Source organism: Calonectris borealis, chromosome 15 (assembly GCF_964195595.1).
Source record: "Calonectris borealis chromosome 15, bCalBor7.hap1.2, whole genome shotgun sequence".
Taxonomy (NCBI): Eukaryota; Metazoa; Chordata; class Aves; order Procellariiformes; family Procellariidae; genus Calonectris; species Calonectris borealis.
Window position 1 is genome coordinate 11,261,371 of NC_134326.1, and position 243,651 is coordinate 11,505,021.

General features: G+C 54.7%; 10 protein-coding genes and 2 long non-coding RNA genes across 25 annotated transcripts; 6 read left to right on the forward strand and 6 right to left on the reverse strand.

Annotated features, from left to right (window-relative positions):
• Positions 1-9,742: 9,742 nt before the first annotated feature.
• On the forward strand, positions 9,743-26,777 carry SH3TC2 (SH3 domain and tetratricopeptide repeats 2). The gene is given in 17 exon segments (XM_075164199.1): positions 9,743-9,910; positions 9,913-10,027; positions 10,302-10,429; positions 11,411-11,516; positions 11,862-12,005; positions 12,132-12,333; positions 12,988-13,061; positions 13,868-14,063; positions 15,111-15,247; positions 16,225-16,266; positions 16,370-18,073; positions 18,188-18,368; positions 19,868-20,018; positions 21,468-21,590; positions 22,131-22,281; positions 22,925-23,121; positions 23,483-26,777. Coding segments are annotated over 17 exon segments (4,011 nt in total). The 3' UTR covers positions 23,675-26,777.
• On the reverse strand, positions 24,993-35,155 carry LOC142088661 (uncharacterized). The gene is made up of 3 exons (XR_012675901.1): positions 35,141-35,155; positions 33,156-34,432; positions 24,993-28,006 (listed from the first exon to the last, which is right to left on the reverse strand). It is a non-coding gene; the product is annotated as an uncharacterized LOC142088661 (long non-coding RNA).
• A 3,493-nt stretch (positions 35,156-38,648) lies between these two features.
• SMIM3 (small integral membrane protein 3) lies at positions 38,649-40,435 on the forward strand. Its single transcript, XM_075164206.1, has 2 exons — positions 38,649-38,692; positions 39,393-40,435. The coding sequence occupies exon 2, from the start codon at positions 39,394-39,396 to the stop codon at positions 39,571-39,573; it is 180 nt and encodes a 59-aa protein (XP_075020307.1). The 5' UTR covers positions 38,649-38,692; position 39,393; the 3' UTR covers positions 39,574-40,435.
• A 5,267-nt stretch (positions 40,436-45,702) lies between these two features.
• On the forward strand, positions 45,703-48,736 carry GPX3 (glutathione peroxidase 3). Its single transcript, XM_075164205.1, has 5 exons — positions 45,703-45,921; positions 47,043-47,196; positions 47,443-47,560; positions 47,782-47,881; positions 47,974-48,736. Exons 1-5 carry the CDS (start codon positions 45,835-45,837, stop codon positions 48,184-48,186), a joined length of 672 nt encoding a protein of 223 aa, XP_075020306.1. The 5' UTR covers positions 45,703-45,834; the 3' UTR covers positions 48,187-48,736.
• A 730-nt stretch (positions 48,737-49,466) lies between these two features.
• TNIP1 (TNFAIP3 interacting protein 1) lies at positions 49,467-64,467 on the reverse strand. 4 transcript variants are annotated; one of them, XM_075164201.1, is made up of 18 exons: positions 64,339-64,467; positions 58,302-58,472; positions 57,163-57,285; positions 56,791-56,870; positions 56,511-56,579; positions 53,987-54,178; positions 53,713-53,807; positions 53,492-53,573; positions 53,161-53,250; positions 52,848-52,913; positions 52,540-52,671; positions 52,329-52,457; positions 51,889-52,011; positions 51,443-51,568; positions 51,035-51,106; positions 50,717-50,911; positions 50,354-50,444; positions 49,467-49,994 (listed from the first exon to the last, which is right to left on the reverse strand). In XM_075164201.1, the coding sequence occupies exons 2-18, from the start codon at positions 58,441-58,443 to the stop codon at positions 49,969-49,971; spliced, it is 1,833 nt and encodes a 610-aa protein (XP_075020302.1). In that variant the 5' UTR covers positions 58,444-58,472; positions 64,339-64,467; the 3' UTR covers positions 49,467-49,968. The 4 variants fall into 4 exon arrangements, with proteins under 4 accessions (XP_075020302.1, XP_075020301.1, XP_075020304.1 ...); XM_075164200.1 differs by having other exon boundaries at positions 53,161-53,253; positions 64,339-64,440; XM_075164203.1 differs by lacking the exon at positions 53,161-53,250 and having other exon boundaries at positions 64,339-64,464.
• A 7,664-nt stretch (positions 64,468-72,131) lies between these two features.
• On the reverse strand, positions 72,132-88,941 carry ANXA6 (annexin A6). 3 transcript variants are annotated; one of them, XM_075164207.1, is made up of 26 exons: positions 88,618-88,895; positions 86,036-86,097; positions 82,891-82,975; positions 82,522-82,616; positions 82,250-82,363; positions 82,074-82,164; positions 81,883-81,962; positions 81,750-81,806; positions 81,475-81,568; positions 81,296-81,391; positions 80,988-81,046; positions 80,587-80,709; positions 80,305-80,363; positions 79,783-79,861; positions 78,802-78,883; positions 78,449-78,543; positions 77,928-78,041; positions 77,238-77,328; positions 76,429-76,508; positions 76,172-76,225; positions 74,869-74,886; positions 73,951-74,047; positions 73,578-73,673; positions 73,224-73,282; positions 72,793-72,915; positions 72,132-72,511 (listed from the first exon to the last, which is right to left on the reverse strand). In XM_075164207.1, the coding sequence occupies exons 2-26, from the start codon at positions 86,051-86,053 to the stop codon at positions 72,452-72,454; spliced, it is 2,019 nt and encodes a 672-aa protein (XP_075020308.1). In that variant the 5' UTR covers positions 86,054-86,097; positions 88,618-88,895; the 3' UTR covers positions 72,132-72,451. The 3 variants fall into 3 exon arrangements, with proteins under 3 accessions (XP_075020308.1, XP_075020309.1, XP_075020310.1); XM_075164208.1 differs by lacking the exon at positions 88,618-88,895 and adding an exon at positions 86,595-86,613; XM_075164209.1 differs by lacking the exon at positions 74,869-74,886 and having other exon boundaries at positions 88,618-88,941.
• A 3,868-nt stretch (positions 88,942-92,809) lies between these two features.
• LOC142088967 (cationic amino acid transporter 2-like) lies at positions 92,810-100,229 on the forward strand. The gene is made up of 13 exons (XM_075164845.1): positions 92,810-93,146; positions 93,252-93,407; positions 93,670-93,838; positions 94,106-94,242; positions 94,584-94,806; positions 95,289-95,425; positions 95,799-95,901; positions 96,033-96,175; positions 96,556-96,722; positions 97,366-97,474; positions 97,736-97,836; positions 99,497-99,679; positions 100,173-100,229. The coding sequence occupies exons 1-13, from the start codon at positions 92,810-92,812 to the stop codon at positions 100,227-100,229; spliced, it is 2,022 nt and encodes a 673-aa protein (XP_075020946.1).
• A 121-nt stretch (positions 100,230-100,350) lies between these two features.
• Positions 100,351-108,651, reverse strand: CCDC69 (coiled-coil domain containing 69). 2 transcript variants are annotated; one of them, XM_075164212.1, is made up of 9 exons: positions 108,475-108,651; positions 103,226-103,295; positions 102,623-102,786; positions 102,263-102,338; positions 102,001-102,074; positions 101,673-101,774; positions 101,179-101,298; positions 100,836-100,933; positions 100,351-100,621 (listed from the first exon to the last, which is right to left on the reverse strand). In XM_075164212.1, the coding sequence occupies exons 1-9, from the start codon at positions 108,520-108,522 to the stop codon at positions 100,453-100,455; spliced, it is 921 nt and encodes a 306-aa protein (XP_075020313.1). In that variant the 5' UTR covers positions 108,523-108,651; the 3' UTR covers positions 100,351-100,452. The 2 variants fall into 2 exon arrangements, with proteins under 2 accessions (XP_075020313.1, XP_075020311.1); XM_075164210.1 differs by having other exon boundaries at positions 101,155-101,298.
• Positions 108,652-113,396: 4,745 nt separating this feature from the next.
• GM2A (ganglioside GM2 activator) lies at positions 113,397-118,776 on the forward strand. Its single transcript, XM_075164213.1, has 4 exons — positions 113,397-113,846; positions 115,871-116,023; positions 116,860-117,042; positions 117,164-118,776. Exons 1-4 carry the CDS (start codon positions 113,730-113,732, stop codon positions 117,317-117,319), a joined length of 609 nt encoding a protein of 202 aa, XP_075020314.1. The 5' UTR covers positions 113,397-113,729; the 3' UTR covers positions 117,320-118,776.
• Positions 118,777-119,383: 607 nt separating this feature from the next.
• On the forward strand, positions 119,384-151,834 carry LOC142088668 (proton-coupled amino acid transporter 1-like). Of its 8 annotated transcripts, none has more exons than XR_012675902.1 (11): positions 119,384-119,459; positions 125,956-126,103; positions 126,835-126,925; positions 128,021-128,109; positions 128,331-128,426; positions 129,170-129,254; positions 131,378-131,596; positions 131,838-131,936; positions 132,946-133,040; positions 133,353-133,519; positions 139,632-139,787. XR_012675902.1 is itself a non-coding variant. In XM_075164216.1 (11 exons), the coding sequence occupies exons 2-11, from the start codon at positions 125,961-125,963 to the stop codon at positions 151,817-151,819; spliced, it is 1,347 nt and encodes a 448-aa protein (XP_075020317.1). In that variant the 5' UTR covers positions 119,384-119,459; positions 125,956-125,960; the 3' UTR covers positions 151,820-151,834. The 8 variants fall into 8 exon arrangements, 6 of the variants coding, with proteins under 6 accessions (XP_075020317.1, XP_075020315.1, XP_075020319.1 ...); XM_075164216.1 differs by lacking the exon at positions 132,946-133,040 and adding an exon at positions 151,632-151,834 and having other exon boundaries at positions 139,632-139,801; XR_012675903.1 differs by lacking the exons at positions 133,353-133,519; positions 139,632-139,787 and adding an exon at positions 132,557-132,838 and having other exon boundaries at positions 132,946-132,963.
• On the reverse strand, positions 122,633-124,460 carry LOC142088669 (uncharacterized). Its single transcript, XR_012675904.1, has 2 exons — positions 123,253-124,460; positions 122,633-122,994 (listed from the first exon to the last, which is right to left on the reverse strand). It is a non-coding gene; the product is annotated as an uncharacterized LOC142088669 (long non-coding RNA).
• A 570-nt stretch (positions 151,835-152,404) lies between the features above and the next one.
• Positions 152,405-200,916, reverse strand: FAT2 (FAT atypical cadherin 2). Its single transcript, XM_075164846.1, is given in 24 exon segments — positions 152,405-155,339; positions 156,166-156,652; positions 157,793-157,815; positions 158,658-158,816; positions 161,311-161,752; positions 165,094-165,239; positions 166,038-166,845; positions 167,936-168,133; positions 168,835-168,978; positions 169,643-169,780; positions 170,417-170,631; positions 171,975-172,364; positions 173,168-173,401; positions 174,186-174,339; positions 174,972-175,168; positions 177,403-181,455; positions 182,463-182,673; positions 183,134-183,409; positions 185,186-185,325; positions 187,800-188,010; positions 188,666-188,977; positions 189,810-189,871; positions 196,887-197,201; positions 197,652-200,916. Coding segments are annotated over 24 exon segments (13,113 nt in total). The 3' UTR covers positions 152,405-154,806.
• Positions 200,917-243,651: the final 42,735 nt, after the last annotated feature.

Here is a 243,651-nt window from a genome sequence, read left to right on the forward strand (position 1 = left end):
CCGCTTAACCCTTTAGTTGCGGGATGGAGCAAATTTCCCGGTGCAGGCAGCAGCTTTGGATTGCCATGTGCAGCACAGAACGGAGAAAAGTAAGAAGAGTCTTGGAGGTGGAAGAAAAGTCTTGAGTGAGGGCCATCAGCGAAAAGGAATATCTTAAAGCCGGGCCTGTCCGGCTGCATTTCTGTGACTTGCCACGCCGGTTTTGCGGCAAAACGTTTCACTTCCCCTGTGTCCTGCAGCCATGCATGAACCCCCTCCTTCCCGAGCTGCCCCCAGCTGCCGGCACACCAGGAAAGACACTGTCCCAAGGCCACCCCATCTTGGGCTAGCGAGGCATGCATGGAGGTACGTGGGGGCAGGTCCCTCTCCCCCATGCTCCTGTCCCCCACCTGAGCAGGCAGGCACCGGCGTGCAGCCTGAAGGGGCCAGGATTGCAGAGCGGGGGGCATGGTGCGGGCAGGTGCTTATCACCGCTCTGCGCCCATTTGCAGAGGGTGAAAGCAAAAGCAGAGAGTGCAAGAATGAGGAAATGTCCCCGCTGGCCGTGCTCACCCCTGCCGGTGTCCCTGGCACCCCCGGCTGCAGTCAGTGCTCAGGCTGGGTGGGCTTTCAGAAAAGGAAAGGAAAGGACTGCTCCACCTAACGCCAAAATGGTCCCCCCACCCATATCAGAGAATCAAAAACATGAAACAGGAGTTTGTTTGACCCGAAACAAAATGTTTCGTGTTGTTTGTTTGCTTTTTTCCCCGACTGAAGTCAGGTTTAGGCTGACTTCCTTTTTCTTTCAGGTTCATTTTTAAATAAGAAAGTGAAAAGCAAGGAGGCATCGTTTTGAACCTGCCAAGGAATGGTCAACTTCTGAGCACTCCCAAGGAAACAGGAATATTAGAAAAGCTTGATATTAACACTTCCATTGTTTTCGAAAGCAAAAAAAATCCCTGTATTTTTCTCTGCTAGCCCTGTTTGTGGAGTTTAGGCGAGGTGCACAAATACTGCTGGGTCCACAGATCTCTTGTTCTGTGTGTCTGTATTTGCAGTTTGTCAGAGAAGAAGGGGTTTTCAGAGCTGAGCGCCTCTGCCGCCTCCCTGGGATGCCCGAACCGTGGCGCAGGTAGAGCCTCTCCCTGGGCTCTGCTGTAGCAGAGGCAGTCGGCGCGCAGCGAGGACGGAGAGTCCCGAGCCCCAAGGACGCAGCGCCGGGGCCGGGAGCAGGGGACAGGTGAGTCCGGGAGAGGCTGCTCGTGCAAAGCAGCCGCTTGCAACGGGAGGGAGCCACGGCCGGGGCTGAGCAGAGCCCCGAGCTGCTCCCTGACGCCATGCCCGTGGGCAGCCTCGCTGGATCTTGTTTACTGCAGAGCCGGGGCGAAGGTGGTGCCTGGGCGGTCGTGCTTCCCCTCGGGAGCCGGCCGTCTGCCGGCGTGCTGGGCTGTTTATAGCATAACTCTGGGTAACTCATTGACCTCCGCGCCAGCGGCTCTGCTGGGAAGCGGAGGTTCCCAAGATGATAAGCTGCTCTTGGAAGAAATTCCTTTCCCTCGTGCGAGGGAGTGGCGGCGCTGGGCACGCTCGCCCGCCTTGCAAACACGTACACAGCCCTGCGCACACTCAAGGGCGCGCGCTGCATCCCGGCACTGGCAGCGTTCCCTCGGGGGACCTGGCTTGGAGAGGTCGGAGCTTCGTGGCCAAGAGTCCTCCAGGAGGAAAGCGGTGCCGGGGAGCAGAGCGAGGGACCCCACGCAGGCGTGTGCAGAGGAGCAGGTCAGTACAGCCGCTTGCACCGCTCTGCCCTTGCAGCCGCTGTGCCGGGTCTCTTGCTGGGTGCCGGTCGCATGCCTGTGCCCTTCGTCCCCAGCTGAGCAAACACAGCCGGGACGTGGCGATTGCAGGTGGTTGGAGCAGTCCAGTGCAGGGACATGGCTGCATAAATCCAGGTTGGGGCAGAGAGTTTGCATTTTTGGTCCCGGCTGAATTTGAGGCTCAGATCCGGTGGTGATGAGCACACGGGGGAAGGATAGGTTTGGTTTGGGTCCTTTGTACCCAAGAACTGATAGGAGAATGACAGGATAAATCCCAGCAGACACGCTGGTTTTAAGAAAGTGGATTTGGTCCCAGGGAAGGGTGCTGCTGCGTGACAGCCCTGGAGACCGACAGTGTCTGCAGCGGCTACATCCCCGGACAAAGGGTGCTGGAGAGTCGCCCTGCCTCCCGTTTCGTGCCCTGGGGAGGGAAGCGTGGCCAGCTGGCACTCTGCCTGCAGAGGCTGCCTGTCTGGCATGGCTACACCGGGTTTGCAAAGGGAGCAGAGACTCTGGAGAGCTGGCACAGGCAGAGACCCCCAGCCAGCGCAGGCTGAGACCCCTGGGAATTGCTTCTGTACTTATTAGGACCAGGCTTTTTGAGGGATACCAGGCTGAGGGCTTCACCTGCTACAGGGGAGATGCAGGGGTGGTTAAGCAGTGGGGTAGGGAGTGGAACGGGAGGTTTTTGGATTGCTGGCCAAAAGGAAAATTACTTTTCAGGTCAAACAGGAGGTTGATGCCTTTGCTTGTGGAGGTGTGGATTTGGTCACTAAGTTAGCTAGGTAAACTTAAAAGCAAAATGAAATTTCAAAACCATAGATGAAGACATCTTTGTTTAGAAAATGAAACAATCTTGTGTTGATTTAAAAGAGAAAAATAGTATTTTCCCCTGGGTAGAAGAATTTGACGCTGGTGAGCAGGTATTGCTAAAACCAACCGCATTCTGAATGAAGCAAAAAGCTTTGTCTGAAAACACCTGCACTGTTGGAGCACTGACCACTTTGACAACATGGACTCAAAACAGCAACATCTTTCATGTAAAGATGTGCCTGACTTCATCACAGAAACTCGGGCAGTGTGCTCTGAGCACAGGCAGGCAGGCCAAAACCCACACCTGATCTGAACTCCCCCTCTGGTTCCCGCACCTTCAGAACATCCCTAGGTCGACTGGGGGAGTGTTCCAAATGCAGAGCTTTCCAGGGCTGGCATGCAACAGGAACAGACGGTGTCCTTGCCACAGGGAGGGCAGCGCTGGCCTGTCCCAGCAGCTCACCTTCATGCAGGTCTCTGCGGCTGCGCAGCTTTGCATGGGAAGCATCAGATTGCCTTTAGCATGCCCAGAGAGAGCCGCAGTGCTTTGCACCCTAATGTCTGTGGCTCAGGAGGGCAGGTGAGCTGCAGCGAGGAGGATGAGGAGGATGGTCCCTTCGCCGGGCAACTCCAACATTTCGACATCTGGTTTCTGCTGATGAGGACTAGAAATCCCTACTCTTTCAGCCTGGCAGGCTAATGCCTCGCCAGGACTGCACAGGAGCATCGCTCGGTGCAAGCCTCCCTGCAAAGCCTTTTGATTTGACTTCGCTTTTGTTAGAAGTTTCCCAGCCAGCTCCATGAACATGGGCTCCATCCTGCCACAGCCTGTCCCACAGCTAGCTACGCCTCATGCTTTGCTTTAGGGGTATTGCAGTGGCGCCCAGCAGCCCCTGTCACGGCACGGGAATCTGTCTGGTGAGAAATTACTCACTGGAGTAATTACTCACTACTTTGGAGAAGTTCAGGGCCTTGTCATGCATTAGGATGCAGCCTGGGTGTCTGGGAGAGCCAGCAATGCTCCTGGAGCACACCACAGCAAACAAGCACTGCTGTGGTGGCACTGGCATGGGCTGGTTGCTGAAGTAAAGGTCCATCCCTAAAAGACCTCCCTACCTGTGACTTTTGGGTTTTATTTTGCAGGGGCTGTGTTGCTCTTCCCCAGAGATGCTCTGTAGACATCTGCCATCCATAGCGCAGTGAGATCACACAGCCGGTCCTGAGTCCTGGTCCTGGAGGCTGGGGAAGGTCAGAGCATATGAGCAAAGAGGGAATGAGACTCCATCCTGGGCAGCCCAAGGGATCCCGCACGGTAGCCAAATCAGTCCCTCCTGAGGTTCACATCTGGGGTTCAGACAGTTCTGATCTCAGAGATGAGATGAGCCCTGCTAGCCCTGCAGGAGCCCACTGTGTCTGTGCTTGCAGAGAACTCATCTGTAGCCTGCCTGGACATAGCTCTGCTCTACTGAGGTTGGCGTGGAGCGGGCAGTGCTGCCAGCTGCCCTTGGTGTGAAACGGGGAGAGCGCGGCTGGGCTGGGCAGGAGGGTGGTCCAGGAACGGCTGCACAGCCAGCCCCGGGTGGAGGATGCTGGAGGAGCCCCAGCAGGGCATCCCCGCGGGTGAGGCAGGCGCTTGCAGCAGCGTCAGGAATAGGATTGCCTTTGGAGGTGGGGGGAGATCAGCGTGGAAGCTCTCCGGGGAGGCCATCTGGAAGCTCCGGCGGGCTCAGCAGACTGCGGGGCTCCCTGTGCCACGGGCAGCGGGAGGAATGAGAGAAATGTGCCACATGGGCCAGGCAACACGCTGCCAAAGGCAAGGGTGAGAGCAGAGCCCGGGGCAGCGGTGGGGCCAGCACAGGGCAGCAATGCCAGCCGGCAGGATGAGAGCCCTCCGGAGTGCTGCATCCAGCTCTGTGGCCTGAAGCATAAGAGAGACATGGACCTGTTCGAGAAGATCCAGAGGAGGGCCATGAAAAAGATTGAAGGGCTGGAACCCCTCTCCTAGGAAGAAAGGCTGAGAAGGCTCCAGGGAGAACATATTGCAGCCTTTCAATACCTAAAGGCGTCTTATAAGAAGGATGAAGAGAGGCTTTTTACTAGGGCCTGTAGTGGTAGGGTAAGTGACAATAGTTTTAAACTGAAAGACCGTAGATTTAGATTAGATATAAGGAAGAAATTCTTTACTATGAGGGTGGTGAGACACTGGAACAGGTTGCCAGAGAAGCTGTGGATACCCCCTCCCTGGAAGTGTTCAAGGTCAGGTTGGATGGGGCTTTCAGCAACTTGATCTAGTGGAAGATGTTCCTGCCCATAGCAGGGGGGTTGAAACAAGGTCTTTAAAGGTCCCTTGGGAGACTTCAACTTACCATGTCTGCTGGAAATACAATACAGCAGAGAGGAAACAGTCTAGGAGGTTCCTTGAGTGTGTGGAAGAGAACTTCCTGACACAGCTCGTGAGTGACCCAACTAGGGAAGGCACCCCGCTGGACCTGTTGTTTGCAAACAGAGACGGACCTGTGGGTGATGTAATGGTTGGAGACCGTCTTGGGCATAGCAATCATGAAATGAGAGAGTGTTTGATTCTCAGAGAAGTAAGGATCAGGGTCAGCAGAACTGCCACCTTGGACTTCCTGGGGACAGACTTTGGCCTGTTTAGGGGCCTGGTTGACAGAGTCCCTTGGGAGGCAGTCCTGAAGGGCAATGGAGTCCAGGAAGGCTGGATGTTCTTCAAGAAGGAAATCTTCAAGGCGCAGGAGCAGGCCGTCCCCTGTGCAGAAAGGCAAGCCACCAGGGAAGAAGACCGGCCTGGCTGAACAGAGAGCATTGGTTGGAACTCAGGAAAAAACAGAGAGTTTATGACCTTTGGAAGAAGGGGCAGGCAACTCTGGAGGTCTACAAAGATGTCGTGAGGTTATGCAGGGAGCAAATTAGAAGGGCCAAAGTCCAGCTAGAACTTAATCTGGCTACTGCCGTAAAAGACAATAAAAAATGTTTCCATAAACACTTTAGCAACAAAAGGAGGGCTAAGGAGAATCTCCGTCCTTATTGGATGTGGGGGAAACACAGTGACAAAGGATGAGGAAAAGGCTGAGGTACCTAATGCCTTCTTTGCCTCAGTCTTTAATAGTGAGACCAGTTGTTCTCCGGGTACCCAGCCCCCTGAGCTGGAAGACAGGGACGGGGAGCAGAACGAAGGCCCCATAATCCAAGGGGAAATGGTTAGCGACCTGCCACACCACTTAGACGCACACAAGTCTCTGGGGCCGGATGGGATCCACCCAAGGGTACTGAGGGAGCTGGCGGAGGTGCTCACTGAGCCACTTTCCATCCTTTATCAGCAGTCCTGGCTAACCGGGGAGGTCCCGGTTGACTGGGGGTTAGCAAATGTGACGCCCATCTACAAGAAGGGCTGGAAGGAGGATACGGGGAACTACAGTCCTGTCAGTCTGACCTCGGTGCTGAGGAAGGTTATAGAGCAGATCATCTTGAGTGCCATCACGCAGCACCCAGGTGATCAGACCCTGTCAGCACGGGTTTATGAAAGGCAGGTCCTGCTTCACTAACCTGATCTCCTTCTATGACAAGGTGACTTGCTTAGTGGGTGAGGGAAAGGCTGTGGCTGTTGTCTACCCAGACTTTAGTAAAGCCTTTGACACCATTTCCCACAGCATTCTCCTGGAGAAACTGGTTGCTCGTGGCTTGGACGGGTGTACCTTTACTGGGTGAACAACTGGCTGGATGGCTGGGCCCAAAGAGTTGTGGTGAATGGAGTTAAATCCAGTTGGTGGCCGGTCACAAGCGATGTTCCCCAGGGCTCAGTACTGGGGCCAGTCCTGTTCAATGTCTTTATCAATGATCTGGACGAGGGAATCGAGTGCACCCTCAGTAAGTTTGCAAACACCACCACGGCGGGAGTGTTGATCTGCTGGAGGGTAGGAAGGCTCTGCAGAGGGACCTGGACAGGCTGGATCGATGGGCCGAGGCCAACTGTATGAGGTTCAACAAGGCCAAGTGCTGGGTCCTGCACTTGGGTCACAACAACCCCAGGCAACGCTACAGGCTTGGGGAAGAGTGGCTGGAAAGCTGCCCGGAGGAAAAGGACCTGGGGGTGCTGGTCGACAGCCGGCTGAACATGAGCCGGCAGTGTGCCCAGGTGGCCAAGAAGGCCACGGCATCCTGGCCTGTATCAGAACTAGTGTGGCCAGCAGGAGCAGGGAGGTGATCGTGCCCCCGATCGGCACTGGGGAGGCCGCACCTCGAACACTGTGTTCAGTTTTGGGCCCCTCACTACAAGAAGGACATTGAGGTGCTGGAGCGTGTCCAGAGGAGGGCAACGAAGCTGGTGAAGGGTCTGGAGCACAAGCCTTATGAGGAGCGGCTGAGGGAACTGGGGTTGTTTAGCCTGGAGAAGAGGAGGCTGAGGGGAGGCCTCATCGCGCTCTACAACTACCTGAAAGGAGGTTGTAGTGAGGTGGGTGTTGGTCTCTTCTCCCAAGTAACAGCGATAGGACGAGAGGAAACGGCCTCAAGTTATCAAGGTGAGGTTTAGATTGGACATTAGGAAAGATTTCTTCACCGAAAGGGTTGTCAAGCATTGGAACAGGCTGCCCAGGGAAGGGGTTGAGTCACCATCCCTGGAGGTATTTAAAAGATGTGTAGATGTGGTGCTTAGGGACATGGTTTAGTGGTGGACTTGGCAGTGTTAGATTTACAGTTGGACTCGATGATTTTAAAGGTCTTTTCCAACCTAAATGATGCTAGGATTCTATGATTCTAACCCAAACCATTCTCTGACTCTGTGCCCATCGCCCCCGCCTCGCCGGCAGACAGTGCCTGGTCAAAAGGCGCATTGTGCATTGTGGCTGGGGCTGGGGCCGAGCCGCGGTGCCGGCCGGGCAGCGAGCGGCACGCTCAGCCCTGCCAGCGCAGCAGCAGCCTGCCGGCTCGGGGCTGGTGGTGTTGCTGGACACATGGGCTGCTGCTTGGGGACCCCCTGGCACCAGGACCTGTCCCTGGGGTGCACAGGTAAGCTGTCCGTGGGGATGCCATGGCCCTGCTCTGTCCGAGCGGGGCCGCGAGACCTGTGGCTGCAGAGCTCACCTTCTGCCGGGGCTGCTGGGGAGGCTCTGGTGCTGAGCAGTGGCTCCCTTTGGCTGCTTTCCTGCCCTTCCCAAGATGGCCACTGGTGTCCCCTCCTCTTGCAGGGCACTTGCTGTGTCACTAGATTTGGGTGCATGGGGAATGAGGCAGGGCATTTTGGCCAGGGAGGGGAGAGGATGATTCAGGGGGTTGGCTTATTCCCATGCTGTTGGCTTTTCAGGAGCCCCCTTGCCACCCCTGTCCTGCTGCCACTGCTGCCCAGGAGAACCCCAAGCATCACAAGGCTTGCAGAGCCCACGGGGTGCTGCCAGCCCCCGAGGCGCGATTCCCGGACCGGCATGCCCAAATGAGCTAACGGGGCTGTGCTAACGGGCGGGAGAAGGGAGGTGGCTCAGGGCCAGCGTGGCTTTGGCCACGTGTCCCCCGGGAAAGCCGGTGCCAGCGGGTGCTGCGAGCACCTCAGCCCCGGCTGCCAGGAGTGCAGCCCCGAGCGCCGGGACCTGCGCTCGGCTCCGGGCTGGGGCTGTTTCCTGCCCACTGTTACAAAATACTTCAGCATCGGGGAGGTAAATGAGTCACTGGCACGACTGGGAACAACTCCCCACCAGCAGTTTCAATTGGTCTCTTAAAAAAGTTCCCAGTTCCTTTTCTGAGCCTGGCCCAAAGAAAAATAAACACAGAATCGGCGAGTGCTGCGGGGAGCAAACCCATTTCTCCTCTCGCCCAAGCGAGCCCTGGCCCTGGCTCTGCAGAGACCCACCAGCACCCTTTGTCATGCCGCTGGCAGAGGGGGCATGAGCGGTGTCCGACCTGCCACCTCCTTCGGCTCATCATATGGAGACCTCTCAGGTGGGGAGCGTTCTGCTGGGGGTCCGAAAGCCTCTCCCCACCACCCGTCTTCCCCAGGTGAAGAGTGTGACTCCTGCTGCCCCCGCTCACCCGTGCTCCTGACCCGCTGGGACCACCTGCAGCGCACCGCAGCCGAGCGCCGGGGAAAATGGTGGCGGGAGAAGATCATGGCGTCAGGTACCCGTCCCCACGGAAGGGGGACACAGCCCCTGCTCACCAGCGAACCCAGCAAAGCCCACCAGTGTCTGCTGGGTTGCAGGAAGGAGAGGAAGGGAGGGAGGAGTGAAGCAGCAGGCAGGCAAGCCCAGCCCAGGCAGGAGCCAGCTCGGGTTTAACTCTGCCTCTGGCTCGTTTTTCTTCCCCGTCTCCGTTTCCCCCATGTGTGTAAGGGGACGGAGTTGCTGGATGAAGTCCTTTGTTAAGTGTGTTCAGATCAGCTGCTGAGAAATGTAAAGACTTTTCTTTCAAAGAAAAGCTCATTCACTACATGTCCAGCCTTGGGCCATTCTTTTCTACTGCTAACTATAAATAAGGATTATAATTCTGCATGCAGATAACAGTTTATTTGACTGACTAGCAAAGCTGGCTCAATAAAAAGAACTGTAGAGTATAGTTATGGTCACAGAAGTGACTTACAAAAGCCGCTTGCATGTTCCAGCTTCAGATCTCTGGGTACATGTTTGTCTTACAAGTCCAATCTGATTACTGACAAAAATTGGTTTTTAATCTTGTTATCCCTCCACAGCCAATACAGCTGTGGAAGAGCAAGCTGGATTTGTATGTGCCTCAGCCTTCATTAACATAATTACCAGCTAAAGTTTCAGTTCCCAAATCCTTTATGGCAACAGTTGATGATGTGTGAAGCAGAGAGAATGCAGCTTGGATTTCAGATACCAACCAGAGCAGGCAGGGGAGAAAATCTCATTTTGACTGTCAAATTGACGAGGGAAGAGTTTTGCAAGCCCTTGGCTCTCCTGCACTGGGGAAGTACTCTTGCTCTGAGGTGTCCTCCAAAAAAATCTCTATGTCACGGGGTCATCCTTCTACCAGATCTTCTCAGTGAGGGTATGTCCCAGGAGCAATGAGGGAAAGTCCCCTCACTTCAAAGCCACTCCAGCATGGGAAAGAGTAAAGCCACTCCAGCAGTCATCAAGAGTATCATGCAGTTAGGACACATCTATCCCATGGATCTTGCCTCCACCCTTGAGCATGATTTTAGGGTGATACCAGATTCACAAAATCCCCAGCCAGATCTGCAGTGCAACCCATGGGCTTTGCTTTCAGGTGGCATGGTTAGGCAGAATATCATAGATTTCTGCCTCAAAATTTGACAGCAGCTCTTCTGTGTCCCCGCTCCTTGCTAGGTAAGGCTGGGGCATCAGAGCCAAGCGACCCCGCTACCAAGGCAGCAGAAGGCTCGCCGGACCCCTCCTCGGTGCTGCTGGCTGTTGGGGAGGGCTTTCCACCAGGTAAGATGCTGCCTTTGATGACCACCCAGATTTCCAGTGGTCAAATGTAGCAAGGCCTGGCACCGCAGCTAACCGACCCCCTGTCATCCCTTGCGTTTTGCGTCTTTGTTGCTGGAGGGGGATGACGGGCTGGGTTTGTGTTGTTTGACCATCGCAACCAGGCGAGGGCTGGAGGCACTGGTGGGGCTGGCTGCAGGGCGGCAGTGTGGCGGAGGCAGCTCTGTGTGGAATGGAGCTCCTTCTCCCCCTTAACCCTGCACATTTCCTTTTCAAGAGATTTCGCTCTTCTTCTCCGTTGAGAGCCGCTCTTCCCAGTGCCTCAATTCCCAGCTCCAGGAAGCAGCCAGAAAGAAGCTGTGGGCCCTGGAGAGTGATGACAGAGATGTCTGTGCCCTGTTCAAGGTAGGAGCCCCAGCCCGGCAGGGCAGAGCACTTGCTGGGAGGCTCCTGGCGTGATGGGATGTGTGATGGGACACCAAACCCAGCCAAGAAAGAGAAGTTCCTCCAAGGCCACTGCAGGGTGTGTTCCTGCACATGGGGACTCTGCAGGGGACCGGAATGATGGGGGAAATGAACTGGTAACCGGTGAGAGGCAGATGGAAAGCTAAGCCTCCTGTCAGGACACTCATATTGGAGGCTCTGAGCTGCCTGAGGGATCATGCAGATAGCCCTGGGGTGAGTCTAAATAGCCGGCATTTCACAGGGCTGGGATCACCAAAACCGTGTGCCAGACTCAGGTCCCCGGTGGAGGTGGCATCTCTGGACATGCACAGGGGTTGTTAGAGTATTGGGCTTCATATAGAAAAATCACTACAGGTATAGAGACATTTCCTGGACTGATTTCTCCTTCCCTGCTGGTTTTTAAGGTCCTGGCCCCTCAGGGCTCCCTACAGAGCTTCCCAGAAGACCTGGAACAGTGCATACTAGTGCCAGCAATAGTGAAAGAGAGCTTCTCCCTCGAGGCATGGTTACTGCTTTCAGCCTCAGAACTGCAGTTTGGAAGCTGTGCCTGTCCTGACTGAACATTAACCCTCCCGTGGTACGGTTCAGGTGCCTGGGTTTCAAAAGCACAGTGGTTCTGGTGTGTGCCACAGGGGGAAAGATTTTCAGGAGGAGATGGAGCTTCTTCGCCCTCCCACTGCCGCACCATGGGGAGTTTGTCACTGCAGGTACTCCATCCCTCCTGGCTAAAGGACTCAGCTGGCTGGATCACCCTTCCCTTAACCCCAGGCAACCAACTTGCACAGCTTGGGTCTCAACTATGCTAATAAATGAGTGCCTAGTCTCATTCCAGGATCTAGTATTATTCCCACACTGAGAAAGGAGACCCCCTGTCAGAGTCCCAGGACCATCCCTTAATCTTGCTTTGTCTTCCATGTGTAGGAGCTGTCAGCCAGGCTGGTCTGTACGCAAGCACAGGAGGATCGGTTCCTCCTCACCTTCAAAACCCTAGAAGAAGTCTGGAAGTTTTCCACGTATCTGACTTTAGGTAATGTTTTCAAGGTGTGGGAGATCTAAACAGACAGTGTGAGAATAATTTTTGGAGAAGGTATTTTCTGACACCAAAAACCAGTAATGTAACAGATAAAGAATATGAATTAGAAGACCTTGGTGTCCATCTACAGATTTATGAAACCACTGTCTGGATCAGTGCGAGAGACCCAGGAGGATGCCTTTTGTGTAATGCCTCTATTTCATTTTGGGATGGAGACAGAATTAGAGGCTGTTGCCTCACAGCATGGTTGCAGATGGCAGACTGGGAGACATCCAAAGAGCACTTCATCCTGCCCACTGAAGGAAGGTGCTAACACTGCTTTCCCTCTTGGTTTCTTAGGTTATGTGGGCAGCTGCTTGGAGCAGCTTCTCTTTGACCAGGAGTACTGGCTAAACTGTGCTCTGATGGAAGACACAGAGATCAGAGTTACTGTGAATGAAGATCACTTGGCCACCATATATATGGGTCTGCTACTCCAGGAAGGTGAGAAGGGACTGCATATGTAGGGAATTCCTCAAAAGCATCTCAGCAGGGCTGTGTTGTAGCCCTGTGCTGGGCTATGTCTTGCACTGATGCCATTGACCTGGGCATGACTCTTTCTATCTGCAGGTAACTTTTTTTCCAGAGCAGTGCCTGGTGTCTGGCAGCCGGAGCAGGAGGGAGAGGACGGCCTGCAGCTGTGCAAGAACGAGCTGATCCATGTGAAGAACGTTGGAGAGGAGTCCAAGTGGGAAGGGATGTCCTTACTAACAGGTCAACGAGGCCTGGTGCCCATGACAGCTCTAGAGCCAATACCTCACCCATTTTACCAGTAAGTAGACTGGCCAATTAATAGTGCTTAAGCCAAGATTCTTTCCTGATCCTGATGCATGAGCTAGCACCAAGCCTGGGGTGAGAAACTGCTTTTGCCTCTGGCAATGGGCAAGAGCTACATAATTTTGTGAGGATATACATTACACATAAAGACAACCACTGAAACCAATTCAGGTCCTGTTAATGGGACAGAGCAAAGACATACTTCAGATATCATTCTTGTGTGATATTGATTTAGGTCATACATGAGATTATTTGTGATTTACAGGTGAATAACTGGGAGAAACACCATAGCCCAAGACTTAGGTAATGCCAGTCAAAGTGGGGCCTTATGCTGGACACCAGGCTGAGCCTCAAAGACACCCGCAGCTCCTCTTGTACTCACACGGTGAAATCCTCCTCACAGGCTGGCAAAATTATCCTGCTTTTACCATGTGGTGTGAGGCTGCAGTCGTGAGGTGCAAACTGCCCTCCGTGCCCAGCAATACCATTACAAGGAATTACTGGACTGGCCGTGCTGGCCAAGATCCATAGCAGCTCCGGCACTCCCAGGGGACAGAACATCTGTTCTGCTTGTGTGAGACCACCCCTGGTGGTGGCTGAGGACAGGACTGCTCAGAGATCACCAGTGTGGTTCCCCTTTGCCTTGCAGGTGGTTCCTGAAGAATTATGCTGTGAGTTTTGGCATCTCCCAGGAGATCAGTGGGATGACCTCTCAGCCAATTGGTGAGTGCCACGCAGCTACCCTTCCCAGGGAAGGGCATGACTCTTGCAAACCTGGGTTTGGCCACGAATGCAAAGGGCCTATCTCTTGTCCTGACAATGACACTCCATTGCAAGGTGCTCTAAGGGAATATTGCATCTTTGGACTCTCTTGAATGGAGAACAGAGCTTGCAAATTCCATGTACTTAGAAGGGCGATCTGAAGAACACAGAGTACAGAGGGCTGCTGATACCATCCTTCTGCCACTGGGTTTTTCTATTCTACTGCAATTTTATCTTTCCTTTAGTTCTTTCAGGACTGAAGTTTTAAATAATTAGGCTCCCACCACTGTGCACATGAAACCTGTGCGAAACCTGTGCCCACCATTCACCCATTAGTCCCCGGCCATTCCTGCCTGGACATGGGCACTGTGCAGAGCATGCTGGACATGGGAGGTCACTGCAGGTGTGCATATGGCGTGTAGTGTGATGGACATTTGCACTGTTAAAGATTTCACTCTGGCAGAGAGTTGAGACAGTGCAGCTTCTGTGAAGCTCCATGTTTCCAGCCACCTTCCATACTGCAGCTCTCAGAGGTTTCAGTCTTTGGCTGTGTGGTGTTTATCCATGCCTCTTGAATATTTTACTATAATCCTCTTCTCAAGAAGAAATTGCAGAAATCTGAGTCTGAGAGCACAATAAATCTTAGGAAACAGAGAGGCAGCTTTCTCAAGCTGAAATCATGGTCCCTCCTTGCCCAAGTCTTTTCCAGCAAGGAAGTTTTAACAGTGGCCTCACACTGAAATGCCCTTTTTGCCTTGGTTTCCCAGTTAAAGGCAGGTGCACAGCCACAGAGGACCACAGAGGAGCAGCATGGAATGAACTGAGTTTCTCCAAAGGAGACAGCATAGAAGTCATTGGCTTCCTCATTCCAGGACTCCCATGGTTTGTGGGCAAATCCCTCAGCAGTGGGAGCATCGGCTTTGTCCCAACCCGATACATAAATCCTGAGGCTTGCGAACCTCTGTAAGTTTACTGCTACCATTTAGATTAATTTAAACTCAGGAGAAAGTGAAGGGAAGACTCCAAGTCCAAACTCAAGGCTATGTGAGTCCAGGGCAGGTAATTTGCTTTGCAAGGCCTTCATAGAGGATCCTTTTGAGGTCTGTCCAGAAGCCTTGGCCAGGGTCTGCTGCCAACAGGCTGCAGGAGTCTCTGCCCAGACAAAGCAATCATGTTTCACTTGCCTCGGGTGGTTCTTGGAGAGGAACAGATCTGGCCCTGGGCTAGACCTGGCTTTATGTTAAAGCAGCCCAGGACATCTGTGTACCAGATGAGCTGGCTTCCCAGTTTCACCTAGAAATGTTCTTGTCTTTGTAGCTTTGTCTGAGGGGCTGTGAGTCTGGCAAGGGTGGGGAGAGCGATCACTGCCGAGGAAACCAAGTCCTGCTTTGCTTCCTTCTGCCCCTTTGCTTTCTTGGGGTGTTGAGGCAGAATGACCACTGGCACAGTTCCTCACTGAGCAGAATTAAACACCCTCCAAGGACACAGACAAGAGTTATCTGGGGAGGGAGGGTGACACAACCCCACTCCAATGACCCAGGCAGTTGTCTTTGTTGGTGGCTTAAAGACATGGCTCCAGTTCAATACCCATCCAAAAAGCCTTCTCCTCCAAAAGTGTGTGTGGGAGGACGGGGTCTTAACCTGTTGCTAGGTCTGTTGGGCTTCCCTGGGTCAGGCTCACTCAAGGTAAATCTTAGGCACTTTTCTCTGACACTACAGAGAACAGAGAGGAAATCAGATGATGCTCTGGCCTCAGAAAGGGCTTGCTTCTGGAGAAAAAAAAGACCCATAGGTCCCTCCTTCTGGCACCTGTTGGTTCCGTCATGGAGAAGCTGGATCTGAAAGCCCTGATGGGGAAGGTGTCCAGACTCTGGTATCCATCTGCAGCAGAGATTTCTGGTGGGAGGAAGAGGAGGAATGGGAAAGCCCATCTCCATCCCACAGGATAGATGTAGTGTCAGGGGATGGGGAGACACTGACTGTTTCCCCCTGATGTCTGCCTTAATGTAGGGAAAAGGGCTTGGTGTTTCTGAGTGAAGAAGAAAAATCCCCCCTCCTGCGCATCCCCTGCGATGGTGGTGAGCAGCACTTCACCACCCTCCTCGGTGACCTGGCACGCACTGACATCACCTCTGTGTACCGGCTGGGTGAGTTTCCCCTCTCCTTATGTGCCCAGCCCCGTGGCTGCCCATGGAGAGCCATGCTGGGCAGTGCCTAGAGAGCTCCTTGCTCAGGGCTTTGCAAGGGAGACAACTGCTGTGGTTGAGACAGTCTCCAAGCCCTCTGCTCAGCCTGGTCATGGAGGTTGCAGATACCCTCAAGAGCTGGGCATTGCCACACTGCAGTTCACAGGGGTCTTCTCTGCTTCCAGGGCAGCTCCTCAGCTGTGGTTCACCCTGGCAGATGCTGCTCTTGACTGATCCTGGCTGTAGGTCCCTGCCTACAGCAGGTCCCCTGCTGCTCTCTGACCTTTGGGTGTGTATTGAGGGGGATGCACAGCTAAAGTGGCAGGTGACATCGTCTCCATGCCCACAGCAGAAGCCAGGAGGTCAGGGTTCCTGGGTGCTCTTCTCAGTTTCTCTATGCTTGCTGTGTGGCTTTTGGACCACAGCTAATTGCTCTGTCTCTGTTTCTTGCTTCTGACTACCTAGAAGCAGAATGTGGCCATGCAGGGCTGAGCCTGGGATCCCCTGGGGTTCAGGGGACCTCCCGGACCAGCCAGCTCAGGTGCAATGAGCCCGGTGTAGAGCCTGTCAGATACACACAGATCTGAAACCTCGGAATAGACACAAGTGTCTTAAGAGAGACACAGCTGATAAAACTCCACCTGTGAAACGTAAGACCTGCTTGTTCCCAGGTAACTATAATGTTACCGGTGCTCACCCCACCACCAGCTAAAAGCTGTTCTCCATGGTCTTAGACGGAGCCAAGCCCCAGCAGACACGGGGCTTGAAACTGCAGCTGCATGTGGTGTCTACAGCCAGAAGCGAGCCTGCTCTCCCACATACGGGTCTGGGGTTTAGCAGAGCAGCAGGAGATCTCTATAAGGTTTGAGCACTGTGTCTGCACATTAACACTGACCAAGGCTTTGGGCTTTTTGTTTTCTGTATGTCTCTTTGTGTAGATGGTTTTGAACCTACAGCCATGTTCCCGAAAGTGCCATCAGGTGAGTATATGGAGGGGACAGAATGGGATGATTTTATGATGACTTCTGAGGGTGAATTTTGACATGGGGAAACACCCCACTATGGTTTGCCTGTCTCTTCCAGAGGCTGTTCTCCGTGGCTGTAAAGATATCCCGCTGCTCCAGTCTTGGAAGGAAATAAATGGCTTGGCTACGACTAGCACCTCCGAACTGTCTAGCCCAGGGAGTGAATCAGCCCCTCCTACATTGGAAGATGTTCTCCTGGAGAAGCTGGATGATTTTGATGATCCCAAGTTCTTTATTGACTTGAATGCTGGACACATGGAAGATGCTGATGTCTTTAACCCCATATTGACCTTCCTTAACCAAGACAGTTACGTGCCCAGTTTTCAAAGCCTCTATGATCTCAGTTTTTCCTTTCTCAACTCCACTTTTTATGGTTTCTCTGATGAGGATGAACTAGTCTTATACCTTGAGACATCCAGGAACTGGGCCAAGAGGACTCATTCAGTTTGGGCTCATGTCAGGCTCTGTTTCCTCTTGGGTAAGCTCTGCATCAAAAAGGTCAAGTTCTCCCAGGCTCGAGTCTACTTTGAGGAAGCCGTGAGCATCCTGGACAGGGGTTTTGGGGACCTGCCGCTGCTGGCTGCGTTGCACGTGAACCTTGCCTCCATCTACTTGAAACAGAACATGAAGCACAAGTTCTCCTCCCTGCTGGGAAAAACAGTGGCCTTGCTTGTCTGCTTGCCTGGCCGTTCTTTCAGCTCTGAGAACGAGCTGGAAGTCATGATGTATGTCCTGAGGGAAGCCATAGCTGTGGGTAATGCTCCCTTGGAAGCACGGGTCTGTTTCCTTATTGTCAAGCTCTTCCTAGAACTGGGCAAAAATGATGAAGTGCTGCCCTTTACTGAGCATCTTCAACATCTCACCACCACTTTACTCGGCCCAGACTCTAGTTCTGTGCCACTGGATGCCACCCCCATCTTGAGCTACCTATATGACAAGAAGTACTTGCCAAATATCGCGCTGGCCTCCGCCAGGTTGTTTGTTCCCAGTGGCATCAAGGGGGCACCAACACCCATATGGAGAGCTGGCTTTATCCTCCAAAATACTTCCAAACTCCTGGGAAGCCAACTGCAGAGGAGCAGCATCCCAGCACTGGCTTGTTTCTATCTCAAGCAAGCACTGCATTTCTCCTGCGAAAGCAGAGTTGTGCCCATCCAGAGGACGCTGTGTGCCATCTTGTCCAGGATGTACCTCCAGCATGGCGTATTGGACGGGGCGGTTTGTTATGCAGCCACGGCCGTAACCCTCAGCAGACTGATGGGCGAGGAGGAGGCTTTCGAGTCTTCCCTCTCTTTGGGGTGGATGTATCTCCTGAACAACCAGCCGGGCCCAGCTGCAGACATCATGTGGCAGCTCTTGCGCTCTCTGCACGGGACGGACAGCGTGACTCAGGGGGGAGCCGTGCACAATCTCCTGGCCATTGCCCTCAAGGGAGAAGGGCAGGTACAAAAGGCTGCAGAGAACTACCTCCGGGCCCTGTACAAAGCCAAGGAGACCGGGAACAAGAGGAACCAGGCCATTGCCCTGGCTAACCTGGGGCAGCTGAGCCTCTCGCACGGGGCGAGCCAGCTGTCTGAGCTCTACCTGCTCCAGTCGGCTCAGCTCTACGCTGAGCTCCAGGGCAGCGAAGACCTGGAGATGGAGTTGGTGCGGGTGCTGCTGTGGCTAGCGCAGGCCATGGTGAACAGGCAGAGGATGGAAGATGGCAAACTCTGTTATGAACTGGCGTTGGTTTTTGCCCTGAAGTGGCATAACGTGAGGAGTGAGTACAGCTTTGCTGGCGGGAACCAGGGCAGCGTTCACCTCTGTGCAGCACCCTGTCAGGTCCCTAATGCAGCCCCTTGACCCGTCCTTTTCCCTTCCCTGTACCATGCAGGTCAGCTTCACATCACTGAGTCTCTCTGCCATTTCTACAGCAAAGTGTGCCCCGATCTCCAGGCTTGCATTACCTACCATGAGCACTGGGTGTCTTTGGCACAACAGCTCCAGGACAGAGAGATGGAAGGCAATGTCCGTCAGACCCTCAGCCAGCTCTACCAGGCTTTGGGCACATCCGAGTAAGTCCTGTCTGTGGATAACAGGAGGTGCTGTTAGAGTGGGGTCCCTGCTTACCCAAAGCAAGAGCAGTGGCTTTCTTGGGGTGTCCCTCAAGAGAGGTGGGGAAGGTGCGTGGTAGCTCTAGCTGCCCCCCAGGCAGGCTGCGGGTTACGGAGCTGCTGAGATTTGCGAGCTCTCGCTGTGCGGTGAAGAGAGGAACAGTTCAATGTCAGCCAGAGCACCATGACAGCCGGGCAAATGCCGGGCTGTTAGCTGGGACAGAACTGGGGTCTGGCCAAACACAGTTTTCCAGAGAGACATCCAGCCTTGATCAGAGAGGACCCAGCGACAGGGAATTCATCACTTTCTTTGGAGGCTTATTCCAGTGATTAATCACCATTCACCAGTAAAAATAGGTTCCTTATCTGTTATTTGAATAAGTCTGGCTTCAGCCCCCAGCCGCTGAGTCTGCCCTTCCTATCTCTGCTGGAATATTTTCCCCAGGGAGGTACTTAAGACCCCATATCAACTCACCTTTCAATCTCCCGCTTGACACATGCAGGTGACTGATTAGATTAGGCGGGAGGGGAGAGAAAGAGACCTGGACAGTCCACAGACTTTCTTCAGTCTTTGAAGGCAAACGTGTCAAATAGTGGAGAGCTAGCTCCCATGTCCCAGAAGGACAAATGGGCAGGGGCTGTCATTAACTTGGATGTTAACCTTCCCATCCTAGGTCACAGTGAGTTCAGAGGGAAGGAATTTAGGAAGCAGACGCCTGTCATGTGAACAGCGCTATTTAAGATTACAAAGCACCCCATTCCCTGGACTCGAAGGAGAGCTGGAGTCCAGTTGCCAGCAGGCGAGACACCAAGCAAACAAAAATGCCCTGGGCACTGCCCAGCGCTCCCATCGCCATAGTTGTCTTCTGCCGGCAGCGTGTCCAACCCACTGGCTTGTCCTGCTGCTTGTCCCTTTGTCCTCTAGTAACCAGGGGCTTGAAAAGGAGCTCTGAGGTCTTGCACATGTGGTCATAGATCTGCCTCTTTGGTCGCACCAGGGGACAAACAATAGGCAGAGATGTGGTTTTGGGTTCCAGATGCTGTCTGGAATACAAAGATGCAAGCACTCCCTGCTGATGCTCCCATGTGTAGCTAGCGTAGGGGGGCAAGTAGGGTTTGCAGATGACCTGGAGAAAACCCTCTTTATCAGCTGAAACGAGCAGGGGTGGGGAGCAGCCGCTTTGGGAGCAGGCTGCCTTGGAGCTGTGCTGAGCACTGGGGTCTCAGGGTGGTTGACGGTTGCCAGATGATACACACGTGCACTAAAGCATGGAGACTTCCACGATTTTACCGGGACACATTGCTCAGAGCTGTGGCTGTCCATTTGCCTCTAACCTTTGGCAACTGTAGGAGGAGAAGGCAGGATTGCCAATGGGGAGGTGTTGTGGTAGCTTTGCAGCTGATTGCTGGGGGTGTCCTGTGATTTCTCTGTAATGGCTTTTTGCCTGTTACCATCATAGGAGTTTGAGACAGTCCCTGGACTGCACCAAACAGAGTCTAAGGATCTTCATTGACCTTGAGGAGACTGTGAAAGCAGCAGAGGCCTGGCTGCAGGCAGGAAGGCTCTACTATCTTATGCAGGAAGATGAGCTGGTGGAAATGTATTTTCAGGTATGGAGGAGGTGGCTGGAGCAGTCCCATTCTCACCCTGGCTAGCTGCATTCCCATCTCAGCTGTGTGAGAGCCTTTTGGGGCTGGAAGACCTGGAAGGGAAAGTTCTTATGAGCAGAGTAAACCTGCTGCTGGAAGGAGGAGCTGTTGCTTTACACTCACGCACTATCTGACACTAAATTTCCTATCTTTCCTTCCATACACTGTGTTTAGAGGATTCTTGGGTGAAAGTAAGTGAATTTATTAAGAAAGTGATGTAGGAGTGCCAAAGGAAGGTGACTGGTTCCCATAGAAATACACGTAGATAAGGGGTAATGTGCCAGGGAAATGCTTGGAGACTTCTTGGAGTAGAAGACTACTGGCTTCTTTCCATCTCTAGCATTATTTTATCAGCTGAGCAGCAAAGAAGAAGAGCAGCTCATAAAGTCTTAGGGCTCCCTCATTCAGGGAGTAGCTTCTATTAAAAGGTGGGAAGTCCTTTCATGTGCCCAGAGTAGGCAGAGCAGAAGGCTGGTTGGGTCTGTTGGGGTTGCACTGAGCTGGGGTATCCAGCAAAGCACCATCCTGGACACATGTAGAGGATGTTTTGGGTCCTCACTCTGTTACTCCAGAAGCACTTCTGAACTAGTGGGGCTGGGTGACTGAGGTACACGGTGGCGGGAACAAGGCGAGAAGCCTTTCCCATCAGCCACACCAGCCTGCCCCTAAATCAGGTTGGTAAAGGCAGGGAGTTACTGGTACTGGGTAGCTGCTCAGTGACCTGGGTGAAATGAATAGGTGGCCTTGGCATTAGCCTCCTTCCTAGTGTTCACAAGGGAGATCTGAGGCCCATAACAAAGAGCCATCGTTGCCTCCCTAGCTCATGGTTTCAGCAGGGAGGCAGGGGCTAAAGGAGGGGTGACTTCCCATTAAGAAGGGCCAGTCGACCCCAGATCTCAGCAGGGCATGTCTGAGTCCCTCAAGGACCCCCTCCCAGGCAAGGTCACTGACAATGATAAATTGTCACGGTGTAAGGAACATGTTCTGGCTGGAAGGTGGCACCAGGGCCAAGTGCCACCAGAAGTCAGCATACCTGCCCTCCCTCCTGCTGGCTCTGCCCTTTCTCTGTATAAGCTGTCTGTTCCCCTTGTCAGTCTTCGCGTTGGCTCCACCACACCAATGACAGACCGAGGCCAGGCCAGGGCTGGCTGCACTGTCCCGACTAAATCCTGATGCCGTTGGATATCCCAGCTGATCAGTCTGGCACACTGACCTTGCACAGGGATGGTTACCTGCTTCCTGGCTTCATCCTTACACACATCATTTGCAAATGCAGCACAACAGTGCTGGCCAACCTGGGTCCATGCTGTTTGGAGCACTGTGGCTCACGTTTACGATGATTTGGTTTTATTTAATGTCTATGTGCAAATGTCTCTTTCCAAGCCTCACTCCAGTTCCTTTTCCTTCTAGGCAGCCATTCAGACTGCTCTGAAATCCGAGAACTTCTCCTTGGCCATGGATCTTTATGAAAAAGCAGGCGATACCTTTTTTAATGGCAGCCGAAACAGAGATCGAGCGGTGGAGTTTTATAGGGTACTGATCCCTCCGAGTGTTTCTGTCCTTGTGCCCTGCAAGGCGATGCTGTGGGGGCTGGCTGCAGCACCGCATGGCCAGGCTGGAGGGATGGAGGGTGGAGAGGGATGGGATGGTTCTGAGTGTGCCAGAGTGCAAACATTGCTGCAGGGGGGAAGCCTGGAGCACAGATGTATTTTGCAATGGCTGCAGCTCACCCCAGAGATCATTTGGGAGGTGGGAACAGGGTCCTTACATTACAAATCCTGGCAGTGTTGGGTGTGAGCTGGTCGCTCCTGGGGACATGCTCAGAGTCAGAATTTCAGGCACCTAAGGAAGGGCGGAGACGTGAGGCTCAGGTCTTGAGAACCACGCTCTGGGATATGAAACTCATTTTCAAGGGAAAGAAGGGGCTAGAACCTGAATCAGCAGCACTCAACCACCCCATCGTCTGCCTGCCATGCCAAGCGCTTGGTCCGTCTCCTGCTGTTCTATCACCTGTGGGCAGTGCTGTACCGATACCTCCAGGAACAGCCTGAACTCGCTGTTCTCTCTCCTCAGGGAGGTGCTGTGCCCTTAGCCAGGAAACTAAAGGCCATTAAGACAGAGCTACGGCTCTTCAATAAGCTGGCAGAGCTGCAGATTGGCCTGCAGGGCTACGAGAAGGCGCTGGAGTTCGCCACGCTGGCAGCCAGGCTGAGCATCAGAGTTGGTGAGTGATGCAGGGTATGGGGAGTTACGGGCTCCTGCGGAGGGGGTTGCCTTTCTGGGTGAGAACACTGTGCACACGGAAGGGGGATCTCCTGCTTTCATAAGACCTATGAACCTTTTCTTGTCCTAAGGGGTAACATCTTTTTAAGGCCACTTCCCTTTTTAAGCTGCATGACAGCCACATGGGAGAGCTCTGCCGTGGTGGTGGTGGGACTGGCTGACCAGAGGGTTGTTGCTACACTGGAGGATGGGAGGTCTGATGAAGGCACAGCACTGAACAGTTCCTCTCTGCCCTGGATCTTCTGATAAACTCATCCCTTCCCATTACAGAAATAGTTTGAATGGGCAAAATGCCAGCATAAATGCCTGAGATGGAACCAGTCTTGTAATAGCCTTTTCCAGCACCCAAGAAATCCCCTGGTTGAACGATATATACTCCCTAGGCAATCTGTCCAACCTTGGTATCAGCAACCCTGCCCATGGCTCTGTTTTCTCTGGACCATCTTCAAACCCAGCGTCTCCTTATGCAGACATCTGTGCCCCTGGGCTGTTGACCAAATGCATCGCCGAGCAGCTCAGCGTGCTGGGCTGGGGATGTATTGCGAGTGTGCTGCAGGCTGACTGTATCAGCAACTCTTTTCCAGGAGACCAACTGCAAGAGCTGGTTGCATTCCACCGCCTGGCTACAGTCTACTATTTTCTGCGTATGTATGAGATGGCAGAAGACTGCTACCTGAAGACGCTTGCTTTGCGTCCCCCCTTGCTGCAGTGCTCTGAAGAGGCCCTGTACTACTCTAAGGTGTATTGGCACCTTGGCAACCTGACCCTGCACAAACTGAAGGTAGGAAACCTCTTTCATGATGCTGTGTTGAGCACTCTGCTCTTGATGGAGAGCTGGAGGTGGAGTATCACATCTGCTGGCAGAGCAGCCACGCATGTGGATGGCTGCATCCTGTCACTCTCCATCCTCCCTGCAGCTTTAGAATAAATGCACACACTGCTGGCACAACCAGGTTTTGAAGGGGGAAAGGCAATTTGGAAAGAGGTGCTAGCACTTAGCTGAAACTATATAGAGCCCATTTCAATGAAGTCAGGTGTCACTGGGTTCTGCCTGGAAACACCGGGCTCTGCTCCAGCTCCCTTATACCCTGTGACCTTCAGTTAAACCACTTCCTAATGCCTGCCCTGTCCTTTATGGTTAGGATGAACAGGATGCAGCAGCCTATTTCCTCCTGGCCCTCGCCGCAGCGACCGAACTGGGAGACCAGGAGTTGCAAGGCCTCATTCACGCCAAGCTGGGTGACATCCCCGGTGCCCCGCGGGGGCCCGAGGGCACGCCGGGCTGTGCCACGTACCGGCCCAGGTGGCTGAGCGAAGGTGGTCACGTCGTCTGACCGACCCGCCACCCTGGGGACTCCAGTGCGAGCCGTCAAGCAGCATCGTACCGTGCCACAGGCACGGCTCCATGTGCTCTCCAGAACAACCGGCCCAGGAGAGGGTCTGCGCTGCATCCTAAGGAGCTGGCAGCGTTTGGTCTTCTTGTCCCTGACAGGCAAGGGACCAAGCACTTGGGACCCTGCCCTCATTTTTCGGGAGCAGGGCTGTGCACCGCAGCCCAGGCAGCACACTGAGGCTGGGCATCCGGGCGGGATGAGGCCCCAGCGGTGGTGCTGGAGCGCGCGGTGCAGCGGGGCTGAGCAACAGATGGCATTTCGGGAGGGCGGCTGCCCTGCCCGGGACGGGGACAGGAGCGTGCTGCCGTGGGCCTGCCTGTCCCCTCCAGCTGCCCCACACACCTCAGGTCCCATGGGGCAGCTCAGCCCGACCCAACCATGTCCTGACTTGAATAGCAACTCCTTTATTTATTCCTATCTGGTTTCTGTCCTGTCTGCTCTGCGGAGGTCTGGGACCCAGACCTCTGCAGAGCCTGGGGCCTCTTTGATACGAAGCACCGCCGAAGCTTTTGGCAGTGAGAAGCAGAGTTAGGAAAGGAGGAGGAATGAAAGGGGCCGGTCAGGCCTCGCCGGGGCACGAGCCCCGTGTGCAGGTGGGCGGCAGGCAGGCCGCGGCAGGGGAAATGCCGGTGCGCAGGCGCAAGCAGGGGAAATGCCGGCGGCAAGCAGGCGCTGTCAAGGGAAATTCCGCTGGCAAGCAGGCACCGGCAAGGGAAATGCGCCGGCGGGTAGGCGCACACGGGAAATGCCGCTGTCAGGCAGGCACAAGCAGGGGAAATGCAGCAACTGTCAATGGATGCCGGTGACAATTGCCGACAAATGCTGCCGGCAAGTGCCGGCGGCGACTGCTTGTGGGAATTGCCGGCGGCAATTGCCGATGGATGCCAGTGGTGACTGCTGACGGTGATTGCCAGCGGCGACTGCCGAACGACACGGGCATCAACTTCTGGTGGCTACTGCTGATGGAGGCCGGCAGCGACCACCGACGGCAACTTCTAGTGGCAACTGCCAATGGACGCCGGCGGCAACTGCCGATGGCGACTGCTGACGGACACCGGTGGTGACTGCTAACGGCAACTGCCGGCTTCGACTGCCGACAGATGCCAGCACGGACTGCTGGCTGGGACCGCTGGCAGATGCTGGTGGCAACTGCCAGTGGACACTGGTGGCAACTGCTGATGGATGCCAGTGGCAACTGCTGACGGCAACTCCTGTTGGACGCTGGCGATGAGATAAATGATTGTGTCCCAAAACAGGATTCCAATTTAAGTTTACAATTTATTAAACGAATAGAGGCAAGCAAACAGCGCTGGGTGCATCGGAAGTCTCTGCTCTACCAAGACGCACACCGTACAGTTCCTGTTTTTGGTTTATATCCCGTCTGCTAATACATATTCATATCTATTCCAGGAATGGGCGTATCTTCTTCGGCGCATGTCCTCTTAACACTACACAGTTAGCAACAAAACCAGTTTAAGCTGGTATACTAGAATGTTTGTTAGGTGGCTTTTGCAAGAGGCAAGAACTATATACGTACCATTCTGCTTCTTCTAAGCCTGCGGTTATACCAGAACAATCAGAATGGTTAAAGATTACATATAGAGAGAGGGTCACATTTCACCATGCGGCCCTAGCATTGTTCCATATCGACACGAATCAGGTGAACACATTTCACAATCCCTCATCTTCTTTTTTTATGGTATTGATTCGTGTTGTTGTTTCCAATCGAGTCAATACTTGCCGAATTGGTATCAATTTCGGATCTTCTTTTGTTTTTATTATCATCAGGGTATGGGTTTTCTCTTTCCCTGGTTCTGGATTAATAGGTACTGCAGATATCTGCATTCCTTGTATAACCGAGTGTATTAAGTCTAGTGAAACAAGGTATTAAACATGGAATTATTAACAATCCTCCACATATCCCCAATACAATTATCCTGATTTTAGTAAGCCAATCACTGCCCATAAAGTCCCCCCATAATCCTCCTAGATTGATTTCATTCCAAGTTTGAACTGGGACATGTGCAATTTTCTTCATTTCTTTTACAAGCTCATTTACAGCTTTTCCCTCATCATCAATTTCTAAACAATAATTACTAAGATTAAATTTTCCACAAACACCCCCTTCCTGTGCTAGCAAATAATCCAAAGCTAAGCGATTCTGATACAAAGCAGTTCTCATCTTGGTGTTTTGTTTTGCAATTAATCCAAGTGCATCTCTAGTTTTATTTACAATTATTTCTACTACAGTTTGTAACCTAATTATTCTATTAAGCATATATATTGGGGTCCTGTAGCTCCAGGATTCGTCTTCTGCCCATGTAGTTGGATCATAATAGGCAATGATTCTCTCAGGAGGCCATTCGTTATTTTTCCAATGTCCAATTTGCAGGCTCCATTTATGGAGTCTTTTTCTTATCTCATCAGCTTTAGTATATACTTGGACTCCTAGTCGCTCTCCCCGATTTATGGGTGACAGGAAAAAACTAGGTCTTATAGTTCCTAATACACAAGATCCTGTCCATTCCTTTGGCAAATATGCATATGCTAGTTTGCCACAAACCCAATAATGTCCTTCAGGAGTTGGCCAACCATTTGGTATATTTGTTCCATTGGTCCAATTTTTAAATTGATTATTCATTTCCAGTGGGCTTCCCCACTTATCCCAGTTATTCTGAGTTTCATTCCATAAATAACTTCCTTCACACTCCAGGTTACCCACTTGTCTTCCATCTTCTTTCAGATTTTGCCAACAACTCCTTCCAATTATACTCGTTTGGAGTACCCATTGTTGTTTCCTATTACCCTTTCCCATTGTTTTCCAAACTTGGGGATTACTTATGTTGCTCTCCATAGCTTCCCATGGCCATCGTTCACCTTGATTTGTTCCACCACAAACATAACAATTAGTTATATTCAATGACTTAGCAATGTTTTCAGCAAGATTTACAAATAGATTTTTAGCAACCGTGGGAATTTCATATTTCACTCTTGTTTCTATTTCATGATAAAATGAGTTAAATAACAGTCTATGCTGCACTGATTTTTTTTGCCCTTTCTTTTATTTCAATACTAATAACTACACCTGGGTCTTCTCCAGGTCCATATATCTTAAGTCCAATTTTGGTTATTTTTTTCTGTTTCCAAATTTCTAAATTTATAAGGGTTAAATTTACTAGATTACAGGTACGGGTTGTACAATTACTGTCTGTTTGCACCCTTGTGATTGAAGCTTGTAAATTCCCACATTGACTATCATATCCCCAGCCTGCAGTATCCCAACATACACAAGACCATCCCCTTCTTCCACATAGGTGTGCCGACTGATATCTCGCTGTTTGACTAGGTACATAATCAGGATTTACTTGACATTGACGTCCACCTGGGCAAATGTATTTTGGTTGATTACTATAGTACCGTCTCCACTCTAAACTCCCGCAATTAGTGTCTAGATCATCATCTATAATATCGCATGCATCAAAAATTACCGACACCGATGTGCTCAAATTGGCTATAACATCACTTGTTCCAATCAATCTTCCTACTTCTGAATTTGTCTTCATTTCTACCCAATATTGATAAGGGAGTTCTTTTGGATCATAGCATACGGTCCTGTTACCTTCTCTGCATAGAGCATACTGGGTTTGGTTATAAATGCAGATTCCTATTTTCTGGCCTTTACAATCATAGACAGTATGATACACCAAGGTTTGGGAACTTACCCGTCCCCTTCTAGTAGTTAGTACACATTGACCGCAGTTGTTTGCCGTAGTCAGGGTCAAGGAACTCAACCCAAGTAGGACTAGAAGAGGTCCGGTCAGGGCCATAGTGATCGGCGGTCACAGCCTGAAGGGGTTGCAGCTCTTTTCAAGCCGCAACACCGGTTCCCTCTCCAGTCTTGTCCTTTTCTTTAATCTTAAGGGATGGCCTCTTCCAATTTGTATGCTATGTCCCAAAAATCTGGTGTATACTGTGGATAGCCTATTGTTATCCCTAGGGGATAATGCTTAACTGAAGCAACCCTATTATTAATAAATTGTCTCCCTGAATGGGTATCCACTCAGGAGTCTCTCTGTTCACCAATTCTACAGGAGTAGTCACAATAAAATTCCCACAGCAACTTAGCTTATACTCTTTGATTAAGGCCTCTTCAAGTTCGTCTGATGGTTAGCTTAGTTTCTCCGGGTTCAGATGTGACTCTCCACTCCTTCACTGGACTTTTCACTCGCGACACATATGTCCATCCTTTTTCAGCAGTTTTCACAGCTGTTTCTGTAGTTAATAAAACAAGAAAAGGTCTTTCCCAGAGGGGAGATAGGTTTCCTTCTTTCCATGTTTTTATTAGAACTTTATCTCCTGGTTCTAACTGATGAATTGCAAATCTTAAAGGTGGTGTTTGGGCCACCATCCCAATCTCTCTTAATTCTTTTAATCTTTTTCCAATGGTAATTATATATTTTTGGATATATGATCCTCAATTACATTGTTCCCCAGAGGCATTCCTTGAAAATAAGGCATGCCATATAACATTTCATATGGCGATAATCCAGTCTCGCTATGTGGTTTAGTTCTTATGTTTAAAAGTGCCAATGGTAAGCACTTCGTCCAGGGCATTTGTGTCTCAATCATCAATTTAGCTAATTGTTGTTTTATTGTTGGATTCATTCTTTCTACCTTTCCCGAGCTTTGTGGGTGCCACGGAGTGTGGTATTCCCACTGAATACCTAAAGATTGACATAATAGTTTTATTATTTTAGAAGTAAAATGTGTGCCCTGGTCAGAATCAATGTACTGGATTATCCTATATCTAGGTATCAAATGTTCCAATAAAATTTTTACCGCCATCTGTGCCGTAGCTCGTGCTACAGGGTAAGCTTCTACCCATTGTGTTAAATGATCTACTATTACCAATAAATATTTTATCCTCCCTACCTTAGGCAATTCAGTGAAATCGACTTGTACTTTCTCAAAAGGTCTGTAAGCTGGTTTTCTCCCTCCCGTGGCCACTTGTCGAAACACTTTCTTATTTACCTTTTAACAAGTTAAGCAACTTTGTGTAATTTGCTTTGCTATTTCAAAAATTCCCATACAGCCAACTTGTTTAAGGAAAAGATCACTTAACGCCTTTGTACCCCAATGTGTTTGCGCATGCAAACGTTCCAATATTTCCCTGGCGTAGGCTTTTGGCAACATTTCTCGCCCATCGGGCAGTGTCCATTTTCCTTATTCTAATTTAGTTCCTATTTTCTCCAATTTTGTTTGTTTTTCAGGAGTAAACTTCTTCTCTCTTTCCTCTCGTCCTTCTTCGCTGGTGTCCTCCTTTGTTTGTACGGCATTAATTTTAGCAACTTTAGTCCTCAGGGCTGCTTCCTGGGCCTCTTTATCTGCTAAGTTATTTCCTCTGGTTCGGTAATCTAATCTAATCCCTTTTGGTGTCCCCTCACATGTACCACTGCTATCTCCTTTGGTTCTCTTAATGCCTTTAAAATTTTTACTATTAATTCTTGATGTATTAGATTCCTCTCTTGAGTATTAATCAAACCTCTTTCTTTCCAAATTTTTCCAAAAGTGTGGACCACCCGTACGCGTATTTAGAATCCGTAAATATAGTCCCACTTTTTCTTTTTAATAATTCCAGGGCCCTACATAGGGCATACAGCTCACAAGCCTGAGCTGACCATGATGGACTCAGAGGTCCTGATTCCACAAGTTTTAAGTCCTTATTAATTATTGCATATCCCGATTTTCTCTTCCTTTCCACCACTCGGGAGGCGCCATCTATAAACAGCGCTTCTCCATTTTCCAACTCAGTATCTCTTAAATCTGGCCTCACCTTAGTCTGGGTCTCAATTACCTCTAAACAGTTATGTTGTAATTCCTCCGATGGTTCTCCAAACAAAAATTGTGCTGGACTCTGAGCAGAAGTCACCCTCAGTTCTAAGTCAGGGGAGTCTATTAGTATTGCTTCATACTTTAGGATTCCGCTGTCCGTTAACCATTTTTCCGCTTTCTGTTGTAAAACATTTCTGACATTGTGTGGGGTATACACCTTTAAAGGAGCACTAAAGGTAATCTTCTTAACGTCCTCTATTAATAATGCTGTAGCAACCAAAGCTTGGAGACAAGCAGGCCATCCTCTGCTTACTGGATCAAGTAACTTAGAATAATACCCCACGGGTTTTTTGATTCCTGCCCAGTCTTGAGTAAGAACTCCATATGCTGTCTGGCTTGATGTATTCACAAAGAGATAGAAAGGTTTTCCTAGATCTGGGAGGTTCAATACAGGTGCTTGTATTAATGCCTTTTTCACTTCCTCGAATCTCTGATCATCTTCAGTAAACCACTTGAATTGGTTATTAGTTAATTTTTCATATAGGAATTTTACCTTTTCACTATAATTTTCAAGCCATGGTCTACAATATCCTAGTAATCCCAATATTTGCCTAATTTCCTTTTTAGTTTGTGGGGGTCTTAAGGCTAGAATCCCAGATACCCTGTCAGGATTTAACTTCTTCCTTCCCTTACTCAGCCGATGTCCTAAGTATTTTACCTCCTGTTCTACAAACTGTAGCTTTGATCGGGACACCTTTAATCCCTTCTCCCCTAGAAAATTTATCAATTTAATGGTGGCTTTTCGGGTCCCCTCTTCAGTTTCTCCTGCTACTAATAAATCGTTCACATATTGCAATAATTTTACCTCCTTGGGTATTGTGAAATCTTGTAAGATTTTCTCTAAAGTTTGTCCAAATAGATTTGGTGACTCCGTAAACCCCTGTGGTAACACAGTCTATCTTAATGGTTGTTTTTGTCCCATTTCGGGGTCCTCCCACTCAAAGGCAAAATAATCTTTGGATCCCTCATCCAGAGGACAGGCCCAAAAAGCATCTTTCAAATCTATTACACTATACCAAGTATGTTTGGGAGATATATGACTCAATAAAGTATAAGGATTTGCCACCACAGGGAATTTAGTGATTGTCCGCTGATTTACAACTCTTAAGTCCTGCACCATCCTGTATGACCTGTCTGGTTTCTTTACGGGGAGAATGGGCGTGTTATGAGGTGACATACATGGTTCTAGGGTTCCTTTTTCTAAAAGTCTGTCAACTACAGGTTTTAATCCTTTTCGACCCTCCATAGGTATAGGATATTGCTTGATTCTAATGGGCGGTGCGGATCTATTACTTGAACGCTTATGGGGTCCATTTTTATCTTTCCAGTTTCCCCTTCTTTATACCACACTGAGGGGTTAATAGCTTCTTCATCCTCTTGTGTTAGAGTGTATAATTTAATCTGCAGTTTGTCCCCTTGACTCTGAATGCTCAAGTTTAACTTCAAAATCAAATCCCTTCCTAAGAAATTGTATTCTGCTTCAGGGAGCAAAAGTAAATCATTAAGACAAATTTTCTTTTCTGTTTCTACTTCTACATTTTTCAAGATATTTACTTTAAAAGGCTCTCCTTTTGCCCCTACTACCGACATATAGCTCTTCCCTTTTCCTATTCCTTTTGGAAGTTTGTGAATGGTTGATTTTTCGGGCCCTGTATCCACTAAAAATAAAACTTCCTCTGTATGGGGACTAATTAATAATTTTATCAAGGGCTCTGTTGATGTTGAAGTCCCCAGAAGATATAACTCCTGACACCCCTAATCTTCTTTGAACATTTTCTCATCTTGTTCCCGCTTACGGCATTTCTTCTGAACATGTCCCCTCTTGTTACAGTAGTAACAGACGGGAGTTGTAAATCTTTCTCGATAAGGCTGTCCCCGGGGTGTCTGCTCTATTCTTTTTTCCCTTTTCTCTCCAGACGGAGTCTTATTTTTCTAACTTTCTCTTACTGCTGCTACAAAAATTTTTGCTTTTGCTTTCTGTTTTTCTTCATCCCTCCTAACATAGACTTTCTGGGCTTCTCTAAGTAACTCCTCTAATCCTCTTTCTTGCCAGTCTTCCAATTTTTCTAATTTCCTTCTTATATCCCCCCAGGATTTAGCTACAAATTGTGTTCTAAGGAGTGTGGTCCCAGCCACTGTATTCGGATCAATTCCAGAATACATTTGTAGGTTTTTCCTCAACCTCTCCAACCATTCTGTTGGAGATTCGTCTTTCCCTTCTTGTTCATTAAATGCTTTATTAATGTTTTGCCCTCGGGGAACCGCTTCCCTTATTCCCTGTATGATTAACGTTCTCAAATCCCTCATATTCTGTCTTCCTTGGGGTTGTTGATGATTCTAGCGGGGATCCACATTTGGCCATTTCTGATCTCCCGGGGGTCCTGCCTGATTCTGTCTTTCCCAAATTCTCATTCCAGCTTGTCTAATGATTCCCCTTTCCTCAGCAGTGAATAAGATCCCTAAAATGGACTGTATTTCTTCCCAGGTATAAGTATTGGGGCCTAGGAATTGGTCCAGTTTTTCAGCTACTCCGAGGGGATCACCTAATAGGGTCCCCATTTCTTTCTTGAAATTTCTTACATCTGTGGTATTTAATGGGACTGCCACAAACCTGATGTTTCCCTGATTGCCTCCGAGGGGTACTTCTCGTAAGGGATATAGAGAAGCTCCCTCAGATACAGCAGTCCTGCTTCTCGTACATGCAGCCGGAGGTCGATCTAATTCCGGTGGTGGTGGTGGTGGAGGTAGGGGCAACGGTGGTACTGGTAGAGGTACTATGGCCACCGGAGGGGGAGCCGCCGCCGGAGATGGATTGTTAGGATATGGAGGCGGTAGGTTATCCAGTGGCTCCTATTTATCATCTTTTTCATTTCCCTTTTTGTTTTTATCTCCTTCTTCTTCCTCAAACTTTTCATCTGTTTTTAATGTAAGTATTGAGGCTGGAAAAGGACGTAAAGTTCTGATCCATAATCTTGCATAATCACTTTCCTCCTGACTAAAAGGTTCCTTTGAATTAACATATATATTTAAGGCCTGGCAAATCCAGTCTTCAAAAGATCCAAAAACAGGCCAAAAGACATGTGGTCTTAAAGGCTTCTTCGGCCATTCAACCATGTAATATTGAACCAATTTTAATTTACTTTTTCCTTTTCTGGGGCCCCTTTCATTTCAATTTCTAATCATTATTCCTAATGGACTTTCTGATGGTATGTCTGGTAATTTGCTCCCTTTCTTCTGGTCCTGGGTCTTCGATTTTGTCTGACTCATCTAGGAATTTTACTGTGGCAATTCCTACAGCCCTTGGTTACCAGTAAGAGTGTCTTGCAGGGGGTTTAGGACCTATCACCCACCCACAAATCCGTAGGAATCGCTTTGGTCCCTCACCGGCCAAGTCCCTCGTGGGAGATTGGAACCGCGGTTAGAAGACCTCCACAATCGGTTCGGAACTAGGTTCCGTCTCAGTCACACTCTTACACACACAGGCAACCGAATCCCACCCAACCGAACGGTATACGCCTTAAATACTTACGACTCCATCATCTTCGTTCGGATCTTCGCGCGCAGAATTATGGGCAAAATAAACTACTGTAGCCGGCAAGGGAGCTCATAAAAATCAAATTCTTTGCTTGCCCCTATTCAGGTTCAGGATGGCGTTAGTCCCGACCTGACCCGATCAGGAGCCACCAAATGGTGGGGTGCCCCTCCTAGATCAAGTCAGAATTCAGCAACCAAAACCCTCCCGGACGAGCCCCCAATTGAGATAAATGATTGTCCCAAAACAGGATTCCAATTTAAGTTTACAATTTATTAAACGAATAGAGGCAAGCAAACAGCGCTGGGTGCGTCGGGAGTCTCTGCTCTACCAAGACGCACACCGTACAGTTCCTGTTTTTGGTTTATATCCCGTCTGCTAATACATATTCATATCTATTCCAGGAATGGGCGTATCTTCTTCGGCGCATGCCCTCTTAACACTACACAGTTAGCAACAAAACCAGTTTAAGCTGGTATACTAGAATGTTTGTTAGGTGGCTTTTGCAAGAGGCAAGAACTATATACGTACCATTCTGCTTCTTCTAAGCCTGCGGTTATACCAGAACAATCAGAATGGTTAAAGATTACATATAGAGAGAGGGTCACATTTCACCATGCGGCCCTAGCATTGTTCCATATCGACACGAATCAGGTGAACACATTTCACAGCGACAACTACCTACTGCGACTGCCAACCGCGACTCCCGGTGGCGACTGCCGACAGATGCCAGCAGCGACTGCCTCCCGGCGGCATTTCCTCTGCCTGCACCTTCCTCCCAGCGGCATTTCCCCTGCCGGTGCCTGCCTGCCACCGGCATTTCCCCTGCCGGTGCCTGCCTGCCACCGGCATTTCCCATGCTTGCGCCTGCCTGCCACCGGCATTCAGACTAGGTATTAGGAAGAAGCGTTTTACGCTAAGGGCGATGAGACACTGACACAGGTTGCCCAGAGAGGTGGTGGATGCACCATCCCTGGACACGTTCAAGGCTGGACGGGGCTCTGAGCAACCTGATCTAGTTGAAGATGACCCTGCTCACGGCAGGGGGTTGGACTAGACGACCTCTAAAGGTCCCTTCCCACCCAAACCCTTCTGTGGTTCCAGGAATTGTTTCCTTGGTCCCTCTCTTCGTCCCGCTCTCATTTGCTGGATTGAGCAAGTTCTGTGTTTGCAGCATTAGTTTTATCAGAACGTTCAGGCTGGGTCAGCTCCTGTGGCCTGAGGCTCCAGCTCCTTCAGCTGCTGGCGCGGAGCTGCTCCTGCGGAACGAGGCTCTGCAGAGAGAACACACTGAGTCAGACTTCTTCATAACAACCCCAGTCCCCGTTGCCTGGTTCTTGCACACCCACACCCATGGCACACCAGTCCCCAGTGCATGGGGGTCCTTGCACACCCATACCCATTTCAGGGGGGTCCCAGCACACCCGCACCCATTGCAGGGGGAGTCCCCGCACACTGTGGGAGCCGTATGGGAACTGGGGGTGGCCTTGAGGCCGCTCAGCAGCAGCCAAAACACCCTGGCGGTATCAGACACCAGTTGTTTTGCTCCTGAACCCAAGGCTGCTGCCGAGAAAAATAACCGCTACCATTTCACGAGGGTCCGGCACAACACCACCATCACACGAGGGTTCTGCACAACCACCACTGTCACACAAAGGTCCTGCACAAACACCACCGTCACATGGGGGTCCTGCACAATCACCACCATGGCACAGGGGTCCCTACACAACCACAGCCATCGCACAGCAGTCCTGCACAATCACCACCATCACACGAGGGTCCTCGTGCACCCGCCCCCCATTGCACAAGGGTCCCTGCACAATTACCACCATTGCACAAGGGTCCCTGCACACCAGCTGCCATTGCACAGAGGTCCTTGCACAGCAGCTCCCATTACACGGGGGTCCCCGTGCACCTGCCCCTCACTGCACAGGGGTCCCTGCACAATCGCCACCATTGCACGGGGGTCCCCACACACTGACCCCATTGCTCGGGCGTCCCTGCGCACCAACTCAACTGCATAAGGGTCCTCGTGCACTGGCCTCCCATTGCACACCGACCCCCCGTTGCACAAGGGTCCCTGCGCAATCACCACCATTGCACGGGGGTCCCTGCACAGCCGCCCACTCTGCACGAGGCACTGTGCGCATGCGCAACCCCCGGGGCGGGGACTACAACTCCCGACGTGCCCCGCGCGGGCGGCCCGGCGGAGCCGCGCGCTGATTGGCTGCGGAGAATATTTCAAAGGGGCGCGCGGCAGGGTCAGCACCCAGGCCTGAGTGGGCCTGGGGGAGGCTGTGAGCCCTCGAGGGGGCTGAGGAGTGGGGCTGGGGGCTCCTGCGGGGCTGGAGAGTGGGGCTGGGGGCTCCCAGAGGGCTGAAGAATGGTGTGGAGGGGGGCTGTGAGCACTGGGAGGCCTGGGGAGTGGGGCTGGGAGGTGCCTGCAAGCACTGGGGGGGGGGGGAGCTGTGAGCATGGGGTGGGTGTGAGCCTAGAGGGGGGGACTGGGAGCTGTGGGGGTCCTACACCTTTCCCTGCCTGCCCCAGCCAGCCCGAGTCGCCAGCCTGGTGTCGCATGTGAAGCACCTCAAAGGAGCTAATTTCGCTGCCCAGGTGGACAGCTGGGAGGACATATATGAGCTGCTCATCGAGCTGGTGGTGAGCCAGGGACCGGGGGGCTTGGCTGCTGGCACTGTGGGGGGAACCCTGTCCTGGAGGGCCCTGGGCTGTGTGCCGGGGGTCTGACACCCTCCCCTCCCCAGGAATGTCTCTGCTGCTGTCCGGGAAGTGCCTCTGGCATCAGCCAGGAATGCCAGTTATGCTCCCTGAGAGATGCCTCCGAAGCCAGCCAGGTGTGGTGGTGCATTTCCCCGCCTCCTCCTGGGCTGCTCCACGATCTCAGACATTCCCGTTAAACCTTGGCCTTGGTGTAATGAGTCAGGTGGTGAAGCTGATTAAAGTCCCTTTACTGTATCAGGAACTTTTGCATAGCTGAGGTTGGGGAATGTTCTGATCGTACCAGAAACTTCTGCTGCCCGGACCAAGTGGAGGGCGAGAGTGCGGATAATTTTCATCCCCTGATACCCTTATCTGAGTTGTAGCTCAAGTGGAACGATACTATTGTTACTGAAACCTTGAGAGTTTTGACGGATGACTAAAGTCAATCATCTTCAACCCTATAAAGAGCGGTCCCAAGTGAGACCCTTTGAGCTCTCCTGGACCGCAGTGGGCTGTGCCCAGAATCTCCCTCTGACTGGAACGTTCCTCAGAGTTTGTGATGTTTGGAGGATCGTTGCCGGCTGGCACGGGAACTGGGCTGCAACATTCTTTGAGGCTCAACCCTTCCCCCATTGAGAAATGCCATTTTTATGGCGTTATACTCACATTTTACGTATTTCACTGAACTCGAGGGGGATTTTTAACAGGTATATCTTTGCATATTTTTCTATCTTTGTATCTGTGTGCGTGTGTGTGTGAATTGAAAGGAAATACCTACTAGCAAATATTGTCTGCTTAAATCTTACGATCTATCTTAAAATCATTCCTTAACAGGAATGAACCTTAGGCTACTGCTAAACACATATAATCCCTTAGACATATACTGTTGACCAAGTCTGGGACTAGGGGTAGATCCAGACGGGTCTACTCTGAACTCCGTGACTCAATCGGAGGTGTCCTTACCCTTTTGGTATTAGGCAAAAACCATTGTCCAAGTCTGAGACTAAGATTCGATCCAGCTGGGTCTTCTCTGAACCTCGTGACTCAACGGGAGGGTCTCCCTTAACCTTTTCATTTTCGGCCTCTGTATAAATTATTCCAACTCAATTCTAACACCATATCCTGGTTTCGGCTGGGATGGAGTTAATTTTCTTGCTAGTAGCTGCTATATTGCTGGTTTTTGGATTTAGTACGAGAATAAGGTTGATAACACACTGATGTTTTAGCTGTTGTTAAGTAAGTCAAGGACTTTTCAGCTTCCCGTGCTCTTTTCCTTTGTATGCTTCATCCATGTAGTAAGTGATAGAGTGAACCTTGCCATCGAACTCTGTTAAGTTGCGCTTTCATAAATTTCTATTAAAATCACTTTCTCCGAATACCTTTGACTGATTCTTTGAGTGGCCTCTAAACCACTCATTTGCAACACCAGGCCATCCGGCTGTGGAAAAGCCAGGTCTGCGACAGACTCCTGCAGACGTGCGTCGAGCCGATGGCCGAGCCCAGGTACTCCCTGGCACACGCCTCCGACCTGGCCAAGGAGGTGTGCCAGTGCTACTTGACTGCTGTGCCGCAGCCTGCGACGGACACCGGCGGCGACTGCCGTCGGACTGCAGGCAGGTGCCAGCAGGTGAAATGCCGGCGGCAGGCAGGCGCAAGAAGGGGAAATGCCGGCGGCAGGCAGGCGCAAGAAGGGGAAATGCCGGCGGCAGGCAGGCGCAAGAAGGGGAAATGCCGGCGGCAGGCAGGCGCAAGAAGGGGAAATGCCGGCGGCAGGCAGGCGCAAGAAGGGGAAATGCCGGCGGCAGGCAGGCGCAAGAAGGGGCAATGCCGGCATCAGGCAGGCGCCGGCAGGGGAAATGATGGAGGCAGGCAGGCGCCGGCAGGGGAAATGGTGACGGCAGGCAGGCGCAAGCATTGGCAATGCCGACGGCAGGCGGCCGGGGGAGCGGGGAGCTGCGTGCCTGGGAAGTGTCCGGAGGCCAGGGTGTCTGAGATCGCATGGTAGTGGTTTCTGCCACCCGTATCTGGCAGGTTTCTGTGGGAAAGGCGGGGGTGAAGGGTGCTGTGTGTTGGTCCCACTGCAGGTGACACCGGGCTTGTGTCCCAGCAGGAAAATCAGAGCATCCCACCTTACTTCCCAGGACCGGCCGGAAATAGCTGCTGCTGGCTTTGCCCTTCAGCATCACCGATGGAGCGGAATATTCCACTGGGCAGTGGAAACGCCGTTCCCAGCCGGCGGGCCGAGGTCTGTCGCCCCCCTGGAGATGCTCTCTGGCCGTGTCTCTCTAAATCAACCCTGCCCAGAAGCCCTGGGGAGCAATGGCAGGCGCCTCGCTGCTGGGGTTTTATGGAGGCTCTCGGTGATCTTGCTTTTCCCTCTTGCCCCGGGCCTCGGAGGCAAGTGGGTGCTTGTGAGCCCTGCTGTTGGTGAGGCAGGAGGGGAAGGGGGCAGGGGAAAAGCCCTTTATTAAGCTGCTATGCTGTGAAACGTCCTCACGGCACCTCTCTGGCACCCGAGACCTTCGGGTTTGGCGCCGGACGGTCTCCCCCAGTGGGACCCTGTCCTGGGGGGGCGGGGGTGAGCCTGGAGCGGTGCTCTGGCTTTAGCCTGGTACAGAAAAAAGGTCCTACCTGCCCTGCCTTGCCCTGCCCTCCCCCGTCCTCCCTTCCCCTTCCTCTCCTCTCCCTCCCGTCCCCCCTCCCCTGCCGCCCCCCGCGGGCCGGGCCGGGCGGGGCCAGGCGGAGGCTCCCTCCCCCGCGGGGATCCTTCCGCTGCTGCCGCCACTCGCCGGAGCCGGAGCCGGGCAGCGCCGCAGGTAGGGGGTCCCGGGCGGGCGGGCGGGCTGCTGCTGCTGCCGCCTCTCCCCCGCGGCGGGGGCTCGTCCCCCGCTGGGGCTGCCGGAGCCTGGGTCGGCTGCGGGCAGGACGAGGGGCTCAGCCCGGGGCTCTCGGTCGTGCCACTCGGCTGCCCGGACCCGCGGCCCGGCGGAGGGCGAGTTGCGGGACCCAGAGCGGGGCGGTCGGAGGAAAGGCAGCGAGGAGCTCCCTGGCCCCTCAGCCCCGAGCCCTGCTGCTAATTAAGCCATTCACTCTGTGACTCAGCAGGAAGCACCGGGGGTGGGGGACGGGACGGGACGGGACACGCGGGAGGTGCGAGGCTCCCCCAAAGCGAGGGGGGCTCCATCTGCCCTGGTCTCACCGTTTTGCCACCCGAGGATCCACTCGTGAGTGACCAGCGGGGCACTTGGTTGTGGCTTTGCTTTATCAGCCCCGTTAACAATGGTAGCAATTAACAGGGAAGTTTTTATCCAGCTGTGTCAAAGCATGCTGTAAATCCTGGGGCTTCTCGAAGGAGCCTTTACCAAAGCCCTTTGCTCTCAAAGGAGCTCGAGGCCAAGGCTGGACGTGGCTCTCTCCCTGGAGAGAGCAGGAGGGTGCTCAGAGCGATGGGGGCGTTTCTGGCTATGAGAGGGATGAAGAAGGCTGCCCCATCACCCCTCTGCCTCTCCCTTGCAGGATGGACCTCCCTGACCCCGCAGGTCCTGCCGCCCTCCCCAAGCACATCCTGGACATCTGGGTCATCGTCTTGATCATCCTGGCCACCATCCTCGTCATGACGGCCCTGGTGCTCTGCCCGGCCACTGCTGTCATCATCTATCGGGTACGGACTCACCCCATGCGCAATGGCATTGTGTGAGGCTACAGCAGAGGCAAAGAGGGATGGCCGGCTCGCCGGGCAGGGGGCCACAGCCATGGGACCCTGTGCCTGGGATCCCACTGAGCCTGATGGGGCACCCCGAGAGCTGGGGAGAGACAGGCAGGAGCCGGGGTGGGCCACCACTCGGACGCCTGCCCCTGTACCAGGCTCTCGCCAGGTGAACCCACTGCCTCCTGTTTACCCACCGAGCTCATGGGGACCATCAGGGAGATGGTGGCCTGGGCACCAGCGGGGAGAGGTGTGACTTTGTGGACATGTCCAGCTAGAAACGACTCACTCCCATAAGGCAGGCAGGCTGGTCTCGCCTTTGCTAGCGACCCCGTCTCCTCCCAGGCGAGCAGCAAGGAGTGGAAATGCCCGGCAAAGTTAGTTCTTCTTTGGAGTCCCAGCTGTCAGGGTGGTTGGGAAAGAAGGGTCAAAGCAAGATGGATGTGGCTTCTGGTTGTGCATTCGGAGACTCGGCTAAAAGCATCAGTGACGGAGCCCGTCCTGGCTGCACAGCAGACACGCAGCTGGCACCAGCTTCTCCTCTCTCGGATATCTGCTGAGACTGTAGGAAAACCCTATGGGACGCTCGGTTCCTCTGGGTCTCGTGGGGCAGAGGAGCATGGGCAGCTCCTGCCAGCCTGCCTGCCCGCATGCCGGTTGCGCTCTGTGCTCCTGCTGATGGCGAGGGCCTCCATCACTTGCCTGGCACGCTGGCCCCGTTGGAGGGGTCTGTGTGACCCTTGCCTGGACAGGCATAGCAGGAGGAGCAGGGGGGTTCGTGCCCAGGAAGTGGCAAGGACCATGTAAGCTCTTACATTGCCCTTTGCTACGAAATAAATGGACTTTATTCTACACGTGAGCGTGTTGTGCAGCTCTGTCCACGCTACGGATGGTGTCCGGCTGCCCGTGTGCAGGACCTGAGATACTTTGCAGCCTCTCCAGAAACCCTCCCCGCACTGACTTGCACCGCCTTGGCTCGAAGTCCCCAGGGTTCTTGCCTGGCCTTTGAGCCCGGTGGCCGCAGCCCTGCAGGAGGCACACTGCCAGCCCGGCCGCACGCTCCGGGGGTGCAAACCCGAATCTGGCTGCGATAGTGGCAGCGACCGTCAGACAGCGATCCCCAGGGACTTTCTGACAGCGGTGACGGCTGCTTTTCTCCCGCTTGGGCGACTGGCATCGCTCCCCCCCGCCAGCCTTGTGCCGGGCTCTGGGGCGTGGCAGGAGTCCTGGGGCCAAAACGGCGTCCCGGTGACTCACGGCGAGAAAGGTCACGAATAACGAGATGAATCAGTTTGGGATGTGGGGAAACGCTACAGCGATGCTGGTGGGAATTGTTTAAATCCCATTTTCTCTGCTGGAAAGAGCAGCCAGCCCCTGCGGTGTTGGAAACTCCGCGTCCCATCCCCGTGCGGCTTGATGAGCGACAGCCGGCGTCAGGTTTGCTTTGGCATTGGGGCCGGAGGGGCAGGCGATTCCCAGGGAAGCAGGACCTTGGACAAACGCCTCCCTCCCCGGGGAGGGAGCCCAGCACGGGGACGGAGCCCCCGGGGAGTGGAAACGCCTGCGCTGGAGCTGCGGGCTGCGGTTGTGTCGGGGAGGGAGCGGACACGTATTCCTTGCCCAGCCCAGAAACAAATTTCTGTTTCAAGCTGTCGTCTCTCTCTCTCCCCTCTCGAGTTGCAGAATTTGAGGCAAATAACCAGAGTTATTTTCCTGTTGTTTCCCCTCTCTCCCTCCCTCGCTGGCACAGCAGCAGCAGCTGGAGGAGATTATGGCTGTGCTGGGTGGGAGCAGACCTGGCTCTGCTGCCCTGCCACGCTTCACCCTGGGACACCACCATCCTGGGGGGATGGCCAGCAGCATCTGGTACTGGGAACCGGAGCTGAGCAGCTTTGCTATAAGAGGAACAGAGAAGAAGCCACAAATATTGGAGTGGTTTGAAAAGGAAGCCCAGTTTGGAGCAAAACACCCGAGGAAAAGCATGCAAACTCTCCCTGTCCCTGCAGCCATGCCCGGTCGCTGTTCCCACCACCCCGGGCCCCTTGGCATGAGCAGCTGGGGGGGTGAGAAGTTTCCTTTCATGGTAGGAGTTTTCTGGGAAGTTTAAGCCTGTGGCAAACATTTCCAGGAAAGGCATTGCAAAGCCTTGGAAAGACGGGTTTGCTCATCACAGCAACAAACTGCATGGAGTAAAATGGCAGTGGGGGGAGAGCAGGGAAAAGCTGGGACATTTTTAAAGCATGAAAATGGGGGAGATGAATTTAGACTGATGTGAACTGTCGAGTTGGAAATTCCTCCTCTAGGACTAAGCAAGATAAGCAAATCCCCCTCGTGGCCCTGGCTTCAGTGCCTGAACAGTGCTGGAGCTTGGAGGCAGCGTTTGCGTGGCGTTTTGCCGAGGAAAAATGCCTTTTCCTGCCCGTTGGGGAGCGGGTCCTGCAGCAGTGACGCTGCGGCAGGCAGGCGCGATGCGGACGCCGAGGTGATTCAGCATCCGCCGGGATGCTTTCCTGCCAGCGCCGGCGGGTGCTGGCCCGCGGGGGCTGCTGCTGGGGGAGGCGGATGCTGGCAGCCCCGGCAGGGAGGAGGTAATGCAAGATGCTGGCTCTCACCTCGCCTCTGGGCAGCGATGAGAGCCATTCCGGGGATGCAAGCACCGGGCTCGGCTGCCTTATCCCTGCCGGACGGGGCATTGCAGACCCTGTGGCTTCATCAGGAAGGTTGTGGGGAGCCCCAGCGGCAATTGTGCGGCAGGAGCTGACCCCGAACATCTTGGGTGCTGCGGGGGAAACGTCACCTGGAGCAACTGCTGATACAGGACCCAAACACAAGCCCCGTGGCCCCAAAGGGAGGCTTATGGGATCCCAAACTGCTCTGTGCTCTCCAGGCTGCAGTGGGGTCTCCAGGAGCACATCGCAACCATCACGGCCGGTGGGCTTGTCCTTCCCCAGCCTCAGGGTTGGAGCGCTCGGGGGGGCTCCTCATGCTGGAGGGGAGAGCAGCAGCACTCAGTGGCCACCCATCTCCCCTCCCCTGCTCGGCAGCAGCGGGTCACTGTGTGCCCCTGTCCCCTTTGGGTGGGGGGCAATGGGCCAGGGGCATTTCTGCAGGGGGCAAATCTTTGCTTGGGAGAGAAAGGGATGGGGATGCCGGAGGGGGCAGCACCCACAGATATAGCCCGGGGAGTGCGGGGGCACTCGGGGTTGGGGGGTCCCCGCTCCAAAGGGCGCTGGGCACACCCTGCCCAGTGGGGAGGCTCCTGTCAAATCAGGGCAGCACCTGTGGAGCACAGGGGCTGGGGCAGGGTGGCGAGGGCTGGGCGAGCTGCGGAGGCAGCAGCGTGCGGGAAGCCTGGCGCTGGGGGAACTGGGGCCTCTCGCCCTGCAAAGTTTGTTTTGCTTTTGCCTCCTGTTGCACACCTAGAACAAAAGTTCAGAGGTTGCCCCGGGATTGATGCCGTGCCAGGCTGCCAGAGGGAAAGCAGCGCCGCTGCCAGCCGGGGCGATGCTGCCTGCTGCTGCCTGAGCCCCTCGCCGCCGTCCCCGGCATACTGCTGGCACCGTCCCCGTGCATGGAAGGAAGCTCCTCGCTTGTCTCTGGGACAAGCCCAGCCAGCAGCAGTGCGTGGTTCCCACCGCTGGTTTCACGTTCCCTGTGCTCACCATGGACCTGCAACCTGGCACGAGGTCTCTGCAGCCCCCGGCCTGTGGCTCAGGGACAGCCAGGGAGGCTGGTGGCAGCGGCAGCATGGTGGCCAGGGGGCTGGAAGTGCCTGGCCTCCCGCCCCCGGACTCCTGCCAAACATCTGCAGCAGGCGGGGGCCGGCTCCAGCCCGGCTCTGGTGGAAAAACAACCGAGAAGGGAGGTTCGTGCGAGGGTCAGCCCGCCCAGCGCGCCTGCCATTTGGGGTGGGGGACCCTCATCCGGCAGGGTGGAGCAGCACGCTGCCTTCAGACAGTCTTGCTGGAGCCTCCGGCACCCTTGGCTCTCCCATGCTGCCTCTGGCGTGGCACGGCATGGCATAGTGGGGACACTGGGTGACATGCCCAGCGTCCCATGGAAGCTCAGTGGCAGAGATGGGGTCCATTGACTGTGCCTTATTAAATCCTCCCCCATTCCCCACATCCACCGAGGCCGATTCGGTGCCAGGATCCGAGGAGAGGGGACTTGGAGAAACAGGTCCCAGGTCCCTTATTTCTATTTTGGTTTTAGGAAAATGCAGTTCAGGAGTGGCTCAGCCTTTCCCTGCACGGGGCGGGGATCAGGGACATGTGGAAGGGACACAACCACACTGTGCCACCGCTGTGCATGTCGCACCACTCCTCCCAGCGCCCAAGTCCCTGTTAACCACGGGAAAGCCACCCAAGCCCCACGCAGGCAATTAGGGGATATAATTAGAAGTAGGTGGCTGTTCCTGTGGTGGGAACGAGCGGGGCAGGGAGCGCAGCCCTGAGCAGCTCCCCGGCTCTGTCCCAGCTCTGTCCCGGGAGGTGGCTCAAAACATGGCTGGGGTCAGCGTGAGCTGGCTGGGGAGTACGGCACCATGCTGGGGAGCGTGGCACTGTGCCAGGCATGCACCAGTCCCTGTCGGCTGCAGGATGCAGCGAGGTGCAAGCAGCGTGTCGGCCAGGAGCTGCAGCCCCATGGCCCTGTGGTTGCAAATCTCCCCAGAGCCTGGGAACTGGGTGGGGAGGGTTGAGCCCCTGGTTTTGGCTCCCACAAACTCCCAGTTTTGGGAAGGAGCTGCCTCACACTGCCAATGACCACATCTGTGAGGGGTAATCGGAGCATCCCTGCGGCCAGCCTGGCCATTGGCGCATTGTGTTGGGCTCTGGGCAGTTCCCAGGCAGCGACTGAGCATGTTGGGGGTTTGCCTGGACTTGTGGGAGCACCCCACACTGCTTGGGGACCCATGCTAGGGTAGGGCTAAGCCACTTCTCCAGTAGCAGTGCAGGTTTAAAGCTTTGGGAAGCACTGCCTGTGATGGAGGGACCTGCAGCTCCCCTGTTCCATGGGTTCCCCGGGTGCCTGAGGGACGTACCCGACCCCCCAACCCTCCCACGCCAGCCGAGGCTGCACTCGGAGCCTGACAACGTCAGCCTTTCCCAGAACATGGCGTTCCTGCCAGCGAAGGACACGGGATGGGAGATTGCTCCCAGCCTCCCCCAAGCCCACAGCCCTGCTCCCCTTCCCTGATAGCGTCGCCGGCAGCCGGTCCCGTGACAGTGCCCTGGCAGGGCTGGCCCTGCTTTCTAGTAAAGCCAAACCTCATGCTGGCACCCATGGTCCCCTTGGGGCTCACCCGCTGCCACCCCGTCCTGCCCTCTGTCCCAGGCCAGCCCGCACCCCAAACCGCAGCCCCGCCCCCCCCCAGCCAGTTAATTCTCCCATCAAATAATTTTTTTGTCGGATTTCAGAGAATTTACACCTCACCACGGATGTTTCCCTTGGAGCCAGCCCAGGCTAAATGTTTGCATTCCCCGGGTATGCAAACAGGGCCCTCGAAACTCCTGCCCCTGGGGACACCACGGGCTAAGGGACTGCCGTGCCCTGCCCTTTGCCACAGCGGTGTCACCACGGGGCCACAGCCCGCCCCCAGCCCCGGCACAGCCCCCCCCGGAGGGACCCTGCTCCAGGGCTGCTTCTAGGAGCACCCTAGTTTGCTGGGCTGCAAAGGAGAGAAGCTTGATTAACCCTTCCCCACCCCTGAGCAGCGCAGCCACGGGAGGGGAGGACACCGGACCCCAGCCCAGCCTGCCCGGGGATGCTGCTGGGGCGGTTTGGTCCCTGCTCCTCGGGTCCCAGCACCCCGCTCGGGAGTGGATGTCACCGCGGCCGGGTGCCCTGTGCAGGGTGGGGACATTGCCTGGCACCTCTCCCACCGTGCGGGTTTTAATCCCCAGGTCCTTGGCTCACATAACGCGTTGCATAAACCCTCGGCACATGCGGCTGCCCCGTGTTTTTTCGCGGGTGCCCCACGTCCCTGCCCCGCCGAGGTGCCAGCATGGCACTGCCACCGCCCGCCTGCCCACATCCCCCGGCCGGCGCGGTGTCCGGCCCAGGGCCCACACGGTTAACGCAGCCCTCGGCCCGTCCTTCCTCCCGGCGATTGGCTCCCCCGCTCAGCCCAGCAGCTATTTCTCGGCTGTCGGGCTCGGAGGTGTTAGAAGGCGACAGGGAGAGGTGTCCCCCCCACACGGCTCTCTCACGGGGGTGTGAGGAGGGTGCCCGCACCCCACACCCGCCCCGGCCATGGGGGGCTGGTCCCGCAGCGCCTGGATTTTGCCCCTTTTCTTGGCTGGGCTCGTCCAGCCGGGGCAGAGCCAGGAGAGGGAGAAGGTAAGAGGGGGGGACCCCGCAGAGGGGCTGCGGGGAGACGAGGCGGGGATGTGGCACCCTGGGGACCCGCCTGCCCCCAAGGCTTGCTGCAGAGGTCCCAGGGGCAGGGGTGGGGCACGGTGACCTTCTCCCCTCCCCGTCCCGGTGCCTGGCTCATGGGGGGATTTTTCTGAGCCAGTTCTTGCAAAGGGAGAATCGCTGTCCTGGGGTAGGGGACAGAGGGGGACAGTGACCCCCCACAGGGACAGACCACAGGGCTTTTGTTCCATGCACAGTGTCCACGGGGCTGCACCCATCTTTGGAGGGTGCGGGGGCCTCAGTGTCCCCACGCCCCGGTGGGCAGAGAGCAGGGGTGACCGTCACCCCCCGGCCCCCAGCCACCCTCCCCACCCTGGGCAGGCGAAGCAGAGCCCTGCCACCAGGATCTGGCCGGCCCCATGGAGGCTGACCTCCCCGGGCAGAGCCCCTGTGACTTTATCTCCTGCCAGCTCCCAAAATAGCCCCACGGTGACACTTGGGTGAGCCTAGGTCCCCTGATGGGAACACGAGATGGGCTCCCCCGGGTTAACCCCTGCAGCACGGCAGGCAGAGGCTGATCCAGCCCAGCACTTCCCTGCACGGGTCTGATCCAGCCCTGATCCCTCCTTTGCGTGGGCCTGGCTTGGCCATGGCACAGCAGCCAGTGCTGCTCCCAGGTGCTCTGGCTGCCCGTTCCCCCGAGGGGTGCGTGCAGGGGTGATGGGGTCCTGCCCACCTGCAGCCCCGGGAAGGCTGGGGCTGGTCTCCCCACGCCAGCTCAGGCTGTTTTCCAGCCTCTTGTTTTCCTGCCTGACCCTGGCTGGGTAAACATCCCTCCAGCTGCAGCCAGCCCCGCTGGCCGGGCGTGCACGTGTGCACATGTATGTGCATGCACACGCCAGCCTGTCCCACCTCCCCGACGTTGGTGTGTTGAAGCCTGGCTGCCACCAGTGGCATTTGGGGTAGGAGACACAACGCTGGCAGCTGTCGTCTCAGCCTGCGCCAGGGCAGGACCCGCTGCTCCGGTGGGCGGCTGTGGGGTGGGCGAGCAGGGTGGCCAGCCATCCCCAGCCCGGTCCCACTGGATGCTTCTCGCCCCACAGGTGAAATGCTACGGCTCGGTGCAGGGCACCATCTACGACTATGGGGCCCTGACCATCGACGGGGACGAGTATGTCCCCTTTAGGAAGTACGCGGGGAAGATGGTACTCTTCGTCAACGTGGCCACGTACTGAGGCCTCACCCTGCAGTACCTTGGTAAGGGTCCCGCGGGGCACGGGCACCCCAGGAGACAGGGCAGGCAGCCGAGGAGCTGGCAGCGTCACCCAAGCGTGCAGCCCTTGGCAGGTCTCTGTGGTTCGTCCTGCTCCGGGGAGCTGGGGGAAGGGGTGACCCCTGCTCCCCAGGACCTGGCACGGCCGGGGGTGCTCTGAGGGGGTCGGTGCAGGTGTGGGGGTAAGCCCGGTCCCCTGCTAACCCACCCCTGGCTCTGCTTGCATGCAGAATTGAATGCACTACAAAATGAGCTGGGGCCCTATGGGCTCGTCGTCCTGGGCTTCCCCTCCAACCAATTTGGGAAGCAGGAACCTGGCCAGAACTCAGAGATCCTCCCTGCGCTGAAGTGAGTACTGCGGCAGGGGCTGCGGGGCACCTGCCCCCTCGGCTGGGCTGGGGTCCCCAACCAGGTGGGGGGGCATAGGCTGCAGCTCCTGCTGGCTGTGACCCCCCTCCCAGCCTGGGGCTGTGGCCCCCAAAAGCACGGGGCTTAGGGTTCCCCCACTACCCCTGTGCAGCACCAAGAGCTGCCCATTGCATGACGCTCTGCCCACCCTCCCCTTGCAGGTATGTCCGGCCGGGGGGTGGCTTCGTCCCCAACTTCCAGCTCTTCCAGAAAGGGGATGTGAATGGGGCCAAGGAGCAGAAGGTCTACACCTTCCTGAAGGTGCGTGCCATGGTGGCGGGTGGTGAGGGGGGGGGCGCATCCAGCTTGGTTTTTGGGGGGGCAAGGCAGTGATGTGCTGGCCCCTGTTGCAGAACGCCTGTCCCCCAGTGGCAGAAGAGTTTGGGAACCCCAAGAACCTCTTCTGGGAGCCCCTGCGGAACCACGACATCAAGTGGAACTTTGAGAAGTTCCTGGTGGGCCCCGATGGCGTGCCTGTCATGCGCTGGTACCACCGCGCCAACATCGCCGTCGTGAAGAACGACATCATCGCCTACATGAGGCAGCAGCAGCAGCAGGGCCAGTAGAGGCGGGGGATGCCAGCCTAGAGGGTGGCTTCCCCCCCCGCTGGCACCCCCCTTGCTGTTGCAGGGCTGCTCCCTGTCCGTCCCCTCCTGGGATGCTCCCCAGCAGCAGGAGCCAAACACCGCTGCCCCCTCCATCGCTCCTGTCTCTGCCACCTCCCAGCCGGGATGCTGAGCTGGGCAACCCAGTGGCAGAGACCTCAGTGATAGGAGGGGGACATTTCCCAATAACCCCGTGCCATGCCACCAGCGGTGACATCTCCTCCTGGCTCCCAGCTTGCCCCCCTGCTCTGCCATCCCGCCTTGCTGGACAGCAGGGGGATGCAGGGGCCAGCCGCCCCCGGAGCAGAAGACCACGTCTCCATGAAGGCTTAGCCCGAAAGCCCCCGGTGTGGGGCGGGCCTGGCCTGATCCTGCCAGGCACGGAGCAGCTCTTCAGTGCATTCAAGCTGCCCGTGGTCCCGGCGCAGAGACGTGCTCCTCTCCCGGCCGGGGATGGCCACCCCCTCGCCCCCCACCACAGAAACGCCAAATAAAGGCTCTGCAAAGCGCAGCCCTGCCTCTCGGCCTGGGGTGGGGGGGAAGAGTAGGGGGGCACAGTGGCCAGCCTGGGGGTACCAATGGGGAGGGATGGCTGCCAGCTGGAGAAACTCCATTTTCTTCAGGTCAACTGCAAACATGGATTTATCATGACAGCCCAGAATTTGGGGAGAGGATGGGGGAGGAGGGGTCGGTGCAGAGCACAGGGGGGCAAAAGGGGCTGGGAGGGGGGACCAGCCCTCGGCGAGGAGCATGCCGGGGCGCCGTGCCTCCTGCTGTCATACACGTGACAGCCACGCTTACAGAAATAGTTTTTGGTTTTGTTTTTTTTTTTTTTTCCCCCTCCACACTTGTTTTCCTGGAGCAAGATTTGCTCTGCGCAATTTGAGAGACCGGCCCCAAGGCCCCTGCTGCAGAGAAGGGCAGAGGGGGGAGCGGGGGAGTAGGTGGTTCCCTGCCCTGGCAAAGGCGGGGGGCCAGGAGAGGGGAGGGCAAGGGGCTGAGCCCAGTGCCCGGAGGGAGGTGGGGGGCATGCACTTGGGGCAATAGATCCACCCTGGGGCTGGGTTTCCCTTGCGCTTGCTCTGCCCCTGAGGCTATACCCAAGCACATGGGGACCAGCAGCCTCAGAGATGGGAGGGGGACATTTCCCAATAACCCCGTGTCCCTGGCATCCCTCCCAGTCCCGCACAGAGGCTTCCCGAGGGAAAGCAGCTTTCAGGATAAAACCAGAGAGACTCAGCTACACTTCAGTCCTTAAATAAATACAAAGACACCAACCACCCTCAGCCCGGGCTGTGGCTGTGGCAGGCACCTGCCTGCGAGCATGGGATCTCCCACCACGAGGAGAGTCCCCGCCGTCACCCACTCCTCCAGGGGCTGAACTGAAGCCCCTGGACCGGGGCAGCTCCTGGCGTGGTCCTGGGAAACGCTGGCTCCTCTTCCCCGAAGACCTGGCTCGGGTCTACAGCGATGCCAGGCCTGATGCCTCATGGGGAAGGGGATGGCCACAGGGGACTGACCCTGCGTTGACCGCCACCATGACGGCACCTCCAGTCCCTCCTTCACACTTTCCTCGCGGGGATGCACTCCCAAGCCGCTCCAGGCCACGGGTGCGGCCACGTCCACTGTATGTCCACGCACGGGGATAGGCAGCCGGAGGAAGCTCCTAGATATATACACACGGGCACACACACACACCCTACTCCTCTTCCGCCGGTACCGCAGCGCAGCCGGTCCTTGGCGTTAGGGCAATCCGGGACCTGCCTGTTCTGTGACACAAGAGAGGGGCAGCACAGGGTGAGCGCAGCTCTTCGTGCCCAGACGAGCCCCACGGGAGGGATGCCAGCCATGGGATGGTCGTTATCCCCAAGCACTGATTGCCATAACCCCGTGGGCTCTGCTGGGGCTCAGGCTCGCGCCTGTCTTCAGATGCTGCAGGGATGGTGTGGGGGGATGCAGCAGGGACCAATCCCGCAGCAGAATCATCCCCTCGGCTGATCAGAGGTGGGGGCTGAAGGGAAATGGCCACTGCCTGGCAAGCTATTCCCCCATCCCTCCCCCAAGTGCTCAGCCAATTGCCCAGGGTCAGGGACAGGGGCGCTCCGCTTGCCAAGGGTCCAAGCCTTACCCATGTCCTTGGGGACCGGTTTCACCCCGGCCGCTGCCTGAGCGTTCTGGCTGCGAGCCATGGCACAGGGAGGGTGCCAGGGGTACTCGGGCTGCAGAAGGAGATGGAACAGAAACAGCGAATTATCAGAGATGTGAATCAAAAGGCTGCGCTCCATATTCAATTCCAGGATCTGAGGAGGAGAAGGAGGAGGAGGAGGAGGAGGATGATGACGACAAGGGCTGAATGTTCACGTGCCAACAGGACACGTGCTCAGCTCCCTGCTCGGTCACCCTGGAAGTGCCGCTCGCTTGGCAGCAAGCCCCAGACCCATTCGCATACAACCCTCTGCTCCCCCTTGTGCCAGCATGGGTAGACACTCACCGGGGGAAAATGCTGGAAATTTTGTCCGGGCGTGTGCTCGCCTGGCATCGCTGGCGGGTATCGGATCTGCTGCCACTCATCGAAGCCGTGGTACATGGGGTGAGGCACGGGGGAACTGTACTGGTACGCGTACATGGGGCAGGCAGGGCTCCGCAGCCCTGGCAGCGGCTCGGGGTGCAGCCTCTCTCCGGAAGCCTGCGAGGAGCCGGGGGAGATGCTGGGGAGAGCCCCGAGGGCAGCCCGCTGCCACCACCCATTGCCCAGCTCAGAGCTGTCCCTCCAACAGCCCCCAGGAAGGGTTTTCCCCCCCGTCCCCACCTGTTTGTGCTGTTTCAGCAGCTTCTTCAGCTTCTCCTTCTCCCGCTGGCAGTCGTCCTTGGAGGCTCGCAGCTGGGAGCAAGGTGGGGTTAATGCAGAGCCCACCCTGCTACCCGCCATGTCTGTGGGGCAGGGGATGCTGCCATGCCCCGCAGGAATGCCTGCGCTCGTCCCCCCCCCGCCATCAGACCCCCAGGAGAGGGGCAAGAGGAAGAGACAAGTCACAAGAGATGCTCTGGCAGGGACAAGCAGCAACAAAACCACCGCTCCAGCCCTTCTGTCCCCGCTCAGCCGCTGCTCTGAGATGGGTACAGGGGGCTGTGACGCTGGGGATGAGCACACCTCTGACACACCCGGGGGGGACATGGGGCTCCCAGGGTGCTGCTGGTGGCACCCAATGCTGCTCACCTGGTTGTTGGAGAGGACCAGCTGCTTCTGCAGCTTCTCCAGCTGCTGCTTCAGCTCTTCCTTCTCCTCGTTCATCCTCTCCCTGTCACTCCGCTCCCTCTGGAAGTCCTCCTCGAAAATTTTCACCTGGCAGGAGGGAGGGGTGTGGGTGCACCTGGCCAAGGGTGGACAGCTCCCCCAAGCACCCCCTGTCACTGCATTGCCATCCCTGACCACACCAGCTATGCCAAGCCCCAGGCATGTAGACTGGCACAGTGGTCCCTGGCTGTGGTTCCTCCAGCTGAAGGCCTGGAAGATGCCGAGTTCGGTCCCCCGCTCCCCACCACCACGACACAGACACCCACTAGGACTGCTGGGCTGCTCCCAGCCACACCAGGCTCTTTGCCAGGGAGGTCCAGGGCACGTAGCTCTCTCCCTGCCTCCAGTAGCTCTGTGTCCTGCCCTACCTGCTGCTTGAGAAGCTCGTTCTGGGTCAGCAGCTCCTGCTGTGGCACCTTCCCCGCCGGCTCCATGGTGCTGGCAAAGATAGGTGGTGGGGAGGCCTGGACGTTCAGGGCTTCCTCTAGCGCCTGGAGAGGAAAAGGAGGAGCAGGGAGGGGGGTCAGAGCAAGGCGCTGTGCCCATGACATCTCCAGAGGGCCATGGGCACATGCCCAGCATGGGAAGCGGGTATAATGGGCCAGAGCAAGAGGGATTACCGACCCCCCCATCCCCCTTTCCTGGGGGCCTAAGGAGTGTGGTGGGCATCATCTGACACAAGCTCGCCCCTGGGCAAGGAGCTGGGCAGGAGGGGATTGATCAGGGTCATTTTTGGATTTGAGAGAGGAGAAGAGGACAGAGAACATAAAAGACATTTTGCAGGGAGAGGTTTTGCCCTGGCCCCCACCTTGTTCAACCTCTGGATCTCCTTCTCCTGGTACTCCCGCTGCCTGGTGACCGGAGCCAGCTGCTCCTGCAGGAACCGCATCCTCTGCTGCAGATCTCTCACCTCCATGGCCAGCCTCTCCTTCTCCGCCTGCAGGACCCAGGGGATGGAGATCAGCCAGGGCAGGGCGATGGGGCCGGCAGCTCCCTGCTGCCCTTCCCGAGGGACTCACCTCCTCTGTTTCAATCCGGGACTTAGCCAGGAGCAGTTTGCGGTCGAAATCCCGTTGCTTTTGCTCCCGCTCCGACTCCAGCTCGGTCAGTGCCCTGCGGGCCTCGGCCAGCTCCTGGTGCAAGTCTGTGACCTGCCAGGAGGGAGTGGGGATGTTGGCCGGCCCGGAAGGACCCTCACCGGGGCTGGGGGGAAGGAGGCACAGGCAGCCCCAAAACCTTCCCCGCAGCCGGTCTGCTCCAAGTCTCCCAACCAGCACCCAGCAGACACGTGGTCCCCGAGCACCCAGCTCTGAGCACCCAGCCTTACCTTCTGCTCATACTTCTGCTTCGTGGCTCGGAAGTGCTGATCCCATTGCTTATTCACCTCCAGCAGCTGCGGGGAGAGAGGGACAGCTGAACAGGAGCCCAGCCCCTGACCCAAGCCAGCCATGGCGGTCCCCAGCAGCCTCCCGTCGCGGAAGCACCTCGGGGACCAGCTGGATAGAGATCCCAGCTCCAGCAGTGCTTCCCTGCAGCTCCACAGCCCTGCCCCAGTCTCCCCGTGCCGTCCCAGCCACGCGCCCCCACCACCCACTCCCACCCTGCTCCTGGCAGTGCCTCCCTCCCGGTCCCATCCTCACCTCCCTGCGCTGGTGCTCCAGGATCTTCACCTTCTTCTCCTTGGCCTCCAGCTCTCCTCTGCCCGGTGCCTTCTCCACCGCGGCCCCGCTCTGCTGGACGCGCACGGGGGGACCCTCAGGGCTTTTGCAGAGGCTGTGCCCGAGGCCGGCTAAACACGAGCCGGTTCCCCTCCCATGACCTCCCCCATCCCCTCAAGACCCTGAGAAGTCCTGCTGGTCGTACTGGGACAAACTGGGGGACCCGATTAAAACGAAGCCACATTTGCTCATGTGCCAGCAGGCTCCCCACCTCCTTTCCCAACCCTCTCCGAGGGCGATGCTGCTCCCTCACCTGCTGCTGCTCAGCAGCTTCCCTCTTCCCACTGTCTTGGCTGCTCAGTGTCACCATCCGCCGGAGCTCCTGGTTCTCGCACCTGTGGGCAGGGAGGGCTGGTCATAGAATCATAGAATCGTTACGGTTGGAAAAGACCTCTAAGATCATCGAGTCCAAAAAGGTCAGCGGGTAGAAGCACCCAGCGCAGCCCGGTCACCCTCCCCACCGCCCACCTTCACCTGAGCTTCTCCAGCGCCTGGTTTCTCTGCTCCAGGTCCCGCTCCAGCTTGGTTCGCAGCTCCTTGTTCTCACTGTGCAGCGTCTCACACAGCGTCTGGGGGGCAAACACCAGCAGCATGAGGACTGCTGGCCAGCCCCAGGAGCCTCCCTGGTCACCCACCTCCCACCAAGCCCTGGCATGCAGGTCGGTGTCCACCTCGGGGTGGACAGGAGGGGCTTGGTGGAAAAAAAAGGGGAAAACCCCCATGAAGAGCCCGGTCAGCTCTCACTCACCTGCAAGAACGATGTTCTCTGCTCGTTCTTGTGCACCTTGGAGGCCAGGCGCTTGAGCTCGGATGCCATGTAGCCCATGCGCACAAAGACCTGATCCTTGCTGGCCTCCTTGGCACAGCCACTCAGCGTGCTCTCCAGCTGCTGCAGCTGGGGCAGCAGGTTGGCATCCTCGTTTGGTGGCTGCTCCAAGTCCTGGGGACAGGGAGGGGATGAAGTGCGGTAAGATAAGTTCAAGGAGCATTGCAAAGTTCCCTCTCAAGGGCAGGTCAGCCTCGTCTCCCATCCAGGGCTGTGGCAGGGAGCTGGGCCAGCACTGAGACACGCTGCAACAGCCCTCGGTATGCTGAAAAATTGTGTCAGCTTTGTAAAGGTTTGATTCCCATCTGCTGGACATGGGACACCAAGTCCCCAGGCAGAGGGGGACATTATGGCAGCAGCTCTCCCAGCCCATGGATTCCCCGTGCCCCTCGGCAGTCTGAGCAGACCACACTCCCGGCTTGCTGATAGCAATGGAGGCAACTCTACCCCGGTCTCTTCTCCCCCTGAGCTCTCCCCATCGGCACCAAGACTAGAAATCCCAGCTCTGAGACTGTCCTTTCTACATATGCCCTGGTCTGCGCTGGGAGCTGAGGTTTGCCACGTGAGGGGTGGTCTTACCCCAGTCCCCATCTTCTCCTTCCTCCTGTGCCCCCTCTGTGGCTTCCCCTGCCACCGCGGCACCAGGAACCCGGCCTCTTTGGCAGGCAGCAGCCAAGAGGGTGATGCACAGGATTTAAACGGTGGCCGGGAGAGCCCCGGTCAGGGCACACCCACCAGTGTCAGGGCGTGCCCCTACCCAAGCATGAGGGGTGTCCCCAACAGGCTCATCCTCCCCTGGTGTGGCTGGTTAACTCCTCCATTGCCTAGGAGACACTGCCAGCACAACAGAGCCCGGCCCGGCGCACGTGGCACTGCCGGGGAGGAGGTGGGGATGCGCTGGCACACCTGCGTCCGCTCCGCTCCCAGCCCCGCTGACTCAGCCTGCCGCCCGTGGGAATGCCTCGGGCAGCACCGCGTGGGGCCAGGGGCCCAGCATGTCCCCGGCCCCGGGGTTTTACAGCCCCGAAACTGCCATGGCAGGGTGTGTGCGGGGCACAGTGCCCACAGGCAAGGGGAGGCAGTGAGGACCCGAGCGCAGCTGGAGCACCTGGGAGAGCCCGGCTGCGAGCACGGGACTAGCACTTGGCTCAGGTGCCAGCAGCCGATTGCCAAGCAGATGCCACCCTTTTCTCCATCTCCCCGTGGCTGCAACTCAGGAGGGTCCAATGACTCAACCCCTCCTGGAGCCTCTCTGGCCAATGCAAACAGGGATGTGCAACGAGAGCATCTCCCCTTAGTGGTGCCCTGCTGTGCAAGCTGATGTTAGTCCCCCTTGGGCTCCCCATCCCTCCTCCCCTCCCTTCCAGCACACACAAAAAGCCAGAACAGGACAGGATGGGGCAGTGCCAGCCAAGGGGACACTCAGGTGGCAGCAAACGGAGCACAAGGAGGCGTGGGGCAGACCCTGTCAGCAATGATGGGGCTTGGAGACCTGGTCCTCCCTCCCAGTGTGGGTGTCAGGAGGTGAGCATCAGAGCACGGCTGACAGCTGCTCAGGTCATCACAGACCTTCCTGTCACTGTCATGTGGCACCTGGAGACACCGGTGTCCCTGTCTGGCTGGGGCTGCTTTGCTGGCCCCGTGCCCAGGCAGCCTGGCCAGGCCACTTGTACTTGAGAGACCTTGTCCTTGGAAGGCAGCCTGCACATTGTCCCCTCTCCCCGCCTTGGCCAGGCGAGAGGAGTGGTACACGCTGGGGCACACGTGCCACCACTTCTGAGCCCTCCAGCCCCAGCGAGACATGGGGAGGACCTGCCATGGGGCTGTGTGGTTCCCTCCTGCCTGCAGACTGGCCAGGTCCCCTCATCTTCATCGGTGGCAGAGGCTGGGCACTGCAGCACGAGCACTGTCCTGGGTGGGGGGGGCTGGCTCTGCTCCCCTGGGAACGCCCGGGCACAGTTTATCCCTCCTCTGCGGTTTGCCCAAGGGCCGCCTTGACACGGGTCCCCCAGCCCTGCCTGTGCCTGCCTGCAGCTGCGTCACCAGCGCACACCGCTGCCTGCCTGCAGCTGCGTCACCAGCGCGCACCGCTGCCTGCCTGCAGCTGCGTCACCAGCGCGCACCGCTGCCTGCCTGCAGCTGCGTCACCAGCGCGCACCGCTGCCTGCCTGCAGCTGCGTCACCAGCGCGCACCGCTGCCTGCCTGCAGCTGCGTCACCAGCGCGCACCGCTGCCTGCCTGCAGCTGCGTCACCAGCGCGCACCGCTGCCTGCCTGCAGCTGCGTCACCAGCGCGCACCGCTGCCTGCCTGCAGCTGCGTCACCAGCGCGCACCGCTGCCTGCCTGCACACCCTCCCACGCCCCCAGTACCACCACCACCACCGCACCAACCGGCTCAACTCTCCACCTGCCGCCCACCAAATCCCACAGGCACCAGGGCACTCACCGCTCTCCCGCTCTCCTGGGGAAACCCCTGCGCTTCGACAGTGACGATCTCAAACTCCGAGGAGGATCCCTGCAAGGGGAGGCAGCCAGGTCAGGTCTCCCCGGGGAATGGCACCCAGGATGCCCACCGTGCGGAGGCAGGGACTGCCGGGACAGGAGGACCCCTCCTTTCAGATTTATCCCTGTTTCTAGAGGCTAAAGGCTGCCTCCTTTTGCTTTAACTAGAATGAGTCTCTCCCTGTGGCCATACCAGCACCAGCTCTTGCATTCACCAGACTCACACTTGGAGACTTCCGTGCTTCCGCGTCCGGCTGGGCGCTGCCTGGGGCAGCCCGTGTGGAGCTGGGATCAGGGCCGACGGCTGCAGAGAGGGGAGAGGACATGGCCATGAGCATTTTGGAGAGCAGGGCCCCGCCTGGCGCAGGGATGCAGAGAGCAGACACCCCGCGAGGTCGGGCACTGATGGATGGTTTCTACCCTGGCTATGGGGATAGGACAGAAACCTCCCTCCAGGAGAAGGTTTGATAGACTTCAGAGATGACAGGGCTGCACGAAACTTTCATGAAAGTCTCCTTCACACCCTCTCCCTTCTCCTGAGCTCAGGATCCTGAGCCATCAGGTTATCCCTCCCCAGCGAGCCTCGCATCTCCTACCTCCGGTTTCCACCAGGTCCTCCAAGGCAGATGATGCCATCAACATTTTGTTGTCCTTCACGAGGTCCTCCGCCTTCTGCCGCAGCTTGGATGCCTCCACCTGGGACTCCTCCAGCAGCTCTCCTGTTGTGGACAACAGAAGGATCCTCACCCTCCTTCCCCGAGTGCCTGCCCTGCTGCAGCCCCATCCACCAACACCAAGCCCCCTGCTTGGGTGGAGAAGTGCCCAGCGTAGTCCTTCTTCATCCAGAAAGAATTTTTCTTGCCCAAATCCAACGGCAAAGCTGTATCAGTGGCTCACTGGCTGCAGAGTCCCACATGCTGACACATAGAGGACTGGTTACAGGAGGCAGCAGGGCAGCACTGCATCTCTCAGAGGTCTCCTCTGCTTCGCAGAAGAGCCAAATTTAAGCCTAGGTGGTGAGCCTAGGGGTCCAGCCTGCCCGCTTTAGGGTCTGGCACCAGCAATGCAATCCTCTCCCCACTCCGGGCAGCTGCTCTGTCGTCAGTGGGTCCCAGTCCCAGGTAGGGGCAGGGCAATGCGACGGGAATCACGAGGCAGGTGGAAATTTGGCTGCAGAAGCAGGACTCGAAAGTGGAAGCTGGGTCACGAGACCGAAAACAAAACCAGGGGTGGGTGGGGGAAGGCGGCCAAGGAGGGGAAAGGGGGTGGCACGACTCGGCTGGGGCATTTCAACATCGGCACGTACCTGCCGCTGTGGGGAGCATCCAATGTCGGGGTCTTTGAGCAGCACCCAATAAAAGCCCCTGACCTGACAGGAGGTTGCGGGAGGTGGGCGCTTTCATCAAAGGCAGAGCAGATCCCAGCACCTGCGACCTGCCACTGCAGGACTCTGGGAAGCTGACCTTGCTCCATCACTTGCCTTTTTTTCAGCCGTTTATCCCACCATAAAGCACTCCCAGAGTTCAGCAAAAGCCTTGCTCCCTCTGCAACCCCGTGTGAAAAAGCCCAGACATCCTGCTCAACCCCCAAGTCGGGGAGAGCTTTGCTACTGCCCCAGTGCCAAGACCCCCAGCTTCTTATAGCACTGTTCCTAAGTAGAGCAAGAAACCCCCAGGCTCTGTCAGGCTGAGCTATCCCAAAGGTGAACCTCATCCCCCAGCCACACAGTAGTTACCGATAGACTTGATCCCCTGCATCTTCTCCTTCAGCCGGGTGTTCTCCTCCACCAGCCGCTCAAAGGCTGTGGACCCATTCTCCTCCGTCCCCCCGCCGGGGTCGTAGATGCGGTAGGGTCCTCTCCCTTCCATGCCTGCCATTCAGTTGCCCACCTCCCAGCCAGACATCCCTGCAAGGCAACGGAGCACAGCGTCACCTTCCTCTGGCCCCGGATGGCACCGCTGTCCCCTGGTCCCAACTGCGCAGGGATCCGGGGTGCCACACCAACGGGGGCAGGGCTGCCTCACTGCTCGCCGGCCAGCAGAGAAGTGTCCCAGGTGAAGGCACTTCCCCCTCCAGCCCTGCTTGGGGTGAACGTGCCGGGGTGACTCACGGTCATGAGAAGTGTCATGCAAGGAGGCATCACCAGCACCCCCACCCAAGGTCGGCTCTCACCCCTGCGGGGCGCGGGAGTCCCCGAGGAGGTCACAGCCGCCCGCCCCTGCATCCCCGTGGGGATGGAGACCCAGTCCAGGAGCATCTACCCACACCAGCACAGATCTGGGCACCGTCACCGGAGCAGCCTGCTCATGGCAGGATATTTTTGTGGGGCAGAAAGGGTTGTGGTGGGCTGTTTGGGGAGGGATGTCTGCAGCTGCAAAAGCCGTAACCCACAGCCGGTGGGCTGTTTGGGCAGCACAGGGAGGGGGGGGAGTAGACGAGCCCCAGCAGCCAGGCAGGGACCCGCTCTGCCCTCGGGCTCAGCCAGAGAAACCGGCTGCCAACGCCACGGCTTCCCGAATCAGGACACAGGGAACAGCCAGGCATGCGCCGGGCCGGGAGCAAAGTACACAGCGAGGAAACACCCGCATGCAGCATGCTGTTTGCTTTTTTAATTCCTTGCATTTGTGGGTGGCCCAAGGCCTCCCTGTTGCTGAGGTCTGGCCTGGGGACAGCCAGGCAGCATCCCGGCCCCAGGTCTCCCCCATCTCCTGGGGGTGATAAAGCAGCTGCTGTGAATGACGGCCCAACTTATCAAAAATACCACCCCCCCAATGCCAGCTTGCTATAGAGCAGGGCAGCGTGGCAGCCAAGAGGGCCTTGGGGGCGATGCCAGCCTGAGCTGGGGTGCTGCCTGCAGTGCCAGCTGCCGGGGAGCACCATGGGAGCACCCGTGGGCACCCCAAAGTGCTCTTCCACCCAGCCAAGGCAGCTGGGCACTTGTGAGCAGGAGGGGGCCAAGAGGGGACCATTTTGAAAGAGGAAGGGGGGAAGCCTATACCCGAAACCGTCTCAACCTCAGACTAACGCTCATGCCACGAGCGATCCAGGCTGATCACCGGGTTAGATGACCTGCCTGCCAGGGAGCGGCAGGGACTTTCCAGATGACAACTGCCACCTGGCAGCATCCGCAACTGGAGCGGCAATTAACGCCCGCCTCAGCGGCAGGTAATTACGCACAGCCTCAGCAGCAGTCTGTTTTTGGGAGATGCATCTGTCGGTAGGTCTCACCTTCCTCCTGCTCTGCGGGTGCTGCCAAGCCCCCATGCAGGGAGCCGGCAGCCCTGTCCCAAGCAGCTGGAGGTGGTGACCGCTGGGAGCTGCCCAGCTGCAGGGTGGGCCCAGCAGCGGCTATTTCTGGAGCCCATAGCAGCTGACAGGAAGCTGCAGAAGAACCGGGGCAGTTTCCGTGCCAAGGGTCCCGGCACCGGGCAGCATTGCCACAGCCGATACAAAACCCCCACCGCAGGACGGGGAAAACTCCCTGAGCAGACCTGCTGCCGGAGCCCAGCGTGGTGGGGCGACACGCACGTGGCCCGGGGACCCAGTGGCACCTCCACCGCAGGGAAATGCCATCGCCTATGGCCATGCTACCTGCCTGGCAAGCCCGGCGGACGATGGGGACAATGTCACAGGCAGGCTGGGGACCTGAGGCTTTCTCACCAGCGTCTGGTCACCATGTGCTGCTCCAGATCCAAACCTGGGGCTCTGGGAGGAGCTGGTTAGCAAAGCAATCTTACAGCGAGCATCTCATAGGGTGTCCAGGTCCTCCGCCAGGACAAACCCAGGTGTGGGTCAGGGAAAGTGGGGACAAGCGGCCTTCTCACACGGCATCCTTTCCCCGTGCAGCTTTGCAGCAGCCTGAAATACTAGCCCCCATTTTCTTGCACTCCAGACCCCAAACCAGTTGGTTTTCCACCTTCCCCTGTGGCACGCGTGCGGGAGGTCGCCTACCCCTGCGCAACCCTGCCCGCAAAGCAATGCAGCACCAAACATCCAAACCCAAGCTGCCCTGACCACCCCACCCACCGGCAGAGCTTATCCACAGCAACCCCATATTCTTCCAGATGGACGGAGCCACCGAAAGCCTCTGCTGTTCCCAGTTCTCATGGTTTTATCAAGGATTTTTCTACCCAAGGTCTGCACCCCACCAGGCAGACGGCAGCAGAGGGTTCGCTGGAGCTGTTTTCAAACAGCAGCTGGGGAGAAGAACTGAACTATCCCCAGCTGACAGAAAAACAGACCAGTCACGAATTCACCACCAAACAAGACCCAGCAAGAGGGGAGGGTTTCCGCAGCATCCGAGCCCATCGCTGGGGTCAGGGCAGGTTTGCCCAGGGTAGAGGAACAGCCCCATTTCTGCAAGGAGCCACTGGGACTGAGCTGTCACCCTGGGGACAGGACCCTGGACCAGGTCGCTGTTCCCAGTCCTGGTTTGGTTTTTTTCCTTAAGAGTTCTGAAAGAGGAGATTTACAGTAGAAAATCTCATGTTTCAATAAAAACACCAGGGGAGGAGAGAGAGGACTATAGACGAGCACCTAACGATGGTTAGAAACGCAAAGAAAACAAGACTACCACAAACTCCAGAAGAAACCACCGAACCACCAGAAAACACTTCTCTCTTTGCCAATCAACAGTTTCTAAGCTAACGTGATGGTATTTCACATCCCCAGGGGTTGAGGGCCAGTCACGGACCATGGCTGCCCAGATATAGCTCACCGGCTCCATGCCCAGCCGTCGGCAGAGGCTGCCAGACACCGTGGTCGCCTGTGGGCGTCACTGGTTGCAAGCCAGCGCTGAGACCTTTAGGTAGTAAATCTTTATGACAAGTCAGCAAAAGGAGAGAATGAGAGGGGAGGGGAGACTTCCAGGCAAAGCCAAAAGCGGGGTGGTATTTAAATAGCTGCGCTGTGGCTTGGGAGAGAACTGGCACCGCGTAGCCGTGACCAGACTGTTCCCCGCTGTCACTCAGGAAGACGTGCATCACCGCCACGGCCACCAGCACCGCAGCCATCGCTGCACTGGCCATGCAGAAGCGGTAGAAGGAAACAATTCCTGCCTTAAAATTACTTAACAGCTGAAGACACGAAGGCAGAGGATGCGAATCCTGCACAGCAAGCAGGCTGGCACTGCTGGAGGTTTGCTTTCGGCAGCGAGCCCCAGGGTGGAGACCGGCCTGCCGAAGCCGTGGGCTTGGCAGCCCATCAATTCCCATCCCACAATCCATGGTGGGAGCTCGGCCCAGCCCTTAGGAGAACGGGGTTTTCCTTACCCCGGCATGCAACATTCCCAGGAAGTCTCCTCCCCACCAGGATCGCACAAGGCGAAAGCAAATCCCTGCAGGGGATCATTTTCCCATGACCAGGGCTGCTGGGCCCCCGGCATCGCTCCTCCTCAGAGGAAAAGCAAAAGCCACTCAAGACAGACACTATGGAGGAATTTTTTTTTGTTTAATCATTTTACTGGAATTCAGCAAAATGCCACAGCCCTCAGCCCAGCTTTTCCTCTCCTGAGTTCCAGCAGCTACCCAGTCCCAGGGACAACCATTCCTGGGCTGCTGGTCTCATTTGCAGGGAAGCAAAAGCAGAGCTGGCTTTAGGAGGAAGCAATAATAAGGAGAGTTTCTGGGCACTGCAATCCAGAAAACTGGACTCCCTGGGCTGGGAGTAATAAAAGAAGAGGAAAGCAGGCATTGCAAGGCTCAGGTCTCAAAGGGAAAGGTCTGAACCTCCACTTGAAGCATTTTTTTCCCAGTCTGGCTAGCTGCAGAGAGAGGGTGGGAAAGGCAAGAGCTCCATCCGAAACGCAGCAGATGTTACAGATGTGCTCCAGCCAGAAATTCCACCCTCGCCTCAGAAACCCACCTACCTCAGAAGCTTCACAAAACAACCTGCTTCCGGTGAGGTTGCTCACAAGGAAAATAAAGCATTTCCCCATTCGGAGCCAGGTTTACAAACAGGGGTAACTACACGCAGCTGCAGAGCTCCTCGCCGCGGGTCCAAGTCCTGGCGCAGGCAGGACAGGCAGCCAGACTTCGTGGTGGTGCTCCCCTGGGCAACACAGTGGTGTTTGACGCGAGACCCTGTCTTCTGCTGCAAGGACATCTCGCTTTATGCTGCCTGCTACGTTTCTTCCCCCTCGCAGAGCTCAGTAGCATGATGGCTGCTTGTCACAGCACTCAAAAGCAGAGCAAGGCGCAGCCACCCCTTCCTTGCAGCTCCAGCACAACCCGGGCTACTCCTGTCCAACCTGGTGCGCTTCAGCCAGGCAACAACCAAGGAGCAGAAGGCACCGCAAAGCTACACCCGCAAAGCTACCTCTGTCACCCAAAGCGTAAGAATTGTTGCTCTAAAACAAAATCTGCAATGCCACAGGAGTAGATGGTTCAGCTTCCTCCACCCACGAGTGTTTTGTACCAGCTGCTGGCAAGCAACGACCCACAGCCCTGTGCTAGATAGGTCTTGGCATAGGTCAGGCCAAAAGGGTATCGTGGGATTTCTTGAGAGCCAGGAATGATGCCAAAGACTGCAAAAAGCCTCTCCTCTTTTCTTATTGCTTACTTCACCTCACCACAGAGACAACTCTCAAGGACGTGCCTGGCTGGAGCCTTCCTGCCTCCAGAACTAGCCCCAGTGCTCAAAGTCCGGCCCCCCAGCTCCAGCATGCTTCGGCCGCCTTTGCCAGCGCTCTCAATGAAATCTGCACCACAAAAGAGCTTGTGGCAGTGGAACAGCTCTTACTCACCCAAGCAGATGGAAATAATGAGCTAAAGGGGAAAGGTTGCATTTGCCTCCCTGATACAGGGAGCAACCTGTGCCTGGGGCACCGAGGAATGGGACAGCCAGATCTCCAAGAGGCCGCAGGTCCCCACCAAGTCCCATCCGGAGCTATTTTCACCCAAAAGCAGGGCTGACAGGCAGCATCTTTCTTTCCTCTGCCCTCAGCAGGGGCCTTACCCTGGCATTGAGGGAGGGCAGATGGGGAGGCAAGCTGTGCACCACCCCTAAGGAGGAGGGGAGGCTGCCATCCCCGCTCTGGCTATTCCAGCCTCTGGATCCGCATGCGGACTCCTCCATCGACCGGAGGCTCCTTGGAGCCGCGGCCGCCCGCAGCCCCCGGGGTGGAATCCACGCACCGACCCTGCCCGCGGGGGACCGCAAGCCCAGGAATAGAAGACAGATGCGTGGGCCTGGGGAAACGCCGGGGTTGTGTAAGGCAGAGCAAGGGGAGGAGCGAGCCCGGAGCTCGGCCCGGGTACGCAGCGGCGCGGGGCTGCCCGGCCCAAGGGGCCAGCACCCTGGGCCCGCCCGAGCCGGTGGGCGGGAGCTGCCCCCCCCCCCCCCCCACCCCGGCACCTGCCTGAGCCCTTCTCCTCTCCTCCCCCGGGCATCGCCACCGCCGGTCAACGCATGCTCCCCCGCAACCACCCTGCCCTTCGGGAGCGGCGAGGGGAGCCGGCAGCCCCTGCCCTGCCCCGAGGGAGGGGAGACTGAGGCACGACACGACTATCGCGACAAGCCCGCAGCACCCGGGCCCGCCCCGGAGCAGGTCCCCGGGGGACGGCGCGGCCCCGGCCCCCTTTAGGGTTTCACCTCGGCCGCCCGCGGAAACTGACAGCCCGGGAACCCGCCAGGCGCAGCCCCGAGCCCCGCCAGCCCCTCCCCGCCGCCGGGACCCCTCACTGGGGCGGCACAACCCGGTGCCCAGGCGCCACCCCCGGTGCCCGCTAAGACCCCGGTGCCCCAGGCAGGCCCCCGTACCGCTCCGAGCTCACCTGCCAGTGCGCCCCCGAGGCGGGGCAGGGGCAGGTACCGGTGCCGCTGCCGGTACCGCTCCGCGCTGCCGCCAGCACGGGAGGAAGCGGTGGGGGGGGGGGGGGGCGGGCGGCAGCGGTTCCGCCCCCGGGAAATTCCCAGCCTGACGGACAGGCGCCGCAGCCAATCGGCGCGGGGCGAAGAGTATAAAGAGGGAGGGCGGGGGAGGAGGGGAGGCAGTGAGTGGCGCAGTGAGTGGCCTGTCAGGGTGCAGTGCTCGGTGTTTGTCCGGCTGTCCCGTCTGGCTTCCCTGGGGCTGCGTGGGGTCCCGCGGACCTGCCCGGCATAGTGGGGCCCTGCGGGGCGGAAGGAGCCGGCCTGCCTCCGCCTTAGGATGTTTCCGCTCGTTGGGGAGCGGCTCCCCCGGCTTATCGAGAGACAAAATGGCGGGGTGGAGGGGAGGGCCCGGCCTAACCGCGGCGCCTTCCTGCCGGGGGGCGGAGGAACCCCCTTGCCCCCCTGGCGCCGCTTGTGGGGTGCAGCCGGTTTGGGGTGTGCAGGAATAGGTGAGAGGAGGCTGTGCTGAGAAGACCCCGGGTCCTCGGCCGCTCTGGCAGGTGGGCTGCGGCAGTCCCAGGCTCCCTCCTCAGCCTCGGGTGCCCCGGGAAGAAGGCTTGTGTGCTCCCGTGGCCCGCTGAGGCTTACCAGATCTTTCCTCTGATGCAGGGAGAATTCCCCACCAAGCCTGTGTCTCTGAGTTACGTTACACAAGGAAATTACACCCCCCCAGCTGGAGCGTTTACTCTCAGGGATCCTTTTCCTCTGTGCTGCTGCTTTGATTATTGTGCATTCGCGAACAACAGACATCAGCCAGAGGAGCAGGAACCACAGGGAACGCCTTCTGGTTTCACATAACTCTCGGGACTCACTCTGTAGCTACCTGATTTTCTTTCTTGTGTTGGTTTTGCCACAAGGAAGGTGGTTTTTATGTGTGTATATATATATATAAAAACCCAATAAAACAGAAGCAAAGAAAACCTGGTGTAAGCAGATACGCTGCTTGCTCTCTGCCTGTACTCCTGACATTTCTTCCTCTCTGTAGGTGACTGCTACTGGGCTCACGGAGATGTCCTTTACTGGTGATTGTGCTGTTTCCAGATGTCCCAGTCCTGGCTTCCTACTCAGTTCAGACAGTTCCACCGCTTCTTGGCAATTTGATGGTTTTTTGGGTTGTAAAAACTAAAAAAAACCGAACTCCTTCCCCTGACTGCCCTTCACTCCAACCAGGACATCGCCCTGGCAGCCTGGCTGGGTTATGAGACAGCTCAGTGGGTGCTGGGACCCTGACATGCTCTTTGGATGTGTTCATGTCCAAGTTCTCAACTGGGGATGAGACAGCAGGACCCCACGTACAGGCAACATCTTCCCTTTTGTTCCCCAAAGGGCTTGTTTCACCCCAGAGGCCCAGTTCTATTCTGTAAACCCTCGGAAAACCTGGCTACAGAACCAGAAAACATCTTGTTTATAAGATAATGTCTCAGCCTGCAAAAAATAGGCAAACCCCGCTCTATTTCTGTGAGGAGAGGAGGGGGGTGGCATGGTTCGGCTTCGCAGCGCTTCGGGCTGACAGTGAAAAGCTGCCTGCCTTCCCCTCGCTCTGTCTTGGGCACGCTCGCACCAAAAAAAGCATCGCTCTACTCACCCAGCCGCGTCCCGGAGGGGCTCGGGGGGCGTGAGAGCCCTTTGGGCCAGGCGCTCTCCGGCTGCGATCCCCAAATGCAGGAAGGCCAGCCCAGCTGAGCTTACTTTTAGGCATGGAGGAGGGGAATTCCCCATGATGGAGGTCCCAGACAGCCTCTGTGTGGTTTTGATAGGGAGCCAGGCACTGCTTAAAAGGCTCTCCTGTGCCGTTCTTTCCAGGGGCCGCTGAGCCGTGTCAGGTATTAGTCAGCAAAAGGAGGGAGCGGGGGGGCTGTCGTGGAGGCTGTGATTCACTTCTGGACAACTGGAGAGCCTGGTTACATCATACTTCATGCCTGGTTTCTGAGCGACTTCACTGGGTTTGCAAACACGTCGTGCTTCTCCCCAGGGAAACCGCTGCGTCTTGTGAGAGGCATTGTCATTGTCCCGTGCGTGTTTCCATCCCATCCTCCTCCATCTCCGGAGTCAGAACAGGATGCATGTTCCCAGGGGAGCGGGGAAGAGCTGGCTCTGCTGGTGGAGCCAGACTGGTGATGGTGTGCCAGGGTTGCAGGTAGTCCCGGGAAACCATCCACCAAGACAACTGATGGTCAGAACCAAGGCTGGAGCCAGCTGGTGCTGGAATAAACACAAAGGATTTAAGTGTTTCTGTTTTACAGAGGCTGATTCCAGCTCCTCAGCTCCTTCCCAGCAGGCACAAAGTTGTACCTGGCAGGGTGTTTGGTCTACACTCGCCAGGTGTGAACTGCGAGGCCTGAAAAGCACCTTGCTGTAGTCCGGCTGGTTTGGGCGGTAGGAGCATGGGTGCTTGGCAGGAGGGGCCATGGGTCTGCGGCCTGCCTGCAGCCTAGGTACCCGCGGAGGTGGTCGGTCGATGGTGTGTCTCACCCAACGCCTCTCCACCTCTCTAGCCGGCTGTAGCTCTTTGTTCTTCTACCTGAGGTCGCCAGCTCGGGCTGGCCCAAACGCCAGGACGAGTTTCACTATGGAAACCAAAGGCTCTTGGTCCCGTTGATCCTTCCTCATTCCTTCGGTCCTGCCGTGCTCCCAGGAGAGAAAACTCACCTGCCGGCAGCTGTGATTCATGAGCATGCCTGCGTGGCTGTGAAGATGTGTTCATAGCTGACACTTTTACGTACTAGGGTTTTTTTTGGCACGGAGGGTTGGGTTCAGCACCTTCAGCGGAGGCTCGTTCGTGTGAAGGCACCCTGATTGCGTCGATGTTTGTGGCTGTGCTGCGAGACACAGGGCAAGAAGGTGCACGGGTGGGGGTGGTGGAGCTCTCCTGTCCTCTGCTCCTGCTTGTTTCGGTTCACGACTAGCTTCCTCCACGTTTACCCCTCTCAGGGGTGAGCAGGGTGGGCCATGTGCATGTCTGGTGGTGCGAATCCCGCGTGAAAATGGCCCAGCAGCCCGAGGCGCCCAATAAATCCACCTGCCCTCGGTGCTGCTGGGCGAACGGAGCGCATTTCAACCCCAGTGAGGCCAGCCAGGGCCTGGCCGTCACGGGTGGCCGTGCGGGGGAGCTGGCCTCGGAGCAAGGCGGGAGCAGAGGGGCAGGTGCAGAGCAGGCGGCGGGTGCAGCCGTTTGGCACAGCACCCCGGGGCCGCTCGTGGGCTTAGCTCTGCAGGGGGCTGCGGGGTGCTGCCGATGGGTGCCTCTTGGCATCAGCAGCGGGTTTCGCTGGGGGCTGCTGCTTGTGTCGCATTGATCAGATGCGTCCGGTGCTCTGGCAGCGAAGGGAAGCAGAAGGCCGACAGTGACGCTGTGAGAGCGGGGAGGAAGCTCCGGCCGCAGGAGGGGATTTCCAGAACACTGCGATCTGCTGCCTATGCAAATCAGGAACTCAAATTAACCTGGCAGGATGGGAAGGCTCTGGGATGGAGGGCAAGGGAGAGGCAGGGGAGGGAGCCTGGGAGAGTGGGCTGCTGGGAGAGGGAAGGAGGGAGCATGGAAGGGATCGGGGTAGGCGAGGGGTCAGCAGACGGATGGAGGGGGGAGGTGCTGGGGAGCAGCCTTGCTCCCCTAGACCTCCCACAGCGCCCTGCCTTCATGGGGGGTCGGAGTCACACCGTGGCTTTCCAGGGATGCCGGACTGCTTTCACTTTGCTGGGTTTACCCTCTTGCTGAACGAGAGCTCCCTTCTCCCTCTGCCTCTGGCGTGTGAGGCAAGGCTCAGTGTCACCCGCTTCGCAGGAGGAGATCACCACTTCCTGCCTTCCTCCACAGCCTCGCCATCCTCCTCCTCCCTCCTCAGTCAGGGGGCGATGGCTTATGGCAGATATACCAAGAGCTGTGGGAACTGGGTCCGGGAGTGCTCAAAGGATTTCCTTGCGTGCTTTAAGCTTTGAATTATTCAGAGTCCAAATTTGCAAGATCAACAACAAGCACAGAGGGGATTTTCCCCTCTTCCTCTCTCCCCAGGCCATGTCTCATCCAGTTGCAATGCCTGAGAAAAGGGCTTCTCACCAGTCATTATGTCCTGGAAAGCTGACTCCAGGGATGACGATGTGGGGAGAGCAGCCCCGGAGAGCTCAGCCGTGTCCCCCGCCTCAGCTCACTGTGGGGAACAGGCTGCCCAGTGAGCGGCACATGGATGTGAGGGGCAAGGCTGCTTCTTCCTCCTTTGGCTTGGGAAGAGGAAAAGCTGAAGAAGAAACCTCTGCTGGCTCCCAAGATTCAAGGCTGTGTTTCTCCCCTCTGGGGGAAGGGGAGGACGGTGGGTGGGATGGAAGTGGCTCGCTGATGTTGCAGCGTTGGGCCAAGGACCAAGACCAACGGCCTGTGTGTCTCTGCACCAGACACGGCTCCTCCCAGGGTCTGGTAGTAAAGAGGATCTGCAGTGGCCCCCAGAGCTGACTCAGAGGGAGAGGTCTGACCCTCTGCGCACCAAATGCAGGCTCGTGGGGTTTTTTTGGATGTTGCAACCTGTACAATCTGGCGTTGGCTTTGCCTGGAAGTGAGTCCTTGCCCCCGGCATTGCTGGTCAATGTGCAGAACAGCCGTGCGCCAGGTGCTGGTGTGTAAATCCCAGACCCCGGCAGCAGCTTCTCTGCGGCAACTCTGAAGGCTGAAGCGTGGGTGGCCAGCATAGACCTGCCTCCAGCCCTTACTCTGCTCACAGCCTTTCTAATTCTTCCCCTTTTTCGTGCCCATTGTTTTGACCTCCCCTTTCCTTTCCTTGCATTCCTTGAACCGCTTGTCGTCTTCTTGATCACAGAGGTAAGGCGTAAGATCTGCCACCGATTGCCCTCGGATTGGGCTGATTGGAACCAGCGGATGGAGTGGAGGTGTTCCTGGAGAGCGGTGCTATGAAGTGCATTTTCTGTAGAGACTGGGATGCTACAGGGATGAAGCTGCTTTGAAGGTTCTATGACCTGCCCACGTATAGAGGGTTTCATGGGCAAAACAGTCCTCACTTGGGGAATTTTTAATCTATTGTCACTTAACACAAATTGCTATTAAACAAAGGGCATTAACCCAAACAGGTGTTATTCTTTCCCCAGGCTTGGCTTAGGCCAAACGTATTCTTTCCCCTTCCTGGACTCAGTGTTCACCGCAGATTACACTTCCTCTGTCCCAAATCCTTTGGCAAGGTGACAGGTCACGTATAACCCTCTGGCTGCCTCTTCTCTGTGCTTCTTACTGGGTTTCTTCCACTCCTCTGTGCTTCTCCATGTCCCAGGGTCCACAGCATGTCTTGGTGCTGCTGATCCCAGGCTCCTCTTGGTTTGCTTGGAGTCCTTCCAAAGCAACACCCCTGCCGGCGCCGCCTCCTTCCTCCTGGCTGCTTTTAACCAGAGCATCTCATTTCTCTGGGCCTGGTGCAGAGTCCTCAGGCTCTCCAGCACGGGAAGGCAGCAGGAGTTTAATTCGGTTGGCAGTGGGAGATGCATTTACTGCGATGCATGACACCAAACAGGAGCGGGTCTCCAAACAGGAGCTGGCTGGAAATTCATCAACCTCTGCAAGAAAGCATCGGGGTGAGAAATGGGGAGAAAATGCCCCAGGTGCAGAGTGCATCCCAGAGGCCATGCTTGTGCTTCCCAAGATGCCGTCACCCTCCTGGCGTTGCCCTCAGGGTGGGCAACTCTGCTGAGCTCAGTCCAGTTTGCAGTTCTCCCTCGTAGGGCAGCCCACCGTGAGCAGCCCCAGGTGTGCTGCCAACCCCAGCAGCACAGGGGCAGGATGCTGAAATATCCTTAAATAGGATATTGTGCTTAAATAGGATATTGTGCTTAAATAGGATATTGTGCTTAAAAGGAGATTGTGTGTGCTTAAGTATTTGCAGCGATTAAAATGCCGCTGGCTGTTTTCTGCTCTAGCTGTAGCAACTGCTGCTGGAGACGGAGTACTATGGAGCTGGGGCAAGATGAAGGCTTTTTGGCAGTAGGACTTTCCAGGAGAGGGAGTTGCTCTGAGGAGGAAATCCCATTTCGCTCTCCCTCCCTATCCCCAAACACTGTGTAACTCTAGTATCTTGCCCTCATCATAGGAGCAGCCGGCAGTGGGTGCCAGGGAAATTCCCGGCCTTGGGACCAGTGTGCTGGGGTCAGCTGGGCTTCCTGGCGGCAGCATCACCCCGAGCCGGGCTGGGGACCGGCCCCGAGGGGCTGCCTGGTCTCACCCGTGGTCCTGTGCCGCTCCGAGGCAGCCGGGCAGTGGGTGACGGAGTCACCGGTCACAGGCTTATAGCAGTCGTGCTACAGCCAGAAATTTCACTGGAGCGTTTATGCCTGTGCCCAGGGAATACAGCCCCCTGTACGCACCCCAGGAGCCTGCCTTTTGGCAACAAGAAGGAGGCAGGATGATAGCGCACATGTTGTGGCCCTGTGCTAACGCCGAGCAGATTTCACCCCCTGCTCTCGAGGAGCAGAGCTCCACTGCCTCAAAGCTGGCTCTCCCAGGGATGCCGGGCTGTCTCCCAAGCTCCAGAACTTCCTTGGACATTGCAGTGGGATCCCTGAGGGCACTGTTCCCAGCTGCAGGGACGTGGCCAGCTCTGCTCCCCGCAGTCGCTGTGCCGTGCCCGGCTCTGGCAGCCTCATGCCTCTGCTGCAAAGCTGAGAGCTGCGGTGCTGAGCCGCAGGAAGAGATGGGCAGATGGAGATCGGGGTTATACCCTCCCTTCAAAACATCCTCTGCATCTGCTCAAAGCCTTCACAGCAGGGTTCTGGCCAAGCAGATGACCCGTGAGCTGCTGTGGGCGTGGGGTGGGCTCAGCCCACCCAGGTGTCACCAGGACGGGGATGCCCCTTCCTCATTACACACAGGAGCAAGACAGAGGAGCCCAGATCTCTATAGGAGAGAGTAAAAAAGCTTCAGCCAGGCCGTTTTCCCCTGAGAAAGGTGATTTCGTTACAAGGGGATGTTTTACAGGAAGGCATCAAGGGAATTTTCAGTGGAAAAACAACCAGCTGAGTCGTTTCAGCTTCCCTGGTTTGTCTCTACATGTTGCTGCTTCTCGACCTCAGCTGGTTTTGAAGTGTTATAATAATATTGTGTTATTATTCCCAACGCTGCTTTGATATTTTGAAGGTGAAGCTTTCCTCACCCAGCGGTTCTGAGGAAGACTTGGGTATTCAAGACTTTTTGTTCCGACTTGGAAACAATTGAAAGTGCTGGAATTTCCCACTTTTGGAAATTCCAGTTCTTTTCTCCTGGGTGCTGGGGGAAAGCGCAAACATAAACTGTTTGGGGGGTGTAGCCTCTATGGCATGTGTCTTTCAACTGCTTCTTCAGCAGCTTGAAAGCACAGGAAACTGCGTGCAAGGACGGGTGGATGCCATCAAGTCCGATTTGTATCTCTGTTTCATAAAAGCATCATCCACACAACGGCATGAACCCTGCTGGGGGTTTTCAGAGGCATGAAGTGAAGCTCTCAGTGAAATCCCTGCACTGCTGCCAGCCCCAGACGCATTTCCAGCCCCTTTCTCAGCAGCGGGGGACCCTGCGGTGCTGCTCAGAGGGGCTTCGGGGGCTCCAGGGCCCTCCCTGGGGCTGGGGCAGGGCTCCTGCCTGTGTTTGCCTGCAGGAGCAAGGAGACACTGAGGCAACTCAGCCCAGACTCAGTCCTACCCAAACCTGCCCCAATAAATGGGCCGCTCTTGCCCCAGGGTCAGCAACAGTAAGGTTTTATTTATGAGATTTAAAATTGTGTTTTCCATCTGGGTAAATTCCTGGGTTAGTGGCATATTTGGGTATGAATTATTTTGCACTGAGACAGACAATAATCCCCCTACCCCAGCAGACCCTTCTGCTTCCCTCCCCAAGACTCCCCAGCTTGCAATGTGGTGCCACTTTCCAGCGCAAAGTGAGTCGTCCTCTGCAGGGGACCGAGCGTCCCCCGAAGCCCCCGAAGCTGCAGTGACATCAAGGCGGTGGGTGCGCGCGTGCTGGCTCAGACACGAAGAAGGGGCTCCCGCCGCCGCCTAGTCCTCCCCCCCACACAGGGCCAGCAGAGCCTTGCGGTAGTCGCCGGAGGTGTCCTTCTGCAAGAGGGAGACCCATGTCAGAGAACTGCCTACTGGTGCCTGCCCCAGTTCAAGACGCTGGGCACAGCGAAGGCATAGCTCCATGCCCTGGCCACCCCGCAGGCATCCATGCGACCGTGGAAGATGTCGGCACATCCCTTCTACAGCCAGGGGCTGGCTGGGGCAGGTTCCCCCTTCCCAGGCGATGCTCAGCCCCTGTGCCGCTCATGGCACTGCTCACGGCCGGGGCTCAGCCAGACAAGGTGACGAACAGGAGAGGGATGCCTGTGTCCCCTCACCTCGATCATGTGGTGCAGCGATTTGTCAAACAGGTCTATGAACTCGCCCCGGATGTTGAACAGGTCGATCTCACTCCGGGAAATCATGATCCGGGTGAGGGTCCTCTCATCTGTGCCAGCACCCTGCAAAGGGGAGCTTGAACAAATAACCCTGGAGGGACTGGGGCTCAGGGACCCTCTGGGCATCTCCAGCACAGTCCAAGCTGTGGATCTCCCCTTGGAGATGTGCTGGGCTTGCTGCTGGCAAGACACAAGCCTGCCGTGTCCCCTACCCCCAGAAAGCTGATGCAGTATTTGAGCTCAGCCCTGCCCTGCTGTGTTGGGGACGGCTGGGGGCCAAACCCCATCACTGCTGTGGGGGTAAATCAGAGTCCCAAAGGCTGTCTGCCCACCATAGCCCCCTCCCGTAGCCCAGGAGAGCCCGTCAGCACCTTCATGGACTTGTAGAGCTTGTCAGCAAAGAAGGCCGGCTTGTTCTTCACGCTCCGGACTGCAACACACAGAGGGGAGAGAAAGTGGGCTGCTGGCTCACAGCACCCAGGGGACACATCGCAGCAAGGATCTGTGCCACCCATTGGGTCAGCGGCAAACCCTCCTTGGTACCAACGTGCAGGCTTGGCCCCATAGAACACCCTATAAATGCCCCGACCCCACACCACACTGGGAGTCTCAGTGGCCCGAAGGCAGCAGGAATCTGCCCTCACATTGCCTTGGCAGAGGCAGGCGAAGGGGCTGCTTGCCCTCCCGGGAGCCCTGCCCCAAGGGAGCACCCGCCAGGCACTGACCGATGGCCAAGAAGGCGTCCCTCACGTCTCCCGACATCCGTTTCCTGATGGCGTGCTCCACGTCGTGGTTGGTCATTTTGATGAACTCCTGAAACACTGGGGATGGGGGAGAGGAGAGGGTCACTGCTGAGCTGCTCCATCCCAGCCCCGGGCACCCAGGAGACCCGAGGCTCAACCACGGAGACTTATGGACCAGATGGCACCAGAGCAGGCTTGGGTGACCTCAACCAGCCACCCCAAATGCCATCTCCTCCCACCACTGGGAAGACAGGGCCACCCCAACCTCCTGCTGCCCAGGAGTCCCATCCAGCCCAAATCAAAGCACTTGTGTCACAGCTGGGGGTCCAGCAGCAATGGAGAAATGTGGTCCTACCTCTGCGGAGGTGATGGTAGCTGCGGGTGCAGAGGATGCTGAGGAAGCGGGTCTCCAGGGAGTCACTGGAGTCGTTGCTGGAGACGTCAGCAAGTTTCTGGGAGAGCAACCGAGAGTGAAGAGGGGAACAGGGGGACTAGCATAGCAGAGAGGGGCAAAGATGTCAAACAGCTCTTCCTGAGACAGCCAGTCCTGAACACCCTCTTGCAAAGAGGGTGGCCTCTCTTTTTTGGCCAAAAAAGGCATTTTCTATGCATGGATATGAAAGTGCACAGCTGCACACTGACACACTACCTCTAAGAAAAGATGTTTTCCAGATTTTATGAAAAAAGTTGTGCAATGCTCCTGATTAAGACTTTTTTTTGTCTTTTGGGGAGGGTGTTTTGGCAGTGACCAGTATTGAACAGGGAATTCAGAGCTGCCAGACACAGGAGCCAACCTCCACCCTGGGCCACAGCAGTGCTGCCCGCGGGTGAAATGGCTGCCACCCCTGCTGCAGGGCTCAGCAGGGAGACTGCACTCATCACACCCATTAAGCAGTAGAAAGTCGCCCCTTCCCCAATTCCCACTTTCAGTGAGCCAGGGAAGCCAGCCCCGAGTCCCACGCTGCCAGGAACACGGGTCCTGCATGCAGGCAGCAGGCAGGAGTGGTCCCCAGCCCTCCCAAGGGCAGGAAGGTGGCTTTCTGTCTCTCCTGCCCAGCACTGCAGGGAAGTGCCCTCGTGCAGGTCTCATCTGTCCCCTTGCCACCCATCCTGATGCAAGGACCCTGGAACCCCAAAGCAAGCGAGCACAGCCTGTGTGGTCAGAGGAGCCCGGCACGTGGGGCTGCTATTCCCAGCCCCAGCCCTGCACCCGAGGACCGCAGCATCCCCTCAAACATGCAAAAGGCTGAGGAGCAAAAGGGCAGGCACTCACCAGGGTCTCAGCAACAACCTGGTGGAGAGAAAGAGAGAGACAGGAAGACAACAGGGTCAGAAGGTGCTGCTCAACCTTTATCCTTCCCTGACAAAGTGAGGGAACTCTAGCAAAATCCCCCCAAATGACCTGTTTCCAGCTCCCCTGCTTCCCTACGAGTGGGCCTGATCTTAGGACCTGTGTCCTCCTGCAGTTTGGCCCCTACACCGTTAATTGGGATGGGGGTGGTGATCTTTGGCCAAGCAAAGTGAGCCCCCCACCCCTGGGGCTTGGGTAGCAGCCTGTTGCTCCTTGGGGAGCATCCTTGCCCGGCCCCGGGCTGGCTCACGCCAGCCTGCCCGCCTCTGCCAGGCGCAGGCAGCGGGAGGAGGGAAGGACGGCTTTGCTGACAAAACAGCACGGCGCCAGGCCAGCTGCCACCCGGCTGGCTCGTCCCTGTGTTTGTCATCCCTGGCGCTCTCTTTCTCTGCAGCAGGTCGAGGCGAGCGGCAGCGCATGCGGTGGGGTGCAGGCAGCGCAGCATCTGCTCCCTCTGCTGGCAGCAGCCCTGCTGGGAGAGCTGCGCATCTGCATGCTGCTGGCATGCGTTGGAGCAAGCGGTGCTGGGGCAGGACAGCCAAGTGACAGCTCGGGTTTGGCCCTGCACCGAGCTTCCCAGCCCCTTTCAGAAAAGACTTGGCCCGAAGGAGAAGGCCAAGGTGCATGGCCCGAGAGTCACAGGACTCCTGGGACCAGGAGCTGAGCCAGGCAATGGGGCCGCAGCACCTCCCTGCACCATTTCTGGCTGCTCAGCCTTCCCCCTCCAGTTGTGGTTCACCACAGCCCAGTAAAGGTGAGGCTGGGGGGGCTGGGGCTGGCATCCCGGTGCGCTGGCAGGGTGAGAAGCAGCGTAGGCTTCAGGGCTGCCCCATGCACAAGACAAAGAGGTGGGTGGCTCCTGCAGACCAGCCCAAAGCTGCCTTTGAAGCTCAAGTGCCGGGTTTCAGCATCAGCGTGTGTTACTGGAGCCCAAAGTGGCAGCTCTGCACAAGAACTGCTGCAGCCCCCGGTTGGGAGCTCCCCGCTGCTCTCATGGTTTGCAGCTTCCCCGTGCATGGAGCAGCAGAGCCCAGGGCATCAGAAATCAGGCCTCCAGGGAGCTTTACCTCCAAGGTGACTTCACCTGTCACCTCCCCCTGCAGCTTACAGAGACCCTGCCCCAGCAGCATTTGCTTCCCTGAGGATGCCATTTCCAGACCGGGGGATGCAACATCTCATTTTTTTTATGCAGAGCCTGTGACAGCACTGCCAGTACCGTTCTTACCTTGGCATCTTCATGCGCCTGTGTGAGGTTCTCTGGTCCTTCATCACGGTTGCCCTGTGGTTCAATGCAAAAATCATGGAGCTGGCGAGAGGACATCTCCCAGGAGAGCCCCAAGCAAGGGGGTGGCAGACAGGGTCCAGCAGCGCTGCCCAGCCAGGCAATGATGCTTCATCTTCTCTATAGCCACCATCCTCACAGACCCCCACCACTGCCCGTGGCAGGGAGGGGACAATCCCCAACAAGAGAGCTGCCCTTACCAGAGCAAGGGAGACGAGAATCCTCTTGAAATGCCCCGACGTGTCAGAGCTGAGGTCGTCTTCCAGGCGCTTGTGGTAGGCTGTGGAGAAGGGGGACGACTGAGTCCTGCACCCTGCGGGCAGCTCTGCTTCCCACCCACCAGTGCATGTTGTGCCCATGATCGCCATGTGGCCTGTGGATGGTGGTGGCCGTCCTCCAGCCTTTGCATGGCTGAAGCAGATGCCTCCATCTGCTATTTTCAGGCCCAGTGAGGAAGGAATCCTCCCAGCAGCTCTAATGCCCTGGGCATGAGCACAGCCTCTTGCTCCAGGTGCTCCAGAGGGAAAGGGATCATTGTGAAAGAGCTTTCAGGGGAGGAGGCATTGGTGGCAGAGCTGGGACATGTCACCGTGACATGGAGAGAGGCCAGGACCAGTGCTCTGCTGGGCATGACCAGCCACAGAGCCATCTGTTTAAAACCAGGGGCTCTCTTGGGGAGAAGAGGATGGGGATTTAACCTGGAGCTTGCAGGTTTTGTTCCCTAGGGAGAAGGGGACATGGATGGAAGGGAAAGAGAAGTGTATGGCCTGGAGGTGTGAGAAACACAGCACGGATTTGAGGACTCCTGGCAGCCTCATCCCAGGTTTCCACTGCTCTTTAATAAGATGTTGGACCTGGGGAAGAGCTGCTCTTGCCTGGAAGGACTAACAGACATTCAGAGTGCCAGGCCACAGACCCAACCCAGAGACAACAGTTGTACCACGGGCTCCGAAAAGGGCCTCGTGCAGCGTTAAACACCCGGTGCTCCCACGTCCCTCCTGTGCCGTACCTTCCTGATACGCCTCGTTGATAGCTGCGATCTCCTGGTTGTTCCGCGTGGCCATGATTTCGATGAGGACACTCTCGTCCGTGCCGGCCCCCTGGAAGAGAGCAGCATGGCGGGGTGCTGCGGGTGCCAGTGCTGGACGGGGACACGGTGGCATCACCCCGCCAGTGCCAAGCAAGGAAGGGCTGCCCTAACCCCAGGGCTACCACGTGCCGAAAGTCCAAGTCCAGCAAATGTCCCCAAGGGCTGGTAGGAACCAGCATGAAAGTGTCCAAGTGTGCTGCTAGTGGGGTCCCAACTGGTGTGACTGGTGGATAGTGGTGCATGCCACCGGTTTGCCCCTACCCTGGCTCTCCTATGTGAGCGCCTGGCAGGGCACTGCTCCCGCTGCAAAGCGGGGATGCTCTGTAAAGCAGTGGGAGGCCTGCCTGAGAGGCTTTGTGTACGAGCTGGCTAGAGCGTGCTGGGCTGCAAAGAGGCCAAACTGGGCTCCTGGTGGGTCTTGAGTGCAAACCAGGTCTTTGTCCTGGTGCTTTCTGCTCTACTTTGCTTCTGTATAGGAGAGAAGAGCCTGGGGGCATGTGAAGCTGGGGTGCACTCACAGCCCCGGGCCACCAGCAGCACAGGTACAACCACAGCGAAGACCGCCTTGTCCTCATGTGCTGAAACCGATCCCACCAGTGTGGCAGTTACCTCCACAGCCTTCCTCAGCTGCTTGGCATCGTACTGCGCCGGTGTCAGCATGAGCCCGAGGATCAGCTTTGCCAGGCTGCCCGACAGCTCGGATTTCAGGTCTGCCATCAGGTCCTGCAAGAATGTTTGGGGTTCAGTCCCCAGCTCCTCCACAGGGACGGACCAGCGGAGGCAACACGGGGGAGAAAATGGGAGGAGAGCGTGGAGGTGGAAGACATCTGGGAAGACCCTTGGGGTGGTTTAAGGTGACATTTTGGGGGGTGGCTTTGGGGAGATCCTGGCTCTGGAGTCCTCTGTGCGGGACTGAGGATGGGGCAAGCGACGGGGAAGGGATGCCCTCCCCTCAGGCTGGTAGTGCACCCACAACTTGTTCTTCCCTGGGGGAGTCACGACAGAGCAAAGCAGGGTGCCCTGGCTGCCCACTGGGCAGGATTTCTTTCAGCGAGGGGCAGATCTCCGCATGGGAGGGGGCAGGATGCGGGCAGAAGGAAGGAGCAGGGTGGGAGGGGGGCTGGCAGTACCCTGCCGTAGTGAGCCTTGTAAGCCTTTAGGATCTGCTGCCTCTGGGCGTTGCTCCTCTGCGTCACCACTTCGATGATGGCCCCTTCGTCCGTGCCTGCAATGACAGCAGTGATGCTCGGGAGAACCGAGGGGGCCAGCAGAGCCACACTGTGTCACCCCTGACCGCGGGCACATCACCACCCCCACCCCCGCAAACGGGAGGGTGGGGAAGGGAGAGCTCCCACAGCTCCAAAACCATCTCTTTATTCCCCCCGGGACTTTCATGCAGCCCTGCGTGGGCCAGGGTGGGTTTTCTGCCCCAGGAGCTGTTGAGGAGCAGCAGAAAGGGGCTGGACGCGTGACCCCTGCTTACCCAGGCCCTTCATCGCCTTCCTCAGCACCTGCGCATCCCCGTCGTCATTGAAGCTTCCCGTGGGCTGCACGGTTCCTCGCAGCTGTGGATGCACAGAGGGGTTTGGGTTCATCCCTGAGCTGGGTGGGATGGAGGGAGGGATGGAGAGAGAAAGGGATGGAGAGAGGGAGGGAAGGTGCCACCCGGCAAGCCGAGGCCAAAGCAGGTCGTGTGTTAGTGCAAGCACCTGGGGCTCAGTGAAGATGTCCCCGCCACTGTCACCCCTTCCATCGAGGGGCAAACCGTAGCCAGGCCAGCAGAGAGCAGGGAGAAGACAGCAACAGACAGTCCCTGGAGTCTTGGTGTCCTGCTCGGTGTTATACCCGCCTCCCCTAGCACTGGGACACCTCGGCCGGGGCTGGCCACATCAGCTGAGAGCCAGAAGAGGAGTCGCTGAAAGGGTGCCCGCTCCTGCCCTGTGATTCCAACCTCCTGCATCCTTACAGCTCCCAGTACATCTCCATCCTCCCCATGCACCTGCACGTAGGACTCAGGGTGTCTTTTCTGCACATCCCAAAGCACCCTTTTGTGTGCACCCTCCAGCTGCATGCAGGGTGCCGGCTCCCCACGGCACGGCCGTGCCCCGGCCAGCCCTGGCATTGGGGTGGGCTGCCCCAGGGAGCAGGAGGTCTCCGGCGGGCACCGGAGCCAGGGCTGCACGTGATGCATTGCACAGACATGCAGGGCCTGCCGCCCTGAGAGAGGGAGGCCTCAGAGAGAGGAGGGAGTTAGTGGAGCCCGCGGGGGGCGGCCAGCCCTGCTGGGGTTACGTCCTGCCAACCTCGTGCCCCAAAACCGAAGAATGGCGTCAAGAGAAGCTGCGGAGCGAGAGGCAGAGCGGAGGCGCGGGGCTGGCCGTGCCCCACGGCAGAGAGGAGCAGCCAGGGGTCCCAAGCTGGCAGGGAGCAGAGGGAGGGTGCGGGGGGGCTGGGGGGTGCTGACCTCTACTTTGGCCACCGCGCTAAGCTCCCACATCCGATAGGCCACCTGCGCCGCCTCGGGGAAGAACTCACCTGCGGCACTGCAACGGGAGGGCAAGGACAGGGGACAGTGAGCCGTGGGGGCCCCACGCTCCACCAGCAGCCGCCCCCCGCCCAGCCCTGCGCCCTGTCCTGCCCCTCCATGAGGGTTTTGTCCCCGCTGGGTGCTGGGGTCAGGCGGGCAGGAGCTTGCTGTGAGGCTGGGTGGGGGGAATGGGGGGAAGTGGGTGGGTAAATCCCAACCGCCCCCACCGGAGCATCCTCCCTCCAGGTGTTTGTCTCTGCCCTGCAGGGCTGCCACGTGCCAAGAAGGGACCATGGCATTGTGGTTGGCCATGCAGAGGGGCCGCAGGGCCCCCCGTACCAAACTGCTGTCCCTGCAGGTGCTGCCCGTCCAGGTGCTCCACCAGGCTCTGACCCGGAGGTTTTTACCCAGCATCAAGGGGACGAAGAGGGACAAACAGGAGGTTACAGGTGGTCTTACTCATCATCCCCTCCGCACAGCTTCAGCAGGGCCTTCTTGTACTCCCCGGAGGTGTCCTCCTGGAAAGACAGATGGAGATGGAGAACGATGCAGCAGGGAGGGTCAAGGTAGTGCCATGGGATGGGTGCATGGAGAGGGGTCTCCCTAAGCCTTGTCTTCAGAGATGGACACCCGGCACAGGGTGGCTGGGGAGGGGGCTCAGCCCTCCCACGGATGCTGGCATCATGAGAGAAGCAGCACTAGCAGCTGCTCGGAGGGTGACTGGGGACCCCCAGCACTTACCTTTATCATGTTATAGAGAGATTTCTCATACTTGGTCCTGAACACCTCCCGGATGTCCAGCATGTCGATCTCACTGCGGGACACCATGATACGGATCAGCGTGTTGTCTCTTGTGCCCAGCCCCTGCAACAGAAGAGCCCCCGCATCAGGCCTGGGATGGCCAAGCAACCCTGCTCAGCCCATCAGATTTGGGACCCTCTATCAGATTTCTATCCAGCCCCGGGTCTGAAGGAATAACTCCTTTGGAAGGAAGAGCGGAGACCCCAGGTCACATAGGTCCTGTCTTCATGGACCTGCATCACCCTGCCCTCCAGCAGCACCCCGTGGCAAGGGGACCCCTCCTCTGGCCAGCTCCCCGCAACGCTGCAGGGGACCCCCTGGAGAAGGGGTGATCCACTCACCTTCATGGCCTTGTAGAGCCTTTCAGCAAAATACTCTGCCGTGCTTCTGATGCACTTCACTGTGGGGAAATTGAGGTGTGGTGAGGGATGCCAGCACCCGGCTCCACCAGTGCCCCCAGCCTCTGAGCACCCATGCCCCTTGGGCACCACATTCAGCATCCCCACCCGCCCTGAAGGAGCCTCCCTGAGCTCCCTGAAACCGGGTACAGCCGCAACCCTGACCGCGCTGGCTCTTGCGCTGAGCCCTCCCACCCTGGCAAGGCCAGTGGTGTGTTTTCGCAGCCCTCCCCACGCGGGGGCTGACTTACCCACAGCCAGCATCAGCTTCTCAAAGTCACCAGAGAGCTCTCCCCGGATGCTCCTCTCGATCGGCTTCCCAGAAATCTTCAGGTACTCATCAAAGACTGCGGGACAAGAGTGAGATGATGCCTGGAGAAGCTGCCAAGATACCTTCAAGCCCAAGCCCAAGCTCACAGGAGATGCTCACCCAGGCGGAGGTGCTGCTTGCTTCGCCGGCCAAGGATGTAGATGAACTGGGCCTCGTCCGTGCCCCATTTCAGCTCACCGGCTTCCAGCAGATCCTTGTGGGATGGGGAAGGTGGAAGAGCCCGAGTCAGGGTGCTGCTCATGTGGGGCTCTGCCCAAGCACTGGCACCCTTGGCACCCACCCACCTTTCACAGGCCTAAGTCTGGATGGTCCCAGTGCCACCAGCCCCATCCCTGCCCAGATGCCACCCATCCCAGCAACCTGCCAAGCCTCACCTTGGCATCCTGCTCCACCAGGTCCTCGCTCACCACGTCATCCTCCTCCCTGGTGCCCTGCGGGACAGAGATGGGCTCAGCCCTGCTGGGCGCAGGCACCCACCACCTACAGACACTGGACAAATGGACATACCTGAAGCAGAACGACAAGCATCTTCTTGAAATGGCCCGATGTGTCTCCAACAATGTCAGCCTCTAGGTCTCTCTCGTAGGCTGGTGGAAGAGGGAGAGGTCAGGGGCCTGACAGGCTCGATCCCTTCACCTCTGCCCCTTCTCCTGGCCCAAGGGGACACAGGGCAGCCCCTGCCCTTCCCCAGCCCTCACCATCTTTGTAGGCGGCCACCAGGTCGTGGATCTCCTGGTTGGTGCGGGAGGCAAGGATCTCAATGAGGCACTTCTCGTCCGTGCCGATGCCCTGCAGGCAGAGATGCAGCCCTGTGAGTGGTGGGCCCAGCTGGGGCGTCCTCGGAGGGGCCCCGCGGGGGTTGCCAACCCCTTACCGCGATGGCATCTTTGATCTCCTTGGCGTCGCTGTAAGCTGGGGGCCGCATCAGGCTCACGATCAGCCGCTCAAACTTCCCCGTCAGCTCGTATTTGAGGTCTGCAATGAGGTCCTGGTGGAGAGGGAGAAAGGGGCTGGGGGACCCTTTGCTCCACAGCATCTCTGAGTGGGTCCAGGGAGCGGTGGGTCCCTGCGTGGGCTGGTTGGTGGCAGCCACGGCCACCTGCGCCTGCAGTGGGGGCATGGACCAGGGAGCGTTTCTGCCGTTACCTTCCCGTAGAGGGACTTGTAGGCTTGGCAGATCTCCACTCGCTGCTTGTTACTTCTGGACGTGATGAGGTCGAGGATGGCTTCCTTGTCACTGCCTGCGGGGAGAGCCGGGAGTCACACTTAGCCCCACGGCTGGGTCTCACCATAGCCATCCTGCCGTGCCCAAAGCTGCTTCCAACTCAGGGCCGGGAGGAGAAGCAGAGCCGAGCTGGCTCCAGGGAGGAAAGGGGAGCCAGGAGAGGTCCTGGCACGCTGCTAAAGCAGCTGAGAGCAGAGGCGATGCAGGATGCCCAGCCATGCAAGGGTCAATGGAAGGAATAGGGGACATGAGGGTGGCCCTCGGGTGACAGTCTGGAGGAGCGTCCATACCAAATCCCTTCATGGCATTGTACAAGGCCTCCGCATCCTGGCTGGCATCAAAGCCTTGGAAATCCTTCACCGACCCCCTGTAAACCTAGAGGGAAAGGAGGCGAGAAGGTGAAAGGGGAAGGAGCAGCCCCAGTGGGAGGGGGGGGAAGGAGAAGTTGAAGCTGAGCAGGATTGGGGCGAGATCTGCTCCTGCTCGGGCTCTCCGAAGGCAAACCTCAGCCTCAAACATAAACACTTGTTCTTCTCCTCGGTTGTTTCCTTTCCTGTTTGCTCCTTGCGCCGTGCAAATTCTTTGTGTGCCAGATGACTGGAGTACACAGCCTTCCCTCTCGTATCTCACTGGCATCGCTCTCTGTTTGCTGCTTGTGCCCCACGTTTAAGCTGGATACAACCCTCCCTGCCGCGCCAGCAAGAGCTGGTGGTTTGAAGAGAGGTTTCTTGAGCACATTTGGGTACCCAGCTCCATCTGGGGGGGTTCAGCAGGAAAAGGGGAGATCCCACGGGAGAGTTGGACACCCTGAATGCAGGGGAAGGCATGGAAGGACCGGGGCGATCCCCCTGCCACACAGCCGGGCCGAAGGGAGTTATGGGGTGTGGATTGGGAGCAATGAAGGAAGTCATTCTCCTACCGCCTGTTGCAAGCAGGGAAACCCTCCGGATGCTGAGGATGCCCAAGCTCTGCATGGCCTCCAAGCCTTACAAAATGATCGTGGGCTGCTAAGCAGAAAGCACTGAGAAGTGCCAGAGCTTGTCCTGCCCCAGCGCGTGCTCCCGCGGGGCCCAGGCTGGTCCAAGGTGTTGGAGTAGAGATCCTGGATACAGGGAAAGACTTTCCTGGGAGCCCGAGAACTCCTGGGGGTTGGCATGATCCACTTCTGACTGCACCTCCAGACTGCACTATGGAGCCCAGGAGTGACACCCCCAAACAGAGACCTCAGGAAAAAGCAGGGACTGGGTTTCCCCTCCCTAGGTCAGCTTTGCCTGGGGGAATTCACCCCAGAGCCTGGGGCCGGACTCGGAACGAGATCAGCAGAAACCCTGGGTGGAAGCAGATGTGAAACCAGCCTGACCCTACATAAGGAATTGGGACACATCCCCACCGGAGGCAGGGAGCGGGAAGAGCTGAACAGCAGCGTTTCCTCAGTGTCTCACTGGGGAGCAGGAGGGCTGGGAGCCAGGCTGAGCCGGGGCTCTCAGCTGTGTCAGCACCCTGGGAAACTCTGAGCATCTTCCCTTGGCTCTGCTTGTACCGTGCGCCAGCTGGGTGCGTACACCTCCCAGGGCTTGCTTGCTCAGGATCTGCTGCGGGGCTTGTTTAAAATCCCCAAGAGCTGAACGAATGCCCAGGGCTGTTGCCAGCATGGGCATCTAAAGCCGATATGTCCTCAGAGAAGATGGGCATCAGGCAGGCAGCACCAGTACCAGCATCCCTGCCTCAGCAAGTGCCTCCAGGAATGAACCTAAGGGGGTGGACACATGGCAGCCCTGTACCCGTCACTCCCCTGGGCCCCATCCCGATGCTGCTGCACAACAGCTTCACTGTGCATCTCACACAGCTGGCCTCTGTACCCCCATTTTCCAGAGAGAAACCAGTCCAGGCTGGGCACATCCCACAGGCCCTCTAGGGAGGAGCTGCTGGCACTGGTGTCCCACGTGGTGGGGACCAGGTCAGGCAAGAGGAGACGCTGCCCTTCGAGGGACCCAGGCAGGCGCGGGGACAGATCGTATTGCAGGTGATTCATCCGGAGAGCTGGATTTAGCCTCGCTTCCCGGCAGCTCCCAGACCCTCCTGGCTCGGTGCAGGCTGCTGCCCACACACATGCCTTGCAGAGACGTAAATAAGGAGTTGCAGGGCAAAGGAGGTGCCCGGAGGCAGCAGGAAGGCATGAAGGTGGCTGGAAGGTGCTGGGCTCGCACGGGTGGTGATGGGGAGACAAGTTGTTGGCTCTGGTTAAATGGGGAGGAGGAGCAGGGCTGTGTTCCTGCCTGCTGAGACATTGAAGCACGAGCTGCCTGCCTTGCCACAGTGCTGCCATGGCAGGGGCAAGGGAAACTGAGGCAGGAGCTCAGCGCTGTGCTTCGCCCTATGCTCCCTGCACACCTGGAACAAGCCCCAGGGCGGTGCAGAAACATGACTCGGGAGGGAAACAGCATCCTGCCCGCTGCACCCTTCTCACACCCCCATTCCCCTTTCCATCCCCCGCTTCAGCTGCCGGGGCCCCCTGCCTCCCCTCCTCCAGCCTCTGAGTCATCCCGGCCTGTCCGGGACCTCCCAGCTAAAAATAAGCCAGGCTGGGGCCGGGAGGGAGGAAGCAAAATTCCCAGCATGGCTTCGCTCTCTCCCACCACATGGCTGCTCGGGGTCCTGGACCACCGCAGGGGTGATGCTCACCGGTGCTGCGCCTCAGTTTCCCCACCCAGAGGCAACCACCCCCTCGGCTGGGCAGGAAGCCGTGGGTAATTGGGCTTGAGGCAATGATTACTTGATTTCTGAAGCAAATGGAAAGCAGAGCCTGTCCCTGAGCAGCCGAGAAGGGAGGCTCTGGCCTTGGACTCCTCCCCTGCCTAGCACAGTGCAGGCAGGCTGTACGCCGCAGGCAGGCTGTACACCGCCAGCCACAGCTGCCCACCGAGGCAGGGTTTTCCACCCACACGGAGATGTTTTCCTGGCTGCGAGGGATCACCTGCTCACCCAGCTGCCACACTGCACCAGCCCCGGCTCGGAGAGGGGAGAAATCCAGGCTGGGGGGGGAGAGGCCAAAGTGGGGCTGCACGCCTTGCAGCGGGCTCAGGCACAAGCGGGATTTCTCTCCAGCGAAAGCCCAAATCTCCAGTGCAACGTCTCTTCTTCTCTCCTTCCTACAGCCCCGCTTCTCTCCCTCATCCCACTGTGGTCCCAAAAGGATTTTTGGTCCTCGCTGTCCCTGCTCTCCCAGCTCCCCACCTCAGCATTTCCCCCATCTGCATCACATCCAGACAGCGCTGGCTGGAGAGGCAGGAATGTAAACTGGCTTTGGGCAGCATCGCGCCCCGTGCATGTCACCACCATCCTTGCTGCATGATGGAGATGCTGCCCCGGCTCTGGGGTCTGCCCCGTGGCAGGGACCCCCAGGACCCATCCCTGCAGTGGGTGGGTCACCCTTACCTTTCCTTTGGGTGCCATGGCTTCCCGAGCTGGAAATCACCAGACTGAGGGGCAAGGAGGAGCTGCAGGAGGGAACAGAAAAGTCAACGTGAGCCAAAGCCCCTCTCTGCGGACTGCGTTACTTAAGGGAGGCTTTGCTCCCTCCCTCGGGCGCTGCTGCCAGCCAGCGCTGCGGGTGCGGTACCCGCGGGAGGGCGACGGCCGGGTGCTGCTGGGGAGGCTCGGGGAGAGGGGCTTCCCCAGCCGCCCTGCGGTCACCGGAACTGAGGTCCTTTGATATCTGGAGTTGGGGACCCCATGGGCCAGGGGCAGTGGAGATAGACCCTCACACAGCTTTTTGCCAGCACCGAGAGAAACCAGGAGGGGAAGAAAGCGCTGAGTACATGGAAATGGGCCGAGCATCCTCCGCAGGGCTGACCCTCCTTGCTGCACCCCGCAATGCTCCCCCTGCTCCCTGCAGCCCCCCCAAGCCCTGGCACCATCCCAGCTTCAACAGTTGCTGGGGAGGCCCCATTGCTGCATGGTAGGGGGGCTGGGCAGCCCCCCCGTGAAGTCCCACCAGCTTTATCTGAGTTTCCGTACACCGAATCAAGGCCGCCATCAGTCCCATGCACTCAGCGGAGCCCAGGAAACACAGCCGGGGTTTCCAGGGTAACTCGCAGGTTGTTTTCTAACACTAGCACCATTTATAGCTGCAACTCGCTGCGGCGTGGGCTCTCCCCACCCCCCCCAGAGAAAGTCCCCAGACAGCGCCGTTTGCTCCAAGAAAGCTGACGGAGGGAGAGAAACAGCTGGAAAATGGAGCACGGCCATGAATGAACCGCTGAGCGTCAGCTGAGCTCCAGCTATGAGGCATGGCTCCCTCCTCGCCAGCACTTGCCCTCCCTCAGAGACACGTTGCAGGAACGCTCAAGGCACAGTGGGGCCGCCATGGGGGGATTTCTGCCCCCAGCCGAGCTCCATTTCGTTCCACTGAGCACGTAGGGGAAATCACATGAACTTTCCCGGCTTGGCCCCACATCCCTGCGAGAGCTCCCATGGAGGGGGATACCCAGCCCTGCAGCCGTCAGTGCAGCTGGGTCACCCCGCTCTGGTGCAGGAAGCCTTCTGGCACCCACAGGCATCCTTGCCGAGGGGAGGAAGTTTTGCAGAAAACCAGAGCTGCCTTAGCCTCCCCTTCCCATTTCAGCTGGGGAGGCTGCAAGCCTCGGCCGCCCTTCCCCACAGCTCCTGGCTGGGGGAGAGCCCCAGCGTGCCCTGTGTGTAGTGGGGCTGCACTGCAGCTGGGTGCTGGCTGGGTGCCTGGGGGTCCCAGCCCCTGGACCACGCAGGCTTTTAATGCCACTCAGGAGCCTGTGCGTGAAGCTATGTACCCTCCAGGGAACGGAGAAAGCCCTGCGTGGCACAACCCTCCTGCCTTGCTCCATGCATGCAGCAGCCAGGCTGAGACCGCCCAACTCAGCAGTGGCAGAGAATTCCTGGCCACACCCTGTCCCTGCAGTGCCCCATCCCTGTCCCCCACCACTGCTGACACTTCCGCAGAGGCTGGGGGAGCAGCCCCAGTTTTTGCCCTGCCAGCAGGCGATCCGGGGAGGATGCCTGGACAAACACACCGCACCCATGGGGCAGGTGGTGAAACCTGGAGGCTGCAGAGCCCAGGCACTGAGATGCCCCCCCAAAACAATGGAGGGGTTTGGGTTGTGGGGGTCCCTGCACACAAAGTGCCATGAGAGACCCTAAATGATGTGCACAGTCCATCCCCTTTACAGAACGACCCACCCTTGCCAAAAAGCCTCTGTCCCCCCCGCAGCGTGCACCCCGCTGGCCTCTCTACGACCCCACCACAGCTTTGGGCTGAGGGGTTTCATCCCAGAAGCCCAGCAGTATTTTTGCAGCCCGCTGCCTGGCGGGGCTCTCCCAGCACGGCCGCACACGGCGAAGGCCACGGCACACGCAGCCCCCCGCCACCCGTCGTCCTGCCCGCGGGGCGGAAAAGGAGCTTCGCCGGGTTAAAAAAAGCAACATCCGTCCTCCCCGCGTGGCAAGGGAGGTCCCCGAAGTCCCCTGCCCCACCCCAGCGCCAAAAAGTCCCCCTGCCCTTCTAGAGCTCCTGGGGTGCCTCTGGGGTGTTGTACAGTGCGTTTGCCTGTGCAAAACTCGGCGGGTACCGAACCAGGGGGATCCTCCCGCCGAGCCCAGCTCGGACCCTTGCATGGAGGGATGGGCGTTTCCGCGGCCGCCGCAGCGCCGGGGCACGGACAAAGGCGCATCCCGGCCAGGACACACCCATGGGCCCCGCAGCAATGCCTGCGCCCGCCAGAAAAAGCACCCGCCAGAGAAAGCACCCGCCAGCAGTGCAGCCCCCCAGGTTTTTGTTAAAAAGGAAGGATTTGTCATAAAAAGAAAAAAAAAAAGAAAACAAGGATCCCCCCTGCAGCCACCCCTTGGAGGGAGCCTCTGTTTGCAGAGCTCACCGCCCGGCCAGCCCTTTCCTCCCCTCGCATGCCACCGCGGTGGCTTTGCACACCAGCACTGTCCCCTCGCCTGCCAGCACGGTCCCCCGCACGCCAGCGCACACTTACGAGCAGCACCGAGGTCTGGCCGGGCGTGCTCGCGGGAAGAGCCGGCCGCCGGTGCGCTCGGTCCGTACTTGTGGCCGTGCGCTCGTCCTTGGCGTGCAGCTGTTTCCTCCCGGCGAGACGTCACCGCTCACGAGCCCTCCAGTCCCCGCCTGCCATGCACCGGGGTCAGGGCCGCACTCCCACCGTCGCCGCCATGCCAGACCTCAGCCCCTCAGTTTTGGGTGCCCACAGTACAGGGGGACCCGCTGCAGCCTGCAGAAGCACCCCGCCCCTGCCAGGGTGTGGGGAAGGGGGTCACTCAGCAGAAAAGCCCCACTGGTGTGTGCAGGGGCTGCGTGCCAGCAGCGGTGACGCGCGCAGTGCAAGGCAGTAATGGTGATTGCACTTCAACTGCGGAAATTTCACCCCCTTCCGTCCCCCCCCCCCCCGGTTTCCTGGTGAACACCGGGGTGCGGGGTACCCCGCCGCCTCCTGGGCTGGTCCTGCCACCAGCCACCTCTGCCCTCCCCTTCCCTGGTCATGGTTGGGAAACATCCATCCCTGACTTTCTCTAGAAAAGCCAAGGCGGGGATTAGCCTCCCAGGACCTGCCTAAGAGGGAAGGTGCTGAGCAGGGCTCTGCAAGGAGCATCTGTGGGGCAGGAGCCAAGCTGGCACAGGGAGCTGGGGAGAGGCAGTTCGCTGGCCCCCCCAACCTTCCCTCCCGTGCTGCAGACAGGGATGAGAAGACCTTAAGCTCAGCCGTGGGTGGAGATGCAGGCTGAGTTTCTCCGAGATGCTCCTGGCAGGCTGTACCGCTGCCTGCGGTGCCCCGAGGCCATTTCCTTCCCTGCGTCACCCAGGTTAACCCTGCTCCTTTACCACCCTTTGCCCCAGCCAGCACAGAAGTTGCAGAAGGGCTGGAGGAGCTGGTGGAGCTCCCCAGGAGCCAGGGGCAGTGGTGTCTGTGCTCTGGCTGATGCCAGCATTAGCAGATAAAACCAAGGGCCTCCTCAAGATGTTGAAGGCTGCTGGCATGTAACCTTTCAGGCATCCAAGCCCTGGTGGTAGCCACTGGCTTAGAGCATCTCTCTGGGGCTGCAGGGCAGCTGAGCTGCTCAGCCCTGCCTGTCCTGGGAGATGGTGGTCCTGGACAGCAGGGACCCCAGGCTGGGTGTGACATGCCCGATGGCTGGCATAGCTGTGCCCCCCCAGGGACTGGAAGCACCCTGGGAGGGGGAGACCTTCATGGCCAGCTAGCACCGGTTGCTCCTTTGTACCCTGTTGGTCCCTCAGGGCAATATTCCCTCAGGCTGGCGTTGGTGTCTGAGACCTCGCTCATGTGAGACAGCGTGGGTGACAAGCACAGCTTTGTTCACGCTGTGCTGCAATGCAGGACAACAGCCCTGCTCTCCTCCCAGTGCCCCTGGCTGTGTCATGGTGTGCTGAGCCCTCTGCCCCAGAGGTGCTAGTCCAGCAGCTCACAGGGTGCACTGGGGACATGGGACTGCCCCATACAGCCAGGATTGGGCAGCCTTATTGTTAGAGCATGCACCTATGCTTTAGGTGCTCTAGATCCTTCCTTGCTTTGTTCCTGCATGGCTGATATCCCCTTCCTCTGCTCCTTACAAGCTGAAGGATGTGCTGAACTACATAGCCTAAGAGGTTTTTGTCCCTAAATACTGTAAGGGGACTCAGCCTGAGCACTACCTACAATAAAATGTAAGTTAGTTCCTCACCCCAAAATACCAGCTCCCAGCCTCTCCTCAGAGCCCCAGACTTGTTCCTCTTCTTCCCAAGGTGCTGAAGACCAGCCAGGTCCCACCATGACTTCCCCCATATCCTCTCCCTGCTGGGAGCAGCCCTACAGAACAGCTGTGCTGGAGCCTGAGGGCACTTATATGCCTTACTGGCCCTGAGCAGCCTCACCTGGGGCCCCCACCCACACAGCCCTGGGCCCCCATTTAAGCCCAGCCCCGGACTCACCTCAGTCCCTGCTTGTGCTCTGCTGCTCAGCCCCTGTGGGCTGTACCCCAGGAGGGAGGCACTGTGTCAGGGTCATTCCTGGTGCCCATTTAATTCCTTATGGAGGAGAGGAACACTCAGGTCTTGTTGCCCCTTGCAACCCTGCCAGCCAGGACAGGAGCAGGAGAGCTTGGGGGCTGGGATGGGGCAGGCGTTGCCTGGACTGAGAGCTGCAGCCCCAGCCCTGCTCCCAGGGCAAGGCTGGATGGGTCAGTGATGGGTGGTGCTGCTGCCTGCTCTGCTCTAAGCTGCACTTGGGCTGATTGGGTACTTCTCTTCTTCATCTAAGACTCCTGTCTCCATGCAATGGGGCTCTGACAAGGTGTGGGCAGCAACTGGTGTCTTGGTGCTCAAATACTGGGGAAGTGCAGGCAGTCTCAGGATTTTGCTTCTGGGAGCTACAGCTGGATGTGCTGCTGCAGACACCCCAAGGAGCTGGGTCTGTGCTCCTCTGTCTTGCTGCTGCAGTCAATTCTTGGACCTGCTCACCTCCCTCTGTGTTCCCCGGGGACAGCTCAGCCTGGGTACAGTCTCAGCTGTAGGTACATGCACCCCTGCATCCTGGCCTGGCCATGTTTCTGCTCCTCTCTGCCTGGATTTCCTCCAAAACCTGCTCCATAGATTGAGATGAAGGTCCTGGTGTGAGGGTGCAGGGACAGAGGGGAGGGGTTCCCCTTCCACCTGCACAGGCAACTTTGAAATGTTAATTAAACTCCCTCAGTAATGCCTCTGAGCCTATTAGCATTGCAGGCTTGTGTGTATGATTTGGAAGGCGTTGTGGGAAAAATATTTCTGCATAGATTTCCCATTGTGCAGCCTGGAGCGGTGGTCAGCGGGGGGAGGGCCAGGGTGATCCCGAAAGGGATTTAAGGGGAGAGTGGAACTGGGGCTGCCTGGTGCTCGCCCTCCCCATCAGCTCACAGCTGGAGCAGCTTGCCCAAAGGATGGCCGGAGTAAGTAGTTTGTTTGCAGAAGGGAAAACCATCAGGGCGAGATGCCCTGGGTGGGATTGGTGTTGTGCAGCGGGTGGGTGCTGCTGGGGGGGCTGGGAAGGCAGCCCCAGCTGCCCTGGCCTTGGGCAGCAGCTCTCCAGCCCCTAGGAGACACAGCAGTTCTCCTGGAGGTTGGGGCTCCCTGTGCCACGAGGGCTTACAGCACCCCATCCTGTGGGTCAGGGTGCCGGGCACTGCCCCGTCCCTTCTGGGCTCCATGCCGCAGCAGGGACCGCATGGCCCTGTGATCCTCGGTGCTGCTGGGACGTGCCGGTGGGCAGGGTTTCCAGCCAGGTCCCTGGCCCTGTAAGTAGCAGATTATGGGATTTGAAGTGTGCAGCATGGACTTTGCTGCAGGGTAACCTGGAGGTCCATGCGGATGTGGAGGCATGCAGCCCCGCTTTCTCCAGTCCTGGGAGCTCTTGGGGAAGGACGGGCAGGATGAGGGAAGGCACACAAATCGCAGGCATGCCATACCAAGCACCTCACTTGCCCCAAGCACAAATATCACACAATTCGGAGTTTCTGCTGGGCTGTGACCCATCTGTGACCTGAGCAAGCCACAGCATTACTGTACAGGCTGATGGTCCAGGGGACCCAGTCTGTTTGAGCTGTGCCATTGACCCACGGTTACGGGTGCTGTGGGAGCATCTTCAGCTGAGCAGATGGGTCCTTCCTGGTGCACTTCAAGGCCAACGGCTGCTCCAGGAGCAGAGCATCTCCCATCCCTCCTTCTCTGGCACGGTTTCTGCATTTCAAATAGGGTCGGTGTCAAAGCTGGGACAACGCTGGCTGCGTGTCCCTGCTGGGGATGCTGCTGGAGCCATAGGACTTTCTAAGCTGGCAGGGGGACAAGCGGGTGTCCTTGTCCCCTCTCATTGTAGCACGAATCGGACGGAGCCCAGCAAACCCCAGTCATGCATTGCTCCACTTCTCACCGGGGATGAGAGAGCAACGCAGCCACTTTAGCCCCATCTTGCTCCAAAACGGGCTGCTTTTCTGGCAGAGACAGGAAACAGGCAGCACCCGGGGGGTCCAGAAAGCACCGTGTGGAGGGTGGGAGCCGCAAGGAAAATGTTCAGGCTGGGTTTGGGTCACATCCTCGGGGTGGTGCCCGTGGGGCAGTAGCATCCTCACGCCTGCTGCTTTCCTCTCCCGCAGGTGCCGTGCTGGGGCTGCCTGCTCTCTGTTTCGAAGATGCTTTCCCGCAGAAAGCGAGTCCCAGCCAGCTCGGAGGGCTCCAGCCTTCGCCGCTGCCTCTCCACCGTGGACCTCGTCGCCTTGGGAGTGGGCAGCACGCTAGGGGCTGGCGTCTACGTCCTGGCGGGGGAAGTGGCTAAGACCAGCTCCGGCCCTAGCATCGTCCTTGCTTTCCTAATTGCAGCCGTGGTGTCTGCTCTGGCAGGGCTGTGCTATGCTGAATTCGGGGCCCGCGTGCCCCTGGCCGGGTCCGCCTATCTCTACAGCTACGTGACAGTGGGTGAGCTGTGGGCGTTCATCGCTGGGTGGAATCTGCTGCTGTCCTATGTCATTGGTATAAGGCCCTTTTGATCCCTCCATCTTTGCTTTGCATTGGTGGCTTTGCTGGGTGTCATTCCTAGACCCCACCATCGCTGCCACAGCCGCCACCTCTCCCCAGGTACCGCCAGCGTTGCCCGGGCCTGGAGCGCTACCTTTGACCAGCTCCTCGGCAAGAAGATGGGGAAGTTTTTGGGTGCCCACGCAGCCATGAGCTCTGTGGGGCTGGCAGAGCACCCCGATGCCTTTGCTGCTGGCCTGGTAGTCCTGCTAGCAGGTAGGATGCCTCCCCCCGTGCCACCCTCCATCATGTAGGATGAGCTCCTCACGCTACCATGGGCTCTTCAGGATGGTGCTGACCCCTCTGAGGCTTTGCCATTTCCCTGAGCAAAGAATGGGGAATACAAGGGGAATCTGGGGAAATCTGCAGATCCTCCTGACTCTACCACTGTCCCCCTTTTCCACCCTTCCCAGTCACGTCTACCCTGGGCCTGGTGTTGTCCAGGGGGCTCGGCCAGTTTTGCCATTTTTGTCCCCAGGGCTTCTTTCCTTTGGAGTGAAGGAGTCCACCACGGTCAACAAAGCCTTCACAGCACTCAACATGCTTGTACTGCTCTTCGTCACAGTGAGCGGCTTCATCAAAGGTGACCTGAGCAACTGGAAGCTCGGGGAGGATGACCTGCCACGGGCAGCTGCCCGTGAGGCTGGGTATGAGGGGGGCCGCTCTGCCTGGGCTGCCTTCAGAGGGTGATGGGGATGGCTGGGTCACCCCCCTAATGCTTTATCCCAGGAAATCCCACTTTCTCCCATTTCTCCCTGCCCTGTTGGCAATGCATCAAAGAGCCAAAGTCTGAAGCCCTGCTGGGTTGATGCTGGAGGGGTGAGCAGGTTGGATGGGCTGTTCAGCCTGGCCCTGTCCTGGGACCCCGTTGCACTGACCCCTCTTCACTGCCTGATTCTTCCTCCTCCTCCCAGGAGCCAGTCCAAGGATGAAAACATGACCAGTGCCTTTGGGGTGGGAGGCTTTATGCCCTATGGTTTCACTGGGACCTTGGCTGGAGCCTCTACCTGTTTCTATGCCTTTGTTGGATTTGACTGCATCGCTACCATCGGTAAGTGAGGTGGGGAGAGATGCCGGCGGGACCCTCCCCTGCAGGCTGGGGGGCCGTGGCAGTGATTCTCCCCACAGCCCTGGGAGCTGGGCTGGGAGTGGGTACATTGCTGGTTCTGTGCCGCAGCCGCTCTCTCTTGCCCTCCGTGCTCAGAGGAGAACTATAAGAGTCCATGTGGTATGACTGGGCTAATCCTGAAGCAGAGACAGTCCCTATCTTTGTAACCCTGGAGCCCAGGAGGTCTAGTGGTCCTTGCTAGAAGGCCTCTCTGTCCCCTCTCGTGAGAGGACACGGGATATTAAATGAGTATCTGTTTTTACAGCTGAGCTTGTCCTCCTCAGGGGAAGAAGTGAGGGACCCGCAGAGATCCATCCCCATAGGCATCGTCCTCTCCCTCCTCATCTGCTTCTTCGTATACTTTGGGGTGTCTGCTTCCCTCACCCTGATGATGCCCTACTACCTCCTGGACACCATGAGCCCGCTCCCAGCAGCTTTTGAGTATGTTGGCTGGGGCAGTGCAAAGCATGCTGTGGCTGTGGGGTCACTCTGCGCCCTGACGACCAGGTGAGGGCCAACCCCTAATGGCAGCTCTGTGGCTCAGAGCAGGTTGCACTGGAGCTATAACACATGCAGGATCTATCCCCAACCCCTTCCTTCCGATTGCCCTGCTTGGCCAAAATCCCTCAGCCCTTCCTCATAAACCCTGTTGCTCCCAGCCTGGCCCCTCCTGATCAAGGAGAGCAACCAAACCCCTTGTATGCCACTTATAGCCCAAAGCTGGAGGAAGTGGTCAGGTGCTTGGTGGCACTGTCACCGCAGGAGCAGGCTGGGGTGTCTTGGTGTGTACAGGGCTTCTGGTGACCTTCCCTGATACAGTCCCTCCCTCACTGGTGAGGGAGGTGATGGTCTTGTCAGCATGGTCTTGAGAAGGTCATGGACCGTACAGATGAATGGGAGCACCCTTGGCACCCAAGGAGGAGCAAAAGGCAGGATGGCACCTCCTGGATTCCTGCCCTCTTCTTCCCCATCTCCTCCCCTCTCTGCAGCCTCCTGGGCTCCATGTTCCCCATGCCACGGATCCTGTATGCAATGGCTCGAGATGGGCTCCTCTTCAAACCTCTGGCCAAAGTTAGTCGCCGTCAGTGCCCAGTGGTGGCAACGCTGGTGTCTGGAGGAGTGGCAGGTGGGTGAGCGATTGGGTTACCCCTTAACCTTGCGCAGGGCTTGGTGGATGTCCTCTTTCAGCAGGACAACACGGACCCCCTAGCTTGCCAGTAGCTGTTTGAGCAATATCTCTCCACCCAGAGAGAGGTCTCCTCGCTGTGAGTGAGGGCCGTTTGGCCTTGATGCTGTCCCAGGCACCAATTCAGCCTCTGAGCTGCCAGGCAGGAGGTGGCAGGATGCTTTGCACTAGTGACTGAAGCATCACCAGCTCATCGAGGTGCTTGAGTCCTGTTGCAGTGGGTGTCAGGGGAACCTGGGGGGGCACAGCTGAGATGGGGACAGCAGCAGTGCCAGCTCTGCTGGGAGGCTGAAAGGGCTTCTCATCCCCACAGCTCTCCTGGCCCTCCTCTTTGACCTGAAAGCCCTGGTTGACATGATGTCCATCGGCACGCTGCTGGCCTACTCGCTGGTGGCTGGCTGTGTGCTGCTGCTCAGGTGAGACTGCTGGGGACAGGGGACAGGGCTCACCCAACTTCTGATGTTGGCCGTGCCCGGGACAAGGCGCTGGCCTTGGTGCACTGCAGGTGCACGCTCACGCACCTTGACATCCAGCATCTGCTCCTCAGGTATCGGCCTGGACCCAGTGCTCAGGACACTCCTGGGGGGAAGGTCCCGGCTGTACAGCTCTGGTGGGACCATCTTATCCGGCCGCCCCCGCATCCCACCCCACGTTCCTCCGCTGTGGTGGGCTGGGCTCTGACAGCCGTAGGTACGCCCGGGAGCCATGGATGGGCTTTACAGGGAGCCGGCGTGGGGGGACCCACGGGGGACGTAACACGGGCTGGCAGGTTCCTGCTCGTTGAAAACCAGCCGGCAGCGGGATGCAGGCGGGGTCTGGCTGGCTCCCTCCTGCCCTCTCCCGACTGCCGCACAGCTGGCTGCCCCAGCGGGACCTCGGGAAACCTCCCACTCCCTCTGCTTCTCAGACTGGAGAGAAAAGCTAAACCTACCCTGAGAAGCCACCCAGCCCTGTCCCCTGGTTGTCCTTTGTCCCTCCCACCATGGCAGCCTGGGTGCTGCACCCCGGGAGAGGGATGGGCTCAGCCCGGGGCAGCGCTGCCCTGACACGCTGCCGCGGTCCCTCCGCAGCCGCCCCGGTCTGCGCCGTCAGCTGGGTGAGCACGGCCGGGCTGCCCTGCCTGCGGGCCGGGGGTGCCTGGTGCATCGCCGCCCTGGCTCTGCCTCTCCTGGGGATCCTGGCAGCAGCTCTGCTCATCTGGAGGCAGCCTCAGAGCTGGGAGAGAGCATCCTTCACGGTGAGCACACAGGCAAGCTCTTGGGGACCGTCCCAGGGAGAAGGACCTGGGGGATGGAGAGGAGCCAAGCGCCGCAGCCCTGTGGGGAAAGGGTTACGTTGCATCGGGGGGGTGTTCCCTCTGCTTCAGGTCAGGCAGCCCTTGGCTGCATCCATGTTGAACAAAGTGCTGTTGGGGGCATCGGGCAGCTCATGGTGTTTTCTGCAGGGACTGTGAGGGCTGCCTGGTTCTTCCCCCCGCGTTTCGCAGGCCAAAGGGGCACCTCCTGCAGCCCCAACTGAGTCCAGTGCCTGCTGCACAAATCGAGCTGCTCTTCAGCAAAATGAAACCTGGTCCTGACACCCCGGATTGGTTTTGCTAGTGGTTTAGTGCCTCCCCCTTAAATCCTGCAGCACCTCCTGCCCCAGTGCAGGACCTGTCAACCAAACCACCCCCCATGAGCATCCCTCTCCAGCACAGGCTGCAGTCCCAGCTCAGGTCTCCGAGCCTTACAGCCCGATGGCTGGGCTGGGCTTCCCCTTGCCTGTCAGCAACTAGCCAGAGCAGCAAAGAGCCCAAGTGGGCTGTGAAACCCCTGCGCATGGGCTGATGGGTGCCTCTGGGCGAAGGCATGACCCTGATGCCTTGTGCTTGGTCCCTGTAGGTTCCCTGCCTGCCCTTCCTGCCGCTCCTCAGCATCACCATCAACAGCATCCTGATGGCCCGGCTCAGCGCAGCCGCCTGGCTGCGGTACCTGCTCTGGATGGCCATCGGTAAGCCCAGCCACCCTCGAGGTCCTGGAGCTGGCGGCAACCTCTTTGGGTGAAGCATAGGTGGTTTGAGAGCCCGCGGCATTAATGCTGGCTGCAGAGCGGTGGTGGGTGGGTAGAGGAGATGCTGAAGTTTAATGTCAAAGGATGGTGGGAGCACCCCATTCTCTGATGTGTGGCCCAAAGGAGTGGGAACTTTGTGGCTGGGAGGGGAGGGGAGGGAAGAGAGAGGATCCCCCCCAACCCTATTCTGCCTGTTCCCAGGCTTCCTCATTTACTTTGGCTACGGGATCCGGCACAGCGCCGAGAGCCGCCGGCCCAAAGGGGCAGCCCCCCGGGAGCCAGCAGGAAGGACAGCCAGGGAGGTGGCCCCAGAGCCCTGCAGGACTGCGCGGTGCCCATCTGCTCCAGGGCAATAAAAGGAGACGGGTTGGTCCCTGAGCGCCTGGCTCCCTCCACCCCGTGTCCGAGGGGCAAAGAGGCCCCTTGGGCTGAAGGTCCCATCTTGCGGAGGGGCACAGCCCTGACACGAGCCCCCGGAGCTGTTTTCTCCTGAGTCTGGTGAATGTCCCTGAGCAACTTGAATCCTTATGGCAAACACCTGCTAAAGGAGTTTTGTTTGGAGAGGATAAAGCAGACAAGTGTTTTTGCTGCTGTTATTGGGTTGGGGGGGGAGTTGCCTTTGAAACCTCTCCCTGCAGCCCCCCAACTTCCCCCTGTCCCCTTGCCCACCCTGTTCCTCAGCCGCTCATGGCAGAGTGGAGTGGAGGCTTCTCATGCTGCCCTGACCCTCCATGCTGCCTCAGCACCCCGAGCCAGGCAGGGCTGGCCTGCCTGTCCCCCTCTGACCACCAAGGCACTGCCTGGGCTGGGCTTTTTCTTCCTTACTGTGGCTAAGTCCTTTTCAGGACTCATTTATTCCTTCTCCTTGGTTCCCAGTGCTCCCCCTTCCCAGAGCAGGGCACATTCCTCTGGGTCCCATGCAGGATGCACCTTGTGGGATGCAGTACCAGGTGCCCAGAGCAGGATGCCCAACCCTGCCAGCCTCATCTCCCTTTGCCCAGAGATCCTGCCCCCTTCAACTACAGCTAGACAGGATTTGTTGAGGCAGCAACCTGCCCCATTTCCCTTGCTTTGGTGCTACAGCACCTGGTGTATCCCCCCCATCCCTGAGGTTGCTGCGCAAAGCTGGAGGCTGCCCCACCACCCGTCCCCAGAGCCATGGGGATGCGTGAAGCAGTGGGGTGCCCTGGGGGGACACTGCTCTGATACAACAGGCACCCCTATTTCCCACTCTGGGCACCCCGTGGAGGTGCTCGGGTGAGAGCCGGACCCTGCATCCATGTTGCCTTCCTGGCTGCCTCATTCAGATGATATTTTCCCGATAAGGATGAGGACAAAGGACGGAAGTGGCTGTTGCAGTGCCGGCTTGGCAGGGCTGGGAGGGTCAGGGTCTGCCCTGTGCTGGGAGCCCATTGAAATGAATGAAACGAGGGAAGGAGCAGAAAAAGGGGGACCAGCAGAGGGGACCTCCTCTGGGGCTCCGTTGTTGTGGCTTCATGGCGCCTGCTCCCACCCCTTCCCGTTCTCCCCCTGCCCTAGGTGCAGAGCATGCAGCCCTGCTGTGAGATGCTCCCGCACCGGTCCCCAAAACCACTGACGTGGGATTCTCGAGGCTGCTGCTTCTTACAGACTTGTAATTGTTACAGCCAGTAGCACGTTGGCCTGGTGCACACACATACACACACGTGTGTGCGCACACACACCCCCCGGCTAAACAGCCCCGGGGAGGGGACAGGCCAGTGACAGTCCCCAGAGCAGTGACTGTCCCACCACACTCATGCACCCAGGGGAAAGTGCTTGTGTGCATCCAGCCCCAAGCTGTGGCCCCGCAGCCGTGGGTAGCGTCTTCCCTGATGGGGATGTGCTGGCTCGGAGCGGGGAGGGATGTGACTTGCTGGCAGCCACCGCTGAAGCCTGCTCCCCCTTGGGAGGATGCTCTGCTCCCCAAATGTGCACCTCCAGGCAGGCAGCCTCCGCCCAGCTTCGGGGGAGAAGATGGGGCTGGTGGTGCTGCTGATGGGCAGTGGGGACAAAGAGGGCTTGGTGTCTGTGTGGCAGTCAGCGGTGGCACACCTGGGTGGTGGGAGCAATCCCTGGGAGCTGTTTGCTGAAGATGGAGGAGGCGATGGGGAGAGGAAGGCACGGGTGGGAGCCCTGCCTGGCCCCCCTCCCCAGGGAGCGAGGCAGGTCCTGGGCAGGGGAAGCCCTGCTTTCACTGGAAACGGCAGTGGGTGACATCGGCTTGGAGCAGCCCAACCAGGAGGCCGAGCCCCAAAACGGGACAGGTTGACATGGTCCATGGCAAGGGCAGCGCTGGAGGTGGTAGATATACCTGGCTGCACCCATCCCTCCTGCCCTTTGCTGCTGCCCCGTGAAAGCCTCCATGGCTCAGCCCTGGGCTTGGCCATGCACCTCCCAGGGATGCTCCCGAGGGAGTGAGATACCTTAACACCACCATGTCCCCGGTGCCTCCTCATCCACCCGGTGCTCGTCCCCGTACCACTCCAGTGACCGCCTCGTCTTCCTCGCCTCCGTGTCCCCGGGCAGCACTGATGCTGGTTATGCTCAGAGCCAAGTGCTGGGTCGGATCCAGCCCAATGCACATCTGTGTGTCCTGGCTGACCCCTTTCACCCCCAGGAAGGCCCCCACAGCCTCCCACCAGAGGAAGGGGGGCAGGGATGGCACAGCGGGTAGCCGGGGACCCCCTGCAGCCCCGCACGGGCTGGGGAAAGGCAGGCGCAAGTGTCCTGTGAAATGCTCCATCGCCGCAGTCGGATGGGGCCACCCTGAGGGCTCAGCCGCCCCGGGGGCCTGCCCTGGCAGCAGGGGCACTTGTGAGAGCAGCCCTGGGCTCCCACGCCCGGAGGAAAGCCCGGACAGCCCCCCCCAGCAGTGCGCGGTGCCGGTCGGCGGCGTGCTACGTGGCGATGAGGGGCACCTCGCCGGCAGCGATGGGGAAGGGGGAGCCGTCCCCCCCGTTGAGCACGCGGTACAGCAGCTCCTCCTTCTCGTGGCGAGCCTGCTCCCGCAGCTGCACCTCCTTCTCCAGTGCCCGGCGGGCGGCCAGGAGCTCCTCCGACAGCTGCCTGCGGGCAGACGGCATGCGCTGCCGGAGCCACCGGGCAAAGCACCCGTGAGCCCCCTCCGCTCCCCGCAAAGGACCCGGTGGCACTGCAGGCTGTGACGTATTCCCCCCCCACCCGCTGCCACCTCTCCCCCCATTGGAGATGCCACCTGCGACTGCTGTCTCCCTGCTACCGGGCACTGGGGAGCCGGTGGACGTGTCGGACCAGCACTTACCTTGCCATGACCAAGTGGTTCTGGGCGCGAACCTGCAGGTCCTCGTTCTCCTGCTGGAGGGTCTTCACCTTCTCCTCCAGCAGAAGGTTCCTCTCCGCCTGGAAGGGGGGCACAAGGGTGAGGAGGGAGCTGGAAAGTGCCTCTGGCATCCCCACTGCCCCATCTGGGGGAAAAGCTGGCTCGGTGGGAGCATGGTGGCATTGCACCCACGTCCCCTTCCCGCTCTGAGGGAGGAACCAGGCTCCATCCAGCTGCACTTCAGCTGCAATTTCTGGATGGGATTCAGGTGGGGAGAAGAGATGGAAAGAGGAAAGCCCACCTGCAGTCCCCCCTTTGAACCCACCACAGTCTCCAGGTTCAGCAGCTTCTTGTCCAGGCCATGGATGTGCTCATTCTTCATCTCAATGACGAAGTGCAGGCTCTCCAGCTCCTGCTCCCAGAAGGGGCTGGGGCTTCCGTGCTCCTGTGGGGCGCAAGGGATGTGGCAGCTGCAGCAGGGTGGGCGCTCGGGGCATCTGCCACGGTTCACCCCCCCACGCATGACCCCAGCAGGCCAGTGCCCTCAGCTGGGGCCCTGCGTGGCCCAGGATGGGTCTATACCCACAAGGCACCACGTTTCACCCATCACTTGTGATCAAGGGACAATAACAGACCATGCACCTCCCAGGGATGGGGCTTTGCTCCCCCCTTCAGCTGTCCTGTGCCCCCCCTGGCTCCAGCCCCCCATCCCCCGCTCTCAGGGTCCATCAGAGAAGCATCTCTGGCTTTGGGCCAGCACCCTGGAGCAGGTCCCCTCCCTGACACCCCTCTGCAGAGGCCACCTGCATCTCCCTGTACCTGGATGTGCTTCTTGTAGTCTGTGCTCAAAAGCGACTCCTCCACCCGCTTCATCCTCTCCTGGAAGGACTTCAGTTGGGAATTCAGCGCCTGGATCGTCTCCTAGGGCAGCCAGGGAAGAAGCAGGATGGGAAGATGTCTGGGATTTCTTCCTGAGCTGGGGCACTGCTGGGCTACAGCACCCCAGAGCTGGAGGAGCCTGCGTGGTCCCCAGGCACACCAGGGACCGAGGTGGCTGCTGAGGAGCTCAGGGCACCATGGCAGAGCCAGCAGATGGTCCTCAAGCCCTTCACGAGCACCCTCTCCCCAGGTATTTCTCCACGGGTACCTGTAAGGCCGCCTGGGACCTGTGGTGGGACTCTGCCAGCAGCAGCTTCTCCTGCTCATGCGCTCTCTGGAGCTCTGCAGAGGGGACATGAACTGAGAGTCACCAGTGTGGGGACACTGAGGCAGAGAGCCCCACCTGAGACCCACAATGCCGAGGAGCAGGGGGCAGCATCCCCATGACCCCGCACAAAGCCGGAGGGGCACCGGCAGTGGGGGGGAGCGCGCAGGGGGGCTGCGGGGAGCGCTGCTGTCCTGGCACGCACCTTGCAGGGTCTCTGTGTGCTCCCTCCTGAGGGCATCGAACTGCTCCTCCAGCTCCAGGTCTTCTCTCTTTTCCACCTGGGAAGACGGAAAGATGACAAACCCTATGTGTCTGACCTGCCGTAAAGGATGCTCTGGCCTTCCCTGCCCCCTGTGATTCATTGCTAGACCCGCACCGCTCCGGGCTTCCTAACCTCTTCCTAACCCCTTCCTAACCCCTTCCTAACACCTTCCTTCTCCTGAAAACAGGAGAGCCCAGCCCAGCATGTGCCAGGTCCGTGATCGCTGCCTGGGAAGTCCCGCCTGGCTACACGCTCCCTGCCCGGCCGCTGCCCCCAGCAGCGCTTGCCTTTTCGACCGACCTGGATGTTAACGTCCCGGGCGATTCTCGCAGTCCCTGTCCGGCCGGCATCCCGCGGCCACTTCTCCTCCTCCTCCTGGCCTTGGAGGAGTCTCCTGCTCTCCGTCCGCTCCTCTCGCAGTGCTGCCTTCTCCTTCCCGTCCTCAGGCAACAGGGTGGCATTGGCTGCAAGGCAAACGCGGCTGAAACGGTGCCGGCCGCATCCTGCTACCCAGGCTGCTTGGATGTCCTGGGCAGCTGACCTGCCAGGGAGGTGGCCTGGGTTCAGCCCCTGTCCTCTTCCCACTGGACAAATACCTCCCCCCATCTCACTGGTGCAAATTAGCACTAATTGGGATGGCTCTGGACACAGCTCGTTAGGCCTCCTGCGCTGGGGACGACCTGTCTGCCTGAGAGGATGGGATGCCATCGTCTCTGGGATGCCGTCATGTCTGCCCGCCTGCACCAGCACCAGCACCAGCCAGCACCATGTGGAGGCTGCAGCCATCATCCTCATCCTCCCCGGCCCCAGCGCAGGCTGGCCACCCTGGGGTCTGTCCTACTGCTTTCTTAATATCACACTAGGAACGCACAGCCGGGGGGGAGACACACATTTTCTTCTCACCATTCTCTGTCTTCAAGGCTGTGAGCTCCTGGGAAGCCGGTCCCCTCTGCTGCTGGGCTTTTAGCTGTCTCTGGCAGAGAGAGAGGGGGCTGGAGCAGGGGGGGACACAGGCGCAGGTGGCTGCAGGCAGAGGACACCCTGCAGCCAGGCACCCTGCGCTGAGCGCGCTTCAGCCCTGCTAAAACATGGGTGCTTGAGCAGCAGTGGTCCCTTGCCGACCCCCTGCCCTCTGCCAGCCCCGAGCACCCATGGGTGACACGCACTGCCTGGCAGTCAGCCCCGAGCTCATGCCATTTCCCCGCGCCCCGGACGCTTCGCCACGCGGCATTGCCAGGCAGCGGCTGGAAAACCTGGGGGATGTTCACAATCCCCCTGACATGGTGCTGGTGCAAAATAGGCTCCAGCAGCAAAACATTTGGTGGGGGAGAGCAGGCAGCACTTGTCAGGGCTTTGGCTATGGCGCTTCCTTGCCACCCTCCTCCTGCCCTGTCCCTGCTGCCCAGGGATGCTCAGGGTCAGCCTGGTCCCTGGCACCTTGCAGCACCCAAACACACCCCCCTGACGGTGCTTTACACAGCTGGGCTTTGACACAGCCTGTGCTGGAGTAGAAGTGAGAAATTAAAAATAACCATAAATCAGAGGCGATGCCAACCCCGTGCAGGGCTGGCAGCAGGCGAGGGCTGGCGGTGGCGCAAGCGATGACCTCAAGAGCGCAGGAATGTGCTGCTCGGCCCCGCGCACTCCCGCACGCTCCCACTGCTGCCGCGGGGCTGATATAACCCAGAGCCGGGAGCTGCCTTCAGCAACACAGCTCCGCGGGATGCCTTCCAGCCCTGCATGGGTTTAATTTAGTCACTTGGAGGGGAGGAGGGAAAAAAAAAAAACAAGAGATGGATATATTTTTATCTGTTGCTGAAAGATAGAAGCAAAGCTCGCCTGCTCTCGCAGCTTGGCCTCCCTGGTACGGGGCAAATCTTGCCCCTGATGCCCATCACCGGGTCGTGCTTCTGGGCAGGGGTGCGGATGCACCGTGGGCGAGGGAATCCACCTGCAGACATGTTGCTGCTCTCCAGCCCCCGACAAAGCCGCCCCTAAAAATTCCAATCCCTAACGAAACCAGCCCTGCAGCCCATGGGGTGCTGGGACCCCACTGTGCCGGTTGCACCCCGGCTTGGCCCCACTGTCACAGCGGCGTGGCCAAATACAGGCCAGATTAGGTAGCCTGGCTTGGGAAAAAAGCGAGGCAAAGCAAACAGGCGTCCCTGCCTCCGCCTCCCCTGCAGCCCCCCTTCTGAAGCTGGAGGGAAGCGCAGTTGCCAGAGGGAGGAGGAAAACTCTGAGCCTCCGGGAAGCCACGGCTTTATCTTCCCTTCTATGGCGTGAGCGGCCGCGGTGTTGAACGCGGCCCAGGCAGCGGGGCGAGGGGGCACCAGGCGGTTTGGGATTCGCAGGGTTTGTTCTTGTTGCCGACACAGCTCGCGCCGTAAACGCAGGGTGCCCCGGGATGCCGCCGAGCCCTGGCAGCACTGCCTGCAAAGGGTCCCCAAAGGTCTCCAGCCTGCCCCCCGCACCCATCTCATGCTGATGTGCATCCCCCTGCTATTTAATGAACCCCGTGTCCTGTGCTGGGTTTTGGAGCCTGGTGAGGGGTGGGTGGATGAGACAGTCGGGGCTCTGCAAGCCTGGGGGCATCACGGGAACCTCAAAAGCCCCCCCAGGTTTTACTGTGCAAAGCAAAGGCTGGGGGGGGGGGACTGTCCTGGCACAGCGGGGTCACACAGCCCCCAAGACTTCTGCATGATCTGAGCCTTGCTGGGAGCGGGATGCTGGTACCTCCTCCTCCAGGAGCGACCCCCAAACCTCACCTGCCCAAATCAAACCACCTGTGCTGCATGCGTCCCGCTCGCTGGCGAAGGTGATGCCCAAGGACAGAGAGCCCAGGGCTGGTCACCCCTGATCACCCCTATAGCATGGGCAATGTCCCTAGCACGGATCCAGGGCACTTCCACCTCTCCCCCATGCCCCAAACCCAGCGGGACGGGGCCTCAGAGCCCCTCGGCCACTCAAGGAGGATGATTTGAGACAACTACACTGAACTCAGAAATGGCTAAAGGGAGCAAGAGATATGCCAGCATCAGCAGACAAATCTAAATACCTGCCCCAAGGCTACAAGCGAGGCACCCTTCCTACCTCTAAGAGCAATTAAAATAGTGCCTGGAGCTAATTTTACTCCTAAGCACTCAATTGTCCTTTGGGATGAGAGCTCCACCACCAAAGCCAGGGTGAAAAGCAAAATGTGGCTGAAAACTAACTGAAATATAGAGCCACCTTCTGCTGCCACTTCCAGAGCAGCACGTGGCACCCGCATCTCTGGTATCGCCCAGCACATTTTGGAGAGCTGGAACAGTCCTGGTATCCGCTTTGTGTGAAAGGAGCAGGTTGGGAGTTGCTCCAGCTGGAATGGCTTTGGCCCAGGGAGGAAGCAGCCCGAAACATCCCACAGGTGCAGGCCATCGACAGCGCTGCTTATCCTGTAAGGTCTCAGCATGGGAACCTCTGGCTTCGGTTTTGAGGAGGCTCATGCCAAAAAATACTTTCTAGCTAAAAAAAAAAAAAATCCACGTTCTTAGAACTAAATATTTCTAATGGTGTGGAGGAAAACTGTTTATGGATGGATTAATCGGATTTCCAGCAGAACCTGAGGCATCTCGAAAGGTGCCAGCAGCGGGGAGCACCCGTGCAGAGGCAGCCGGCACGGTGCGGGCAGCTGCGGGCAGCTGGGTCGGCTGCAGCCTCTGCTTCAGCTTTTAGCGTGAGGTGGGGTTTTGTACTGTATTTTTCTTCCTCTTTCCCTGTTTTACAAGTGTGTTAAGCAATTAACCCATGCAATGTTACCATCAGCGAATGAAATCACAAAGAGGCAGGAAACAAGCATTTAAATCCCAACTCTGCTCCTGGGGACGAGGTTTTGCTTTGTGGCTGTGGAGAAAGGGGCCAGGATTTGGCCCATGATCCTAAAACCTCCCCGGGACTTGCAGCAGATGCTCAGTGCTGCCAGAGCAACGCTGGCACAGGTCCGTGGGACCTGTCTTCGACTCTGCTGCTGTTTTTCCTCCGGCGACGGTTGTGTTTCAAGATGGCTATCACCTCTCGTACAGTCAGATCTGTGCCGCAGACCGTACACAAACCCTTCACGCCATTGACAGCCCCAAGTTTTGCGTCCTGACCTTTCCCTGGTCTGACTTCTGCTGCTACATCTAGTTCCTCTATCTCCAAAATAAATTCACCTCAGCCCTGGAAGGAGGCCAAGCCTCAGCCCTGATCTTCCGAGAAGGCGTCTTGGCCTCTCTCACGCCGGGAGCACAACCGAAAGGTGAGCGGTGACCACGAGCAGCCAAGCACGGCTGGATGGAGCCGGAGGGAAAGGGAGCCCTGGGGACAGTGCCCGCAGCTCAGGGCCGGGCTCTGGCCATGGCACCTGCGCCCCTGCCTTCTTATCGCTCTGCTGCCCGCTGCCCGGTGACGGGAAGGATGAGGCTGCCAAGCCGCCTCCCCCGGGGCACTCAGCAGCGCCTGGTATGCCGTCCACCCACCGGACCCAGCCCAAGGTCACCTCCAGCCTGGGACCGGCCCCAAAAGCCTCCACAGCCCCCAGCCCCATGACAGCCCCCAGCACTGTGACGTGCACCTAGGGTCTGCCCGGTCTCGCCCCTTGGGGTTTGAGGGCTCCCCCATCTCCAAGCGACCCCAAAGGACCAGCTCTGCAAGTCCGCCCATCAGCAGCGGGAGGGTGAAAGTCTCCCACCCTGCCTTTGGTACCCTGGACATGAGAATGTGGGCAGGCTCGATGCCCGCCCTTACACCTTTTTGCCATAAAGGGGATTTTTGGTGCTGCTTTCGGGATTAACTTGCAACTTAGTCACAGCAGCAGGGCTGTTTTATGGGGCACAAATCGCAGTGAGCAGCGCTGCAAGGCTGAGCAGAAGAGCTTGAAAGCAGGCAAGTGCAGGAAGGGAGGCGTCTGTGGGCAAATGACTCTGACTTAAATTTCCGCATTTCGGTAAACCTGCGGCTCTCAACACCTGGGACCTCGGGGCTGCTGTTTTGCCCTGTCCCATGCCCCTTCTTGAAAGTTCTCCGAGTCACAAACCAGCCCAGAAGTGTCCGGTCTTATGACATTGTCCTGGTTTCGGCTGGGGTTAAACCACGACAGACATTGAGAAGAGTGGGTTTTTTTCTATGATATGGAGAAGCAGCCAAGCCTGCAAGTGCTGTAAATAAAGGCACTTGCTGGCTCTGGGGCTGTGCAAGCTCTGCGCCTGCTCCCCCCACACGTCCCAGCAGCGGGTTGTGCTTCGGCCGCATGGTCCCAGGCGGCTGAGCTCTCACAGCTGCCTCTGCAAAGGGCCGCCCGTGTAAGGGAGCACACCAGCACCGCAGGGCCTTTCCGACTTTCCTCCTGCCCCTGCCACCCTCCAGTGACCACAACCCACCGACACCAGTACACACAGCACATCTGACTTCACAAATCACTCCTGAGGCCGGTGGTAGGGTGCTAAGGCAGCATGAGCACATCAAAAAATAATAATAATTAGCAGCAGATAATTTCTACACGTTAACTCGCAGAAGAGTTCTTCAGTGCAGAGCAATGCACTGAGATCTGCTGGGGACGCAGAGCGTTCCCCTGCAGAAGCAACACCTTCGGTACAAGGTGGGGACCCGGCACAAGAGGGGACACAACTTTTGGGACAAGGGAGGATGCTGTGGGAGGATGGCAGAGGTCTAGCTGGGGGAACCCATCCCTATCCTATATAGGACCAGCATTTCCAACAGGCATTGTCACCCCAGATGCTGCATCCCCTTTAGTATGGGCTTCCCCGTGATGTGGGGGGAGAGCTGGGAGGGGTGCAGGAGGGTACAGCAGAGCAGGTGGCTGCCAGCTCCCGCTGTGCCCAGTGCCGGCTCCCCCACCACAATGCCGGGGATAGCCGCACTGCCCAGCCCCGCCGCTCCCCGGGGCAGGGGGGGACCCACGCCGGTGCCCCCAGCACACCTCCTCCCCAGCAGTGCAAGCAGGGCTCCACGCAAACCCCAGCCCCACGCGAACCCCAACTCCATGCAAACCCCGACAATACGCACACTCGGTCCCATGCGAGCCCGACCCCACGCGAGCCCCGACCCCACGCGGAGCCCCGACGCCACGCAAAGCCCAGCCCAAGCCCAGCCCAGCAAGCCCCCGCAGGCGTTACCTTGCCGCCGGCGGGGCAGCAGCGCAGGGCGCTGCCGGTGCAGCCCATGGAGCCCCGGCCGGGAGCCCGCTCAGCCGCGGGGCGCGGGGCGCGGCATCCCCCGGCGAGCGGCTTCCGCTGCCCGGCGGGACCGGGCGGGACGGGACGGGACGGGACGGGACGAACCGCCCCAGCTGGGGCTGGCAGGCAGAAAAAAATAAAAAAAAAAAAATTGAAAAAAAAAAAAGTCCCCGCAGCTGCTCGCAGGCAGCGCCGGGAGAGGGTGCTCTGCACCCCCGAGCCACGGGCAGGGCCCCCGGCCGCAGCCTGCCCGCCCCCGGGGCTGGCCCTGGGCGCCCGACGGGGGTGCTCCGGCCCTGGGGCCCTTCCACCCCGGGGTGCCCCCGCCCTGGGATCGGGATGCTTCGTCCCAAGCAGGGTAGTGGGACCCCCCCGCCCCGGGAATGCTCAGTCCCTGGGGTCCCCTGTACCGGGGATGCTCCTGGGTGGGGGGAAAGGGGAGCAGGACCTTGCACTGGGGGTGCTCCTCATTGAGTGGGTGGAGCAGGACCCCTGCGCCGGGGCTACGGTCCAGCCGGAGCAGGGCTGGCTTGGGGGGCTTGCCCTGGTTGAACCCACCCCAGACCCCTGGGAGAAAGGATGTGAGGAGCAAAGGCAGGATCCATCCTGGCTATTGCTTTCACCCCATGAAGTTTCAGCTCGTTGCTGGGGTAGTTGTGTAAAGGTGGTGGTTTTGCTATTTTTTTCTGGCAGGAGCTCTGCTCTGGGGGTAGCTGTGCTGGCTGGAGGGGGTTTTCACTGTGGTCCATACTGCCTGAGGGACTGCATCCTGGCAACCCCCCTCTTGAGCATCCCAAACACCCCAAACGCTGGGCCTGGAGCCACGGAGCCCTGTTCCAGGAGGAAATCCTGCACTTTGGAAATGGGTCCCAAAGAGGTAGGGAAACAATGGATTTGAAAGGTGTCCTGTCTAAAAATTAATGGGAGGAAAGGGAGGTTCCTCCAAATGTTTTGGTTTTGATGATTTTTTAAAATGCTGTGAAATAATAGACATTTCTAAATGAACACACGTTCTGACCTGAAAAATCAACTATTGCCACCCAGCACTGCTGAAATAGGAGTGTTTCAACCTGGTCACGAGGCTGTGCCCGTATGGAAACATTGCCAGTTTTTGTCAACAAGTTTCTATTCTGACATTTTCCAAATATCCCCTGGGAGAAGTCCAAGCAGCCCGCGGCTCAGGGGCTGCCAGCACGCTGGCGTTTCACCGCCCGTCTGTCACCGCTTGCCCGGCCAGCGAGGGAGCAGAGGTGTGTGGTCGCCCCACGTGTGACTTTGAGGTGTTTTTTCTGCCCTAGTAACCCTGAGAATGGAGAAATTGTGAAATACCACTTGGAAAGAAGGTGAGGAGCAGGCCCATGGCTGCCCCGAGTTTCCCGGGGACTGGTGGGACCAGTTGCCTGTGTCCTCTTGGGTAGGTTCTGCTTAACCTGGGTGAAGTTTTGTGAGTCACAGCAGCTTCCTGGCATCAGCTCCCACCACTCAGAAACCACTGAGAGCGTCTCTGTTCTTATCTTCCCCAGGACTTCATACATGTGGCAAGTCTCCTTCTCGGTCTGAGAGTACTTATTTGGGCTGAGTAGATCATTTGCAGGATAAAAAGCTCTGTCAGTGCAAGGTGCTTGTCTCCACCTCTCCAGGGTTAATTAAAAATCCTGGTCCAGACTTTCGAGACTGAAGGCATACAGGGGCAAGCACAAAAGCACATGCATATTTCCAGGCTGAATTTGCGTCGCTGGGGCCGTGGCTGGGAACAGAAGCAGCTATGTGAGCAGCTGACGAGGTGCCTGTCCAGCTGCCATCGCGTCTTGCTGGCGCACGAAGCTCCAGCAGTTTGCACACGTGCTTGTGACAATTTCTGGTTTTACTGGTGGTGCGCTGGGATGCCCCTGTGCCACAAAGCGGGGCTCTGGGTAGGGTTTCTCTTGCTAATGGTGGAGAAAAAACAGAGGATTTGGTCACATCAGGCTGAGGCATCAAGCCAGCAAAGGCAGAGCTGGGGCTTGGGGATGGGGACGTGCAGCGAGGCCGGCTCCAGCGCCCCGCTCCCCTGCCCTGCACCCCGCACTGCCGCTGTGGGCTCTGGGGTGCAGTGCTCACCATGGCAGCTACAACCCTGCACTTCTATAAATCACTAACTTTCGGAGAAGGGGCCACACCAGATCACGTTACATCCTTTCTTCAGCTCACGGGCGCATCTGCGAGGCTGCCTTCCAGAGGCCCTGCCTGTGCTGCCCCAAATGTCTCTTATTTTAGCTTGATTTTAGCAATTTCTCGGTTTCTCCAATCTTTCCTGTGCGGGATGTGTCCCTGCTGGAGAGATCTCCCATCTCAGCCCTGCTTCATCTTCCTCTGCCCCAATACACTGATAATTTGCTCCTTTTCCAGGGCAGCACTTAAACAGCCAGAAACTCTTCTGTCTAGCCAATGTTTGAGCAAAGGAGGGGCTTTCCATGGCATTGTAGGGGTGAGATTCTTGGCTGCAGCAACTCATCCCCCCCCCCTAACCAGGGGAGCCTGGGGACCCGGGGAGCACGCGGGGCTGGGGCTGCCGGATGCTGCTCGCAGAGGGCTGGAGATGACAGGGACTGTGGCAGCGAGGGGATTTCTGCCTGTGCAAAGGCAGGAAAGCAGAGGCGGTGTGTGGCAGACCCACCTGGGGCAGCTTCAGCTTGTTTTGAAGTTTGCTCTGATGTCTTTTTCAGTGTTATCGCGATTTCTCCCCAGAAACGACAGCGACTGGAGAAGTCTCAAGGGTTTTGCCTGGAAAAGCGAGCCTAGGAAGGTTTATCTCATGCTCAACTGAATTACCGTAAATGGGATAACAGCTGGCTGAATGTCGAGTTAATTTGTACCGATGGTCATTTAAAGTGTTTGCCAAAGCTTATGGATAAGAGGAGTATTTATGCAAGCTGTTAAAGTGTCTCGGCTCTCTCTCCAGTTCCAGCTGGTAAGAGCTGGGCAAGATGGGGTGGGTACAAGGCAGTGTTGATGCCAGTGCATGGGATTTCCATCTGAGACCTGGCCCTGCATGGTCTGCGTGCAGGGTGGTCCCGTGAGCGCAGTGGGGTCAGTAATTTTTTTTGTTTCTTTTTTTTTTTCAGAAACTCAGTCTGGAAAAAAAAAAGGAGAGAAGATTTTGCTGGAAAATTTTTGGGCCATGAGCTGGCCCACGGTGATGCCCAGCAAGTCCCAGCAGAGCTGGTGGCACTGGCGGTGGAGAGAGGGTGGTCTGTAACTGCACCCTTCAGCCCTGCGCATCATTTTTGCCATCTCTTTGCTTTTGTAAATGAGACTTAACAAAGTCCTTAACGTTGTCACCCATCTGTGCTGGCTGCTCTTCTTCAATGCAAATCGAAGATGTTTAGCCAGACCTGCTGAGACCTCATGACTCGGGCTTTGCATGGGTGAGAGAGCTCAGAAAACTGAACTGCAGCAGATCTTGCATGTGTTGGAGCCCAAAAAAAGGTTGCAGACTTCTTTGGTGGGGATCTAGGTCACACACGCTTCTGCCTTGAGGTAAAGCAGCAATTTCAAGTAATTTCTCCCCCCGCCTGTGTCTTTCCAAGCAAAAAGATGTGGGTTAACCTGTCCTTACAGTCCTTTATTCTCTTTTTTTCCCTGTGGCAAAATGGAGAGGGGAAGGATGGGAGTGGGGGAGTGAAACCTTCACCCACGCTGGTTGTGAGAAGCAGAAAAGCACGTGGTGATGAGGGCTTGAGGTGAGGGGCTGTGCTCCCCTCCTGGCCCCAAACATGATGCTCTGGCCATGCCTGTCCCCACCCCCGTCCCCCGGCTGCTTCAGGGCCTCAAAGTGAAAACAAATCCCCGGGGATAACTTTCTGCCCCGCTCCCGGGCGGGAGGAACAGGGCTATTTATTCTTCACCCTTAAGCCTCCGCAGCGGATCAGCGATGCAGTTGTCGCTGCCGGCGCGGGGTGGGCAGCAGCATCCGTCATGGCCCTGCCCGCTCCTGCGCCCTGCCTGCACGGTCCCGGCCGGCCTTGCTGCTAAATAAGGATGAAAGGCTAAAAATAGAGCTGAGGCAGGGGTTTGGACAACCCTTCCCAGGGCCCGGAGCAATACAGAGAGGCTGGCCAGTGTCAGTGTGTGAGGGAGAGTGGAGCTGCCTGCAGGGAAGGGTTCCATGCGTGGGTCCTAACTGTGCTGCGGCCGGGGGGAAGGTCTGAGACCTGCCACACTCATGTCCTGTGTGCTTAGTTGGCTCAGCCCCTTCCAGCTTTCCACAGGGAAAAAACATCTGTTCACCAAAATACATGGGAAAACCCACACTCCTGTGCCATCCGTGATGGTGGGGTACCGTGGGGCCATTCCAGTGCGACAGGGGGGCCCGGGGCAGCTCTGGCTGGAAAATGGGTGCCTGAAGGGGGAAAGATGGAAAACGGGGGTGTTAAATCTGAAATGGTAGATAGGTGGGTGGTGGGTAGTGGGGTGCTGTGGCAAACAGCCCAGTTGGGGACTGCCCGATACCCGGGTGCCCCCACCCCCCCGCAGCACACACGGCATCGGGTTCAGGGTCTCAAATTATCTCCGCTCTCCAGCTGCCGCCTGCCCTGTGCCGAGCGCGGGGGGGGGCGCGGGGGTCTCGGGTGCCTGCCCGAGGTGGGTACCGACCCTTTGCCTGCCCGCAGGACGCCTCGACCAGCCTGAGCGGGTTGCGAGAAGAGACCCCTGGGTGGCGGGGGGGGAGAGCGGTAGGAGAATGGTCTGGTCTCACCCACCGAATTTGGGTGGCGCGGGTGCCCTGACGTGGTGGGTGCACCTCAGCATCCCGCTCCGTTGCCCCCCCCTCCCCGTGCCGGCAGAGGGCAGGCCCTGGGTGCCTGGGAAAGCGCAGCTTCCCGTCCCAGCATCCCTGGGACTCCAGTCCTGCGCTTGACAACAAAAACAGGGAGGGGAAGGAAAAAAAAAAAAAAAAAAAAAGAGAAGGGAAAATCTGCGCGTACGCACGGGGAGGGAGGGGAATCGGGAGGGGGGCCGGGCGCGGAGCTAGCAGGGTGCAGTCCCACCCCACGGAGCGTCCTAGTCTCGCCGCTGCCAGCCCCGTCCCGGCGCCGCGCTGCGGGAAGCCCCGCTCGGGAAGCCAGCGGCTGCCTCGCTGCCTCGCCTCTTGCTTTTCTCTCCCTGGCACGTTTCGCCGGCCGCCCCATTTCTGCACAGATCCTGCCGGAGGGATGCTGGGAGCGGGGCTGGCCCTGGCGCTCTGCGCCCTGCAGCTCTGTCCGGCCGCGCTCGGCGGGTCGCACCCGCAGCTGGTGGTGGAGCGGAGCGGGACCCGGAGGCTGGGCAAGGTGAGAGACTCCAAACCCTTCACCCCGTTCCTCTTTGGGCAGGGAAAGGGTCGAGGGGGCTGCCTGGAAGGCCTGGGGGCTCGGCCGAGGGAGCAGCCCGAGCGGTGCAGGGGATAGGAAAGCTTTCGCTTTTCGCTTGCTGGGTTTCGCAAGAGATCGAAAGCATTTTCTGTCCCAGAAGGACGAGTGCAAGGTCTGATTCTGGATGCGTGTCTGTGCTGCGCTGGGGGGGGGAGTGGGATCCCATAGACCTGACCGCCTTGGGGGAGCACGGCTGCAGGTTCGGGTTCAGCCTCCGAGCAGGAGGGGATTTCAGTTTTGACAAACCGTTCTGGACCGAAAAGCCCAGCGGCCTCTCCTCCTTCGGCTGAGCTTTCCCTGCAGCCTCCCAGCACCTCGGCTTTCATTCCTCCCGTTCGCTGGCATTTTCCAGCTCACCAGCTCAGGCTGCTGCCTACTCGTTCCCACGCAGCGCTGGGCCGAGCTCATCAACACGCACTGATTAAGATACAGCTGATTAAGATGTGTGACTCTCACGCGGTGTGGAGGGGAATATCTCTATTTTTTTTCCAGGAAAGCTGATGTTGCCCCAGGGAAGGGGGAACCGGTTAGGAAGGTTGGAGGGGGCTCTGCAGGGCAGCAGAGGGTCTGCGGCACAGCAATACGCAGCCACACACTGGTGTTCAGCTCCCATGGAGCCTCTTTGCCTGCGGACCCACAGGCGAGGGGCTCCCAGCTCTTGCTAAACGTTGGGACGCAGCCTGCCCCTTGCCCTGTCTTGCCCTGAGCCCCGCGTCATGCCCTGTGCCCCGGGCTGCTCACCTGCGTGGGCAGCGCTGCCCGCTGGGACTCCTGGCTGGCACCAGGTAATACAGCCTCCACCGGTTCTGGGGCTGCTGAGCAGGCAGGGAGAGCCCTGCGCCTGTGGCACGGGGACACAGGCTGCCCCGGCCCAACCTGCTCGGGGTGCACAGCCCAGGCGTCCTCCTGCCTCCGTGCCAGGAAAAGACCTGCAATTAGGCTGGAGCCTGCTTGGGGAGGGAGCTGGGTTTGGGCTCTTGCCACCAGCTTGCGGCAGGTTCAGGGGCGGCTGTTGCAGCCGAGTGCCGCCATCCCCCTGCCTTTGAACTTGGGTTGTGGAAGCAAAGGGCTCTGGTGCTGTTGCCAGTCTGTGGCTCTGCCAGCAGTGGCCGGGGAGACTGGTGGGACTTGGAGGAAACAGGGGAGATCTACCAGCATGGCTCCCAGCCCAGCTAGGATACATGAGCTATGTCCACCCATCCGGGTGACATCCTCTGCGTGTGGATTTTCATTATCCCATGGGACAATGCTGCTTCCCTGGCTCATTTGGGCTGAACCGCCTCAGGATCAGGCCCCTGGGGTGTATCAGGCAGGGGGATGAGCCCAGCTTATCTGCCTCCCAAGCATAAGCGGAGATGGAAGTGTTAAGCCATGTTTAAAATGCAACATGCGAGCGCGATTCCTGCTCCTGCATGGGACCAGGTGGCCGGAGCCGGCGGATGAGGGCACACAACAGCCGGGCTGGTCCTGGCCAAGCCTGGCCCCACAGCCCCCCCAGGGCACAGCATCCCCTTGGCCAGCACAGCCACTGCTGCCCTGCCCTGGTCCCCACTTGCTCTCTTGCCTTCGCTCTCACACACCTTGCTCAGTGCTCTTGGTGCTGGTGTGAAGGATGCTTCTGGCCTTGTTCACATGCAAAGTGTTTGGAGGCTGAGCTGAGACAAGTTTGGAAATTGCAACCTGGGTGTGTTGGGTGTAAAGTACATCCAGGGGGGCCAGACAGAGGGTTTCTGCAATGCCCTCGGGCTCGGAGAGCTGGGAGTGCAAGAAATGCAGAGGGAAACATTTATTTGGCATTTGAAGAGAGGCTGAAGGTCATTTTCTGGCTGTGTTTGTGAGCAGATGTTTGGGGGGGATCGGGGGTCCAGCACTGGGGAAACCTTCTGCAAACGCAGGGCAAGGCTCGCCCTGGCTGTAACTCCTCCCGTTCCTCGGTGCTGCAGGTTGGTGGCTTTGCCTGGGAGAACTGCGGTGACAGCACGGACCCCGTGGTGCTGCAGAGCCTCTCCGTGGCGCCTGACCCCATCAGCATCCCGGGGAGCCTGCGTGTCAGCGCGGCCGTCAGCAGTGGCAAGACCATGGCGTCCCCTCTGAAGGTACGTGCCGTAGATGCCTCCATGGGGTGAGGGAGGGCAGAGCTTCCCAAAACCACCGGTAGCTGGGAAATGCCCAGCAGTGGGTACAGGAACAAGCAGCCCTTGGGGGAACGAGGCACGGAGCGGTGCAGGGCTGAGCGCACCGGACTCTGTAAGCCAGAACGGGGCGATGGGCACGGGGAGACCCGCGATGGGAGCAGACAGCCCAGTGGGAAGCTCCCAACCTTGTTCCAGTGGGAGAAACCAGCTGAGATGTGTCATGTCCTGGGAACGTAATGACTCAGGGAGGGAAATGAAACCCCAAGTGCCTTGGGCGTTCCCAGCGGTCGCTGCAGCACTCGTTTTTCAGTGGCCAAATCCAGCTGCTCCCTCCAGGGACATGCCACCGCTGCGGGAGCCCCAAGCTAGCCCGGCTGCCCTGCACCACTTTTTGGAGACTTTTTGGGATGAGACCGAACACGTCTCTCTGCCCAAGGTGCATGGGCTCTCTTGAGCAATGCCACGGTGCCTGTTTGGGGCTGCAGGGAGCGTGCCGGGGGAGCATGGAGGCAGAGCTGCAGGACAGGAGCTGCCGGGCGGTTTTGGGGCAGGGCAGTGAGGAGAGGGGAAGGAGCAGCTGTGTGGGGTGCTGGGACGTGTTTGCTCAAGGGGTCAATGTTGAGGTTGGAGGAAGAGAAACCCACAGGCAGAGAGGAACTGAAAGCAGGAGGTGAAGGTGAGAGGGCGTGCGGTGGCCCCATGGACACCCCAAAGAATTGCACAAGGAGGAACAGAGGGAGATGGCTGGGGGGGCTGGAGGAGCCGTGGGCACCTGTTGCCGGACACCTTCCCTCCAGGCGGTGCTGGTGGTGGAGAAGGCACTGGGAGACCTCTGGATCCAGCTTCCCTGCATTGACCAACTGGGCAGCTGCACCTACAACGACGTCTGCACCATCCTCGACAACCTCATCCCGCCCGGAACAACTTGCCCGGAGCCCCTGCTCACCTACGGCATCCCCTGCCACTGCCCCTTCAAAGCGGTACGCCTGAAACCCTCGGCCAGTGTCATGCCGGCAGTGCCACCGGGTACCACTGTGCCCTTCGGTGCAGGGCTGGGGGGGTTCAGCTGGCGTCATGCGTCCATGTCCCCTCTCTCCGCAGGGCTCCTACTCCCTGCCAGCCAGCGACTTCATCCTGCCTGATGTTGAGCTGCCTGCCTGGATGACCAACGGCAACTACCGCGTCCGGGCAGCCGTCAGCAGTGGTGGGGAGGAGCTCGGCTGCGTCAAGCTGACCTTCTCCCTGCAGTCCCAGTGAGGAGCGGGGAGGGCCTGTCCCTCCTCTCCCCACCACCTTGGTCCCCTGTCCCATCCCATCCAGTTGCACCCCTTCCCGCCCCAACCTGTCCCTGCGAGCTGCATCCCTCCCGCTGCCAGGAGGAGGCAGCCCTCGTACCCCGGTTCAGTGCCCCCCTCCCCTGCTAAACGCAGAAAGGCCCCTCCAGCTGTCCCGCTGTCCCCAACCCCATCACCAGGATGTCCCCTGCCCCGGACAGGGTGGCCATGGAGCTAACCCCAGCCTTTCAGTGCAACCTGGGGTAGTTATTTTTTTACCTAGTTTCTCTTTTTTTTTTCTTAATCCCATCCAGGGAATTTTAGACAAAAACATTCCAGGGAAAAGCAGTATTTCTTGGAGCAGTCCATGGGGCGAGGGAGCGTTTGGGAGTGCTGGGGCAGGCTGAAGGGATGCAGGATTAGCTGCGGAGGGTGTCCCGACTTGCCCCCACCACCTCCAGATGGAGCACAGGGCTGTTTTGCAGAAGTGTCCCCAAAGTGGCCGCCGGAGACCTGTCCCACCATGGCAGCTCTGGGTCTGCCTTTGGAACATCCCTGTCCTACGTGTAGGGCCAACTTGGTGACACGAGGCACCAGTGAGGGCACCTCCCTGTGTCCCTGCTGCGACAAACATCACAAGCACAACAGGACTGAAACTGCCCAAATCCCCGACTGACGTTCCCACTCACGAAGGACCAAGTGGCTGGTGCTGCTCCCAGCAGCAGGAGAGGTGGCCGGACACTGGCTGCGCTCGCTCCAGGGGGACACACGGCTGTGATGGGCAGCTGGGGCACAGTCTGGCCGAGGACGAGTCCCACTCATCTCATTTTGCCACTGGGACTGAGCTGAGGCAGGATGCTGCACCGGGACCATCCTTCCCATGCACCGTCAGAGGCACCCCCACCATGTGGAGCGCATCCTGGACATGGGATGGACTGCGGGATGACCGTGAAGACCAGCAGCCTGGATTCTATGTGGAGGCCCTGCAGTCCATCTCCTGGTCATGGCTGGGGGCTGAGGCGTGGGCAGGCAGCATCCTCCCTGCCTGCTGCTCCAGGCAGGGCGTATGTCTGACACCACCCGCCTATGCCAGGTCCTCGCAGGGTGCAGGTGACCCACTAGCCCCCTGCATCCCTTGCTTCCTCACCGTCCTTGCCTGCTCATATTATTTAGTCCCTCCGTAGGGCTGGTCTTTCTCCAAGCACTTTATACGCCTTAACTACTGCCCGGCTGCCCCGGCGGGAGGTCCTCTGCCATGCAGACGTGTTCCCACTGCCTTTCTGTGCCCTCAACTCTTGCTGGGTCCGACCCGGGATTGTTTCGCCTAGAGAAGCGCTAACCCTCTCACCCCGCTCCTCGCTGCACGCAGCGCCTGTGCCAGGGTGGCATCCTCCTTTCGGGCAGGTACTGCAGGTTCTTAATAAATCTTTTTACCAGGAAGCGGACCTGGTGCCTCTTGGTGCTGGGGGTGACCTGGGGGTGGCATTTGTTTCCCTTGAAATAGCAGGGACGTGGTTTTGAGCTGGGGGAAGCGAAAGTGATGTTGGGGCTGGGGTGGGAGCAGCGGTGGAGGATGCTGCGGCCAGAAGAGCTGAGTGTGAGCAGCCCCGAGGCTGGCTCCTGTGCAAGGGGCTCAGCGGGGATCTGCAGGTGCTGCTTTCGGACACAGGAGCACAGCCCCCCGCCCCCGGGGGGCATAGCCCACGCTGGGGGTCTCTGGGGCTGTCGCTCGTCCCAGCAACCGTCTATCTCCCTGACGCCTGCCAGCCTGCCTTGCTGGGGGGGGATGCTTCTCGTTGCCCACGCGTGAAGGGGTTCAGGGCTCAGCCGTGCCCGCATTTGCCCCACTCGTGGCAGCGGCACCCCCCCCTCTCTGCAGCCCGCCCGCGTCCCCCGCCGCGCCCGCCAGGCGGCGCCGCAGTGCCGTGCCGCGCCCCGCCCCGCCCCGCTTCGCCCCGCCTCGCCCCCTTCGCCCCGCCCCACCGCGCTTCGCCCCGCCCCGCGCCTTCACCGCTCTCTGTGCGCAGACGCGGGCGCCGCGGTCAGCTGAGCCGGCTGTCACGTGACGGCGCGGCCGAGGGAGCGGGCCCGGCGGGGGCCGCGCGGCGCGGGGCGGCGGCGAGGTGCGGGGCCGGGGATGCCGCGGCCGGGGGGGCTGACGGCCCGCGGGGGGGATGCGGGAGGGGAGCTGGCAGCCGGCTGGCAGCATGCGGGGGTGCTCAGGGATGCACGGGGGTGCCGGCAGCCCGCGGGGTACCCAGGGACGCGGGGGGGCCGGCAGCCCGCATGGGTGCGTGGGGTCCCGGGCGTGCTGGCAGCTCGCGTGGATGCTCAGGGAGCTTGGGCGCGCTGACAGGACTCGGGTCCAGGGGGTCGCTGGCAGCCTTTATACGTGGCCGGGTGTGTAGGGGTGTGCTCTGAGCCTGGGGGTGCTGGCAGCTTGCATGGGTGCCCAGAGCTCCCTGGGGTGCTGGCAGCCGGCAGGGGTGCGCAGGGGAGCTTGGGGGTGCTGGTAGCCCGTATATGCGGCCATGTGTGTGTGGGGTTACTCAGAGCCTGAGTGGGTGCAGGGGGGAGCTGGCAGCTTGCAGGGGTGCCCAGAGGTCCCTGGGGGTCCTGGCAGCCTGCAGCGGTGCCTCAGGGCGCCCAGAGCCCGCAGGAGTGTACGGGTCTGCCTAGACCCTGCACCCAGGGGTGCGTGCTGGTAGTGCCCTGCAGGGGTGTGGGGTTCCCCTCAGAGTGTCTGGGGGTGCCGTGCTGGTGGGGGGGCACAGCCCCCCGCAGGGCGCACCAGGATGTGAGGTGCTGGTAAGGGTGCGGGGTGCTGTGTGGTCCTAACGGGGGGGGTGAGCTGGAGGGCGCAGGGAGCTCTGTGGGGTGCAGCCGTCCTGCTGTGTGGGGGTGTGGGGTGGAGGGGGAGTGGGGCAGCACAGCGTGGCTGGGTGGAAGCTGCGGGGACGGGGGGGTTTGTGCTGAGCAGCCTCCATGTGGGGAGAAGCTGGGCTGGGGGGACCAGGCTGTGCTGCGAAGCGCTGGAAAGGTGAGTCTGGGGCTGCAGAAGCCGAGGTCACACAGGGACGAAGGACTGATGCTGTGGGGACGCAGCTGGTGCGGCTGTTGTGTCTGGGAGGTGTCGTGCCGGCATGGGCACGGCGGCCTGGGGAAGGGGCTTGGCCGCAGCCTCGCTGCAGGGAGGGGAGTGGGGCAAGGCGGGAGGGGGATCTGGCAGCGCCGGCTCTCCCTTGTGTCACGCTGAGATGGGTTACAGGCAGTGCTTTGGAAATAAAGGATTCAGCGCGTGTGATGGGAAGCAGCAGTGAGTTTTGCTGTGCAGCTCACTTTCCTGGAAGATTTCGTGTTGTCCGTTCTGCACTCAGCCCCTGCTCAGCTGGGGAGAGCTGTCAGGGTCAGCAGCAAGTCGTATCTTGCTTTTGACTTCAGGCGTGGGGTTGTCACTCTAAGGGACAAATTACTGTCCGCCCTCCCTGCCAGCTTTCCTAGGCACTTTGATCACCACGATGAAATTGCTTGTGTGTGTAGGGGGGAAAAAAAATGCACATGAAAGTAGCTGAGGAGTTGGGTTTAAAGTGGAAACTGAATTTGGCTGTTCCTGTCTTTGCTTTTTGTAATGACGAGGAAATGATGTAGTGGGGTTTTGTTTCAGTTTGAAATATTCATTGTGTGGATGAGACAAGTTTTGCAGCTTCTTCTTGTTGATTGCGGGGGAGCTGAGCGCTCGCTCCCTGCTGCTATGCAACCTTTAATCAAGACACAAAGAAGGCAAGTCACAATGAACGCATTTCCCTGGCTCTTCAAAGTAAAAAGCAGCCAGGCCTGCTTGGGGAAAAAAAGAAAAAAAATCACAGGGACCGATCAGGCAGACTGAGGTAACCGTGATTTATCTGGAAGACGTTGCTGTTGGGTACTTCAGATAACGTGCAGGCCATCTTTGGGGAGGGGTATCCATGCCTGACCCAACCCTGGCACCCCCTCTGCCTGCTGTCCTTGCCCACTACCAGCCCTTGGCGCTTGGCAAAGCCTCCCAAGTCTCTCCCCTGACCCTCAGGCCCGTCACCCATGACAAATAGCTTCTAACGCTTTCCTTGTGTAAACTAATGCCGCTCTTCCCAGTCCCTGCCTCGCTGCATCGCCCTGCCTGTGGCAGAGCCGGTTCAGGGCATGATTACGTGGCCCAGCTGCGAGGGAGGAGGCTGGGCAGGAGTGATGCATGTGTGGCTTTCAGCCCCGGAGCGCCTGTCTGCATCCTGGCTTGCCTGGGCTGGGCTCGCCGCTGCTCTGGAGGTTGGTATTGCGTGGGACGGACCGGCCCTGTTTTCTGCTGCTGGTGTTGCCTGGTGCTGCAGGAAATAAAGCAGCGTTGTTGTGGCCTGGGTAACTGCTCCCGAGCAGCTGGGTTCTGGAGCAAGCATCCAGAGTTGAGCAAAGTGCCTTGCTCCCCGCTTCCCTTCTGGTTGCAAGGCTGGACCCTCCCAGCAGTTGCAGCTCTTGGCTTGTTTTTGCATGTAGCAGCCAGGTTTGCAGAGAGCGGTGCTGGGTGGGGGGGAATGCCTGGGGGCTCTGGGGATGGAGCAGGACCCGAGCAGCCTGGGCTGAGCTTTCCCTGCACAGCAAAATGTTTGGGTCTGTGCCGGGGCCGCATCCTGCGGGCGCTTGCGTGACCCTCCTGCCGAGCAGCCCTCTGGCAGGAAACGAGGCTGTTTGCGGTAGCGATATTTCTCTGCTCCTTCCGCTTGGCCCCAGCTCGGCTCCCCACCAGTGCTGGGGAACGGGACAGGACGGGGAGGATCGGGACTGCTGGGGTGGGGGTGATGCCTGGGGCATGACACCCCAGAGGAGCCTTGGGGCAGGGACTGAGTCGCCAGGCTGTGTGGCAGGAGCCTGATAGATAATTTCCCTGCCTCTGGTGCTCCTTCCCGGCGGGTGCTCGGGGTGCTGGGTGCGGCTGGGGACTGGAGGAAGCAAAGGCTTTTTTTGGGAGGAGGGAGGAGGCTATGCAGAAGCAGCAGGAGCTCTTCAGAGCACATGTGGGAATTAAACCAGCTGACTGCTTTCCAGCCGAAGGCAGGAGGCTTGTGTCCGTGGTGAGAGCTTGTGCCAGTGCTCCTGGCTTGCAGGACCCTGTTGGGTTTTTTGCTGGAGCAAGAGCTCCGGGTTGTGCAGGTGCCTGTTGTGGTTTAACCCCAGCCGGCAACTAAGCCCCACACAGCCTCTCGCTCACTGCCCCCGGTGGGATGGGGGAGAGAATCAGAAGGGTAAAAGTGAGAAAACTTGTGGGTTGAGATAAAGACAGTTTAATAGATAAAGCAAAAGCCACACACGCCAGCAAAGCAAAACAAGGAATTCATTCACTGCTTCCCATGGGCAGGCAGTTGTTCAGCCATCTCCAGGAAAGCAGGGCTCCGTCATGCGTAACGGTGACTTGGGAAGACAAACGCCATCACTCAGAACGTCCCCCCCTTCCTCCTTCTTCCCCCAGCTTTATGTGCTGAGCATGACGTCATATGGTATGGGATACCCCTTTGGTCCGTTGGGGTCAGCTGTCCCAGCCATGTCCCCTCCCAGCTTCTTGTGCCCCCCCAGCCTCCTCGCAGGTGGGGTGGGGTGAGGAGCAGAACAGCCCTTGACTCTGTGTAAGCCCTGCTCAGCAGTAACGAAAACATCCCTGTGTTATCAACCCTGTTTCCAGCACAAATCCCAAACATAGCCCCATACTGGCTACTGTGAAGAAAATTAACTCTATCCCAGCCAAAACCAGCACACTCTCCACCCCTTATTCCATCCCATTTACATCATGCTCAGGTCCCACACTATGCAATACATCCTCCTTAACCACCACCCTGCTTCCCATCCTTCGATGTAATAAATAGGCATCATTCCCTTAGTCTGTGGACCAACCTTGTAAAATGTCCATAACATGTCCCTTGACTTTGGGCTCCATCTGTTATGGTGGTCACTGAGGACAGGAGAGGTGGTGCGTTGCGTGGAGTTACTGGACACCAAAGCCAGCTCCGGTCGGGTCGCTGCTGCACTTGCACTGCTTCTTGTAAGGCTTGTCCTCCGTTGGTTCAGGTGGTTCCTGCTATAGTAATTCCCATAACATGCAACTCAAATCCCAGGTTAGAACAATTTAAAGGTATTTCCATTACAATCTCCACCCCTGGTCCCTTTGGACCAGACCATAGGGTTTAACATTACAATGAATTCCTCCCTTTGCCCCTGCTCCGGCTTGGACTTACCCACAGACTGCAGTCCCTTAGGGGTGTACCTGCTCCAAGTGGAGCCTCATCTATGAGGCACAGTCTCTCCAGGGCCATACCTGCTGCGGCATAGACTTGTCAACAGCCACAGTTGTTTTGAGGTGCACCTGTTCCAGCGTGGCCTTCTCCATGGGCCACAATGCCTTCAGAGATAGACCTGCTCCAGCGTGGCCTTACCCACAGCCACAGTCCCTTCAGAAGTAAACCTGCTCCAACATGGCCTTACCCATGGCTGCAGCCCTCCAGGGGTGTACCTGCTCTGTTGTGGACTTATCCATGGCCACACACGTTGAGGTGCTCCAGCATGACCTCATGCACAGCCACTGATACTTCAAGGTGTGCCTGCTGCAGCATGGATTTATCCACAGCCACAGATGCTTCGAGGTGTACCTTCTTCAGCATGGACTTATCCGTGGGCCACAATCCCCACGGCACAGGCATAACCACGGCCACAGACGCTTTGAGATGTAGCTGCTCTGGTGTGGATTTATTCACGGCCACAGGTATTTCGGGGTCTCCTGCTCCCGCGTGGACTCATCCACAGGTCACAGTCCCTTCGACTCGAGTTCACACTGGAGTTCCAGCCTGTCCAGTGCAGCAGCACAGAAACACCAGCGATGCCCTGGCCATCTGCCAGCCCAGATGCATGGCCATTGCTGTTATCAGACTGTTCCCAGGCACAGCACAGTGAGATGATAAGCAGTCCAGCAGTCCAGCAAGCAACGAAAGCAAAAAGCAGCCACTAATGAGCACTAGACTCTAATACACAGTAAGGCAAGCAAGCCCCATGGCAAGCACAGTAGCCTGCTGATGATAGCTAAACAGCAATAACAGCTATAAATTTGATCTAGCACATTCCAATCAAATCTGTCGTTATCTTGAACCCCTCGTGCCCCATGTTGGGTGCCAAAAAGGACTGTCATGGTTTAACCCCAGCTGGCAACTAAGCCCCACACAGCCGCTTGCTCACTCCCCCTGGTGGGATGGGGGAGAGAATCAGAAGGGTAAAAGTGAGAAAACTCGTGGGTTGAGATAAAGACAGTTCAATAGATAAAGCAAAAGCCACGCACGCCAGCAAAGCAAAACAAGGAATTCATTCACTGCTTCCCATGGGCAGGCAGGTGTTCAGCCATCTCCAGGAAAGCAGGGCTCCGTCACATGTAACAGTTACTTGGGAGGACAAACGCCATCACTCTGAACGTTCTCCCTTTCCTCCTTCTTCTCCCAGCTTTATATGCTGAGCATGACGTCATATGGTATGGGATACCCCTTTGGTCCGTTGGGGTCAGCTGTCCCAGCCGTGTCCCCTCCCAACTTCTTGTGCCCCCCCAGCCTCCTCGCAGGTGGGGTGGGGTGAGGAGCAGAACAGCCCTTGACTCTGTGTAAGCCCTGCTCAGAGTAACGAAAACATCCCTGTGTTATCAACCCTGTTTTCAGCACAAATCCCAAGCATAGCCCCATACTGGCTACTGTGAAGAAAATTAACTATCCCAGCCAAAACCAGCACACTCTCCACCCCTTATTCCATCCCATTTACATCATGCTCAGGTCCCACACTATGCAATACATCCTCCTTAACCACCACCCCACTTCCCATCCTTTGATGTAAGAAATAGGCATCATTCCCTTAGTCTGTGGACCAACCTTGTAAAATGTCCATAAAATGTCCACAAATGTCCACAAAATGTCGATGGAGTTCATTTAGTCCATGACCTTGGGCTCCATCTGTTATGGTGGTCACTGAGGACAGGAGAGGTGGTGTGTTGCGTGGAGTTACTGGACACCAAAGCCAGCTCCGGTCGGGTCGCTGCTGCACTTGCACTGCTTCTTGTAAGGCTTGTCCTCCGTTGGTTCAGGTGGTTCCTGCTATAGTAATTCCCATACCATGCAACTCATATCCCAGGTTACAACAATTTTATCCATTACAATCTCCACCCCAGTCTCTTTGGGCCAGGTTATAGGGTTTAACATTGCAATAGGGTTTAACGTTGCTCCTTACCTGGCTAGCAGCAAGGGGTTCCTGCTATAGTAATTCCCATAACATGCAACTCAAATCTCGGGTTACAACAATTTAAAGGTATTTAAAGCCCGTCCTGCCTGGGTGTGCCCGAAACGGGGGCACGAGGCTGCAGGAAGAGCTGGTGGGAACATGCCGTGCACCTTTGACCTTAGGACATGCCAGCTCCGTGATTGCTTGGGCGGGAGCGAGTTGCTTTATAAAAGCCCTGGAGGGTACCTTGCTCCAGCAGTGCGAGCTGATCTCTCTGCACGATGGCTGACCCCAAGGAGCCTGAGAAGGGGGCTGTCGAGCTGGGCACCCCTAACGCTGCTCCCTCTACAGGGACCATGTCCACCCGGCGCCTCCGCAGCGAGGACTACAACGACTACAGCTCCACGGACGTCACACCAGAGGGGAGCCCACCCGGTGGCATGAACGGCTTCGCCCACCCCGAGTCCTACCAGCGCTTCGGGGAGACCAATGGGACCACGTGAGTGATGCTTCCCCCTCTCCTGGGCTGGCCCAGCATCCAGGAAGGGTGGAGGAGGTAACGGGGGCTCCCTGCTGCCCGCTGGCTTTGCTGGAGGATGGTGCAGCCGTGGTTTTATGGGGAATCCCTCCTGGGAGTGGTGAGGGCAGAGCTGTGGTCCTGCCTCCCTGGAGTGCTGGCATCAAGCGAGCAGCTGCCCCAGCGTGGCTCTCTGCTCTCCGGTGAAGCTGGGCTCACCGGCAGCGGGCAGTGTTTGATGCTTTTCCCAATATTCCCCCACTCTGACTAGGTTCGATGGTGAGCAAACAGCATGTTCAACTTCAGAGGATACGTGGGCATGTTGCAGCCATGCCCTGGGGGCTTCCTCGTGCCTTATTCACCCAGGTGGGCAGAGGATGCTGTCTCTGCCCGAGCGAGACCGATCCCTTCAACTCAGAGACTTTCTTGTTGTGCAGCCCCTTGGTGCTGAGCTGTACTCGCGCTGGGTTTTGCCTCGAAGCCAATTCTGCAAATGCTCACCCAAAATCTGTTGAGTCTTTGCCTCCAGTCCTTCCTCAGTCCCACTGGGCTGAGCTGGGTTCAGGGGACAGGATCTGGACCTCAGTGTGCGTTTGCCACTGCAGCTCAGAGCGGCGCCTGGACCCTGAGCAGGATGAGCCGAGGGCTGAGACTGTGCGTGACCTGGGTGCGGGCGTCTGCTGATGGTCATCTCTGCATCTTCTCTCCCTCAGGTGGTACGAGACCCTGATCCACCTCCTGAAGGGGAATATTGGCACGGGGCTGCTGGGGCTGCCTCTGGCTGTGAAGAACGCTGGCATCCTGGTAAGGTGGCTCTCACCCTGCTGCTGCTTCTCGGTGCTCGGTGGCTTGCGAGCTTCTGCACCTTGGGCTCTGTGGCTTGCTTCGTTTGCTGCTGAGAGTGTCCTTGCCGCTGCTGCGTCGTGCTACCTGGTCTCGAGCTCAGCATGCAAGTCGGGGCTGCGGTTTCCTCTGCTGGGGTCAGGCAGGGTGCTGAGTCCATGCCCCTGCACCCAGCTGGGTGTTGCCTTCCTGGCCCCTGTGGCATCAGCCCCTTTCTCCGAAAATGCTCTGCTCGGGTGGCATCTCCTTGCCTTGTGGGTCCTGTGGGTGGCAGGTTCAGCATGACCTCCGCCTTCGTTTGTCCCAGCCGGTCCGTGCTGAGCATGCTGTGTGCCTCCTGAGGGTCCTACGAGCACAGCACGCATGTAACGAGCCCCATCAGTCAGCGGTTAAGGCTGGTGATGGGAGATGGCGGCGTGTTTCCCTCTGTGGGGTTTCACACGGGCTGGCCCAGCCTCGCAGCTCTGGCCGTGTCGAGGTCAGTGGACGCGATGCAGCTTTGCTGCCTGAGGGCTGAGGTCGCGCTCGGAGGTCAAACAGCAGCCCCCGGCCACTGTCACATCTCGCTGGCTTCTGTCCTGATGCTCAGCTCCTCTGTGTCTGTATCATGCCCCAGCGACCGCCGTCTGTGTGAGGGGTGGGGGCACCTCGCTGCTCTGCTCTGGGTTTCCTCGCCCAGCAATGCAGCGTTCCCATTGCTCAGATTGAAAAATAAAAAGAATTAAAAAAGAAAACTTCCTTCCTTTGTCCAGACCATGACGTCTTTGTCACCTGTATAATAGTGACATGCAAGGTAGTTTGAAAAACAATCCTGGAAGTGCTTTTCTACACCCAAACTGCCCCATCTTTTGCATCATTCCTGCCAAGCTCGTGGCTCTTTGTGGGGTTACTCGGTCCTGGGGGGCTGATTCCCAACATCAGCACCTGAGCTCAGGTTCAGCCTCCAGCGGTGTTTTGGCTCACCGAGCCCGTGGGGTTTTGTCTGGAAGTAAAACCCATTGTGCAGCTCTGTCTTTGGCCATCAGAGTGCAGCCTTCCCCCTCTCTTCCCCTGCAGTTGGGTCCTCTGAGCCTGCTGGTAATGGGAGTCGTGGCTGTGCACTGCATGGGCATCCTGGTGAAATGTGCCCATCACTTCTGCTACAGGTAAGGGACTTCTCAGCTCCTACGGTGCTTCCTTCCTTCCCAACAAGTCCTGTTGTTTTTCTGAAGTCTCCCAGCAGCAAGTTGCCCGTGTCAAAGCCTCAGTCAGGAACTGCTTCTGGACTTTTTCACAGGAACTGTTTTCCCATTAACGTAATTGTTTGCCTTGGGAACCAGCAGACAGGGCTGATGTGATGCTCCTTCTCTCTCTCTTCTCCGAACAGGTTCCAGAAGCAGTTTGTGGACTATGGGGGTGCCGTGATGTATGGGCTGGAGTCAACTCCCAGCACATGGCTGCGGACACATGCCGCCTGGGGAAGGTACCTGTGCCCCTGCCTTTAAGCCCAGCATGTGCTGCAGCTGGGGCAGAAGAGCCAGCTGGTCTCTGAGCTGTGTTGGCAGATGAGCACGAGTGACATAAAATGTTATTTGGCTCACCTGCCCTGAGTGCTCGATGTCCCCTGGGAGGTAACATGGAAGTCTTTGACCCAGTCCTGTCCCCAACCAGATGTGGCTTATACTAAAGGGGTGGGAGAAGTAAGTCTCCGCAGCATAACAAAGCGGTAAATAACACGTACTGCAGCGCTGGCCCATCTTGTTAGTCACTGAGCACATCTAATGGCTGCTCCCAGGGATGCTACCAGCCCTGTGGATGTCCCACATCACATTGTACAGATGTTGCATATAGATCACATCGCATATCAGAGGTTGGGAACATCCACCTATTCTTGTGCCCGGGGAGCATTGTCTCCAGCTGTGACAATTCAGCAGCAGACTGGAGATGCTAAACCCAAGGGGGTGACTTTCCTCCTGAGGGTGGTCCTGACCCTATGGAGGGGATGGGAGGGGGCGATCGGAGAGCCTGAGGTCTGCGAGGTTAGATGGAGATACGGTCCTCTTCCCTGAGCATTGCGGAGAAGTGACCTGGGCGTGCTCTGACCTGCACGCCTCAACCCCTGGGAAGAGCAGCATCGCCGCAGTGTTCAAGCGCAGCCCCAAGCTACCCAAGTGGGCTCTTATTTCTGTGTGGCCTGGCTAACAAACAGTCTTTTTTCTTTTCTAGGCGTGTAGTGGGACTTTTCCTGATCATCACCCAGTTGGGTTTTTGCTGCGTGTACTTCGTCTTTCTGGCTGACAATCTGAAACAGGTTAGACTTACTCCCTCCTTCGTGAGCAAGGGGAAGGCGAGAGGGGTGTGGAAGCGCTTGGGTTGTTCTTAGCTCCTGTGTCACGGCCCTGTTCTCCACCAAAGGTCTGCCTTTCCGTAGCTGATGCTGCTCAGGAAGGTACTGCTCCTCTGCCTGGGTATTTTGGAGGATCGGTTTTCCCGTTCAAACAGGGCAGGTTTGTCTGAGAGTCCCTGTGAGTTCGCTCCACGTGCAGAGGTGCTGGAGCCATCCGTCGCCCGGGGGAAGCGGGGGCTGTTCCTAGTGAGGGAAGGCAGGAGAGCGGTGACAGCAGAGGGACTGTGCCTTTGATGTCCTGCCCACCTCACTTAATTGGTTTATTGATACTCTCTGTAGATGGTAATGTATAGGTACCGGGATCTGCCGTGAACCTTTCTTCTCCCTTTCTCGGACACGTTTGCATTCGTTTCTTGCCTCATCTCGTGGCTCTGGAGCTTAATTACATCTTTAGGGAAAGAGTTTCCTTCTGCCAGGCGTCGGGAGGAAATAAACAGAAACCCTGAACCGCTTGGCTGGCTCCCGCGCTGTAAGGAACTGGGAATAACGAGTCCCTGTTCCCAGCCTCCACCAGCTCGATGCCTCGCAGGCACCGCTCAGTGTTGTTCCCCCGTGTGCTCCTGCTCTGCTCTTGCAGCGGTGGTCCAGTTGCTACCACCGCGGCCATGCCCTTCGCCAGCCCTTCCCTGATGCCCATCAGCTTTGGAGGTGGTTCCTGGGGGAGCGAGGGGGCTCTGCCAGTGGGTGGCAGAGGATGCACGGGCTCTGCCTCTGTTCCGGGAGCAGCACCTGAAGAGACTCCCTTCGTGCTGCCCCGCGGGATGGCTGGGAGGAGTAAATGGGTGAACGCCGGTGATCTGGTGCCAACAGCCCTGAGAGCAGGAGCGAGCAGGGTGCATGCATGGGGCTGGGCTGCTGCTGGCCCCCTGCTCCCTGCAAATGGCCCCTTGCTGCTGTTTCAAGGTGGGCTTCTTTCTGCTCGGCCCCTTGCAGCGGAGACTGAAGGCTGGCTCAAGCCACAAGGGAAATTTGCAAAAACCTGCAAATCCATTTCAGGCCACAGCTGGGAAACCCCTTGGCTTCAGTTTTGGAATTTTTTGGGTGGGGTGAGGGGAGTGTTCCTTGTTTCTTTTTGCAGTGGGGAATAGTGTGTTAGATGGGGAGCGATGGTGCAGGTGGTACCTTGGGCGAGGTGCTGCTGTGCTGAGCAGAGCTTTGGTTTGGAAAATGGCTTTGGAGCAAGCCACAGAGAGGCAGGGCAGGCCGGGGCTCGGAGGAGCACTGCCCCACGGGTGCGTGACTCTGCGCATCCTATGGATGCTGATTTGCACAGAAGCTCTTTAGCTTCTCTTCTGGGGCAGGACTTGCTCTGGAGCAGGTTAAATTAGTTTGCAGGCAGCCCTTTGCTGCCATGGACAGATGGCATCTGGTACCCAAACCAGCTTGGTCATGGTTGTATCGGTGATCCACAGCGTGCCCGTGCTCTTGGGAGGGATGGCTCAGCCACCTAGTTCCTCGGGCAGAACTGTCTCTAGAGGTGAGCACGAGGTCTGGAGTGCCTTTGGGATGAAAGACCCCAAGAAAAGGATGATTTCCCATGAAGAAAGCAAAGTTGGAGGCCAGCAGTAGGTTCCAGATGTCCTTGCATGGGAACAGGGTGCTGAGTTGCTGAAGGGATGCGTGATGTTGAGTGCAACGTGGTGCACCAAGAGGAAAAGGACCTTTGAGGAAATCGCACTTAATGCTTCTTTCCTCTCTTCTCAGCTGGCCACGTGGGCAGCACAAACCAACCTCTGCCCTCGGTGCGCTTGGCTGCTGGGTTCGTGTGCTCAGCGAGCCTGGGCTCGGGCAGGTTTTGCTGTCTCAGCTCAGATGCTGTAGCTAGTCCCACCTCTGCTGCTAGCAAGGTAACAGGGATTTGCTTTGAAACTACCTGAAAACCTGTGTTGCTTTGATTTTAATCAACTAGCTGTGTATGGAAGTGAGCTGATGGGGTAGTAGTCTGACCCACCTGGGATGGGCTGCCGAGATCCACGGCTGTCAGACCTGCGTGACTGGGTTCCTCAAGTCTTCCTGTGCTTCCCCAGGTCATATCTGCAGCAAACGGGACCACCAATGACTGCAGCTTGAACAGGACGGTGGTGATGACTCCCACCATGGACTCCCGGCTATACATGCTTTCCCTCCTGCCTTTTGTGGTGCTGCTCACGTTCATCCAGAATCTCAAGGTCCTGTCTGTCTTCTCCATGCTGGCCAACGTGGCCATGCTTGGCAGCCTCATCGTGATCTACCAGTACATCGTCAGGGTACGTGCGTACGCCTCCGCTCTGTCATTTCTGTGATGTCCCGTGTTTTGGCAGGTGGAGGGAGCTCGACAGTGGGGTGTTTGCATGCCGTGGGGTGCTGCTCGCTCCCTTGGGGCACGGTGGTTACCCTCTGCTCTGCAGGGCTTTCCCTGCAGCGTGGGGCTGTGACAGGGGGCGGTGGGAGCAGGCCAGGTCCTCTCCATCCTCCTCACATCTGAACTCTGCGTGGGCTTTTTTCCAGGACATTCCTGATCCCAGTCGCTTGCCTCTAGCAGCAGCCTGGAAGACCTACCCTCTGTTTTTTGGCACTGCGATCTTTGCTTTCGAAGGCATCGGGGTGGTAAGTCTTGGCGTGTGGCAGCGGGGCTGCCTGCACGGGAGGCTCAGCCCGTGCTCGGGCTTGCCGCAGCACCTGCTCTGCATTGCAGCTGTATTTGCAGATGAACTTCTCTGACGGTAGCCCAAATTCTGTATGATGTTGTTAGCTTTAGCCTCCAGGCTATCTCCTGGGTCAAACGCTGTTGCTTCCATCTGAGGCTGGAGGAGCACATGCTCCAAACCTCAGGAGGTTGGTTGCTGCTTTGAAGGTGGCTGTATCTGGCAGTAGATTGGGCTCTGCTGGGAATCGCACTGGCAGCTGCCGTTGGCTCTGCTGGCTGACCTGTGGACGAGGAATCGTCCTGACTCTTGTTACCAGGCTGGACCCTGAAGCTGCCTAAGTGGGAGGCCAAAAAACGTGACACAAAAAAATGTGGTCTCCCTTCGGCAGCCACGTGGCCCCAGCCTGCTGTGGGGCTGCATTTGCACGTGCCTCTCACACGGGATGCTGTAAATAGACTGGCTGTGTCTGTGAAAAAAGCTGGGTGGGTGGGTGGAGAGCTTAATGGCTCGCTAAGATGTTGTGGGTTGTTTCCGGGAGCTCCCTTCAAAGGAGGAAAAAATGTTTTCATCTCTTAATAGAAGCTGGCTGTGTAAACACAGGGCTGGAGAGGGCCAAATCCATTACAGGAGGAGTGTTTATCAAATGCTCTGCCCAGGGCAGAGGGCTCTTGCTGGCAGTGAGGCACAAATGCTCTCTTCCTCGCATGACCTGGAGGTGGAGAAGCAAGTAAAAGCTTTTCTGGTCCTGCCTCCTCACCAGCCCTGCCACTGCGTCTCTTCTTGAAATCCCTACAGCCAAGGACAGCTATAAAAATGTTTGCTGAAGTCCTATATTTGAAAGCAAGTGTTAGTAGTATAGAGGTGAGGGAATTGGCTCTGTCCTTCCTTTTTTTTTTTATTTTCCTGCCTGGTTGAAATCTGTCTGGACAAACTTGATAGGAGACGAGAAAGTGTCTTGGTCTTTCCAGGGTCTGCTGAGGAAAATAAGACAACGTATCATGATGGGCCTGTCCCAGCGGGCATGGCTGTGCTGCTTTGGGGTGCAGAGTGTCATGCAACCAAGGTATGGGGCGGATGGCACAGCCCCTGCCAAGGGGAGGGAGCAGGTCCCTTCCTTAAGGCAAGGGCGTGAGTGACCCTGCTGGGGACTTGCCATGCCAAGCGTGAAGGTCTCAAATGGGAGCACAGAAATCAGATCTCCCGTACAGTAGCTTTTTCAGCTGGGTTCTCCGGGCTCCACGTGTGTCCGTCCTGTCCCCTGGCATGGGGGGCTGTGCTTGGCCATGGGACTGCCCCTCCTGCTTTCCGGGGCTGAGGCGTATAGAGAAGGGGGGCAACCTGCTGCTCTGTCGTGATCCTCCTCCTCCTCTGCCAGGTGCTGCCTCTGGAAAACAAGATGAAGAACCCCCGGCAGTTCCCAGTCATCCTCTATGTGGGGATGACCATTGTCACCATCTTGTACATCAGCCTGAGCGTCCTGGGGTACCTGCGCTTCGGGGCGGACATTCAGGCCAGCATAACACTCAACCTGCCCAACTGCTGGTGAGTCCCCGTGGGGAGCCGAGGGGCTGGGGGCGAGGGAGGAGGGTCCTGGCCAGGGAGGAAGGAGAGGGGGCAGTGGGGGACGTCACTCCTTAGGAGAACGAATCTGGGTGGGCTTGGGGAAGGATCAACCATGCTGTAGCCAAACTGTCCAAAGGAGCTTGTTAAGGGTTGTCTCATGTACGGGGTGGTGAGGCTCATTGCTGCAGTGTCTGAGCTTGGTCTTGGCTCTGCAGCTCAGGCTGCTTTCTCGGGGTCCCTGGTGGTTCCTGCCTGGGGAGGTGCAGCTCCTGCCTTTTTCTTGGAGCCTTGCAGTGTCTTTTTGGGGGCTAAGCTAAGCTCTGGCTGGTTGAACACAACCCCCATGCGGCTGTATCAGAAGGTCGTTGAACAGTGCAAAAACTGCTTCTCTTCCCCAAATGAAGCACATGGAAAACTAAACCCGAAGCTGGGAGCTCCCAGAGGGGGTGAGATGTGACGTCTCCGTGTGTGGGCTGCATTCCTTGTTTGCAGCCCTGGAGCTCAAACTCCCACTCTTGGGCTCCGTGTTGTGCCTGGATGCAGCTCGGCTCGAGCCAGCACTTTGCCTGTGAGCGCTGGTGCCATGAGGATACCCCTTCCTTCCCATGGGGGCTGAGCTCTGCAGCTCCCTAAACCTGTCTGTCCTCCTCTGGGATCCGGCGAGGCCTCTTGCAGACATATATCCTGCAGACATACACGTGGCCTGAGCCTGTACCCCTGTAAAGGGGTTATTTCTCCTTTTGCTGGGGCTGGTGGCTGTTGCAGCAGCGGCCGGGCTGATGCAGGTCTGTCCCTGGGGGTGAGTGGTTGCTCGGTGTCACGGCTCTGTATTCATCCCGGAGGAGAAATGCAAGCAGTTTCTCCTGCCTTTGGGACAAGCAGTATGGAGCATACAAATATTGAGAACAAATGCCTTTTCCAACTTGCTCTGCTTGGGATTATTTGACAAGTCCTGAAAAAACTCATCTCTTGCTTCTGACGACAAGCTGCTTTGGGATGTCTGTGTGGCAGGACATGGTGCTGCCAGGTGAGCTGGAGAGAAGCTCCACTCTAGCAGAGGTACCGATTGCATGGCAGCATCTTCTGTGCCTTGGCGTGGAGCTGGGGCTGAGGGCTGGCTTTGATGCCACGAGGCTTCTTGGAAAGCCATCCTGCAGCAACACAATTTCTCTGGGTTTGCCTAGAAGCACTCTGAACTTCAACAGTTTCTCTTTGATGTCTCTGCTGGCTTGAAATCCTGCAAGAGACCAGAGTGAGAATCGGAGCTGGGGGTGCCTGTCCCCCTCCCCAGCCCATCCTCTCGGCTTTTAGCAGCTGCCCAACACTGTGCAGCGTGACTTGCTGCCTCTTCCCCACTGACGAAGTGGATTTGGGCAAGACTCAAATTTTGAGTAAGTGGTGGGTTTCCACATGCTGATCTTCTGGTGCTGCACAGCCGGGGCTCTGGAGAAAACAAGGATTTAAAAAAAACCTCGAACGTAGAGCCTGTTTTTACTTTAATTATTGCTAAGTGGGTTTCTTTCAACTTGAATGCATGGACTTTCATTCATGCTGGATCTGTATAGTGACTGAACTGCTGGATGTTGGTGTCGGCGTGGCAGAAGGTCCTGCTCCTGCTGAGAGCCTTGCCTTGTCCCCTGCAGGGGCTGGGAGCCCTGCCAGGTCTCTGCTCTCAGCGAGGAAGGATGGGACCAGTGGAAAAACGTGCTTGTGTTGTAGGGAGGTCTGAATCCCACCGTGCCAAGCACAGTAGGTGCGAATCCCATCAGCTCAGCAAGCTAAAGTGAGGTGTGGAGGGGATGAAATGCTACTGCTGCTCCTGAAGGTGGCAAGCAGGTCAGATCCAGGTCTTGGGCTCTGCAGGGCACCAGGTCACGCCACAGCCCGTAGCATCCGCTGACCTGTAATGCTGCCCGGGGGCTTCTGTGGGAAATCTCAGCTTTGTTTGCTCTAAAGGATGACGTTCCCTTAGAAGAAGGTAATGGGATTTCTGTGACTCACTAGGCTACAGAAAGATCCTATTTCAAATGCACATTTCTAGGAGTATCCACGCTTTCTGTCAAAGTACTTTTCTGAAAAAAACTGTAGGGTTTTTTTGGAAGCAGCGCCTGGGGAAGCCTGGTTGTGCACAGGGCTCCCGCAGGCTGCCTCTGGGGAAGGCGTGCTGCCGTGGTTTGACTCAGCAAGCAAAACGCTTCGGTGTTTGTGCATGTTGCTTCCTGGCAGAACATTCGATGGAGGCTGTAAATATTGGACTTGGAAATGGGTTATCTAAAGTAAGGGCTGGGATACTTGGGCTAAAGCCTCGACTACTGTATTCCCATGCGTTAAACTGTAGGTGATGGGTGAAGGCTTGCTCTTGAAATGAGTGTTTTGCCCACCCTGCTTTGCCTGCGGGTTTTCTCCCCAGCAGTAAAAGGCATTGGGCTGGAGAAGCTGGTCATAAGGGCTGTGGGTGGGGACTCATGAGGTTTGCCTGCAGTGTGGGAGACAAGGCGAGGATTGTGGCGGAGGTGCGGTATCCCTCCTTGGCTGTGGCCATCGCCCGGCGGTCTCTAGAATAGATTCGATGAACGTGTCGGGAATCGTTGAGTTACAGGATGACTAAGGACTTTTCCAGCCTCATTTCTGTATAACCACAGCTTCCTCAAATGAGGAGTGTGTCGGTTCCCAGTGCCCAGGTCTAACCACGGCCTCCAAAATACCGCACTGCTGTGCAGAAATCCCTCCTCGTGCCCTCGGAAGTGTTGCTTCACCCCACCGTCTGAAGAGTGAAGAAATGCTGTAGTGAGGGGGAAGATGTTTGGTTGCCTATGGCCAGTTGGAGGTAGGTAATGACAGAGCTTACGGTCAAAGGAGGGTATGCCATTTCTTGCAGCTTGTTGGGATGGCCTGGCGTGGGTCTCGGGGTTAAGCAGGTGGTTGCTGTGGTTGGCAGAGCAGTGCCTCTCCAGGGCCCTGTGTGGACCCGTGTCTTCTGTGGGTCAAGGCTAGTGCTTGAGCTCTTCCTCTTCTTGATATTTAAAATGCCCTTTGAGCTTGTTGTCCTGGTTCCTGACCTGTACAGGATTGGTACCCAACGTTCTTCTGTACCTTTTTTAATAACATCTCTTAGTCATGGATTGCCCTGGAGCGCTTTATGGCTTTACAGCATCACTTATCTGAAAATACAAGGATAAGATATGCAGGTCTTGGGGTAGGCGGCTCAAGGCTACTGTGCACTCAAGTCACGTGTGGCTGAGTGGGTGCACTCTGGACTCTGTGATAGCTTTGTCTTTAGTTTTCCTGTGGAATCACAGGATAATTTAGATTGGAGAGGGCATCATGAGATCATCGGGTCCGCTCACCTGCTCAAAGCAGGACCAACTTAAATTTTGAATATCAGTAAGGAGGGACATTCCCCACCTCTCCAGGCCCTTGTTCTGGTGCTTAACTACTCTTTTGGGATGCAGCTCTGTCCCATTGCCCCTGGTTCTTTGCTGTGCGACTCCGAGAAGAGCCTGTCTCTGTCTTCTCCATGCCCTCCTATTAGGTAGCTGAAGACAGTAATAACATCCCCCTTAACCTTCTCTTCATGCTGAACGAGCCCAGGTCTCGCAGCCTCTCCTCGTTTGTCATATGCTCCAGCCCCAACTATCCTAGCAGCCTCCACTCGACCTGCTCTGGTAGGTTAATGTCTGTCCTGGGAGTCCCAAGACTGGACACAATACTCAAGACGCAGCTTCACAAGCCCCAAACAGGGGAGCAATCCCTACCCTTAACCTGCTGGCTATGCTTTTGCTAACACAGCCCGGTATGTGATTGACCTTAATCACTATAAGGTCCTGCTGCTGGCTCATGTTCAGTTTGCTGCCCACTGAGACCTCCAGGTCCTGTTCTCCTGGACAGATGGGAAGCTGGGCCCCAGCCCTTCCCATGTGTGGGATTTTGTGTTTGCATTTGAACCTGGCCCATGCCACCACATTTAGGTTCTATTCCAAGGTGTTTGGCTGTTCCCTCCAATTCGGTGTTGTTGGGAACTTGCTGAGAGCGTGCTCTGGGTCGCTGAGAGCTCATCCAGGTCACTGATGAGGGTATTTCCATGATTGCCCCTTGGCAAATCCCCGCTGGCTGTTCATCCTGTCCAATATGTGCCTGGAAATGGATGCCGGGAGGACTTAGCCCACACTTTCCTGGGGATCGAGGTGAGGCTGATTGGCCTGTAGCTTCCCTCATCCTTCCTGAAGGTGGATACGATTCTTCTTCCCAGGCAGTGGGACTTCTCCCTGATCACCCTGCTCTTTTAAAGATGATAAAGTGGCTTCAGGCTGATGTTGCCCACAACCTTGAATACATCTGATCTGGTCCCATGAACTTGTGTAACATCCCATTCGCTTAGGTGATCCCCAACTCCATCCTCCGCTATTATGGGAAGTGTTTGACTCCACCAGACTGTGCCACTAGTGTTCGAAGTAGTCTTGCATGTAAATACTTGGGATTCTCTGGTTTGAGACTGTTGTTGTAGCAGCTGGATGCTGAGAGCCAACATACAGAGGGACACTGGCACACTTTGGGGCACTTACCAAAGGAGGTAAAGGGATATAAGAAGGCAGGAGGAGCCAGATACCTTCCTCAGCTTGGATCTACTTCATATTTACCCAAGTGGTATGGCCAGGACCCATGTTTCCTGCTTGGTCAGCATGTCTTGAGTTGGGGAACGGGTAGGACCATATGTGATGTAACTAGATATCGCTTCTTTTTTAGAGAGGTTTGTTCTGGTGTCAGGGAGCTCAGAACAGAGATGAGGCTGGGAGGTGGCTTTTTGGCCACCTGCAACAGGCTCTCTCCCGCAGCCACGCTTGCCCCACTGCTGCGTCGTTGTAGGATCTGGGATGTGGTGAGATCTGACTCAGGGTGAGCCTTAGGTGCTGTTTGCAGCCTGTCTGTCCTCTGTCTTCCTTCTGCTCAGCCCAAATTGCTCTTTTAACTGTTGTCCCCCCAAACATGCATTATGCAGCATTCCAAAAATAGCTGCTCTTTTTTGTTTTATGGAGGAGGTTGAGTTGCAGGTGGTGGCATTTGCATCGCATTTGTGTTGTAAGCCCAGATTTATCCCAGTGGTGCTGTCCTCTTCCCCCTACTCAGAAGCCAAGCAGTAATCAAAATCTGTAAAGTATTCATGACTGCAGCTGATAAGCCTCTGTAAAGGTGTTCTTCATCTCCTGTTTTAAGATGGAGAATAAAATCTGGCTGGTTACAAGTCGGAGAAAAGGAGCTTTTTTTTTGTCCTTCAGCTTAGAGGCTGGATTTTGTTAGTAAAGGTCAGGGTGAGGAACCTCTGGGATGGGTGATGGGTACAACTTCATTCTGGGTCACTGGTCAAAAGTTGGGATTGCAGGCTCCTGGCTGTACCAGAGCTGTAGGATATTTGGGTGTGGTCTGTGTGGAGTGATCATGGAGAAGGCCACCCTGTGTCACTGCAGACCTTGCAGAGTCCAGCCTGGTCAAGTGGAGAGGGTGGTACGGAGCCTGTATCCCTCTGTAGGGAGTGAGGTCCCTGGAGGACTCATTACTTTGTGCTGCACACGTGAGCATCTAGAAATGTAGGTAGGTGCCTTAACTTGTCGAGGAACAAGTTAGGCTCCTTGTCCCTTGGCCAAGGACACATCAGCTTTCCCTGTGCCTTCGAATGAGTTAGGAGCAGGACAGTGGTTTGTTGGTTTTGGTTTGTTTTTTTTTTTCCCCAAATAGATCTCAATATCTGTGCCCACGAGTTTTCCCAAGGGGAAGCAGCACTTGAGAGGCTGCTGGCCCAACTCCTGGCCTGATGATTCCTTACGCAAAGCCAGGACTAAAACCTCTGATTAGGTGTGGGGGCATGTGTTGCCGCGGTTTGGAGGTTGCGCTGTCTCCTTGCTATCTCTTGCCCAAGAAAGGTCTCTGTGGGTTGAATGCATCACCCCTAATTTTCCAGGAGAGTGTTCAGGAGGGGAGACCGTTGGGACACAGAAGTCCTTCTTGGCAGAGCGCTCCCCTTCTGCTTTCTGCCGATGATGCTCTGGGGGCTGGAGCAAGAGCGTGCCTCACTGGGTCTCCTCCTTCTTGTTTGCAGGCTGTACCAAGCCGTCAAGCTGCTCTTCTCCTTCGGGATTTTCTTCACGTACGCCGTGCAGTTCTACGTGCCCGCCGAGATCATCATCCCTCCCCTTGTCGCCCGGGTGTCGGAGCGCTGGGGCTGGCTGGTCAACCTCCTCCTCAGGGTGGCCCTGGTTGGCGTGACCTGTGAGTAGAAAGCAGCCTGTCCTAGTTCCCCTACAAGGATGTGGCACCTCTGTCCCACCATGGGCTGGCGGTGCTGAGAGCCTCTTTGGCCCTCGCCTTGCTGCCTCTGGCCCTGCTACTAAAGCCCTCACAGGGCTAAAGCAGGGAGCCTCTTGGACCTTGCTGATGCAAGCCAGTGGGCCAAGGTGGCCTCCAAGGAGCAGCAGCAGTGGTCCTCTGCCCCTTCTGTACGGGACTGGTCTCTGTGGAGGAGTAGTAAACTTCCCACATCATTTGGAGGTGGCAGATCCCCGTGGAGCCTTGGGCCTGGGATCCCCCTGATGGCACTTTTGAGGGCCATCGAGTCCCATCAAGCTTTGTATGAAACACTCCCAGCACCTGGTCCAGTGCCTCCCAGCCCCGACTGGAGGCTGTTTTCCATAGGCAGCGTGCAGCCAGGCTCCTCCTGCCTGCGTGATGGGGGCACGGCTGCAAAGGGGTCGCTGACCACGAGGGAAGGGGTGTTCCTGTACACGCACACGTTTATTGCAGCAGAAGACAACTGAAAATAGCACACGACCCATAAGCAAAGCCCCAACGTGCCCGTGGCCACAGGGCAGGTCTGGCTGGATCAGCCCCAAGTGGTTCCCTTTCCCTTGACAGTGTTTGGTGCCTGCAGTGAGGCTATGGTGGAACAGGCTGCCGGGCCCAAGCCTGGTGGACCTTCGGGAAAGGTGTGGAGCAAATCAGGTGCAGGAGTATTGGATTTTGGCTGGCTTGATTCCTGAAGACTAAATTCTTGCTGTTGTCAGCACAGCTGAGATGCTTGACTGAGCTCCCAGGCGTCATCTGCTGAAAAAGAGCTTTTCTCCATGGCTTGACGCTGCTGATGCACCAGAGTTGAGCATCAGGAAACTGGCCCCGTGTCCCAGCTGGCTTTCATTTGGGTTTGAGAGGAGCATAGTGCTAACTTGAGGGCGGTGGAGGTGGCTGAGAGCAGGGTACTGCTGGTTTCTGGGCTCTCGCTAATGATGGACCAGAAGCACTGCATTAACAGAGGTGGCCAAGGCCCTATCTCCTCCATGCTGTGTTCCTGAAGCGTGCTCTGCCTCGACGCCCGCGGCTGGAGGGACGGTGCAGGGATGAAATCCTGCTGTGCTGGACCATGTGCTCCAGCCACCCCAGTGCTGTGGTCGGGCTCGGAGCCTGCCTGCGGGATGGGAGCCTCTCCCGGGGGGCACTGGGGTGTGCCTGGCCAGGGGACCGAAGGCTTGGAGTCATGGGATGGCGTTAGGCACTGACAGTGGCTGCACCCTCCCGTTTGGGGGTAGGGAGGCAGCGGAGGTGTTGGTGGAAGGATGCTGGTTCCGTTGTACCTCCTCCCCTTACCTTTGCGTGCAAGAGATCGCTGTGGCTGTTGGTGAGGATAAAAGCAATTAGGGGGGTTGCATGAATATTCATCGGATGATTATGTGGCCGCAGAACAAGCCCGCATCATGGCTTTGGCTTCCAACGAGAGGATGCAATTTGGTGTATGGGTGTCTTTTAAGCTTAGACTTCAAAACCAGCACGCTTAAACACCCTTTGAATTAATACCTGCGGAAAGCACGACCGTTGCCCCTGGAGGCTGAGGACTGCAGCTGGTGCTTCAGTTCTGCTTGTTTTAGAGGGGGTTAATAATTTTGTTTACTCTGAGCCCAAAGAGTGGTGTGGGGTGGGCTGAGGATGCTGTTAGAGGACGGCAGCTCTGCTCTCCCCGCGGGCTGCCGGACGAGGGAGGCAGCTCGCAGCAGAGACCTGGCAGAGCACATCTTTGCTGTGTGCAGGGCTGAGCCCCAGGATAAGCTTCCTCCAGGTCAGCTCAGCGGAGACCTTTGCTGCTGTGCCCCATGGTAGGGTGACAGTTCGTCTCTAGGCTTATCCAGCTGACAGCAGGGATGGGGTGGTGGTGATGTGCAGGAGCATCTCCTGTTTGTGTCTCTGCCTGCTGTCTATCTCCTGAGCCTTCCATCTCCTGCAGTGCTGTGGGCGATCTTTGGCTCAGGGAGGCTCCAACAGCCTCTCTTGCCTGCAGCCGATTGCCAGGGAGCGAACGAATCCCTCCGGTAAGGAGCCCTGAGATGCCCCTTCTCCACCGAGGCTGTAGCTGCCACGGTTCTAGTTGTCTCCTATTTCTAAGCGGAGCTTTCAAAGCAATAAGCCAATTTATTTCTCTTGGTCACTTTGATGAAGTGCTGTAGTCTGCTTTGCTTGCAGAGAATCTTCTTCTCTTGTGCAAAGTTCTGGTTGCCTTTTCCTCAGGCTTTCTTTGACCAAAAAGCAGCAGTGATGCTCTCGAGTGCCGAGGCTGCCGTGGATGGGGAGCTCACTCGGTGCGTGAGCGTGCCCAGGGGCACCGTTCCCAGCTGCAAAGCGGGACCTTGCTCATCCTTTATTTTAAATCTGCTCCCCAAATGCCGACACTGTGGTGCCCCAAGAGGAGCCCAGAGGTGGTGGTGGCTGTGGGCTGGTTGGAAAGAGAAGGCACCATCCCTCCATCCTCCCCTGGCTCCGAGCAGGAGGAGGGGGAGCAGGAATATGCCGGAGTTTGCACCGCTAAGTGCGAGCTGTCAGAAATCTCCCAGGGGGATTTTCCTTGGCTGCAGTTTTTACCTAACAAATGTTCTCCCTCGGGCTGCGCCGTGGGCGCTCTGCTGCTGGAGCAGCTCTAAACGCCTGCAAACCACACGGGTTTATTTGGGGTGGGGGGAGATGGCTTTTTCCTCCCGTCTCCTGCTTTTATGGGGTTTCTGAGGCTTTACGGCTCCCCAGGTGTGCGGAGCAGGAGTGCTGGCTCTCACAAGGGGGCTGAGGGTGCCGGCAGCCGCTCTTCTGCCAGCGGCATCTGTTTGCTGGGGCACTGGTCCTGCTCAGCCCTGGAGCTCACCGCAGCGGTGCCCAGGGCAACAAAAAGGGTTTGGTCTGTGTGCTGCACTTCGTTAACTCAATGCAATGGCTTAATTGCTTGTTGGGGAGGAGTTGCTGGAAAACATGCAGCCAAGTCTTCAAAGCTCTTGTGTCAGGGAAAAGGGCAGAGGTATGATTTGAGCAGATGGCATCCCGGCGGTGGGTTTTTGCTTGCTTTGACTCAGGGGAGGAGGGTCTCTGCCGTCTGGGAGCCGGCAGCATTGACATTGTGTTTGCTCCTTCTCCAGGCGTGCTGGCCATCCTCATCCCGCGCCTGGACATCGTCATCTCGCTGGTGGGCTCCATCAGCAGCAGCGCCCTGGCTCTCATCTTCCCCCCGCTGCTGGAGATCGCCACCTACTATGCAGAAGGCATGCACCCCCTCATCATTGCCAAGGACATCGCCATCAGCCTCTTTGGCTTCGTGGGCTTCGTGGTGGGGACGTACGAGGCGCTGGTGGAGCTGGCAGCACCCGCTGCCACTGTTGTGAACACCACCAGTACCATGGTGCAGTGACGGTCCCCTGCCCCGCCGGCCCCTCTGGATGCCGTGCTGGGGGCACACGGGCACCGGGCGCTGCTGGTCCCCTGGGGTCTCCTCTCTCCTCTGGGGAAACGTGGTGGGTTTGGTCTGCGAGAGGACGGGGCTGCCCTCCATCACAGCTGCCCGTCTCCAGCTGCAGCAGGGTCCTGTGCTGGGCTCTGGCTGGGGAGGTGGGATCCGGCTTGGGGCTGGGGCAGTGCCTTCCTCAGGGGCTTTTTGGGCAAGTGATAAAGCCCCCTCGGCACCTGTGTAAATAGTCACTTTGAGAGGTGAGGAATCCTGGGGATGTAAATTTTGATTTTATTTTATTTTTTTAAATCCCAACCTTTCCGTATTTCCCCCGTCCCTTCAGTCAGGGCGGGAAACAGGGACTGCTCTTTTTTGTGCCAGTTTTTTTTTGTGCCCCTCAGCACTTTATTTTTACAGCAACAGAGAAACCTCAGCTCAGGTTGGAGAGCGTGGAGCTGCCTCCTCACCCCAGCCTTGTGGGGAGGGCGGGCAGAGCACCCCAGGACCCCCAGCTCTCCCACGGTGGGATCCCCAGACATGGGCATTGGCTCCTGCCATGCTCCGGCTGTTTCCAGCCGCCTCGGGGGCTGAGCAGGGCCTGGAGCTGGGCACCAGGCGTGGTACCTCCCTGGCCTGGGAGGGTTTGTTGAACCCTGGCCCACGCTTTCAGTAGTGACACTTCTTTTTCCCCATCTAGCGCACATACATAACGCGTGGCTTTCGCAAGCGTTAGAGAACCGAGGCGTGCGGGGAGCAAATGGGCTCTGCCATAACGAGGGTCCAAGCCGGTCACCTTCGGCTGGGAGCCCTCTCCCTGTGCGGGATGGGGTGTCCCCAGGGGTCACCACATGCTGCCCGCACGCTGCAAAAATACATCGCCTTGTTTACAGTGCCCGACCTGGCCCCGGCACGCTCCGGCTGCCTCTGTGGGCTGGTACTGAATGTCAAATCACACACAAAAAACCCATAATTTTTTTTTTAACCCTTTCTCTCCTGGTCCTACTCCCTCTGCATCCTCTGCCTCCACCCCAGCTCCTGTCCTCTGGTAGGATGCAGCTTTCTGGTGCTTCTCCCTGTTGCTTTTTGCGCTGTGGCTGGTGCATGCCTGGGGGGGACGGTCCCCGCTACGCTGCTGCTTTCCTTCCTCTCAGTGAGCCCAGCTTCCTCCCTAGAGTTTCCTTGCCTTTCTGCTGGATTTCTTTTTTTTAAGTCAAGAGAGCAGTACATCCTCCATGGGATGTCTTTTCCTAGCGGTGCAATAAGTTTTTGGCTGAGCCACCCCTCTGCAACCCCGTGTCTGGGCCAAACTCCTCCCTGCTAATGCAGCATCTCCCAAATGCCGGCAGCGCGGTGGCTTCCTTCGGAGAGCCTTCATCCCCGCATCCCGCTGCAGCCGTGTGTCCTTGGGCGTGGGCAAAGGCTGCTGGCGGTGGTGGGAAAGGAGTGCGAATATAGCACTGGCGGGCTGCGTTCCCATCTTTGATGGAGGAGGAGTGAGGCTTGGGGTTATTTTCGGTGTTTGGCCCGCTTCTGGGAGGAAAGGCTGTGCAGAGCGGTGTCCCTGCAGCCTGCCTGCTCGACGTGTGGTGTTTCAGTGTCTTGCACTGTGTCCCTTTTGCTGGCTCTGCTTTGGGTGCCCGATGCCGGTACGTGGACCCACGGCCAGCTGTGGGGTGGGTCTGTGCCACGTCGCTGCTCCTCTCCCGCCCCTTGCCTGCTCACTGCGTCTCAGGGCTCACCTCGTCTCCTCCAAGTCTGTGCTGGTGAAGGTTTCGGCATGCTCCGGCGTTGCTTGGTTATGGGCAGAGCAAAGCTTTAAGTCAAATCCTCCACCTGGAGGACACCGTGGGGGTAGAGAGCAAACACCCAGGTCTGGGAGGGGGCTCTAGGGCACGCTGCGGACGGGAAAAGTGCAATATTCACGTCCATCGCTGTGTACTGACCCCGGCGTGGCCCTTGGGGGTTGGGTTTGGGCGCAGAAATGTCACCCTCGGCAGAGGAGGGCATGCTGTGAGTAGCAGGGGACATCTGATGCTTGCCCCCAGCTCTGTCGGTACCCCACAAGAAGGCTGGCCGTGTTTTGGGGGACAGCTGTGTGACAGGGCCTGTCCCCAGCATGGCACTGGGCATCGGTGGGTTTGCTGGCAGGGCACGTAGCATCCAATTCACTTTGCAATCAGCAGTGATTTCTCATTTCCCAGGAGACTGGGAGATCACAGCAGCATTAAACGTTTTTTTTGCAGTTCTTCACTTTTATCGGGGTGAGCAGGGGGTGTTCAGAGATGGGGCCAGACGTGCCAGTGGGGCACGTGGCGTGAGGGGCTCTGCGGAGCCAGGAGGACCTACACAGGACCCGATGGACACGAAAAACTTGACACTTCTGTATCGTAGGCTGCTCTGTAACCAAGGAAATTGTCTGTGTAAATACAGAAATGATTAATGTACATGTCTCGTGGCTATGGATATTGTCAGCGTACAGCGCGTGTAGCTGCCCAGTGGAAGAGCTGGTGCTGCACCTGAATCATGTATCTTACCTTAATCAATAAATACGATCTATTTTTTATGTGAAAGGGCTCTGGGGTGTGAGATGGGGGTTTATCTTCCATGAGGCAGCTGTAAAACTACGTGGCAGAGCCATGTAGGAGGAGCAGGTCTGGGGGTCTCCAAGGGGGAACCTCACTGTGCTGGGCTGGATGGGGGAGCGGTGCGGCATTAACACCAGTGGGCTTGCTACAACTTTTGGGACTCGTCTCTTTGGGTTTTTTTTTCTTTTTTTAATTCTTTTTGCAAATACCACCCAAATACAAGGGCTTGGGTAGGAAGGGACATGTGTGGGAGAGCAGGAGACCTGGAGCCCAGCAGGCAGCCGGGGTCAGACCCTGTGCTTTTCCCACCCCCGCAGCAGCATACAAGAATTCCCCTTCTGCTGAGGATTTCAAATAAAAGTGTTTCAGCTTTGCTGCTCTGAAAATTAGAATTTTTCTTCTGAACGCATTTGTGCAAGTAGGTTGTGGCCCGAGCCTTTATCGACTCGCTGGGCTTGGCTCTCCTCTCTGCCCCACCAAAGCTGTGCCTTGGCTTCTTGGCTGTGTCCTGGGACCCAGCAGCCTGGTTTATGCCGCAAGTGGGGCTGCAGCTGAAAAAAGAGCCTGGCATGTGCCGATGGCAGCAGCATGGTGGATGCCGAGCTGCTGCGGATCCGCCCGAGAGATCAAAGGAGCAAAAGCCAGCCCACGCTGGGAGACGGCCGGGTGCCGCCAGCATCGCTGCAGCTCGGCTTATCCTTGCATTGCTGAATAATTCATGCCATTGCAGCGGGGCTGTTTGGGAAATCAGTGCTAAAAAAAGTTAATCTCTTGAAGCTGTGGCAGGAAAGTCTCCTTAAAGTATGCAGACTGATGGGGAGTGTGGTCCCCAGAGGGGGATCCGGGGCCCCCTGAACCCCAGGGCGGGAGGAGCGGCTGAGCACAGGCAGCTCCTGGTGGCTGGGGTATTTCTGACCGTGGAGAGTCACCATGGCCGCATCCACAGCCATCCTTTCTTCCAAGGCTTGAGCGCTGCAGGGCTGCACCCATTGCATGAAGTGGCTTTGCTGAGGCTGCCCCTTCCCAGGTGTCACTTAGCAAAGCATCGTCTCTGTTGCCCTTGCCCTCCCCTGTGCTGTGGCTGCCAGCCAAGGCGACCCCGGGGAGTTAAAAGTCAAAAAGTCTAAAGGAAAATATCGTCACTGGTTTTTACACTGCTTCTGATGCTGGGAAGAATAATGTGGGTTTGCCTTATGGGAAAAAGTGGTGCATGTTGCTGAGAAACTGCGGCACCCTTGGAGCAAGGGTGGGAAGCTGGCAGGGTGACAGCCTGCCCAGACCCCTCGGAAACCTGCCCTGACCCTGAGCCAGCAGCAGTGCTGGGTCCCCGCTGCAATACCACTCATGCCAGGGCTCATGCCATTCCGCTCTGCTGAAAATGCCAGAGAGGCAAGGCAGAAACTGGTTTATGAGCAGGAAACAGGAGCAGAGCAGGTGAACCCCATCTTTTCCTTCCGCCATAAGAAAATGCTGCTCCCCCAGCAAGCCCAGGGGTGGCAACCTACTCTTCACAACGTCCCATCAGCACGCAGGGGATGAGCCTGCTATGGGCACCTGGCTGCATTTAGTGTTTTATTAAAAATAGCCACAGGGAACTGCAAAGCTCACAAGCCCATCCCGGCAGAGGAAAGCTGGGTTGGGGACCTGCACAGGTGCAGCCAAGTGTTCCCTCCCCTGGCTTTAATTTGGGATTAAGCCCAGCTGTGGTGGGGTAACAGGGCTGGGTGGGAGGTCTGGCCATGCCAGGTGATGCTCGTCCCGCAGCCGGCAGTTCAGGCAGGAGGGAGGCTATCCTGCTGTTCGCTTCTCAGCCTCTCTGCGTGGTGGGTCCCCCTCCAGCCAGCAGGTAGGACGCTGAGGTATCCCTGGGGTGTTTCAGGGGGTGGGGGGAGTCGCTTGGGACGCGGAGCTGCTGGGACAGCAAAAATGTTGCATGGTTGGACCGGGGGTTTGGAGCAGGATGCTGTGTGCTGTACTGGTGGGTTTCCCTTCTCCTGCTGCTCCTGCCCAGAGGCAGCCCCATTCCAGGGCTTGGCAGAGATGTTGCTGTGCTCTGTCTGCAAAGTGCTTTAGGGCTGTAGGGTGGTAGGTCTCTCCTCCAACCTTCTCCAGCCTGAAGCAACTCTTGGAATTACAAAAGAAGCTGTTTTTACTCTCCCATCTTCCCCCGGATCTCTCCTGTGTTTCTCCACACAACCCGCTGATGTCTGAGCTTAGAAACACTGTGCCCAAATTAATGTGCAGGGATTAATGTGCTCTTTTAGGATAAAGGTGTTGAGAGGGATTTATCAAGTAAAACCAAACAGCTAAAATATTGGTCCTAATTCAAGCAGGGACTGGTTTCTGCTGGGCAGAGCTGGCTCTCAGAGGAGGAGGCTGTATTCCCTTGCAAACCTCAGGGTAACTCAGCTTCTGGGCCAGCCGGCTGTTTGTGCCCTTTCTTGTGTGCCCTCCCCCAGTGCAGCACTAAGGCACCCAGCAGTGAGAGAAAGCCAACAAGTTGAGGCTTGGGTCAGCAAGCGCTGGGGGAGTGGTTTCTGGGATGGGGTTGGTGGGAAGTATAGTACTGGTGATGCTGGGGGCTGTGGGGGTGTGGTGGGTACTTAAGACTTGGCAAAACCCCATCACTGGTGCCTGGGAGTGCTGCTGTATGGAAGGGTCCTGCTGAACCTCCCAGGCAAAACCCTGGCGTGTTCCTAGCGCTGCTGCAGCAAAAATGCAATGAGAGCATTTCAAGAAATGACTTTTGTTTTATTCCGGTCTGGGGAGAATGAGCAAACAGGAGATTTCACATGTCTTTGCTCTTAGGAGCAATAAATGAGGAACAGGTAAACTGGGGCTGCATGAATTTACCGTGAAGGCTGTCCCACCCCGTCGGCTATAGGTGCTTGGCAGCCACAGGGGGAGAACCTGGCTGGGAAGGAGGTCTGGGGACACTGAAGCAAACCTCTGTGTGCTCCCACCTACTGCACTCAAACAGTGGTTCAGGGCTCCCAGATGATGCTCTGGTCCTTGTTGTGAGCAAGAAATTGCATGATCTCCCCTCCTACCACCGTGTGTTAGTGTTCCCGCTTGTATTGCCAGTATTTCCGTTCAACTGCTGTATAATACACTTACAGACACGCAGGACGGGCTGATACCCACCAGCATGCTGCTCCCTCGCTCTAGCCTAGCATGCTGGCATCTTCCCGACAGGGCTGTTGAATAACTGAGTGTTTTGCTATTATTTCTCCCTTGCCATCTGGGCGATGGCATAACTGCTGGGTGCTCATGTGCAGCCAACATATATGTATCTCTGGGCAAAGTGTGGTAAGGGAAAAGTAAGAAGGTGCTCTTCCTGCGTGACTCTCTGAGGACCTTCGGAAGAGGTGTCTCGCCCTCCTAGCTGCTGCCACCAGCTGAGCATGAGGCCTTGTGTCGTGCTGCGGGGCGAGCAGGCTGCAATAGCAACGGGAAAGGACAGCAAAGAGGGTTGGGGCAGGTTATCTGGGGTCAAAATACCTGGTTCCATCTCTGCAAACAGGATTTTGTGCTTACAACCTCTCGTTTCCTTGTTGTCGTGCTTCTGCTGCAGAAGAACAAATAGTACAGGATTAGAAGGGAGCTTTGCCAAAATGACACGTGGATCTGTGTGTAGGCCAGCTGTGGCTTAGGCTCACGGATGCAAAGCAGAGTTTGGCTATCAGTGAGGAAGAGAGATGAGAAGTGGGACACTGGGCTCTGTTTGCTAAATCTAGGATGAAGTAATTTCACCTGAAATTTTCACAGTTGGTGTCTCTTTTTGAAGAGAAGAGTGAACTTGCCTTTTATTAAAAAGCAAGGAAGATGCTCATGTCCTGGCTGAAATCGGTGTGAAGTCTCAACATCTTTGGACCACAGATCCATCCCCTCTTGGGTTAACCCCAGAACTACCTTCTACTTCATACATACAGATATGTATGTGTGCGTGTGTGTAAATGTAAATATGTGTGTGTATGTTTTCGGTTTTGTTTTTGCTTTTGTAAGCAAATACCAAAAAGCAAGCTCTCTCTGGGCTGTTGGTGGCATTGCATTCACCAAAAGGCCAGAAGTTGCAGGATGACCCAAACTTTACCTGCCACTAGGTATGGCACAGCAAAGGCTTGCTGTTCGCACAGTACATGGGAGTACCTGGTGCCACGTGTGCCTGCTGTGTGAATGCATGCAGAGCGTGTGACAGTGTCACTATTGAGAGTCACAGAAGAGAGGAGAGGCAGGAGAACGTGGGGTGCAATGTGTAAGGGGCTGGTTGAAGGCATGTAAAAAGGAGCCAGGATTTGGCATCTCTGAACTGGGGCTGCAATAGAATTGAATCCAACAAGCCGCAGCTGGTCAGCAATGCCAGGTTATCCTCATGTGAGTACAAGAGCCACAGGACGGATCTGGGCTTGAATTGAAGAACCGGCAATCCTTACTTGGGTAACTTCAAGGCAAGAACACCAGCTAGTGGGAGATGCAGAGCTGGGAAAGGCAGACGATGCTTGTGGCTGCTTCCCTCCCCCACTCCCACAACTTCCTGGCAGTTACAGGTGAGTGAAATGCAGGGTCTGTGCTTTGCCATTTGGTGCTAGGAAAGGACCAAGCATGACGATGAGGAGGCGGCAGTGGGAGTCCAAAGGTTATGGCTGGTTTTACACGTGCATATCCTAAGAGATGAACTCGAGTTTGGGCTCGGCTGGATGAGGCCAGCAGCACACTGCATATCCCTGCCCGGCTGCGGCATCCGCAAGGCTGATGCGCTCGGTACCCGGCCCCGGCGCATCCCTCCCTCCCTCCCTCCCTCCCTCCCTCCCTCCCTCCCTCCCTGCCGGTGTGGGGAGCCGGGCTGCTCACCTGCCTTCCGCAGCTTCTTGTTCGTGAGGCGATGACCAAGCCGTTGCCCAGGATGTCACCCGCGATGGTGACGATGAGCGTGAGGACGAGCAGGGCCCCGCCCGGGCGGGGTAGGGCGGTGTGTCCCCCCGCCAGCCGGCCGAGAGGTTCTCCCGCCCCACGCTCCCCTCCACGCCGGGCCGGGGCCGTGCGGGGCTGGCAGCCGTTCCAGCCTGCCTTCCCCGGAGGAGGAGGAGCGGGGAGGAAACATCCCTTAAAGCCCGCCCCCAAAGTTTGCAGCTCTCGGGGCTTGCCTGCTTCCTCCTCTCCTTTACCCCAGAGCACCCTGTGGACCTCCTGGGAGTGTTCTTGAGGCACTGCAGGGGGCAGGGAGGGTCCCTGCCTGCATCCCAGCTGCTGGGACCCCACGGCAATCCCTGGCTAGCCAAGCTCTGCCCGCAGCCAGCAGGAGCTCAGTGTTTGCCCACTTCTGGGCTGGGGGAGTTAATTTGCTCTGGGAGCATCTGTTAAACCCGTGCCCTTCACCCGTGGTGTCAGGCCTTGCAAAATGCCCTTCTGCCTCGGCGTGGGGCTGGCTCTGAGGGATCCCCTTTTGGGGGTGCAGGTTGCAGAGCCAGAGGTTGCTGGAGCAGCAGCCTGTAGCTGGGGTCCTGCCTCTCCCCCGAGCAGGCTGACCTCCGGGCAGGGGACACTGAGGCACTGCCCTGGGCTGGCACGGCCCCCCCTCATCAGTCTCTCTTGGGGTCACTTTGCCCCCCTGCGGATGTTGGCCCTTGGAGGCACTGCTCCCTCGGTCTTCCCTCTGCCATCTCCATGGTGATAGCTAATGACATCACTGACACTCAAAGCACTGCTGAGCTTTAGTGATGTCATCAGCTGTTGCTGGGGAAACTCTGAGCTGGATCGTGCCCCGCAGTTGATGGCGAGCCCTTCCAGAGGAGGCTGCCCGGCGTGCGTGGGGGAGTGACAGCAGGGATGAGCCTGGGATTCCTGGTTAAAGAAACATTGTCAAAGTGCATGAGAGCTTTGAGAGGTAAAACAGGCAGTGCTTCGGGGGGCTGTGGGGTGGCTGACGGGTGCTGGAGGAGCGGCAAGCGGCCCTGATGCCCAGGGGATGCTTGGACAGGGGAGTGGGCTGCGGGCAGGGTCTACAGGTGCTGAGACTGGCTGCTGTGATCCCCAGAGCCTGTGCTGGGCATTTTGGGGATGTCTCTGCAGATATGCTTGAGTCAGGGGTGTTTTCCAAGTTAACTGAGAGATAGTAATCTCCTTAAGGGCTGTGGCTTTACTTTCAGAAATGAGATGATTTTCTGTTTTCCCAAGTGTGTTTGGTTGGGGATGGGAATCAAGGCAGGGCTTGGATTTGGGTCCTTTCAAGCCCTTTGCTCCTGAGCTAACAGATACGGGAGGCTCGTGCCTTCCCGAAGTGAGGCAGGCTACCGTGGGTCTGCCTCCTTCCTCTGGCCCTTATGGGATCCTCAAAGATGCATTGAACTTGCTGTCTTGGTACTTCTCTGAAGGCTCAAGAGGCTGGGGGTGCTGGTGTCCAAAATAAGCTGTTATTCCCTGGGCTGCCTTTGGTTGGAGCTAGGCAGGGATGTCCTATTTACAAGATATGGTGGGTTGACTCCGGCTGGATGCCAGGTGCCCACCAAAGCCACTTGGTCACTCCCCTCTTCAGCTGGACAGGGAAGAGAAAATATAATGAAAGGCTCATGGGTCGAGATGAGGACAGGGAGATCACTCGCCAGTTACTCTCACAGGCAAAACAGACTCGACTTGGGAAAAATTAATTTAATTTGTTACCAATCAAATCAGAGTAGGATAATGAGAAACAAACCCAAATCTTAAAAACACTTCCCCCCCCACCCCTCCCTTCTTCCCTTGCTTAACTTTATTCCCGAATTCTCTACCTCCTCCTGCCCAGCAGGGCAGGGGGACGGGGAATGGGGGTTGTGGTCAGTTCATCACACGTTGTCTCTGCTGCTCCTTCCTCCTCAGGGAGAGGACTCCTCACACTCCTCCCCTGCTCACTCCCACAGGAGACAGTCCTCCACGAACTTCTCCAACATGAGTCCTTCCCACAGGCTGCAGTTCTTCAGGAACTGCTCCAGCGTGGGTCCCTTCCATGGGGTGCAGTCCTTCAGGAACAGACTGCTCCAGCGTGGGTCCCCCACGGGGTCACCAGTCCTGCTAGCAAACCTGCTCCAGCCTGGGCTCCTCTCTCCATGGGGCCACAGGTCCTGCCAGGAGCCAGGTCACAGCCTCCTTCAGGCATCCCCCTGCTCTGGTGTGGGGTCCTCCACAGGCTGCAGGGGGATATCTGCTCCACCACTAACCTCCGTGGGCTGCAAGGGGATATCTGCTCCACCATTAACCTCCACGGGCTGCAGGGGGATATCTGCTCCACCGTTAACCTCCGTGGGCTGCAGGGGGATATCTGCTCCACCATTAACCTCCGTGGGCTGCAGGGGGATATCTGCTCCACCATTAACCTCCGTGGGCTGCAGGGGGATATCTGCTCCACCGTTAATCTCCGTGGGCTGCAGGGGGATATCTGCTCCACCACTAACCTCCGTGGGCTGCAGGGGGACAGCCTGCCTCACCATGGCCTTCCCCATGGGCTGCAGGGAAATCTCTGCTCCGGCGCCTGGAGCACCTCCTGCCCCTCCTGCTTCACTGACCTCGGTGTCTGCAGAGTTGCTTCTCTCGCATATTCTCACTCCTCTCTCCGGCTGCAATTGCTGTTGTGCAGGTTTTTTTTTCCCCTCTTTTTAAATACGTTATCCCAGAGGCGCTACCACCATCGCTGATGGGCTCAGCTTTGGCCAACGATGGGTCTGTCTTGGAGCTCGCTGGCATTGGCTCTATTGGACATAGGGGAGGCTTCTAGCAGCTTCTCGCAGAATCCCCCGTGCTACCAAAACCTTGCCATGCAAACCCAATACACAAGGGAATCCCTGAGTTATCGAATAAAATCAGAATAGTAAAAAAATCCAAACTCTTTTAATACTTTCCAAAAATCAACAACAAAAAAGTTACATCAAACAACCAACCAAAGAAAACCTCTCATGAAGAAACGATACATTCCCAAGCACAAGGGTATCCAGGCAAATCCACGCTCAATAGCCTCAGTGCACCGTCTCAGGTAGGAGATGCCACGCCGTGCTGGCCAGTCTTTCTGGGATAGCGGAGAGCCCCAGCTGGGTGGCAGGACTACGTGCTGCTGTGTTCAGCATGGGACCACGACAGCCACGGGGACATGTCTGTGCTCGCATCCTTGGGGCAGGGTCTCCTTTACTCCCACGAGCGCAGCCCAACTGGGCAGGGTCTTGCTTTGCTGCTAGCTGCACTGGTTTGAGTCTGTGGGTGGTTCCTGGTTGTTGTTGCTTGGTTTTTCTACTGAAATGAACTTTTTTTTTCTTTTTTTTTTCTTTTTTTTTTTTTTTTTTGCTTGGACTTCTGTTGGCCAAGTGGGGGACATGCTGATGGGCCCAGCTACATTCCCTCATCTCTCTCCCTGCATTGGGGAGCAGACATGGATGAGGGTTTGCACCAGCTGATCCATTCCACTGGGCAAACTGTTGGCTCGATGCAAGCCCTTGGAGCCAGAGCTGGGGGCAGGGAGCCTCTGCTGTCCCACCTGGGGCACTCCCAGGCTGCGCATCGTTAGTCCTTTCGCACCTTCTCCACCACAACTGCTGCCATGCCTGCAGTGCTTGCCCTCCTCTTTCTCCTCCTCCTCATCCCTGTGGCCAGGCGGCCTGGGGTGGGAGGAGGTGGCACGCTGCGGTCCTGCGCGGCGTCGGAGGAAGTCCCCTTGGCAAGGAGGCAGGTTAGTCACTGGCATCCCAGGAGTATCCTCCATGTCCCGGCAGTGGCTGGAATATTTCCCCTCCGTTTGCAGCAGGAGCACCGTGGAGGGTAGCGGGGGGAAAGATCCAGCCAAATTACAACCCAGCCGTGCAGGGGAGATGCCGTAAGCTGGGGGGGGGACACGTAAGCCTCCCTTTGGTGGCACGTGCCAGCCCCCTGCACACTGTTCTGCGTGGAGATGCGCTTCTCTCCTCATCTCGAGGATGAGCCCCCCGTTAAAACATCACCTCCTCGCAGCTCCCGTAGTCGCTTTCCACCATGTCAGAGCCCTCGTAGTTGGGGGGTGGAAGGGGCTGGGCTCGGATGCTGGGCTGGTGGCCCACCTCGCAGTCCGCGTAGGAGGGCTGGGCCACGCTCAGGCGCATGCTCACCCGCTTGTACCCCGGGTCAGCCTGGTACGGGATGCCCTCGCCCTGCACCAGCTGGGCTGGGTAGTAGCTGATGGCTGTATATTCGTTCTGGCACTGGGAGGCTCCCATGTCCACAGGGCTGAGCGGCAAGAAGTCCTCCAGGTTCTGGTTGCTGTAGCGGGGAGGGATGGGGGCCCGCTTGTTGCTTTGGTCCAGCGGGAAGGGAAAGCCCCCGTAAAGAGCAACCGGCTCCGCGTCTGCCGGCGGAGGGGGTGGCGGGGGGAGAGGAGGGTGGGAAGAGGGCGCAGGGGGGCCTTGAATGATCTCATAGTGGGAATATTCCTGGACGTCTGATGACAGGTACCGGGGGGGCCAGTAGGTTGTTTCTGCTGGGTAGACTGGAATAAAAGAGAGTTGTGTTAGCTGCAGTTCAAGGTGTTGTTTTCCCCCCCTTGCCCTCCTGCTAATTCCTTCTGTAGACCCTGAGCCTGCAGGAGATGTGGCAGACCAGGGAAGAGAGGAGACATGAGGACAGGGGAGTTGTAGTTGCTGCTTTGGGAATTGAGGGGACCTGAGGGCACCCCTGGCTGTGCCTGGGCAGTGTTCCCACCGACACATCCCCTCTCTAGCACCCAAAAGACACACTTCTTCACACCATCAGATGCAAGAAGCTTGCATGATGAGGGGATGGGGGCAGAGCAAGTGATCCACTGGATCTCTCCCTTTCCCTATAGTTACTCTGGTGAACTCTTTCCTAACAGCATCCTTTGGTGATGAACTGCACGGGGAGAAAGCAGTAACCTTGCTGTCCGGAGCCATGCAAGGTGTTTCCCTGAGGGCGTGATCCCTCTGCCTAGCAGCATTGATGCAAATGCCTCCACTAAAACTCACACTGACTTTTACATTCTGAATTTTTTCCCCTTAGCTTCATTATTCTCTTTTATAGGGTCTTTGACCCAGATGTGTGGGAATCCAGACTGTGCATTAATGGTTTCCCTGCTGATTGTGTACGAGACTGAGCAGGTTAAAGCTGAAAATTGGGATGTACTGGTGAGCAGGGAGGGAAAAGCCAATAAAGGACCTATAGCGGGGCTTGGGCAACATTGGCCTGTGCTTTTCTTGGCTTTAACCAACGCGGTTGGTCCCTCAAGTTTGCAAACCTTCGATCCACTTCACAGGGGGAAGAGGGATGTGTAAGAGCAAGAAAAAGCTGTGGCTACTGACCCATCTCCTCCCTGGCCCAGGTGCATTTGATGAAGGACTCGTTGTCGGAGTTGGAGGGGGGTGCAGCGGGGGGCAGGTTGGGTGCCACACTGCACACAATGGTGCCCCGGTGTTTTGGGGCGTTGGCTGAGTTGAAGGTGACGAACTCGGGGGTGCTGGTGGGTTTGCGCTGCTCCGGCGTGGCCCGGTCCAGGTTGTTGTGTGCTGCATCGCTGAGGATGTTGAGCTCGATGGGTGGCACAGCTTGGGTGCCCACTCCCACGCTCTTGGAGAACTCGCTCTTGGAGAGCAGGTCGGGGTCCTCCCGGGCCACGGGTTTGTGTGCCTTGGCCCGGTGGCAGTAGCGCTTGCGGATGAGCGCGAAGGCCACGACCAGGATGGCCACCCCCAGCACGCCGGCTACAATCTCTGCAATCTCCTCGGGGCCCACTGCCCACTGCGTGGGCACGATGGCGGGGGTGATGATGGGCTGTGTGCAGTAGTCCCCCTGGTAATCCGATGGGCAGATGCAATGGACGGAGCCCTGGTTGCTCACGCAGCGCCCTGCGTTTCGGCATGGATTGTCTTGGCACTCCTCGGCCAGCTTCTCACACCTGTGGTGGGGACAGGATGGAGACAACCACCATTAGCCTGGGGATGCAGCTAAAACTGCATAATCCTGTTCAGGGCTCTGACTTACACTGGCCAAGGATGTTCCACCCTGGTCTGCTCTCCCTCTCTTGCTAGACTCGTTCTACGTGCCTCTCCTGGCAGAGGACCATGATCCTTGAGTATAAAATGATGCTTTTCAGGAGGCCATGTTTTACAGGATGGTCCTATTTTTCAGTCATATGCAACAAATTAAAATGAGGGCTTCCTGCCTCAGAGGAGTATTTGGAGTTTCTAGGGCTAACACTGCATAGAGAGATGCTCCCATCCTGTTAAATTAGGGAGCCCAGGGTCACTCTGAGATGTGTTAACCTCTTATGAAGTTTCATATGTCCTCCAGGCTCTGTGGGGTCTCAGGGTGATCTGTGGAACTCTGCAGCTTGCAGAAAACATTTGGAGAACCTCTAGTCTGAATGGGCAACCTTGTTGGAGAGGCTTTTTTGGCATTTTATGAAGCATCTGCAGTACTGAGACCGAATTTCTGATTCTTTGTCCTGCTCCATTCCACACAACCTAAATGTTCACCAGCGGTACAGGGGAAGTTTCCTTCCAACAGTAATGATCCCCCCATACTAGGGGGAATATGCAATGCTTTGTTGGCTTTCCTTCCTTTTTTTTCTTGTTACTGAACAAACTCTGTGAGGTTTGGGCTCCTCTTGTTTCTTAGTCAGTGTTTTAGGATGTGTGAGCTGGTGTGTGCAACATGCACCCACAGGCTCCAGCTGGACGACTGGCGATTTCAGATATTACACTGCCACCTAATGCTCAGCTACCTACTTTTATTCCAAGAGTTGCACGAATAATTTCTGCCTTTGCATTGATTCAAAGGACCAGTGTTCATCCTGGCTAAATGACTAAAGCAGAAGGATTAACTGGACGTGATGCTGTTTGAGCCTGGGGACCCCCCATCAGGCTGGGCTGGAGGCAGGGCATGGGGCTTGGAGGGGGTGCATGGCTGCGGCGGGTAACGCTGAGCAGCCGAGCAGCCTCTGGGTTAATTCTCTAGCTGCAGATACTTGGCAGGCGTGCACTGACATTTCATATATGGGAAATGTATCCAAGCTGTGATGCTGATGGCGAGACCTTCAAAGTGATATGAACCGTAGGGTTCAGGGCCAAAGCCAAACACTCCAACACCTCGTGATAACGGGGAGCCGTAGGCTATCTGACAGGAGAGGGGGAATGACATCCGGCACCTGCTTTTCAGCATAGCCCGCTATCCTGAGCTGAGCTTTGAATTGGATGAATTGTGGCTGTGACCTGGGACAGAAATTCCCCTTGGACGAGCCCTGCAGAGCTGGTCCTGGGCAGAAACAGTCCCTGTAGCACCCAGGGTGGGTGTCCCAGCCACGGAGGGAGGGGGCAGCTTGCAACTGTGCTAGCCAGCCTCCCCCCAGCCTCAGGGCATCCTCCTGCCGCCCGCTGCACTGCCTGCCCACACCCTGCTCCCAGGCAGCCCCCGCCTCAAGGAGGATGCCAGCATCGCAGCCGAGCTCAGCTCACACTGCGGGGAGGAGCAGCGTGTGGGGAGAGACTCTCTCCTCGCAAGGAGACGCTTTGAACCTGCACCAAGTGTAACATCTGCAGGCATGTAAAGCATCTGTGAGGAGATTTTTTTTTTTCCCCCTCCTGATCAGAGGAGGAAGGCACAGAGGGGCAATGACCACATGATGGCAGAGCTATCTGTGCCCTGGTCTGCTCAGCTCTGCTTTCGGACACTTCCCTGCTGCAGTGCTCAGATAAATGCAATTTGCACTTAAACCCAGAAATGTGCAATGCTCGTTGGCAGAGATCATGTATTCAGCCCACCATGGGAGATCATCTGGCCTGAAGCTTGCCCAGACCTTACCTTTCGCCCAGGTACCAGTCAGGGCAGTGGCAGGAGTAGCCAGTGGCAGAGAGGGTGCAGGTTCCCCCGTGCAGGCAGGGCTTGGACTCGCAGGGACTGTCCCCTAGCTCACAGCGCTCACCAGAAAACAGCCCGGGGCAGATGCAGGTGTAACCTGGAGAGGGTGAGACGGTGCCATGAAGAGACTGTATCCACATGGAAGAACTAGCAAGAACAGGGAGGAGCAGTGCCTGGTGCTGATGGCACCCACAGAGGGCTCAATCCGGCTACCTAAGCATAGGTACTTGCTGCCACAGGAGGTGCTCTTGGGCACCCAAGCCATCCACAGAGGACTGGTGGGTAGGTTACAGGACCTGGAGCCGTTGCTGGAGGCTGGCTGGCCACTCTGGGGCAATCCAATGGCACTAGAGAGCTATTTAAGCAACAAGTCAAGCCTGTCCTCTCCTGCCACAGACCCTCTCCTGCCAGGGATGTATTCAGGGCACAGTTTTATTGCATGGAGAAGCTGGGGGACAAATTCAGGTTAAAGGAAGGGGAGCCTGGCTGGCTGATTCACAGTTTCTGACTCTGCTAAATGCAATCCTCTGTAACTTATTGTTCTCTGAAGTCTTTGGTCCTGCGAGTTCTCGCGGTATGAAGCGCCTGTCTCAACACGTTGGGTTTCTCTTGCCTACAGGAGGTGTCTGGTCACAGCCAGAGAGAAAACCGGGGACTTGGAGGGGGCTGCTGCTGTTCGTGTTTTTGGCTGCTGTTTAGTGTAGCCCTAAGCATGGGAATGTCCCTGGCTGTGCTGAGCTCTTGCTAGTCACTCGGCTGGTGGTACTGTGCCGAGTTTCCACCTTGCAGCGTGCTTGAAAAGTCTTTGCTACTCATCCACAAGCTAAACATCCCTGCTTTAGAGCACAGTCTGAACAAATGCAGACCTGTTTCCACATGCATGTTAGTGGTTGTACAACAAGGACGTGCTGGCACTCGTGCAGCAGGTGCTGGACGTTGCCTGTAGGGTACGTGTGCCCAAACACACGTGTTCCTGGATGCGGGGGTTCACATGTATTTGTGCCTGTGGTCCTGAGCGCTGTGGTTGATGTGGTGGCTGGTCTGGCTTTGACCCTTTCCGCACAGATGCGTTCTCACGCAGCCACGTGGCTTACCCGGGCTCGCTTGCACAGACGTGTCTTTGCCTGTGCATGTAATCCCACGCCTGAGATCCCCGGGCAGAGTTTTGCATAAGCTCGCACTGCATGCCCGTGGTCTCCAGGACTGAGCCCCCAACGCGCAAAGAAGCCAAGCACCCAGGATAACCTCACAAACTAAATGTCCCTTGAGCAACCCCTTCCCTACAGTCGTGTCCTGCGTGTTTCTGCCTGGGGCCGTGTCCCACAGGCTCTTTCCTGGGCAGCTGGGCCATTTGCAGGAGAAGTTGATCACCTTGGAAGGAAAATATGGGAAGGGCACTGGATGATTATTAGGTTATTAGTGAGGGAGTGATTTTCCTCCTTCCTCCTCCCATTGTATGCTCTCTGCAAAGCAAGCAGGTGATGCCTTGACTTAGAGCAGAGACAAGTTTTCACCTCATGGGCTTTGAGCCCCTTCCAGCCCAGCCAGAGGGGTTTTCTGTGTGGAGGGTCTCGAGTAAGGCTGAGGCACGAGTGCCAGCCTGGCTAACTGTTTGGTTTAGATGTACCTTGTGTCAAACAAGTTCACCTGAACCAGGCAGCTGCTGAGTCGACAGGGCTGGGAATCTTGTTCCCAGAGGCTGCGGGCAGGGCAGGAGGAGGTGTGCTCCCTCCTCCGTCCTTGCTTGCTCGCCGGGCAGGGTGTAGGCTTTGGCAGTGACCCCATAGAGCACAGAGCTGCGGGAGGAGCTCCCCACGCAGCAGCCTGGAAAGCACCTCTGCCCCAAGGAAGGGCCAAAGCGCAGACGGTATCTGTCTCGATGGACGGGGCATTATGGGGTGCAGCCCCACTGTGCTGGAAGCTGGGACGTGGGTGTAGGGCAGTGACACAAAGGTGGACATCGCTGGGAGTGGTTCCTCCCCCTGAGGCCACTGCAAACTAGCCCTGTCCCTGTGATACAGCTCGCTACGGGGAGACCCTGTTATGGAAGGAACGGGGCAGCGGTGAGACTATCTTGGGAAAAGCCTGGTACCAAACCTCTGTTGAGCATGTGCACCCCATGTTAGCCTGAGACTCTTGGATTTGAGCTTATGGTTTTCCCATATCCCTTCCCATAGCCCCGGGGAGTCACTGACTGCAGTGGGAATAGACCAAGATCTTGGCTTGTTTCTGCCCAGATACCATCACTGCATGATCCCATCTTGCCTGATTCCAGCCTCGCTAATGGCTCCTTAAGCAAAGAGGATGCAGAGGGGTGGGTGGAATTTCTATTTGCATTTGAGTTTTTGGCACCGCTGCACACTCCTAGGTCATGCACACTCCTTAGAAACACCCTCCTGCCCTCCGGCCGTGGTCCGCTGATGAGAACCAGGATGATGGCTCATATGATCTCATACTCTACAGCTGCTGCTGCACTGAGTCAGCTACCACTTGAGGTCCCCCAGGACAGGGGACCTCTGATTCTCCTCTGGAGTATCCCCTCACCTTTCCCTCCCCTCACTGCTTATTGCTCTGTGTTGGTATTCACGTACCTCCTCCATGAGTTTCAGAGCACATCCCGTTGTTGAGGCATGGGTTGCTGCTGCAGGCACCAGTGGGGGAGCAACACTGCTTTATTCCCACCTCCTCCATGACTTCCTTTGATTGCCCTTTCCCGGGCAGGAGAACCACTTCTCTGCCGTTGATTGCAACCACGTCGAGGCAGCCCCTGAACCCCCGTGTGACTCTCTGGGACTGGAGCGGCTGCCGGAGGCCCCCAAAAAGCAAGTCTCGTCTGCCTTGGGAGATGCTACAGGTCGCTGGCAGCTGGAGAGAGGCGTTTCCCAGTCCATCGATGAGCAGGCGGACAGATGTGTTCTTCACCTCCAGGAAGACTGAGTGCCACTCACCGTCGCTCACAAAACGTGAAGAGGAGAGGTTCCCAGTGTAGTTGCCCTGGCAGCTGTACCCAAGTTGAGGCACTCCATCAACCATCTGCAAAACACATCCCAGAAGTCATGGTTAGCTGTGATACAGGTGGCTGCTGTTCATGGAGGCTTTCAAAACTTCTGCTTCTTGTTCTCCTCTCTCCCTGCCTAAGCATTGAGAGTCAAGATGGATCCCAACTTCCAGACTCCAAGAATTACCAGCTAGGCAAATGCAGCCCCTTCCACCCATATTAAGCTTTGCATGGATCAATTAAAGCCTGTTTAAGTGACTGCAGCCTCCTTTATTTTTGCAAAACACCATCATCTCTCGCACAACTTCACCCGTAGTCCTTCCCTGCAACCTTTGACCAATGTGCAGGAAGGGAAGCTCATCTTTCCATACAACAGGGTGCAGAGCCATGTGTTCATATCCCTGCAGCTGCTCACCCCTACTCACCGCTTCCTGAGCCTAATCAGAGCCCTGGTATTCAGACTATCCATAACTCCATCCACCAGTCACAGGTGGACTCTTGTTCTGGGCCATGTGGCCTTTATTTTGTTCTGACTGTCTTGTTAGTGGTGGGGAAGGTGCTGGAGCAGTTCCCCCTTTGGCATGGGTGAGGGTGCTGAAAGGACCTTGGCGAGGAGGAGCACTGGCAGCTTTCTCTGGAGGAGGCAAGGAAGAGTTGAGAGGCAGAGAAAGGAATTATGGTTGTACCCAGCTCCTAACCAGCATGCTGGAAAGCCAGGCCAAAGCTGCTGATAGGTGTTGCGATCCAATCCTTGATCTCCAGGAGATGGGAGGGAGACAAGATATTGAGCTTCTAAAAGTGAACCACACCAGTGTCTTCTGCACTAAACTGGGACATCAGAAATTCCTATTTGTGGCCCAAGATTCATCTTTAAAACTCATATGGAAGAAGGAGAAAGGAAAGGTTAGCTGTGTTTTTTCACGGTGAAGTCAGGGGTAAACCTCTCTTGCATCTTTTTCTCCCCAGTGCTTTGTTGATAAAACCTTTCTCTCATAGAAGCCAAGAGCCTATGGAGAAGGAGAGAAGAGATGGAATGAAACATTCATGGAAAAGCTGCAGAGCTTGCTATGTAACATCGGGCAATTCATCCCAGGCAAAAGAGATCTCCTTGGGGGGCATTAGAGACACCGAGGAGTGTTGATCCTTGGAAGAGGAGCAGTGATTATGGGCTACGCTGAACTCTATAGAAACCTACGTACAATATGATGGAGCTACTCTGGAGGGGTCAAAAGCAGAGCAGGACAACAGTTAATCTTAGAGAAGTCCACGGTATAAATAAATCCCAGTGGGAGGAGAAAGCAACTGCTGAAGGAAGGAAGAACTAGGTGCAGCTGGCACACGCCATGGAAGGGCCTCAGGGCAACGTGTGTAAATCTCTTTGCACAATTGGCAAGTGCACCAGAGAACTTTGTCACTTCACTTTATCTGAAGGAACATGATTTCACTTCAGATGGGTCTGTAGATTGGATTTATCAATTTCTGGGGCTGGGAGACAGCTGAGAACTCGATTCCCTCGAGCAAGAACTGACAGACTGCCAAGTCTTTCCCAGCTTGCCTGGTTTGCCATCCTCTTGCTGCACCCTATTTCTGAACACCAGGAGAGCTTAGTGATTGGAAGGGCAGTGATATGCATGCCCTTGGGAGAACTCATCCTCTTCACCAAATCTACAAACCATGTTATGATTCTTTCAAAGCTTTGGCTCATACTTAGAGTACTGCAGTCCTCAAAGCTTAAAATCTTGAGGGATTCCTTCAGTTTTTTGAGGCCAGATGGTCTAGAAAAGGTTTGTTCCCTGAGATATTGTTAATAAAGTGAGTTGGGGAAGAAATGATTCACAGGCAATGTTGTGGTGAAGGCTTCATGAATGTTTCCTATTGAAAAGCTTGTGGATACATCTGGGTCCAGGAGATCATGGGCACACTATACTCCATCAATAATGAGTCGTTTCTCCCTTGACTCTGTGTGTTAGGCCTGGCTCAGTAGAGCTTCCTGTCATCTCATTATTTCTGAGCACCATCTTGGGTGCTGGGCTCCTTCTGCTGAACTACTTGGTGACTCTCCTTCCCAGAGACGGGTCAGAAAGCTCCCTTCTTGAGAAGTTTTTCTCATCAGCCCTTTACAATGCAGCTTGAAGTCACTCTCGGAGGTGGGTACTGGACATATGAATGATGTTTCTCTGCTCTTGCTCTTGAGGAGTGATGGCTGTGGCAGCAGGAGCTTGCAATATGTACTTTGGGCAGGTCTCTGGGCGTTGGCTGCTGTGTAGCTCCTTGTCTGTGTGGGTCTTTTATAACAGCGGAAAGAAAAGTATTTCAAAATAGAAAGATGGGGTTGTGAAACCATGAGAAGGGATGAAGGAATTCAGGGACAGGATGAGCACTTCCAGGTAGGTTACAGAGTGTAGATGTCAATGTGATTAGTCTCATGGACAAATCTCTCTAAGCTGCTAAGTATGTCCTATGATATTGGTCTCCGATTATTCTGTATTTAATTGATGAGGAATATACAAAACCCTTATTCTTTAGTCATCTGCTGCTTTCCTTCTGTTGCCAAAGTGGAAGAGGGAGATGATCTTTGAATGCTGGGTCAATTCAGTGTGCAGCCAGAGGGAGGAGAGCGATCAGACTGAAATGTTCCTGGGTCTGCAGGTGTCTTAAGCAGTGAAACTGCCTGAAGAAAGTGGTTGGAAAGAGTGGGGGAGTTGAGAAATAGCATTAAGAGTCCTGTTTTGTCTGTTCCGTCCATTATTGTAAAGGTCCTTTAATTTGTGGTCCATTTGATTAGATGCATGTGCTGTGGTGTGAGTAAAGGTTGGTGATATCATTCCCATTCTCAGAGCTCATCTCTGCCCTCCTCATCTCTACCCTGTTACCCCAACCCTGTAGCCCAATGTGGCTGCCTCCTCTGTGTTGGACTGAGCCATACCATGGTCTGGCAAATGGTTTGTGTGCTCAGTGGGAGTCTGACTCCACTCCTAAGGTCTGGGGGGAAGTTTGCCCTTTGCTACAGTGGAAGCAGACTGGTCTGGGGAAAATTCCACCTGGTAAATTTTTTGCCCTGAGAGGTGTGATATAAGAGAGGGATGGAGAAGCAAGCAGTAAGAAAAAAGATGATGTAGATCTGATATGCGTGTATGCTGCCTTCACACCAGAGGCTAGCACGTGCATTCACAAATGTAAAAAACAATTCACTAGTTGTGGTTGGAGCAATTACCAAACTGTGCTTGGCTCTCTCTTGGTCTTCCTAAGTCTTATATTTTAGCTAGATGAATGACTAAAGATACATATTATTCCATCTTCTTTCTGTGATTCCCTTCCACGAAAGAGTAAGGGTTTTTTATGCTGGAAAGAAATCCCTGTGCATCGCAATACATACCTCCAAAGTGGCGTGGTCAGTCCCGTTAGCGTAGAACACGACAGCGTGCAGCTGGTGGGTCTTCAGGCGAAAGTGCATGTGCCAGGAGCCGATCTGTGAGTGCTGGTACCAAATGTAGCTGTGGCCCCCAAACCTCACAGCCGTTCCTGGAAGGAGAATGAGTGAAAGGTCTCATCTTTGTCACACTTTGAGACCATGGACTGTATCCAACCTTGCCTCTTTTCCTAGCCTGACACCATAACTGTCCAGGACCAGTCCTGTCCACAGCAACCCACGTACAGCTGCACTGCATATCCCACAGATCCCATTTGGAACTCCCAGTATTTCTTCTATGTACTCAACTGTAAAACAATCCTGCAATAGCAGCCCTGCTATTTCTGTCCTATAGCACCTTCGAGGTGCCCTCAGCATGGTTTACAACACCCTTGAATTTCCTCAGCCTTAATAAGTCTTTATGTTATTCTATGGTATCCCCCTACCATTCCTGCCCAAGTGATGCTAACCTCTACCCCTGCTCCATCCATTTATTTTTTGAAGTATTCTGGAGTGAGTATAACAAATTTGGCTTTATTTGCCTTTCCTCAGATTTTTCAGGTAGTCTGTGTTTTGCTGACTCTAGGATCCACACAGGAGCTTGAAGATCAAAATTCTGATCATTGAGCTTCATTACCTGCTAGGTATGAGTGACTTTTCCCAATGAGATGGATAGATGTTGCTGCTATTTAATGAAATGTTACAGGAGATCAATTTAAAAAAAAAAAAAAAAAAAAAAAGAAACTTTCAAGCTCTAAGAGTTTAGATTTGGTTTTGAAATTGCAGGCAGAATTGTTGGTCATTGGGACATCCTAATTCCATGGAAAGTCCAGGTGCTTTACAATGCACTGAAGGAAAACAGAATATGCCCTGGCTTATAGTGTGGGACACTACCAGGAAGGATTGCTTACCATTGCAAGAACAGATTTGGTCCAAGCTGTGCCGTGGGGTGAGGACGCTGAGTCGGGCAGTGCTGTAAGTAGACATCATGCCTGGATCCAGCTGAATAGTTTCCTTGCAGACACGGTGGGCGCAATCTGACCCGTGACATGGCACATGAATTGCCTTCTTCATCCGGAGACCGACAAGTTGGTCCATCTCCCCAGCTGACACAGTGATCTTATTTGCGAGGACCCGAGGCTCATACAAGGAGCCGTGCGGCTCTCCAACAGCCAGGAGCAGATCCACTCCATCAGAGGTAGCTGCAGGCTGTAAGCTGGCCATGTGGATGTTTTGGCGCCGGGTGACAAGGATGTTTCCCAGAAATCTCTGTAAGTTGCGCCAATGGTCCCCCACAAACTCCTCAGGGGAGAGGTGGCGGAAGTGTAGCACCACCGCCTTGTCCAAGGCCTCCTGCGTGAAGCACCACACGTGGACATTGACGCTGGTGGTGGCTATGAACGTACCATCGCTGACTGTCACGTTCAGAAGATAGTGGCCGTGGGGAAGCTTGTCCCCAGCAATGATCTTCCCATCCGCAGCCCCAACAGAGAAGAGCCCCTCCTGGGGCACTTCTGCCACCAAAGTGTACACCAGCGTGTCATGGGGGTCTCGGTCTGTGGCATGGATCTTGCCCAGAACGCCACCTCGGAAGGCTTCCTCGTTGGTGGTGATGAATATTTCCAGGGGAAGGGCTGAGGGGGCATACTGGCTCTGCTCAGTCACTTGGATATTTATAAATGCAGATGAGGACAGGGGAGGGATACCGCTGTCGGAGACCTGTCAAAGAAAACAGAAGGATCCATTATAGCCTCATGCTGACTTACTGTCACCTCACCTGACTGGATGGGCTGATAAGGTCTTGCGAAGGAGAGTGCCTTGCAGGTAGCAATGGGTGGAAGCTGCCAGGCAGTGGATTGGGAATGAAAAAGGAATGGGAAAAATTGGCAGCAGTGTTGGTCCTTTGCCCGGAGCCGGCTCTAGGGAAACAGCAATATGGAGACTGATTGAGACCTTCTGTTAGCGGTGGGGTCGTGCGTGTTTCTGTGTGCGCTCATCAGCAGCTGAGGCACACCTGAGTAGCTCTGATTTCCTGAGGATTAATCATCTTTAGTGATGCTGCCAATCTTTGGGGTTCCCGGCGTAACCGAGTGTACAAAGATATAAAGCAGTTACGCACGTCAACACATTTGCTCACCTTCCGGACTATTTAAGCCTGTGTCCCACCTCTGACACTGTCTGTCTAGCATGAGTCAGGGAACCTCAAAATAGAAGAATGCGAATGATCAGATTATAGAATAAATTTGTCCCTAATCTTAGGCAGTTAGTGGTTGAGGTTTATAATGTAATAGTACCTAGCTTTTAGAATAACTACCATTACTGAAGAAGTATGTACTTTACATGTTATTATCCTTTTGTCTGTAATGGACTTTCCTTACTGATAACATTGAAAAATAATTAATTCTGTCTGCAACAATAGAAATCCTCTTTGAAGAGGAACTTAAACCACTTCTTAAATGACAAGAATAATTGGAGAAAGTTTGTAGGACCAGATCCAGGTCTCACTTTAAACTGGAAATCATTAGAATGATGCTGGGAAAAGCATCTGCCTAAGGAAACTGCTGCCAGAATATTTCTCATGATCATGTTACCTGATTTTACCAATGCAGAAGCTGGCCCCCAGCTTCTTGTGGGCAGACTGTGTGGAGAAATGAGCTCTGGAGCTGGATCCAAGCTGCACTATTTGTGCCTGGGTTGGATTTCTCCAAAGCCAGAGATGTTTCCATCCAGCTGTGCCATCCTAATCTCATTTTGTTGCTACTAAATCTGGCTGGGGAATTCAGATATCGGGCAGTAAGGCAGGCTCTACCTGTACTTGTAATAGGTACTGTTCTTTTGTTCTTCTGTTCAGGATGGATGATGTCACCAGCAGACCATTTTGGGTGACATCAAAAGCCTTCCCGTCGTTGCCCTGGGTGATCTGGAATGAATACGGTGGTCCATTTTCTGGGGAGTCTCTGTCGCTCATAATCAGCTCCAGGACACTCGTACCCACGGGAGCATTCTCCTGAAATGGGGAAAGATGTTAGTGGAGAAAGGCAGCAAAGAGAAAAGGCCCAGGGGAACCCACAGTGCCCCTAGAGCTGCTGGATCAGGAACAGGGAAACAATTCCACACCCATATGCATCTCTCTGATACACAGAGACTGAGACTCTTGCCAGCAATGGCAGAGACCCAGTGGTGGCAAGGGACTCCCTTTCATGGCATTACATCTGTGGCAGCTAAGCGCAGACAGTTGAGCTGATGCTGTTACTTTCCCCTTGAGTCATGTCAGCACAAGAGCAGATGAAAGCATGTTTTGTGTATGTCTCTTTCTGAGTACCTATAGGTGTTATGAGTCCAAGTGACAACTGGGCTGCATCCAGCGGACGTGACGATGCTTGACCATATGTTTGGGTCTGCTCTTTATGTTGTGGTGTAGACATGGACAATTGCAAGGGAGAAAGGGGCTGCAAGTCAGGCTTGGAAAAGCTCTGCACTCTCTGTACTGAAAGGACAGGAGGTGCCTGAAGCTATTGGAAGGAGAAAATGGCATCTGTTGGCAGAATATTTGCCCCTGCAGATGCTACCAGCTCTTTGTGACAATGAGCACAAAGCAACACCATGCATGCTTCATCACTGCCTCACCCCTCTGGTCCAACAGCAGCCCATGCATGAGTACCTTATACCCTGAGACAGACTGGGAGAACAAGCCGCCTCCGGGCTTACCTGCACCACCACGCTGTAGTTGAGCTGGAAGAACCGAGGAGGGTTGTCGTTGACATCAGACACATGGACACGCACAGCGACGTCACTGAACTGAGCAGGGTGACCGTTGTCTGTGGCTCGAACTGTCAGGGAATAGCTGGGAATCTGGAGGATTTATAGTGCATGATTACTTGGAGAAATAGAGGAATGCTGGCTTTTTCACATTGATGTTTTACTGTGCTGCAGCTTGTTAAAATGCTTGAGGCCATGCATTGCACCATAACAATAGCTTTGCTCTTGGCTAAGACTCTCCAGCCATAAATCTCAAAGCACATTGCTAAAGAAAATTAGCCTCACAATAGTTGAAGAGAAGGAAAACAACTTGCCAAAGATGGATGAGACCAAGCTGGGCAAACGTCTGCCAATAGTTTTTTTGAGCTGCTAGTGCTTTATGAATGAGAGATTGTCCAGATGACCCTTCCATCTCCTCCCCATACCTATAATGCTCTAATACAGAGAAGCAGAAACCAACCATGCTGGTTTCCAGTTTGGGGCTGACTCTCACCCAGCCAGCTTGAAGCACCAGAGGAGCAGACCATAGCCCACAGTTGTGACCATGAAGGCTATATTGCCTTCCCTAAAGCCCACCCTTCCTACAGCAGTATCTGTGAGTCTAGAAAATGAATGAATGATTGAAAGACTTGCCTTCTGCTTACCGTATTACGAGTAGATCATTCAGAAAACAGCAGGTAGCTGAATATACTGTGCTCCCTCAGTCTTTTGGGGCACATCTGTTTTAGACTTCCTGTTCCCATTTTCTTGAACTCACCTCCTCCCTGTCCAGATGCTTGGCGATGCTGATCTGCCCATTTTTGGGCTGAATGGCGAAGTGTCCCAGTGGGTTCCCTCCCACGATTGAATATGTGATCTGATTGTTCATTGCTCCATCCAGGTCATCAGCTGACACCTGTTAGGAGAAAAAAAAGCTAGGACTCCTGGCCCAAAAAGCCCTTGCCATGGAGTAATGGGGGGCAGGATCTCCTTGTCATTTGAGGATATTGGTTTGAGCTTGCCTCAAATGAGGAAGAAGGAGGAAGGTGGTTTACATAAGTCTTATTCATTAGTTTTTTCAAGACAAAACTCATCAAAGCTACAACAATGGCTTTCTCCTTGTCTCTTTCCTGACTTTACCTCCCCTGTGATGGTAACATCAGCTGGGCAGGGAACTTCACATGGGTATACCTTGGGCTCCACTATTCTTGCCCAGGGAAGCCTCTGCCTTCCCCAGGTCACAAGGGTATTGGCCTTCTGCAGACATTTTAACTCTCTTGGGAGGTCCTCAAAGCTCCTGAGTGCCCCTTAGGTATCTCAAGCTTTCACTTAAAGATGTCTTCTAAGGCGAAGTGTTCTCCCTGTCTATGGAGTGTCAGGAATTCTGGCAATCATCCTTTTTTAAAGTCATGCTTAAATCTTAGATGTTGAATCTCACAAACTCACTGAGGTGGCTGTGTCCAAGGAAAAGTAAAGTGCAAAAGCAGAGTAAATAATGCATAGCACAAGTAAAAGAATGGGTAAAGACATCTGGCCTGGTTCATAATCATACCGTGAGGATGATTTCTCCAACTGCAGCATCCTCCCGGATATCAGTGAAGTAAGGGTCTTGGATGAACTCTGGTGCATGGTCATTGATGTCAGTTATGTTGATCACCACCATGGTCACATCGCTGAGAGAAGCTGAGCCCTTCCTTGTGCCCTCGATGGATAAGTAATATTCGTGACTCGCTTCAAAGTCCAAGCTCCCATTTATGTATAAGGCACCTGCATTGGCAGATGGATAGAAAAGTACAGAAGATATTTTGAATGAATGGCACATGAGGTTTCTTGGAATACTGGAGATATACCAAGATGATTGCCAAACTGTCAGCTGAAAAGGTGCTGTTGACCTAGCTTTGACTGGTTAAATCAGGATATTGAAAGTCATGGCATCACATAAAACAAAATATAATTGAACAGATTCTGCCATAACCTGCCTTATTCTGGTAGCAAGTGTTTGAAGAGATGAAATAAATTCTCATTCTGGAAGGTCTCCAGGAATCTTGATTGGAGGAGATCTGGGACAAAATAGGATCAGAGTCCAACAGTGCTATTGAAAGCTGTGACCAAGGCAGTAGTAGAGCATCACTGAACTGTGTCACAGGCAGGATGAAAAGGTGTGAGATGTAGATGCAGCGTGCACAAGAGAAAGAGGTGTAGGGCAAAATGCTGTGATTTGTAATTAAGTGAGGCTTGGGATGCAACATAGAAAGGAGGAGGAGGTTATTAATCTTAAAAAATGAGCGAGGAACAGGGACTAAATCCACAAAGTGAAAGCAAAAAAAAAAAAAAGGGACAGAATGTACCTGTGTACTTCAATGACCTCCTGGGTTCTGGACTGAAAATGTCACAAAATTATTCCCTGGAAATGACATTGTTCTCTATCTTTTAACAAGATACAAACTCACAAGAAGATTGGTGTGGAAAAATTAGCAAGAGCCTTGGGGACAGAGAAGCTGAGGAAGGAACTGTGAATGAGGATGTTACAGCCAAGGGCAGAAGGCCATTAATGATGCAGCCAAGGGCTTGTTTCACAGAGTTAACATTGGCCTTCCAAGAACAGCTCTTGTCAGAGCTCTGCAAACAGAGCGGTGCTTTATTTAGCTAGTAAACCTTGCTCAACACGTGCTCATGGTTAATAGATTGGTATTATCCACATTCATTGAGTGCTACCTAATAAAGCTGCCTGCTACCCTGGGCTAAAGGTTCCTTATGAGATTAGGATGGAGAGACTTTTTAAAAATGAAACCAACTTCTGCATTTTGAAGAGTAAAAATTTCCCCATCTTATTCTCTATGTATTCCTCATTCCCATAGACCCATCTTGGGTCCCAGACATATAACAGGAATCTTTCCTTTAATTTCAATAAGATTTGGATCACTCTTTAAGTGACTTGGCTGGCAAAATTTAAGGTAAAAGAGAAGACTGTATTCCCTGCCCTTGTGCTGGCTAAAGACAGAGGAGAGCAGAAGTGCAAGCTAAATGGAAAAGAACTAGAGAAGATGCATACAATGACAGCCTTTGATGTTGAGTCCACCTGGACTTGCTTGGGCACGAGACCATCTTACCTGTGTTTGAGTTAAGCTGAAATTTCCCATGGTCGTTGCCATTCACAATTTCATACTTGATCTCTGTGTTTTCTGCATTGTCCCTTGTCAATGCTGACAAGTTGAGGACCTCCGTACCCACAGCCACGTCTTCTTTTACCATTGCCACATATTCAGGGGCCAGGAAAACAGGCAGATATTCATTTAGATCCACAACAGAGACAGTGACAGTGCCAAGAGCAGAAAGGGGCTCCGGGGTGCCCCGGTCGGTAGCACAGACTGTCAGTTCAAACGCCGAATGCTGCGAATCCTTCAGAGGCTTTTCCAGACGGATCACCCCTGTGGTTTCTTCAATTGAAAAGTGTCCATTGGCAGAGTCAGAGAGAGAATAGACCACCTCAGCGTTGAGACCTGGAAGGAAAAGGGACAGGCTGCATTTAATTCATGGGTAGGAATGCTGCCGTTTTAATTATTTTTTTTTAATCCATTAGGACTATGTGTACCTAAATGACCTTAAATTTCTAGGGAAAATGGAGGTTGTATGAACATCCAGTGTGCCCCTATCCATCTGCAGGTTCAGACACCTAGCCACCCTCACCATCATCCATCAGCATCACCTGTCTGTATTTACTAGTGCTTCCCATTTTTAATTCCCTTGTTTTTAAACTTCATTTCCCTTCATATCTGCTTGTAAAGCAGATAAATACGATCTTGCTTCTCTGTCATTGTAAATTCAGTCTTTGCTGGAGAGGTTTATTAAAAGCTCCTTTCTTAGGAGCCTTACCTATATTTCTGAGAATCTTCATGTCTTCAGAAGGACCTCTCCATCCATATCATCTACCCCATCCAGATCTAAAGCTCCTTTTTTCCTTATTATGCTCATTCTTGATCTCCATCTTTGGTAAAATTTCTGTCCAGTTTGGATCCCAGACAAACCGTGTGTCAGCTTGCACTGTGCATCACGGTTACGGTTACTGACTGTGTCCTCGAAGTCTGTCTTTGCATATTTCTACAGATATTGCTCTTCCTACAGGGTCACAAAAATGCTGATGCCAGCCTGCTAGTCAAGAACATGTCAGCGATGAGATCCAGGCACATCTTCGCCAAGATTCAATCATCGATGTCCATCACTGCAGCCCTTCCCTAGGTTTCAAAGGTTTCTATTCAGGATGAAAGATGAACTCTACTAAAAAGTAAAGCCCATTCTGACTCACCTTCATCAAGGTCCCTGGCAGCAACCACAGCAATGGGTGTCTTTGTTGTGGTGTTGTCAAAAACGGCCACGGCGCAGTGACTGGGGAAGAATCTCGGTGCGTTGTCGTTTGTGTCCTCTACAATCAGCATTATATCTGCTTGGCAGGAGCGGCCTCCGCCATCAGTCGCTTTGGCAACAAGATGGTACGTAGGTTTCTGCTCACGGTCGAGAGGTGCAGACGTGGTCAGTTCCCCTGTCGGAAAGAACAGGAGATGGTCATGCATGCAACTGCAGCCTAGGAGAGCTCAGAGAGGTTCAAGCACGCTGCCTTCCTGGATGAACCGTGGGAGACAACAGACTGGGTTTGAACACCGTTTGTAATCCAGTTAATAGCCGTGATGTGTCCACACCACATTGCTCAGGGCTATTCTCAGATCACTGCCAGCCAGTGCCCTGGCAGGGCTTGGCACGGGAAGTCCTGCAAGTTGGGCTGAACTTCATGCGAGGGATGCCGTCATGGGATAAAAGTGCTTATAAATAAATTGTACTTCTAAACACCTTTATAAACCCTGCTGCATTAAGCTTTCTGCAATGTAATGAACCCCAAGTGATCTCTAGAATGATCATCGTGTCTTTTTGGAAAGGAGGAAACCTTTGGGCAAATACACTGCCCAAGACCCAATAAGACGTTTTTGAGAGTTTAGAACTTGGGTCTTTGGCTCGAGCCAGCACTGTAATACTTGCTGATCTCTCCTCCTTGAGACCTGGACGTTAGCAATAGTGTCTGCCCTTCATTTTAACAATGCTAATGCCAACATTTGTAAAGAAAGCTAGCAGGAAGACGCAGAGGTCACTCTCCTCTATGCTGTATTGCAATGAACCTGCCTGTTTGCCATCCCCTCCTAGCTTGGGGGAGCTGGAATGAACAGTCTTTTTGTTTGCTCAAGAGGAGATAAGTGTTGAGCCACGCCGAGAGCTGGCATTTCTCGGGAGTGGGTGAGGAAGAGGATAAAAGCATCCCATTGCCCAGCTCTCACCGGTATGTGGGCCCAGCCGGAACTCTTCTGCACCAGGGCCGTGGAGGCTGTACGTTATCTGGGCATTGCTGCCGACGTCGGGGTCAGTTGCTGATATTTTCAAAATGAAAAGACCCGGCAGAGCGTCTTCAGAGACTCTCCCAGTGTAGAATATCTGGCAAGGACAGAAGGAACCATTGATATCTGAGCCATCTCCAAAATACCTTCACCTCATAGGGGGAGGAATGGACTAGCAGAAGCTTCGCAGAGAAGGATAAACCATGTGGTTTATAGGGGAACACAATGCGCCTCACATTGCCGGCTGCCAGGGTGTGGACTGGGACCAGTGAGCTCATTTCACACAAGCCTTTGAATCTCCTTTGGGAAGCAATCACTTCTGTTCTTTCTCACCATGGGTAACATCCATACCGGCGATCAGCTCTCTACAATAACAAACCTCCTGATGGGAATCTCTCAGCTTAGCAGGATATAAAACTCGGTAATTTACATGCCCCTACCCAGGAGGCTTCCTGGCATTGTTTATCTCCAAAAATTATCCTTCATAATGCTTAGGTGCTCACTTACTGCTGGCAAACATGCTCGGAGGCTAGATTTAATGTTCTTGCTTGACATGCAGCTTAATTAAAATGGCTAAGCATAATCAAAGCAACAGGATCGTGTGAGAAGAATTATGACAAGCTAAACCCTCTTAACGTGCTCTTTCTGTTCTTTCTTCCTTGCTATTGTGTTTTCTTCTTCCCAGCTGCTCCCCTTGTGCCCCTCAATGTCCCAGAACAGACGTCTTACCTGGCCGCACTCGGGACTGTTGTCATTGATATCCAGAACAAAAATTTCCACTTCAGTAGTAGCCTGAAATTTCCCATCGGAGGCCATAACCTTGAGGAGATACTTCTCTGTATCTTCTCTGTCCAGAGGTTTCTTGGAAGAAATAGTCCATTCTCCCTCAATTTGGTTAACTGTGAACTGTCCTAGTACGTCTCCTTCTAGAAGTGGGGAGGAGGCAAGGAAAAAAGGCATTTACCCAGTGCTGAAAATCAGAAGTGGTAAGGGAAGGGGATACAGATATGTCCACTGCCGGTCCCTCAGGAGAGTTGAAGGACTTGCAGTGGTGATGCAGAGAGGGCGTTGGTGTCCTATCAGCCAGGTGGGGAGCATTTAGTCTACCTCACTGCACAGCTGGGAAATACCCTGCCTGTTTCTGTTATTCACTGTCTGAATATTACATTGGGGAGATGAACGGGCTGGAAGGAGGAAACGACTCCTGATTGCAAAAATGTCTCGGTAATGTTCTGCAGACATGCATATTCATTGCCTCAAAACCACATTGTCTCACCTTCCTAAAGCATGTCAGTCTTTCTTGGTGCATGTTCCTAAAGGGATCTGAGTGTTGCAAATACCCTGCAGCCATTGGTTGGATCTTGTAGCTAAAGTACCATGAATAGTTGTATTTCCTTTTAACCTATAGATGCGTTTAATATATAGCTGCGCTTTCTGGGGCTACTTTTCAATTCTGTAAGAACCAAATGATGAGAGACAGGTAAATCCAGACTAGGCAGGCTCTCCGGTCCGCCAGATTCATGCCGCTCATGGGTGGATTCTGCCCCTGGAGAATCCCTTTCTTCTGGCAAGGAGCTGGTGTCCTCTGCTGAACCCACACCGTTGGGCAGAAGGAGGGAGCACATTAGGTAATGGGAGGCAATGAAGAGAGCTGGCTGCAGGGCTTGTTTGTGTTAGGCTCTGAAGGGCCTTGCACAGCTGGGTAAATTAAATTCACTCTCTCTCTGCTTTCATTCGCAAGGTTGTGAATCCGGAGGCACAATGAGACCTCTTCTAACCCTTCTTCTGACGCTGCGAGATTCCATCACGTGCTCAGATTTAGTTTCCATGTGTTTAAAATCAATGTGCATGTGAACAATGGGAAGCTAGGCTCTGTGTTCACCTCCTCTTTTCTTTTGCTGCAGCGCTATACTGCAGTTGTATTTATACGTTTATGGGTAGAGTTTGACCTGTGCTTGTAAGTACAAAGCAGAGAGAACATGTGGTATTCACCGCTATCATAAACGTGCATTCTCTCAGGTTTAAAGTAGTTGGAAGTTATTACTACCTTTAAGATGCAGAAATGCGAATACATAAATGGATTTAATCTTTCGTCCCAAAGGCTTGCAAATACCTAGGCATAAACCAATTGAAAGTACCAGCATTCCTCCCCTGTTTTGGATGGTTACAATAATAGATAACAGGCTGCAGCATGATCTGGCTAAATGTTTTGACCCTGAAGGGTCCTCATCTGTGTTCGAAAAAACATTTTAATTTGAAGTATCTGTTCCAGGTCTGAGAAAGACCCTTTGGGGTCAAAAAGTACCGTAAAATCAAGCTTCTACTTGTGCAGATGCACAACAAACATTCCAGCATAACTTTTTTGTTGTTTTACAGCAGTGTTTAATTTTAGTTGGCACAAGTGATGTTTCAGGGATGCAAGAGTCATCTTTAGTATTTCTTGTTAGCCAAAACCCTCACTAAGATTGACATGACAGTCTCAAATATCCATCAGTCTGCTGAGTGGTTAACTGCAGCCTTGTGAGGTCTACTTGTTTGTTAAGACAGAGTCGAAGTGGCTTCATAGGAAATACATTTAATACCAGAAACTTATACACATCCTACGTGCATATATATAGTTATCAAAAAATAGAGGCAGGCTACACATATGTGTGATGTGTAAACTGACTGCACTGTTTGCAGGAGAAAAAGCTGAGCCAAAGAACGTAAATACAGATCACAGTATATAGGTACTGAGAAAAACTTTCCTTCCTGCTGTACCGTCGCTTCTGTGCTTCCAATAGGTATTACAATTACACTGTCTTAATTATTGCTCTGTTAAGAAAGTGTAAATAAATATATCTACAGTACTGTGTAATTACTTATATATATTTTATTTATTTATTTATTTCCAAATAAATAGGATGGTTCAGTGCTGAGAAAGTTATTATAACGATAATTTCACCCACTGCAGTTAGTTACTAAAGAGTTTTGGATACCCCAGACTCATTTAACTGAAGAGTCCAGCTCATGACAGAGCTCAGGCTTCATCTCCTGCTTCTGATAGGACTGTCAGTATAATGCTATTTCTGTATTAATATTCTATAAGGCTATAAAATCCTTACTTTGAGATGATACTCTATTCTTGCTTATTGAAGATTTAAAGTCAGGAAAAACTCACCAGTTATGTAGCACGTGACCCGCCGGTTCTGCTCAGAGATGTCTGCATCGATGGTACTCAGTGTGACAACAACCTGCCCTGGTTCCGCATTCTCAATTACCGATCCTTTATAGAAATCTGAGGTGAACTGTGGAGCATTATCATTTTCATCAGAGACGGTGACCTCCACCAGGGTTTGAGAAGAGAGCTGGACTTTCCTGCCATGGTCAGTGGCTACCACATAAAAACGATAGACCTCCTGAGCTTCGCAGTCCAGCTCTTTTAGTGTGGTGATCCACCCACTCTCACCATCAATGGTGAAGAGTCCTCGGAGGTTGCCAGATTCTGCTTCTAAACTGTAGGTCACCTGTCCATCACTTCCCATGTCCTGGTCATTAGCTGTCACTTGAATGACTGTAGTTCCTGATGGCATGTTCTCCATGACAAAAGCTTTGTAGGGATCTGCCTCAAAAACAGGTCTGTTGTCATTGACGTCCTGCACTTGGATGTTCACAGAGACCAGAGAGACCAGCTCAGTCTCCTGATGTGAGCAGTGAGCCATAACATCAATCTGGTACCACTTGGTGGTCTCATGATCCATGGCCTTTTTGATTTTCAAAGCCCCCGTTTGTTCGTCTAGTGTGAACACCTCGTCCTTGTTACTTTCTGTAGTGGTTCCCTTCACCAAGCTGTATATGATTGGATCCTCTGCAAAAGCTTTGACTGACCCTATTTCTGATCCCTCTGGAAGATCCTCAGATGCAGAGAATGTATAAAGGGGCTCAGAAAACCTTGGCAATGTCACCTCCCTTGGGACAATCTGAAGATTCACTGGGACAAGGGAGTTCCAGTGAGGGGGTCTGCCATCTTCAGCTTTCACCTTGAAGTTAAAGGCCCTGTTTTCTAAACCAACAAGGCTCTCCTTGACCTTAACAACCCCAGTGGCAGCATTGATCTCCACAAGATCTTCTGCCACATCTTCCACGGAGTCAACAGAGTAAATGACATCTGCATTTGCACCTTCATCAGCATCGTAAGCCAGTACCTGGATGACGGGGGAGCCTTTGCTTACATTGGACTGGATGGACAGCGTGTATTCAGAGGCTTTGAACTGAGGTGGGTTGTCATTCTCATCTGTAAGGATTATTTTGACAGTGCAGAACGCCACCTTCCCACCCCCGTCCTTGGCCATGACTTTAATGGCAATGACTCTCTCTGTTGAATTTTCCCTGTCCAGTTTTTGCAGTGTGGCAATACGGCCTTTATTGTCTATGGAGAACTTCTCATGGGCAAGTTTATTTATGATGGTATAGTCTATGGTGCCATATGGGCCACCGTCTGGGTCAATAGCCAGCAGCTCAATCACTTTGGTACCTATCTCAGCATTTTCTGCCAGCTCTGCCTCGTACACATTCTGCTCAAAAGAGGGGCTGTACTTGTTGGCATTTGTGGTATTAATATACACAGGCACAGTGCTTTTGAAAACTCCATCTGAAGCAGAAACTCTGAGATTGTAAGATGACTCCAAGTCCTTTTTGCAGCGGTTGAACATGGATATTATTCCAGAAGTGCTGTTGATAGTGAAATGCCTGTTGTCATTGCCTGAGAGTATCACGTATTCCAGCCGTGTGGTGTCTCCGCTATCGGGGTCCAGGGCCTGGACTTTTATCACGATGTGCCCGCACGTAGCCATTTCGCTTACCTTGGCTTCATACTGAAGCTGGCTGAACTCAGGGGGATTGTCATTGATGTCTGTCACATCCACAATTACCAGGGCATCACTGCTAAGCGGAGGCATCCCATGATCTGCAGCTCTTACTTTCATGCGAAACTGTTGATTTTTTTCATAATCAAGTGCTTGAGCTGTTGTTATTTGCCCTGTGCTGGCATCAATGTTAAAGAACTTGGTAGCATCCGAACCATCATCCAAGATCTGATAGGAGACCACTTTGTTTCTGCCTGAATCCTTATCAGAAGCAAAGACCTGGACAACGGGGGTCTGTGCTGGCAAACTCTCTGAGACAGATGCCGTGTAGATCATCTGAGAAAATACAGGGGGGTTGTCATTAATGTCCTCTACCTCCACCTCTACTCTGGCTTCTGAAAAGGATCCTAGTGCTGTGTCTGTGGCTCTAACGGTGAATGTGTGTTTTGTCTCTAGCTCGTAGTCCAGCTGACCTGTGACAGTAAGGACACCAGTTTTGAAGTCGGTGCTGAACAGTTTCAGGGAGTCTTCTTCCACAATGTTGTAGATGAGGCGCAAGCCTTCAGGGCTGCGAGCCTGTATGTGGAGGATAGATGTGTACAGGGGGATGTTTTCTGGCACCTTCACTCGGTAGTACAAACTTTGGAACAGAGGGTTGGATTTGTTCCTCACACTGATCACAACCTCCTCTTCAGCACGGAGGGGAGGCTCGCCTTTGTCCTTAGCAATGACTCGGAGGTTGTATTTATTTAAAGCTTGATAATCAAGAGGCTTCTTAAGTGAGATGTCTCCAAGGTAGGGGTCAATCCAAAAATATTTGTAGTCCTCTGCAAATGAGTATGCAATGGCTCCGTTATCCCCTATGTCTTTGTCTGTTGCTGACACCTGAAAAAGGACGTCACCTGGCTCTGTGCCGTCCTGCACCGAGGTATAATATGGCACGTTTTCAAACTGCGGTGGATTATCGTTGACATCCTCTACATAAACCTTCACTGTGGCTTGGGACACCCTTGGTGGTTTCCTATTGTCCTTCACTTCCACAGCTATCTCGTGCATGTCTTGATCTTCACGGTCAAATTTCACACCCTTAGTCTGGAGTACTCCAGATGCCTGGATCATTTTGAATCTTTCCTTTCCGTTCAAAAGCGAATAGAAAAGTGGTTCATTTAGCTGATATCCCTTGACCCCAAGAATGGTCAGAGTCTTCTCATCTGTAGAGTTCTCCATGACAGTTGCTGTATATATGTCTTGATCAAATTTTAAGCCGGTACCTTGTGCTTGGGTTAAATTTAGCTTAACCAGAGCAGTACTCTTATATAAGCCATCACCAGCTCTGACCGTGAGCTCGCGGTAGCTTCCCAGGCCGGTAGCATTAAGAACGGAGATGAGACCTGTGAGTGGATGAATGTAGAAAGCATTGTCAAGGTTGCCTTCCACGATGCTGTATGTCACCTCCGAATCTGCATCTTTTGCCTGCACTGACAAAAGCTCCATCCCTGGGTGGGCAGGTAACAAGACAGAAAGCTCATAAGTGTCTTTGGAAAAGACTGGAGGTGAATCATTCACATCTTTAACATGGATTGTGACCTTGGCTGGCTTGGATGCAAATAAGCTGGGACTTCCACTGTCATGCGCGTGTACACTGAAGTGGAAAACTGAGGTGAGCTCATAGTCTATATCAGCACGACTGGTCAGCGTCCCTGTGCTGGGATCTACTGTAAAATATTTCAGTGCCTCTGGTTCCAAAATCTCATAGACCAGAAGAGCATTGGAGTCTTGATCAGCATCTGTTGCATGGGTCACAAGGGGAGCATTGCTTTCATCCAGAACCATGCTTTGTGATGGAGCATTCTCCATGATCCAGCCAATGAAGGAAGGCTTAATGAAGATGGGCACATTGTCATTCTCATCTATGACATAGATAAGTACCATTGTGTCCATAAATGCTCCAGCCATGTTGGTGCCACGGATTTTCAACTGGTAAAAAGATACCTGCTCAAAATCTAAGCTCTTCTGAGTGGAAATAAGGCCTGACTGATAGTTCATGGAGAACACTCCATCTCCATTTCCATCTTTTATTTCATAGCTGACTGGTGACAAGCTTATGGCTGAAACCTGGATCAGAGGAGAGCCAACAGCAGTAGATTCACTGATCTCTGTGATGTATTCGGCTTCTGGAAATTTTGGAGGGGTTCGATCAGAGGGTCTAATGCGGACGTGTACTGTAGCAGAATCTTTAAGCTGGGGGAACCCCTGATCTTCTGCCTTTACAATAAGAGTAAATCGCTCCTGCCTGGATGGGTCCAGTTTCTGGGCAACTGTAATAATTCCAGAATATGGGTCGATGCTGAAGAAACCTTCCCCATTACCTACAAGAAGAGAAATTACAAAGTGAAGAATGCAGACACCCTATTCGTTTTGGTTTTCTGAACCTCTTTTCCATAGATGCTCCTGATTTCAGACCTAATTAACATCTGTTTCTTTCACTGGGAGACAACAATCTTCATTAATTTCTAAATAATTTTCATTCTAAGAACAATGAACCCATTGAGATCTACGAGCTAACTTTTAAATCAATCAAAATGTAAATTAGAGATAAATACCCTTCTAATTTGAGCATATTTAGTGGTGGTAGAACATGTGCTTGAAGCTCTTGCCTCGTGTGCAGAACATGGTAGCACAGACCGTACTAGTTGCTTCAAGCCCTGTCATGCTTATAATTACCAATACTTCAGGAGCAATTAAATTCCTCAGTCCTTGATCTAAATTGCAGTGAGAAAGATGGAGCAAAGGATGGTTTGTCTCCTGCAAAGAATTTACCTGCTAAATAGGCAGTGTGGCACAGCCATAAATATTTAAGTTTTAACCTCTAGAGTGAATAATAAAATACTTGCCCACTGAGCTTGTATGACCCAAAAAGAGCATCAACTGATGCTGAGAGGGTGCTCACCTTTTCTCAAGGATGTATTTCTTGGTAGAACTGGTGGAAGTGATGACGGCTGCTGTGGGAATGGGAGTACTTTTGCCTAACAACTGGACAAGGATCTCTCCCTCAGTTCCCATGGATGGGAAGAGAAGATTTTAAGTTGTTCTAACTCATCCAGTCATTTTTTCTTAGACCAGTGACTCAATATTGAACTGTCTTCCTAAGGAAGGAGGCTTTTTCCATAATATGGAAATTTCCATAATATGGAAATTACCTGCTTTCTCTAGATTTTCTCTGGATAGGAAAAAAATCACATTTTAGCAATGATGTGCAGCCATTTACTGTTCTTTGCAACAGCTAGAGAAAGCTGGTCAACTGTCTGGCCACGAGCTAGAGCATGGAAATGCAGGTATGTTCATAGGCTAAACTGTCTTGTTGCACGGCTCTCACCTGCCTGAAGGGAGTAGTGGATTTCAGCGTTGGCTCCTTGGTCCTGATCAAGGGCTCTGACTTGTATAACCTCTGTGCCCACCACTGCTGAGTCCAGCACTTCTGCTTCATAATGGATGCTGCTGAACTGCGGAGGGTGAAGGTTGCAGTTCTCCACATGGATAATGATCCGAACAAAGTTCCTCTTGATGGGGACCTCCTGGTCTCGTACCTGAATGACAGAGGAAGAGCAGGTACAGTCACATCAGGGAGTAGGCAGCCTTTCATGCACCAGGCTTCCAAGTAGCTCATCAGGGCTTTTACACGGGGTGGCATGTTTTGGTGGTACCAACCCCTTGGGTGGGAATGAGCCTGTAAGTTTCAGTGTCAAAACTCAGCCTTGGACTTGAAACCAAACATTAACAATTATCCACTGTGCTTTCTTGTACAAGAATTCAGTGGCCCTCCAATGAAATTAGCCGGTGATGGGCTCAGCACAAGGTTAGAGGAAAGCAGGGTGTTACCTAGTTTTATCCAGGATGGTTATATAGTAAAGGTTAACACCCTGCTTTCCTCTTCCCTGTTGTTCTAGAAAAATCCTCCCTCAAAGACTAGAACCAGTCTGAATTTCTCCAGTGACCCATATATCCTGGAGAAGCTGATGGACTCAGCAGGGTTTGGCTGGGACTCACCATCACTGTTAGGGTGTGTTGTGGCATGGGCTGGGAACTGAATCCTTCTGCTGTTGTGAGGATCCCACTGCTTGGATCCAACTGGAAAAGTCTTGTGCTTTTGGGGTCCACGCTGCCATGGATGGTGTAGATGAGCCCCTTGCCTTTGTCCTTGTCTGTTGCACTGACTTGAAGGATTTCCCTCCCCGAGGGGGTATCTTCAGGAATCCTCACCTCATAATGGCTCTCCAGGAACTGGGGACGGTGCTGGTTGATGTCAATCACGTGGATAAACGCCTGTGGGGGAGACAGCACAGTGAGGGCAGCAGAGACGGTGGAGCAACCTGACTTATGCAGCCATGTAAGATCTCAGCTATCAACTCCTCTTGGGTGTAGCAATGCCTGAGCCCTGTAACCATCACAGCTCTCCCAACGCTTGGGGCTTTGCCATCTGTGGTGACCGGGAGCCCTTTTGTCCTTCTCCCTGAGGAACTCCTGCTGTGCCTTCCCTTAGTGATTTTCAGTTTGCTTCCTCTCATTTTCTTTAATGTCTCCAATCTGGCAAACCATTCAGCCTGAACGTGCCTGTACTTGGCACACGGGGAAACTGTCACAGCCTGCTGTGAAAAGTAGCAGTCGCTTAGTCCTGGTGCCAGCTTTGCTGGCTGGTGCCTCCACACCAGCACTCATTAATTACACATCAGAAAGCTGACAGAGGGGGGATGTTTGGTAAAGGAAGGGAGGAGCTGGCCTATCTCGAGAGCAGCACATGTGTGGAGAAGGTATGCAGAAGCAAAATTTGTGGTCTACACTTTTTAGCCCTATCTTCCCCTCTGCATTTAACAGCAACCCCCTGTGAATGGCCTGCCTGAATTCTGCCTGCAAAGTCACCTGGTTTCTTCTGTTTGGTCTCCTACCCTGACTGTCCTGACCCCCCTACTGAAGTGTTGACTGCATCTTAGGAAGTCCCAACCAAGTGTAATAATTTGCTTCCTTTAGCAAACCTGAACATGCCATGGGTGTTTTGCACAAGCAGGTTTTTTGACATCTGCTAGCGGCCTTGAGTGCCAAAATAAATGTAGGGATGAGATGCAAGGTGGCAGAGAATGCACACCAGGCAAGGTGGGGCTTTGTTTGTTTATTTGGAACAATACTTGAAGATAGTTGAGACAGATAGCCGTCCGTTAGCATTACATTTCACAGGAATGGTAGTGTTCCTCACTCATCATCCCCCGCAAACCTCCGCAGTGAATTTCCCACGATAAGCGTCACTGACAGGTGACTCACATTCTAGGTCTTCCTGTGCAGCAAGGGTTGGATTGTTGGATGTTTCTTATGTGTGGAGAAAACGGTTGGTCAAAGATCAAGCCCTGAATACCCCTCCTGAGGGTAGGTAAAGGTGGGCAAATCTCAGCAGCCATTTTAATGGGGGCTTGGGCACATGCCTGAGAGCAGCATGCCTCCTTTCACCAGTGCTTGCTTTTCATGTGGCAACTCAGAGGGCACAGCATCTCTGCAGTTGCCCCACTCAGCCCCATGGACCTCAGTGATGATATGTTATCAATGCTCCATGCACTTGGAGCAGCACAGGGCAGGGCCTCACCTCACTTCTTGCAGACGTGTCTGTGTTGGCTTCATGTAGGCCAGCAAGTCCCAGGAATACCCCTTGACATGGTACCATGGACCCAAGCATGATCTAACTGTATTTCCCTTACGTCTTAGCATGTTGTCCCAGCCATGTTGTAGTTCAGCCTGAACAGCTGAGAGCAAGTTGAGATCTGAGGGTGTGAACTGCCACCCCAGCTTGGCTGGTGGTGTAGATGTGTCCTTGTGTGCTGGCTGTGATCAACAGGAAAGGCCTGGGCTTTCCTAGACCATTTGTTTTTCCGACAACGTAAAAAAAATCTTAGCTTGGTACTTAGGAAAGACTTGGGCCACTGTGTAATGTAAGATCACAGTGTAAGGAGATTCTTGTGCCTGGTACCTGATCCAGAGCTCAGTAGAGTCAGAAGAAAGATTCCCTTTGGCATATACTCACTCTAGATGGGGTCTCTACTAAAGAAAAAACATTACCTGGGTTTTGATGGTAGTGGACCCATCAGTGACTTCTACTGTCAGGTTATAGCTTGACTTCTTCCTTGCGTCGAGGGGTCTTGCAATGACCATGCTGCCTGTGCTCTTTTCAATGTCAAAATCCATGTCATCATCACCACCTGGGATAAGGGAGAGATGAGAAAAGGAAATGGGGCAGCAGTTACAGTTAGATTTCTGTCTGGAGCAAAAAGCAAGTATCGGCAGCCTCTGCAGGGGAAGGGATTCCAGGACCTGCCTGGAGATCCAAAGGACGAGGATTTCCCCTCCAGACACCATACACAAACCACACAAGGAGCTCATGCGCAGCCACAGATATGTGGCATGCCAGGGAATATACCTTGAATGGGGATGTGTAGGCATTCACTTTAGCTGTACCTCTTTGGCCACAGCTAGATTGGGGACAGTGCCATAGGTGAGGTTTTCCCCAAATCTGGAAACTCAATACAAAATGTGCTAGATGGACACAGGAGACAGGGAGGACATGGAGAAGCTGGACAAAGAGGTAGTCACAGATGGTGACAAAGGAGTACAAAAGGGAAGGTGAGGCGAATTAGAGAAAATGAGGAGGAGGAGAGAAGGGGAAAGGATGCAGGTATGCATATGATGTCCTGGCTAGATTTGCAACAGGAACATTTGAGCATTGATTTATTTGCACAAGGTCTCCAGCCATCCAGCATCACAGGCTTAGCATGGATCAGGGACCTGCAGGGCTGAACAACGCTCTTGCTGGCTTCCAATTCAAGGTCACACTGTGGGCATATCAGCGATGGTCTTCATTGCCATGGTTGGGAGCCTGTGAGCTACCTGAAGAAGTCCAATACTTGAACAGTTGGGGAGGCAGACGGTGCTTCCAGGGTGAGCAGAGCCTGTTGCCTGCAACCCAGATGGCTGCGTAGTGCAGGGAACCGCAGGCCTGAGCAGTTCAGCAGCAGAAGGCTATCCTTCACGCTATGGCTGTTCAGCCCTGGCGTGGCACCTCCTTTCTCATGCCTCGCTTGCTGGTGGCCTGTTAGTTCTCTATTGCATGTGAAACACCGCTACGCTGTTCTGAGATATGGAGAGGTAGAAGCAGTTTTCTGCGATTTATCCCAGGTCTCAACTTCTCCCTTCCCGGCTACTGGATGCTCTGGATTCTGCTTTATTCTCTTACCAGCTGGGAAAATCTTGGCTGGTTGTTAAATTACACATCTTCCCTTGTGGGAGAAATGCTGTGGTTTCCAGCCATCTGGACCACCATTTTCCTGCTGGGAAGGAGACAGAAAGAAGCAGAGACAGAGGAAAAGAGAGACCCATGGATGCCTTTCCCTCAGAAAAGGGAGAAGGGTTCCCTTTGCAAAGGGAAAGAGGAAGCGCAGGAAAGGAAAGAGATGAAGAAAGATGCTGCTTTGTCAGAGTTTTTGCAGACACCATCAGCTCCAGTGACAGAGCCTTTGTGGACTGGGAAAGGTGGGTTTTTGAATGATCTCTGGATCCATGGAGCTTTGCATCACCCGCTTGATTGCCAGCTACCGTGATGCTTTGCTTCCCTAGCAGGGAAAATGAAATCCTGTCCTCTTCCACCAGTACAGAAACCAAGAGAGCCCTAAGTAGCTCTTGGTGCACTACGAACTGGCAAAGAGGAGGTCGAGCATACAGGCAAGCACTCAGCAGGGAAACGACGGGTTAACATTCAGAGGAGTATACCGTTAATGCTGCAAACCCAAGCAGACACTACTAATGCCAGATAAGCCTTGCACTGATATCGTCTGCTCCTTGTAGCGTTGTATCTCTTGTTGCTTAATTGTATTTATACACCATTATCCCTGCCCTAACATAGTAAAGGGAAAAACTATTCACTCACCCAATTAAGGCTTTGTCTGACGAGGGCAAGCCCTGCAGGCAGTGTCAGGGAAAGGCTGTGCAAGACAGATTGGGGCACCACTTCAAAACACCAAATTACATGAGCACAATTGGTCCTCGTTGGTAGGACCAGTTCTGCACACGCGCTGCCTGACGAGTCCCCGGGGTGACAGCCCACGTCCCCTCTGCCCTAGCATCTTGTGTCTTAGAGGAGGCCCTAGAGCTTCTTCACATTTCATGTCTAAGTCATCCCTGGGATGCCATGAGGTGGAAGGGAGAGCCCCACCAGTTAGGTCAGACCAGCTCTTTAAGGAATCCTTCCCTCTCGGCTCCCTGTTGAGCCTATGGGCTCAGCAGGGAGGGAGAAAGGAGGGGTGGGGGTGTCTGCCAGACACCTGGATCCTCGCAGGCTGTTTTGCTACCACCAACAGTGTCACTCGATTCCCAGGAGGAGCTGGGACTGGCATGCCCTGCCTTTCATGTGACATCGGAGAACACCTCAAACACTGGCAAGTCCCAGAATGTCATTAAAAAAGTGTGTTAGATAATTGCACTTGGCACCGGAGCCCTTGGACGGGCAGCTTTGTCTATGGCTGTTTAAGCCTTTCGGTGACTGTGAGAAAGCTTTCCCTGTAGCTCACCTACACCTAAAGCAAACAACTTCATTAGCTCAGGCATGCAAGTGCTGAAAGCCAAGGGAGCTGGGGCAAACGCTCTCAGACACCGCTGCCCGGGTTTAATTTCTGCGTCTCACCTGTGATATTAAACCACACTTGGCTGGGGCCCATTTCAATGCTGATCACTCCCACCATATGGTTTACAGGATCTGTTTCCATCACGGCAAAGTTAAAATGGGGTTCATCGAAAGCTAGTGGCTCCGAGGAAGGGCCGGGCCGGGCAACCCAGCTGATGTGAAGCCGCACGTGGGAGGAAAGTGGTGGGCTGCCGCCATCTGTTGCCTTGACCTGCCAGGAAATGCACATGCAGTCAGGGAGAAGGCTGGCTTAGCCCATGAGAGCCCCATGGGAAGCTGCTTCTCCCACCCACCAGGAGTTTCAGGTCCAAGTGTGCCCAAAATCCCACAAAACAAATCTTGACCCAGTGGCCCATGCTCTGGCTGCTTCCAAGGTAGAGCCGTGCAACCCAAATTCCTCCTGACCATCAAGCAAATCTGCCAAGCTCAATCCACAGCAGAGACCTGGATCACAAGCCTTGTTGCAAGGACCCACAGTGTGTGGTGGGAGAGCTTTAAACCTATATCCAAGCCCCATGGCCCGATGAAACTGCCAAATGGAGGCACCGCTGAAACCCAAAGGCTGTTCATGTTCGGGTCCACATCCATATGGGATCATGGATCACTGTGTTCATCTCTGAGAGTGGGTTGGACAGTTAATTTTAAATTTATCCTTCTTTTTTTAATAGCTTCTTACCTTCTACATTTCCCATCATTGCCTCCCAGTTTCTCTCCCTGTTACCCAAGTCTGTCTCATTCAAGCTCTCCTCCCACTGCTGCATTTTCTCCATCTCTTTCCTTCTTTTCACTGTTTCTGCAGCCTTTCCTCTCTTTCCCTCTCCACCCATCTCTTCCCATTGGCGGTCTCTGTTTCCCTCTCCTCTCACCGTGAGTATGTTGTATTCAGAGGCAGGAAAAGCTTTCCTGGAGAACACCATGCCAGTTGTGGGGTTGATGGTGAATATCCCTTCCTCCTCTTCCTCGATGGTGTAGGTGATCTGGCTGTTCTGGCCCTGGTCACGGTCCGAAGCGATCAGCCTGTAGACTGGCAGCGGCGTCTCTGAGGCATCTCTCTCGGGGAGCTGCACCATGAAGAGCTTGTGGGGGAAACTGGGAGGACTGTCATTGGCATCCAGGACTTGTATCACGACTCTGCTGGTGGACTTCAGGGCTGGCTCTCCGTTGTCGGAAACGGCCACCTGCCAGCAAGCAAAGGGAGTAGGTGACAGAGCTCTTTGTTGTGACCTAGGACATGAGCAACTCGCCTTCATCCTGAGGGGCAATGACTAAACTAGGGTTTTTGTGTGCATCTGCATTTATATCTCAACATATTCAGAGGCATTGCTCCTCTCTGCAGGGTAAAACCTGGTGGCCGTAGCTGGCACTGTGCAAGGCTTGTGCGTGCACAGGGAAACACGTCTGCAGGGCTCCTGCTTGCAGTTGCTCCTGGCAGTGGGTCAGATTGGTCATTAGGGGTCACACAACTGAAAACGTTTGTATTGCAATGGCTTGGCAAGTTACCCTCACTTGGCTGTGCCGGTGCACGCTCCCAGCATGTTGCATGGCAGAGAGAAATGTGTTATCCTCAGTCACCCTGATAGACTGAAACACCTCAAGATCCCTCTAATGTAAATACGCATAGCTCGGAGCAGCTAGGGATAGGGGCCAGTAACACAAAGCTACACAGCAGTGTCTGATACAATGAGATAAATAAGGATAGATTTCTCTGGCTTGCTCTTTCCCCCATAACTTATTATCCATCCTGCTAGAGGACAATTCCAGTCCTCTTCCTGCATTCCCACAGCTTCCAGAACAGGCCTTTTGCTCCAGTCTTCAGTAAGGAAATAATAAACCCCGCAGTACTGCTGCAGCTGTCTCTTAGGGCAACACACACCATTTAATTAAGTTTCCCAGCAGTTGGGAGCTGATGGGATGAGATTCTTTCTCTGTGCTCCAACTTGCAAGGAAAGCTCTTTGAGGACTTAATACACTTGTAGGTAAATAAAGCTAATTACAATCATCATTACCCACCTCTAGGATATGTTCAGCCTTGTATTCTCGATCCAGCTGCCGTGAAGTTGTAGAAATCAGACCTGCCAAGAAAGAAACCCTTTGAGCTCCAAGACTCAGCGTCCGAGGAAAGCCAGGGCTGATCAAATCCCCGCGTGCCCCCCATCAGCCTGTCCGCCCGTCCTGTTTCAGGTTCCCTTTGTGATCAGAGGAGAAAGACAGATACCCTCAGAGGGCAAGTTGTCTACTTCCAGTGTGAATCCCCGTGCTGCTCTCGCTCCTCTGATTACAGAGACCACAGAGGAGGGGGGACACCTGCCAGATGCCTACATCAGTTGAGGGTTGTCAAGGCATTTGGTGAGAAAGGCTGCAGGACCGTGAAAACAAAACTTTTCTTATGCCTCTAATTAAGAAGCATTCTGCATGTGCTGGCACAAGTTTAGCTTCTTAAGAAGTCTTGACTCCTATTTTCCCTGTGCTGAACCTTGCTCTTTGTAATTTATAGTGTTTTGACAAAAGTTTGTCTTCTGTCTTGGGAAATACCCTCTATTCTACTGCTAGAACAAATGCATTCAGGCTAAAAATAAGGTACACGGTCGATAATAATGTTAGTATATTATTTAAGTCTTGCTGAGAGACAGGATGAATGCTCTAACAATTGCAAGATTTGAGGGATTTCTAAAAAATACAGACTAGTTTAACCACAGGGAATAGGTTGGATGCAGGAGGGAGGAATTGTGGCTATAATAAACTAGAGTTTAAACAAAATCATTATAATTGCCTCTTTTTGACCTGTCAATGACTAAGCTGAGTAGATGCAAGTGTGGAAAGGATGGAGTTGAGGCTTGTGTTTCTACGTCTGGTGTGATAATAGTCCTTATCAAGTGCCTTGACTCTTCACCTTGGGGGAAAAGCAGCTCTAGACCATTTTCACAACTGCTTTACAGATGATGAAATTGTATATATAATGCATGATTTTCTGACAGTTATCAAGTCTGACACCTGTGAGTGTTTTTGTCCGTTCCCCGCATCTCCTGCTCCCAGCAGTCACTGTTACCATGGTGTTTATTTCTCACAAAGAGAAGTCCTGCTTCCTCGCACAAATGAAAGGCAAGGTGAATTTTCCTGACCACCGCAAGCAGGGATACAGGCTCATGTTACTCTGGGAAATGCTTTGCATGGGAGGCAGTGGTGTGAGCACGTGCCCTTGTGCATCCTGAAAGACTTGTAAATCAGAGTTGCGTGAACCCATCTCAACTCTCATTTCTGGTCTAAAGCCAAAAAGTTTTAATTAATAGTATTGTTTTCAGTTGTATCATACTTTGGTGTATTGCTGCCTGAGCATGACAGGCAGGAGAAAATTTCAAATGGCTGCAGGAGACACCAGGCAGCTGAAGGAGGGAGCAAGGAGCAGCTGCTCGGAACAAGACTATTGTTAACCGTTTCCATTTGCTCTCTGGGATTATTCGTATTTGGCACCAGCCGCTGCACTAAACATTTACTTGATGCCTTTACAATCCTAAATCAACACTCCTTAATGTGTTATGACAAGATGATTTGAAAGACTCTGTTTGCATGTATGTCACGGATTTTTTTTTCTCCCTAATCTTCCTTTTGACATCTCGGCAGGTGAAGAGGACTCATCAGTGGCCTGAGAGCACACTGGCTGAGGAGCTTTTGAACGTCTCCCAGGCTCGTGGCAGGCTGTAGGGCTGCAATAGCAGCAAAACTCTTGATATGCATGGAAATGCTCTCTTAATGGGGGCCTAAAGAAGGACTTGCAGCAGCGGTTCACTGGTGCCCCTGTCCACACTGCCAATTGGCTAGGACAGGGGAGCAAAGCCTAAAACTCCAGCTACCTCAGGGAATGGTTCATAATTTTGGCCTAACAAGCCCATGGGACACATAGCTAGATATTGAAAATGGAGCCACCCAATCCCTGTGTGCGCACTGGGGATATTTCTAGTTTATCGGATTGCAAAATTCAGTTGCAACAGACTAATACCTTGTTTGCACTTGGTTACTGCATGCCAGCTGATTGAAGGTAACTTAAACCACTCTGAAGTGATTATTTGGATTTGCCTGACCACACCCTGAAATTCTTTCATGACCTAATGATAAAAATGAAAGAAAACAGGATCGTAGCTGAGCTTTCTAGAGCTAGAGAAGAGGAACTGTAGTGAAGGCAGATGAACTGGAACTTGATGACTATCTTGAATGACTGTACCACTGAAGATCCTCAGATCTCCTGGGGAGTAAGAGCTGACCCTACTCTCTGTCACAGACCTGTACCGTATCCCAGCTGGGATTCTTACCAGGTGGCATTTTTGGGTTTAGCTTCATATCTGTTGAGCCACAAGTCAAAGGGTTGGCTTCTATTCCTGACCCCAGGCAAACTCCCTCTGTCCTTTACCCTGTGCCCAATCGTGGCTCCCAGTTCCCCTCTCCAGAGCCAGTTACCACTCTGTTTTGAGATCAGAAAGCTCTCGTGGTTAACGGTTAATCACTCTAATTCTCGTACAGAGCCGTGGTGCTGTGCGGCTGCCAAGATGCACAAACTGCCAGCAGTGTTCACACGGCAGCTGAGCACCCAGAGACAGGGAGACGGGGATCAGACGTGGTGCTCAAGAGAAGCCAGCTGGAATTAATGCATATTTTTATTTGTTGCTACTTGGTTATACACCCTGTGAAGCCAGAGGGCTAAAATGGAAGTGGAAACTGTTATTAAAGGGGAACTGCTGTCAGCTTTCGTGGCCTGGGGAAACAGTTCCTTGGTTCTTTCTGCTGCCCCTTACAGAGACCTGGGAAGTGCACGTTTAGTTTTTAATGAGAGTGTTTTGTGTGTGCATGTGCACGTGTGCAAGTTACCAGTGCAGTCCCTGCCCCTCTGGAAAACACCAGCTAGCCCGTCCCACGGGACTGGCAATTGAGTGGGTGTCCTTTATTTGTGTTCTTGTATGTGGCCCTGAAGGTTTCTGTTGAGTCCTACGGAGACTGAAGAAAACTGTCAAAGGTCCTAATTGTGCTTGGCCAATCAGCCAAGCTCTGCATTCACCTGAAGGCCCAGAAATTATGCCTTCTGCTGCTTGCATACAGACAGGCACAAGCTCTGCTCTTGCAGCCTACCTACACACAGCAATGGGAAAGGATTGTCTGTAATTCTCCTGCTTGCTGCCTGGAAAGGGGAGAGAGGAAAGCTGGTCGTGTTGGAACAGGAGCAGCAGAATTAACAGTGCATTGTTGTCAGGGAACAAAAAATAATAATAACTTCTGCTGGCAAGAGCAGGGCTGGGGTGGAGGTTGCTGGCCCCCTGCCCTCGCTGTGGGGAAGAAAATCTAAGATAGTTAAAATAGCCAGAATCAGGTTTGCAGGCATTGGGGCTTTCACAAAAGCCGGAGAAGGGAAGAGGTTGTTCTCTTGAAATCTTCTTTCTGTTGTCTCACTGTTGCTTCCATTTCACCTTCTCTCTTCTTCTCCTCCCACCACCTCCCCTCCTGTTCTGACCCTGCTTTGCACTACTCCATGCTCAGCTGGAGCCTGTGGTATGTTGGCTCGGGGAGCAGCAGTGCAGCCTCCCTCAGATTTAAAGAGCTTGTTTGGATGTCCTTCCACGCAGAGAAATGCTGGGAACCACAGGCATCCTGGGGAAGCCCGTGGACACTGATACAGCAGGAGAAGGATCAGAAGAACAAGCACTAGATAAGAGCTGGAGATGAATAGTCCAAGGTAAAACGATTCTCCAAACAGCCTTTCAGCAGGATGAGTGGCTTCATCCTGACTCTTCCTGCCACAGCCTCCCAATTCATCCCGGTCCCGTCTGGACTGGGACTGGAACCTCCTTCACACCAGGGACTGCAAACCTTGCACAAAACAAGCTGAAAACCTTTCCAGCAAAAGAATACCCCAAGCCCTACTATCTGCCCATCTCTCCATGTATCTATCTATCTCTCTGTCTCCCACAAACACTGCTCTGCACCAGCTGCCAGACTGGGCTGGAGAGATTCCATCGCCGATGGCAGAAAGCTTTCATCTCACTGCACAGTTTTATTCCCTCTTCTCATTAGCCTTTCATTTATTTTCTCTCTTTTTTTCTCCACCCTCTTTAGGGAACTGAGAGCTGGAAGAGCTTAGAGCCCTTCTGTGGTAGTTCAGGGATGCTGGAGGAGCCAAGCCCTGCTGAGGGACAGTTACCATGGCCATTCCTGTCCCCTTGCAAGGCCTCAGGAGGAAAAGTCAAGGGGCCTTGCTGGGCATGTCTCCACTGGCCAACCCACCCCTGTGTCGAGATACTGGATCAAATGCAGAACAAGCTGGCTCCAGGACCAGAAATAGGTTACTTGCAATAGTGTGGCACTGTGCCCTGAATAATTATTTAGCGCTATTCTGCAGGGTTATTTTGGGTGTAGATATGTCTTGTAACAGTAAATCAGGACCTTAGTGCACAGGATGAGAAGAAGCTTCTTCCTCTTCTGCTTCTGCCAAGGGGCTCCTACCGGGAGCGCCTTGCCTGGGAGAGACCCAGACTGTCCTCTGGCCCTCTCGTGCTCTGGCTTATTTCAGTGCCAGAGTGACTTATTCTTTGATGACAGTGTGGGATAGAAGAGAAGAGGTCTCAATCATGATCTTCTCCACATGTAGGAGCCTCCCTTCTCATCCGAGTGCTGGAGGAACTCCTGACACATACAGATTACCCTGTCCTTTGCTCAAATCGTGTGACTGAGAGCAGCAGCCTTTGTGGTTTCCTCTTGAGACTTCAATTTTTATCAGTGAATAATGTGACAGAGATTCAGCTTCATCACAGATAAGCAGCTCTGCCTACTCAAAATCTTTTACTGTCATAGGATTTGGGATTGACCACGGAAGGAGTATTGGCAATCTGAATCATATAGATCTCTGGCATTTCAAGAGCTGAAATATTTCTAGGTCTTTTTGTGATCATTTCCTCTAGGTAGTGAAAGAAGAGATGCATTTATTGCATTTGAAAAACAAAGGACATGTCCTAACTAAAAATCCAGAATAAGCCTCAGTTGTCTAGTAGCACTGTAGTGCTCAGATATTTGCAGTGCTTTCTCTTTTCTCCTGTTCAAATGCAAATCACTTGATTTGCACTGGGATAACCCTTTTTTGAATACAACCCTGCACTGATGTGAATGACCGGGAACTGAAAGACCAGCAGTTCATCTTCCAATGCTGCACTACCGGGCTGAGACCAAAGATTATATTTTTATTCTACTTAACGGAGCAACTATCATGTCCTCATCTGCAAAATGAAAATGTCACAGGGTTTCCAATAAGCTGCCTACAGCCCTGAAATTTAGACAAGCTGTGATATTCCTTCTGGCAGTAGTAGCAGATGACTTCTCTTTAGATACTGTAAGCACGAGGATATAAACTGCTCAGTTTACGCCAATGTTTGCAGGTAATTATTTGTTCTTTTGGGTAACATACAAGTAAAACAAGAGATAACTGAATCCTCATCAGGCTTGGAAGCAGGTCCTTAAACAACCTCTAAGCGCAGGGTTTAAAGAAGGGACCTCCAGCAACTGTCCAAGAGATAAGATCAGCTCATGAGTTTCTTACAGGACTGACAAACTTATCACTCTTCACATGCAAATTACCCGACTGTAGACAGAGATGGATAGGAGATGACTCATAGCCAAGAGAGCTTTTTTTGTCTAAGATGGGAATTAAAGGGTAGGCTTAGAGGTGAGGTGTCTCATTAGCAAATGTTCAGATTTTGCCAGTGTCGCTTGTTTTAGCATAAAACCCAGCAGCCTTGGAGCATGGCTTTGTAGGGCTGCACTCACACTGGGGTGAAAGTTTTGCCTGCAGCATACAGAAGGCTGAATTTCCTGCAGGGAAATTGCATGGGTGCAAGCTGGAGCTCAGCAGATGAAGGGAGCTAGCCTGGGGTCCTGATAGCCGTTTCTGACCCACATCCCATCGAAAAGGCAGTGGTCTTCTAAAACAGGGCCTCTGAAGGCACCTCTCCATGGAGACCAGCATTTGTGCAAGCTGTCCAAGGGGCTGAGTTGTGCATAGTCATTTGGGCTATGTGGGAAAGTTGGATGCAGAGCAATGCCCTGACCTGGCTAAAAAGCTCCTGAGAGGGGAGGTAGCTACAACTGGGGTAACAGTGGTCAGTGTTAGCTGACATCTCCAAGTGCATCTACATGGCGCCGAGACACCCTACGAACCTCTTGCAACCAGAAGGATTTCAGTGTTTCAGCATAACAATTTCAAACACCCCTCTCCTAGCCAGCTGTAGAGGACTGCCAGATAGGCATTACACCATAGGTAACACCTAATTGAGAGCTGCACTAGCCTTTTTCAATACATTCAGCTCCTTCCTCATCTGAGAGAAGGCTTCTATCCCGCTGCAGTAGGTGAACTGTTTTTATCATCTGCAGGAGATCAAAGTCATGCCATTAATCCTCTCCCATACTCATGCTCTGTGTGCTCCCTTCCCTCTTCTCCCAGGAGCTGATGGAGTGAAGGGCTCGGCACAGCTTTCCTTGCCAGACTGGCCCAATGTCAGCTCTGCTGGGATAGTTTGAGGAAGCTGTTTACAGAAAACATCAGCGGGTTTTTGATGGCTCTGAAAGATCTCATAATTAATCCTCAGATGAAAGATACAGTCTAGGAAGATGGCAGAAGAGGCTTACTACACTTACTACATTAATAGTGCCGGAGAATGGGTGGAGCCTTTAAATGCAGTGGGATTCATTTTTATTAATCCTGCCTTGGTCTGTCTCAGGAACAGATAGTCACCTCCAGAAGGGTGTTTCCTGGCTCAGGCTGTGCAACAGGGCAGTTGTTTATAAGGGGGAAGATTAAAAGGAACTGCTTGGTTCTGTTTAGGGCTTTGGAAGTAACACATTTGTGTCATTCTAAGAGCCATCTGGATGCAAATAGCAGCCCTCAGGTTGAGGGTTTCCATCCTTAGCCTCCCCACACAGTGCATTTGGAGACTGGGACTTTTGCTGCAGAAGGAAGGTGTGACAAAGGCAGCTGTGTGGGCTGTTTATATTGAATATGTAACATCCTCTGGGCACTTGGAAGCCTCAAAAACAGATGCTGAGTTGGGTCAGTCTTACCTGTAATGAGGTTAATGGTGAAGAGTCCTTGAGGATTTCCAGTTAGGATGTGAAAAGTCAGTTTTCCTTCTGAGCTAGAGTCTGGATCTAAGGCATCAAGCTGAAGGACAGATGTGTTTGGTGGGGAATTCTCCATGACAGAGGCATAGAAGACAGGTCTGGACATCTGAGGTGGGTTGTCATTGGTATCGGTGACTTCAATATAAATTTCAGTCACAGAAGACAGAGGAATTGTTCCCAGGTCAAGAGCTAGCACTGTCAGCCAGTAGTGAGACATTCCTTCCCGGTCGAGTGGTCCTATGGTCCGGATGGTGCCTAGAAGAACGACAGAAAGTGCTTGTGAGGGATTTAAGGAACTCAAACCACTTTGTCCTTAATGCCAGACCAGTCTGTGTCTCTAGTCTGCTCCCTGGTCTTTGCTGCAGATATAAACTGTGGCACCAACCTTGTATGGCTGTGAGATTGTGTGGAAGGTGAGGGCTTGCTTGTGCTGAGGGTAATTTGGTACACAAGTGAAAGGGAAGACCTCAGTGTTTTGTGGGAGGACAGACATTGTTTTTCCATTATTTTAAGGAGACAAACCCTGCTTGCTCCTCCCCAGATACAGGGATGCATGTTGTACATCCCTGCACAAGCAAGAAAGGTTTGAATGCATGGAACTTTGTAAATAGAATATAGAAATGTCCTATTGGGTCAAAAAGTCAGGCCAAACACAGTACGTAGTTTAAACCTTTAAGGTACACCATTAAACTAAGCTGTCATTACCTGTGTCCTTTTCAATGCGGAAGACGGACAGGCCAGTGCCCTCTCGGAGGAAATATTGAACCTCTCCATCCTTCCCCTTATCGATATCTTTTGCTGTGACCATCATCACTGATGTGCCCTCAGGGCTGTTCTCCTGCACCCAGCCTTTGAAGACAAAGGAGGCAAAGCGTGGTGGGTGCAAGTTCTCGTTGACATCAAGGATGTTCACTTCCAGGTGGCAGAGGGAAGAGTGAGAGATGGGCTTCCCACCGTCACTGACCTGCACAGTTAGATTGTAAGAGTCCTTCTTCTCATAGTCCAGCTCCTTCTCCAACCGGAGTGCCCCGGTCAGCTTATCCACGTGAAACATCATCTCCTCGTCATTAATGAGGCTGTACCTCACCTCACCCCCAGAGCCAGCGTCTGGGTCAAAAGCCTCCAGAAACAGGAGAATGGTTCCCACGGGCAGGTCCTCTGGGACCTTCACACTGTTGAGGGCTGGGAGGCATTGCGGGGTGTTGTCATTTACGTCCTCCAGAGTCACAATGAGATCCGTAACAGAGAACAGCTGGTAGCCTGTTTTGGGCTGGTCCCTAGCTTCTATTTTCAGCACGTAGCAAGGCCACAATTCTCTATCCAGGGCACCTGTAACTGTCACTTCTCCAGTGACACTGTTAATGGCAAACTTATCAGTGGGGGTTAGGAGAGAATATTTTATTCTTCCGTTGTCATCTGTATCAGCATCTTCTGCTTTCAGTTGAGCTATTGTTGTCCCCGTTGCTACATGTTCTGGTATCACCACCCAGTAGGCACCTTGTGGGAATTTAGGAGTGTTATCATTGGTATCCAACACATTCACGGCCAAGAGTTTCCAAGATGATTTTTGTGGTGTCCCAAGGTCATACACAGTAATGTTGAGAATGTAGAAGCTGGTTCGTTCATGATCTAGAGGAGAAAGGACTTGAAGGAGACCCAGTTCCAGGTCAATGGTAAAGCAACTGTCATCATTTCCATCTGAGATCACATAGACCAATTTCCCATTAAAACCAGTATCAGGATCAATAGCTGAAAGGTCAGCAATAGTTGAGTTGATAGGAACAGTCTCTATGATATCAATAGATCGTGGAAAGCTGTCATCAAACTTTGGAGCATTATGGTTTATAAGGTGCAAGTTCAGAGATGTTTCATCATCCTGCCCATGGCCTTGAGACTGAGACTCAATGGAGTGTATGATAGATTCTGTCAGTTGTTTCAAGACTCCTGTTTCCTCACACTGCATTTTGACGGGGAGACCTTGGCTGACCACAGTGATATTTACAGATGTTGGCAAAGCGTAGTTCTCTCCATCTGTTGCAGTTATTTTCAGAGAGTAGAAAAGTGGCTGTTCAGAAGGAAGATCTCGCAGAGATATTCTGAGGGATATTACTCCAGAAATGGGATTCAGTTCAAAATGCCGTAGCTCATTGCCAGACTTGATTTCATATTTGATATGCTGCAGCTCATCACTGTCGATTGCAGAGACCGTGGCCACAGGGTTCCCAACAGGAAAGTCCCGTGGGATGGTGCCACTGCAGCTTGCCTTTTCAAACACAGGAGCATTGTCATTGACATTGCTCAGCATGAGGGAGACGTACACCTCTGTTTCATGGCGGAAGGGTGAGCCCCAATCTGATGCCCACACTCGCAGATGATACCATCTCTGCATCAACTCATAGTCCATTGACTTGGAGGTGGAAATGATGCCAGAATAGGGGTCAATGACAAAGGGAACCGATTTCTGGTTGGCTATGGTGTAGGTGACAAAGCCATTGTCTCCTTCATCTTCATCTGTAGCCCTCACTGTTAAGACACTGGTACCAGGAGGAACATTTTCATCAAAGGCCCCGCGGTATGAAGACTGACTAAAACTTGGAGCATGATTGTTGCAGTCAGTGATGTCAATGACAACAGTTGTGGATATGTGACTGTTAACGGTTGTAACTTCAAGATCAAAACGAGACCGCTCACGGAAGTCCATTGCTCTGACTGTAGTTATCAGTCCAGTGTGAGGATTGATTTTAAAGCTTGTGCTGTCAGGAGTAGGTCTCAAAATATATTTAAGATTTGGAAAGACTGGTGTGATCTTCACCATAACAACTTGGCTTCCAGCTGGGGAAAATTCACTGAGCTGGACCCGGTACACTTCTTTCTCAAATCTGGCAGAGACATACTTGGAGGGAGGTATATGGATAACTCTAATAGGAGAGAACAGTGGTGGCTTGCTCTTGTCCTTGGCTTGCAGACTGAGGTTGAAACCAAATGGGTAAAGTAACCAGTTGACCTCTTTGGTTGACACAATCATGAACTCGGTGCTCCCAAAGTAGGATTTGATGGCTTTGAAATGTCTTCCTGGATCTCCATCCACAAAGTCAACTGAATCTATCCCTGCTTCTGAGTCACTACTTTCTACAGACACAGTTGCATAGAGAAAGTCTTTGGCTGAGTCAGGTGGTGTCACCTTCACGGAGGAGATAGAAGGGGGTTTCCTGGCAGATGGCTCCACTTGGATCATGAGACTAGCCAGGTTCCCAAAGCCATTCCCCTCCATGATTTTTCTCATTCTGTCCACAGCCAAAACTTGCAGATGGTGCCTGCCTCGATGGGTGCTGTTCAGCCTACCTGTGGTCATAACTGCTCCTGTGGTGGGGTGGACGGTGAATAGGTCAGACTTGGTGTTGAGGGCATAGTAGAACTCAGCATTCTGGCCAGCATCAGCGTCTGTGGCACTGAGGGTGCTGACCACCGTTTTCAGAGGAATGTCTTCTCTGATGGACACTTTGTAGGAGGGGGGTGAAAAAAGAGGTTTCAAGTCATTTCTGTCCAGAATGTGGATCAAGACTTTGGCCCAGGCTTCGTAGGCAAAGGTGCTCTCTGTGGCCTTGATTATTAACATATAACTGTCTTTGACTTCCCGGTTTAAAAGTGCTGTGTTGCTGCTCCTGGTTCTTATTCTCAAGAAGCAGAAATCCCCAATCACGTGCTCTTCTGTTTTAAAGAGACCGGTGTTGTCTCCAGAGGCTATTCTGTATCTGATGTCCCACTCGGGGTCTGTCTTGTAAATACCCATTTTGACGTAGCTCTCCACGTAGGTCTTGGGGGCTGAATTCTCATAGATGGTGGCATTGTAGAAGAAGTGGGTGAAGTGCAGAGGGGAAGTGTTGCCTTTCTCACAGCTCGCCTTGCGGACCACCCAGTGCATCAGGAAAACAGCAAAACTCAGGAAGTGCCTCTTGATAGTGACTTCCATGGTGTGGTGTCTCCTTGGGTCCTGCAGGAGTTAAAGGAAGAACATTGGTAACTTTTATTAAGGCCAGTATGTTAGGAGAAAAGTCCCCATGAGCTCAGCCTCACCTCCCTGCTCTCTCTACCCTGACCTTTGGTGATGTGATTGTTATCTCAGCTCTTCTTCCCTTCTGTCCCAGTGAGGGGCCTGTCCTCCCACATCCCCAGGCTGGCTCAGGCCCATTCACATTCTCTCCTTCAGTTTTTGCCCTTGTAGAAGGCAAAATGTGAAAAGCTGTGATCAGGCTGACTTCCTATTCTGCGAACGATCTCTCCCTCCCTTCATTCTGCCTTCTCCCTAGTCAAACAGCGTATTTGAACTCCCCAATTCAAACCTCACTTCTGTTTTGTTTCTCCATCCTCGCTTCTCCATCTTAACTTCTCTCTCCACACAAGTTCTTGCAAAATATTTTCAAGAGTCAGTAACAAACTGTGACTTGATGTCTCTCCCCATGGCTTGTCTTCCCTTTCCTCTCCCCCTCCTACAGCAATCTGTTCTCCTTCCCTGGCAGAGATGCTCTGCTATGTTGTGCAAATTCCTTCTGAACGGCCAGCTCTACAGCTTTTTAACAGCTTTAGCTCAGGTCCTAGTCAAGTTGTACCTCAGTTATCACAAAGTTCTTCTAATTCGCAAGTCTGACCCCGGCTGCCTCCCCTGCGTTGTTTGAAAGAGCAGATTTCTAGCAAGACACTTCGACCATGTCACCTTCAGCCATTGAGTAATCTCTCCGGTTCCTCCCTTCTCCCGGCAAAGCCCCAGGGTCAGGATTCCTGCGGAGGTTCTGCCATCCATGACCACCCGCCATCAACTTCCTTCTCTAATGACTCCTGAAGATCTGTGACTCCATGATTTATCTCTGTGAACATGGTGTATCAAAGAAGGAACTGGGGAGCACATACGTGATTAAAAAGGATGTAAGTTTATTAGTGAGCTTTGCAGAGCTTTTTAAAGGATCAAGGTCTGTTCTTTTCAAAAGCTAAGTGTGTGCATTCAGGGGTTGAAACCAGGGATAAGCTAAATATAGGTGCATATATTTCCCCTAGATATCCCAGGAGATCTTTATCTAGAACTGTTTCTTCCTCTTTTAAATTTAAATTATATATCAAGTACCTGCCAGTCATTTGGCACATTCCTAATTTAAACAGGGAAGACTTGTTTTTCCAGACACTTTTTCAGGACTCATCTCTTTAAAAGCCAGAACTATTTCAATTTATAAGTCAAGTGAAATGTTAGGAACAAATTATCGGAGCCTAACTAACAGTGTGTGTCATATTCTCTCAGAGATAGCTAAGTACCAATAAATAGAAAGCTGTAAATATGATACTTCCTTCAATTCCATTTTTCCTTGGTAAACACATGCCAATCATCCAGCAATCTCCCTGCTGTGGTCATTCCTTTTTGAAACAAATAGGCTGAAGCTGAATTGCAGCCTATATCACTAGGAAGTGAAACTACCAGAATTTGCAGAGACGCCAACACAATTTGGATTTGCCATAACTGACAAAATTTAAACTCTTTTTTTGATGAGATCATTTCACTTCTAGGGAATACAACGTAGTTCCAAATGCACAGCAAATGAAAGAAAATCTTGGAGGACAGGGCTAGGTGATCCAGAAAAGCATGTGGTTCCTTCTGAGAAGTTGAAAGCCATGTTCTTAAAAGCTCTGCTTGTTACTTAACAGTGCTTAAGAGTTTTGCAGCATGTAGGGACTTGCCTAGAGCTGCTCCCTTCCAATATTTTCAACTGCTGAACCTGGAAAGAAGATATATGCATGCTGCGTGCGCGTGTGTCTACTAGGACTGTGGAGCAGGAAAAGTCACATACAATTCAGAGTAGAATAAGACAGCAGAATAAAACAGCAACAAAACCCAGTGCTATTCCATGAACAGCAGAATTAATGAAGCCGATCGCTTTGTATCTGGCCTAATTGGCTTTTTAATTGAATTGTACTGAAATGGCAATGTGAACTCATCTCTTATAAGACATCAGAGAACCCACAAGGCAGAGACGTTATGAACTCCACAACCACAAGAAAAGCAGGAGCTAGAGCACATGCCTTCTCGGGTACCTGCAATTCAATATGGGAGCATAACCTTGAGCAAGGAGTGGGTTTTCTGGCATTTAGCGAGATGCAAACTTTCTTCTGAATCTCTCCTGGAATGTCCTTAACCTCACTCTTGCCTGTAGATTTCCTGACATCTAAGAAGGGCTTCACTTAGGTTGGTGTTTTTTCCCCTGTGGGGGCATTAGCAGAGTTTTACTCCTCTGTCCAGCTAATTATTTTGCAAAACTTGTCATGACCTCATATTTCTGAGAGCTTTGCTCTCAATTACAAGCTAGGCTGAAAGCAATCAATGGCTTTAGCAGTTATTATGAGGGATGGAGAGTAACTACACACATGGGACATGAGGCAGAAGCCTCATTTCCACTGGAAATGATCTGAAACATTGAAAGGCACAGCCAAAACTGAGGGAGAATTTTCTAGGAGGCATCACTATCAGCTTTTGAAGTCTAATAACTTCTCTGGGGCAGGACCCATGCCCAAAGCCTCAACATTAGCACAGAGAACCTGTCATGTCCCCTGACAGCAACTGCCTGTGCTCTGAGACATGCTATTTCACCTTCATTACTGCATGTGCATCTGCTTGGACAATTTCTATACCAATATTGCTGGGGAAACCCTATCACAGTTCCACACAAGCCCATGTTTGCCCTCTCTTAGTTATCCTTTGGTAAAGGAATGAGATGGAGAGGGTTGGTGACACTAGTGTCCTTCAAGCGTTGGCCTATTCCAGTTCAGTGTCCTGGGCTCCCAGGAGAGCTCACAACTTCCCATCCTGGGACTGGAAATCATCATCTACTACTTGTAGCCTGGATTTTCTTCTTTAGTAGGTCACACTGGGAAACAATGGCACACTGGATGTTTCTGTGTCTCCAGCATAGTTTTAATGTAAGTTGAAGAGTAATAAGTCTCCCAGGAGATAACTGTGCAGCCCCTGCTCCGTCTGCTGTTTCTGGGATCATTTACACCACATTCAAAATGCAAAACCCTCCTGAAGAAGGACTGGGACATTTCCAAAGGCTGTGGTGAAGCTCAACAGAAAGATGGGGCACAGTGCTCTGAACAGAGGGCAAACCTGGTTAACTACTGCCTTGGCTCAGCTGCAGGGAAAGCCCCGATGGAACTGCCCTGGAAGGCATCAGTAACGAACTAGCAGAAACGAGATGGGTTTCTGTGACTCTTGTACTGTGGATGGAAAAGCTGTGTATAATCTGAAAACGGCATAAAATCAATTTACTAGCACTTAAAATCCCAGAGGGAGGTGGGAGCTGGGCTGCCAAGGAGGAGCAGCACTGCAAAGCTCAAGGATCCTTGCAATGGAGTTCAAGGATCTCCACGTTGAAACTGGGTGAAATCAACTGTGCCTGCGACAGATTTTTCCTGTAGATTAGAAGAAATATTTTTCCTGTTTTTCTGAGCTGTGTTACCCCATGTCCTTGTGCTGACAGTAATTAGTGCATGATTCATGGGACCCATGGCAAGGGCCATACCCACTTCAGGGCTACCAGATACAGCTGCAAGCATTAAACACTTAAACACCCTCACCTGCCTCTAGTCTCTCATCTCATGGGATCAGTTATTTCTACTCCTGAAAGCTCTCTGCTTCTCTCTTTCATGGCTCCCCTGGGCACGGATGCCCTCCAGGAGCTGGTTGCACGTGGGGAGGCAGAAGTGCTGGAGAAAGCCTATCGGTGGGATGGAGTGAGGCAGGTAAGGCATGCTCCTGACTGAGGGAAATACCAGGGCATCGTTACGTGGTGATTCAGCCTCCTCTCCTAATCACCAGGCGAGGATCAGAGAGCCTCAAGGGGCTTCGCCCTCAGCCCTGTAGATGCAAACTCCCCGCAGAGCGAGTAAACACTCTGTGTATCTCTAATCAGAGCCTAAGCGTGTGTCTAAATTTAACATCCAAATTGTGATCCTCTGTTAAAGACGTGTCCAAATCTGTTGGTTTGAAATGAAGGAACAAACACAGCACTGAGGTTCAAAGTGTGTGCGTGGGGAGGCCATGGAGGTGGGTGATTTGTGGGGATCGGTGCAGGGTATGGCTACTCCAGCCGGCCGGGGTGAGTAGATGGGGCATGGCCTGGAGGGTCCTCCCGGGGGTCTCCTGCGATGTGCAGGCTGCTGTGCTTGTCGGCCACATTGCAGAAAAGTGCTGCAGCCTGCCAGGAAGAAGGTGTGGCCCCAGCCCCACCTTTCGATTCCCTTCAAGAGGAGCATTTAAAAGCAATAAAAACCCAAAACACAAAACAAGACGAATGCTGAGTGCACCAAGAGCAGCATTCCCCTTTCTAGCTGTGTTGGGGGCTTGGCCCAAAGTTTTGAGATCAGAAGATTAGAGAAAAATCATCATTTTGATGGGAAAATATGGACAACTCTTCCCTTATTTTTTTTTTGCCAGCACGCATCCCAAACTCTTTCTTCCTCTTTCTTTCCCTCTTGCTCTCTTCCCTGCTCCCTCTCCCCCATTCTCTCTCCCTTTTTTCCTTCACTACAAGAAACAGTCTCCCCCCTGGGATAAGTACCAATCGAAATCATCCCCAAGCATGTCAACATCTTTGTTGGAGGCTACAAGCACTAGGAGCTGGGGGTGAGAAGGGAGATGCGCTTGGTTGTTTGAATAATCAACGATGGGGCAGTTTAATGGTGGGTGTGAATTTCAATGGTCATTGGGGAATAGGGACAGAGAGCAAAGGAAGTAAATCATACGAGGTGGCTGGTACGAGGCTTTGCGAAAGTGAATAGGAGTTGGGTCTCTGTCTTCTCCTGGCTTAGCTGGTAGCTGAGTAGAAGGGGTTCAGCTACAGTTGGAGTAATATCCTTACAGCCGCCTGCCAAATAGGATTGGAAAGTCACAGATTAAAAAGTACTCTTCTTGTAAGGGTGTTGAGCTGTGATTGTGAGATATTTTGATTCCCAGTGCTGAAATAACCCATGTACACCCTATGCGGGGGCTGGGCTGCTTGGTTAATGTTTGCCCTCTCCTCTGCTGCAGCAATGCTGATGAGAATTAGATCCTTTTCCATTTGGTGCCTTGCTCAGTTTTGGTGAGTTCCCTGCTGGTCGCTCACAAAGCTGGGCCTGCGGGGTTTGAATTCTGTGGGGAGACGAGTATTTTTTGAACTGTTTTCTTGGACTTTGAAAAACAAACCAGCCCATCTCTTCCCAAGCCATGGCACAGAGCCATTCCTGTGATCTCGGCAGCATTTCTCTGAATGGGATGCTGAATCTGGGCTAGCGCTGTCCTTGGAGATCCTGCTCCTGCATTTGGTTGTGCAGAGTCTCTGCTTGGTTTTGCTGCGAAGCAGAAGAAACGTGTCCTGGAGATACTACACAAAGCCAGAAAACTAATGAAAAGAGCCCCTGAAGTTACGGTGTTTCCTCCCTCAATGTATCTTGGGATTTTCCAGTGCCTGTGGATGGTTTTCAAAGGGCTGATGTTCACAGGACTGTCTTGCACGTCTGCTTGGGTGCTGTCTTTGTGTGGGTACAACTTTTTGTTGGACTTGCAGATTCCACCAGGGCACAGCTGGGCTGTTCCTTCCCCATCTCCTCTTTCCAATCTCCGAATGACTTGAATAGACCTTTGGAAATTGTTTCCAGATTGCTAGACAACCTGGAGCAAGGGGGCTGATCGTTTAAAACCTGGTGTGCCTGCCTTCTACAACTAAGGTCTACCCTTGCTCGGAGTGACCTGTGAAATGTTGGTCCTGTCACACAGCGAGTGGCCTGTGGGCAGTGTCTGAACCCTGCGCTGTTATGATTTCATAGTTCATCTCTGTTCCTGGTGATAAAGTGGCTGCGTGCTGACAGGGTGGGTTGTGCTGGGGGCTGCTGAGCCACAAAGCCATAGAAAGCCATGGGATTAATGAGTGTCACACTGGTGCATGGAGCAATAACTCTTGCTTGGACCACCCGCCATGGCAGTGGGTCACACACAAGTCCTAGAGTGGAATGGATACAGTCCTACGAGCACCACGGAGATGATCACCCCATCATCTGCTAGCTGGGCCAGGCAGGTGCTTTAACCCTGGGGAGCTTGGACCGGCAGCCTCTAAGGGGTGTTGGAGGAAAAGAGACTGTCTTGAAGGAGTTTGGGGGAAGCCTGTGAGTCGTTGACTTGTGTGGGGCAAGCTGGGCCCCAGGTTGGTAGACCTGGCGTGGTGCTGGGACACCCTTTCTCTCTTCAGGCTACATCGCTGCAGGGATTAGTAAAAAATGCTTCGTTCTGAGACAGCACTGCCTACCATGGGTCAGTCTGCTGCAGCCAGCGGACCTGTGAGGGGTCCCGCTAGGACCACTGTTCAGGGCTGACAGCGAGAGCATGGTGGGACACTGTCTCTGGAGCAGAAAAGGCAGATGTGCAAGACATGGGTTAGTTGTGCAGAAGAGAAGAGAGCGGGGTGGCCTTCCACATGGGAAGGGTGGCTGAGAAATGTTTAGTTACTCTGTCCAACTCCTTCTTCTGCCACACAGCTGAATGCTTTTGCCACCTTTGTCACCATGCCAGTTGTTCACAAGTTGGATGGTCAGGTCCAGACTGGCTCTAAAGGCACCTTCCTCCATGACTTCTTACTGTGGCCTCCCCCAGCCAGCTGCTCGCCCCCTTCCCCTGCAGACATTTCGTCCATTGTCCCATCCTCGTGGCTTTGACTGTCCCCTGCTGCTCTATCTGCTGTCCTGGTTTGCTCCTCCACTGGAGCAAGCAGGTGATACATGTCTTTGCCTCCAAGCCATCCTCTGTCCCTGAGCAAGGCATCACCTTGTGCGTGAAGCCGAAGGCTTTCTCTTGTCACCTTTCCACCTGCAATGTGCATTTCTGTCCAATGCTCTGTGAGGAACCCATGGAGAGCCTGATTTTGTACTGCTGCCAACACCTAAACCTGGCTCAGATATGTCACATAGCTGAGGTTTCTCTGTCATTGTTGTAAGCCTCCAGGAGCTTGTCTGTTAGGCACAGGAGAACTTGAACAGGCTTGAAGTCCCCATAGAGTTATAAGGGTCAGTGATCTTTATCTGCCTTGGCATTACATCATTCTAGGGTAAGACTTAATCGTGCAGCTCCAGAGCTGTGGAGTCCTCAATGGGGTCTGGGGTCACTGGAGGAGGCCTAGGGGGGTGAGGGAACCTTGCAGTGCCAAGTGCCTTGCTGCTGGCTCCTGTCCCAGAGAAAGCGTGACACCAGGGAGGTGGACTTGCTTGTGCCAAGGACACAAGGGGGAAGCATCCTTATGCATTATTCCTGATCTTCTTCCTCTGCTCTCCCCTGAAAAGATCAGATGCTTTTCCCCCTCACTGATCGCTTCCTGCCCTCCCCAATTATTGGCAGCAGGGGGATAAATCCTGCCCATGGTCCAGAAGCTGACATCACACAGATAATCAGGGAGGTGTTGGGAGATGGTGACTATCTCCTTGGCCAAGGATGGTAGCTAGGACAGCCAGAAGACAGGGAGGAAACAGCAGATCCCACTGGTGGCTCTGATGGGAATGGGGTACCTCTTGCCTGTGATGAAAAGAAATGGACCTGGGGGCTGGAGACGGGCAGTGCCGGTGGGAAGGGGGCTCGGTGGGAGCTGCTCACCAGGCAGGGTGCGAGGGGCCGAGGGGCTGGGCACAGCAGCCCAAACATGTTGGCACAAGAGCCAGCTGCAGTGTGCTAGATACTTGTGTGACCCTGCTGCTGCTGCTGGGACCGTGCACCTCTCTCTCCGGGATTCAGCTCCCACAGAGGCTGTTGTCACCAAGAGCTACACACCTTGGTCGTTGCAAACTACATGGCCCAGCAGGCATGCCGTGACCATCAGCACAGGCTGTGAGAGCCCACAAGGGATCCTGGGCTCTTTCTTGATTGCTTCCTCCTGCCAAAACTCGTACTGAACCTTTCACATTTTCCTCATGCTTGGGCTGCAAATTATCTTGCAGTGATAATCATTCCCCTTTTTGCAGACCACTGAGGGAAGCTGGTGTGTGGGACCACATTGTCAGTCCTCCCTGCTACCTTTTGGATCCACTGGCCAGTTTCAGCCAAATTTAACCAGATAGGTAAGGACTTGAAAGGAGTTAGGTTTGCACAAGCTTGTGAAAAGCAGCAGGAGAGAGGAGAGAAATCCAAATTAGGACTCCCAGCTGGAAGAAAAGGCTCTAATGTGAGCCCAACCCGATTATTAGACATCAGAGAATCCACACAAGAGAGAGCGCCCCAGGCAACCAAGCTTCATGAATTCTGCTGCTCGCAAAACAGCTGTTTATTTAGGTGCTGCAAAACCTCTGAGATCCTTTCTGGGATCCCAGCACACAGCTCCCATCTGACCCACCAGAGCTGTGAATCCAGACTGGGCTCAGCTCCCACCCCAGCCCGGAGAGAGGAGCAGCTCTGCCTGGTGTTTGAAGGGGCTCTAACCCTGAGCTGTTTGACCCTGTGAGACCTCATCCACACCTTAACTCAACCTGGATGTTTGCAACAAGGACACAGGCCACATCCCCTGAGTGCCGGTAGTCCTCTGATGCCCTTTCCATGATTCCCTGTGGGGAACATACATGTTACCCTACAATTGGTAAAATTTATTGGGAAGGAGTAGAAGAGCATCTTGGCATGAAAAGCTGGGTAAGGGACTATGTGCCCCACTGGATGCGAGCGAGGAGCCCCGGCGCTCAGCAGAACGTGGACCGCTCTGCCCTGCAGCACAACCCTGGCCACCGTGCCGCCTCCTCCCTCTCTCTCCTACCAGGCAATTCTCTTCCACCACAGACCTGTCCCTGCACTGATATGAAGATCTTCTCATTCCCCCGCCCAGCACCCTGCTGGTCTTTCCCTTCTGGTGCCTGAAAGTGAGCACGGAGAGCAGCTTTCCGCTGCAGCCTCTTTCACTCTGTTGCCATCTGTCTGCCTTGCGCTGCTCCTTCCCATCCCTCTCCCATGTTCGGAGGGAATGTAAGGACACAGAGGACGGAGAATGAATGAGATGATCAGGGCATGATCCTCCCTCGTAAAAGGATGGCTGGCCAGGATGCCAGCTGTGCCACAGAAATTCCTTGCAGCAGACATTTATTGAATGCAAAGAGATACCTGCAAGCTGATAGAAAACCTTCAGCTCCCAGACCTGCCTGCCCTCAGTAAACCTGCCTACCCCAGCCCACCTCCTCTGCTGCACCCACAGTGCCGTACAAGCTGATGCAAAGCCAGCCCCTGGCCTGGGGAGCTCAGGGTTTCACCGAGGAAAAGATTAACCCCTGAGAGAGGCATGTTTGCCCAGGCTGGTCTCATCGCCACAGCGTGTCCTTGTCAGCTCGCATGATGCTCCCAGCACAAGGTGCTACCTCCCACTCCGGACTGTCTGCTGGAAACGCATTGCTGAAAGCTCTCACCACTGCAACACCTCTGCAGAGCAGGCAGCTGTGCGCAGACGCTGCTCGCAGCACCTGCAACAGCCAGATACCAGGTTGGGCACACAATGTCCCTGTCAACCTGAGCCATATGGAGTATTTATTCATGGCATAACCAGCCTATCCTGGGCTGCCTGAGTGACAGCATCCATCCAAGGCACAACCTGGTCAGTCCAAAATAGTCCCACAACATAAGAACATCAAAATAGCCATGCTTAGCCATCTCTCTATAATCTCTCTCCCAGAATGGCCAGTTTTGATTGCTTAGTGGAGAAGCACAAGAAACAAGGCACGTGTAACGTGCTCCTTCTCCGGCTTTCCAGCATCAGTGCAAGTACACGGTTGTTCTTGGGCTGTTGCATTTAATAATCGCCACTGGAGCTATCCATCCCAAATGGATCGAAATCTTGTATGAAGCCAAGTACACTTTTGGCCTCTGCAATATCCTGTGGCAATGTGTTCCAGAATTTAATTATGCCCTCTGTGTGGAAAAAAAATACTTCCTTTGGTTTGTTTCAAACCTCCTGCTTGTTCATTTCTGAGCTACAAACCTTCCTAACAGCCCTTGCAGCCTGCCCTTCCCTGGAGCTCCTTCTTCCAAGAATTAGGAAAGAAAGTTTCTTTGCTAATAAACCAGTACCTGCCCCATTGCCAAGGAAAAAGTGTGGTTGAGAGAAAAATTGCTTGCTCAGCAAATCAGCTTGCTAATAGACAATGGAGCATCCGTGTTGCCAACCCAGTTTAAAAAAAAAAAAAGGCTGAGGGTATTTAATCCTCTTATGCTTGCGCATGATACAGAAGAAAGCCCACTACTGCTCGAGGTGCAGCTGCACTTGCATACTCCACACGTGGCAAAAAACAAAGCGAGGTGCGCGGAGCAGGGAATGCCATTTCTTGTAGCACAGAGGTAGCTGGAACAATCCTCTAGGACTTGCCTTGGAGCAGTTGGCAGGAGCGTAGGATGCAAAATGCATTAGTTTCTAACAGATGTTTGATTCCAGGTGTTACGCCTCCTTTGAACTCTCCCTTCGTACATGAATGATGCTTGTTTGTTTGGAGGGCTGGGAGACGCACCAGTTTCTGAGAGCATTAGGATTTGAAACACATTCACGGTGCGAGCTGTAGCTAAGGGAAAAGCGCAGGAGAGGAGCGGATCCTGCTGCGCTCTCCCCTCCGAGGGCAGGGCGGTTGGGCTCACTTTTGCAACATTATGGAGCACGTTAGAGCCCAACAAGCACACAGGGAGAAGCGGAGAGACTGAAGCCCCTGGCTGGGTTAGAAACCTCTTCCCTGATCAGTCCCCCAGGAACCCCAACCACTTATCAGACAGGCGGATGTCCCTGAACTGTTCCCGATAAGGTGAGGTGCGCTGCGTATTAGGAGATGATAAGGGTGCACAATACCAAGCCTGGTGATTTTGCCTCCCCGAATACCGAGACAGCCCAGCCTTCCTCAGGAGCCCGATACAGACTGTTTGCTTTCCGTCCCGAGGCTCTGATAACCTCCCAGGTCTCTCTAGCTGACAGCCTGGAGAGCTGTGGCAGCTCCTTATGTGTCCCATGCCTGCTCTTTGCCCCGCTGAGTGCCGGGGCAGAGGACGCAGCAGGCTCCGTGCCCTCCTGCCTGGACCCAGGGCACCCTGGCCGAAGCGGGACCCCGCCAGCCGCAGCCCTGCCTGCTCTGGCCACCGCACAGCCCGAGTTTCCACGCATCCTGGAAACTCTCAGCCCTTCACAGCAGCAAACCCAAGTGAGCGCCAGCTTTTTTAAGAGTTTTGTCCGAAGCAGCCCCTGCCGTGTGACAGCTGATCTTTGCCCCTCTGGAGTGCTGCACTCCACCGAGTCTGCCTGTAATTCCCCCCGGGAGGCTGATTAGCTGATAATTGCTGTTTGGAAGGGCCCCATTTGCTCCAAGTGCCCAGGCCTCCCTCCCTATATTTTCACCTCTTTTCTCAGCACCGCACATATACAGGCAAAATAACTCCTGCATGCCCTGAACTGGGACTGGATTTGCTCTGGGATTTACTCTTATTCTGCCATCAGGCACCTGATAGTGAACAAAGTTGCATCAATGCAAACACACACACATTGATATATGTGCTCCTGTGCGAAGCAGAGACGGTGGCTCTCGCTTCAGCTCCCCTGCTCTGCTGCTTGTCGCGGAGGGGGACCAGGGCAGGCAAGGAACTCTCGCCTGGCCGTACAGGGAGGCAGGGCGGGGAAATGCCAGCACCGCATCTACATGCAGGGATCCTCAAGGCATAGCTGAATTCGAGCTGACAATGGAAGTGGCTTAATGGGGAACATGGAGACAGAGCTTGGAACGGTACCGCCTTGCCCTGGTTAGTGAGGTTGTATACGGCCAACACCTGAGCCTACAGCTGGACGCCATCACTGCTCCTGCAGCAGCACATCCATTTACTCCAGCACAAGCATGTTCCCTGCAGGAATCCTGCCCCGTGCAGACACCTGGAGAGCTTCTCTGTTCAGTCCCTCCTTGCCTGCCTTGCTCAGCAACGTGGCTTTTGCGTTTGCTACCCAGAGCCCACCTGCTTGCCCTGGCTGCAACATGCTAAAGTTTCCCAGCTAAGACCAGATGCAAACTCCGTGCAAACACAGCTGAAGCTTCTCCTGGCTCCTTCCATAACCCCCATGCTAGGGCTGCCAGAAGGGAGGAAAAGATGAAAGGTTCTCCCTTTGCATCCCAAAACCCTATCTTTAGGATAAGGCTGTTTCCAGCGAAAGCTACTCACATGCAAAAGCAGTTTCATGACTAAATCTCTGCATCCTCCATGCCTTCCTCCATCCGTGCCGTACAGACTGCTCCCTGACTCATTTCAGCTTCCCACACCAGCAAGCAGCGTGCCTTACCTGTTGCAACAGGAGAGAGACCTCTCCTGAAGTTTACTGCCTCTCCGCCCTCATGGCTGAAAATCCTCTCCCGCAGCAGCACCTCGCTGGCTGCCGGGGGTCCATGGTGCTTGCAAATCGGAGGAGAGGGCTTGGAGAAATTCCTGCAAGAAGGGATTTTGCTGGCTGAAACTCCGGCAGCACAGGTTGAGAGCAGCGAGGGAGAAAGTTGCAGGGGGTGGAACTCCCTTACTGAAGAGCCAGCCCTTCCGTGACGGACTGGAGGAGGAGGAAGAGGAGAGGCATCGCCCGCTCCCTTGCTGGAGAAGTGCACTTGTGTGTGTGTATGTGCATGTGTATGTCAGAGCTGGGCAAGGACCCAAGCCTTAGAGCCAAATAATTGCAGAGCTTTTTACTATTAGATTAACTAGTATTGCCATGAAATCCAGGACCAAAACTGCAAGGGGGGGGTGGGGGGTGGTGGAATATGTCAGGTAAATCCCTCCAACACACCTGAAAAACCCAAAGATTGTTTTTAACTAGCTGCCAGGTGGGTGTTGCAAGGAGGGATGGGGAGAAGGGGGTGGGGGAAACCTGAATCTGCCCTCAGAGCAGCTGCGTGCGGAGAGGCACTTTGAAGGTTGTTATTGTTTGTGTTGGGGGAGCCCCCAGAAACCCCAGCCGCCGCCAATAAGCCCCAGGGTGCTCGGCGCTGTACAGGCAGAGGATGAAAAGGTGGTCCCTGTCCTGAAAAGGCAGCAGGCAGAGAAAAGAGAGGGAGGCAGCAAGGAGAGACGGCAGCACAGGGAGACCAAACATTGTACCGGAGCTTTGGGGGATTTTTCTTGGCAAAGAAAGAGCATCCCGATTCTGGGGGTGTTGTTCAGGGCTGGACCGAGGGGAAGGGACACGGACCCTTCTGTGGGTCTTCCATGTCATGTTGGCTAGAGCATGGGCAGTCTGTGGGTAGCTTCAGTCCTCTCTGTCCCAGACCCCTTCGCCCTCCCCTCTTCCTTTTCCCCCCAACCCTCATACTAACCTACCCCCTTTAGATTGCAATGGGGTTTGAACAGCTACAGGGGTAGGTCTCAACGTAGGAAATCAACGTTCAGCTTTAGATGAAGTTTTTCTCCCCTGTGGTGCGTTTTTGCAGAGGAAATGACCAGGAAGCTTTCTGTACAGTTTCAGGAAAACACAAATAAGTAAAGAATATGAAAACTGGAAAATTTTAACTTTAAACTGTCTGAATAGGTGCCTAACTGCTCTTTTTGAGACTCCATGCAGGGGACAATGATGGAAGTGAGCACAGGAGTGGGTAGAGGAGGGAGACAGACTCCATTAGCATCCTGTTTGAGGAGGAGTGGTTGGTGCAAACTTGCACCTTACTGATCACCAGCAAATCCCCCAGGACAGCAGGTTATGAATCCTCCAGCCACACATACAGCTACGACTGAAACTTGTCTCAAACTAGACACTGTCAAATTAAATCACAGGACACCAATCCATGGGAAAATCCAAGTGATTTCATGGTGCAAAACCAAAAAGATGTGAAGATGTTGGCCCGTGATATATTGGACTATCTGGGGTTGTCAGTGGAGGTGAGTGGGAGCAATCTGGTAAATTCACCGGAAAATGCAGTTTTGATGGAATCAAAATTATTCAGCATTTTAGATTAAATCTAGTGAACAGTTTGTACCAAGAATGAGAAAGGAAATTTGCATGGCATCGTGAGACTGAACAATCTCCCTGGGGTCACCCCGGGAGAGTGCTGGGTTGGGAACCGATCTGCTAGCTTTTGTGCTACAAATGTTGGATGCTCTTCTCACAGAATCTTAACTCCACTTCGAAATGACTTTGATTTCAAGCTCATCATGGCCTTTCAGAAATAGTTTGAACTGAATGAGAAAAGGGCATAAATCCAGTTGGATTTACATGTACAGCTTGTCCATTTTTCCAGCTGGTTTAGTCAGATGGCTTGTAGGGGAGCTTGCAGGGAAGTTTTGAAGAATATGAAAGTGATAGTAGAAGTAATAGAATCTTGGAATTGCAAATCAGCTCCTCTTCTTTAAGATGTCTCATGGGAGGAGGCCAGGTGATCAGTCAGTAATGGCAATGGGAGGCGCATTTGGGAGGAATGAAAGGAAAAGTTCCTTCACGCAGCTGCGTCTCTCGCAGTCATGGAAGGCGAGAAAATCAGGTATTGGTGGCTGGATTTCAATGGGGCTGAGGCAGAGCTCAGAACAATACTTGTATTATATTTAGACATACCAAGGTACAAGTGAGCAAACCTCTCGCTTCAGGGCATCAGCTGATTGCTGCAAGAACCAGCATTTCCCTGTGTTTGGAGCCTTTCACAACTGGCCAGGTGCCTTGCTCCTTTTGCCTGCATCTGGAGCAGCAGGTAACCCTGAAGACGTTGGACTTGGGGACTTGGTCTCATCTAGTGTAGCAAGGCGTGAACTCTCAACTAGTAAGGCTAGCAGTGCTGATCTTCAGCAAGGCAAGAGACTACCGCGCCACCCACAAGACAGGTCTCCTTTTTGCACTTCTTCATGATCCTCACAGAGGACCTCTTTCAGTCCCTTTTGTTTGCCGTGCTTTGCTGATGAAACGCTGTTTGAGGAAGCTGGTGCTCATGGAAGAGCCATGTATCAGGCAGACCCTGCAGAAAGGTTGGACATAAGCTAGAGGTGGTTATTACCTGACCCCCTTACGAAACACGTACAAATGCCCAGCAAGTGCAAAAACCGCTGACAACTCCACCCCATTGCCAGCAGAATGGCGACACTGGGTCTTCCTTTCCACAGCAGTGGCAGAGCCTGGTACCAGTCTTGTTGGCACAGGGACTGCAGGGGACTTAGTTTCAGTTCTCAGAGAAGACTTTGCTCCCTGACTATGGAGCAGAGAAACATCATCTTAGCTGAACAGGTGTAGTTGGAAAAAAAATAGACAGGCTTTTTGGGGACCTGAGAGAAGGAGAACTTGATTGTCCAAAAGCCTGTCTATTTTTCCAAATGTACCAGATGGTTTAATAAGAAATATTGCCTTTCCTAATTAAATCATGGCATTGGGGTGAGCAGCACTCTAGCCATGGAGAGAAGACCCCAAAATCCTCAGATTGTAGTTGGCTGGGACACTAAGATGGACTCTTGCCCTCCATACAAAGGCAAACATGGGCTCTTAGCGCCCATTTGGATAGGTTACTATCCCAATGATCCAGGAAGGAAAAGAAGCACAGGAGAACTTCTCCTGAGGTCCAGCTGTTAATTCTCTATCAGTGGTGGGTGAGAGCCTGTGACTGGTGAAAACTGCCTGCCTCTGCCTTCTCAGTTCTCCTGCTCAACCTGAAGTCAGGCTGGGTTGGGAAGAGAAGTGTCATGTTTGTCCCAAGAAAGGGATGGGTTGCAGAATTGCCTGTGGTTGCAAGCAGAGAGGATTGGCCTGGCTGGGGGAGCTGCACCAGGAGGAAAGAAAGAAGGAAGATGGAGCCATGCGTGATGCCTGGCTTTGCCCTGAGTGCTGCTTCACACTGCTCAGACAGTCAATCAAACAAGCCAACAAAAGCTCTATAAGCTGGTGTCAACATTTCATGCTACAACTCCCGCTGCCGGGATCTCACCCTGTCGGATGCAACGGGCCCTTTTCCAGGGCGCAGGGAATGTCAGAGCTCCATCACTTGGCTGGCAAGGACGCTCCTTTCTTTCTAATCACAGGGAGAGATTTCATTTCCTGGTTCCGCCCAAGATCTCCATTTGATAAAGCCAAGACGTTCTGCTGTGGGTTAGCTGCATGCAGCGTTTTGCAGAGAAGCAGCATGTTCAGGCTAGGGTAGGGAAATCACCACGGGCCTCTCTGGACCGACAAGAAACACTTATAGGGGCCTCACTGCCAATGGCTATACCTACTCACTGCCCTGGGGACCAGATCTGCCTGCCTCCTGAACACGTGCCTGCAGGCCCATCTTCCAGCTCATCCTCCGAAACATGTGCCCTTCCTGGCCAACACTTGCAGCCGGCCCCGCCGGAGCATTGCCTCCATGGATCTGGAGCTGTTGAGATGTGGCACTGGGGTGTTTCTCCAAACCCTCCTGCCCTCAGAAACAGACATGACGGTGCAACCCCCTTTATCATCCCTTTAAGCGAGCTGGCCCAGCTAGGGACTGAAATGCTCCAGCTGGTGTGGTGAGGGTGGGCAGCCAGCCTCGTGGTGAGCACTTCCCAAGCGGTCCCAGCTCCCATGGCTCTCCCACGGTGCCTGACCTGATTTATCAGGCCACCTCCAAACCTGCAGCAAATGTCCACTCACCGGTGAGGCAGAGCCGAGGCAGACGGAGAGTTACCTCCCTCAGGGACAAACAACATTTGTTTTCCCTTTGCAAAAAGGAGAGCCGGTGTGTGGGTCTGGCCTTTGAGCCTCAGCATCTGCTGTGCTGAAATGCTCTGTGGGTATGTTTGCACGGGAGCGTGCAGGGACTTGCAAGGGAAGGGGCGATTATCTGCCTGGAACAACAGCAGCATTTTCCCCAACAAGCGGGAGCGTGTGCGCTGGGGGAGGGGAGGATCCAGCCCTGTGCAGGAATCGGCTCCCTGTGCTTGCGTGTGCGCTGCAACCTCCTTGACCAGTGCTGATAATAACCCTCCATGAAGCTGCTCTGATGAGTCAAGATCGTTCCCGTGGAGCTGCAAACCACCGTGCAGCTCCCAGCTGGGCAGAACGCGCGGGGGAGCGAGGTGGGTGCTGTCTGCAGAGAGAGGCAGGCAGGTTGCACCTCTCATCTTCTTGAAGCCTCCCAAGGGGCACAGGGTGGATCCATCTCTCCCTTTGCAGTGGACTCTCTGAGTGGTAACCAAAGGCCCTGAACTGCATCTCTGTGTGCAAACCTGATTCTCACTCTGAGACTCACCATTTTTACCGAACACAAAATTGAACTGCGATTTCCTTAGAGCAGCTCCAGGTTATCCTGGCCTGAGGTCCAAGAGGAATCCGTTGACAGGTGGGTCTGAGTCAGGCTACCCATCATACTTAGTTTTGGGGATAGAGGCTTGCAACGCAAACCACTCCTTCTGGTCTCCCCAGCATCCAGTGCAGGCTCCACTAAGACATCTTTGGCTTCTTAGGCTGAATACTGGGTAGTCCCTGTCCTTAAATGCACAGGAGGGCACCAGCACAGAGCTCATGCTGGAATCGGGCCCCCCACTCTATATGATGTTGCACAAGGCTATTGTGTGGGACAGATTGAACACAAGAGTGAAGGACACGAGGTTGTTGGCAGTGTTGGACTGGAATCCAAGTCTCTTCGGGCCCTTTGTGGGGTCATAACCACTGCTGTACCATGCTCCCCTCCTTGACTTCCCCACCAAGGATGATGCACACTGATTCCTACAGGGCACTGCTGACAGATCCCTTGCCCCTTTAAAAGAGATGAAGTCATCTGCCTCTGAAGCCATCTGGCACCAGGACAGAGTCAGAAGCCCAGCGCAACAGAAGGCTGGGATGCCAGCCCGCAGAGGGGATGTCATCGCTCTACAGACAGATGGGACCCTGACGGGATGGGGTGAGATGCTGTGCAAGAGAAGGTTTGGTGTTGCAGGGAAGACAACGAAGACCTGCCGGCAGAGAGTACCGAGGTGTGCCATGGCCTCGCTTCCATCGTCTGTGCCGAGTGGAGCCCCATCGGGAGGCGGGAGCTGCGCACTCTCCTCCTGGGAGGGCACGGGCTGGACCACGGCTCTCGTCATGGGATGAGCTAGCGAGTCAGCGTGCCTCCTCCTCCCCCTCCGTCCGTCTGTGCAGAGCAGGCATTAGCTCATCTCAAGCCAATCGGTCTCCACCGCGTGCCGGATGGCTGATCTCATCGTTGGCTGGGGTGGCGGTGACTGAATCCGGAGCGGCGTGTGACTGCAGTCTCTGCAGGGCGGCCGTAGGGGCAGTGCACGGAGAGGAGCCACCACGTCCCTGCGAGGCACGGGGAAGTGACCTCAAGCAAAACCGCCCACCAGACCTGAGCGGGTGATTTCATCAGAGCGTGCTGCGGGATGAGGTGAAGTCCTTGCCGGCATGCCCAGGGAACAGCCTCTCGCTTCCAGGTCTGGCAGGAGGTTTCTCTCTCGGTTTCTGAGGGAGTATCGCTGGCCTTACATTGCCAGTGTGCCTACACAGCCAGTGCCTCTTGTGTCACAGACTCCTTAACCCTCCTAGCTTAATTAGTTAAGGAGCTAGTGCTCTTCACAGGACTTCACTGGGTCATGCTATAGTTCATCAGGCCACCATAAGTCTTTCTGAAGTTACTGCACTGGAGCCCCTTTTCCCCACCATGCACTGCAAGGCATGGTGGCTTCCAGCCAAGGCAGGGCCCCAGCAAGTCCCTCCTTGTGGCCCTGTGGCTCAGGAAGGAGCTGGGGCTGTGGTGGATGGATAAACGCAGATATGTCTTTCCATCATCCTTGCTGAGAAATCAAGCTTCAGCTTTGTGTTTGTGCAGAAGAAAGAGGTTGGTGGGGGTGGCAGTGAAGAAGGGTGGAGGAGACACCATGGGAAATGGTTGGGTCGTTAGTGGGGGGTGGGGAAAGAGGACATTGAGTTAATTTATCTGAAGGGTAGAGCAGGGACGAGAGGTTAAGTTACAACCCCATAAGTTCAGATGCCTGTCCAGGGGGAATGAGCTGTTCCCAAAGATGCCTCTCTCCCCCACTCGCCCCACACAACTGGCTTAGTCTGGATGTTTAACTTCTAGTCCAGTGTACTGGATTGCATGTGGGGGATTTCACAGGCACTGGGAGATCAGGCATGGGCAGGGCAGGGGACTGCCCGCTCTCGTGCTTCGCTCACAGGTCTCCGTTTTGCCTGGCTCAAGCAGAAACGCTTTCAAAGTGGAGGTTAATTTGCAAGTAGGGAAATAACTTGTGTTTGTTCTGGTCTGGCCTGAAAAATCCTGGACCACCAACTCTTTTCACTAAGAAAGACCACTCCTCTCCTGCTTTGTCTTGCTTTGGGAAAAAAAATTCTGTTCTACTCCAGCCCAGACCCTTTGTACCCTCTTCTCCTTTGCATAGCAGTCTGTAAATGTTTCTCTATTGACCAGTTGCCTGAACCCCAGGTTTTCCTGCTCCCCTTTCAGATCCTCACTGTCTACCACTTCTCCATCGTCTTGGTGCTGAGACCTGACACCCAGTCATGCCCGGCGGAGAAGCCAGTCTGGAACTTCCTTGCTCCAAGGGATTGTAAAGAGGTGCCATTGTGCAACGGAGCCTTGTACCAGGAATACAATCCCCGTGATGATTATCTCGATACCATCCTCACTGAACCAGGGGAGCCTGAGCCAAAAGAAGAATTTAGAGCTAAACAGCTCTTGTTTACAGGAAGCCAGAGCACAGTGTCTGGGCTTGTACCAGTGTAGCAGGAGATGTTGCTGTTGTCTCAGACTGCAAAGTATTGATGGATGGCGTGTCCCTGAGATTTCCCAGGGACGTTGTGGGAGCAATTTCCCTCATTTCTGAAGCATCTTGCACAGCAGCCCAAGGGGAAAAGTGTTAGCTTTGGCTGAACTGGACAATCAAGCAAGGGTCATCAGCTTTATTGACTGTTATGTTTGGCCATGATCACTGCAGGCTTTGCAACCTATGCAACACTCTTTGTGTGTTGGTATGGAGAAAGATAGGGTCTCAGACATGTTGTGAAGGGCAGGGGCCACCAACGGACACAGTACCAGCAGCCCAAATCTCTGTGAATTTGTACTACTGAAAAAATCCACTGTCCAATATCCCACCGATTTCTCACAGGATATCAAAGGAGAGGAGACAAAATTCTCTCCCAACAATGAAGCTACTTTTCTGGGATTATTATTACTTCCTTCTGGGTTTACAAAACCGTGGTCCTACAGGCAAAAATCTGGTGGTCTGCTCTGCAGAAATGGGTAAAAAGCTTCATCTCCAAGGCTTGTCCTGCCCTGGGACAAGGCAACAAACAACTGAGAGAGAAAATAAAAATGGCTGACTGCTGTCCAGATGTGAGGGAGGGTTTGCCCACATCTGGCAGGGAGTGTTTCACAATGGGAACAGCTTTCCTCAGCCCTCGGCACACAGCTGGGGGCGGCTGTTGCACCCGCAAACAGGATGGTCCAGTTCCTGTGGAGGCAGAAGATCTGTTTGGACAGTTTGATGAGTCAGAGAACATTTACCAAGACCTTTTTGTGTCAGGAAATGCGTTTTGATGAAAACAGGAAGAAGTTTAAAAAAAAAAAAAAAAAGTGAAAAGTGAAAGAAATGCGGATTGCAGAGGGATTTCCCCTACCCAAACAGCAAATCCTAGTGCTGAGGGAAACCATCCAGCCCAGTCGGGACAGTCCATTTGGGATTCACCGGTGACCCACTGCCTGCTTTCAACCGAGCCACATTTGCTAACTGCCCATGGAGTTACAGGTAAGACTTTGCCCGTCTTTGAAACATTTTGCCCAAGCACTTGGAGAAACGTCCGAGAGGTTTGTCCTTGGACTTGTGCTGCTGGTGTTTGTCAGTCCTGGGCTCCTTCCCATCGTTGCTGGGGCGGGGGATAAGGACATCTGTAGGGCTGACAGTCGTCTTGGTAAAACACTTGTGATGAGAGCAGGAGGGGCAGGGCACCTCCAGGTGTTGACCTCGGCCCATGATATCTCCCAGATGTCTGTCATCTCCCAGTGCCTCCAAGGGAGGCAGGAGGTTCTGTTAACCTCCTTTTCATTGGTGGGGAAACTGAGGCACAGAGATGTTCAGCTATACTTACAAGTATTTTAAGCCAAACAGGGATTGGGTAGGTGAGGGGGAGCAGAGGAATGGAGAAGGGGCCTGAGGACTAGGAGGTTTGGTGGGGCCAGAAGATACAGGCTACCAAAGGGCTACCTTGGTAAGGTGAGCCTGCCCAGCCTCCTTTGCAGAGCCAAACCCTCTGTTTTGGCAGGGTTGGCGAAGGTGCTTGCCTTGTCACCCTGTCCAGCAGATCCTTCCCCAGTGAGCTGGGCATTAGTGATCAACTCAGCCATTTGAGAAGAAGGCTGGATACATTACTAGATAGTAAATACAGTGTCTCTTCAGCATCCCCTCTAAACACAGCATTCCTGCTTTGCCTTGAAGCTGTGAAAGATGTGTGCAAAGATGTGTCCCTCATTGCACACATGCATCCAGTGCACACTTCACCTGGATGAAGGCAGCAGGTGTCTCTTCTTTGCCTGTAGCACCAGGCAACATGGCCCTGAGAGGGCTGCAGAGCAGCCCCATGGTGCCAGGGTTTAGCTCACAATGCTGACTCTGCCCGGAGGTTGCGGTGCCCTCTAAATTCCCCCAGAAAGGAGATTTCTCCATTTTCTGCTATGACAGGGCTTTCCATCATTGATGTTGGGTTGGGGCTTTTGCTCTGAAGCAGCTTTGAGTCTCCACCCTTCCCTCCTCCCCCTGTCTCGTGCAGTTCGGGCATAGCGTGAGCAAGAGGAAGGGTCGACCTTCGTTAGAATAAATATGAGAGGCAGTCTGCCAGAAAGATAAACAGAAAAAGGGCTGGGTGAGAGGTGTGGAGAATCCCTAAAGCTGAGGGGCTTTGCATTAATTATCATATTAAGTGTCTGAACGGCAAAAATACCCATCTCTATTTTCATGCACGTTCACTTTAAAAAAAAATAAAAATCCTGCTTAATTGCTCCACTTAATTCATTAAAGGATTATAGCAAAGACTGAACGAAAAAAAGTGAAGTATGATGGGTGGTTCTGGCATCCTGCTCCAAACCCTCCGTGAGTGTTTTGGAGGTAGCACAGGGCGCGAGCGTGACTCCTCCGCCCGGCGCTCCTGCTCCATTCCCGGCAGAGCGGGGTGAACCCTGGTGCCCAGGAGTTTGAGCAACCTGGACCACTGGGACCGATGGGTATCAGGAGCGCAGCCCCAGGCACTCTTCCTTGCTCAGCAGATGCAAATCCTCCCCAGCACTTTGACAGCACCGAGTCCTTTGCAGAAGGCTTTGCTGAGACCTCAAGACACTCTCCAACCTCTTTAGTTGGCTGCACATTCGGCAGATGCTTCTGACCCATTGACAGTACCCAGTACCAAGCCGTCCCATAAACCAGGGTTTTCTTTTGTTTTTATAACAGAGCTGAAATGCTGCAGCAGGAAGCAATGTTGATTTTTGCAAAATGTCCTCTGTATTCATTTGCATTGAGCTTTAAAAGTAAACCTGGGAGGCTGGTTTATCTCTCAGGCCTGTTTTTATTTGAGTTCCCGAAGTTTAAAAGTCAGGTTGATGTACGCCATGCTGATGTGGGTCTGCCTGCATCGCCTCCGGGCAGGGGCCGTGCTGGCAGAGAAAGGGTTAGGGGAAACGGTGCTGGTGGCTGGTGCAGGTGGGGAGTTTGCTGCCTGATAAAAGGGAGGGGAGTGGCTGGCAGGAGGTTAAGGTTAAGGGCAGGAGAGGAGATTGCCCATCACTTCTCTGAGAGTACTTTGGTGTGACCAAAGCCAGGCTGGAGTGGTGGCTTTGGAGCAGAAGAAGGATAAGGGTAAGTCCACCCTGGTGGGACTGGCTGTCCTGAGGAGTGGAGGAAAGTGCTGCTGTGAGCAAGGGGCGTGGGGGATCTCACAGGGCAAAGAGAAATAGGAAGGGAGCTCTGCAGCTGGAACATGTGTGTGAAAACAGCTTTAAGCTATTACCTTGTCCTGGGGAAGGCTGGTGGCTAAGCAGCCCTGAGGGACTGTGTTTGGGGGTGAGGCATTTGGGATGCTGTTGTAGGGCCCCTGAAATCAGATCACACCCCACTGAGCAGTTTATTTGCTGGAAAGAGGTGGAGGCTGCCTTCTGTCCTGCTCCTCACGGCTCGGGCAAAGGGCTTGGTTGTGGGAAGTGAGCCTGTGCACGAGGAGGCCAGGTCAGCGTGGCAGTCCTCAGTGTGGGCTTCCCGTGCTGCCCGGAGTGCATCGCCTTCCAAAGTTAAGCTCCTGCAGGGCCTGAGGTCACCATTTCAACACTGCCTCTTGCCAGCTGCCAGCGAGCCCCGAGCCAGGATGGGCTGGGGAGGGGGAGCGAGGTATTGCAACCTGTTCCCTCCAGCAATGGCTGTGCACACGTGGCTCCTGAGCAATAGCAGGGACTATTTGGAAGCCAGAGTTTGGCCTGGAAGGGGAGCACAGCATCTACTGCTCTGGGGTGCTGGGCTCAGGCAAGGCTGAGCAGCCGGGCAGGGCTCAGCCCCTCTGCAGAGCATCCCGGGTTCGGCCGACCGGCCCGTCTTTTGCTTCCCCCCCTTCTTCCCTTCCCTCCGATCTTATCACTGACTGTAGGCAGGCGCCTCGCAAAAAAAGCCAGATTGGAGCTACAGACTTGTGTGCGTGAGGGGGAAACAGCAAATCATCCTTGAAACAATGTCTCTTTTCAGAGCCTTGGCTCCTGGCAGGAATAATCAGTCCTCCCTGGGCGGCTCAGCCTGGCAGCAGCTCTGCCTAATCCTGCCCAAGTTGGGGCAAATCTGTGGGTTGCTCAGCTGTGGGGTGACATGAGATGCTTCTGCAGCCCGTTAGGGAGCTCCTGCGGCTTGTTGTGGCTCTGGAGGAGGCTGGGAGGAAAGGGCAGGTGATGTGTTTGCACGGGCAGGCACATCTGTACAGACAGGCACATCTGTATGGGCAGGCAGGAGCGCTTGGGAGGGGTGGGTTGTGCTCTGCTCTTAGGGCAGCCCCCCTGGGGAACGCTGAGGTTTGATCTGTGGTGGGGATCAGGGTGCAATAAGGAATCAACCTCAACGGTCATCTGTTGCTGGGTGGGAAGAGGACTGACTACGTGTTCGTGGGTCTTGGTAGCCCGGGACTGGAATCAAGGCAGAGCCCCTGACCCTGGTGTGCTGCAGCTGCTGGTTGCAAGCAGCCCCATGCCCTGGACATAGCTGTTGTCTGCAGAATGGCTGCCTCACCCGCGGGTGAAAAAGAAGGGCTGTTCAAAGATTCTCAGGGTCTGAATAACCCTGTTTCCTCTGAGCGGAGGAAGAGGCAGCATGATCGTGCTCTCTGGAGCTGTTTGCAATAGTGCTGCTCAGATTACAGGGGGGTGTGTGTATGCAGAGATTTAATTTCAGGAGTTGTCAGCAATGCATGTTCACTGGGGGCTTCTTTTTGCAAGTGAATCTTGTGCTGTTTTGGATGTAATATTCATTGTTTGAAATGCCCTCCTGGAGTTTTTCCCCTACCAACTTTTATCTGTCTCCGCCATCATAAATATCGTCTCATTTTCTCTTTCAAATGGGTCCTGGAATGAACGCTGTGGGCTGTCTTGTACCCCAGCCTGGGGAATTCAGATTTTATTTGCAACATGCCAGGGAATTTTATTTTCCAGTAACGACTTGTACTGTAATTGTGAACTTCCTTTTACAACAGAGATCTACCTCCCTGCTTCCCTGGTGAACACTTGCTTTGGGAATGGAGGCTGGAGCAGTGCTGGTGTTTTTCAGTGGGTTTTCTAAAGTCCCACTGAGAGTTTTAGCAAAGCTGCTGCAGGAAGACAGGGACTTGGATACCTTTTGCTGCACAACATCTGGAGAGGGAGATGCGGGAAGGGCCATAGCAGCTGGACCTGCCCTGCAGGAAGGATGGAGGGAAGGAGAGTCCCCTCTTACCTCCTCCACCCTCTGCCTTCCCTCCCCAGCTCCTGTTTTCCACTTCCTTTGCCTCCTCTCGGCGAGCTCTGGCAGCCTGGCCCTGGGCCACCTCCTCTTAATGGGGCATCAAAGCCAAGCCCACACCTACGGCGCTGGTGGGGAGTGGGGAGGGCAGCGCTGCCCTGTCGCCTGCCCTGCACGCTGCCTGCCTGGCTTGTGCCTGCCAGTGTCGTCTGACAGCCGCAATTAGGGCGGGAGAGGAGAGTTTACTTAGCCTGCTCCTGCCAGACCCCAGGGTGATGAAAGTTGGTTTTTAAAGGCAGCGAGATAGGGCTGGGGAGGGGATCAAAGGCATCCTGCCTGCCTACAGAAGCAGTTGGCGATGCAAAGCGCAGGGCTGCGCTCTCCGAGGCGATGCTCAGCCCTGCAGACCTCGCCCTCCCAGCCCTGCTCGCGGTTCCCCCCGACCGCAGTGCTGGCTCCAGACCTGCTGCTCCCCGGGGGCAAGCTCTGGGCTATGCTGAGGACAGACACCCCTTCACCACCAACCCCTTCTCCTGCACCAGGGCTCACGGGGAGGTGGCTGTGGCCCCTGGCATCGTGGAAGGGTCTTTGGCCCCTCCTGGGGACGCACACAGCACCCCGGTGTGCCGCTTCCGGGGCAGAGCTGCAGAAATTGCATCGCCATTAAAATGCAACTTGCGCTGCCTGGCAAGCGTGGAGCAGCCTCTGTTCCCACGGACTCATTTACCTGCTTGGAAGTGGAAAGCGTTCAGTACCTGGCGGGCTCTGCTGAGCTAATTAATTTATTTAATAACGATGCTTAGCTGCTCTCCAGGCCTAGCTGCTTTGCATCCCAAAGGGTGATGATATTTTTTTTTTTAGAAATTCCCAGTGGAGATGCATCTGGTTTATTTATATAGATAGATATTATTATTTTTTTTGTTCTCCATTTTGTACAGCATCTTGCACAATAGGGCTCTGGCTCCGTACCCCTGCTCTGACATGCTGTTGTCGTACACATGAGCACTCCCACCGGTGTGGGGACTGCTCTGTCAATGCTGTGGGCTCTGCCCTCTGGGAGAATAAGTCCTAGGGCCCCATGAACGAGAGGAACTTGAGCTAACAATCCAGCCTGACTAACCTGAAGTCTTCTGAGGACTGCAGTCGCTAGAGGGAGACAGGGGCGCCCCTGCTGCTAGCCTGGGTGTGAATGATTCATGGGCACCCTGTTTCCCTTCCTCTGCAGTCCCTGGGAAGAAATCCAGCTGGCTCAGAGGGGTGCGGGAGGATGCCCTGCCAGCTTTCCATCATGACTGTTGTCATCTCAGCATTGATGCTCCCAGCCGACACCTTCCCCTTGACTGCAACCGGCTGGAAGTAGGGACCAGGCTGTGCCCCACACCAGGGACATGCATTTCCTAGCAGGGATTAGGAAAGCCTTGTTACCTTACCAGGAACCTCTGCCCATTTTTTCCTGCTGCCCCTGGCAAAGCTGTTGGGACAGTTGACTTCAGGGAGCTTGTGTCTTGTTGCAACACAAAATGGAAATGCTGATCAAGGCTGCCTTGCCTTCAGGGACAAGCAAGAAAACATGGGTGTGGGAAAAAGTCTGTTATCCTGTAGGGCAGGTGCAGGGCATGCAACTGGAATTACCCACAGTGGTGCCTATGGAGGCATCTGGGTGCTGGGGACATCGGCTTACTGCTGGGGCAAGGGTGCAGATCTTGCCCTTGCTGCCCCAGGGACCGTGGAGGGGAGGAGAGGAAGAAGGTACCATCAGCTGGTTTGTCCAGACCCCATCCAGTGCCACCGCCTAGCGTGGGTGCCTCTCTGTCAGAGCCTGGCTCTGGCAGAGTTCAGCAAGATGCACCCTGGCATCATCCAGCCCAGACCTTAGGTGACACTCCTGTTCACATGGGGAGTTCTGTGGGTAGATCCCACCCTGAAAGAGAAGAAAAAGCTCCCAGCACTGTGGCTGGAGGAGGATCTTTTCCACTTGAGCTCAGCTGGGATGCACCAGCCTCGTCAGCGTAATGAGGTGTCCATCGCTCCCAGGGCAGGCTCACTCACCCGATGCTGTTCCCCACGCTTTCTCACTGCTGTGCACAAGTTTGCTCTCCTCTTCACCCTGAGACAGACCTGGGTGTTTCCGTGACTTGCACCCCTGGTTTGTGCCCCAGCGGGTTGCTCTCCTCCTTGCGTTCCTAATTCCTACCCCAAATTGCATTTTTCTCTGCTGGTGAGTCACGCATTGTACTGTTGCAATACTCACCTTGCCACGACCTCTGTGGGAGCCATGTCCCTGCATGCAGGAACTCATTCGGGGTGCAGTGATTCAGCTCAGATCAGAGGACTTGTGCCTCTTCCCTGTGCCCAGCTGTGTGTATCCAAGAAAGCATTTCTGCCTAGTGGGGAGTGAATCACCCAGGAGTGGCTTACCCAGCCCTGCCTGCTGCCAGCAGGAAGGGGAATGGGAGGAGAGGAGAAGGGGAACACGGCTGGGAATTCACTGGCAGGGAAACCTTCCTCTTGCACTTGGGACCAGGGCCACTTTGCAATGCAATGCTCGGGTTTTGGGTTGCAGAGAAAGAACGGTCAAGTGGAGATGTAGCGTTTGGTTGCTCTTGTATAGGTTTGCAGGCCACCCCAGCATCCGTCCTCCTGGAGCGGGGAGCAGCCGGTGCCTGCCCCGCTCCGACTGCATAGGCTGCAGCTTGTCTCCAGCCCAGTGGCTTGTTCTCTGCTAATGCTTCAGGCAAGCTGGGACATGGCCACCACGGAGAGGATGTCCGCTTTGTCATGCCTTGAGCTGATGCTGAGCTGATCTCTCTGCTGATTCCCACAGCCGCTCTCTGGAGCAGGAGGCTGGGGACTTTCCAAGCGGGGGAGCTGGTATGGGGCCATCCTGCCTGCTCAGTTGTCATCTCTGACAGGCAGTGGGTGGCATTTTAAGTGGAGGGAGTGAGCTTTCATTGTGTTATTTCATTTACCATGGTCTGCATTTGCTCTACAGTGGCCCAGAGCAGTTAAGGACATCTAATTTAAGAACTACCAGAATAAGTATAAGTTGTGGCAATGACATCAGTTTTAAAACAAAGCCACTTGGTGAGTCTTCCCCTTTGACCGTCTGTTTTGGTGCTCTCTGTAGCATGGTGAGCATTACTCACTTGGAGCAAAATCATTTTTATGCTACTGGGTCCTGGCAGAAGGGAGCTGGGAGCTGACCGTAAGGCTGCTTTGGGCTCCCCGAAAAGCTGGTGTGTTGGATGAGTCCGGTGAGCATGTGTTTGGATGGGATTTGAAAAAGAAAAATTGTACCTTTCAGGTCAGAGCAGCCTTATGGCCAGAAATCAAACAGCCTCCTGCCCTGGGAGCACTCAGAGAAAGGGCAGGACCGGTGCATGGACCCAGGTGTTGGGGACCACAGTCAGCCCACCTGCGCATTGCCCCACGCGGAGCTGTGCTCCGAGGTGTCTCCCAGGCTCTGTGCTTGGCTGTGGGTCTGACTTGTGTTATCCAGTGGGAATATCAGCCAGGATTGCTGGGCCTCGCTGCTGACTCTGTTCAGTCTGCCCGAGGAGTGATCTGGATGACAACAAAGCTGTGTCTGATCTGGAAACAGGTCCCTAAAGGGCAGCGTTGATGCGCTCGCCTGTCTGTCCCCCCCTGTGTCACATCAGATTTAGCTCGTTGCCTTCATATTCAAGATGCATCACGGCTTTTCCCACCTGACCAAGCATCCCTTATTTGATACCAAGCAATGGGCTGTTGCCTCCTGGGCCTGGGAAGAAGGCTCCCAACCTCCTCCCAGGTGGTGTCACCATCCTTCAGGCACCTTCTTCACGCTGTTACCACTGGCAGACGCGTGCATGTGCGTGCAGCTGGTGCTGAGGTGTCCCAGGACAAGGGCTGCGAGGTGCTGTGGTAATACACGTGATCAATAACTGCAGGGGATGAATCTCTGATACACATCTCTGGGGCAAGGGACCCGCAGTTCATGTATTTCTGGCACAGGAATCAAGTGTCCCAATAAAATCACAGCCCCTGAATGTTAAATGATAAATCTGACACTGATAGGTGTGGGTAGGGAATTTCCTGAAAACTGCTGACTATAAACATGGCCATTAATATTATTCTGAGAGGATCTTGTTCATGATTTATTAGACCTGTGTGGGACAGGCCCATAAAGACACATAGAATAAATCAGGTGAAATCCTGAAATGCCCTTGAGCTGGTTCAACCCCTGCTACCGCAGCGAGGGCGATGGGAGCACGGCAGCTTGCGGGGAGGCTTTCCATGGGCACACCACAGTGCTGGCCAGGATGGGGTCTGCAGTCTGCTGATGTGACCTGGAATTAAGAGAAGGAGCGAGCTGCAAGGAGCTTGGTCCTCCCTGGGTCCCAAAACAGCCGGGCTGCGGCAGCGTGCAGCTTTGTGCCCCGCGCTGCTGAGGGAGGACGGGGGGCGGGAGAGAGGCATGTTGCTACAGTTCTGCCATTACCACATCCAAAATTATCGTTCATATAAATAAGGTGAGCAAGCAAACCTCAGGACAAACTGGGACTCGTCTGGGGGAAGCGGGAAAAGGCAGGAGCCACTAGACAAGGACGAGCGGGGTTGTACGGGGAACTGCTCCTTCGGGCGATGGGCTCCCGTTGCTGGCACTGCAATTTAACCCATCTCGCCTGACCGTGCTCTGAGGCTGCTGGACACTCTTGCAATGATCGCACGATGCGTCCGAATTTCCCCCGGTGCAGTTCGGAAGGGGAAGATGTGGATGTAAAGGAGCCGGGGGTACCCGGGGAGCAGCTCCGCTGTGCTGATGTAGGAACTTCTCCTTAGCCCCAGGCAATTATCCAGCAGCAATTATCTCCTGTGGGTGCCACCCAGAGCGAAGCTCTCGCTAGGTTTTATTTCCCGGACATCTAACAACTTGCCTGAAGAAAGCTCTGCTGTAAAGCCTGCATCACCCCGCTCTGTGCATTAGTACAAGGGTTTGTGTCTGGCTGACTTGCACTCGGACGGATGCCAGCAAACGGGCTCCGCAGAGGGCACTGAAGAAGCGAAGGGACCATCTGCCTGGGCTCCAGAGCACCCTGGGCTGAGGTTTAAAGCCTATGTTGGCATAAATTATCTTCTCATTCAGCATCCTCACCTCCTCCAGACTCTGGTGGGCCTTTTCTGTCCATGGCTGTACAGGGAGGGTCTAGCTCCATGGGCTCCAGTGCTGCACTAAAAATTGAATGTTGTGTACCATCACTGCCCCAGTTGGGCTGGGGGGGGAGATTGGCCACTGAGATTTAGGAGAGGTCGTCAAGTATTAGGTGGCTTTAGGGCCTAAGAGCTTACACACCAGGGCTCTGGAGGGGGTGTCTGTTCTTCAGGGGGCTGAGCTGACCACTGGGGTCATTCTGCCTTCTGAGGGGCTTTCCCTGGCACCTGGAGAGCATCTCCTTTCAGTTGCATCTTCTTGCTGTTAGGTTTTTTTTTTTTAATGGAAAATAAGTAATTCTGGGGACATGCTGACATGGAAAGGAAAGGATGAGAAAATCTGGGGTTTGGTCTCATGATAAATCAGGTACCCTGCTAGGGTCACGTGCATCCTCAGAGCATGAGGTTATTCCTCAACACCAGTGTCTGAACTTGTCTTGTCTTTGGTAAGGAGGTAAATGACATCTTTATTGGACGTGTATCTATCTGTGCTGCAGGCAAACAGCTTGAACATCCTGTGTATCAAATCAGAGGGATAAAGTCCTTGAAATGAGGAATTCCAAGCACCAGGAGAGCAGGAATTGAGAAATAACCAGTTCCTTGACTGACCATGGGAAACCCAGCCTTCTGGTTAGCTTCAGCACAAGCTTTGCAGCCATGTAGGCATGGTTGAGATCTTCTAATACGTCTTGGCCAATACTGACATGGTTTGGCGTATGTGTACATAGGATAATTGTGAGTAGCCTAAATATGATTGTTGGGCAATAGTTTGCTGTTGTACAAATCACATAGATGTTGCACAACCAGGGAGGGGTAATTCTTCAGGTGTCCCTGTGCCTTGGCTGTGGCTCTGCTCAGCTGAGAATCCCTCTTGAGCAATGCTATGGGAGCACAACGCATGGCACATGGTGCTCCTTAATGTCATGTCTTGTTCTAGGCACAGGGGACAGATCCTGCACCCTAACTCTTTTGCACTGTTGTCACAGGCAGAAGGGAAGGGTGTGCCTGGCTATGTGACACACTGCTGGTGAAGGTGCCTGTCCTCTGTCCATCAGCCACCCCTTGTTCTTTCATTTAGCAAGGGCAAAGAAGCTGTGGCTGTCCCATCAGCAGACATAGGACTGCTCTCAGATAAGCTTGGGGCCAAGTTTTTCATCCAGTTTTAAGTCTGGAGAACTTCATGCTTACAGCCCCACGGCGCAAGGAGCCCAGACTGGCTGCACCTGGGAACACACCCCATCGTGTCGATGCACTTGGGCTCTGCTGCTCGCTGCTGCTGGGTAGTCTGGCAACATGAAGTGTTCAGATGTGGATCAGCACTAGCTGATCCTTAAGCAGGCCCAGATTGCTATTATTGTCCTCTTAATACTCCCTAAGTTATAGAGGAAATTCCACTTTAGACACTACCGTGCGTTCCCTGCCAGTCCTTAGCACAGCTCATCGTAATACCAGTTTCAGCAACATGCAGGATTCCCAAATGAGTAGAAAATTACGGGGCAGAGCTTTGTTAGGCACTCAGAAAGGATTTCCCTCTGCAAAAGCAGAACTCTGTGTTAATGGGAGAAATTATAAGGGGATTAGGAGTGAATGCACCTCTGTGGCAGAAAGGGCGGCAGAGCGGCACATGAAAGTGCAGTGGAGTTGGACCTTGTGTCTGTGTGGGCACCTGTGCAAGCTCCCTGGGTGGGGTACAGGCAAACCCAGGGGTCCCCAGAGCTGGAAGAGGGAGAGCTGAGCACCCTGGCTTTGTAAATTTTTTTCTGTGCCCTCAGGAGCCTGTCCCAGAGCAGATCAGTCTTTGCAACTCCTGGGACTGGAGAAAGCTGGGACCTGTGAGGCATCACTGACTGTGACTAAACCCTCAGGTGAGGGGAAGAGCCATCAGCCCACCACTTGTTTTGACTGAACCCCTAATTCAGGGTTGCTTTAAACCACTAAGTCCAAGGGGCTTAAGGTGGACAGAAACTACCTGCTGGGCTATGCTCCCCTCAGGTGTATAGATGTGGTTTCAGGGGTAAACCAGGTGCTTGGTGACTGTGCTGGGCATGCACTGTGGATCTGGTTGTGAATCCTGGGAAGTAGGACATCCATCAGGATAAGCGCCTTGGGCTAAGGCTGGTGTGAAGTGAGAGACAGGCCCTAGTCCCCAAAAACACGTGCATTGAGCCACAGCTTGCAGTGCTTGTAGAGAGCAAGGTAGGCCAGGAGGCTTTCTGCAGCAGCCAGCATGCCTGCCGGCCAGGCTCAGCTCTGAAGCCCTGGCCAAATGCGGTCCAGCATATCCAGCATAGCATGTGTGCATGGACATGAACCCCACAGTGCACAGGGGGCACAGTTGCTTCTTGGCTGCAGGATTTGAAATTCTTCTGCTCTTTGTTTTCTGGCAGAACTGGAGAATATGTGGATCTCTGATTTCTGATTTATCTGATTATCTCTGATTTATCTCCTTCCTCTAAATGCCTGAGATCATTAAGGACAAGAAAAGAAAGCCTCTTATCTGACTGCCAGCAGCACTGAAAGGGCTCTCTGTATTACCTTGTGGTTTATAATTTCCAAAGTGTTCCTGTCCAAAATTACCAGAGGACAGAATGGCTGTAGGGAACATGGAAACAACAACAGCATGGACACAGCTTGCTCTTGCTTATACAGGAACGGACCAGCATTTGCAAGGCAATTAGAGCATGGGTTTTCAGCAGGCACGTGAGCACCAGATGGACAAACACCCTGTAAACTCTTAACATGGATGTACCTGGCCAAAGACTTTTTCTGCTGTGGATTTATGCGTGTACAGACTGTGTAAACAGAGTGTAAAGGCAAAGTGGTGGTGTTACATAGAACAGCCGACCTTTCTGAGTGTGCTTTTATTCTTAGGGAGACATGTGGACCTGTGTGAGGCTCAGGAGACAGTAAACTGAAGGTGAGGGGAAAGTCGCCAGGGCTTTTGAAGAAAGCCAATTCTGAAGGCAGAGTTAATTCCAAGGGAAAGAACATAGATGTTTGGGTGGTTTCAGGATCAAGGGATTGCCTTCAAAACTGGTTGGGCATCTTGTGCTAACCTAGGGTAGGTGGTGTAAATAAAACAAGTGACCTGGAAAATACACCAGGTCTTCACATCTCTGCTTTCTCTTCTGCTAGGCAGCCGGCATGCAGAGGCTCAGGCATCTGCTGGTGCTCAGGCATCGGTTGGCAGGGAACAGTACTGATGCGAGCACATGACACCAATGATAGAGAAAACGCCAAAGTTGTGCATGTACAGAAATGTGTGGGTTTAGGTACATAGAATAAATACATGAGCGTGCACACATGTCAAAACATCTTTGTAAGGTGCTAAAGCAGAAGTTTATGCAGAATGTATTTATGTGGAAATACATCTTGAGTTAGTAAACACCAGTTTACACTCTTCTCCATGTATGTGCACGGATGCCTTTCATGGCATAGTATGAACATGACTAAGGGGGAGTACTCCTGCTAATCGAGATGTGAAAAGATATGGAAGCACATAAAAGAGGGAGATTACACATTCTTGTAAAACCTTCAAAGATGAATTCATGCACTGGTATACAAATATGCGGGGTGGGGGGGAAGAGATGTACCCAAACACATCAACAGGGAATTATACCCACGGAGGGATGAGCAGTCCCCCTCTCTTTTTGGATGTATGTTTAATACCTTTGTGATGATAATTAAAGCCCCGTTTGGGTGTTACATCTTGCGATTTACTGCGGTCTTATAAATCTTTCAGCAGTTTGAAATCTGCAGTGAACAAAGGTATTGCGAAGGTTTGGAATAGAAACAAAGAGAAGGAGCTGCACTGCATTCGGCAGAGGGTACCTTGGGCTCTCCGGAACAAGCAGCTTAGGCAGGGAGAGTAGGGGGTTCACAGGGCTTTCCAGCCCAGGAGACAAAAAGTCGTTGCCTGTAGACCCCAATTCCTCCCACCGAAGGGAGGCACCCATCTCAAGTACCTCGCCCCTCCGGCTGGCTCTTACAGTCATGGAAGGGGATCTTGGGCAGGCTGATCTCTCTCCGAAGGGGCAGACCTTTTCCGGTGGCTCCACGCCTTCCTGGAGAGCTTGAAGATGGGAGGGATGAACGTGGGCTGGGAAAGCCACCTGTGAGGTAGGCAGCGTTGTCGGAAGCTGTGGGTGGAGGTAGGCAGAGAGTGCAGCTGAGAGCAGACGGAAGGGAGGTGGAGGTGGTTTTTGGGATGGAACTGGAAAGGGAAATGGAGCCGGTGAGGGATATGCCTGTGAGTGACAGAAATGGAGCAAAAATAATTAGATGAGATGTGTGAAATGGGTGGCCGTGGCAAGAGGCACTGGAATGGAGAATTAAAACGGTGAATGTGGGACATCATGAATGCAGGAAGGAAGAGCCAGAGGTCTGGAGGACTGAATGGAGACACAAAGAGGAGGGGAAAAGAGGTCACAAGGATTCAGAGAAAAATGATGAGATCTCTCTAGGAGGATGAACAAGTGTGAGGGGCAGGGGGGCCAGGGCCAGGAAGGCTCTTCTCCACCGCGGAGCATCCCTGCTGCAGAGGGTGCACCTGGGTGGCTGATCGGGGAGGGACCTTGAGGGGCGATCTCTTCCCACCCAGTCTGAGCCTCTGACCTGCTGGCAGTGAGAGCATTGCAATGGGTGTCTGCAGACAGGCACAAACCACATCTCTTCTCTACACTCCCCGTGACCCTGGCAGGGTGCTCTCACTCGTTGCTTCCAGGAGGTCAGCAGGCTGTGTCAGCAAGCAAAAGGTTGAGGGCTCAGACCAAAGTAGAGTGTGGCTGCGGTGTGATGCAGGCTGAGTGACTATCATAAGACCTGGATGGCTCCTAAATTTCAAAGACAGGACTTAAAGCTCCTTTTTGGAAAACACAGCTGAGAGGCAGACAGGCATGGGCTTGGGGGCAGGATGGGACTCAGGTGAGAAATTAAAGCGGTACGTGGTGAGCCAGGAAGATCTGTCATTGCATTGCTGGCCTCCTCCCAAAGGGCTGAGAAGGGACATCTTGAAGACAGTTGGCTTCACAAGAGACATGGTACTCCAACATGGTGCCATTGATGTGCTACCGCCTGAGTAGGCAACAGGAAGGTCTTATTGATAGTCCCACAGGAAAGAAGGGGTGACTGGGACAATACCAACAGCACCCGGCTCTGTGGATGATGGCCAGACTGCCCTGCTACCACGAGGGCAGGAAAATGGGGAAGAGGCAGCACAGGGATGGGATTGTTGCAGAGATACAAGATCTGCCCAGCAGTATCTACCACATCACATGTGTCAATCCAGCTCATGTCAGTCAGACCGCTTGCTTGTGCCGCCCTCTTTGGAGATTGTTTTGCTACTCCAGCACTGAACTGGTTTTCTTCTACTTTTTGGCCAGCTTGCCTGATGTCCAGTTGGTATTTGGTGGTACAGTGGCTCTGATAGTAGTCACAGTGGCGACAGCAGTCCTGACTACTCCAGCCAAGGAACCAAAGCTGAAGAATGTGGCGGTGTTGGTGGGACTGAGGGGTGGAGAGGCACCACAGACCGTCCGCTGAGAGCATGGGGTTGTCTGTGCAGTCGACAGCGAACACCATGATTTGCCCGGTGGAGATGGTGATTTCTGGCTTCCTTTCTAGGATGAGATCATTCATTGGATTCCCACCAAGAAATCAGCACTCCCTCCCGCAAACGGTTCAACCCTGCTGAGGGCATCTGTGCTGATTATTGTTGTAGATGAGTCTCCAAGAACGCCGAGGGGCTGATTCTTCAGAGAATCGAAGCCTGGCCACTTGTGGGTGGATGAGAAAGTAAATAAAAGGATGAAGAACTTGGTCAATCAATTCCTCCCTGTGCTGGAATTGCTATTGTCTTCACCAGAGTCAGGAGAAATGGGAGGCACTGGAAATGAGCAACATGAGCAAAACTGGAAATGAGTAAAAGCCAGTGGGAGGTTTTGAATTTTTTCTTTTTTTCTTTTTTTTTTTTTTTTTTTTGCAAGCAATCACCTGAGTGATCATCATTTCACCACTTCCAAAGCAGCACATAGCTTAATTCTGAGTTCTGCAAGGAAGAAAAATTTTTGTTGCCAGGCTACTTCTGATCCCCTAAATAATCTACAAGAAATCCACCCGTCTCTTCTGAGGCAACTCAGGATCAAACTAAAAGTACTTAAATAAGAGCTCTGAACCCCGCAGCTAATCCCATTCCTGGGGTGCCTGCATATAAATTGACTCAGGTGAGCAGCTGAGAGCCTTCAATTTGTGCTCATGTTTTTCACCTTGCTCCTCTGCAGGTCTCTAGGGAGAGGCAGGGAGAGGTCACAGGCAGGTTCCTGGTAGGAGAAAGCCCCAAGAGATCTGTGCCTGCTCCTTCCCAGCCCCTGTGCTGAGAGGGGAAGGAGAGACTGATGGGGCCAGGAGAATGAAGGCTGATATTAGCCTGTGGGTGAGCAACGGGCTTGCCAAAGAGGTGGGGAGCAGAGCCTCCTGTTTAGCTCTGGGGGAAGGTTGACTTCACTCCAGAGAGATGGGGGTAGAGCTGGGGTGGCTACTGGCTGTGGCACGTCTCCGGTGATTTAGATCTGGAGATATGGGGGAGGTTGCTCTGGCTCCCGGAAACCCCAGGAAAGAGAGGCAGAAAGTCCCTTCCAGCATTTCCTGGGAAGCTTTGTGGGTTCTGGAGAAGACAGGCTGGAAAATGGACAGGAGAGATGGGTGTCCAACCCCACAGAGCCTGGGGCACTCGGAGAAGCTCTCCAGCTCTGTGCAGAGAGCGGTCTCCCTCCCTGAGCCCCGTGCAGCCGGCTCAGCGGGGTGGGAGGGAGACGGGGAGAGGGTGTGCAGAAACGGGCACGGGGTTTGGTTGGCAGCGGGGTTTGAACAGATGACTCCCATACAGAGGCACCCACAGGGTTGTGGCTCAGGTTAACAAGCCCAGCTCTCTTTCTCTGTGGGGCTGGTGAGGAGGTGCTGGTGGGCTGCCGTGGGGCTGGCGTGAAGCTGGGAAGAGTTACAACCGCCTGGACTCAGATTTACTCTGGAGTAACCGTAACTGGGATGGAAAGGGCTGTGCAAGGCTGAGCTGAGCCCAGGGAGAAGCAAGAGAGGGAGCAGAACAAGGAAGGAGAAGAGGAAACTTGTCAGATAGCCCAGGAAACCCTGTTTGTGTCTGTGTGTGCACACGTGTGTGTTAAGCACGGCTCTGCCATGCAGTCTCCATTCTGTCTGGGGAAGATCTTTGCTCTCCTACCTGGAAGGAAAAAGGAGACATTTACAAAGAAGCCAATGGATGCCAAGGCAGGTTCATTCACTCTTTTTGCAGATCTTTTGGCACCCTTGTAGAAGGAACCTTTTGCAGCAGAGGTCTTGCCTCATCCCACCTCATTCCCTCTGCCCCTGTGCCTGCCAGGCAGAGCCAGTCCCTCGCCAGCTCCTCCCTGGGTCTGCTCACAAGCCTCCCCAGACGAGGCCAGATCGGGAAGCCAGGCCTCTCCCAGCTTTGGCAGCCCAAGGCTGGCCTTTCCCCAGCAATTCAACCATTCCTCCTCTCCCGAACGGAACGTGCCCCGACACCTTTGCCTTGAACCGAATTGCATTCAAGAGCCTGGGTTTGCCCACACATGTTAAAGGTACGGCTGGAGGCGAAAAGCAGGGAAAGCCAGCCACAGCTCCAGCGCGGAGGAAAAGGGGAGCCATCAGCAGGGCCCAGAGCTCGGCGCTTGCCCCCAGCTATGACTGTGGAAGAGGGGCTGGCTGCTGGAGCAGCAACGCGTACCCCGGCTTCCCATCACGGCTTCTTTCCAGAACAGTTCCTCCTCATCTAACATTTGGCTTTTCAAGCCAGGATTGAGCACCTTTGGCGAAATGAACCATCCAGAGGAGCAGGGCTTGATCTGCCAGGGGTTCATTGCCACGGCACTGCAGCTGCATGGTGGTGATGGGGGTCTGGAAGGAGCGGGAGAAGGGATGGGCACGGCGGCGTGGGAGTGCTGGGCTGAGCCCAGCAGCGCTGGGGGCTGCGGAGGCTGCTTGGCACTCGCCGGCGCGCTCCTCCCTGGAGGGCTTGCCCGTGTGGGCAGCAGCATGGGTAGGGGTTGCAGGTGCAAGCTGTATGCAGAGCACTTTCACCCTTGCCAGTTTTTAGATAGAGGCAGCCAAGGACAGGAGTATGATCTTCTCCTCCCCTTCTCTTTTGCTCTTTGCCTGTGGAGGGGGAATATTATCTTCATGCTCCTTCCAGTCTGTCCAGCGTGCCGGGATCTCCAGGGGAAGTGAGCTTCCATGTCTGGGAGTTGAAGTTTGCCAGCGCTGGCTTGAGAACATCTGTATGCACAGGCCCTGTGTTATGGTTAACGTGCAAGGGATATGGGCATCTGCCTCTGAGGAGGAGCGAACCAGAGCCCTTCAGATTTCCCCTCTGATTATTACAGCATGTTTCTTCCTGCCACAGGTAGTTCATCAGATGCCAGCTGCCAGGCTAAGGAGAAGGATGCAAACAAGATATGTTAAGTAAAATACTTCAGCATCCAACCTGGATGAGCAAGCTGTAAAGGAAAAGGAAATTATTCCTGTGGAGCAGGATAAAGGCTCACCAAACAGACTGCATGTGGGCAGTGCTCAGAATAGGGAACGGCTCTTTGAAGGGCATGAAAATCTGCACCAGAGCTAAAACCTGGAGCTGGCTCCCAAGTGATGGGGGAATTGTCTGATGGTAAATAAGGTAAGGATTTCATTAGGGACACCGTGACCAAGAGGAAACAACAGGAATCCTGCAGGATGCATCCTGCTGCTCAAGCCCAAGCAGACAGGGCGTGATTGCAGAAGTGATTAGTGCAGAAGAGCAGCAGAACTGGGTCAGACCAAAGGTCTGCTTGACTCATCTCTGCACCCAACAGCAGATGCTTCAGGAAGAGGGAGCATAGCAAACGTGGTGATATTTGCCCCAGATATTAACCCAACTTCCAGCCAGTGTCCAGCTCAGGGACTCCAGAGCCAAAGCAGCTCTTCTGGGGACATTAGTGTTGGGGAGAAAGAGCTTTTGGTTTCCGGGAGACCCCTCATTTCATGGGAGGGAAATGCACCATGTGGCTGGTCAGCACTAGATGCTCATTCTAGGAGACCTGTGTTGTTTTTACACTCCTTCTGGCTGTGAAATATCCTACAAGTGGCCGGTACAGGCCCAGCCGCCAGGCATGGCTGTGGTGCTGTGGCTGCCCTGGGCAGGCTGCGGATGGCCACCATCATGCTGCTGTCAGGCTTGGCTTTGTGCGTGGGGAATTTCGGCCCTGTAGCTGACGGCGCACAGTCTCCACAACCCAGGCAGTAAAGGTGATCAGCGAGGTGTTTGGACAAGATATAACAAGAGACTTGTATAGTTGCTCGGGTCCAACTGAAGCAATGATCAAAAGGAATACGAAATTAAGAAAAATGTAGGGAATGCACATAAAAATGTGTCCTGGGGCGAGTCGTTTCTCAAGAATCACAGAAACTCTGATTCTGCGATTCTTGGGAGCACAATATCGAGGCTGACAGAAAGCGGGCTTAATTGGGAAACCGCCATGGTTTCTGTGGTAGGTCATGAAATAGAAAATAATGTAACTTCTCCACGGCCAATGCAGAAACTGGATAGTCCCCGACACAAATAATTACCTACTGTGCAATTGCCTTGGCACCAGAGCTTCTGGGCGGCAGACATAGCCCAGCTCCTGTTAGACTTCAGCATCACTGTGCAGCGAAGTACTTGTCCGTATGTGCATGTCCTTACCCTGTCTGTCTTAATGCTACCTGGAGGAATGTGATGGCTTTGAGGTTTTATGTCCCAACAAATCAAGTTAAAACTAGCCAGTAGGTTAAAAAATTAGAGGGAACGGTACTGAGACAGGAAGGCCGAGCCGCAAAACGCAATTAAAAGCCATGTGTCCTTTAGACTAAAAAGTGGTCCCTGCTCCAGAAAGGCTGGGAGGGCTCGGGCACCCTTGGGTGGGATGGAAAGGGTTGGGATGGGATGGCCAAGCATGGTGGGGACGTAGCTCCCAAAGGGACCAGGGCCGCGTTTTGCACGGCCACATCTCGCTGCTGCCGCGATGCTCCGCTACGAAGGGCAAAGCCCTGGGATGGGAGATGCTCCCGCCCTGTGCCCGGGCAACCCCGGCAGCCCCTGCCCCAGCAGGGCAGCTACAAACCCGCCCTCCTCGCCCGGGGGCACCCGGCCCGCCCCGCTCCGGCACGGCCTCCCGCGGCGCCGCGCTCCGTCCCTTGCCCTGCCGCTCCCCCCGCCGGCCGCGCCGCGCCGCTGCCTCCGCGCCGGGGATGGGGACGGGCTGAGGGGGGAGGAGGAGGAGGCGCCTCCCACAACTTGGGGGGACAGGGGGGTGTCTGCGTCCCTCCTGCTCTCCCTCCAGGCTGGCCGCAGGGACGTGCATCCCCTGACTTGTTTTCCCCTGGCATTGGCTCTTCACTGGAGGTAGGGCTTGTTTTTGCTGAGTTTGTCCGTCTTTGAAATACATAGGCTGTTTTAAGCCAGAAGAAGGCTCTGCGGTGGATACGGGCAGTTCAGGAGGTGCTCAACAAGCCGGAGCAGGGCAGAGGGGTGGAGGTGGTCCTGGCACCATCCCTGCCAAGTACTGTGGGACCCAGCCTATGCCAGACCCAGCGGATCATGGTGAGATCCCCCATCGGCAGCAAGTCTGGGTGTGCTCGAACTGCTGTGAGAGATACCTAACCGCTGGGAACAGTAACTCCATCAACCCCACCACCATGGGCCAGCTGAATATGGGTCAAAGCCCTCAGTTACATGGCTCAATCTTCTTTTGCAAAACTGATTTTAGATAATGAGGCTCGAGCCTGTGTGAAATACCAGCCTTCACACATGTTGCAGGATGGATTTAACCCCGTGGGTTTCCAGTGGCACCGTCAGCTAGAAGCATCTCTGGATGCAGCTACACCTTGCAAATGGTGAGCTTTGGAGTCCAGGCTGTCTCCAGGTGTGTGACTGGAGTAGTCACAGTGATCCTGGCTTGTCACCTTTTTGCATCACTTGCGATCTGAATATTTAAGCCACAAACCTTAATGTGGCATTTATGCCACAGTTTGTTTCTTTTGTAAAAGTTAAGGGTCAGGAAGACAGACAGGAAAGCACTAATCTCTACACAAATCTTTGCCTTTTGCATCTTTTCTCTGGTGAATGCAGGACAATGCTCAGCGAGCTGCTCTGTGGTGCTGCCCTGAGTAACTACAGCAAAATTAACCACCTCTGCCTGCAGATGTACTGTAGCACTCGGGTCTGTTTGTGCTTGAGTCAGGCAGGTTTTGGAGATCTCTCTGTTATTTTTCTATTTTCTTTTTTTCAAGTTTGCAAACTGTGTCCTCAGTCAGCGGTAACCACAGAGAGTATTTCCACATGGAAAGTACAGGCAAGTTTCTTTACTGCTGTGCAGGCACTGGAAGGCTCAATTTCGGCTGTAACAGGGAAAGGGCTGTTCTGTTCCACCCTTGCTGACCGTCTAGGTCTGAATGCTTAAAAAAGCCAGCTTATTCCTCAAGTCCTGGTGTAACCCCATGTATGGCATTTGCCCCAAGGCAGTGAAATTCCAGCAACTTGATACTTCAGGCTGTGACCTTTGAAGGGTTAACGGTGGCCCAGCTGCAACCTCCTGAGCTCGCCTTGATGCTCAGTTAAAGCCAGGATAGCTGCACTTGTAATATGGGTGAATTGGGTCCTTTGGGCTCTGCCAGAGTGCCGGCACATGAGTGTCATCCCCTCGGATGGTCACGGCCTTAGAGACGGAGCCCTTCGCCTTCCTGAGCCGTGATAAGCGGCTCTCCTGGTGGAGCCTGCTGACTTTCCTGAGCTTGCTGAGATTTAAAGCCGATTCTGCACGAGAGGGGAAGACAGAGGAGATGAGGGCTGGAAAGCCTCCCCTTGCACGGGAGCAAAGCCGCCGGTGTCTGTCCAGCGGTGCTGGTGGGAAGGGCTGGAGCGGAAAGGAATGCGGCTGCGCCTTGGCGGAGGAGCGCGAGTGGGAGTTTCTGGCTGAGAGGGAGCGACTGGAAAGCAGGTTTGCACAGGGCAGGCGATCTCCTCCAGTCCCCGCCTGTCTTCCTGTCCTCCCCCCTGCCCAAATCCTCTCTTGCCAGCTCTCCTGGCTGGGAGGTGGCTCGGCAGCCGGCAGCTGCTGCAGCCGGCTGGATCTCACGGGTGGGGGTCGTGGGCAGTGGTGCCCTTCGCTGTGCCAGGCCTGCCAAATCGCAGTGGCAGCCCCTGAGATGGGGAGGCATTCGCTGTGTCTCCATCGAGAAACCCTCCTCTGGCTAAATGGACCTGGAAGCAGCTTGGCCAGGTGGAATAAGCCCTGGGGTTCAAGGCAGGAGTGAAAATCCTTCACCTGGTCCCTTCTGGGCACCAGCTCTTCCACTGGGTTCAAACAGCTTGGCAAAGCACCTGCAAAGTGACCGTCCCTGATGGGACCTGCCCAGGGCTCTGCAGCCAGGAGGGACCCTGCTGCAGGAGCTGGCCCTGCAGCTGCATCTGGAGCACAGCGCATCGGGCAAGGGGCTGTTCACAGGGGCATGCCACAGCTTAGCCAGAGCCCTTGCAACATGGAT

What these genes read in the sequence shown, in the direction of transcription:
- LOC142088668 (XM_075164214.1), top strand. Translation starts at nt 125,961, where the DNA reads ATGTCCACCCGGCGCCTCCGCAGCGAGGACTACAACGACTACAGCTCC. An exon ending in GGGGAGACCAATGGGACCAC is followed by an intron (nt 126,104 to 126,834) that starts GTGAGTGATGCT and finishes TCTCTCCCTCAG; the next exon opens with GTGGTACGAGACCCTGATCC. An exon ending in TCTACCAGTACATCGTCAGG is followed by an intron (nt 131,597 to 131,837) that starts GTACGTGCGTAC and finishes GCTTTTTTCCAG; the next exon opens with GACATTCCTGATCCCAGTCG.
- GM2A (XM_075164213.1), top strand. Translation starts at nt 113,730, where the DNA reads ATGCTGGGAGCGGGGCTGGCCCTGGCGCTCTGCGCCCTGCAGCTCTGT. An exon ending in GGACCCGGAGGCTGGGCAAG is followed by an intron (nt 113,847 to 115,870) that starts GTGAGAGACTCC and finishes TCGGTGCTGCAG; the next exon opens with GTTGGTGGCTTTGCCTGGGA. An exon ending in GCCACTGCCCCTTCAAAGCG is followed by an intron (nt 117,043 to 117,163) that starts GTACGCCTGAAA and finishes CTCTCTCCGCAG; the next exon opens with GGCTCCTACTCCCTGCCAGC.
- LOC142088967 (XM_075164845.1), top strand. Translation starts at nt 92,810, where the DNA reads ATGCTTTCCCGCAGAAAGCGAGTCCCAGCCAGCTCGGAGGGCTCCAGC. An exon ending in CTGGGCTCTGACAGCCGTAG is followed by an intron (nt 96,176 to 96,555) that starts GTACGCCCGGGA and finishes GTCCCTCCGCAG; the next exon opens with CCGCCCCGGTCTGCGCCGTC. An exon ending in GGGAGAGAGCATCCTTCACG is followed by an intron (nt 96,723 to 97,365) that starts GTGAGCACACAG and finishes TGGTCCCTGTAG; the next exon opens with GTTCCCTGCCTGCCCTTCCT.
- CCDC69 (XM_075164210.1), bottom strand. Translation starts at nt 108,522, where the DNA reads ATGGGCTGCACCGGCAGCGCCCTGCGCTGCTGCCCCGCCGGCGGCAAG. An exon ending in AGCCTTGAAGACAGAGAATG is followed by an intron (nt 102,787 to 103,225) that starts GTGAGAAGAAAA and finishes TTTGCCTTGCAG; the next exon opens with CCAATGCCACCCTGTTGCCT. An exon ending in ACTACAAGAAGCACATCCAG is followed by an intron (nt 101,299 to 101,672) that starts GTACAGGGAGAT and finishes TGCGCCCCACAG; the next exon opens with GAGCACGGAAGCCCCAGCCC.
- ANXA6 (XM_075164207.1), bottom strand. An exon ending in GAAGCTGATGCTGGCTGTGG is followed by an intron (nt 81,047 to 81,295) that starts GTAAGTCAGCCC and finishes ATTTCCCCACAG; the next exon opens with TGAAGTGCATCAGAAGCACG. An exon ending in CGCTGCACCACATGATCGAG is followed by an intron (nt 72,512 to 72,792) that starts GTGAGGGGACAC and finishes TCCCTCTTGCAG; the next exon opens with AAGGACACCTCCGGCGACTA.
- TNIP1 (XM_075164200.1), bottom strand. Translation starts at nt 58,443, where the DNA reads ATGGCAGGCATGGAAGGGAGAGGACCCTACCGCATCTACGACCCCGGC. An exon ending in TGGAGCACCAGCGCAGGGAG is followed by an intron (nt 52,914 to 53,160) that starts GTGAGGATGGGA and finishes CTCTCCCCGCAG; the next exon opens with CTGCTGGAGGTGAATAAGCA. An exon ending in ACGAGCTTCTCAAGCAGCAG is followed by an intron (nt 51,569 to 51,888) that starts GTAGGGCAGGAC and finishes CCCTCCTGCCAG; the next exon opens with GTGAAAATTTTCGAGGAGGA.
- SMIM3 (XM_075164206.1), top strand. Translation starts at nt 39,394, where the DNA reads ATGGACCTCCCTGACCCCGCAGGTCCTGCCGCCCTCCCCAAGCACATC.